This window comes from Cnephaeus nilssonii (assembly GCF_951640355.1).
Source record: "Cnephaeus nilssonii genome assembly, chromosome: 2".
Classification (NCBI taxonomy): domain Eukaryota; kingdom Metazoa; phylum Chordata; class Mammalia; order Chiroptera; family Vespertilionidae; genus Cnephaeus; species Cnephaeus nilssonii.
The window spans coordinates 10,049,885-10,330,690 of NC_137073.1; the positions used below are offsets into that span (position 1 = coordinate 10,049,885).

At 48.5% G+C, this 280,806-nt stretch overlaps 12 protein-coding genes and 2 pseudogenes across 27 annotated transcripts; 8 read left to right on the forward strand and 6 right to left on the reverse strand.

Moving 5' to 3' along the window:
* Positions 1-24,462: 24,462 nt before the first annotated feature.
* Positions 24,463-36,784, reverse strand: FBRS (fibrosin). Of its 2 annotated transcripts, none has more exons than XM_079791895.1 (18): positions 35,235-36,784; positions 34,739-34,915; positions 33,977-34,012; positions 33,835-33,864; positions 32,705-32,753; positions 32,321-32,615; positions 30,686-30,987; positions 30,295-30,482; positions 30,137-30,181; positions 29,840-29,935; positions 29,540-29,608; positions 28,718-28,747; positions 28,262-28,333; positions 27,854-27,974; positions 27,669-27,749; positions 26,656-26,739; positions 26,322-26,529; positions 24,463-26,225 (listed from the first exon to the last, which is right to left on the reverse strand). In XM_079791895.1, exons 1-18 carry the CDS (start codon positions 35,679-35,681, stop codon positions 25,682-25,684), a joined length of 2,874 nt encoding a protein of 957 aa, XP_079648021.1. In that variant the 5' UTR covers positions 35,682-36,784; the 3' UTR covers positions 24,463-25,681. The 2 variants fall into 2 exon arrangements, with proteins under 2 accessions (XP_079648021.1, XP_079648020.1); XM_079791894.1 differs by having other exon boundaries at positions 34,739-34,918.
* A 1,253-nt stretch (positions 36,785-38,037) lies between these two features.
* PRR14 (proline rich 14) lies at positions 38,038-43,488 on the reverse strand. Of its 2 annotated transcripts, XM_079791917.1 has the most exons (12): positions 43,402-43,488; positions 42,525-42,596; positions 42,232-42,400; positions 41,014-41,135; positions 40,755-40,941; positions 40,446-40,489; positions 40,134-40,243; positions 39,259-39,847; positions 39,056-39,125; positions 38,883-38,974; positions 38,560-38,631; positions 38,038-38,471 (listed from the first exon to the last, which is right to left on the reverse strand). In XM_079791917.1, the coding sequence occupies exons 2-12, from the start codon at positions 42,545-42,547 to the stop codon at positions 38,213-38,215; spliced, it is 1,737 nt and encodes a 578-aa protein (XP_079648043.1). In that variant the 5' UTR covers positions 42,548-42,596; positions 43,402-43,488; the 3' UTR covers positions 38,038-38,212. The 2 variants fall into 2 exon arrangements, with proteins under 2 accessions (XP_079648043.1, XP_079648042.1); XM_079791916.1 differs by lacking the exons at positions 38,038-38,471; positions 38,560-38,631; positions 43,402-43,488 and adding an exon at positions 38,653-38,798 and having other exon boundaries at positions 42,525-43,252.
* Positions 43,489-74,950: 31,462 nt separating this feature from the next.
* On the forward strand, positions 74,951-80,743 carry ZNF689 (zinc finger protein 689). The gene is made up of 3 exons (XM_079781638.1): positions 74,951-75,490; positions 75,708-75,821; positions 78,004-80,743. Exons 1-3 carry the CDS (start codon positions 75,286-75,288, stop codon positions 79,185-79,187), a joined length of 1,503 nt encoding a protein of 500 aa, XP_079637764.1. The 5' UTR covers positions 74,951-75,285; the 3' UTR covers positions 79,188-80,743.
* Positions 80,744-93,772: 13,029 nt separating this feature from the next.
* Positions 93,773-97,286, forward strand: ZNF688 (zinc finger protein 688). Its single transcript, XM_079781647.1, has 3 exons — positions 93,773-94,381; positions 94,685-94,798; positions 95,550-97,286. Exons 1-3 carry the CDS (start codon positions 93,859-93,861, stop codon positions 96,071-96,073), a joined length of 1,161 nt encoding a protein of 386 aa, XP_079637773.1. The 5' UTR covers positions 93,773-93,858; the 3' UTR covers positions 96,074-97,286.
* A 10,390-nt stretch (positions 97,287-107,676) lies between these two features.
* Positions 107,677-110,469, forward strand: ZNF764 (zinc finger protein 764). 2 transcript variants are annotated; one of them, XM_079780893.1, is made up of 3 exons: positions 107,680-108,081; positions 108,253-108,366; positions 109,035-110,469. In XM_079780893.1, the coding sequence occupies exons 1-3, from the start codon at positions 107,886-107,888 to the stop codon at positions 109,946-109,948; spliced, it is 1,224 nt and encodes a 407-aa protein (XP_079637019.1). In that variant the 5' UTR covers positions 107,680-107,885; the 3' UTR covers positions 109,949-110,469. The 2 variants fall into 2 exon arrangements, with proteins under 2 accessions (XP_079637018.1, XP_079637019.1); XM_079780892.1 differs by having other exon boundaries at positions 107,677-108,366.
* Positions 110,470-114,876: 4,407 nt separating this feature from the next.
* LOC307116508 (transcription and mRNA export factor ENY2-like) lies at positions 114,877-116,094 on the forward strand (annotated as a pseudogene). Its single transcript has one exon. The product of its transcript is annotated as a transcription and mRNA export factor ENY2-like (transcript).
* A 3,370-nt stretch (positions 116,095-119,464) lies between these two features.
* ZNF768 (zinc finger protein 768) lies at positions 119,465-122,503 on the forward strand. The gene is made up of 2 exons (XM_079760944.1): positions 119,465-120,426; positions 120,721-122,503. Exons 1-2 carry the CDS (start codon positions 120,342-120,344, stop codon positions 122,211-122,213), a joined length of 1,578 nt encoding a protein of 525 aa, XP_079617070.1. The 5' UTR covers positions 119,465-120,341; the 3' UTR covers positions 122,214-122,503.
* Positions 122,504-124,734: 2,231 nt separating this feature from the next.
* ITGAL (integrin subunit alpha L) lies at positions 124,735-158,919 on the reverse strand. Of its 8 annotated transcripts, none has more exons than XM_079786053.1 (31): positions 158,666-158,919; positions 157,555-157,657; positions 156,893-156,990; positions 156,714-156,781; positions 155,107-155,224; positions 154,847-154,977; positions 153,767-153,912; positions 150,405-150,537; positions 150,114-150,264; positions 147,846-147,919; positions 147,624-147,759; positions 145,020-145,171; positions 144,573-144,710; positions 143,888-144,085; positions 143,604-143,734; positions 142,147-142,307; positions 141,892-142,043; positions 139,464-139,553; positions 137,358-137,411; positions 137,192-137,265; positions 136,797-136,938; positions 134,561-134,671; positions 134,355-134,434; positions 134,164-134,250; positions 132,707-132,782; positions 131,868-131,981; positions 131,590-131,646; positions 131,404-131,505; positions 130,936-131,031; positions 130,149-130,259; positions 124,735-128,315 (listed from the first exon to the last, which is right to left on the reverse strand). In XM_079786053.1, exons 1-31 carry the CDS (start codon positions 158,718-158,720, stop codon positions 128,142-128,144), a joined length of 3,513 nt encoding a protein of 1,170 aa, XP_079642179.1. In that variant the 5' UTR covers positions 158,721-158,919; the 3' UTR covers positions 124,735-128,141. The 8 variants fall into 8 exon arrangements, with proteins under 8 accessions (XP_079642179.1, XP_079642176.1, XP_079642183.1 ...); XM_079786050.1 differs by having other exon boundaries at positions 137,358-137,414; XM_079786057.1 differs by having other exon boundaries at positions 131,404-131,502; positions 156,893-156,987; positions 158,666-158,918.
* Positions 158,920-188,708: 29,789 nt separating this feature from the next.
* Positions 188,709-191,074, forward strand: SEPHS2 (selenophosphate synthetase 2). The gene has a single exon (XM_079799878.1). It carries the CDS (start codon positions 189,132-189,134, stop codon positions 190,479-190,481), a length of 1,350 nt encoding a protein of 449 aa, XP_079656004.1. The 5' UTR covers positions 188,709-189,131; the 3' UTR covers positions 190,482-191,074.
* Positions 191,075-204,247: 13,173 nt separating this feature from the next.
* DCTPP1 (dCTP pyrophosphatase 1) lies at positions 204,248-209,495 on the forward strand. The gene is made up of 3 exons (XM_079761450.1): positions 204,248-204,455; positions 205,135-205,245; positions 207,836-209,495. The coding sequence occupies exons 1-3, from the start codon at positions 204,355-204,357 to the stop codon at positions 208,134-208,136; spliced, it is 513 nt and encodes a 170-aa protein (XP_079617576.1). The 5' UTR covers positions 204,248-204,354; the 3' UTR covers positions 208,137-209,495.
* A 1,064-nt stretch (positions 209,496-210,559) lies between these two features.
* Positions 210,560-225,693, reverse strand: LOC307107639 (uncharacterized protein). 2 transcript variants are annotated; one of them, XM_079785003.1, is made up of 3 exons: positions 225,253-225,385; positions 224,944-225,096; positions 210,560-212,322 (listed from the first exon to the last, which is right to left on the reverse strand). In XM_079785003.1, the coding sequence occupies exons 1-3, from the start codon at positions 225,289-225,291 to the stop codon at positions 211,510-211,512; spliced, it is 1,005 nt and encodes a 334-aa protein (XP_079641129.1). In that variant the 5' UTR covers positions 225,292-225,385; the 3' UTR covers positions 210,560-211,509. The 2 variants fall into 2 exon arrangements, with proteins under 2 accessions (XP_079641129.1, XP_079641130.1); XM_079785004.1 differs by lacking the exon at positions 225,253-225,385 and adding an exon at positions 225,451-225,693 and having other exon boundaries at positions 210,561-212,322.
* Positions 225,694-230,670: 4,977 nt separating this feature from the next.
* Positions 230,671-232,275, reverse strand: LOC307110146 (pyruvate dehydrogenase E1 component subunit alpha, somatic form, mitochondrial-like; annotated as a pseudogene). Its single transcript has 3 exons — positions 231,762-232,275; positions 231,620-231,668; positions 230,671-231,057 (listed from the first exon to the last, which is right to left on the reverse strand). The product of its transcript is annotated as a pyruvate dehydrogenase E1 component subunit alpha, somatic form, mitochondrial-like (transcript).
* A 4,103-nt stretch (positions 232,276-236,378) lies between these two features.
* LOC307106805 (selenide, water dikinase 2-like) lies at positions 236,379-238,535 on the forward strand. The gene has a single exon (XM_079783477.1). It carries the CDS (start codon positions 236,514-236,516, stop codon positions 237,861-237,863), a length of 1,350 nt encoding a protein of 449 aa, XP_079639603.1. The 5' UTR covers positions 236,379-236,513; the 3' UTR covers positions 237,864-238,535.
* An 11,058-nt stretch (positions 238,536-249,593) lies between these two features.
* On the reverse strand, positions 249,594-258,957 carry LOC307107188 (uncharacterized protein). Of its 3 annotated transcripts, none has more exons than XM_079784234.1 (4): positions 258,907-258,957; positions 258,419-258,562; positions 257,970-258,026; positions 249,594-250,694 (listed from the first exon to the last, which is right to left on the reverse strand). In XM_079784234.1, the coding sequence occupies exons 1-4, from the start codon at positions 258,922-258,924 to the stop codon at positions 249,795-249,797; spliced, it is 1,119 nt and encodes a 372-aa protein (XP_079640360.1). In that variant the 5' UTR covers positions 258,925-258,957; the 3' UTR covers positions 249,594-249,794. The 3 variants fall into 3 exon arrangements, with proteins under 3 accessions (XP_079640360.1, XP_079640359.1, XP_079640361.1); XM_079784233.1 differs by having other exon boundaries at positions 249,594-250,691; positions 257,922-258,026; XM_079784235.1 differs by lacking the exon at positions 257,970-258,026 and having other exon boundaries at positions 249,594-250,691.
* Between the last annotated feature and the right edge of the window lie 21,849 nt (positions 258,958-280,806).

Genomic DNA, 280,806 nt, shown 5'->3' on the forward strand with positions numbered 1-280,806 from the left:
AGGGTTTGATTCCCAGTCAGGGGACATGCTGGGTGCAGGCTTGATCCCCACTCCCTCTCCCTTCCTCTCTGAAATCAATAAAAATAAAATAAAAAATACTAGAATGTACTATAGAGCAACCAAAAGCTGTATGTGAAAAAGGTTTCACCATGAAGTTTGATCACACTGTACATCAGCAAACTCACTTTAGAGAAATTGTATAGGTGCAATGAATGTGGGAAAGCCTTCTCCAAAAAGTTCATGTTCACTGAACACCAGAGAACACACACAAGAGAGAAATCTTACGAATGCTCTGAATGTGATAAAGCCTTTTTCAAGGAATCATGGTTCAATATACATCAGAAAACACACACAGGAGTAAAAAGCCTTTATATGCATTGACAGTGGGAAAGGCTTCATCCAAAGGGGCAGTCTCATTGTACATTGGCAGATTCACACAGTCAGGAAACCTTATATATGCAACGAATGTGGAAAAGGCTTAGTCCAGAAGACATATCTTGTAGCACATCAGATAGTTCACACATGGCAGACACCTTTTGTGTGCAGCAAGTGTGGAAAACCCTGTTTCCAGAATTCGGGTCTCATTAAACATCAAAGAATTCACACAGGAGAGAGATCCTACACCAGCAATGAGTGTGGGAAAGCTTTTGCCTGTATGTTTTGCCTTGTGGAATGTAAGAGTATACACGCAAGAGTGAAATGTGATGCGGTCAAGGTGGAAAATCCTGTCACAGAGAGTCCCAGATTATCACAAAACAGTGTTGTCCTGCAGGAGAAAAGCCTTTTTAATATGGTGATTGTGCAAGTGCCTTCTGTGGCCATTTAGAAAACATTAAGACATTAAACATAACAAATTTTGGGGGGAAAATTTCCAACTCAGGTTATGGTTTAAAAGTATATTTTGCCTGGCTGGCGTGGCTCAGTGGTTGAGCGTTGACATATGAACCAGGAGGTCACAGTTCAATTCCTGGTCAGGGCACATGCCTGGGTTTCAGGCTCAATCTCCGGTGGGGGGTGTGCAGGAGGCTGCCGAACAATGATTCTCTCATTATTGATATTTCCATCTCCCTCTCCCTCTCCCTTCCTCTCTGAAATCAATTTAAAAATATATATTTTTTAAAAGTATATTCTGAGATAAATTGTATCAATGCTGAAATTGAGAGGTCATGATATGCTCATCCTATTAAATATATAAATTGATACAGAGGCATAATCTGATGTTAACCCAGACACATGCATCAATTGCTCTATTGTGTCAATTAAAAGAATGAGGAATGCTGAAAAACAAAAACAATGGAATGTTATCCAGCCATTAAAAAGGGAGAAAATCTTGCCCTGGCCAGTGTTGCTCAGTGATTAAAGTGTTGACCCGTGCATCGAAGGGTCCTGGGTTCAATTCCCAGTCAACGTCACGTACCTGGGTACCTGGGTTGCACATCGATGTTTATTTTCCTCTTTCTCCACCCCCCCACCCACCTCCCTTCTACTCTCTCTGAAAAGTGATGGAAAATATAGCCTCAGGCGAGGATTAACAAAAACAAAAACAAAAAAAGAAAGGAAATCCTACCATTGAGGCCAACAGGGATAGATCTTGAAGGTGTTATGTTAAATGAAATAAGTCAGACAGAGAAAGACAAATACTGTATGTTCTCGCTTATGTGCGGAATCTAAAAACAAACAAACTGCTCTGCTGGTGTGGCTCAGTGTTTGAGCGTTGACCTATGAACCAGGAGATCATGGTTCAATTCCCTGTCAGGGCACATGCCCGGATTTCAGGCTGGTTCCCCAGTAGGGGGCATGCAGGAAGCAGCCGATCAATGATTCTCTCTCATCATTGATGTTTCTATCTCTCTCCCTCTCCTTTCCTCTCTGAAATCAATAAATAATAAATAAATAATCATAGATATAGAGAGGACTGGTGATTTCCAGAGTGGAGGGTGGGGATCAAAAGTCACAAACTCCCAATTGTAAGATAAATAAGTACTAGGGATGTAATATACAACATGATAACTATATTTAGCACTGCTGTATGGTATATAGGAAAGTTGTTAGGAGAGTAAATCCTAAGAGTTCTCTTCACAAGGAGAACAATGTTTTCTTTTTATTGTATCTATATGAAATGGTGGATGTTAGCTGAACCGATTGTAATCAATTCACAATATATGTAAATCAAACCATCATGCTGTAGCCTTAAACTTATACAGTGCTGTGTGTCCATTATTTCTCAACAAACCTGGAAAAAATAAGCTGAGGTACATCTAGACAACAGAATATTATTCAGCGCTAAAAAAAAACAATCTATAAAGCCATGAAAACACATGGAGGAACCTTAAATGCATATTACTAAGTGAAAGAAGCCAATCTGAACAGGCTATGTCAGTATAATTCCAAACTATATGACATTCTGAAAGAGGCAAAAGTACGGAGAAAATAAAAAGATCAGTGGTTTCCAGGGAGGTGGGGGAGGAGGGGTGAATAGGTGAAGCACAGGGTGTTTTTAGGGCAGAAAATACTTTGTATGATACTAAAATGTCCTTACACTTTGTCCAAACCCATACAATGTACACCACCAAGAGTGAACTCTAATAAAAACTCTGGACTATGGGTGATTATGATGTGTCAATGTAGGCTCATCAATTGTAACAAATGTACCACTCTCATGGGGGATAATGATAATGGGGGAGACTATTGCATGTGTGGGGGCAGGGGCTACATAGGAAACCTCTGCACTACCTTTCCCTCAATGCTGTGAACTTAAAACTGCTCTAAACATATAAGTCTTAATTTTAATAAAACTTAAAAATCCTCATTGGAGGATATGTTTTTATTTTTTAGAGATAGGAAGAAAAGGGGAGAGAGGGGGGGAGAGAGAGAGAGAGAGAGAGAGAGAGAGAGAGAGAGAGAGACCAATGTGACAGAGAAACATCGATTGGCTACCTCTCATACTCGCCCCAACCTAGGTATGTGCCCTGACCAGAAATTGAACCTGCTCCCTTTCAGTGTATGGGACAATGCTCCATGCTCCAAACAACTGAGTCACCCAGCCAGGGTAAATCTTAATTTTTTAAAAAGTGAGTGATGCTCATCTTTTTAGACTCTCCTCCCATCACCCTCAGAAGGCAGGCCAGACCAGGGTCTGAATGAGCTGGACCTTGCCTTGCGATACTATTTTCTTGCTATGTGATGATTAGCCATTCACTTCACTTTTCTGAGCATCATTTCCTTTAAAGCGGTGATAGAGCTGCTGATGTAAACTTGCTTTGAAAGCTCTAAGGAACCACCTAAGCGCAAAGGTGTATTGCACTTGGCCATGTCACACATCTGTCGTAGCTGTGTGGGCCCTGGAGCCAGCTGATTTGTGGCCTATGATTCCTACACTACTGGTAGTGGGTGCACTCTCCTGACCGGCATTTTGTCTGCCTACTGAGTGTCGGGCCCTGTGCTGGGTGAAGTGGGAGAAACAGAGGGGGAAGATGACATAGTCTCTGCTCTCAAGAAGTTAGCCTCTTTGGGGGATGACCCGTAAGATTGGTGAAAATAACGGCAGAGTGTTTTGATGCCATGGGAGAAGGTGGTCAAGGGTGAGGTCAGATCAGGGAGGGCTTTCCTGAGTAGGTGTCATTTGACCCTGGCCTTGAAAAATGTATGCATGAGGGCAGACACTTCAGCAAGATGACACAGCCTGGACAAGGACAGTGAATAGATCAGTTCATCTCTTCTGTGAAGGAGGCGATTGAGATTGGTCACTTGGAGGCGAGTGTCCAAAGGCCCAGCATGCCAGGCTAGGTAGTGGAGCATTCGTTTTGGATATGACAGGGAGCTATTGAAAGTTTCTGAGCAGGATTAGCATGGTCCAGGCCCCACTTTCCAAAGAATGATCTAGCACAGTGATGGGCAACCTTTTGAGCTTGGTGTGTCAAACTTCGCCAAAAAAAAAAACTGAGCATAACTCGGGTAGTGTGTCACTGTGAGGAAAAAACATTATTTCGCAAATGTTTCATCCTCAGGAGCAGCAAATGTTTCATCCTCGGCATGCGGCCGCCTCAGCGGCCGCGTGTCATCAGAAATGGCTACGCGTGTCAGTGCTGACACGCGTGTCATAGGTTCGCCATCACTGGTCTAGCAGGATGCGTGGGATGGCTGCAAGGAGAGCAGTAAGGAAGCAGATAGGACAGTTGTAAAGGGGGCTACTGCAATGACCCAGTTGTAATGGGGGCTCCTGGACAGGAGGTGGCAGTGGAGATTGACGGGGAGACTGCAGGGGACGAAGTAGCTGAACTTGGCAACTGATGGCTAGTGATAAGCCTCGGAACAGCCTACTTCTTGCCTTCTCTGAAGCCGGTCCTTCCCAGTCTCCCTGACAGGCCTCTCCTGGGCGCCTCCGTCAGTTGTAGGGCTTCCTCAGCATCCTTCCCGGAATCGCCTTCTCTCCTCCAACACGTTGCCAAGGGCAGAGGCAGATACCCTGAAGTTAATGAAGCGTAAGCTTCAGGACACCCCCCTTATAGGGGCCGTCATTGCGAGAAGTATCTGGGAGTTACAGAACAGCCTAGGTGAGGCGGGGAAGCCCGGTTGCAACCAGAGAGCATGTGCACGTAAGCTATTTCTGGTAATTTGCCTAAAGAGATTTCAGAAAGAAAAGACATGAATCCCAATAATTTGTCATGATTTCATTGTGCATTCTGTCAACACAAGAAATGTCCATACTTGCAGAGAATCTTTATGAGTTTATTTGAGCCTAACTGATGACATTGCTGAGAGGCAAGATCGCAAATGCTTCGGAGAATACACAGTTTCGCAGTTTCTTTTATACGTTTGGAACTGAGGAGAAGGTAAGGAAGATCACATGGAGGTGGGGGAAGCAAGGGTAGTTAACACGAGTAGGTACTCCCTGGAGGGTGGTGACAGCTTTGAGGGGTTGGAAAAGAGGGCTGTGTTTGGCATTTCAAAATAAGCCAGATGCACAATAACAACAGGGTGCCATTGCGATGGGGTCAGCAGAGAACAAGCATGAGAAAGTGCAATATGTCAGGCACTGATGAGGGCCCAGGCCTCTCACCAGAGGTGGGAGGGGCAGAGGGGAGGGGCAGGGAAGATGCCATTTTATTATTATTTTTTAAAAATATATTTTATTGATATTTTACAGAGAGGAAGGGAGAGGGATAGAGAGCTAGAAACATCGATCAGCGGCCTCCTGCACACTCCCTAATGGGGATGTGCCTGCACCAAGATACATGCCCTTGACCGGAATCGAACCTGGGACCCTTCAGTCTGCAGGCCGACGCTCTATCCACTGAGCCAAACCGGCCAGGGCGGAAGATGCCATTTTAGACAAGGAGGTCTTTGATGAGGTGGCAGGTGCACAGAGACAAGGTTTCTCCACAGCAGCCAGGAAGATCTTTTCTAATGGTGAGGCTAACTGACGGAGTCACTCTTCAAGTCCTTCCCCGGCTCGCTGCGCGGTGGGCGCCTGCCAAGTTCTCCAGCCCCATCTCTCCCGCCCTTTACACGCAGACACCTGGTCTTCCCACTGGTGTCTCCTTTCCGGCTCTGCGTCCGCGCTGGGCTGGCTCAGACGTGGTGTCTCTTTCCTTCCCACCAGTCACAGGGTCACATCACCATGTTGAGAATCTTTCCCTGGCCCCCAGACTACATTATATCTCCTGTCACATTCTGTGCTTTTTTTTTTTTTTTTTTTTTTGCCTCTCAGCACTTTAACACTAGGAACAAATTCCTGGAATTCCTGAAGGCTCCTGGGAGGAGAGGGGTCACCTCTGTCTTGTTTACCTCTGTGCATGTGTCTGTACCCATTGTGTGGGGCAGTGCCTGGCACATACTAAACATCAATCCATGGGGTTGGTTGATGTCTGCATGCATTCGTGATAGCAATTACTCATGTGTTAAATTCAATCAAAAATTATGATAGGGCCCGGCCAGTGTGGCCCAGTGGTGGAGTGTCAACCTATGAACCAGGAGCTCACAGTTCAGTTCCCAGCCAGGGCACATGCAGGCTCCATCCTTGTAGCGGGTGTGCAGGGGGCAGCTGATCGATGATTCTCTCTCATCAATGTTTCTAACTCTCCATCCCTCTCCCTTCCTCTCTGTAGAAAATCAATAAAATATATTTTAAAAATGTAATAAGGACAAACACTAAGTACCAAATTATGTTTTTACATGAATTAATTCACTTAATTCTCAAAATAACCCCATTAAATAGGCTTTCAATCCCATCTTAAAGGCAGTAAAGAGATGGTTGACACAAAGAGAAAGCAGCAGAGCAGGGACTTGAACCCAGAAGCTGACTCGTGTGTGTGCCCTTAATTGCTGTGCAGGACAGTCTATCAAATCCAAGTCTACGAAGTGCCAGGCATCATTCTTGATACCAGGGGGATAATATTGGAAAAGCAAACAAGTAAAACAAGCTAACAAACTTCCAGTTTTTATCAAGCTTCCATTCCTGGTAGAGGAAAACAAAGAAAAAACATAAAAACAAGTAAGAGGCAGTTCCTGGGGGAGGGTATAAAAAAAGTAAAAGTATAGAAGAATGATGAGTAACGTGTTATGAAAAAAACAAAATGGGGCTGGGGAGAAGGAATGAGGGGCACAGGTGGTGCTGTTTTATTTTCTTTTATTTTTAATGCTCACCCGAGGATACTTTTTCCTTTTTGTTTTTAGAGGGAGAGTGGAAGAGAGAGAGAGAGAGAGAGAGAGAGAGAGAGAGAGAGAGAGGTGAGAGAGACACCTCGATTGGTTGCCTTTTGCACATGTCCTAATGGGGGCTGGGATGGAATCTGCAACTCAGGTATGTGCCTTTGACTGGGAATTGAACCCTCGACCCTGACCTCTAACCACTTAGCTGTACTGGCCAGAGCAGGGTGGTGTTATTTCATTTTTATATATTTTTAATTTATATATTTCAGAGAGGAAGGGAGAGAATCATTGATCGGCTCTCTCTTGCACGCCCCCTACTGGAGATCAAGCCTGCAACCCGGGCATGTGCCCTTGACCGGATTCGAACCCGGGACCCTTCAATCCGCAGGCCGATGCTCTATCCAATGAGCCAAACCAGTGAGGACGGGGTGATGCTGTTTTAGACAAAGTGGTCTAGTAAGGCCTCTCTCGTGTGGCATTTGAATAGAGATGTGAATGCTTTGGGGGAAGAGCATTCTAAAACAGAGAGGTATATAAGTACAAAGACCCTTCCCCCACTCTCTCTCTCTCTCTCAAATATATAGATAATTAAATAAAAATGACATAAGAACCATCCCAAAGGGTTCCACTGGCCAATGCTAAGACCATTGAAACCTCAAAGGGTGACTATTAGGCTGAGGTCAATATTGGGCTTGGTCCATTAAATGACTCACAAAGGAGTAAATACCAAGTACTGCACTCTAACAAAAGGTGATGAGCCGGCGGTGTGGCGCAGGAACCAAGAGGCTTCTGGTTCGATTCCTGGTCAGGGCACACGCCCAGATTGCAAACTCAATCCCCAGTAGGGGGCGTGCAAGAGGCAGCCGATCAATGGCTCTCTCTCATCGTTGATGTTTCTATCTCTCTCTCCCTCTCCCTTCCTCTCTGAAATCAATACAAATATATTTTTAAAATAACAAAAAACAAGCAAAAATATGTTTAAAAAAACTGAGCAAGACCAAGGGATTGCTTGATTAAATAATTGTATAGCTGTATAATGGCTTATTGTGCAATTATTAGGATAATGTGCTAACATGGAGTATATTGAAAACAGCAGGGTACACAGCAGTTATGATTCCAATTATAAATCGAGAGGATGAATATGTTCGGATAGGCAGAGAGAAATATGAACGAGTGCTCACCAGGCCCTGGCTGGGGGCTCAGTTGGTTGGAGTGTTGTCCCATGCACCAAAAAGTGGCAGATTCAAGGCCAGGCCAGGGTACATACCTAGGGTGCAGGTTTGATCCCCAGATGGGGCATGTGCAGGAGGCAACCAATTGATGTTTCTCTCTCACATTGATGCTTCTCTCTCTCTCACTCTATCTCCCCTCCTCTCTCTCTCTTAAAAAAAAAAATCAATCAATAAAATCACCTGGCTGGTGTGGCTCGGTGGTTGAACATCGACCTATGAACCAGAAGGTCACGGTTTCATTCCTGGTCAGAGCACATGCACGGGTTTCGGGCTTGATCCCCAGTGCAAGAGGCAGCCGATCAATGATTCTCTCTCATCATTGATGTTTCCATCTTTCTCTCTCCCTCTCCCTTTCTCCCTGAAATCAATAAAAATATTTTTTAAATCAATAAAATTTATTTTTTTTTAAAGAGTGTTCAGCCCTGGCTGGTTTGGCTCAATGGATAGAGTGTCGTCCTGCAGACTGAAGGGACCCAGGTTCGATTCCGGTCAAGGGCAAGTATCTTGGTTGCAGGCACATCCTCAGTGGGAAGTGTGCAGGAGGCAGCTGATCAATGTTTCTCTCTCATGGATATTTCTAACTCTCTATCCCTCTCCCTTCCTCTCTGTAAAAAATCAATAAAATATATTTTAAAAAATAATAAAAAGAGTGTTCATCACTATGTCAACTTGGAGTTGCCTCTGAGTGTTGAGATTTGGGGATAATTTTAACTTTTTGTATGCTTGTCTGAATTAAAATTTTTTAATCACATGCATGTATCATTATTATAAAAGAAACACTAGAAATCCAAAGCACCTCAATCCAATCTCCCACATGTAAAATCCAATCTCCCACATGTAAACTACTCTGAATGGAAGTTGATGACTATCTTCATAGACCTTTATACACACACACACACACACACACACACACACACACACACACACTTTTTCTTGTGTTGTTATATATTTTTATTGATTTCTGAGAGGAAGGTAAGGGAGAAAGAGATAGAAACATAATGATGAGAGAGAACCATTGATCGGTTGCCTCCTGCATGCCCCCTACTGGGGATTGAGCCTGCAAACCCTGTCATTTGCCCGTAACCAGAATTTACCAGGGACCCTTCAGTCCACAGGTTGATGCTCTATCCACTGAGCCAAACCGGCTAGCGCATTGTGTTGTTGTTTGTTTGTTTTTAATGAGATGATACGGTACATATTGTTCTACAATTTGCATTTCTTATTCAGCAACAGCTATAGAAATATAGTATTTTCGTTGTGAATCACACTTGTATAATCAGAAAAAAAGTACAATTCTTTCTAGTTTTGGAAATAAATGATGCCATATATATATATATATATATATATATATATATATATAATTTTTATTTTTTATTGATTTCATGAGGAAGGGAAAGGGGGAGAGAGAGAGAGAGAGAGAGAGAGAGAGAGAGAGAGAGAGAGAGAAACATTAATGATGAGAGAGAATCATTAATTGGCTGCCTCCTGCATGCCCCCCACTGGGGATCGAGCCCCAAACCTGGGCATGTGCCCTGACCGGGAATCAAACCACGACCTCCTGGTTCATAAGTCAATGCTCAGCCACTGAGCCACACCGGCTGGGCTAGATATATATTATTGACATGATATGTAAAAAAAACTAACAATTGTAATGCTGTTCTATTTAAAACAATAAGTATATCTAAATAAGCAAGCTAAAAAACAGACAAAAAGATTAAAAGAATATACCCCCAACTGTCAAATGTGATCATCTTGTTGAGGATGAGAAGACAAAACTGTGATCTTTTCTTTTTTATTTTCTTCTATATATTTTTTAAGTTTTTATTTATTGAGTTTGAGAGTTTGAGAGAGAGAGAAGGAGAGAGAGAGAGAGAGAGAGAGAGAGAGAGAGAGAGAGAGAGAGAGAGAGAGATTATTTGTTGTTCCACTTCTTTATGCACTCATTGGTTGTTTCTTGTATGTGCCCTGACCGGGGATCGAACCTGCAACCTTGGCGTATCAGGACAATGCTGCTATCAACTGAGCTACCCGGCCAGGGCCATCTTCTATGCTTTTTTAAAACATGTTTTCTTGCAGTGAGCATACATTGCTTTTCTAATTTTTGAACTTTACCCACAGATTTATTGGTATATAATTGACATATGACATTCTAAAATAGACTTTTAATTATAGAGGCACTCTTCGTAAAAAATGAAACCCAATATTGTAAAGTGTAAACCAAAAAGTATGTCCTTCACTTTGCCTTCTCAATTCTACTCCCAGAAGTAACCAGTGTTAACAGCTGATTGATTATGTGTCCTTTATGCCTACCAATGGTATACTATATATTGCTCTACATCTTGCCTTTTTACATTTAATATATGTGTAAAATGGCTCCAGGTCAATACATATAGATTTATGTCTTACTTTTAAATAGCTGCCGAGTAGTCAATTGTGTGGCTATGCCATGAAGCGTAGCTAACTTTGTACCACGCTGTGATGAACACCCTTGTACATTTACTAGTATATCTTGAGTTGTGCAAGGAAATCTCTGAGGTAAATTCTGGAAGTGGAAGAGAATTGCTGGGTCAAAGAATGTGTGCATTTAAGACGTCAGAGATGCTGCTAACATTGCCCTCCAAAGGGGCTCAGCAATTTCTAGTGCCATCTGCAAGGTGTGAAGAGTGCCCATTTGCCACTCCTTTGTCAAAATTAGCAAGTTCTTAAAATACCTGCTGTAAAAAATCAACTGTACTGAGTTAAAGTTTTATTTTATTTTATCTTGACACAAACTCATATTGAAGAGATATTCTATCTATGCATGAGGTCAAACCAAATAAGATAAAAATTTCAAGCAGTGCACAAAGGTATACAGTAAAAGCAATGTCTCCCTATTCATGATGTCCCATCCCATCCAGCCCCCAGTGAAAAGCTGTTTTATATAGAGAGAATTTTATATGTGTGGATAAGGGGTATTTCCTCCACGAATGTTTCCTCTTTGTTTTGTTTAATCCTCACCCAATGATATGTTTTTTTATTGATTTGCGAGAGAGGCAGAGAGAGAGAGAGAGAGAGAGACATCAATTAGTTGCCCCCGAGCCCTGCCTGGGGATTGGACCCACAACCCGAATATGTGTCCTGACTGGAATCAAACCTGCCACCTTCCTTTCAGTGTGTAGGACGATGCTCCAACCAACTGAGCCACACTGCCAGGAGTCCTCCACTAATATTCTTTTACACCAATAGTAGCATATGGTATGTGCTCTTTTTTTTCCCCAGATAGGACCTCCAGTACAAAGAACTGGATTAATTAAAATCCTTACTCTGGCCGAAACCGGTTTGGCTCAGTGGATAGAGCGTCGGCCTGCGGACTCAAGGGTCCCAGGTTCGATTCCGGTCAAGGGCATGTACCTTGGTTGCGGCCACATCCCCAGTAGGGGGTGTGCAAGAGGCAGCTGATCGATGTTTCTCTCTCATCGATGTTTCTAACTCTCTATCCCTCTCTCTTCCTCTCTGTAAAAAAATCAATAAAATATATTTTAAAAAATATAAAAATAATAAAATCCTTACTCTGTGACATATTGCTATTTTCTGTTCATGGCCCCCTTTTATTTACTTGTTCTTTTATGCTTTTATTTATGTACATATTTACTTATTAATATTATAATACTGTTGATAATAATTCACATCTATCCATTCAAGCTGTTTCCTTCCTCCCCAAACCAGGAAACCCACTATCTTCAACTTTGTGTTTATTATTTTCTTGCCTTTAGTTTTGTGGTCTTCGTCTCTGTAAGATGATTAAGCAGCATATTGTTTAGTTTCCGTGCTTTCTGAATTTGAGAAAAAGGGTATTAGGGTGCAGTAGTCCTTGGGTTCTTGCTTTCTTTTTGACACTCCATATTATATTAATCAAAGTCACCCATTCTGTTAAGTATGGCTGTGGTTCCTTCAAGTTTCACCCTTGTGTAATATTTCATTTTGTCAAGGTGCCCCAGGGGATTTATCTAGTCTCCTGTTGAAGGGCACTCCAGGCTCTTTCTGTTTCGTTCTGTGTGTTTTTTCACTTGCTTTTTTGGTTGTTTTGGTTGTTTTTGTTTTGCCATTTGTTGACCGCTGTTATGAAGACTCATGTCCGTGTCTCCTAGAGCACTTGTGCAAGACTTGCTCCCGAAGCCCTGACTGCTAGCTCAGTTAGAGATCATCCCATACGCCAAGGTCGCAGGTTTGATCCCAGGTCAGGACACACACAAGAAGCAACCAATGAATGCATAAATAAGTGGAACAACAAATCGATGTTTCTCTCTCTCTCTCCCCCCTCCTTCTCCCTCTAAAATTAACAAATATTAAAAAATACTTGCTCCTGGGTATTTGCCCAACAGCCGAACTGTTGGATTTTAATGTCAGTAAATGTTCAATTTTACAGGAAAATGATATATTCTTTTCAAAAATGCTGTATGGCCCTAACCGGTTTGACTCAGTGGATAGAGCATTGGCCTGAGGATCAAAGGGTCTTGGGTTCAATTGGTTGCAGGCTCCTCCCCTGCCCGGGCCCTGGTCAGGGCGCATGCAGGAGGCAACCAGTTGATGTGTTTCTCTCACATCGATGTTTCTCTCTGTCTTTTTCTCTCTTTCCCACTTTCCCTGAAAATCAATAGAAAAATATCCTCGGGTGAGGATTGACAAAAAAAGAATAAAAACAAAGTGGCTGTATGGATATATTCTTTTCCACCAGCAGTGTGTAGAAGACATTTGTTCTTCTTCAATACTTGGCATTATTTGACTTCTTAATTTTTGCATTAGACTTTGTATAAACTGGAATCTTATTGTGATCTTGATTTGTATTTCCTTGATTACTAATGACGTTGAGTATTTCTTCATGAGCTTTTTAACCATGTTTCCTCTTCTTTGAAACGCATGTTCAAGTCTTTTGCCCATTTTTTACTGGTTTATTGTCCTTCATTGATTTGTAGGTCTTTAGATGATCTCGATATATATCCTTAAATGGTTACATGTGTTTGCACATATCTTCAAATTTGTAGCTTAAAATTTAATTTTAATATAGTTTCATTTATTAATATTTCCTTTTATAATTAACCTTTTGTGTTAAGAGATTCTTTTTTAAAAAATATTTTTATTGATTTCAGAGAGGAAGGGAGAGGGAGAGAGAGATAGAAACATCAATGATGAGAGAGAATCATCGATTGGCTGCCTCCTGTATGCCCCACACTGGGCATGTGCCCTTGTCCGGAATTGAACTTGGGACCCTTCAGTCTGCAGGCCAACGCTCTATCCACTGAGCCAAACCAGCTAGAGCAAAAGATTCTTTGTTACCCCGAGTTCAGGAAGAAATACCCTTATATTTTCTCCTAAAAGTTTTAAAGTTTTGCTTTTGATAATTAAGTCCTTACATATCTGAAGTTGATTTGTGTGTATAATGTGAAGCAATGATCTAATTTCATTTTTCCCCCATATGGATGATCATTTTCCCCCCTCCCCCCAGCTCCATTGATTGAATAGTCCCCACTTGACTATTTGCCATGCCACCTGTCATTTATCAATGCCCGGCCGGTGTGGCTCAGTGGTTGAGCATTGACCCATGAACCAGGAGGTCATGATTCAATTCCCTGCCAGGGCACATGCCAGGGTTGCAGGCTCGATCCCCAGTGGGGGGGCTTTCTCTCTCTATGAAATCAATAAAAACGTATTTAAAAAAAAGATTTATAATTCCTCTTGCTACCAACACCACCTTCCTTTTGTTGCTCTAGTCTGTTAACAATTCTGGTAGAGCAAGTCTTCTCTTTTCCTGTTCTTAGCCCTTTAGTTCTCCCTAGTTACTTTTTTTTATTTTTAAAAATATATTTTATTGATTTATTACAGAGAGGAAGGGAGAGGGAGAGAGAGTCAGAAACATCGATGAGAGAGAAACATCGATCAGCTGCCTCCTGCACACCCCCTCCTGGGGATGTGCCCGCAACCAAGGTACATGCCCTTGACCGGAATCAAACCTGGGACCCTTGAGTCCGAAGGCGACGCTCTATCCACTGAGCCAAACCGGTCAGGGCCCTAGTTACTTTTTAATTGGCTTGTTGAGTTTCATGAAAAACCGCATTGGTAAGTTTTATTAGCATTGCATTGACTCTTACAGATCAATATGGAGAGAGTTATCTTTACAATATTGAGTCTTCCTATATCCATGCACACAAGCTATCTCCACTTACGTATTAATAATAAATTTTAAAGATCTGAACATTGGGATCTACCTCATATTTTTAAAGGCCCTAGTATTCCATTGTGTGAATGTCAAACCCCTATTTTGGACACTAGAATTGTTCCTGTTCTCTAGCTCAGAAACAATACTTTGGTGGCTACACACACAGTGTATATGAAAAATAGTCGTTTTTTTTTAGAAGATTTTTCTTAACAATTTTATTGATCTTGAGAGAGAGAGAGAAACATCAATTTGTTGTTCCACTTATTTATGCATTCATTGCTTGATTCTTGTATGCGCCCTGGCCAGGGATCGAACCCCAACTTTAGCATATCAGCATATTGGTACAACACTAACCAACTGAGCTACTGGGCCAGGGCCAGTTTTGTTTTGTTTTTCCGTTGTTGTTTTTTTTTTTTCCCCAAACAATCTCTCTACTGCTCACTTAACTAGCCAGTTCTGCACCCAGTACCATGGCCTCAGGCCTGTGCCTCTGTATTCCTCACCCGCTCCACTCGAGCTGGCAGGAGCTCTGTGATACCCCATGCTGGCGTCAGGGTCTCCTAGGGAGTCTACAATCGCTTCTCTTGGAAGTAGAAGTGGAGAGGTTTGCGCTAAAATAAACTGATCGCCTTAGATAAGAAAAAACTGCTTTGTTCTAAGGGAGCCAAGCTCTTCATAGACATTTCATCAAAGCCACCACCAGCCCTGAGGTTAGTTAGCATCTTTACCTGACTATTATTCCCCCTTTAGCTGGAGACACTGTGAGGCCCTAGTTCACACAGCCTTTTAGAGACCTCGGCTGGATTCCTGCTGGTTGTCCCAGCAGGCTCTAGGAAATGTTTATTGATAAGTAGAGTGGGGTGTGAGTATATCAACAAACACTTGCAAGCTGATTTTTCTCCTTTCAAAGTTCTAAACGGGCTCATTGTTTTGTTAATGAAAGTCAACATTCATTTGCATCGCGGAGGGCCGCCTCTCCTCTGCCCCAGCGAGGGCCGAAGCTGGGACTGGGGAGCAAGTGAAGTGGCCAGGAGACTAGAAAACCTGGTTCTTGTTCATCTGCTCTCCGTGCCCAACAACGGGTCTGACACCTCGTTCTATAAATGTTATCATCTTCGGTACAATTACCCTAATAGGTGCTACTTCCTGGACATCTACCATGCTCCAAGCACTGCGGGAGGCCTTTTTCTGTTGCAGCGGCTTTTAACCCCCAAAGTCCAGTGAAGCCCAAGGCCTGTCCCTTTTCCTTAGGTGTGATTAACGCTCAGGCTCACATAGGCAACTCGCCTAAAGTCACAAAACAGTTAGCTGGCAAAGCAGGGATTCAAACCCCTATTTGTCTGACCCTTCACTCTGCCCATCTTGAATTTTTCACCAAGTTTGGATGAGCCCTGCTCTCTTTGTGCCTGGGTTTGCTTATGTATAAGGTGGGGATAGTCCTACCGGTTTCTCCTGTCTCGCTGTATAATTGTATTGTGTTTTCATTAGTAGTGCTGAAGGCAAACTAATATTAGTAATAATTCTAACCATTTTTAGAACACCAATAATTCTCATAATAACTCCATTGAGCTAAGTTTTGTTTTTATGCTCATTTTGCAGATGAGGAAAGTAAGGTTCAGAAAAGCGAAATCATTTGCCCAAGGTTCATTGCCTACTCTGGATTTGATAGGTCCTGGCAATAAGCTGGGAGTGGGCGAAGAAGGGCAAGAGAGGACTCCCTCCAAGACTCAGGGCGGGGCCTCCCACCTGGAGGAGGAGTTGGGAAGAACTTAGAGCTTTGGGCCAGCCTTACCCACCAGTGTCCACCAACCACCCAGAGCCCAACAAGATGCCTGGCGTTTAGAAAGTGCTCCACCAGCTCTCTTCACGGTCTATTCCCCACGTAATAGCCAGCAGCAGCCACGGGGACCTCCCGTCCTGGCTGGTCCCCCCGCTCACCCAGCACTGCTGCTGCTTCTGCCTAAAGCACCCCTCTCCCCGATTTTTTTATTTTTGTTATGATAATTAAACATTATGTTTTAATAAAAATTATACATATAAATATTTGTGTTTTAAAAGTGTGTCCACTCCATAGAAGTTCCTGTTAAGAAAATTTCAGATATATCTCTAGACATATTCTATGTGCATGTATATATTCCTTCAATACAAATGGTGGCACACTCTACACACACAGTTCTGCACCGTAACTTTTTTTTTTTAAATATATTTTATTGATTTTTTTACAGAGAGGAAGGGAGAGGGATAGAGAGTTAGAAACATCGATGGGAGAGAAACATCGGTCAGGTGCCTCCTGCACACTCCCCACTGGGTGTGTGCCCGCAACCAAGGTACATGCCCTTGACCGGAATCGAACCTGGGACCCTTCAGTCTGTAGGCCGACGCTCCATCCACTGAGCCAAACCGGTTAGGGCTGCACCGTAACTTTTTAACTTAACCCTGCATCGCAGAGCTTCTTCTGGCTCCACATCTGCAAATGCAGACGCACCTCATTCTTTTAAACCGCTCCATGTGTTTAGGCATTGATGATTGTACAAAGTTTATTTAATAGATCCCTGTGGATAGACATGTGGGTTTTCCCCAGTTTTGTGCTATGACAAACAGGGTTTCTGGAGACATTCATTATTATGGTTACTATTATTATTGATTTATGATTAATGTTCCATAAATTCACACTTCTAAAGAATATAATTCAGGGCGTTCAAGTGTATTCACAAAGCTGTACAACTATTACCACTATTAATTCTGGGAACATGCTTTTTAAAAAAAAATATTTTTATTGATTTTAGAGACGAAGGGAGAGATAGAAACATCAATGATGAGAATCATTGATCAGCTGCCTCCTGCATGCTTCCCACTGGGGATTGAGCCCACAACCTGGGCATGTGCCCCCGACTGAAATCGAACCCAGGACCCTTCAGTCTGCAGGCTGATGCTCTACCCACTGAGCAAACTGGCTAGGGCCTGGGTACATTCTTGAACACACATTTTCTGGCCTTGTATGACTTTGGCAACAGGTGGCACTTCCAGAGGTGTGGTGGATAAGCTTTGGGGAGATGATTCTTTCCATCACCCACAGCCAAAAGCCTGGACCTAGAGGCTAGGAGTCACCACATTCCTCATGCTACATTGAGCACATGCCCATGGCAATGACTGTCCACCAGAGAAAATTAGATCCATCTGGATTTTCACACATTTAGATTTGCTTAAATCGGGCCAAGCCCCTAAATATTCCAATTAGAACATGCTAAAGGTGGGGAATGCCCCAACAACGTGTACTGTAACGTCTCAATCCACAGATCGTGCTGTTGTGTGGTCCTTTAAAAAACTAAATCAAGGAATGGCATTCCTCTGCTCCAAAACGCTCCCCAAAAATTGTAAAAGTACAGCCAAAATAAATAAAGTCTGCAATGGCCAGCATCTCACTCACTGTAGAAGCCAAAGTCTTTTCAAAGGCCTGCACGGCCCTATCTGATCTGGTCCCTGCTCACCTCTCCCACCCCATCTCCCATCCCTCTCCCTCTCCCTCTCCCTCTCTGCACCAGCCACATGGCCTCCCTGGCTGGTCCATGGCCCACCGAGCGAGTTCCCACCTTAAGGACTGCACACTGCTCTCACTCTGCCTAAAGCATCCCTTTCCCAGGTAACTGCATGGTTCCTTTCCTCATCCCATTCCCATCTCTGCTCCCTTTCATTCATCAGAGAACCCTTCTTTAATGCCCCTATATAAAATAGCACCCCGGAACTTTCTAGCCCATACCCTATTTTCTTCAGTCGATGTATATTTATTTCTTCACTTTCTGTCTGAATTTTAATCTCTAGAGAAAAATACCATTGTCCTTTCTGTTCACTGACATGTTGTTAAAACAGTCTGGTACACAGTAGGCGATCAATAATATTTGTGGATGGAGTAAATGAATAATAACTTTCATTGAGGCATGAAACAAAAATTATTATTATTTTTTAAAATATATTTTATTGATTTTTTACAGAGAGGAAGGGAGAGGGACAGAGAGCTAGAAACATCGATGGGAGAGAAACATCGACCAGCTGCCTCCTGCCACCCCCTACCGGGGATGTGCCTGCAACCAAGGTACATGCCCTTGACCGGAATCGAACCTGGGACCTTTCAGTCCACAGATCGACGCTCTATCCATTGAGCCAAACCGGTTTCGGCAAAAACAAAAATTATTAATAAATCCAAAGACTGGGGGAAGGGCGAATGGACAAAGGATCTGCATAGACAATTCACAGAAAATGAAACACAAATGATTTGTAAAATCCGGCCAGATGTCCAGCATCACTCATTATAATAGAAGAAGTGCGAATGAGAACTCCTATGAGTAACCGTCTTTCACCCATCGCATTGGCAAACATCCCAAAGCCGTCACTTCTCCATGTCAGCAAGGACGTGGAGAAATAGGTCCTCTCCTACAACGTTGGTGAGAGTGAACATGGTGAAAGGTTTGCCGAAGACAATTGAGCAGCATCTAAATTTTATTTTATTTTTTTAAAGAATAGTTTATTGATTTATTAGAGAGGGAGAAGATGGAAACATTGATGTGAGAGCGCTACATCAACCAGCTGCCTCCTGCATGCCCCCCACCGGAGATGGAGCCCAAAACCCTGGCATGTGCCCTGGACTGAAATCGAACCAACCGAGCCACACTCAAGGGCTAGCAGCACCTCAATTTTAAAAGTATACTCTTTGGCTCAGCAATCCCATGTGTATAAATTTATCCTGCAGATTTATTTGCTCAAGTGTACAAATATGTGGGTATTCACTGCAGCACTCCTTGTTCCAGTAAAAGACGGGAAAGGCTGTGAACACCCCCTGATGGAGGTTGGTTAAATATATGATAGTATAACTTCACAGTGGAATTGTATGCAGAGGCTAGGAAGGAGGTAGATCTCTACTACTAAAATGGAATTACCCATGTCCTAGCCGGTTTGGCTCAGGGGATATAGAGTCGGCCTGCAGACTGAAAGGTCCCGAGTTCGATTCCGGTCGGGGCACATGCCCGGGTTGCAGGTTCCATCCCCAGTGGGAGGCGTGCAGGAGGCAGCCAATCAATGATTCTCTGTCATCATTGATGTTTCTGTCTCTCTCTCCCTCGCCCTTCCTCTCTGAAATCAATAAAAATATATTAAAAAAATAAAATGCTATTACCCACAAGAGATAGTGACATGAAAAAGCAATACACAGAACAGTGTGCATCATATGTAAACATTTGTTTAAAAGCAGGAAAAGAGGGAATTGCTCTGGAGAAACAAACAAGAAATCAATATGGTCTCTGGGAAGGGGGAATGCAGCAGGGGAGGCGTGATCAGGGAAAAGAAGGAGACTTTACCTTTCTTTACAAGCTAGGAACTTTTTTTAAACAATATGTTTTCATTGATTTCAGAGAGGAAGGGAGAGGGAGAGAGAGACAGAAACATCAATGATGACAGAGAATCAGAGAAACATTCATCAGTTGCCTCCTACACACCCCACACTAGGGATTGTGTCCACAACTCAGGCATGTGCCCTGACGGGGAATTGAACTGTGACCTCCTGGTTCATAGGCTGACACTCAACCACTGAACCACGCCAGCCAGACAAGCTAGGAACTTTTACTGTTACTAGTAATTACATTAGCTGCTGCTTTTAACTTTTAAAAATAGCACATAAGCCCTAGTTGGTTTGGCTCATTAGATAGAGCGTCGGCCTGGGGACTGAAGGGTCCAGGTTCGATTCCGGTCAAGGGAATGTACCTTGGTTGCAGGCACATCCCCAGTAGGGGGTGTGCAGGAGGCAGCTGATCGATGCTTCTCTCTCATCAATGTTTCTAACTCTCTATCCCTCTCCCTTCCTCTCTGTAAAAAAAATCAATAAAAAATATTAAAAAAATAATAAAAACAGCACATAAGAAAAAAACCCAGAGATATCCTATATAATAAAAGCCTAATATGCAAATTATCCCCTCGACTGGGAGTTCAATTGGGAGTTCAACTGTTTGCTATGATATGTGCTGACCACCAGAGGGCAGTAGTGGAGGTGCTGCTGGCCCAGATAGGCCCCAATGAGAGTGGGACCATGGCAGGATGGTGGAGCAGGTGAGCGGCAGTGCCAGGCCAAGGCAGGTATGAGTGGAGCCCAATTGCCCCACTGATTGCCCAGCAGATGGCGACCAGCAGTGGCGGTGGGGGGCAGGGCCACCACCTGGCTCCCAGGGGCTGAGGGAGCTGGGCAGGGGCCTGATGACTCAGGCGGAGGGGGGTGCACGGGGGCCCGGGGGCCCAGGTGCTGCCCAGCTGGGACCTGCCCTTCCACACCAGACTCTCACGCTTCGATCACCAGCCAGGCCTCGGGACCGCACCCGTGCACGAATTTCATGCGCTGGGCCTCTAGTAAAAGGATAAGCAGTAAAAAGTAAGTCTCTGCTAAAAAAAATAAAAAACAAAAACCAACCCACATGATGGGGGTATGTCAAAGGGACACAGGAACTACCTGAAAACAAGAGAGTAATAAAGTAGTACTGGAGTTCAACCTAAAGTATAAAATAAATATCCATGAATAGTCATAACATAAATAAGTGACTGAATAAGTAAATGGAGAAGAGACAGATTTCTCATGCAGAAGAATTTCAAATAATTTATGCTGATACTCCGCTCTCAACAAGGTGGAGCATAATTTCCCAGCTCCTGTAGTGTGGGCTGTGCATGGTGACTGCCTTCCAAAGAACAGGATATGGAAAGAAGGGGGAAAGAGTAATTCTGCGGTGGAATCTGACAAGCACTACCTCAGCCAGGTGATTGAGGTCAACATCAACAGCGATAAACTGTCTTGAAGGTACACACCCTTGATTTGATGTAATGAAAATGGCACTCTACCTTTGCTTCCTCCCAAATCCATAACTGTCTAATCCTAAGAAAAACATACAAATCCTAACCAAAGGACATTTTATAAAACATTTGACCAGGCACCAGAAAGAGACTTTGCTTGGGGTGATGGGCACACAATGCAGTGAGCAGATGATGTTTCATTGAGTTGTACACTCAAAACCTGTATGGTTTTGTGAACCAACGTCACCCCCAATATATTCAATAAAAAAAATATTTGACCAGTACTCCTCCAAACTGGCAAGATAATAAAAACCAAAGGAAGTCTGGAAAACTCAGTTAAAAGGAGCCTAAAGAGACATGACGACGAAATGTAATGTGGTGTCCTTGCAGGTCCTGGGACAAAGGGCATTAGGTAAAAACTAAGGAAATCAAGATGAAGTATGGACTTAAATGAATAACAATGCATAAATACTGACTCGCTAAATGCAAGATGTCGATAGAAAAAAACTGAGTGTGGGGCATATAGGAAATCTTATAATATCCTTGTAATTTTTCTAGAAATCTAAAACTGTTCTAAATAATAAAGCTTATTTTTAACTTCCTCCCCAATTGTCTCCTTTATTCTCCTGACTCCGTCAGTCCCTTAACTTCTCTTAATCTCAATGTGCTTATTTTGAAATAAGGGGATTGTTTCTAATCTTTGCAACCACAATCAGTAACAACACTGCAAGTTAGCGAATTTTCTCTGGGTCCTGAATTCTGTGCGAAGCACCCTTTCCCTGCCTTCTCCCCTGTAACCATCACAATGACCCTGGGGCTGGGACTGTCCTTTTCCTGTTTGCCCACCACGGAAACAGGCTGCAACTAGACCCAAGTCACAGAGCTGGTTAGTGAAGGCGGAATTCACTCTGGCCTGCCTGCTGTAAAAGGCTCTAAACCTCTGTTTTCACCGGCTCAGGCTCCTCCTTCCTTCTGTGCCCACGGACAGAGGCTGCCCACCTCAAAGTCCGTTTTGAAAGATGCACACCGCCCCGCCCCCACAACTGCTTGTGAGTAAGCATTCTCCCTAATCGAGCGCTTAAGATCTGCTTCTTCGACTTTCTGATGAGGAAGGCATCACCAGTAACGACAGCAATAATTCCATGAGCACTTAGTCTGTGCAAGGCACCATTCTAAGAACTTCGTGCTTATTAACTTAGTGAATTCATACAGTAATACTAGGAGAAATCATTAAAACTCCATCTTCATACATTTTGGAGGGAATGCAGCCACTTTGGAAATAAGTTTGGCAGCTCCTCAAAATGTTAAACATATGACCCAGCAATTCCATTCCAAGGTACATACCTAAGAGAATTAAGAACATGCATTTGTACAAAAACTCACACATAGTCACAGTAGCATTATTCTTAATAGTCTAACCAACCCAGTGTCCATCGACTGAAGAATGGATAAACACAATGTGGTCTTATCCATACAATGGAATATTTAGCAATAAAAATAAATTAAGTACCACCCCGGCCGGTGCTGCTAAATGGTTAGAGCATTGGCCCTCACACGAAGGGTCGTGGGCTCGATTCCTGATCAATGACATGTACCTGGGTTGCAGGTTCAACCCTTGGCCCCGGTCAGGGAGAGTACCAGAGGCAACCTATGTGTCTCTCACATCAATGTTTCTGTCTCTCACACCCTCCCTCCCTCCCACTCTCTCTAAAAACCAATGGAAAAATATCCTCAGGTGAGGATTAACAAAAATAAAACAAATAAACAAAAAAAAATTAAGTACTGATACAAGCTACAACATGGATGAACCCTGAAACAAAAAGCTAAGTGAAAGAAGCCAGTCAGAAAAGATTGAGTGAATTGTATGGTATATGAATGAACGATCTCAATAAAGTTGTTTTTTAAAAACCCATTTTACAAATAAACCATGGCGCAGAAATAAGCACATTGCTTAAGATTACATAGCTACTCTGCTGAGCTCATTCAAAGCAAAGAAACACATTTCCAAATCGCAGCCTCTCGATGGTGAATGATTTGGGTTTGATTTTGCTTTCCCCAGGATGGAAGTCATTTCCAGACTTTTCTTTGACTCTGCCTGAGGAGCTGCCTGCATTATGATCAGAACACGTGGAGATGAACCAATGGAACATACTGGCTACAAGGACAGGCCCTAAGAAGGCAGCCCTTAGGATTCTTTCCTTCTCCCTCTCCCTCTTTTTCTTCTCACAGTATGTCTTTGTTGCTCTTCTCATAGTAGCTTGTAGGCTCCAGGAAAGCTGGAATTTTGTTTTACCTCTGTATCCCAGCCACTAGTTCAGTTCCTGGCACGATGGATGAAGTGAACAATGGTTGAAATAATAAAGGGCAGTTCAGCCAGTGAATAGGTGAGTGAATAGGGAAGTTTCTGCCTTGGGTGCTGGTAACACTTGCAGAGATGGAAGTGGGGTGGGGGAGCACAGTACCAGGTCTAGGGGATATCTGAGGTACATGGAGAGATTTGGGAGAGGGTGGGTACACACAGGCAGATGTTTCACTGAGAGTGCTTGTAGGGACCAGGGTAGTACCCTGAATAGGGACAATGGCCCATTCCTGAACAATAGAGTGGATGGGACAGTGGCAATCTGGAGAGGTCATGCCCCATTAAAAGGGACAGTCATAGGGAAAGCAGGCGAACTGATTTTTCAGAAACTGAAAACAAGGGTTGCCATGTGAAACCTTGTCTGAAGGCCAAGTTTCTCCTGGCCACCTGTTTCTGGTTTCTGCTGGAACAATCTAGGCTTGAGTCGACCCTAGAAGTCTTGGGTATGTGTAGTGGATCAGAAAATGTTGCACAGATGCATCTTTTCTACGGAGAGGAGTTCACTTGGAGCAAGCCGATCTGGGTGGCCTGAATGGGAGCCAGCCTCTCAGCTCAGTTTAGTAGTTACTTGTTTTAATGATTACATCGAAGAATAATGCTAAGAGTAAAAAGGTAGTTGCAAAATAGTACCTTTTACAGGATTCCATTTTAAGCAAACTATTAGAGAACTGGAGGAATATACCCAACAATTAACAGTGGTATCTCTGAGGGACTATGAGGCACTTTCCCTTGGTACTATGTATTTCTGGGTTTGAATTAATAATGATCATGTATAAAAATTTTTTTAAATATAGGTATTTTCTAACATAACCATGTATGCATATGTATGTGCAGGTAAACACATAGTAAAGGTACCTAAAGAACATACACCAAATGGTTGACAGTGGTTACAGCTGCATGTGTGGGCTTGTGTGGGTTGGAAGATATATAGGAAATTGTTTTGTCTCTTTCTGTAGTGTTTGAAACTTATTTAACATGTACTCCTGGGTTGTAAAAAAAAAAAAAAAAAAAGTGACAAACTCCAGTGCCCAACGCCCCCAATCCATCCATCCAGAAGTAGAACTCTCCCAGGTGGGAGGGAGGGGAAAACCTTTGTCAGGACCCGGATAGTATTATCTTCACCCCTCCTCCCCCGCCCCGACTCCAGGATCCAGCCCGATCCCCAACCCCAGGTGACACACACACCGAAAGAGGAGCCAAGGGGCCTCATTGTAACACTCATTTTTATATAAATATCCGCAAGTCATGTTACAGAATAAGCCCCGCCTGGGAAAAAAGTCAACATTATGTTTTTGTTAAACTGACCCCTGCCTTCCAGGCTGGGCCCCAGCCTGGGGGCACCTGCTGCTTTGGGAAGGCTGAGGCTGCTGCCCAGAGGCTGCTAAAGAAGCTGCCTGTGTGGCCCACCCCAAGCTGACCCCCTTCTTTGGTGTGTGGTACATGGTGACCTTCTCTGGCCCTCCGTAGCCTGGGGCAGGGCTCTGGGAACAGGGCTCTAGAGAGCAGGGCCCAGGAGTCCTGGGGGCACTTGGAAATGGAGTAGGGGGACTGAGCCACTAAGAAAGAAGTAGACTCTGAAGCTTAAAGGTTGAGCCTTTTGGGGCTGGGGCACACAGAGGTAACAGGAACAAGTGGGGGGAACCTGGGCTGTCAGCCAAGCAGGAAGCATTTGCACTTCTTTCCAGCCTAGGTATCCAGGTCCCTTCCCCCGTTGGTCCACTTCCTGCTGGACCCCATATTCCTAGGGATAAACCTTGGGCCTGCCTGTCCCCTCCCAGCTCTTCCCCTTGCAATCTCCCCTCCCCCCACAGAGAGGCCAGAGGCTAGGAACACAGCACCAGTCTGAGGATTTAATTAACCAGGAAGGGGGATTATTGGGAGGGGCACCCCTGTAAAAATGTACAAAAGGTCTGGGGGGCTATGTGGAAGGGGAGATAAATATGTACATGGAACTCCCCTTCCTTTAGCCCCTCCTCCCCCAACCCTGAGAGGGCATGAGGACTTGGGTGGTAGGTGAAGGGGAGGGGGGCACTTTGGCCTCTGGCTTAGTGAGCCCTTGGGGAGGCAGGCCAAGGGCCTAGGGGCCCTCAGGGGGCGATGGTGCACCTCAGGAGATCTATGAGCTATGACCTCTGAAATGACCCCCACTCTCATGTATGTGTACAGACACACACACACACACACACACACACACACACACACACCCCTCTCTAGAGGTTTGTGACCTCTGCCCTCCCAATGACCCCAAGGTTCATCTGATGCTTGATCTCATGGGGGTTGGGGCTCTGTTCTCAGGTTCCATGACCTCAGAGATGGCTGGTGAGGTCATGACCTTTGCCCTCCAGCCCTGGCTTAAAACCTCAGCTCTAGGATCTTATCAAAAGGAAAGGGGGATGGAGCTTTGCCCCTGCCCCTCCCCTCCCCTCACCTGTCAGCCCGGGCTGGGCCAGGGGCTCTAGGTGGGGAACTAGGCCGGGGGGCGGGCACCAGTGGAGGTGGTGCCCCCAAAAGGGCTCCTGGTGGGGTCTTGCTGAGAAGGTGAGGGGTTCCTGGGGCCGCAGTAGGTGGTGGTGGAGGAGCCAAGCGGCTGTATAGCAGGGGATGGGCAGGCTCTAGACCATACAGGCGGGCAGCAGCCACTGCCCCTGGTCCAGTCAGCTCCTCACCCGCCTCATAGAAGCGGGGTGGCCTTGCAAGGCGAGGGGGCCCTGCCAACCAGGTTGGCTCCAGAAAGCCAGCACAGCGCTCTGGAGGACCGGGGCCCAGAAAGGGGGGTGGCCGGGGCCTCTCAAACAGCAGGTGAAGGCCCTGAGGCCCGGTGGCAGCAGCAGCAGCAGCAGCAGCCTCCTCTTTCCGCTCTTCCTTTACCCGCACCGATTCCTTGGCTGGCCTGGCCCCTTCCTCACCAGCCCGGGCCTTGGGAGTAGCAGGAGATACTCGGGGCTGGGGCCGTGAGAAGGGGAGGTCCCTGGGGGCAGGTGTGGGAGAGAATAAAGGTACTCCAGAGGTCAGATGCAGGCTGAGGGGGAGGCGGGGGGCGGGGGGCAGTTTGCGGAAAGCATACCTATCTTTCTCCTCCTTGGTGATAGAAGTCTCCCTCCGCTCCACAGGCCGCTCCTTGTCTGAGCCTGGTGTCCGGGCGGCCTCAGGGGGCCGGACCCAGGCAGGAAAGGCCAGAGGACTGCGATGCAGGCGACCCCATGGGTCTGGGGGGGAGACGAAGGCTGGTGGGGCCCCTGGGCTTTCTTTCTGGGCAAAGACGGCGCCGGAGTCTAGACAGAGGGCAAAGTAGAGAGTGACAGGAGCCAGGAGTGGGAGGCCCCAAACAGGCACCCCCCTCCTGCTTGAGCACATTAATCCACTGCCACCGCCTCTTACCCACCCTACCCAGGACTCACTGAATGTGGGGCTGCCCAGGCCTCCAAAGGCCCCGTTGGAGAGGGCAGCCAAGGAGGCGAAGCTTGTGGGACGCCCAAAGGGATCTGTAGGAGAAGAGGGATGGTCAGAGCACTGGGCCGCCCACTCTGAGAGGTCACCAAGAACTAACAGGGAAGAGGCAGATCGGCAAGCAGGCCCCCAAACCCTCGGCTGCTTTGCCTTAACCTTAACAACCTGGTGCTCAGCACTTCCTTGGGCCAGGCTAGGCAGTGAGCTCTACATGCACAGTGCTGTTTCACCTCACAAGCCCCATTAGGCAGATAGGATCATTCCCACTTACAGATGACGAAACAAGCTCTGAGAGGTGACGTGACTTGCCAACAGTCAACCCAGGGCCTCTCTGACTCCAGAGGTCAAGCGTTTACCCCGCACTCCCCCCACCAGCCACCCACACAAGCTCTACAGCAAGCCGGTTACCTGGAAACCTCTGCTGGCTTCCTCCCACTTGACATGCAGAGCCCTTCCCAGCTTGACCCTAATTTCATGCACATGTCCCATAGCCAGTCAGAACAACTAACCTATACCACTATGGGACCTCACCATTTCCTTCCAGGAACACCTTTCCCATTGCCCTCAGGCTCAAATCCTCCTTGTCCACCCAAGTCCAGGCTAAATCTCCCCCAACAGCCGGCCTGAGATGGCTAGGAACCAGTGACCATGCGCTCTCCTGGGGCTGTGCAGCCTTCCTCCACCTTCCTCTCCCAGGTGGCACAATACCCTTTCCACTGGCTATTCTTTCAGAGAATATCTGGGCTGGCAGAGATTAGCAATCACTATGCCCTTTCCTATCCCATTTTACAGGCAATGAAATCAAGGCTCAGAGAGGGTAGAGTAATTTGCCCAAGGTCACAGAGCAAGTGGAACATCTGCCCCCATTTCAGCTGCCTTTCAGGTCTAACTTCCATCCCCAGCTTGAGAATTCCTGGAAGTCACAGACAAGGTCTGAGTTGCCCAACATGCCCCTGGCTCTTACCAATGTGGGTGCTGGGGCTCAGAAAGGGTCCATGGGCCCCGGGAGCTGCCGTGAAAGGGTTGGCTGCAGCGTGGACGGCACCTGGGGCAGAGAGGTGGGAGATTCTGATGAGGCTGAGTGGGCGTAAGGTGGGCCGTGGGTTATGTATGGGAACCTTAGGCCCCAAGAGGGCTGGCCAGACTCACCAGTTGCAGTGAAGAGGGAGGCAGCCGGGTGGGAGAGCTCCTGGCCAGTGGGCAGGGCCCCATAGGGCCCCGGAAGGCAGGGCAGGAGGTCGTTCCGAAAGTCAAGCTTGTGGGAGTCGCCCTGCATGGGACAGGGAGAGGGGCAGTGAGTGAGGAGCCAGATTTGTCCTCTTGCTCTTCTACCCCTACACCCCCTCCAAGGGCTGCCTGGCGCCAAGATGGGGACGGAGTGCCTTCTCTGACCACCCCTCTAGTTAGCCAGAGAACCTAGTGCTAATTTGGGAATTGCTAAGGCAGTGACCAGAGATAGGATGGGATGTGTCTGGCCAAGATTCTGCCAAGCTCTACAGAAGGTAGACCCCCCGAGTTCAGGCAGGCCCGCTCTCCCCAGCCCTCCGGCCCCAGTACCTTCATCTTTTCCTGGTGTCTCAGGATCATGTAAGCCACGCGCACGTGCATGGCACACCACTTCCCTGGTTTCTGCCGCCCCAGAAGGATGACCAAAGGGAAAGGGAAGGAAAGAATGTTCACTCGTCACCCACCCCAGGCCTGGCCCTGGGCCCAGACTTGCCACACAACATCTCCTTTATCATCCCTACAAAGGAGGGATGACTAAGTCCATTTCACAGCCTAGGAAACTGAGGCTCAGAGAGATGAACTGTCTTGCCCAACGTCCCATGACCAGTTACATCTGAACCCAGGTCTCTGGCTTACAGTCCTTTCTCTTTCTGCTGTTCCACATCTGGCTGCCTCCATGTCTTGGATTTCTCACTCATTCTCAAGCATGACCTCCCCCACCCCTCAGCCAAACACCCTGACACCAGCCCCCAGCCTCATGCAGCCTGAGGTCCTCACCACACTCACCCTCAAAGGTGGCCGGAAATGGTCAGGGATCTGGGGATGGCAAAGCAGATTGGTGGCGATTCAGACCTGTTTACTGACCTGGGCACCTCATCTCCGCAGCCCCCAAACATCTCCTTGAGACCGTGTGTGGCCCCTTAATCCTTTCCTGCTTGTGTGAGACTCCTTTCCCTACCTCTCCCACTCTGAGCCTCTCCCCTCCAGCACCAAGTTCCTGAACCAGGCCCCAAGAAGCTTTGCTTGGAAGACTGGGAGTGGTTAGTGGGCAGGCAGAATGATTTCTCAACAGAAGAAGCTGTCCTATTAGTAGCTTTATGTGAGGGTCTGTTTAAGATTTCTTTAGAGAAAAGCCTGTATTACTGCTGAGAGAGTTTGGAAAACCTCTGGTCTAATCTATCCTTTAGGAAATACATCCTGTGTGTTTTCACAGTTCCCAGAGCCCTGGGCTCTAAGTGGGAGGGAAGGCTTGGTCTCCTTGTGCCACTTCACAAAGAGACAACTTATCTTTTCACTGTTTTATAGACAGGACTTCCTGGTATGATGTCATTTTGGGGAGAAAAAGTTTTGTAACTTTTAAAAAAACATATTGAAACCCCCACAAAAACCACTGCCCTAATAATCTTATTTCTCGGGCAACTTCATGAAATTCCTATTCCTCATGCCTGGGAAATCCTGTCATGTACATAAATTCTCTCACATCACATTCTCAGGAACACCCCCAACATGTGTCAACAGGAGGGATCAGTCAATGATTCATTCTCAAGTCAACCCTGCTCTACGCAACAGACCTTCCAATTCCAGTAGAACCTGCCTTGGCCCCCTCACCTGTGTCCCCTTTTGGGGAAGCCCGCTTGGCATTGGCCCCAGTCGTGGTGGCAGCTCGGGGTTCATGCTCTGGGAAAGGGGAGTGGAGGGAACAGTCAGGAGAGCTGGCAGTAGGCAGAAAAGGGGTCTATCACCAAGCTGGGGACTGGGCCAGGGAGGAACTATGGCTTTGGGGAAATGTGGGGCCACAGGGGAGGGCAGAATGGGCATGGTTTGGAGATGGGAAGAAGGTATGTGGACCTGGAGGTGTCTGGGTTTTAGGGGTGGGAGGTGGTGACAGTGTCTGGATTGGGAGCTCACCTTGGGCTGGAAGGCCCCCTGCAGGGAGCCAAAGGAGACAGCCGGCGGGAGGCCCGGAGGCAGGCCGGGCACTGCGGGAGGGAAGGCCGTGTACGGCTGTGGAGAGAATGGGACTAGTCCAAACTGGGGGTGGAGGTGCAGCCCACGTCTGGTCTGCCCATCAGTCCTCTGGCCTCCACCCTAAAGCCCCCCAGGGAGCTCAAGGCTCTTGCTTTTGAAGCTGAAGATTGAATCCCCAACAGTTAGGGTCACACGCACTAATGCATCTATGCCCACACGCCACACACATGCACTCACATTATGCCGGAAAAGGCCTTCCATCTTTCCTGGGTATTTCTCAAACTAGGGAAGAGAAGGGAAGAGTAAGCTGCTAGCCAGAGACCCGGGCCTTCCCCTGAAGCCAGACCCTCCCCCCAAGCCTCTGAGCCTTATCACTGGCTCAGTGAGGAGCTCACCATGTGGGGGCCGTGGGGTGGCAGCAGGCCTGGGGGATAAGGGGTGAAGTGCTGGTGGGTGTGCTGGTGGGTGTGCTGGTGCTGGTGGTTGTGCTGGTGGAACTGGAAGGCCAGGGGCCGGGCTGAGCCCCCTGCCCCCACCACCTCAGGGTAGCGAGAGTTCAGGTCCTGGCCGATCAGGTCCTGCTCTGTGGGAGGGGAGGGGAGAAGGCTTTAATATCTGTCGCCACCTGTCAGCCTCCTTGGGCCCGGGTGACTGGCCTTCCCTTCGGGCCATGAGCCACTCCCTCCTCAAGCCCTGCAGTCTGCTAAGATCCAAATGCCCCAAAGCTGACTGGGCCCAAGCCCAGGGTCATTGCCCCCCACCCCCCGGCCAGGACCCCAAACTCACCAGAAAGGGCGTTAGCAGCTGAGGCCCCAGGGTGCCCTGGCACCTGCAGCAGGGGTGGGGGTGGGGGCAGGGTGGGGCCAGGGGAGAACAAGGAGGGGTGGTGGGGTGGTGGGGGGGGCCGCAGCCCAGGGGGAGGAAAGCTGTGGTTGGACAAAGGTAGGGGCAGTGAGGGCGTCGGGGGCCGGTGGGTGAGCTGCGCGGACGAGGAGGAGGCAGATGAGGAGGAAGAGGACGAAGAGGATGATGAGGGGGGAGGCTGAGCCACGGGAGGGGCCGGGGCCTTGGGGGGCGGCCGTGAAGAGCTGGGGAGAGAAGTGGGGAAATGAGTGAAGGGTTGGGAGGTGCCAGCTCTGACAGGAGTGGGTCAGAAGCCTGGGCGATACCTTGACCCTGGTTCTCCAACATGGAAGGTGGTAGAACCTGGCCCCCAGGATCTCCACCCCCGCCAAGGAACCCATCCTCAGACTGAGGTACCTCCCACAACCAACAACCCTCTCTCCCCTCGCTAGGTCTCATCTTCCACACAGCTGCCTCTGATGTTTTTGGCCACGTGACTTTCCCTTTTCTGATTCAACCACAGCACAAAACATATCATTCATTTTGACACTTAATTACAACAGGCCACCTGGGTCCCTACCCTCCTACGACAGTGGAAGCAGCACCCTGCTGGCCTGACCTAGGAGTTCTAGGTCCAGCTTGCCATTAACATCCTGGGTGACCTTGAGCAAGTCACTGCCCCTCTCTGAGCCTTAGTTTTCTCAATAAGAAAAAAAAATAACATTGATGACAATAACAGATAGCATGAATAATAATAGCATCAGTAACTCTTACCCTTTAGTGAGCACTTACTGTAGGCCAAGTGCTGTCGCTTGTGTTATACGCTAATCCAAGTCTCCAACATTTCCTACCACCTTCCCAATCGCTGCCGCATCCATGTAACCACTTGTACCTTTTACTTCTTTAACATAACTCAGTTTTTCTTTTTAACTTAGCTTCACCCAAGCCACAATGTGTGAAATCAAGGAGATACTAGTCATATTTTTCTAAAGCACATACAAACTGAAAAAAATGTGCTCACATAACATCTGAATGACTTCACGTAGCACTGATGAGTGTGCACACTTTGGGAAACACTGCGTTAACTCACAATTCTCACAACAGCTTTAGGATGAGGTACTATTATTATTTCATTTTATAGAAAGAGGAAATTGAGGCTCAGAGAGGTTAAGTGACTTCTCGAACATTGCGTAGCCAGTAAGTGGCAGAGCAAGAATTTGAATTCAGGTCTGACACCAAAGCCAGCACTCTTAATCAGCATGACAGCATTTCCCAAAGCATGTTCTAAGAACACTATTTCTAGCAGATGTGCCTTGCAAAGAGGTCTCACCAGCAAATAATACTGAGAAACGGCACAAACTGGATTCCCCTGCGTGTGAATGTATAAAGCGATCTGATGAGTTCTGTAGTAATCTCTTTAAATTTGTTTCACCCAGGATCTTTCAAACTTTTCAGTCTCGTAATCCCTTTTCAAATCATATTCCAAAGGTACTACCCCATGTCCCAGCCACAGAATGTAGGGGTTACTGCCAAAATGACCAGGCCTTTCCAGACCGGACCGAACCCCAGCCCACTCACCTGCCAGTGCTGAGGTCCAGGCTGCTGCCATAGGGAGAAGTGCGGATGCCAAAGGGCGAGACCCGAAGCTGCAGCTGGGGTGGGGGCGGCAGGCTGGGGGTGGCCGGCAGGGGTGCAGGGGGTGAGACAGGAGGCCGAGGGGCTGGTGGAGGTGGTGGTTCCTTCGGGGGAAAAGGCACTAGCAGCGGATCGGGCCCTGGGGGCTGTTCCTGGCTCCGCTCCAGGCCCGACACTTTAGGGACTATGGAGAGTTTTGCTTCACAGTTCCCATTGAAGGCGCCATGAGGGCCCGAGGCTGTGAAGGCAGGACAGCAAACATTCCATTAAGACCCATGCTTACCCTGATTCCCTCCCCTGTCTCCAGCCCCAGCCCTTGGAACCAACCTTTGCTGGTTGAAACAGTAAAGGATGGGTCGAGGTCATCATCGGAGACCTGGGGAAGAAGGGTAGGGACAGGGTCAGGTTCTGGTTAGGCCAAGCCCTTATCCAGGAAGGCCAACAACTTCTGAGCCTGCCAGCAACCGGCAGTGGTGGCAAGTCTATTCCATCACCTGAGTTGAAATCCATCAAAGACTATACTTTAGGGCAGCGGTCGCCAACCTTTCAGACCTCACGGACCACCAGTTGGCAACCGCTGCTCTAGGGTGCCTATGCTTGAGGAAAAAGGGTGGAGCAGCTGAGCCTGAGAATCTGATCGACCAGGAGGCCTAAATCGCAGCAGCACTAAAACAGCAAAGAAGCAAGGAAATAAAACCAAAAAGTTATCACTAACTGCTGGCCAATAGGCCTACCTGGTCTATTTGTCTGGTTCGTAAGTTTTAGAAAAATTATAAACTAATTGCTGGTATTTAGATATCCAGATTCCTCATAAAAATTCCGACTTGCAGTCTCACATGGCAACAATGAGCTAGTATTAGATAGTGGCTGCCCACTTTATATGGACAAGAACTCTCTGGTTCATCACAGTCCCTGTCTAGCCAACTTTAAAAATTAAAACAAGACACATCAGGGAGTACAAATTTAGTTAGTGATAGGGGTAGAGTCCCAACTGCTAGGATCCACTATTTCAAAATAAGCAAATTAGCCAAAGCTGAAAAACACCTTTATAGTGTATGTCCTTACACTGACTACATGGTTTAGTAGCCTCAATGCCATGACCACAGTCTCTGCTGAGACTCTCATCTATAAAGACTGACTAATGGCCAGTGGGAAGGACCCTGGTTCCGGAGCTACTCCGAATTTCTGTAGAGATCCACTGGTATCTCCAAGGGCTTTAGAAATGATGGCGCAAGGCAGGGCCTTCTACTCTTTGGTCAACTGGCTCTAGTGACCAAGGAAAAGAAGTCATTTACTCTCTCAGTCCACCCCCCTCCTCCCAATCTAATCCTGGCTCAACTAACTCATACTTCCCACTCAAGAGGAGGCTCTGCCTGCTGCACACAGGAGCCCTTTAAGCTGCAGTTCATTTTATAAGCCGTACCACTGCCCACCCAACCAATTCTGGCCCAACTCACCCTCTCGTCCAGATCGCTTTCCGCATCACACTGGGGAGAAAGAAGACAGAGGTGTCACAAAAAGGAGAGGAGTGGGGCCCCAAGTAAGTGTGGGCTTTCCGAGAGGGAGGACGGGGAGGGACCGTGCAGGTGGAGCACTTACTATGTATCCGGCTTCCAGAGAGTGCCGGGAGGAGACCTGAGAGAGACCAGAGTCCAGAGGTAAGGCAGGCTGACTGGCGAGGCCTTTGGATCGTGTCTAAACTCCCCAGCGAGGCACTGAGGGCCCTCGTCACCTCCTCTCCACTTCTTTTCAGCTGCTTCTACTGCCACTGCCCACCCCTGTTCCCAATGCTCTGGCCACTGTCCAAACATACCGGATCGCATATCTCTGTGCTTTTGTCCAAAACAACTTTGCCCGGTTTCTCCTCTGAGCAAAACTTATGACTATTCTTCAAGGCCTGACTAAGATATCCTAGGGGGCTTTCCCTAACCACAACCTCCTCCCATCCCCCAGGCAGAATGAGTGGCTTCCTCATGGGGGTTTCTAAGCACCTCTCCCAGACTCGGCCGGGCAGCTCCTCTGGGTTTGGTATAGGTGTTTGCTCCAAGACTGTTTCTTTCCTACTAGACTGCCACCACCTCGAGGGGGATGGCAGAGACATATCTAATTCATTTATGACTCAACTAAGGCCCTCTGATATGCTGGAGGTGGACCTAGTGCCAGCCAGAAGCAGGCAGGTCTGTGGACATATCTGTCAGACTCGGATGGGGAGAAGCTCAAACTGGCTCTGCTTTTCATCTGTCCTAGAGATTGCGATCACTGTTTGTAATGGGTAGTGGCAGTGTTAATGGAAAATGGGTCTCCGTGAAGGATGTTCTGCCCAGAGTTTTAAAGGGCAGGGATCTAGGTAGACAAACTCACCTCTTTCCTTCTCCGCTTATTGGGCCATTTTCGGGCACGATCTCCGGAGGGCCGGCCAGGCTCCCGATCAGAGCTGTCCCCTGGCTCCCCAGTGGCCCCACTGGAGCCCCCCCTCTTCCGCTTCCCCGAATGCTTTAGCCGGTGCTCCAGCCGCTCTGGGGGCTGGAGAGAGGCATCCTTCTGTGGAGGAGGAAGTGGGGCTGAAGCAGATGGAGAAAGGAAAGCTCCCGACCTTCTGGGGTGACCAGGCGACCGAAGTGGCTCAGGCCGGGTTCAGCGGTCGCCAACCTTTCGGACCTCACGGACCACCGGCTGGTCCCCGGCGACGAGCTCTACCTCCTCCCACCCCAGGGCGGGGCAGAGGCCTGGCCAGAGGAGCCGGTTGCTCTGGTTTGGGGTGCCAACATTCCCCCTCCACTCCACCCCCTCCAGGCACTGTACCCTTCCCTCTGCCCCAGTGAAGCCCCCCAAGGTTCCCAGCCCCGTCAGGCCCCACCTGCAAGGCCTCGAGGCTGGCGAAGCTGGCGATGGCGAAGCCATCGATCAAGTCCTCCTCCTCTTCCTCCTCCTCCTCCGGCTCTTCTTCGGCCTCCCCGTCGTCCGCACACCCCCCCTCCTCTTCCTCCTCCTCTCCGCGACTGCCGGAGCCCGCAGGGCGCTTCCGAGCTCGGGGTCGCGGTGGCCGAGGCCTGGGACGGGGCCGCCGCCGTCTCGGGCCTCCGGGCCGCTCTCCAGACGAAGCTGACGACCAGGGCCTGGCGGGCGGCGGCGGCGATGACGATGACGAGGAGCCGCGCGGGGCTGCCAACAGGGCCCGGGGCGCGTCGCCGCCAGGACCTCGGCGGCGCCGCTGCTCCCGGTCTCGGTCTCGGCGCGAGCAGCGCCGCCGCCGCCGCTCTCCCTCAGCGGCCCAGCCCGGGCCCGGAGCCGCGGCCGTCTCCATGGCGACCGCCCTCAGTGCCGCATCCGGAGGCGGCGGGGCCCGAAGCGGCCTGTCCGCAGGCCCAGGGTCGCAGGCGCGGCGTTGGCGGCTGCACAGGGACGAGAGGGCCACGGCTTCCTTTTGAAAGCAGGATCTGCCGGCCCTGAGCTTGCCCCAAGGCCAAGGCCTGGGGAGCCGGCGCCGCCCCCGGGGCGACAAGCCCGAGGGTCCCCACCCCCCAAGTGGGGCCGGCAGGGCCAAGACGGCGAAAACGGGGCGGCCGTCCCTTTAAGGCGAAATCTCAAGTTGTCCAGCCCCTGGCCCCTTTAAGACGACCCGACGGTGTCCGGCCGGCCTAGTGCGGTGGCCGCCCCTTGCCAGGGGGTCGAGACTAGTCTCCCCAAAGAAGAGGAAGGGCCACCCCTTTAAAAGGGACCGAAAGCTCTCCCCGAAACGCAGACCTCCCCTTTAAAAGTGTCTCAAGTCCTCCGGCTAAAAGAGGCCACCCCTTTAAGGAGTCCTGGGTCCTCAAAACAGCAGGCCGCTGCTTGAAAGGCTCGAGAGTTTGTTTCCAGTCCTCCACAAGCGGCCACTTCCCCTTCACGCAGAATTTAAAGGACTTTCTGGAGTGGGGAGGAAGAGGAGGTAAGAATCCTCACTCGCTCCAATTCTCCCAACAGCAGTTTTCAATTTGTCAGCTCCTGTTAGGCGGCTTCCCCTTTAAGGCTGGCGTTGTAGTCTGCCGAATTCAGTGGCCACCCCTTTAAGGAGATTTAAAGGGGCCTCCTCCAGTCCCAGCTCTTCCAGCCTCCGCCTCCAGTCGCCATGAAAGGCGCGAGGGGGGCGGGGCCGCGGGGGCCAGCCCTCCAAAGCCCCGGATGTGAGGCAACAGTGACGGGTAGAGCTTCTCTGTCTGCCGACATAAAAGTCTCTTCCTCCTTTCCTCGTCTCTGTGTGACTCGCTCCTTAAGGGATCCGAAACAGCCGTAGGTCAGCGGGGGAGCTTCAGCGCACCCTCTTGCTGTCTCCTTTGGAGTCTTGGGCCTCTTCTCCGCCAGGACTTCCCTACCCCCCTCCCTCTCCTCAGCCTACGCCTCCTTCCTCTCTCCGCCTCCTCCCACTCTTCGCCCCCTTCCCCTCACCCCCTCCACAGGTTAGGTCGTTGATTGGTGGAAAAGCGTACGTCAGGGCGGGGGCGGAGTCAGACTCGGGGAGTGGGTAATTTGTAACCGCCCTCAAGTTCTGGATTGGACGTACGTCACATTAGTTCCGTCCTCCACCAAGTCTCGTGACTCGACTGGCTAGGAGTAGGTGCTTGGGCGGTTCTGCAGATGATCCCGCCTTTTCCCGTTCTCCGTTCATTGGCCCACCTTCTGACGGCGTCCGGGCGAGGAGTCCAGTCGCGTTGCGCGAGGCGTGGGGGGCGGTTGGCCGCTGGGCGGCGCGCCGCTGCGGAAGCTCCCCGTCGGCAGCCAGTTACGTCGTCTCTTTCCGCCGCTGGGCTTAGCTTCACGCGCACGCGCCGCGGCGCTGACGTCCGGCGGGCGGCTCGCTCGGCAGGATTAGCTCCGCGGCGGGTGGAGTGGCCGGAACTCGCGGCGCGTGGCGACCGCCGGACGCGCAGGGAGGAGGCCGCGTCGCCTTTTCTCTTGGTCCCGTGGGAAAGTGCCGGCCAGTGCTCTGCGCGCTAACGAAAAGAAACACCTTGCTCTTCTGGGCCGGGCACTTGCTCACATATTGACTCTTTGGGTCGTAAGAACGTTTTTAGGAAGATAATCTTCTTAGCCCCATTTTACAGAGGGATCGGGGACTGACACACAAATACTTAGTTTCCGAACCAGGGTTTGTACTCAGGCCTGGCCCTCCTTCTAGTCTGTGCTCTTAGCCACTGCCCTGTGTTGCCTCTGGTTGGCTGGTTATTCTTTATGCAGACACGGCACTGATGCACTCACCGTGCTCACCCCCGTATAAAGTGGGTACAAACCCCCTCTCACTGGGTTAGGTGCTCAGCGAGCACCGCTGACAGTTTGTTGTAGGTGCCGTTTCAGTTGATTCCTCTTAGCTTTGGAAGCCAGCAGCAGGTGCTGGCCTGCATGTTAAGAGGACTTCAGGGCCACCTCCATCAAGGCCGTGGTCCACTCTGGGACTTTCAGTCTCCTCTTCGCTGTAAGTGAATTGGAATAACCCTGACCAGGGTCCCAGATCACAGTATCTTCTGGAGCAGATTCAGAAGTATTCCTCCACACAGGAATACTCACGAGTACATCAAGTATCTCCAATGACCATTCCCCACTCCCTCCCTGTGTCTAACCCTCATTGCCTTCCGTGACACCGTCCCTATTTCCCAGTCTTTGAGAGCCAAAGTAGACACACCAGCCAATAGTGCCAATCAATTTTAAACTCAACTTGGAACATACAAAAGCATCAGAAACATACCGAAAATTTTACTAGAAATACAGAGAAAAAAATAAAATGGTGTCAGAGGCTTCCTTCCCTCCAGGATGGATGTACAGACAAACAGATGGAGCTCCTAGGGCACACGGGGCTGCTCCCTAATCCACTTCCTCCTCTTCCAGGAGCAAGGCATCCAGCTCCTCCAGCCGCTGCTGCAGCAGGGGTCCCACATCTGGGCTGGGGGCCAAGTTGGGAGTAAGGGTCCTGCCAGCAGCAGCTCGGACCCCACGAGATGGCCGCCGGGATCGAGGAAGGCTGCTGTCCCGAAACTCCACAGCACGCCGCAGCTTCCTCGAGCTGGTCAAAATCAGAGTCCCATTGCGCACCCGGGGTTCCTCAAAGATGGTCTCAAATGTCCTGGACCAGGCAGGGAGAGGTGCTGGTTACCAGCACGCCTCTGGTCTAGCCTTCCCTCTATCACCCCCAAGCCTTCACAGTTTCTCACCTCCTGGTTGTTGGGGACTGATAATTCTTGTTGGTGTAAATTTCTTCCAAACTGAACTCCTTCTTGTTCAACCTGGGAGCAAAGAGCAGAGGCCACTGAAAAACCTGGGGCCAGTGGAGCCTGGAGAAGGGATAAGCAGGGCCTGGTCTGTATTTCAGTTGCTGGGACATGTCAGATGCCAGGAGTACTGCCTGAGGCAGACAGTTCTAAGCACAAACCACCAGATTGGACTGTGCTCCCTAAGAGGAGACAAAGCCACACTTAAGGGAATGTGAGTCAACATCTGTTTGGCCAAGGCAGCTCCATATACAATGAGCATTCACCTGATCGGTCGAGGCAGCCCCATCGGTGTAAGGTTTAGTTGAGGACGGGCCGGTGTCCTGCGTATTCTAAATCGAGAAACCTTTCCCATGGTCTGCAAAAATGGGGCAGAGGTTAAGAGTGCAGTACGGGCACAGGCTCCCACTTAGCTCCTCCCTCTCATCTGTACACCTACCTTGGTCTCAGGGTCTGAAAGCACTTGGTCCTCTGAGGCCCGTGGCTCCTTGCCCTTGGTTGAGCCCAACCTACAGAGAAGATCAAGGCTCAGGGACAAAAACTATTCATAGCAGTATCCCCATCTCCTGCCCATTGGACCCGAGGGCAGGAGGCTAGGCCCAGACTGTGGCCAGGGATTTAAGGGTTTATTGAGAGCACTACCTGGGTTCTGCAGGTTCAGAGAAGGAGGAAGTAGATGCAGAGGACGAACAAGATGTGACGAGGGGAGGAGAGCCTCCCACTCCTCCAAGAGGGAAAACCTCTTTCCGGAGACAGGGTCGAGGGGGTGGTGGGGCTCCGGCCATCTCTCCACCACCCACAGTGTGCCGTCGGGGCCGTGGCCGGCTTGGGTGGTGTGGGGCAGGGGGCCAGCTGCAGGTCTCTGAGCCAGGAGGCCCCAGGTCAGGGCAGGAGTGGCTTCGGCCCAGAGATGGCTTAGGGGGAGATGCTGGGGGATTGTGGGCTTGGGCTCGCCACTGGCGGATAGGGGGGCGGGGACTGACAAGTGCAGTATCCTCAGCAGCCCTGGACTGCTCAGCCTCTGAGATGGCAATCTTCAACTCCAACTTCATGGGCGGTGATGGGGGTGGGGGCTGTGGGGCTTTGACCGGAGTGAGGAAGATGTCTGCAAAGCTCTCTAGCTTGGAGCGGACAGAACGGAAGAGAGGCGCCAAGCCCCAGGGACTGAGGCGAGGGCGTAAAAGGCTGGACGGCGGTGGGGTCGATGGGGCTTCCGGAACCGGATCTGGGGCTGAGGAAAGGAGAGGGTCACAGGTGGGCATTCCTCAGCTGCAGTGTCTAAGCCCCATTTTAGTAACTTCAGCCCCTCCCCAAACACTAAACTGCCCGCAGAGGAAGCCTATTCCTAAAAAAAAAAAACCCTAAATTTAAGAGTTGGACATCAGGCCTCTGAAGTCAAAATCCCTTCTTCACGCACCAGGCTCTGCCCTGGGAGGGGTGAAGCCCCTCTGCATCTGACACTGATCAGCTCAGCCAGATTTCCCAGAGCCCCATCTCCTCCCTGTCTCAGTCCTTACTTGGTGATGGGTCCTCCAGAGGGTCTGCAGGCAGGGCAGACGGCTGGAATGGGGGTTCCAGGTCCCTGGATGGAGGCTTTGTCTGGTGAATCATCATCATGGACTCAGCTCTGGGGTGAAGGGGCAAGGTAAAAGCTAGGGAAGCTTCCAGATCCAGATCCCACCTGAGCCAGCACCTCCCCTGTCCCTTAAGGCTACTGAAGGTGCTACATGGAACTACTGAACAAGAAAATTCTAATACCCCTAGTTCTGGCTGCCTGTGTATTGGTTGTTGTCTGGTTATCTTAATAATTCCTTCCCCAGCCCTCTCACCTTCTCGCTGGGACGATGAAGTTGGGAGTCTCGTCCGCCGAGTCCTGGGTATAAACATGGGATGTTTGTGGGGAGGCAGGGAAGCCTCCTCAGCTCCCCACATCCCAACTCTCAGCCTCCAGATGCCTGCCTGGGTTTGCACTAAAGACTTTTTCATTTGGTCTTTGCTCAAGCAGTATCTTCCACCCGAAATGCTGTCCTCTTTTCTCTGAGCAAAATCTACCCCCGACTCAACTCTCCTGTCTTCTACCCTCACTGGAGTGCCTGACCCCAGCTGCACCCCGACATCCTTCCCGGAAGTTCGCATACCTCAGCTGGGGGTCTGGGGCTGACGATGTCTTCTAGCATCACCACCAGAGTAGGCTGCGGTGCCTGGTCCACCTCTTCTGAAGGGTCTTCTGGGCCAGAGGGTGTCTTTGATCGACACCTCAGGGTGGGAGAAGGCCGGTTGATGCGGCTCAAGGGCTCTCGGCATAAGTGCAGTGGATAGGGAGGCCTAGAAAGGGTCCACAAAGATCAGAGGGGTTCAGCTGTGTTACCAGCTTACCCCCTACCCTGCCTTGCTCACCTGGCCTTCGATGACCACACAGCCTGTTGGGGTGGGGAAGCAGGCAGCTGGTGGTGAACAGAATCCCAATGGTTGCTGCGGTGTGGTGGGGTGGAGGTCTCCTCTTGGGGCACCAGGGGGACCTAAGAGAGGAGGTGTCAAGAGCAAGGTGATGGCCCTAGCCAGTTTGGCTCAGTGGATAGAGCGTTGGCCTGCGGACCAAAGGGTCCTGGGTTTGATTTCGGTCAAGGGCACGTACCTTGGTTGCAGGCTCCTCCCCAGCCCCGGCCCTGGTTGGGGCTTGTGCAGGAGGCAACCAATCAATGTGTTTCACATCAATATTTCTCTTTCTCTCTCTCTTCAAAACAAAACAAAACAAAACAAAAAACAATGGAAAAATATCCTCAGGTGAGGATTAAAAAACTCAAAAAGCTGAAACCGGTTTGGCTCAGTGGATAGAGCGTCGGCCTGCAGACTGAAAGGTCCCAGGTTCGATTCCGGTCAAGGGCACATACCTTGGTTGCGGGCACATCCCAGTGGGGGGTGTGCAAGAGGCAGCTGATCGATGTTTCTCTCTCATCGATGTTTCTAACTCTCTATCCCTCTCTCTTCCTCTCTGTAAAAAATCAATAAAATATATTTTTTTAAAAAAACAACAAAACAAAACTCAAAAAGAGCAAGGTGAAGAATGAGGTTGAACTGGACAGGGCCTCCCTGTCCCTGGCCACAAAGCTGACAGGGGTTGTGGCTAATATTCACTCAAGAACTCCAAAGAGGTGAGTTAAACAGAATTGGGCCCAAATATGAGTGTTCTGAGCTGCTGGTGCGGGATCTAGGTAATCTCACCCAAGCTGTTTAAAGAAATGAAAAACTGAGTGATCTTGGGTGAGTGACTGCCCGGTTTGGGACCTCAGGTTGTCTCTGTGCAATGGAGCAAGTGGTCTCAGTCTGCTTCCTAAGGTTCGCCTAGAGGTTGGGCTGGGAAGAAAGCAGCAGAGTAGGGATGTGGTTCCGGCCCAGGGGGGTGGCTGGTGGTGGGGAATGGGCACTGGAGACCCTGCCCATTTTGAGGCTGGCGTCAAAGAGAGCCAAGCACACTCTGGCCTTAGGGAGGCTGCCTGAGCAATGTGTGTGAGAATGAGGCCTTTGTACCTCAGTCATCCTCACTAGTGATCTGGCCTGATGGGTACTGAGAAGGGACCTGGCGGGGAAGGCAGCCTCTCCTTTCAAGGGGCTCACCATATGGGCAGCCATGACATCTTCCAGCACCACGGCTAGGACCCGCCGGGAGGCTTTTTCCAAGGGTGAAGGGACCACGGGGATCTGTAGCCTCGGCCGTTTCGGGCTTCTGGCTCCCCATAATGCTCGAGTCAGGGGCTGGCGGCACAGACGTGGCTGGCCAGGGGGGCTGCAGGATGAAAGAAGCAGAGCACAGTCGCTTGAGCCTGTCGTTGGCTTCGTGGTTTCCCCTGTATGGTCACCAGGCTCCCCGTTTCCCGAGCTCAAGGCACGCTGGCAGGGTACACTCTCACCTGGAGTCCCCGGGCAAGTCCATGGGGGAAGCGGCGGCTCCGGGGAGTCCCTGGGGGATCCCAGGCTGCAGCCTGGGGTGGGAGGTGGGGAGCGGGGGAATGGGGAGTGAGGGCCAGCCCTTTCCCTGGGGCTCCGCCCTTCATGGTAGTAAGCAGTTCTCGGTAACCGACGGGGCTGGAGACTTGGGGCGCGAAAAAGCGCCCCCAGTCGGCCGTCCGGAGCGTATGTCTTCCCACTGCCGCCGCCGCCGCCGCCGCAATCAAAGGATCACTGCTTGGCACTTGCCGCAAGAACCGGAATTGTCGCGGCCCCGGATCTCCCACGGCCCGAGCCTCCCGGGGCCTTTGTCCCTGTAGATTCTGCCCTGAGAACTGCCCCCACCCCCACCCCGGGATCAGCTGGGATCCTGTCAGGAGAGGCTCAGTTTCCGCCCGATCCCGCTGCGATCCCCATCCACAGCCAGCGAGTTGCCGAGGGCTCCGAAGCAATCCTCCCACACACCGACGCTTCCCCCTCCCACCAGATCCCTCAGACTGGATCCGAGCGGAAGGAATCCTACGGCGCGTTTCCTCCAATCAGACGCCGCGGGAGGACCCTCCTCTCCCTGGGAGCTTCGGCTCTGCAAAGCTCCGCTCGCGGGCGGCCCGAACTTGAGCATCACAAACTCTGTCAGGATCCCCGGGGATCCCCTGTCCAGCAGATACCCCTCCACTCCAATCCCGGGAGGTCCCGCCCACAGACCCCCTCCCTCCACCCTCCCCGGATCCCCGCCCAGCTCTCTCCCCAGCCCGGGACCAGAAGGTTCAAAAGTTTCCTTCCCTCCCTCCTCCCGCCCTTTCTCCAGCCGCTCCGTGCCCTCCCCCGCTCACTGCTCACCGCCGCCTCCCGCCGAACCCGGGTCTTCGACGGCTCCCACCTGCGGCTCCTTTAAAACTAGCCTTACCCAGTGCTGCCCAATCGCCGCGGGCCTTCTTCTCGGAGCCTTCGGGCAGTGCCCAATGGGCGGCCCGCGTCTTCCTGGGTGGCGAGACGCTAAGTGAAGCCACCTGAGCGCCATCCTCTCCGGGAGGTCTGCAGCCACACGCGGCAGCGCAGCTTTTGTGTTTGAGGGCCGATGTCGTTGCTCTCGAGGAACCACAGTGAACGGGTGGCGTCACCTTCTGCTAGCCAGGCAGGGCGGAAGCCCATGCCAAGTTTCTGGGACAGTCAGACAACCGTAGCGAAGCTAGCTGGCCGCCACGTTTTTTGAGGGCATCTTCCGGTTCTTTGGCTATTAGGCCAATCCGTGTGAACGGAGTGCTAACGATCTGTGAAATTCCCAGTGTCCTAGAGAGGCTCATCGAGGCCGGTTTCGGTACCGTCCTGGGTACCTCAACCGGGTTCCCGCGTTGCAGGGAAGCGTTAGGGAGTGGGTGGTGAGGGCCAGAGACAAGGACGGGTGCCCCTTCAGGCTCCGTTGCTTGGCGGGGTCCTGGAGAGACTGGGCTGAGCCAAAGTGGGGAGGACACTGGGGGCGTTGAGCTTAATTTCACCTGTGCACCTCTTCAGGGAAAGTGGGGGTTGCTGCGGCCCGCGCAGAGGGCTCAGAATAGGGGCGTCATTGCCAGGAGACCAGTAGCCAACTTGGCGTGCGCTGTGGGGTCTAGCCTCTTTCCTCTTTGAGACGGGCTCCCATGAGCCCTCTTTCAAAAGGGGCCTGGCTGATGAGGCGTGTAAGTGGCTCTTAGTAGTAAGAGATGAGGGATGTAATCCCGCTGCTTGGAGAGGCTGCATCACAGAACCTTACCAGGAGCGGGCCTGGTGATGGGAGGGAGTGGGTAAATCCTGGCTCTTGCTTTGTGAAGACGTTCTCACCGTCTAACCAAAGCCTGTGCCTCCACTAGTTCTCCTTCCCCAGGATTCTAAACATCTATTTTGTTGTTGTTGTTCCACTTAGTTTTGCATTCATTGGTTGCTTCTTTTTTTAAAATATACTTTATTGATTTTTTTTTACAGAGAGGAAGGGAAAGAGAAAGGGAGTTAGAAATATCGACGAGAGAGAAACATCGATCAGCTGCCTCTTGCACACCTCCCACTGGGGATGTACCCGCAACCAAGGTACATGCCCTTGACCGGAATCGAACCTGGGACCTTCAGTCTGCAGACCGATGCTCTATCCACTGAGCCAAACCGGTTAGGGTGTCATTGGTTGCTTCTTGTATGTGCCCTAACCAGAGATCACACTGCAAGGTTGATGTATGGGGAGGAGGCCCTCACCAACTGAGCTACCCGATCAGATTTTCTTTATATAAGAGAGCCTGAAGCCTAGAATTCTTGGCCTGAGGTGCCTCCCTGGCTCTGCATGATTCTCTCTTATGGGATTAAATGATAAAAGTAATTACACAAAAGATTGTGCCGCATCCAGCACGGGCAGGTTCCGTGAGCCCGAGGAGGGGCGGTGAAGGATTAAAGAAAAGACAGACAAGAGAATACAGCTGGGGCTCAGTGGAACACTGCTTCCCTGATGGAGAGACAGCGCTATGGCCTGCAAGCCAAGTCTTTATCTTATAGTCCAGCACACAAAGCAAAGTAAGGGTAGTGGTCAACCTGTTTACAATGTTCTTGTGAGTTTCACTTGTTTTGGCAGCACTTGCTGCACTTCCCACAGCCCATTAGCTACCTAGGTAGGAGCAAGGGAGGACGATAAGGTCAAGCTTAATTATGCTAAGGATTCTGCCCTCCACGCTGGGACTTGTTTGTGGCCCTGCCACAGGTCAGTCTGAGGCTTGACCCCATAGCCTCCCTACAAAAGATGATATAGAAAGAGCAGAATTAGCAAAAGTTGGTGTGGAAAGTGAAAGCTCTCCAACTCTATAAATAAGGACTCATCAATAGCTCTTCCAGGACTATAGCAGCGACTCTAACGGCCTGCTGGGCCCTCTGGAATTCCATTATAAGGCTTCTGGTAGAAGTAGGCAGCAGCTCTTTCAGCTAGAGGTGTTCTCTCCCCCTGGATCGGGGCTGGCTGCATAGTACCTGAGGATGTTCCTTGGCTGTCTGGTGATGCTCGGAGATCCTTCTCTACCTTGGCGAGTTAAGAGACCCTCTGTAAGCGCTCACTTAATTGCTTAAACACACAGGTACTTCCCAGGCCTCAAGGCAAGACAAGTTGCCAGATCTGAGTTTTCATTCTCTAGACCAGGCGTCCTCAAACTACGGTCCGCGGGCCACACGCGGGTGTTTTTGCCGTTTTGTTTTTTTACTTCAAAATAAGATATGTGCAGTGTGCATAGGAATTTGTTCATAGTTTTTTTTTAAACTATAGTCCGGCCCTCCAACGGTCTGAGGGACAGTGAACTGGCCCCCTGTTTAAACAGTTTGAGGACCCCTGCTCTAGATCTCCTGAAGAACTCAATGCCAAGGGCAAAGGAGGTAGTTTTAAAGAAAGGGCCTGGAACTGAGAAGTCTGGTAGGTACAGCCCTAACTGGGGTGCTGGAGTTCATCAAATTGAAGTCTAAAGTAGACTCTGGTGTCTTGGCCCCCAGCCCAGGCCAGCAACTACCAGCCTTCATAGCTTCAAGATCTCATTCGGGCCCTCTTTGTGACTACCATTTCAAAAACTATCTTACCCATCCCCTGTGTACACACTCTACGGTGTGGCCGGAGGCCCCACACAGTCTCCAGCAAGCCAGGCGATGTGGCTGAATATTGGCTGTTAGGGCACTTCAGTGTATCATCTTCAGAAACTCTGGGCCCATTTAGACTCTGGTCTCCCACCTGCTTAACTGTTCCCTGGCTTCAATATAATGAGAACAATAAACCCTGCCAGGCCTTATCTCAAAATGGACTTGGAGGATCAAGTGAGTAGACACATCTGAAAGTGCCTGATAAATAAGCCTCAGGCTACAGGTAAAAAGGGGATGATAACCGCCTATTCCTCTCAGAGAGTCCTCTGCCTTGTCCTCCCAAGCCAGCTGCTCTGCCACGTCCCTTTCTCTGCAGAAGCCTCTAGCCTGATCTCCAGATCAGCCAGGGAGGGTTGGTTAGGATGTGGCTTTAGGGTGTTGAGATGAATTTGGGTTGCTGCTCTTGTTGGCATCAGCCATGCAACAAAATGTCAGTGCCGCTTATATGCTATGTCCTGGGGATAGATTAGTGCCTGTGATAACCAGAATGGTGAGCCAAGGTTTTTTCCCCCAGGGTCGTCTCACCTCTCCCAAGAATGAGCGCCCTGGGCCAGAAGATTAAAGCAAAAGTGGAAATTTTATTACAAGCAGATTCAGACTCCCCACACCAGGAGGGAGGCCCAATAACGGGCTGCCCGTTAAAGCCTGTCTAGGGGTATATAGTTGCTACAAGTCTGTTTTATATCTACCCATGTAATCACCTGAGTGATTCCCTCAGTTGTTCTTGCCCAGCAGCGGACCTGAACTTTCCCTGTTCTGATAAGTCAGTTCGCCTTATTGTTGCAGACCCTCCCTGGATTCCTATGCCTCCCACTTTGAGTCCAGAAAAGTTTTATTAGTTCTGCTTGGTTGGTTTTTGTGATCAGGCTTGCTCAAACTGCTGTGTCTGCCCCTGCCTATGTTTCACCTGCCTTTGTTTCCCACTGGACCCCTGCCCTGTGTGCCTGCATTTCAAGCTAACTTCTCTCACTTTTCCCTACGAGTTTGGAGTTTCTATCCCTATATACAAAAGCGCCATAGTCTCTGCTGATTACCTCAGCTTCAGTCCCCTCCATCCTCAAGCACTCAGCCTAGCCAGGTGTCAACACATTCCTGCCCAATTTAATTCTTCTGCTGATGAGCTTTTATTTTTTAAAATATATTTTTATTGATTTCAGAGAGGAAGGGAGAGGGCGAGAAAGATAGAAACATCAATGATGAGCGAATCATTGATCGGCTGCCTCCAGCACACTCTCTAACGGGGATGGAGCCTGCAACCCAGGCATGTGCCCTTGACCGGAATCGAACCTGGGACCCACAGGCTGATGCCCTATCCACTGAGCCAAACTGGCTATGGCCTGAGGAGCTTTTTAAAAATATATATATTTTATTGACTTTTTAACAGAGAGGAAGGGAGACAGATAGAGAGAAACATCGATGAGAGAAACAATGATCAGCTGCCTCCTGCACACCCCCCACTGGGGATGTCCCCGCAACAGAGGTACATGCCCTTGACTGGAATCGAACCTGAGACCTTTCAGTCCGCAGGCCAACGCTCTATCTACTGAGCCAAACCTGTTAGGGCCTGAGGAGCTTTTAAGGACCCACCGTTGGGGGCTCTTCCACTCTGGTCAGCTACTTCGAATTGTTATAATTTATCTGAGAAAGCTAGTACTACCCATGGCCTATCTATCTCTTCCCCAATCTAGAGAGCCCACCACCCGTTCCATCTTTTCCTTCATTTTTACTTTGGGGGGCCGGGGCGGGGGGAGGGACGTGATAGGCCGGGGTCAAGTTTGGAGGAACTGGTAAAGTGAAGATGGGGAAGGGGAGAAGGTTTGAAGGATTGGAGAAAAAGTCAAGAAGGGTGAAGGGAGCTACTTATCTGAAACAGTGATATGTCACTGTGCTGGTTATCAATTTATTATCTCTCAACTCTGAATTTATTCTTTTTGCCTGCTCTGTGAAAAAATGGATCTGGGCCCTTTAAATACTTTTTTCTCTGCTAGCTGGAATCATTAAGTTTTGTCAGCTAGGGAGACATTGCAGGAAGAAAGGGTTTTGCTTCCTGGTTCCAGTGAGCCCTGTTGGCAGGGTCCTGCAGTGCACGTGGGTCCCCAGCCCCCAGCTTCTGCAGTGCAGGCAGCTTCTCCAGTACCAGGCTCCTGCAGGGCGAAGTGGCCAACAGCACCCAGTGGCTAACAGCTCCCCCTGGTATATCCCTTGGACACTTTTTAAAAATATATATATATATTATTGATTTTTTTACAGAGAGGAAGGGAGAGAGATAGATAGAAACATCGATGAGAGAGAGAAGCATCGATCAGCTGCCTCCTGCACGCACCCAACTGGGGATGTGCCCGCAACCAAGGCACATGCCCTTGACCCTTCAGTCCCCAGGCCGAGGCTCTATCCACTGAGCCAAACTGGCTAGGGCACCCCTTGGACACTTTTGTGGTGGGGTGCCTCTGGTGAGATACCTTTCCATTAACAGTTTTCCCTGACACCCTAGAGCAGGGTGGAGAACATCCAGCCCATGGGCTGTATACGCCCAGGAAATCATTTGGTCTGGCCCTGCCAAGACATTAGGGGTGAGTTAATTAAATGTTTGACCAAATATAGCAGGCTAATTTTTATTTTATTTTATTTTTTGCAGCAGGCTAATTTTAAAAAATATATATTTTATTGATTTTTTTTACAGAGAGGAAAGGAGAGGGATAGAGAGTTAGAAACATCGATGAGAGAGAAACATTGATCAGCTGCCTCCTGCATACCTCCTACTGGGGATGTGCCCTCAACCAAGGTACATGCCCTTGACCAGAATTGAACCTGGGACCTTTCAGTCCACAGGCCGATGCTCTATTCACTGAGCCAAACTGGTTAGGGCAGCAGGCTAATTTTTAAGTTGATAATTTTGTATGACCCGAGAATGATGTTATAAATATCCAAATGGTCCTTGGCAAAAAAAAAAAAAAAAAAAAAAAAGGTTCCCCACCCCTGCCCTAGAGGGAAGATTTCCAGCAAGTTACACTGGAGTGGCATCTCCGTGATTTCTATCTTCTCTCCAAAAAGTTCTGGATCTCTGCCCTGGCCAGGTGGCTTAGTTGGCTGGAGCATCGTCCTGTACACTAAAAAGTTGCAGGTTCGATTCCTAGTCAGGGCACATATCCAGGTTGTGGGTTCAATCCCCAGTCAGGGTGTGTATGGGAGGCAACCAATTGATGTTTCTCTCTCTCTCTCCCTCCCCCTTCCTCTCTCTAAAAAGTAATAAAAAAAAACACACAAAAAAAACCACACACATATCCTCAGGTGAGGATTTAAAAAAAGTTCTGGATCTCAGCTCTAGGGAGGCCCAGGTAGAGGCTTTTTCTTGGGTGCTATATCTCAGCATGAGGGGTAGTGACTGCTCCTATATATGATATCACTGTATTCTTTAGAATTCTCTTTACTTCTTACTATCTGTAGTGGGCAGAATTGTGTATCCCAAAAGATATGTTCTAACCCCCAGTTCCTGTGACTGTGACCTTATTTGTAAATAAAGCTGAACTTTTCAGATGTATTCTATGAGGTCATACTGGTTTAGGGTGAGCCCTATTCCAGTAACTGGTGTTCTTATAAGAAGAAGAAAATTTGGACACAGACATGTAGAAAGTAGAATGCCATGTGAAGACAAGCAGAGACATATGGAAAGAATGCCATGTGGCAACAGAAGCAAAGATTTGAGTGATGCATCTACAAACCAAGGACTGCCAGAGATTGCCAGCAACCAGCAGAAGTAGAAGTAGGCAAGGGAGGATTCTAACCTGGATCTCAGAAGGAGCATGACCCTGCTGATGCATTGATTTCAGATTTCTAGTCTCCAGAACAGCAAGCAAATAAATTTGTGTTGTCTTAAGCCATCACCCAACCTGTGGCAATTTGTTATAGCAGCCCTAAGAAACAAATACACAACCCAACCCCTCATTTCTCTAATTACCTATTATAGTTGATAATTCTTTGTATTAAACTTGTGCTTGTTGGAATTACTATATAGGTTCTCTCTCTTCTGACTGGACCTAGACTTATGCCATTACCAACAAAAATACTAGTGTCTCAGCATTAAATCAAATGGAATATCTGAATCTTGAAAGTTCCTACCACAATCGCTATGAAGAGCGATTAAGAAGTAAGCCATTTTTGAAAGAGGAATAATGTCTACATTGCAGACATATTCCTTAAAGGCATTCGAATGTTCTATCAACCCGAGAAAGAATGAAAAGTGAGTGCACAAGGTGCCTGTGAAGACAGCTGGCTTGACTGAAGAGGAAGAAGTTGAGCTGGACAAATGCCATGTTGTCTAAAGGCAATTCCTGCCCTAGCCGGTTTGGCTCAGTGGATAGAGCATCGGCCTGCGGACTGAAGGGTCCCGGGTTCGATTCCCGGTCAAGGGCATGTACCTTGGTTGCGGGCACTTCCCCAGCAGGGGGTGTGCAGGAGGCAGCTGATCGATGCTTCTCTCTCATCGATGTTTCTAACTCTCTATCCCTCTCCCTTCCTCTCTGTAAAAAATCAATAAAATATATTTTAAAAAAAATAATAATAAAGGCAATTCCTGACGTCTATGTTTTCAAATGGAGGCCAACTCTAGACAACACTCAGAAAACAAGTCCAGGTGGAGTTTTCTGGAAGTGACTGTCTAATGTTATAGGCTGGGAAGGCAGAGGGACAGTGGTACTCAGGGCTAGAGTGGCAATGCTGGGGCAGGGAGGTCCAAGACACACACAAAAAACAGATGCACCGCTGTGACCTTTTGTCCAGAGAAAGAGGGCTAAATGTGGGATGGCAAAGGCTCCAGGTGGTCAAGAAGGCTCTAAATATGGGCTGAGGTGTCCATTTTTTGTTCAACACATTTGTTGAACTCCAATAATGTGACAGGCAAAATATGGTGAACAAGACAAGTGAGAGTCCTGTTTTTAGAGAGAGAGACAAGTGCGTAGTGAAATAAATGCTAAACTCAACTTATATTTGGCTTCACAAAAGAGCACATAAGCAGAGCTAGAGGAGAAGACTTACCAGAGAAAGTGATGAGTCAACTGATAATTGAAGGAAAGGGGGTCAAAAAGGGGGTGGAGGAGCTACATAGGTCATCATAACCATGTACAGGTTCAGAGGGCAAAATTCAGGAGGCTTCAAATACATGTAATCTGGTCATCAGCCTATCAGAACTAATGCATGCTTTTTAGAATAGTAAATATTTTGAATGCTATTTTTATGAAAAAAATGATAGTGAAGTAACCATTTACAGTCCTACTTTTTAAAAAATCAATATAATTCTTGCCCTGGCCACTATGGCTCAATTGGTTGGAGCATCATCCTGTGCTCTGGGAGGTCCAGGGATCTCTCTCTCTCTCTCTCTCTCTCTCTCTCTCTCTCTCTCTCTCTCTCTCCACCTTCCTCCCTCTCTAAAATAAATTTTAAAAAATATATAGTTCTTACTATGATTTAAAGGACAAATAAAGTAATTTATTTCTTTTAAATATATTTTATTGATTTTTTTACAGAGAGGAAGGGAGAGGGAGAGTTAGAAACATCGATGAGAGAGAAACATCAATCAGCCGCCTCCTACACACCCCGTACTGGGGATGTGTCCGCAACCAAGGTACATGCCCCTGACCGGAATCAAACCTGGGACCCTTGAGTCCGCAGGCCGACGCTCTATCCACTGAGCAAAACTGGTCAGGGCTAAAGTAATTTATTTAAAAATGTGTATCCAATAGTATATTATACATAACTTAGAATAAAAACTAACTACAGGTAACAATATGAATGAATTTTAAGAAGCAAAATAGGCCAGACACAAAAGAATGTGTACACACACACCCCTTACGATTCTATTTGCATTATGTTAAAAAAAAGAGGCAAAACGATAACGTTAGAAATTGGACTAGTGGTTATCCTTGGGAAGGGTAGTGACTGGAAGGCACATGAGGAGAACCTAGGATACTAGAAATGTTTTGGTTTCTTGATCTGGGTACTGATCATGTGAGTGTTTATTTTGTGAAAATTCATTGAGCTAACACTTAGGATTTGTACACTTTTCTGTATCACATGTTTTTAAATTTTTTATCTCAATATGTAAATGCTTGGGTAGGGCTTTGCCATAAGGTTTAGTGAAGTGGTCATACTGAATTAGTCATATGTTTTCACCTACATATAGGATTTCTTGAATACAGCAGCTACAAATGCAGATAATCACAGATGAGTCGTGTTGGTGATTCAAATTCAAGTGTGGCCATCTGTGTCATGCTTTGCCAGAATGACTAATAATTCTTGGTCAAGTTCCAAATAATCTTGGTGAAGTTCCAATCTTCCTTCATTATACAGGTGCTGTCTTTCTGGGAAAGTCAGGATTAAAATTGGACTTATACGTTTGTGTTCATATATAAAATGAATTTAGGTTTTGTACTCAGATAACCCGTTTTCACTTATATAAATGTCCATGGGGCATTCTAACATTGGAGGACAAGGGACAATTTTTTCTTTTTCTTTTTCAATTAGTTGGCATTCAATATTATATTAGTTTCAGATGTACAGCATAGTGGTCAGACATCCATATAATTTTCAAAATGATTCCCTGGATATGCCTAGTACCCACTAGGTATCATAAATAATTATTGCAATATTATTGACTATATTACTTATGCTGTACTTTATATCCCCATGATTGTTTTGTAACTGCCAATTTGTACTTCTTGATCCCTGCCTTCATCTTTATCACCCAGCCCCCCAAACTCAAGTAAGTAACTGACAAGTAGCTTACTGGCAAGTAACTATCAGTTTGCTCTTTATATCTGTGATTCTGTAGAGAGAGAGAAAAACATTGATTTGTTGTTCCATTTTTTAATGCATTCATTGGTTGATTCTTGTATATTCCCTGAGTGGGATTGAACCCGCAACCTTAGCTTATGAGGACGATGTTCTAACCCAGTGGTCGGCAAACTCATTAGTCAACAGAGCCAAATATCCACAGTACAATGATTGAAATTTCTTTTGAGAGCCAAATTTTTTAAACTTAAACTTCTTCTAACGCCACTTCTTCAAAATAGACTCGCCCAGGCCGTGGTATTTTGTGGAAGAGCCACACTCAAGGGGCCAAAGAGCCGCATGTGGCTCGCGAGCCGCAGTTTGCCGACCATGGTTCTAACCAACTGAGTGACCTGTCCAGGACATTTCATTGATTTTTTATATTGTTTTTTAGAATTCATTTCATTTATTTCTACTCTGATCTTTATTATTTTCTTTCTTCTATTCCCTTTGTGCTTTGTTTTTTGTTCTTTTTCTAGTTCCTTCAGATGTATGTACGATTGTTTGGTATTTCTCTTGTTTCTAGAGGTAGGCCTGTGTTGCTATGAATTTCCCTCTTAGAACTGCTTTGGCTCTGTCCCATAGATTTTGGGTTACTGTGTTTTCCTTTTCATTTGTCTCAAAGTATCTTTTGATTTCATTGTTAACCCATTCTTGTTTAGTAGTATGTTATTTAGCCTCCATGTATTTGTGTTTTTTTTTTTAGTTTTCTTTTTGAAATTTATTTCCAGTTTCATACTATTGTGATCAGAGAAGATGCTTGATATGATTTCAGTCTCCTTAAACTTATTGAGATTTGTTTTATGGCCTAATGTCTATCCTGGAAAATGTTTCATGGGTTCCTGAAAAGAATGTATATATTGCTGCTTTGTGGTGAAATTCTCTAAATATATTAATTAAATCCATCTGGTCTCATGTGTCACTTAAGGCAACTGTTTCCTTGTTGATTTGCTGTCTGGATGGTCTGTTGGTGTCAATGGGTATTAACCCTTTGCACTCGCTTGCTTTTTTCATTGAGCTGCTACCGATGCTAACCGTGTCGAGTCACACTCGACATCTGAGTGCAAAAGGTTAAAGTATCCTACAATTACTGTATTACTGTTGCTCTCTCTCTTTATGTCCATCAATATTTCCTTTATGTATTTACCTGCTCCTACATTGGATGTGTACATGTTTACAAGGGTTATATCCTCTTGTTGGATTGATCCTTTTATCATTACGAAGTGTCCTTGGTCTCTTGTTATAGCCTTTATTTTAAAGTCTATTTAGTCTGATATAAGTATTGCTATCCCAGTTATTTGAAATATATGAAATATATGAGTTATATGAAATATCTTTTCCCATTCCTTTACTTTTAAACTGTGTGTGTATTTCAATTGGAAATGGGTCTCTTGTAGGCAGCATATGTGTGGGTCTTATTTTCTTGTCCATTCAGCCACCCTATATCTTTTGATTGGAGCATTTAATCCATTTCCACTTAAGGTTATTATTGGCTCTGGCTGGTGTGGCTCAATTGCTTGAGCATCATCCCATGCACCAAAAGGCCACTGGTTCGATTCCCGGTCAGGGAACGTACCTGAGTTGCAGGTTTGATCCCCTGTTGGGGTGCATATGGGGGACAACTGATCAATGTTTCTCTCTCTCTTCCTCTCCTTTCCTCTTTCTCTCTCTAAAAAAAAAACAAAAACAAAAAAAAACATATTAAAAAATAAAGTTTTTGTTGATAGGCATGTAACTATTTTGTTATTCATACGTATAATCTTTTTCCCCTTCTTCTTAAAAAGTTCCTTTTTAAACATTTTTTTGTAGTGCTGGTTTGGTGGTGATGAACTCCTTTATCAAGGAGTTGCTTGTCTGGGAAGCTCTTTAGCTCTTCTTCAATTCTTTTTAAAAAAAAGATTTTTTTTTTTATTGTTTTCAGAGAGGAAGGGAGGAGAGAGAGACAGAAACATCTTACCTAATAATAGACAAACATGTAAATTGACTGTACCTCCAATATACCCACAGCCAATCAGAGTGAGTATGCAAATTAACACAACAAAGATAGCGGGTTAATTTGCATATACAGGCGGAGCGGCTGGGAGGGGCGGGACACCTTCTATGAGCGGGTGGGGGGGTGGGGGGGGCAGTGGAGGGAGCTACAGGAGCGGTGCTCCGGACAGAAGCGAGGACGTGCCGGCTCCTGGGCGGCTGGGAGTAAAGCCAGAGGAAGAAAGGCCAATTCTTGCACGAATATCGTGCAACGGGCCTCTAGTTAATAATGAGAGAGGATCATTGGTTGGCTGCCTCCTGCACACCCCCTACTGGGGATCAAGTCCACAACCTGGGCATGTGCCCTGACCAGGACCCTGACCAGGAATCGAACTGTGACCTCTGGTTCATAGGTTGATACTTAACCACTGAACCACACTGGCTGAGCTCTTCTTCATTTCTTTTTTTAAAATATATTTTTATTTCAGAGAAGAAGGGAAAGGGAGAGAGAGAAACATCAATGATAAGAGAGAATCATTGATCAGCAGCCTTCTGCATGCCCCCCACTGGGGATCGAGCCTGCAACCCAGGCATGTGCCCTGACCGGGAATGGAACCACAACTTCCTGGTTCATAGGTTGATGCTCAACCACTGAGCTACAGCAGCCTGGCACTTCTTCAATTCTTAATGATAGCCTTGCTGGGTAGAGTAGTATTGGTTGTAGGTCCTTGCTTTTCATTACTTTGAATACCTTGTATCAATCCCTTCTGGCCTGTAAAGTTTCTGTTGAGAAATCAGCTGACAGTCTTATGGGAGCTCCCTGGTAGGTAACTCACTGCTTTTCCCTTGCTGCTTTTAAGATTGTCTCTTAGTCTTTAATCTTTTGTATTTTAAATATGATGTATCTTGTTGTGGGCCTCTTCGGTTCATCTTGTTTGGGACTCTGCACTTCCTGGACTTGTATGTCTATTTCCTTCATCAGGTTAGTTTTCAGTCATTTTTTCAAATAGGTTTTCAATCCCTTGAAGATCTCTCTCTCTCTTCTCCTTCCAGTACTCCAATAATGCAAATGTTGGTACACTTGATGTTGTCCCAGAGGTTCCTTAAATTATCCTCATTTCAATTTTTTTGGGTTGATCCTCACATGAGGATATTTTTTCCATTGCTTTTCAGAGAAAGTGGGAGGGAGGAGGGAAAGAAAGAGAGAGAGAGAGAAACATCAATGTGAGCGAGACACATTGACTGGTTTCCTCCTGTACATGCCCAATGAAGGGCAGGAATCGAGCCAGTGACCCTTCGGTACATATGCCAACACTAACCACTGACCCACACCGACCAAGGCTATCCTTAGTCTTAAAACAATATTTTAGCCCACCAGTGTGGCTTAGTTGTTGAATGTCTACCTATGAACTGGGAGGTCATGGTTTGATTCCAGGTCAGGACATGTGCCCGGGTTGCGGGCCCAGTCTCAAGGAGGGCATGCAGGAGGCAGCCAATAAATGATTCTCTTTCATCATTGTTGTTTCTTTTTCTTTTTAATATATATTTTTATTGATTTCAGAGAGGAAGAGAAAGAGATAGAAACATCAATGATGAGAGAGAATCATTGATTAGCTGCTTTCTGCATGCTCCCCACTGGGGATGGAGCCCACAATCAGGGCATGTGCCCTTGGCCGAAATTGGACCCGGGACCCTTCAGTCCACAAGCTGATGCTCTATCGACTGAGCGAAACCAGCTAGGGCATCATTGATGTTTCTTTTATTTTTATTTATTTTTATTTATTTTATTTTATTTTGTGTGTCTGTGTATGTGTGAGAATTGTCATTTGTATTTTATTGTACTTTTATTTTATTTTATTTTTTAAATATATATTTTATTGATTTTTTACAGAGAGGAAGAGAGAGGGATAGAGAGTTGGAAACATCGATGAGAGAGAAACATCGACCAGCTGCCTCCTGCACACCCCCTACTGGGGAAGTGCCCGCAACCAAGGTACATGCCCTTGACCGGAATCGAACCTGGGACCCTTGAGTCCGCAGGCCGATGCTCTATCCACTGAGCCAAACCGGTTTCGGCTGTACTTTTATTTTTTAATTACAGTAGACATTTAATATTATTTGATATTAGTTTCAGGTGTACAGCGTAATGGTTAGACCTTTATATAACTTACAAAGTCATTCCCAGACACCATACATAGTTATTACAATATTATTCACTGTATTCCCTAGGCTGTACTTTACATATGATTATTTTGTAACTACCAATTTGTATTTCATTTTTTAAAAATTCTTTATTGATTAAAGTATTACATATGTCTCTTCTTTCCCCCATTGACCTCTCCCCAGCCGTTCCCACCCCCCAGCAGAGGGCATCATTTATGTTTCTGTTTCTCTCTCCCTCTCCCTTCCTCTCTGAAATTAAAAAAACATATTTAGAAAAATATAAATAAGTAAAAATTTAAAATATGTTTTATTGATTTTGGATTTTTTAGTATGTTTATTGATTTCAGGAAGATCACCCTTTGGTTGTGTCATTTCTGGAGCTAATTGGGTGGTGCTCTGTTATGGTCTGAAGCTGGCCAGGTATGTTGTTTCTGAGGCCCATTGGGAGAGACTCCAGTGCAGGCCAAGGTCAGCTGTTGCTTGTGCCCACCCGGGGCCACCTGGTAGGAGCTACAAAGGTATCCACAGTTAGTAGCTGCCTGTGTGGGCCCAGAAGTGCGTGGGAGAGGCCGTGCTGCAAACTGAGGCCAGCTGCCTGTGAGGTTCCGCTGCTGAAAGAGCCTTGGACAGTGCATGAGTTGGGTGGAGTTGGGGTCTCAGGGAGACCAGGGTGGGATAAGTGGTATTTACCATATAACTGCAGATTCAGATTTGGTGCTCACCTGCACCTGCACATGCAAGCTGTGTGGGAGGAAGACTCAACATAGGAACAACAGCTGCTCCTTCAGTCCTAGCTCTGAAGCCATAGGATTCCACTTCTCCCCATATGTCCCTCGTACCTTTCAAGCTGCTGAGGGACAGTTTTTCATTGAACAGGACTGTCTGATACTGTGTAAGATAACTGATACTTCTGGATCCATTCATTAAATGTCAGTAGGTCCTCCATCACTGTGACCAAAGAAATGCTCCCACAAAAATCACAAAACATTTAGCTGTTGAGAGCCATAGGGTTGGGACCATAGATTTAGGGCATGAAGTTCAGTTTAGCAACTGGGAAGTGATCATCAAAGAAATGGGAGCCCTAGCTGGTTTGGCTCAGTGGATAGACAGTCTAGAGAGTCGGCCTGCAGACTAAAGAGTCCCAGGTTTGATTCCGGTCAAGGGCACATGCCCAGGTTGCAGGCTTAATCCCCAGTAGGGGGTGTGCAGGAGGTAGCCAATCAATGATTCTCATCATTGATATTTCTATCCCTCTCTCCCCTCTCTCTTCCTCTCTGAAATCAATAAAAATATATTTTTTAAAAATAAATGGGAGGTGAAAAGATTATTCAGGCTCAGTGAAGGTCAGCTAACATAGAGAAAAAAAGTACTATAGTGGGGAAAAGTGGGGGCTTGATTCCATAAAGATTTGTTAAATAAATAAATAAACAAATGAGTGAATGGATGCTGCAGGAAATAAAAAACTATATTGGCTTTTAAAACTTACTTTTTATTAAGTAATAAAGTTATATGGTTTACATTTTAAAAACAATTTTTTATTCAGTCCTGGCCCTATATAGGAAATCATATTATTAGATTAATACCTATCCTCTAGAGTTTCTTTGTGCATAGAAAAGCAAATATCCATATCTGTTCTCCTCCCTGGCTTGTTTATGCTCAAGAGGTAGTGCTCTGCTCTTCACCTACTGTATCTAGGAACTCGTTCCTTAGCAATGTATAGAGCACTTCTGCATTGTTTACAGCTGCCTAGGTTTTCCATTGTGTGGCTATACTACAGTTCCTTTCATTACTCTCCTATCGATGGGGATTTAAGTTGTTTTCTATCCTTCAGAATTATAAACAACTAGGGGCCCAGTGCACTAATTCGTGCACCTTGAAAGGAACTGTGGGCCGCAAGGCTGCGGTGGGCACAGGGGCGGGTCTCGGCCCATCCTCTGCTCCCCCGCCTGGCCCCTCCTGCTGTGGCCCTGGTCCCCTGTCTCCTGGCAGTCCCGCTCCCACTGCTGCCGCCGCTGCAGCTCCCACACGCTGACAGCGCCACCCCGCTTGCACCTGCTGACAGTGTGGAGCGATTGGGGCCGGTGCCATCAGTGGGTGCGAGCAGCAGCTGCTGCACTGATCGCCCCTCAGGAGCAGGGGGAGATGGAGAAGCCCTCAGGGGCGATCAGAGCTGGCAGCTGCTGCTTGTACCCACTGATGGCACCGAGCAATCGGGGCAGCGGGTGCGAGTGGGGGCAGCACCAGCAGCAGGTGCGAGGGCCGGGCAGGACCACGGTGTGCGAGAGCAAAGAATTTTCAGTAACCACCAGAGGCTCGCCCCATGACAGTGACCAGCGCCCCCACCTTAGTCTGGCGCCCCTGCTTACTCCCACCATCCCGTTGTGACCGATGTCCGCCATGTTTCACTCTCTGCTGCCCGCTGCCAACACCTGCCATGGTCCCCGCGCACTCCCTGGTGGTCAGCACACATCATAGTGACCGGTTGTTTCGTTGTTCCTGTTCTGCCATTCATTCTATTTGCATATTAGCCTTTTATTATATAGGATGCCTCAATGGTAACCTTTATATACATGTCACTTAGCCCACATGTTCTTTTTTGTTGTTGTTGGTTTTTTAAAAATATATTTTATTGATTTTTTTACAGAGAGGAAGGGAGAGGGATAGAGAGTTAGAAACATCGATCAGCTGCCTCCTGCACACCCCCTACTGGGGATGTGCCCGCAACCAAGGTACATGCCTTGACCGGAATCGAACCTGGGACCTTTCAGTCCGCAGGCCGACGCTCTATCCACTGAGCCAAACCGGTTTCGGCTAGCCCACGTGTTTTATAGTGAATGTTTTTGAGGAAAGACAAGGCAAAATTAAAATGATCCTTTGTGAAGATTTAGCAACTCCTGTGTAAGATGGATTTGGGAGCGGGTATATATGATGGGGAGGAGTTGGTGAGGGCCACACTGAGCTGACCACCAAGGAACTTCATGACCTTCAGAGGGAGCAGCAACAGACGGCAGCTGAGGAGCTCTCCTCAGAGGAGGAAGAGGAGAGGGAGGATATTCCTACTTCACTAATCAAGGGAATGCTTGGGAAATGGGGAGAAATGCAAAGTTTTATTGAGAAATATCACCCTGACAAAGAAGTAGCAAACCTTAACAATAAACTTCTTCAATAACAATGCAGTTTTTCACTTCAGGCAGGTGTCAAAATGCAGGCAAAAACAAACATTGTTAGATAGGTGTTTAGTGAGACAGAGGCCCAGTGAGCCTGAAGCAAGTGGACCAAAGAGACAAAAGAAAGAAAGAACCCCAGAAGAACAGCTGCCTGACATGTTTTTTAAAAAAATATATTTTTATTGATTTCAGAGAGAAGTGGGGAGGGAGAGAGAGATAGAAGCATTAATAATGAGAGAAAATCATTGATCGGCTGCCTTCTGCATGCCCCTTATCAGGGCTTGAGCCCACAACCCGGGCATGTGCCTGACCAGGAATCGAACCATGACCTCCTGGTTCATAGGTCAGCACTCAACCACTGAGCCACACCGGCTAGGCTATCTGATGTGTTTATAGAAGGGGACTCCCCTTCCAAACGGTAACATCCCTCCATCTCTCTTCTCCATATTCAGTCATCAATAGTTCTCAACATTAAAGGTCAGTTCTGTGTTTACATACGTTTTCATTTTTTACTGTACATTTGATATCCTTTTGGTTAAATTTTCATTTACATTTCATGTCCTTTTTGTTTTTAAAATGTTTATTTATAGATTAAACAGTACGTTAGTACTGTATATAAGAAAGGTTAAAACAATCATTTGTGTGGAATGGATTAATTCAACTTACATTATTTCTTTTTTTTTTTAATATATTGATTTTTTTTACAGAGAGGAAGAGAGAGGGATAGAGAGTTAGAAACATCGATGAGAGAGAAACATCAATCAGCTGCCTCTTGCACACCCCCTACTGGGGATGTGCCCGCAACCAAGGTATATGCCCTTGACCGGAATCGAACCTGGGACCCTTGAGTCCGCAGGCCGATGCTCTATCCACTGAGCCAAACCGGTCTCGGCAACTTACATTATTTCTAATGGAGAAAAAAAATGAATCAGTTTTTGAATAAATCTCTTCTTAAACAGCCTTTCAGAATGCATTAAATTTGAGAACTAAGGTTTCACTGTATCTATGATTATTAGAAATTGTTCATTCTTCCCCTTCGGAATGTAAGCTCCTTGAGAAGAGGATCTTTGCCTGTTTTTTGTTTGTTTGTTTGTTTGTTTTTAGCTGACGTATCCTAAGCTCCTAGTACATGGGAGACTGTGGGACTGGCAGGGAAAAGCCAGGAAAAGGAAGGACTCAGATAACAGACATTAGGTCTGATAAGCCAGTAACAGGAGTGAAATGTAGTTAACAGTCATTTAAAATATGTAGGAAAAAAAAACACACAAAAAACAAGCTTGCAGTTCAGCAACCATGTGAAAATATTAGCAGCCAGTTAGATGTGTAGGCCAGGAGGAGGATTTCAGTACTATTGATATTTTGAACCAGACAATTCTTCGTTGTGAGGAGTTGCCTTGTGCATTGTAGGATGTTTATTAGAAGTTTCCCCAGCCTATACCCCCATGATGTCGATAGCACACACACATCCCCACTCTGTCCCCCTTCCCTGCCCGCTCCTTGTGTCAACCAAAGAACATCTCTAGACATTGCCAGTTGGGAATACTGGCCTAGGGGATATAATGACCATTGAAACCAAGGGAAAGAGGTTGAATGCCTGAACTTTTGAGAAATGCACTTTAAAAAATGAGGGATGTAATAAAGAAGACAAAAACCAAACAACAAAACGAAGATTCAGGAGCCATCGGAAGAAAGTAGCAGTGTTTTAATGAGGTTAGCAGGACGTGGAGAGAATTGTTTTAGTGGAATGTAGGCACAGAAGCCTGGTTGCAGTGTGTTTGTGTGAGCAAGGGCACATAGCTGCGTTCTAGGTGGGACAGGTGATGAAAAAGCAGATGCAGTCAAGTAGCCAGTGACAGAAACGCAATGAAGCACAGATAGAACAACGAAGTCAAGGCAGTGAGAAAGAATCAAAGCAGAGGGTGAGGGTGTAGGAGGAATGAGGGAGCAATTGTACATTCCACTGCATTCTCCAGCCCTAGAGTCTTGGAAAAGACAAAGTATCAATCATCCTCCCATCTTGAGAAGGAAGTTAGTTGAAGAAATGAAAGGAACAGAGATTTATTTATTTATTTATTTATTTATATTGATTTTTAGAGAGAGAGGAAGGGGGAGAGACTTAGCTACCTGGCCAGGGCAGAGTGCAAATGAAGTGGGAGAAAACCATGAAATAGGATCTAGGACCCAACTCTTGGTTTCCCCAGACTAATTTCAAGAGTGGCTTACTGGGTTGAGATGTATAAGAATTTTCTCAGACCGTGTCATTCCTTTAGAACACAGTAGGCTACAGAAGGTTCTGGAAAGGACCTTCCTGTGCATTTCTACTACTTACTCTGAGATAAAACCCCTGTTTACTCTCAAGTGGATGAACTTAAGCAAAATCCTATTCTTTTTATTTATTGATTTTTCTTGAGGTGGGGGGTGATAGGGAGAGAGAGAGATTTGCTGTTCCACTTGTGTATTCACTGGTTGATTCTTGTATGTGCCCTGACCGGAGATCAAACTCACAACCTTGGTGTATTGGGACGATGCTCTCCAATTGATCTACCCGCCCAGGGCCAAAACCCTAGGTTTACCTCTAGATTCTCCTCTTCCAAATCTTAAAATCATACAACTTTCTTGCTCAAGAACACCTACTATCTCCCTGCTGCCTACAGTATGAAGACCAAAATGCTAAGGGAAACATGTATCAATGCCTACCATATGCTAAGTGTATTTGTTTCTTAGGGCTACCATAACAAAGCACACAAACTGGGTTACTTAAGACAGCAGAAATGTATTCTCTCGTAATTCTGGAAGTCCAAAATCAAGGTGTTGGCAGGGCCGTGTTCCTCTGAGACCCTGAATAGAATCCTTCCTTGCCTCTTCCTAGTTTTTGGTGGTAGCCAACAGTCCCCGGCATTCCTTGGCTACATCATTCTCATCCTATGTAGTCATTGGTGTTCTCCTTGTGTCTGTCTTTGTGTGTCTGCTTTTCTTTCTTACAAAGACACTGGTCGGATTAGATTAGCGGCCGCCCTAATTGAGTGTGATCTCACCTTAACTCGATTAAATCTATGAAGACTTACTTCCAAATAAGGTCACATTCAGAGAGTACTAGGGGTTAGGACTTGAACATGTCTTTATGGGGACACAAGTTAACCCCTAACAGTGCTACCTAAGTATCACGACAACTTTGCAAGGTAGGAACTATAATTAAACTGAGGCTCAGAGATGTTAGTGATTTACTAATGCTAATTAATATCAGAGTTGGATTGTCAGATATCATGTTCATTTTGTATAGCATGACCTTACCCAAACAGACAATTGTGAAATTCTTCCTCACATACTCCATGCCAGAGTCAAACATCTAATTATTATGCTGATATATATCTGATGCTTTCCCATCTTCTAGGACATCATTGTGTCTCCATTTGTCCAGTTTCTACCATCCCTGAAGGCCCAGCTCAAGTGGAATCTCCTCCTGAAGCCTTCCTCAGTCTCTTCTCCTAATCTTCTAGCCCAGTGGTCGGCAAACTCACTAGTCAACAGAGCCAAATATCAACAGCACAACGATTGAAATTTCTTTTGAGAGCCAAAAACCGACTTCTGCGCATGGGCCACGAAGTTTCAATCGCACTGTACGTGCACGCCCGCACGTGGTTATTTTGTGGAAGAGCCACACTCAAGGGGCCAAAGAGCTGCATGTGGTTCAAGAGCCGCAGTTTGCCGACCACTGTTCTAGGGCATTTCTCACTGTCCCTTCTGCCCTGCAATTATGTGTGTTTCTTTCTAATGCTGATCACCTCAAAGGACTGGATGGAGGACAATTTCAGGGAAATTTTGTGATATGTAGAGTGCCCCAAATTTTTAGTGAGGTTACAAAGAAGTTTCACACATTTTAAAACAGTTTTATTGAGATAGAGCTCACATAGGGCATAATTCACCTATTTGAAAAGTACACTTCGAAGGCTTTTTGTATATTAGCACCTCTACAATCTAATTTTAGAACGTTTTCATCACCCCCATAACAAATCCCACACCCATCAGCAGTCACTCCCCACGGGGCCCTTTCCCTGGCCCCACTTCTACAGGTTTGTTTATTCTGGACATTCCATATAAACTTCCACACATTTTCATTTGACTTCCCAAGGATTAGTCTTTGTAGGTATTTTTCACAATGCTCTTGGGGGATCATGTTCCTATTTTACAGGAGAAGATTGACTGTTATCGAGGATCTGTACGTGCCAAACTCGCACACGGAGCCCTGCAGGCTCCCCCAACCATCTTCCTCCTTAGGCTTTTCCTCCAGGCACCCAGGTCACTTGCCCCATGAGAATCACTTAGGGCTCGGTTGCAGGTTACACCCACGCAGGCGCCATTCAAACCTCTTTGCCCTTCACCCTTTGAGACCCAATCACCGCGCCTGGCTTAGGCGATTGACTGGAAATGTCCTATCCACCAGCGCAATTGTGGGGACCAGCACCCAGCTCACGAAGAGAGGGTCTGGGTGCCGAGGAGAGGAGCTCCATTGTGCCTGGTTTAGTAAGGCACATGCGACATAATTCACCACCGCCCAAGGCCGACATGGGCCTTTTATCAAGTTGGGAGAGGGCCTAGCTATTACCTTTTTGTTTTGTTTTTTTTTAAGCTGCCATCATATTTTTTAAAAATGAAAAAACAGAACCCTAAAACAATGGTATGTTTTAACATGCGTTTAGCAAGCTGATACTTTTTTTAAAAATATATTTTATTGATTTTTTTACAGAGAGGAAGGGAGAGGGATAGAGAGTTAGAAACATCGATAGAGAGAAACATCCATCAGCTGCCTCCTGCACACCCCCCACTGGGGACGTGCCCGCAACCAAGGTACATGCCCTTGACCGGAATCGAACCTGGGACCCGTCAGTCCCCAGGCCGACGCTCTATCCACTGAGCCAAACCGGTTTCGGCAGCAAGCTGATACTTTTAACACAAAAGGCATTGTAATATAATTGTGTTATTCGCAAAATAATTATAAAAGTAATACATAAAGCCGAGGTGAGGTGAGGTCTGGTAATGGTCGCTGGGTCCAGACTAAGTGCTTAGGGATTGATGTCAGGCAGACTTGGATTCTGATTCTGACTCTATCCCTTCCATGTGGTGTGGACTTGGCCAAACCATTTAATTTCTCTGAGCCTCGGCTTCCTTAACATAAAATGCTTCTACTAACACCTAGTTGAGTTGCGCTCTGCCCCCTTTCCGGACTCCTACACCATCTCTGACTCATTGCTTCTTCCCCAGAATATGAAAGCTCCTTTGTTTCTTGGATAAAACAAAAAGCTGAGGTGTGTGATCCTCTGGAGCTGGGGATCCCACAGAGAAGGCAGGGCCCCGAAGAGCCTGTTGAGATGCGGCAGCTTGTGTCTGCCCAAAGTCGGACTATTTAGAAAGGCCTCAAGGGCCCATCACTTACAAAGATCTCTCTGGAGGAACCATCTAGTGCAATGTCAGTATCTTTTCTAGGTCAGGTCCATTCTCTCAGCTACCAGGCTACTTCCAGGTTTGGGGAGTATAATACCACAGGTTTCTAAAAATAACCCTTGGTCATTCTTTCTCTTGTGAATGCTACGGAGAGTGTCATTTGAGGGGGTAGAGAAGGGAAGTAAATTTTGTTCAACACATACTGAACCTCATTGCTTCTACAGCGGACTTTGAATCACGTTATCTCATTTAATCTTCACAAAATCCCTAAGAGGAAGAAATTATTTTCCCCATTTAACATGTAAGAAATTTAAGGCAGAGAGATTGAGTCCCTTGCTAAGGAGGGGCAAAGGATCAAAGTGCTTTGTAAATGGGAATTCTCAACAAAACATGAACTCTTTGGAGAGAGGCCCAAAGATGACTTAAGTGTGGAGCTCGGGGTACATATCCTTTGTTTGGAGTGGGAGAGTGCAAGGTTGGTTGACATTCACAATCATTTCAAGGTGAAGATCAGAGTTTTAATGTGCCATTCATTAAAAAGAGCTTCAAGCCCTAACCGGTTTGGCTCAGTGGATAGAGCGTCCGCCTGCGGACTGAAGGGTCCCAGGTTTGATTCTGGTCAAGGGTATGTACCTTGGTTGCAGGCACATCCCCAGCAGGGGGTGTTGCAGGAGGCAGCTGATCAATGTTTCCCTCTCATCGATGTTTCTAACTCTTTATCCCTCTCCCTTCCTCTCTGTAAAAAATAAAAAATAAAATCAATAAAATATTTTTTAAAAAGAGCTTCAAGCCCGGCTGCTGTGGCTCTATGGTTGAGCATCGACCTATGAACTAGGAGGTCACGGTTCAATTCCCTGTCAGGGCACATGCTCGGGTTGTGGGCTCAACCCCCAGTGGGGAGGTTTGCAGGAGACCGCCCATCAATAATTCTCTCTTGCCCTAACCGGTTTGGCTCAGTGGATAGAGTGTCGGCCTGCGAACTAAAAGGTCCCAGGTTCGATTCCAGTCAAGGGCATGCACTTTGGTTGCAGGCACGTCCCCAGTAGGAGGTGTGCAAGAGGCAGCTGATCGATGTTTCTCTCTCATCGATGTTTCTGACTCCCTCTCCCTTCCTCTCTGTAAAAAATCAATAAAATATATATATATTTTTAAATAATAATAATAATTCTCTCTCATCATTGATGTTTCTATCTTCTCTTCCTCTCCTTTACTGGCTCTATGAAATAAAAAAAAAACACATTTTTTAAAAAGAGCTTCAAATCTAGTGGGCTCTTCTTTTTTTCTCAGCTTTTTAGGTACACTCTTCTGAATACTCATGTGTTACTGATCTTGGACCTTTATAAACTTGAAATATAAAGAATGTCAGAGTAGCTTTTCTACAGGTTGAAGATATTAAGGTCCTGTCCCCCCCACCACACACTGAGCTGATCCTAGGGGAGTTCCTAGAGGGTTCCTGTTGTTTGCAAGGAGTATGAGGAGAGGACTTTCACAGGTGAGGAACAATGCCCCTGACCGAGGCGTTCTCTCAGACTCCACGCACACGATGGGCTCTTGGTGAGGGGTCAGTGTTCCCAGGATGCTATAGGACTATGAGCCAGCTGTGGGGACTTGAGGGCCTCTCTTAATCAACTATCCAGGGGAGCTCTGACTCATGCCTTTGAATTTTCCCACTGCCCTCATCCTCACCCTCTAAGAACCGTGAAAAGCCTCATGGACTAAAACTGCTTACAGCCCAAGTCCTGAGATTCTCCCTCTTCTAGCAGAAAACAAGGGGAAGAGATGCAGAAGGAAGGGGCCAAAAGTCAAGAAACATTGGGATATAGAGATACCAGTGCCACGGCAGGTGCCTCACCCTGAGACAAAGAACCATGGCCTGGCACCCACTGCAATTTCAGTCCCTTTTCTAGGTCAGTTCCATTCTCTCAGCTACCAGGCCACTTCCAGGCTTGAGTCTCAGTGCTTAGATCCAGAAATTAAGCATTACCCACATACCTCCCATAAGTCTAGACTAGTCAGCCTGGGAGAGTGACAGGCCCCTGCACCAGGGATATGGAAGAGGAAGATACTTGATTAGCCAAGGGATAGGATCAGAAGAAGGTGGGGTTGAAAACCATACCCCAACCTTCAAGACTTCTCCAAGAATAAAAATTATATGCTTATGGTGTTTTATCACTGCTTCAAGATAGAAGAACATGCTAGGAAGCATCTGTTGGAGGAGGTCATCAAGAGAACATGACTATTGGTTGATCTGTGAGCCCAACTTGGGCAATTGGGCGGCTCCTCCCCCTCTCCGATCCTTGCAATGTATGTTCTGCCCACTGGTCCCACAATGGGAGCCATATTCAAGGATGAAGACTTGAGAGAGCAACATGTTGTTGAGACCATCTGGACACATACATGGCTGAACCCTATTAAGGCCTCTATATAAACTTTTAAGACTCTGGCGGGCATGGGAGGAGATCTGCTTGTGGCTGCCCAAGACAAGACTTATATGTAAGTTCCCTGGCTTGTTAAACCTGCCACCTCCAGTCTAGAGTAGTCTGCCTCTTTCTTTGGTCTCTCCTTGCCCTCGGTGTATGGGAACCAATTTCAGATTCCCCAGGTTTCAAACCAACAGCACCCCTCTTGTTAGCTAAGTTCCATCTCTCTCAGACAATAACTCTTAAATTAACCACCATAGGCCCCACACTTTACAGTTAACTCTTTTAAACGTCAATGACATGTCAGTGAGGTAGATAATATGACCTCAATTTTACACACCAAGAAACCTACAGTGGCAAGGTGAAGAACCATGCTTACATTATACAGGTACCATGAGGTAGAGTTTCCCCTGACTTCAAGGTTGAGCTCACAGGTCTTGTACCACATATCTGTAAAGGAAGTTAATTATGGAATGAGGGTCTCTTACTTGGGGGTTAGGATTGGGACACAGGGGCAAGGGGAAAGCAAAGAAAAAATTTTTTTCATTACTCCCTTATTTTTGAACAATAATTGTGCCGAGGAGAAGCTGTGTAGTATGATGGTTAGGATAATTCGAGCTTCGAAGTCAGATACATTGGATTCCATTGCCCGCTCAATTAAGCTGTTACTGCAAGACTTTCTTATTGGACTGAGCTTGAGCGCCCCCATTTGGAAAGTGAGACGATCAGCCTCATGGGTCTGGCTCAAGCATTAAAATTAAATTAACGATAATGTGTTTGGAGCGTTTTGCACAATTTCCAGCACATTGTGTGGGTTGTTTTTCTTATCACTACAGTTATTAGATGCTTGGGAGCAACAAAGAAGAAGATTCTGACTGTGTACTCAGCCCTTAAAACGAGGGAGAAAAGGGAACAGGGCGCTTCAGTGAATCAGGGAAGTCCTGCGGGTGGCCAGGGACTTTTATCCGGGAGTGTTCATGAGCTCCTCCCAGGCCGGGCGGCTCAGAAGGGGGATTCTAGTGATTAATTAGGTCAGTAGAAAGGGCACTGGACTTGAAACCAGAGAGGCTGGGCACCAGTCAGCCAGTCTCAATTTTCTTAATCTTAAATAGGGACCACACTGCCTACCCTCACGTGGAGCGTTGCTCAGCGTTAGAGGGTTCTATAATGTAAAAATGCCATAAATGTGCTCAGCTTCCCAGAAATGCCTTCTCTAAGGACAGGAACCAGTTCATTTTGTGTCCAGGACGCGCTTTGGGGGTCCTTGTGGGTCAGCGGAACAGGAGCCGAGGTAGAATCGCGCCAGGGCCGGCTCAGTACCCGGTAAGCCCCTCGGAACGCCTAGTCCGGCTCTACGAACCCGGCCCCCTGTCAAGCGTTCCCTAGCAACAGCGTCCTGAGTCTGGCCCAAGAGGCCAATCAGCGCAGACACAGTTGTTTCGGCGACGAGAGCGATCCAATCAGTGGGCGCTGTCAGAAGCCACGTCCTCGCGAGCACCCAATGAGGGGTAAGAATTGTAACTGCCGGGGCCAAGGTTCGGAGCGGACTCTCATTTGACAAGATCAGCTGGAGGGAACGAGTGACAGGGATCGGGAAGGCAGGTCGCCGCCCTATTCCGTTAGGGCATTTTCCGGTACCGTTGTTCCACTCAGCATCAGAGTGACCCACGACGCGACGCCGTGATTCCTGGGTTCTGGCCGCAGCGTGGCCCCACGCGGAGCCAGATCCGGGCCGGCTCAGACACCGGGTCCCGCGGAGCAGTGTCTCCTCAGCCCGTACGAGACAGTGGCCTGGGGTTGTGACATCGAGGACCTGGGGACTGAGAGAGGCCAAAGCGTTGCCCCTGCCCCCGCCCCCGCTCCATCCGAGCCCGGAGCTTGGGCCTGAGCGGAGGAGAAAGGGGCTGGAGAGCTCCGCGGCCGTGGGCGAGTGTTGGAGCCTAAGGCGCAGAAGGCCCTGCACCGGGCCGGGACGCAAGAGACCTACGGCCACCTGGGGGCGCTCGGTGAAGCCCTTTAGGGGCTCGCGCTGCCCATTTTTGCTCATTTATTCATTTACTCGTAACCTACTCAAACCGATTCTTGGGCGAGAGCTGCAGACGCGGAGACTACCCACAGAGCGCAAAATGCCTAGGGGTTAGGTAAAGGAGGAGCTAAGGTGGCTGGTATCAGGCCCAGGCTTGGGAAGGCCTGTGTTGTTTTATAGAGTAGGAATAATTCACCATGACCATCTTTCCATGTCTACGGCTACAATGCAGTGACTTGAACAGCTTTATTGCGATGTCATTCACAAACCATATAATTCACCCATTTAAAGAGTACAATTCAATGCTCTTAGTATATTCAGTTATGAAAAACCATGCCACAATCAATTTTAGCACATCACCTCAGAAAGAAACCCCTTAGCCATCACTCCCTCATTCTCCCCTCCTTCAGCCCCTGGCAACCACTAACCTACTTTCTGTCTCCACAGATTTGCCTATTTGGGACATTTCATATAAATGGAATCAAAAGATATGCACTTTTAAAAATCTGCCTCCTTTCACTCAACATAATGGTTTTTTTGTGTATTTTTTAAATATATTTTTATTTCAGAGTGGAAGGGAGAGGGAGAGATAGAAACATCAATGATGAAGAGAATCATTGATCTCCTCCTGCACACCCCACACTGGGGATCCAGCCCGAAACCCAGGCATATGCCCCAACTGGGAATCAATCCTGACCTCCTGGTTCATAGGTCAATGCTCAACCACTGGTAGCCATGCCGGCCAGGCATCCCTCAGTCGTTTGTTCAATAAAGTCACTATCCTTAGGATAGAGTAAAACTCAATGTAAGGATTATTGCAGTTTTTTTTTCTGCCCTCCAAGTTATCCTCAGAATGTCTTACTGCTTTGGTTATTCCAGTCACATTGTCTTCACTCCCTGTAGGCTTTGGAGAATTGTTTTGCCCATAGTAGGTGCTTTAAAATATTAATGGGTTGGACATTTTAATGATGTTAATTCATTCAATCCACGAACACGGTATATGCTTCCACTTGTTTGTATCTTCTTCTATTTCTTTTTTCAATGTCCTGTAGTTTTCCAAGTACAGGTCTTTTACTTGGTTAAGTTTATTCATAGGTATCTTAATTTATTTTTGTTGCAATGGTAAATGGATTTTTACAAATAATTCTTTATTGCCCTAGCTGGTTTGGCTCAGTGGATAGAGCATCAGCCTATGGACTGAAGGGTCCCAGGTTCGATTCCGGCCAAGGGCACATGCCCAGGGTTGCCAGCTCGATCCCCAGTAGGGGGCGTGCAAAAGGCAGCCAATCAATGATTCTCTTTCATCGTTGATGTTTCTATCTCTCTCTCCCCTCTCCCTTCCTCTCTGAAATCAATAAGAAAAAAAAAGTGTATATATATATATATATATATATATATATATATATATATATATAAAATCTTTATTGTTGAAAGTATTACAGAAAAGATATATGCACCCCTATATTCATAGCAGCATTATTTACAATAGCTAAGATCTGGAAACAGCCTGAAATGCCCATCAGATGAGTGGATAAAAAAGCTGTGGCATATTTACACGGTGGAATACTATGCAGCTGTAAAAAAGAAGGATCTCTTACTCTTTGAGATAACATGGAGGGACCTGGAGATTATTATGCTAAGTGAAGTAAGCCAAGCAGAGAAAGACAAATATCACATGATCTCACTTATATGTGGAATCTAATGAACAAAATAAACTGACAAACAAAATAAATCTAGAGACATGGCAGCATGGAACAGAGTGAAGAATCTCAAAGGGAAGAGGGGAGGGGAGGAAGAGATTAACCCAAGAACTTATATGGATACTAGTGACCCGGTGCACGGATTCATGCACGTTGAAATGAAATTAATTAGAAGGTGGCCAGTGGGGCGGGACTAGGTGAGATGGGCTGGACACGCCCTGGAGCCAACCTCCCTTGGTCCCTTCCCGGCCACTGCACCTGGGGTGGTGCTGTGGCTCGAAGGGCGTCTGAGGAGTGAGCGGGGTCCCTCCGGCAGGTGAGGTCCCTTGGCCTGGCCTGCAGGGATCGGGCCAAAACCGGCTCTCCAGCATCCCCCAAGGGGTCCCGGAGTGCGAGAGGGCACTCTGCAAAGTTGCTGTTGTACGGAGTGTGGAACACAAACGCAAGTGTGCAGTAAACCAGATTCGGGCTGACAGTGTCCCAGCAACAACATAACCCACGGCCGAAGGTGGAATCACATGCCCCACGAGGAATCAGGCTCCCTCCTCTCTGGTTTCGGGGTACATCACCCGAGAACCACCGCTGCCAAATCACTGCAGCTCAGCAGCTCCTGCATTGAGCGTCTGCCCCCTGGTGGTCAGTGTGCATCATAGCTACCAGTCAGATGGACACTTAGCCTAACAGCCTTTTAAATATATTTTATTGATTTTTTACAGAGAGGAAGGGTAAGGGATAGAGAGTTAGAAACATTGATGAGAGAGAAACATCGATCAGCTGCTTCCTGCACACTCCCTACTGGGGATGTGCCCACAACCAAGGTACATGCCCTTGACCGGAATCGAACCTGGGACCCTTGAGTCTGCAGGCCGATGCTCTATCCACTGAGCCAAACCGGTTAGGGCCAGCTTTTAATATATAGAGATATGCATTGATAGAGATCTATCCATGGATACAGACAATAGAGTGGTGAAGGCCTGGGGTGGGGTGGGAGCTGGGTAGAGGGGGGCAAGGAGGGGAAAAAAGGGGGACATTTGTAATACTCTCAACAATGAAGATAACTTTTTTAAAAAATCATTAAAATATTAATGGGTTGGAAAGATAAATGTGTATGTCATCAGCTGATGTAAGAGATACAGTGAAGTCCTGGCTGGTTTGACTCAGTGATTAGAGAGTTGGCGAACCAAAGGGTCACCAGTTGGATTCCTGGTCAAGGGCGTGTGCGGGAGGCAACCAATCCATGTGTTTCTCTCATCTCCATGTTTCTCTTTCTCTCTCTCTACCCCCATCCTCCTTCCCTCCCACTCCAGAAATCAATGGAAAAATTTGATTCTTGGGTGAGGATTATAAAAGAAAAAGATACAGTGAAACCTAAGTTCTAGAACTTAGTTCTGGAAGGTTGTTCAAGAAGCGATTTGTTAGAAAACAATCATTTTTACCATTAAAAATAATGTAGCCCTAACCAGTTTCGCTCAGTAGATAGAGCGTCGGCCTGCGGACTCAAGGGTCCCAGGTTCGATTCCGGTCAAGGGCATGTACCTTGGTTTCGGACACATCCCCACTAGAGGGTATGCAGGAGGCAGCTGATCGATGTAATAATAATAATGTAAATTGAATTAGTCTGTTTCAGACCCCCAAATGATTCCCTGTTTTAACCTTTCTTATATACAGTACATGTCTAATGTATTGTTTAATCTATAAATAAACACTTCTTTTCTTAAATTTATTGAACTATCCCCTACTAGCCTTAAAGGAATTTTTCATACATCACTGCCTCTGAACTGCTATCACCAGCTTTTTGTTTATCCAATCAACATAGTTTTTCTACCTCTTCAATTGCCTTTGATTGTTGTTTTGTGAGCACCTTCACACCCTTAGCAACATTAGCACTCTTGATGGCCTCTTTATGTTTTAATTGTGCTAACAGTAGGTTTATCCTCTCCTTTGTTGCCTGAGAGATGCTTTTTGTCATGCTGAGGTATCTGCATGAAAGGGCTGTCAGGTCGAAATTGAAGTTTTGGTCAACAACCAAGACATTTTTCAGTGAACAGCTTGGTCAAGAACTTAGAACTGAATTATTTGAGATGGGAGATGTTGGAGAACCAATGTTTGACTGTATACAAATGGTATATTCTCCTGTCCCCAGTCCCCCTGGGCAATGATGAGCTGGCGAAACTTTGCACCACAACACTTACACAGAAGTGGGGACAGACCGATGGGAGCAGGCGCTGACTGGTCCCAGCAGCAATTTTCTTTTCCAATATATCTTGCCCATACATGCTTGTATCATTGTTGTTATTAGTTGTGACTTTCTATGCCTCACTGGACTGTAAACTTCATTCAGGGCGTAGCCCATGACTTATTTTTGTAACCCAGCCTCTTCTCACTATCTACCACTATGCTTTGTACATTGAACAAATGTCATGTAAAAATAAAGGATGGATACACAGAAGATTGAACCTGAGAAGAGACCAGGCGCTCAGGTGGATTCTTGAGTTACCAAGCAAATTAAGGTAGAGGGAGGGAAGAGTGCCCCCCATCTGCTTCCCCACCCCCCGCCCCCGTTTAAATCTCTCCCTCTATTTTGCTAGCAGTATCTTCCCTCATCAGTGGAACTGGAATGACAACCATCACCTCACACGGTGGTGGCAAAGAATAAATAAGACAGAATGTGTAATATGTTGGGTATGTTGCCAGCACAGACGAAACTCTTTAACAGTAATTCCCTTCCCAAAAGGGCAACAAGGAAGTTCCCCATTGTCCAAAGAGGAGGATCCTCTTAGAAAGACACGAAAAGGAACCCAGTGGCTCCCTCGCTCAGGTAGGCAGCGCTCTGACTACCGGTTGCTAATCCCGGCCACTTCGAGGCTTTCCCGCCTCAAAACTCCGTCACCCGACACCAGGGGGCCAGTTTCCTGCCCTTAAACTTCCGTTGGCTTCGTTCAAACAGGCCGCTTTCGTCAGCATCCAATCAGAACGCTCGATCTTCGACCGCCGTCCAATGAGCGCGTGGGACAGGAGGAAAAAGGGCGTGAAGCCCAATCGCAGCGCCATTACACTTGAGGGCAAAGAGGGTAGGAAGCCGTCATGGCGCTCTGGTCAATAAAATCGATAGCTGGAAGCTGCCTGTGTTCCAGGCAAAGGCGGTGCAGTAGCGGCGCCGCCATTTTCGCCGAAGGCATCTTCCGGTGCCTTTCCCCCAAGTTCGGGCAGGAGTTTCCTGAATAACCACGAGAGGCTTCCGTCAGCCCCGCAGGCGGCTGATTCCGATTTCCTCCCGGCCGGCCCTAGGACACTCAGTCCCGGTACCCCGAGGGCTCCCAAGTCCCGGGGTCCGCTAGGGGCCGAGGCCGGGAACGGGAGGTCGTGGCGCCGGCTTCTCTGGCCCAATGGCACCGCCTTCCGCTCCACTCTCCGCTCGGGGACCAGGAGAGGCCGGACCCGGCCGGAGAAGGGGAAGGAAGCCAAGGGCGGTGAAGTTCGCGGACGTGGCCGTGTACTTCTCCCCGGAGGAGTGGGGGTGCCTGCGGCCCGCGCAGAGGGCCCTGTACCGGGACGTGATGCGGGAGAACTACGGCCACCTGGGCGCGCTCGGTGAGGCCCGGTCCAATCCGCTTCCGAAGGGATGGAGGAGCTTGGCTGGGGCGGGGGGGTGGGGGGGGGGGGGAGGGGGGGGCAGAATATCCAGGGTCCTGGACTGCGACCAGGAAGTGTCAGTGGAGGAGAATGGGGGCTTGGCAGGAGATGCCGCCGGGAACATATTTACCCAGTTATTTACGAGCTGGACCTCTACCTGGTTCTCCTTCCCCAGGGTGCGCAGGTCCCAAACCAGCCCTCATCTCCTGGTTGGAACGAAATACCGAAGATTGGGAACCAGCTGCCCTGGATCCACAGGAGTGCCCAAGGGGATTCATGGTCCAAAGAAGTGAGTGAAAAAATGCCCGTGGAGGGCGTGCAGCTTGTGGTGACTCCGTCCAGAGTTACGGTGGCTGTGACCCATGTTGCAGGTCACAGTTTCAGGGTACCATTGATGATGGTGTTGGTTTGGTCCACCACACAAAGATTCACATATCAGCTTGAAGACCAACTACAGTGGAACCTCGGTTCTCGAACTTAATTCATTCCATAAGGCTGTTCGAAAACCGAATCATATTTTTCCATTAGAAATAATGTAAATTGAATTAATTCATTCCAGACTCCCAAATGATTCTGTTTTAGCCTTTCTTATATGTAGTACATGTCTAATGTACTGTTTAATCTATAAATACTTATAGATACTTTAAAAGCAAAAAAAGATGTGAAATTTAAATTTAATAAAAAGGAAATGAAATGTACAGTAAAATGTGAAGATTTAATAATAATAAGCACCAACAAAAACAAAACAAGACATGAAAATATTCACAGCACAATATCCTGAAATTTTAAAAGTGATAAACTGACTCCTACTTTCACAGTCATGACCATACAGTTATCAGCTTGAAAGGGTTGTCAGGTTGAGAAGCAAACTGTTCATGATAGGAAACTTTCCAGAACCGAGGTTTGACTGTGTGTGTAGTTCTCTATTGTGTGAATAGAGAAGTTACTACCCTCCTGCCTCCTTCCCAGGATCCCTGCCCCACCCTCTCTGGAGAGAGAACCTATACCTCTCTGAATTCTGTGTTTTGGCTGAAGGGATTTCATGGAGAACAGCTGCCTGGGGGTGCAGGGGCCTCTTTCTGTCCTCTGGCAGGACCCTGATCAGTGCAAGACAGCACTCTCCTCAGGATCAAGCAAGGCTCTGATTAATGCCATTCAGGTAGAATGGCCCCAGATCCACCTACAGGGGCAGATGGAACTGTCTGAGCTGGAGTTTCTATGTCAGATTCTCTAAGACCAGGGCTATCTTTCTAAGATTCAGATCTGACCATGATATTTCCTTGCTTAAAACATTCAGCCAGGCCCGGCCAGTGTAACTCAGTGGTTGAACTTCAACCCATGAACCAGGAGGTCATGGTTTGATTCTCAGTCAGGGCTCATGCCTGGGTTTTGGGCTTGATCCTCAGTAGGAGGCATGCAGGAGGCAGCCAATTGATGATTTTCTCTAACCATTGATGTTTCTATCTCTCCCTCTGTGCCTCTTTCTGAATCAATAAAAAAAATATTTATGGTAAAAAAAAACAAAAACCATTCAGCCTGTAAATGGTGATGGGAAAAAAAATAAAGGGGAAAAAGAAAACCATTTAGTCCACTCCACCTGGAATGGCTCAGTTGAGTGTTGTCCTGTGCAGGGAAAGGTTGTCAGTTTGATTCCTAGTCAGGGCACATACCCGGATTGAGGGTTTGATCCCTAGGGAATGTAGGGAAGGCAACCTATTGATGTTTCTCACATCGATGTTTTCGCCCCCACCTCACCCCTTCCTCTCTCTAAGCATGTCCTTGGGTGAGTATTAAAAAACACTATTCATTTTTTACCAAGAAGGGTTGTCAAATGGCCATCAGTTATACTAGTCACTTGGGGGACCCTATCCCAGAACTACTTATTTACCTTTATAGATGTCTAGGAATGTGTGTGTTTTTATAGCCCCAATTGATTTGATGTATGTTTAGGTTTGAGAGCCATTGGGTAAAATAGAGTTCACGGTCCTTACAGCAGTGGTTCTAAGAGTGTGGTCCTCAGACCAGTTTGGGCATCACTCCTGATCATGTTACAAATGCAGACCGGCTGAATAAAAAACTGGGATAGAGCCCTGCAGTCTGTTCCAGCAGCCCTCCAATGATTGTGATCACTATACAATCTGAGAACCATTGGCTTAGAGGGCCTATGACCTAGTCTCTGCTAGCCCATACCTTGTTTCCACTTCCTACCTTATACTGACCTCTTCAAAAACTTTTAATTTTTAAAGTCAACTTAATCTCCAAGAAACCTTCCCCAACTTCTCCCAGCTGGCTTAGGGGCTCCTGTAATTCCCTCCATACTTTATTAGTAGTATATCACACTCAGTTGTCTGTGTCACTAACACTCCTTGAAGACAGGGGCCAAGTTATTTGTTTTATAACCTGTAAACACTGTAATAGGCAAGAGTAGTTGCCCAGTATTTGCTAAATTAATTTCTCCTGTGTCCCTGTAGAAACCAGAACCAGAAAGAAGAATGGAGAGAAGGAAGTATTCCCACCTAAGGAGGCACCCCGGAAGGGGAAGAGAGGACGGAAGCCCAGCAAGCCCCGACTGATTCCCAGACAGACATCTGGGGGTCCCATCTGCCCTGACTGTGGTTGTACCTTCCCTGATCACCCGGCTCTAAAAAGCCACAAGTGTGCCCAGAATCTAAAGAAGCCTTACCCTTGCCCAGACTGTGGGCGCCGCTTTTCCTATCCGTCTCTGTTGGTCAGTCACCGGCGGGCGCACTCTGGTGAATGTCCCTATGTTTGTGACCAATGTGGCAAACGTTTCTCCCAGCGCAAGAACCTCTCCCAGCACCAGGTTATCCACACGGGGGAGAAGCCCTACCACTGCCCTGACTGTGGCCGCTGCTTCCGTAGGAGCCGGTCCTTGGCCAACCACCGGACCACGCACACGGGGGAAAAACCCCACCAGTGCCCTAGCTGCGCGCGGCGCTTTGCCTACCCCTCCCTGCTCGCCATCCACCAGCGCACACATACCGGAGAGAAGCCCTACACTTGCCTGGAGTGCAACCGCCGCTTCCGCCAGCGCACGGCTCTGGTCATCCACCAGCGCATCCACACCGGCGAGAAGCCCTACCCATGTCCAGACTGCGAGCGGCGTTTCTCTTCATCCTCTCGCCTGGTGAGCCACCGGCGAGTGCACTCTGGGGAGCGGCCCTATGCGTGTGAGCACTGTGAGGCCCGTTTCTCCCAGCGAAGTACCCTGCTCCAGCACCAGCTCTTGCACACAGGAGAGAAGCCGTACCCCTGCCCAGACTGTGGCCGTGCCTTCCGTCGAAGCGGCTCCCTAGCCATACATCGCAGCACGCACACGGAGGAGAAGCTGCACGCCTGTGATGACTGTGGCCGCCGTTTTGCCTACCCCTCGCTACTGGCCAGTCACAGGCGCGTTCACTCAGGAGAGCGGCCCTATGCTTGCGACCTGTGCTCGAAGCGCTTTGCCCAGTGGAGCCACCTCGCCCAGCACCAGCTCCTGCACACTGGGGAGAAGCCTTTCCCCTGCCTTGAGTGTGGCCGTTGCTTTCGCCAGAGGTGGTCTCTGGCCGTGCACAAGTGTAGCCCCCGCGTCCAAAACTGTAGCCCTCGATCTGCTCTAGAGGGAACCAGTCAAAAGGGCAGTACCCTTTAGAATGGGGAGGACTGTCTGAAGTTCATTTCATTTCACCGGGAGGTCAGAGGAGGGAAGGAGAAGCCCTAGGTCATACGGGGCAGATTCAGAACGAAAACCCAGGTCTCCCGCCACAGACCTGAACTTGAGTATGTTCTACCACCCTGGCTGCCTTACTCTGTCTAGAACAGATAGTCCCATTAGGAGAGGTAACATCATTTGGTTAAAGTTTAACAAGCTAGCCAATCCTAAAAGAATTTGTGTGTGTGACCATCAGGGTAAAATTTCTCCCCTTATACTTCAGGGCCGTCTGCCTTTCTAATTTGCATGTAGGGATCTCCCCTTGCATGCAGTCAGGAGGATCCTATTTAGAGGTGGCAGGATCTTCCCCTACTCTGCCTCTTCGTCCATACCAGGTGTAGCCCCCTTTTTACAACACTCCTGCCAAGTGGTGTTCTACTCTTGCTTTAAACCTCCCTTGACAGGGAGTTCACTACCTCACCAGGCAGGTCCTTTCTGTGTGGGATAGCTGTGATCTTCAGAAGGTGGTTAAGTGCCGTACTCCTTCCCTGTATGCCTTGCCCGGAATATGTTTAATATTTCCTCTACGTGGCAGCCTTTCAGGTTAACAGCATTTGGTCAATCATTCCTTAAAGATCGGGTTTCAGTTCCCACACATGATCTCCAAACATGATCTTCAGTGTTCCTTTTAAAGGGTCATACAAAAATAAGCCAGCACCACAGTGTATACTGTATACCTCCCTGGTCTGGACTTGTTTTAACAGCTCTAGATTGCATTGGATTTGGGAGGAGTGGCAGCCTGTACCTGGGGTTTATTGGGCTGGAGACACCCCAAAACCTCAGGTTCTTTTTTAAACCACATGCTGTGAAGCTAAGTCTCCTACACTCTGTTTGGAAAATTGGTTTCAGTTGGGTCTGGGACGTAAGTTCAGTGAGCGTTGGGACAAGATCGATCTTAAGGAAAAGCAGGGGAGGCATATGGGCCAGCAGCAAGAAGTGAAAGCCGGACCGGCTTGTCCTTTATCTGGAGGGTTTGGATTGGTTCCTTGCAGCCAGTGGTTAGAAGAGCCCAGATTTCACTTCAGCACAGAACCTTCCATGAGTCCTCAGTCAACATTTTTTTCCTAAAATGAGGTGAGGCCATTCAAGGAGGGTAGAAAGTTAGGTGATTGCAAACAAAGCAAGAGTATGTAGTCCATCAAGCTGTGTTCATGCCTGCCCCTCACTTAAGCTCCGGAGGTAGCAATGTGTCTTAATCTTTGAGAAGCCTCCAGGGCACCCACCCAAGTAGGCAGGTGCTCAGTAAAGCGGTACTGAGTTGACTGAACAGGCCTATCACTTGGCTTTGGGTTGCTGCACCAAATTGGAATTTCCAACCCTGACTCGTCTCATTACAACAGCGAGAAGGGAGCATCCTGCCACTTTAGTTCTGATCTCAGCCCCAGAGCCGGGAGCAGCTGGGGAACACAGCTTTTGTAATTGCCTCTGTTCTGGTGTTCAGCAAGTTTCATTGTAACTTTCTCCTTGGATGATGAGCTACCCCAAGGTAGGGGTCGGACCAGATTGGATCTCATTAAAATGTCTTTTGAATGGATTATGTTCCTTGTGGAATTACTGTTTTTTGTTTTTTAAAGATTTGGGGAAGGGTGGAGTTCAGGTGAAATTTTTTTTTTTAATATATCTTATTGGTTTTTTACAGAGAGGAAGGGAGAGGGATAGAGAGTTAGAAACATCGATGAGAGAGAAACATTGATCAGCTGCCTCCTGCACACCCCCCGCTGGGGATGTGCCTGCAACCAAGGTACATGCCCTTGACCGGAATCAAACCCGGGACCCTTCAGTCCGCAGGCAGATGCTCTATCCACTGAGCCAAACCGGTCTCGGCGGAATTACTGTTTATAAAATATAAGTCTAGTTCCTTAACCAAGTAGAAATTTTTACAGTTCTGATGGAGACCTGCCCTACCCTAGCAAAGACCTATTAGATGACTGCCTAGCCCCCCGTTTTAGAAATGGCTCTTTTCCCTACTTTTATCACTAGGCCGACCTATTTCTTTACCTAGGAATTAGTAACTTTCTTTGGACCTGACTAACTCATTAACACTTGGGAGCCATTGGTGGCCAAGTTCCAGTATGTGGTCTCAGAGGGCAGAGATGAGAGCCAACTTCCTGGGTTTCCTAAAGCACTTCAGTCCCAGGGTCCATTTGATGACCAGCTGTATCCTTCCAGTAATTTCCCCCTTCTGCTTCAGGTAGTTCGAGTTTCTTTTACTTGCAACCAAAAGAATTAACTAATGCACAGCCCCGATGTGGGTTAATCTCCCACCTGCCTTTATGCCTATATATGAGCTATGAAGAAAAACTGGTCTCTTCTGATCTCCAGCCTCCACTAACCCTTCAGTATCACTTAAGTCTTCCACCTATCTTGAGCCAGTGAGTACCTTCTTCACTAAGAAAACACAAGGTGTTAAATAGGAACTCCTTCAGCATTCCACTCCCCACCCGGACTCCAAATTTACCAGTGAGACCACGCTTACTCACTTGCTTCCATCCCACCTCAAGAAAGCCTCATGCCCTGGCCAGTGTGGCTCAGTTGGTTGAGTGTAGTCCTATGCACCAAGAGGTCACTGGTTTGATTCCCAGTCAGGGCACATGCCAGGGTTGTGGGTTCAATCCCCAGTAGGGGGCATGCAGGAGGCAGTCAATTGATTCTTTCAAATCGATGTTTCTCCCTCTCTAAAATCAATAAAAACATTAAAAAAGAAATCTCTCACATGCAATGCTCATCAATATAGCTGTGCCTGGATTTCATCAACTGCCCCCTCAGGGACTTTGCTCCATCTATTAATTCTCTTTCTCCTCTTAGTTTTATTATTTTTGAGTCCCTTTCTTTTCTGGAACACATACACCCAAGCCTACAAACATGCTAAAATCTATCTTTAAAAACAATAAAGAACTTTCCCTCTGGCCTCTGGCCCCATCTATTTTCAGCTATATTTCTTGACGCAGTAGTCTGCATTAACTGGATCCATTTTGTTTATTCTTTAGCCTACTGTAATAGCATTAAAGTCACTTTGTTGTACATTTATGATGTCCCATGTACTATGTGAGACACTTGATGTACATTCCCATCTAATTTTTATAAGAACTGCATAAAGTAGGTGTTAGGAGATGCTCCTCCGTGGGTGTCTCATGTTGCTACATATCTTGCTGAATATGCCCAAAATGTCAGGTCCTGCCCTCAAATTCTCAGGCATTAGCCAACTCCAGACCTAAAGCCCCACTGAATTAGGGGAGGCTGGGTCCTATTGATGAAGGACCATGTCAACATTGGCAAAAACATACAGTAGGTCTTCCTAGTCTTCTCCAAATGTACCTGCAATCATTCACCAGGGTGGTTGGGCCCTGGAGAACTGGACATTGGGTCTAAATTGATTCTAATTCTTAGAAATCGGGTGTGCGCAGAAAGGGCTACTCAGCAGACTGAGATTGCTTAAACCCTGCACATTAAAAAAAAAAAAAAAAAAAAGCAGCCCTGGCCAGTTTGGCTCAGTGGATAGAGAGCGTCGGCCTGCAGACTCAAGGGTCTCAGGTTCGATTCCGGTCAGGGGCATGTACCTTGGTTGCGGGCACATCCCCAGTAGGGCGTGTGCAGGAGGCAGCTGATCAATGTTTCTCTCTCTTCGATGTTTCTAACTCTCTATCCCTATCCCTTCCTCTCTGTAAAAAATCAATACAATATATTTTTTTAAAAAATAAAAAAGCTGCTCATCTTTAGGACTGGCATAAATTCTGAGCCCTCCGAATATTTTGTCTAATTAGTGTTTTTGAATGCTGGAGGCCTTAAGCCATGCTGTACCAGTCTGACCAGACAAGTTTATGCTAACAATGTGATTAATGGGGAGTGCCTGTTTTGCTCTGGGAGACTGGGATGTGAGTAGCTGAGATCAGTGGTGTAGGCACTCCCTGCCTATGTGACTGACTCCCAATAAAAATCCTGGACAGCAAGGTCAGGTGAGCTTCTCTGGAAGCAAGCAATTTGTATATATTATCACACATCGTTACTGGGAGAATTAAATGCATCTCTGATCAACGCCACTGGGAGAGGACACCTGGAAGTTTGGGCCTCGTTTCTCGGTACTCTGCCACATGCGCCTTTTCCCTTTGCTGGTTTTAATCTGTATCCTTTTGCTGCGATCAACCAGAACCTTGAGCATAACAAAAACAAACAAAAAGGCAAGGCTGGGGCCACTCTTTACCCAGGCCATTTCTCAGGATTGTGTTCCCGGCAAGCAGCCTTGAGGGAGAGGTAATGTGTCTATCTGGTCAAAGGGTAGCTTACTTACCACTTAGAGATTCCCCAAGCTCATTGTTCCTCCCCTATAATGCAACTCACTGTGTACCTGGCATCCATATGGGCCCCTCCATGTTGCCTCTGTGGAACTTAGGAGGCAAAAAGAACTTCTGCATACATGATGCTTAGGCTGCTTGTTGAGCCATGAATAAGATCTTTTGTCTCTCACATAGGAGGCTCTTGTCTTCTGCCAGCATCCATGGAATAGTTACAGACTAACTTGCTAACGTCTAAGTAGGGTAACCTCAAACTGCACACTTGCTGGTTGGTATTGTTTCCCTATAGAAGAGGTGGAGACTGGGGCTCAGTGATATAGTAATAAATAATTTGCCCAGGATCACATATCTAGTAAATCTGAGGGCTAGGATTCCAAGCCAGGTCTCACTCCAAAGCCAGCTGCTGGACAACTTACTACTCCCCTAAACTGTCCCTTAAGATGACTGGTAAGTTAGTTAACAAATCAGTACTTTAGTTTTTATCTTGATTCCCTCATTTTTCCTATTTAACCTCTCTTGTAACTTAGCTTTCATGCCCCATAGTCTTCTCATCTTCCTGGTACCTCTGGGCTTCCTTCTTGGGTGTACATGTGGGAATTTCTTCCCAGCATTTCTTGAGAATGTATGTTTTCCCAAATCCCAAGAAACTGGAAAATAGCACCAAACAATTAATGTGATACACCACATAAACAAAATGAAGGATAAAAATCACATGACCATATAATTAGAGGCAGAAAAACCTTTTTACAAAATCCAGCACTCCTTTAGGATAACTCTCAGCAAAGTGGGAATAGAGGGAACAGACCTCAACATAATAAAGGCTATAGATGACAAACCCACAGCTAACATCATACTTAATGTGAAAAAACTAAAATCATTTCCCCTAAGATCAGGAACAAGACAGGGATGTCCACTTTCACCAGTCTTATTCAACATAGTACTGGAAGTCCTAGCCACAGCGATCAGACAAGAAGAAGGAATAAAAGGTAATCAAATTGGAAAGGAAGAAGTAAAACTCATTATTTGCAGATGACATGATTTCACCCAAAAAAAACTAGAACTGATAAATAAATTCAGTAAAGTATAGAATACAAAAATAAATATCCAGAAATTGGTTGCATTTTTAAAATATTTTTATTTATTTTTAGAGAGAGAGGAAGTAAGAGGGATAGAGAAATAGAAGAAACATCCATATGGGGTTGAGGGGACAAGAAGAGATAAGCCAAAGAACTTATATACTTATAGGATAATGAAGGCCTGGGGGCAGTATGGGCTGGGAGAAGGGACGTAAAGGAGGGGAAAATGGGAGATATCTGCACTACTATCAACAATGAAAACTATATTAAAAAAAAAAAAAGACACATCGATGAGAGAGACACAATTAGTAGGATTCATCCAGTGTAGGCCTGGCCTTCATCAGCAAGCATGTGAACGAGCTGATATAAGAGAGAAACCAGGTTGATCAATTTGAATTACCACATTAAATTTCTCAGCAAATCTGTGGATCCTCAGTTACTTTGGAAAAATCCCTGACTATGGCTCCCAATTCAGCTTTAGTCCAGGGAACATAAGAAATTAGAGGCTTTAACGTTTGGATCCTCAGAGGGTCTGACTCTAATAGGTTCAGGGGAGGGAGGCGTGGGGAGAGGTTAGGAGAAAAAGGGAAGTCCAGGGAGAGGGACAGAATGAAGAAGCGGAGGGCACAGAGCGGGTGGGGACTGTGCAGTAGGGAGAACCTGGGTACAAGACAGCTGCCACATGCCCAGAGACCAAGAGGGCAGGGGAAGGAAACAAGATGATTCAGAAAGGAAAGAGGAAGATGGTGTTGGAGACAGAGAGGATGGTGAATGGGAAAGAGGCCCCAGAAGCTTTTTTGTTTTCTTTCAATTATTTGGTGGTCTTGGTTAATCTATAAGTGATATTTTGTAAAGTGATGACTTTAGAGTCTTTTTGAGTTTATTGGGGTGACATCTACACTAATAAAAGAGAAAGATGCAAATTGACCATACCTCCACGATGCCCAGCCAATCAAGAGTGAGTATGCAAATCAACCCAACAAAGATGGTGGGTTAATTTGCATATTCAGGCACGGAGCAAAGACTGAAGGCTCCTGCCTGAGCGAAGACTGAAGACTGAAGACTGAAGAGGCTTGGCCTGAGTGGAGAAGCCAAGCCTCGCTGCGGCTGAAGCAGAGAAGCCTAGCCTCGAGGCTTGGCTTCTCCACTGCAGCCGGAGCGAAGGCCTGGGTCCTGGGTGCCGGAGGAAAACCAGAGCTGGCAGCCAGGGGAAGGAAGCCCTATTGCATGAATCTTCGTTCAACGGGCTTCTAGTTGGTTAATAAAATTATATAGGTTTCAGGTATACAATCCTACAATACATCATTTGTATATTGTATTGTGTGTTTACTACCCCAGTGACTTCAGAGTCTTGAATAGGTTTGGAAGTCTTCAGGTACCAATTAAAATAGGCATCCCATTCAGTCTGTTTACTTTTAGAGCCATAATCTAATATAGTTCTGAGAAACACAAGTTTGGGGAGGTCAAAATTCCCTGTAATGGTCACTGGAGTTCTAAATTAATTTTGGTAGTCTATCCATTTAGTTAAAATTATGCATGAGGAGGCACCATAGGTGTGGGTTTTTTGTTGTTGTTTTTGTGTGTGTGTGTGTGTGGCAGATTCTCATTGGCTGGGTTGCTGCTGTGTAAGGAGAAAATCTTTCTTCCTGCTGGTATATGTAAAGCAAGCATGTCAAACTCAAAGGCTAACATGGGCCAAATAAATAAGGTTTAAGTTTATTGGGTCGCAAAAAAACAAAACCTTCAATTTTCATAGAAACATAGTTTTATTTCAATAGAGACATGCTGAATACAAAGGGCTGAAATAAATGAGTAATTGTTAACATAAAATACCGTAATAGAACATTTTAATAAAAATTAATATTTTTTCTTGAACATTAACTTGCCAGACACTTATTACCTGCACAAATTAATAAGCATAATACAAATAAACCTATTTTTCTTGTTCTCCGAAAGCGAAATATTTCCTGTTGCACACACCAAACAATTCAGTCCAAGACTAATGTGGCAATCGGCTGCTAAAATATTCACTGCTAGTATTAGTGGAGAGAAATGGCACGCCTGCGCGTAAGGCATGTAAGGGAAATGAATGCAACACGATTATAGTCATCAGTCATTAGCAAACATTGTGGTTCATCTACCTAATGAAAGAGTAACATGCTAATTGACTGTACCTTCGCTACGCCCACCAGTCAATCAGGAGTGAGTAGGCAAATTAACCCAACAAAGATGGTGGGTTAATTTGCATACGCAGGCACAGAGCGGCTGGGGGCGGGGCGGGACGTTTGCGTTGATGCAGGCCTTTTGTCACCACCATGGCGACGACACAGGCATTCCGCACCACCCCAGCTGCTCCGGGCCTCTGGGCAGTGTGGGAAGGCAGAAAGGCGGCTCCGGCCAGAGCGAAGGTGATGACGGCAGCCAGGGAAAGGAAGGCCCATTCTTGTATGAATCTTCGTGCATCGGGCCTCTAGTTATTAATAATTATGTATAACAGGATATTGTGAAAATTAAGTTATGAAATTTTTATCAAAACGTTTCTGACATACTGTTATATTGATTGGGCAACACAAATATTTGTTGTGGGCTGCATGTGGCCCGCAGGCCGCGAGTTTGACATGCTTGATGTAAAGTTAGTTGTGAAGTGATGCGATCCCTATCTTCACTGCTTCCCGGCTCCATTTTGAATCAGGTTTTCTTTATTATTTTCACAGACTATTTTCATCCACACAATGAAACACTGCAGCCATTCAAAAAAGAAGCAGTCTATATGTGCTGAATTTGCAAGATTTAAGTGAGAAAAAAAAATGCAAAGTGAGCAGTATCTTTTTTTCTGGCTGCTTGTCATTTATTTTCTATTTGGTATAAGGCACACGGTTATGGGGTGTCAGGAAGGCTTGAATGTGGCTTGGGTAGTAAAGAGCAGGGCTCTCTCAACTTGGTTTTTTGGTGTTTTGCTATTTTGACATAAAGAGCCCAGCTGGTTGTGCGTGCTGCAGCCTGCCAGTCTATGCGGGGGTGTGAGGAGGGGGAAGGGGATAGAGGAGGAGGGAGAGGGGCTTAAAAGAGTCTAGCGCCTCCGGAAGTCTGGTGGCTGGTGGTGGCCACTCAGGATGGGGCCCACTTTGGCTGCCAGGCTGCTTCCTTGTGGCTTCCCGGGCCAGGTCACAGGTGATCATGCTGCTGGAGGCCTGGGGAGATTCCAAGTGCTCTGGGGACTCCAGCACTGTGGCCATGAACACAAGAGTGAACTCACCCACCAGTGACCTGGGCTGGGCTTGGGAGGACCAGGGTAGTGGGGGATGGCTTCCCAGGGTACTTGGCACTTCCACAGGGGCTGTTACTGGAAGTGGAACCCACAAGCTAGCCGCTGGAGGGGAGGGCTGCCATGCTCTTGCTTGTGGACTGGTGGAAACCTCGGTGGTGACCCCTCTAAGGCCTCAGCTCGCGATCACGGGGGCGGGAGGCGGGAATGGGGGTGCTAGGCCATGGAGCCCACTTGCAGAGGAGACCACGGGAGGCCGCTGCACGGCTGGGGGTGGCAGTGGGTGGAGCGGAGGTGAACAGTGTGTTTAGTACTTGTGAAAAGAAAAAACATAAGATATGCTTTTCTACACCTAAACTATCTCAGGAAGGACATAAGGTAACAAAGTTGCATCTAGGGAGGGGATGGGGACTAGAAGAAGGAGCCATTTTTATTAATTGAAGAATATACATAAGGATATGTTCACATATCATAAGAGTAAAGCTAAATTTTCACAAAACTCAACACATCTGAGCAACCAGCACCTAAATCAAGAAACAGAATGTTATTAGCAAGCACCCTAGAAGCACCCCAGGGTAATGAATTATTCTGATTCTTTGTTGTGCTGTTGTTGTCAGTCCTCACCTGAGGATATTTTCCCATTGATTTTTTTTTTAGAGACAGTGGGGGCCGGGGAGAGACATCTCACATTGATTGGTTGCCTCCCACACCCCGCCCCACCCCACCGAACCTGCAACCCAGGTACAGTACCCTTGACCAGGAATCCAACCCGAGATCCTTTGGTGTGCTGGCCGACGCTCTAACCATTGGGACAAACCGGCCAGGGCTATCCTGATGTTTAATAGCTTGAATTAGTTTTCCGTTTTTATACTTTTTTTAAAAAATATATTTTATTGATTTTTTACAGAGAGAAAGGGAGAGGGATAGCCAGAAACATCCATGAGAGAGAAACATTGATCAGCTGCCTCCTGCACACTCCCCACTGGGTATGTGCCCACAACCAAGGTACATGCCCTTGACCAGAATCGAACCTGGGACCCTTGAGTCCGCAGGCCGATGCTCTATCCACTGAGCCAAACCAGTTTCAGCCCAGAGTTCGATTCCCGGTCAAGGGCGCATGTCTGGGTTGCAGGCTTGATCCCCAGTAGGGGGCGTGCAAGAGGCAGCCAATCAATGGTTCTCTCTCATCATGGATGTTTCTATCTCCCTCTCTCTGAAATCAATAAAATATATTTAAAATAATAATTAATTGTAATTAAGAGTTGAAATCAAGCATAGTATCTTCAGTCTAATTTTTTTCTGTAACGTGTCAACAATTCAGATGTCTTTCTGACCCATTTAGATATGCTCGCCCTACTTCAGAACAAGACTCTGCTGAAGGAATAAGCAAGGAGGTGGGTGAGAGTAAGCATGTCTGCATGACAGGAGTGGCCCTGGGTGACTCCAATACCTTTGAGCAAAAGACTGCTTCTCTGAACCCTTGGTTTCCGAAGATGATTCTTAATGGGAACGGGGTGTTATTTTTACTTCCCCACATAGCCTCTCCTTAGTTAGTAGACCCAGACTCCAGGTTCGGCTCAGTCCCCACCAGCTGGGTGGCTTTAAGCATATTATTCAACATTTCTGCACCTTAGTTGTCTTGCTTATAAAACGGGGCTAATGTCACCTTCACAGGATCATCAGAGACAAAATATGTGAAGGCACCTTATATGTCTTTATAGTTTGAAGAACCAATAGCAGAGCTGTTCCCCAACACTTTATTATAACATTTGTCAAAGGTTCAAAAGAGTTGAAAGAATTTTATGGTAAATACTCATGTCCGTCACTTAGATTCTGCAGTTAACCTGGATTCTTTAATGTTGCTATATTTATTTTATCACGTGTCAGTCCATCTATCCCTCTATCCATTCATTTATCCATCTTAATGTATTTCATAGTAAGTTGCAGAAATTACACTTCACCCCTAAATACTTCAAAGTAAGACTGAGCTTTATATGCAAGAAACTTTAGCTCTCCCTTAAAGTTCAGATATAGTTATTGACAAGTAAAATTTATGAATCATAATTATCTCCTGTATATTTTATAACTTCTCATAATTATCTGATCAAGATTCTTGAACAAATATTTACAATTTGGTGGGCAATTTGAAAGCAAGAGCATCTTTGTATTTTTATGATTGGCAGGATAAAAAACAACCACATGACTTCAGCCACTTACAATGGAACAGTTTTAAGTCTTGAAAGCTTGTGTCAATCTGACTAGTTAACAGTTTGTTGTTAAGCTCCAGCTTCATAAGTCTTTTCCGTCCCTAGAGCAAAGAGAATCAATTTACAACATAGTACCCAAGTAAACAAAAGTATTTTTTGGTCCAGGTGAAATGCTTTATACTATCTCTGTAGGTAAAGTTGGTCCTCCTGTTTAAAAGTAGACTCTTTTGCCCTGACCGGTTTGGCTCAGTGGATAGAGCATTGGCCTGCGGACTGAAGGGTCCCAGGTTCGATTCCGGCCAAGGGCATGTACCTTGGTTGCGGGCACATCCCCAGTAGGGGGTGTGCAGGAGGTAACTGATTGATGTTTCTCTCTCATCGATGTTTCTAACTCTCTCTTCCTCTCCCTTCCTCTCTGTAAAAAATCAAAAAAATATATTTAAATAAAATAAAAGTAGACTCTTCCTGAGGACATATTTTTCCTTACTCCATTTCCACACTATTCACCATAATGAGTGCAATGAGGCACCTCCAGAACTCAAAGTCAAAGTTACAAAATAAGCAGATGATTGTAGAAGCTAAATCAGCAGAAGCCACACTTTAGCCAGAACGTATTCCTGGTTAAAAACAAACAAACAAAAAAAACCAGCAAGGGTATGACCAGAAAATATAAAGACCGAAAGGCACTAGCTTGATCAGCAAAGGACATTCCTGAACACAAAGGGGAGACTCAGCATGTGCTAGAGAGACCAGACTGTGGGCTGCCGCCAATGGAGACCTCAGAGGTCTTGTTTGTTGTCTCCAGTGACCAACCCCAGGCTGAACTAATGCTGCCTGGCATCCTGCCTCATTACAGGAATATCCCACACCTGGGGACGAAGACATCTAGTACTTACGGCCCAATGCCACAATCCATTAAGATGAGCCATGTTAACTAAAATACGGGAAGATGCTGAGTGTAGGAAACAGAGGCCACACCCAGGAGAGCAGGACGGGAAGACCCTGCATGGCAGCTGAGGCTGACTCCGCTTCGGAAAGAAAGGACTGAGGGTTCTAAGGAGAAAGGTTCCCCAGGGTGAAAATGGGGATTTGAGATTTGATGCTGTCCTGGGTAATTTGCAACAAGTTCAAGAAGCAGAGCCCTAACCGGTTTGGCTCAGTGGATAGAGTGTCGGCCTGCGGACTGAAGGGTCCCAGGTTCAATTCCGGTCAAGGGCATGCACCTTGGTTGCGGGCACATACCCAGTGGGGAGTGTGCGGGAGGCAGCTGGTCGATGTTTCTCTCTCATCGATGTTTCTAACTCTCTATCCCTCTCTCTTCCTCTCTGTAAAAATCAATAAAATATATTTTAAAAAAAGAAGCAGAAAAGGCAGATATTATAAGGAGAAAAAAATTAGAAAATTCAAGGAAAGCAAAGTGATCATGACAATTATAATACAATATATACATGTATCAAATCAACATGTACACTTTAAATTTACACAATATTATATGCCAAATATATTTCAATTTTTAAAAACCACAACAGTTGACAAGAAAGGAAATATATTGATTATTGATTCAGTTTGTGAAGATGAAAAAGTTCTGGCGATGGGTAGTGGTGATGGTTGCACAACAATATGAACATATTAATACCACTGAACTGTACACTTAAAAATTGTTAAAATTGTAATTTTTATGTTATGCATTACCACAATTTTTTAAAAAAGGAATGAAGCCCTAGCCAGTTTGGCTCAGTGGATGAAGTGTCAGCCTGCGGACTGAAGGGTCCCGGGTTCGATTCCGGTCAAGGGCACAGACATGCCCGGGTTGCAGGCTCTATCCCAGTAGGGGGCGTGCAGGAGGCAGCCTATCAATGATTCTCTCTCATCATTGATGTTTCTATCTCTCTCCCTCTACCTTCCTCTCTGAAATCAATAAAAATATATTAAAAAAATAAAAAAAGGAATGAAGTGTCGATTCATGCCACAACATGGCTGAACCTTGAAAACACTATGTTAAGTGAAAGAAGCCAGACACAAAAGGACAAATATTGTATGAGGTACCAGAACAGGCAAATTCATAGTCAGAAAAATGAGAAATTACCAGGGGCTTGGCGAGAGGGGAATGGAAAGTGACTGCTTAATGGGTTCTGGGTTTCCTTTTTTGGTGAAGAAACATTTTGAAAATCAATAGTAGTGACAGTTGCACAACATTGTGAATGCAATTAATGCCACTGAATTGTGAACATAGAAATGGTTAAAATGGGACCTGGCCAGGTGACTCAGTTGGTTGGAGTGCCCTCCCGTACACCAAAATGTTTGCAGGGGCCCTAGCTGGTTTGGCTTAGTGGATAGAGCCACGGTCTTCGGACTAAAGGGTCCCAGATTCATTCCGGTCAAGGGCACATGCCTGGGTTACAGGCTCCAGCCCCAGTGGGGGTGCGTGCAGGAGGCAGCCAATCAATGATTCTCTCTCATCATTGATGTTTCTATCTCTCTCCCTCTCCCTTCCTCTCTGAAATCAATAAAAATATAATTTTAAAAAGTTTGCCAGAAAAAAAAAGTTTGCAGGTTCAATCCCCCGTTGGGGCACCTATGGGACAAACATGAATGTTCAGAGCAGTACTAGATAAGAAGTGGAAACCCTAATGTCCACCTCCATCAACAGATGGGCAGTAGGATACAGCCATACAATGGCATATTACTCAGCCATAAAAAGGAATGAAGCACTGACAGATGCTAAAGCCAGAAGCCAGAAGGAAAGGCCACACACAGTGCCTGGCTCCATTGGTGTGGAATATCCAGGAAAAGCAGATCTATAGGGACAGGAAGCAGATGAGTGACTGCCGTGGGCTGCAGGAAGGGGAGAATGGGAGTGGCTGTTCAGTGGGTAGGTAGGTGGTTTCCATGAGGGGTGATGCAAGTAATGACGGGTTTACACTGTAAATGTACTAAATGCCACTGAATTGTACAGTTTTAAATGGCTGATGTGTAATGGTTTATGTGACGTGTATTTTACCACAATAAAAAATTGTGCAGAAGGAAACATTGTTGGGGGTGACTGATGGTTAATATGGTGGTATACGTTTGTCAAAACTTGGCCAATTTTACACTGAAGATCTGTGCATTTTACTGTAGGTACAATAAAATTAAAATTAACAAAAAGCTTAAAGTAGTTGCCTTTTGGAGACTAGAGGGAAAGGGTACAGGGAACTGATTTTTTCATTACAAAAACTTTTTAAAAACCATATGCATTAATTCATTTTGGAAAAAGAGAAAATGTAACCATTTCCCCATTCCAATTGGAACCTCAGCAAACACAGTCCTTCGCCCGCTGCTCCAGTCGGGGCTGAGGGAGCCGAGCCGAGCGCGCAGGGCGTGGTGGCCCCGCAGCCCGGGCCGGCGGCCTTCCTACCGGAGTCCCCGCCGGGCCAGGTGTGAGCGGCTTCCCGCGGGGCTGGCGCCGGGGCCCGCCGCCGGGAGGCGCGGGGAGAAGGCCGTGGGGCTCACCTCCCCGGACTCCACAAACGCCCCGTCCCCATCGGGTCCAGAGCCAGGCGACCGGGCGCCTCCCCAACGGCCGCCGGCCCGGCCCGCGGCGCCGCCTCCCGCGCTCGGGCCAATCGCCGCCGCGGGGCCGCCGAAAGGGCGGTGCTGCCGCCGCGGCCCGTCCATCTTTCTTGAAGGCAAGAAGGCTCCCCCACGACTCCCCTCCGTTCCGTCTTCCCCCTAAGCGCGGCCATTTTGTTTGAGGGCAAGTGGACGGGGAGACGGAGGAGGCCGGCGGGCGCCATGTTTGGTGTGATCCCGGGAGCGGCCGCGGCCGCCGAAGCCAGGATGTGGCCCTGTTTTCTGACGGCGCCTTCCGGGTCACCCGGGTGCCCGTGGCCACGCTGCCAAGAAGTGAATAAACACCGAGGGGTTGGGGGGTCCCTGTCAGAGCCCCCGAGTCCCCAGCAGCCAGTCCCTGCGCCTTCGCTCCCCGCGGCGGCGTCCGGACGCCCCGGCTGCAGGGGCCGCGGCCTGGGGAGCGGGCCTGCGGACGGCGCGGCGGAGCCGGGAGCGGGGAGGCGGGGGCCCTGGGGGCGCGGCGGCCGCAGCTCGGGGCCGGGAGACCCCATGGCGCCGCCCCCAGCCCCGCTCCCGGCGCTGACAGCGGGGGCGACCCGGCCTGGTGGCCAGAAGCCGGGGTCCGTGAGCTTCGCGGACGTGGCCGTGTACTTCTCCCCGGAGGAGTGGGGGTGCCTGCGGCCCGCGCAGAGGGCCCTGTACCGGGACGTGATGCGGGAGACCTACGGCCACCTGGGCGCGCTCGGTGAGGCCGGGTCGGAGCCCCCTCCTCCTTCACTGGGGTTCACAGAGGAGATGGATGATAGAGGGACTCGGAGGTGTGTGAGCCCGGATCGCGCACCGTCCCGCCATCAGCACCAGCCACCCCCATGCCCAGGGCCGGGTGCCCCGTGGGAGCGCCGCCACCCGCGGCCGCTTCCCGCAGGCAGGGAGCGCGGAGGCTCATCCACGTGGAACTTCAGCTCTGAGGACGCGCCCTGACCCCGGCAGGGGCTGCCACCTCCCCGGGCAGCCTCTCAGGCCTGCGCTGTGGTCCGTTCTCTCCCAGGATTCCCCGGCCCCAAGCCAGACCTCATCTCTTGGATGGAACGGGGGAGTGAGGCCTGGAGCCCGGCCGCCCAGGACCCTGAGGAGGGGGCCAGCGTGGGAGGAGCTCTGCGAGGTGAGGGGCTCCCCGTCCCCCGCCTGCCTGCCGCCCGGGGCTCCCTGTCCAGCGGCGTTATCTTCAGATCCCGCCCCCGGCACCCCTGAAGGACGGAGCAGCCATGTGCTGGGTGACAGGAAAGGAGGCAGACCGGGGACAAAGTTTTCAGAACGCGAGAGTCACCATGTTGAGACCAGAGTAGGGAACTCGGGAGCCCAAGTTCAGCACCCAGGTTTCCAGGTCCTGGTGGTGGAAACACCGCCCATTCTCCCTTTTGCAGGAACTAAAATCCCCTAAGGATAGATGTGACCTCAGATCCGCCTTTCACGTGCCTCAAGCAGAGCCAGTAGTGCATGAGGACATGAGGACATGCCCAGCAACGGCCCCCTGGCCCCCCGCCCCTGCCCCTCCCCAGCAGGGTGCCTCCCGCAGACAGGGTCCCTCTGGAAACGGAGAAAACGCCGTAATGGCTACTGGCGCGGGGCACTGACTACAGCTCAGCATGCTCCCGCCGATGCGGTCGCTCCAACAAACAGCCCTAAAGGCGTCATCGTGATCGCCTTTGACCCGTGAGGAGCCAGGCTCAAGAGACTCGGACTTGTTGACTGTCCTTAAAGCCCGGGTGTCGATCACTGTGTGGATTTCTCTGGCACGTCTTTAAGTCAAAGCACCCTATAACCTGAGATCTTTGTGGGATTTTTTAGAGGGAGGGAGGCTCTAAGCACATGTGTTTTAAAACGTATCTTGATTCTTGGTTCTTGTTTCCCAGGAGGTGCCCCAAACAAGCAGGAAGGGGAGCCCGGAGCAGTGCCAGGAGCCAAGGGACCCAGAGGGACTCCTGGGAAGGACAGGCCCGGGGAGCTGGGGAAACACAACCCCGACTGGGCGCTCAGCAAGGCCTCGGCGAGAGCACCGCCGCCCCCGCCCACGAAAGCGGCCTGGGACCCGCGCACAGGGGCGCCCCCGGCCCCGGTGCCCAGCCGGGGCTCGCCGGCCCGCCAGCGGCGCCACGCGTGCGCGGACTGCGGGCGCCGCTTCACCTACCCGTCGCTGCTGGTCAGCCACCAGCGCATGCACTCGGACGAGCGGCCCTTCCCGTGCCCCGAGTGCGGCATGCGCTTCAAGAGGAAGTTCGCCGTGAACGCGCACCAGTGGACCCACCGCTCCTGCTCCGGGGGCCGGCGGGGCCGGAGGCCTGGGATCCGGGCTGTGCCTCAGGCCCCGGTTCGGGATGACCGGGACCCGCCCGTGCTGTTCCGGCACTACCCAGACATCTTTGAGGAGTGCGGGTGAGTGGCTGCCACGCGTGGGGTTGAGCCTGACCTCGGCGATAAGGACTGACTGGGCCCTGACCCCTAAATCAGGGACGTGGGAACCCAAATTCATCCCTTGGGCTTCCCTCCAGGATCCCTCAGGTTTTCAGACATGTAAAAAGGAAAGTGCCTGTAAAGATTCAGCTAGATTAAACTTGACACCCCTCTCCCCAGTTTTTCTAAAAAATGAGTGAGACACTAGACTTTTCTCAGTGTTGTTTCAGTAGCAGGTGCAACCAAGATCTTTGCCGTCTCAAAAACCACCCTTGCTGCTTATCTGCATGAGAGGTAAATGCTGAGGACAGGCCTGGGGAAGGGCCCGGTGGGGGGCGTGGTCAGGCCTGGCTAGCTGACGCCGGCAGGGAGCCGGGGGTGGGAGCGGGTGGGCAGCACAGAGGCCCGGCACCGAGCTGGTCTCTGCACAGGCACAGCTGGTAAGTCTCGCCCTCCCAGCCTCACGCCCTCCCCAGCCTCATCTGTAAAATGAGGATTACTAATGTCTACCTCAAGGGAAAGGGTTACTGTGAAGACTGAAATTTAAACAATATAGTATGTATGACATAGTAAATGTGCAATAAATGTGTTGAAAGAGTGAATTATGGACATTTTACACTTCAGAAAGGCTAAGGAGGCAGGACATGGATATCAATAGCCATGTTTTGCAGATGAGTAGACTGAGGCTCAGAGATTAAGTGATTTTTTCAACATTTCACTGGTTTAAGACAGCAAAGCTGGAAACTGACACAGAGCCCAAATATGTCTACCACTTTCTCTGAGCAGTCAGTAGAACACAGGTCCCGCTCAGGTGAGAGCTGAGATCTGGGCAGGAAGCCAGCAGGACAGCAAACAACAGCAACTACAGGAAAGGTTTTTTGGTCGTGGCCAGCTAGCTCAGTTGGTTAGAGCTGTGGTTGGCAAACTCATTAGTCAACAGAGCGGCAAACCGCGGCTCTCGAGCCGCAGTTTGCCGACCACTCGGTTAGAGCATCATCCGAATATGCCAAGGTTGTGGGTTCTATCCCCGGCCAGGCCACATACCAGAATCAACCAGTAATACATGGATAGGTGGAACAATGGGTTGATGTTTCTCTCAATGTATCTTGTCCTTTCTCTCTCAATCAATAAATGAATTTTTTTAAAAAAGGTATTTTGGTCCTTACTTCCCAGCCAGAGAGTGGCCGCCCCTTGGAGGGGTGGCTCCTCAGGACGCAGGGCCCAGCCCTGCCTGATGGGAGAATCCCAACAGGAAAACGGAGCCCTGCCAAAGGTACAGCCAACACGCAGTGACCTTTCCCTCAGAAAGGTACAGCCGACACACCGTGACCTTTCCCTCAGAAAGGTACAGCCGACACGCCGTGACCTTTCCCTCAGAAAGGTACAGCCGACACGCCGTGACCTTTCCCTCAGAAAGGTACAGCCGACACGCCATGACCTTTCACTCAAAGGTACAGCCAACACGCAGTGACCTTTCCCTCAGAAAGGTACAGCCGACACGCCGTGACCTTTCCCTCAGAAAGGTACAGCCGACACGCCGTGACCTTTCCCTCAGAAAGGTACAGCCGACACGCCATGACCTTTCACTCAAAGGTACAGCCAACACGCAGTGACCTTTCCCTCAGAAAGGTACAGCCGACACGCCGTGACCTTTCCCTCAGAAAGGTACAGCCGACACGCCGTGACCTTTCCCTCAGAAAGGTACAGCCGACACGCAGTGACCTTTCCCTCAGAAAGGTACAGCCGACACGCAGTGACCTTTCCCTCAGAAAGATACAGCCGACACGCCATGACCTTTCACTCAGAAAGGTACAGCCAACACACCGTGACCTTTCACTCAGAAAGGTACAGCCGACACGCAGTGACCTTTCCCTCAGAAAGGTACAGCCGACACGCCATGACCTTTCACTCAGAAAGGTACAGCCAACACACCGTGACCTTTCCCTCAGAAAGGTACAGCCGACACGCCGTGACCTTTCCCTCAGAAAGGTACAGCCGACACGCAGTGACCTTTCCCTCAGAAAGGTACAGCCGACACGCAGTGACCTTTCCCTCAGAAAGGTACAGCCAGCACACCGTGACCTGCTGGAGAGACAGCTAGGTGATAAGGGAATCCGGGCTGAGGAAGGCTGGCTCCATGCTGTCATTCACAAGCAACACCTGAGGCCTCTGGGTTTTGGTGCCGGGCTCCAGGGACCGGCTGACTCAGAAAAGAGTGACCTGATCGCGGCTGTGGTGAAGGATGTGCCAGAGGCACCACCTAACCCGCCCTGGTTGGCGATATACCAGGAACTGCATCTTGGAGAAGGAGGGGTTGTGCTTCGAATAGCACTAGGTGGTAATTGCTGTGTGGGGAGATTTTCAGGCAAAGGGAGCAGCAAGGGAGCCTTGTTCCACGAAAAGGCTATAAAATGGACACAGTGTGGAATAAAGGTAAGAGCCTGGTCTATGGAGCCGGACTGTCTGGGCGCAGATCCTGACTCACTTGCTTTTTAGCTGTGCAGTCTCAGGCAAGTTACTTCTTACCCCAAGCCACCTCTGTGCCTTAGTTTCTTCATCTATAAAACCTACCTCATAAAATTGCTGTAGGATTAAGTAAGATAATGTAGAAGATTACCTTGCATATTAGTATTTAATAAACACCGGTTTTTATTATTATTCTAATCAATGCAAAATAGTTTGTGAAGAGGTCTGAAACAGGAAGGTTTCCTGGGGGAAGAGGTTTAAGTTAGCCTTGAAGGATGAGAAAGTTTCCAACCAGGATAGACACGGATAAGGAACAGTAGTATGACTGAAACATAAACAGCTAGGTAATGGTTCTGGCCGGCGTGGCTCGGTTGGAGCGTCGTGCTCATACACCAAAGGTGGAAGGTTTGATTCCCAGTCAGGGCACATACCCAGGTTGCAGGTTCCATCCCCAGTCAGGGTGAATCCAGGAGGCAACCATAGATGTCTCTCTCCCCCCGCCCCGTCCCCCCCCCCCTGCTTCCTCTCTTTAAAACCAAATTTTATAAAATGTTCACCCAAGGATATTTTTTTTCCCATTGATTTTTTTTAGAGAGAGTGGAGGGGAGACAGGAGGTGTGGAGAGAGATTGGTTGCCTCCCGTTCACACACTGATTGGGACCAGGGATCAAGCCTGCAACCAGATCCGTGTCCTTGATTGGGAATCAAACCCAAGACCCTTCAGACTGTAGGCCAATGTTCTAACCACTGAGCAACCGGTCAGGGCTCTAAAACCAATTAAAAAGAAAAGAACTAGATAATGAATAACGGAAGATGCAGCAGTGAGGGGAATGCCAAGCTGGAAGAGCCAACAGATCCCAGCAGAGGAGCTTCAGGATTTCCCGGAGGAGCCAGGGAAAGTTCTTATCAGAAGCAGGGTTGTTTGGGAGGTACTCTCAGAAGATGCCTTTGGCCCTGTCTGGTGTGGCTCCGTTGGTTGGGCGTCATCCATGCACCAAAGATGTTGCTGGTTCAATTCCTGGTCAGGGCACATGCCCAGATTATGGGCTTGATCCCTGGTAGGGGTGTGCAGGAGGCAGCTAATAGATGTTCTGCTTGCACATTGATGTTTCTCTTTCTCCCTCTCCCTGTCTCTAAAAATCAATAAAGAAAAAAACTTTTTTTAAAAGATGTCTTTGTAAATAGTGTAAAGTGTGACCTGTAGGAGGAGACCGGTTACTAGAGACCTGTTGGACATCTGCTCCCAGGTAGAGCTGATCAGGAGCTGGGACCAAGCTAAAGAGCAAGATCGTTTCTTGCTTCCTGACCTTGGAATTGGGAAGATACTCATGAGAGGTTTCTGCCATAGTATCTGCATGGCTCAGTGACTGCCAGTGTGAGCCGTGAACAAGTAAGTCCCAGAGGTTTCAAGCAGATAGCTGGAGCAAGGGAGCCTGACTGGAGCAAGGGCAGTCAGGAGTGGGAGGGCGTGAAGGCCAAGGGTGACCAGTACGGGGGAGGGGTGGGTCCAGGAGAAGCTGGAGCTGGAGAGGAGGTGCCACCAGGGAGGGGGCGCAGAACCAGGCACAGTGTGTCAAGCACAGCACTGCCCGCCAAGGTCAGCACGAAGCACAGGATGAGTGCCGTCCGCTTCCTCACTTACCTCTTTAACAGAAATCTACTAAGTATTTACCGTGTACTAGGAGCTATTTTGTGTGTCAGGATATGGCAGGGAAAACACACAGGAATCCTCTTAGAACTTACCTCTGAGTGGTGGGAGGGGGGAGACTAGTGTTAAGCCGGTATATAAATAAGACAAGGTACTGTATTGCAAATAATAAGCACTACAAAGGAACTAAAACAGAAGATGTGCTGAAAGTGCCTGTTGCAGATGGATACCCAGGCCGGACTTGGTAAGGACGAGACATTAAAAAAAAAAGAAAAAGATTTTTATTGGATTTTTTAGAGAGAGGGAGAGGGATAGAGAGAAACATCTATGTGAGAGCGATCACATCAATCGTCCGCCTCCTGCACGGCCCCCACCTCCTGCATACCCCCATTTGTGATCAGGGACTTGAACGGCAACCCTTCAGTGCAAGGGATGACGCCCAACTGAGCCACACCGGGGGAAGGTACAGGTCACAGCTCTTGCTTGCCATGATGCAAAGTTTGGACTTATTTCTAAATATACTGGGAGGTCAGTGGGTTTTTATTTGCAGTAAAATATGCACAACAGATTTTGCCATTGGAAAAAATTTTAAATATTTTTTTATTGATTTTAGAGAGAGGGGAAGAGAGAAATATCAATGTGAGAAAGACACATCAATTGGTTGCCTCCCACAAGTGTCCAATCGGGGCTGAGGAATCCGTCCTGCAACCCAGGTAAGTACCCTTGACCGGAAATCGAACCTGAAACCCTTTGGTGCACGGGCCAACGCTCTAACTACTTAGCAACACTGGCCAGGGCCTGAATGACATTTTTCCCCCCATGACATGACTCCTAAACATAAGCCTCATATTTACTTTTCAATACTTATGATATCATAGCCCATCATTTAAAATTTTTCTCTTTACATTTATATGATAATACAGAATTGTGTGCGTGTGATCAGAAGCAGCTCTTCTGACCTCCTAGGTCCCTGCTGCTTACACTGCCCCACATTACAACTGCATCTTGGTAACCTGGTCTAAAATCTCACCTCCCTTTGGTCGCTGAGATTGTGCCTTCAATCATTTGAGGCAACACAGCATGGGTTCTGGAGTCGGAGGCCTGGGCCAGGTCATCCCTCCGAGCCTCAGCCTCCCGATCCAGAAAGGACCTAGCTCTGAAGTGTGAGGGTCCAATGAGTTAACAAGCAAAAGCACTTACCAGTAGAGCAGAGGCTGGCATATAGTAAGTGTTCAAGGTAAGCGAAGATTACTAGTCTTCGTCATAGAAGCAGCTGCAGCTCTTGCAGTCTGCCGTTATTCTGTTAGGAGAGCTTGGAATTGGGAAATCAGGGGGCACATTTAAATGAAGCATTAGAACAATGTGCCCTCATCCAGTAACTCATCTAATTTTCTATGCAAGTATAATTGAATAAAGAATCCAGTTCAGCCCTGACCGGTTTGGCTCAGTGGATAGAGCACCAGCCTGTGGACTGAAAGGTTCCAGGTTCGATTCCGGTCAAGGGCATGTATTTTGGTTGCGGGCACATCCCCAGTAGGGGGTGTGCAGGAGGCAGCTGATCGATGTTTCTCTCTCATCGATGTTTCTAACTCTCTATCCATCTCCCTTCTCTCTGTAAAAAAAAAAAAATAAATAAAAAATAAAAAAAAAGAATCCAGTTCACTTTCACAAGGTCAGCAGGGGTCAGTAAATTCAAAATATTCATGTTGCTTTTCTGAAACAGGCCTGAGGAGGCAGGAGGAGGTGGTGGAAAAGGCCGGCATTTAGGAGTCTGAAGACCCTGAGTCACATGGGCTGCCTGACTTTGGGTAACAAATGGGCCTTAGTTTCCTCTTCTGCGAAATAACTGAACTCTTAAGGCAGAGAGGCATTCGGCTCAGTGTCCTCAGTTAAAGATACAGTAAATGTTGGAAATACCAGCTATAGATAATAGAGTGACATATACATGCATACAGAGACAAACAGACCATCTCTGGGGGATATTTAGGAAACTGTTAAGAGGAATAGGGTGGGAAGAGAGAATATTATTCTATACGTTGTAAATGAAAAAAGAAATTGAGAAACGAATTGGTTTGCAAAAAAAAAAAAAAAGTTTTTATGAAGGCCATGGAGTGGGCCTTCTGGCGGGGATTAGGAAGTGGACATCGGGCCAGTGACCCCTGAATGCTGGCCCCGTGTCCCCCTCTGCTAGAGCCCTCGCCGCCGCGGGCGCTCCCGCACCCCAGCCTCACCTTTCACCCCCGCTCCGCGCCCCCAAGGGAAGCCGAAGTGGCTGCGGCCATCTTAACTGTGGGCAAGGGCGCTCCCAGGGCCGCTGGCCGAACAGCAAGAGAAGAAACTCGAGGGGTTAACAAACCAGGTCATCAACATCAGACCCGCACCGAAGCTGTTCAACGCCTTCCTCTAAAAATAAAGACGCCGGAGTACCACCATCTTTTCTGAGGGCTCCTTCCTTTTCCCGGTCCTGGGATCACCGAGTTCGCATATCCCGTTCCCGGCGTCCTAGAGCGGCCCCCCCCCCCCCCCCCCCCCGGAGCTAGTTCCGGTCTCTTAGGGCCCCGGAGCCGAATCCCCATCTCCTAGGATGGGGGCCGGGCTTGCACCGGGAGCGTGCTCCCGGCTTCCCGCGGAGGTGCCCGCCTGGTCCTGACGGAAGGGAGAGTTGAGGTGGGAAGGCCAGGCGCCCTGAGCCTCGTGGCCGTGGCCGTGGCCGTGTGTTTCTTCCCCAGGAGCGGGTTGTCCGCTGCCCACTGGCGAAGAGGGCCCTGGACCGCACGCGATGCGGCCGACCTAATGCCACCTGGGCGCGCTCCTGGAGGGCCGGCCATCCCTGATCTCTGAACAGTGAAGGGGCAGGAGGGGTGGGAAGGCACAGATGCCCTACTCGCCCCCACTCCTGCCCCAGGTGACTCCGTTTCCTGTTATGCCCGCCAGATCACCCTAACCTGAAATTCATCGCTGAGTCTCCCCTGGCCGACTCCTCCAGTGGCTCTCAGGATTCCGGCAAACAGGTCCGGACCTGTGCCACAACACGAAGGCCCCTGGCACGCTAGCCTCCAGTTCACACCAGATCTCCCTCTCCCTGCAGGCAAGCGATCCCATTTGGCTCCAGGTCAATGGGATCTTGGGTGTTTGGACACGCCTCTAGCTCAGTGAGCCTGTGCTCTTGCTGTTCTGCACTGTATACACACCTCCCAACCTACATCCTTCACTGCCCTTCTCAATGCTGTCTCCGAGAAGTTCCTCTTCTGCCCCAGGAGAAAGTCTCAGCACCGCGGCTCTGTGTCTGTGATCTGAGCACAGTCTGCCCAACGGTCTCCACACCTGTGCCAGGAGAGCTCATACCTTAGTGTGAATTTAGGGCAGGAAGTTATCTTGGTTCACCAAGACCTCCGACCCCTAGAACATCTTGATGCCCGAGGAATGCATAGGTAGGATTAAGAAATGTATTGGTTTTTTGTTTTTGTTTTCTAGTGGTTTAGTTTCTTCCCCAGGATTCCCAGACCCCAAACCAGCCCTCCTGGATAAAGCAGGAGACCCAGCTGTGGGGTGCAGATGCTCCTGGGGAGGAGGGAGGAAGCCTGAGAAAGATGGAAAGGTGAGAAGTGGGGGCAATGTCCCAGTTCCAGCTGGGAGGGAAAATGTTTTATTGAGCAAGAAACATCATCTACATGTTCCTTACTAATTTTTCTTGACCTGAATTTATGACACCCATTGGAGGTTGAAATATTTTTTTGGTTTTATTTTGCTAGTCCTCACCTGAGGATATTTTCCATTGATTTTTAGAAGAGAGTGGAAGGAAGGGGGGAGAGAGACAGAGAGAAACATCCATGTAGGAGAGACACATTGATTGGTTGCCTCCCAAATGTGCCCTGACAGTGCCAGGGATCAAGCCTGCAACCAAGGCACATGCCCTTGACCAGAATGAAACCCGAGACCCTTCAGTCCAAGGGCCAGTGCTCTATCCACTGAGCGAAACTGGCCAGGTCAAGACTGAAATCTTAACCTTCTCTTTCTCAGTTGACTGAAACATCCAGTGGTCCCATGCTCAGGCCACACTGAGTGAATCATGCAGTCTCCAGCTCCGTGGCAGTGTGTGAATTCACGTTTAGGCTGGAGCAGTTCACCTTTCTGTCTCCATGTCCCTGGGCCCTGCAGTTGAGGGTATCTACTCTGGTTGATCCTGAGGTAGGTGGGAATGTCCCTGACTCATGAGCCCTTCAATTAGCCAACACAGCTTAGGGAGAGCTTTCAGGGGTGAGGCACCCATCTGAATGCTTCTGCCGCTGTGGAGCTTGGCTCTGGCACCTGAACATGAGTAGACCTCGCACAATTAACAGGGCGAGTTTTGAATCTACTATGTTTCACAGCAGCCACTCAGGAAAACAATACATTTAGAAAGGGCCAGGAGGAGTCTATTCGGGAGTTGTCATGAGCCCCCTGGGATCAGACACACTGACCTGGTCTCTGAGCCCCCTCCTCTCATCTGTGCCCGGCCTCAACATCCGGCACGAATGCAGCTCTCTCCTCCCTGCCCCGAATGCAGTCATGCTTTGCCATCATCTTTAACCTGGTCCAGAGCACTCTCTGGAGAGGGACCCTGTGGGAACCCTAATCAGAATACGCCAGATGATCAAGGCCACTTTGCCATGTGCGTGCGTGCAGGCGAGGGTGTGACTGTTTCTGTTAATGTAGCATCTGTGTCACTAACTGGCATGAGGCCTCTTCCGTTTGAGCATGTATATAAGTTGCCACTGACCAACCAGCGGGGCTGGGCGCTTTGTGTGGGTGCTTTGAAGAACTACTTTTGATGGCTCCTTGGTCTACAATAAAGTCTCTCCCATGTGCCTACGCCTTCTCATGTCTCCGTCTAATACCTGGCGACCCAGAAGCTGGATGTAGTCAAGCAGGATCAAGGAGCTGTGTGCTCCCACAGACCCTTTGCAGCTAGTGTGGCACCTGCCTTTGCCTCAGGTTGTACCTCTCATGCTAACTGCTGACTCACACAGGCAAGTGGCCCTACTCCTGTCCCCGCCATAGGAGGTACGTCTTCAGCAAGAGGCCCGCCAGCCTGGTGCCATAGGCCCCAGGGGCCAACCCGGGGTTCCAACCCTGCCCCAGCTTGTTCCCCAGGGGGGTCCAGACAGCCCAGTGAGTGTCTAGGACTACCCAGAGCTGTTCCAGGCCTCTGTGTCATGGGCGCCATGGCAAGGGGTGGGCACTGACAGGTGACAAAATGCTGTTGCTCTTTTTTTTTAAAAAAAAAAAATATTTTATTGATTTTTTTACAGAGAGGAAGGGAGAGGGATAGAGAGCTAGAAACATCGATGAGAGAGAAACATTGACCAGCTGCCTCCTGCACACCCCCTACCGGGGATGTGCCCGCAACCAATGTACATGCCCTTGACCGGAATCGAACCAGGGACCTTTCAGTCCGCAGACCGACGCTCTATCCGCTGAACCAAACCGGTTTCAGCATGCTGTTGCTCTTAATGGAAAAGTTCTGTTTTCTCTTGTTATCCTTCAGGCTCCCGAGAGGCTGACAGCTGGGGCTGAGGCTGAGAGAGGCGGACAGAGCTGGGGCTGAGGTTGAGAGAGGCGGACAGAGCTGGGGCTGAGGTTGGGAGAGGCTGACAGAGCTAGGGCTGAGGTTGAGTCCTGGGCAACTCTGAATCCTGGCAGTCACGCTTCCAGACTTTTTGTCTCCTCCTTTCCCCTTTCTGCCATAATCAAGTCTTTCCTTTCAAGCTCCCCTGGTGGTGGGGAGAAGCATCCACCAGACACACCATGTCAGGCGGAAGCCTCAGGAAGGCCTTTGGAAATGTTGGCAGCTAAACAGTGCCAGGTGTTAGACTTCAGTTCAGCAACCTCAGTACATGAGTTCTGGCTAAGAAAGAATTAAGAGCTAAGACTCAAACTACAAAAGAAAGTTTAGCACGGCCAGCGTGGCTCAGTGGTCGAGCGTTGACCCGACTCCATCCCTGGTCAAGGGCTCATGCCTGGGTTGTGGGCTCAATCCCCAGTTTGGGGCGTGCAGGAGACAGCCAATCAATGATTCTCTCTCATCATTGATGTTTCTATCTCTCCCTCTCCCTCTTCCTTCCTCTCTGAAATCAATAATTTTTTTTTTTTTTAAAAAGAGAAAGTTTATTTAGAAAGTCCCAGAGGTAGAAGAAGTGAGCCATAGAAGAAATGGGCTCAGGAGACGAGCTACAGAGCCAAAAGAGGGCCCTTGGAGCTTGGGAGGGAGGGAGCGAGAGAGAGCGAGACTTGCCTTGAGAGATGGGAGAGGCAGGAAAGGCTTGAGCATGCCCCGGAAAAGAGAGAGCACACTCTAGGTCCCCGTCTTAAGAGCTTTTATCCTTTTATCTCGGGTCCCAGGGGAGGATCCAAAAGAACATTCATCAGCTTTCCTGGTGTGCCCCCTCAGAGTGGTAGTCTCCACTGATTGGTTGGCTCCAGGGTCATTAGTCAAGACAGCTGGTCCTGAAGCCAGCCATGGCAGTCACTGATTTTGCTGCGCCGCTGGGCCTGGAGCCCAGCTGAGGCCTAGATGCCATCCCCAGGGGTTAATGCTCATGGGAGTCCTGCAGGGCTTGTGGTTTTGCCGGTTGCTAGACACCTGGGGCTCTCCTCCTCATGACCCTTCGCACGGGCCTGTGGTTCCTACTCATGCCTATCTGGTACCCACTGCAGATGGAGGCAAGCAGGAAAAGTTCAGGACTGCAGCCAGACCTGCTGAAGACGGGCGTGCATTTCCATGGAATGTGGGAAATACTGTGATTGGTTTGTCCGCCAAAGGAAAAGTATCAAATCTTCTTAGGGCAGGGTGTTTATGAGGGCGTGTGTAGGGCACGAAGTAGGCAGGCAATAACTGAAATGATGGGGAGAGTCGGTGCATTTGCTGAGATAAAGACCCCAGGAGGGGCAGGCTGGAGGAAGAAAGGGGTGAGTTCGGCTTGAGCCATGCCAAGTCTGATGTGCAGAGGCAAGGTGGCAGGTGAGCTGGGGAGCCAGGTCTGAGCTAGAGGCGAACAGATGCTCGGGGGGCGTGCTGCTGCACAAGCGGGGAGGTAAGCTGCAGAGAGAGGGTCCTCTGACCTTGCTCAGATCGTACCTGCTCTCCCCCCCCCCCGCCCCCCCCAGCTGCCCCACGATCTCCTGATAGAAGGCCCGAGTTCCGGGCCCCAACAAGCTCCCGGTGGAGAACGGTCTCTTACTCACTACTTTCCCCCAACATTTGGGAACAGGTTGCTGGCACCCAGTGACGGGCCAAAGCCGTTACAAACGGCCCAGCCACGAAGAATAAGGTCCGAATTCCCAAAGGCCGAGGGGGCCGGGCCAGGGCTGGAGCAGGTCCTCCAACGAGCGGGGCTGCCGGGCGGGGGCGGGACGTGGCGGGCGCCGCTCCCGCCGGGGAAGCCGGTGCGGCCATCTTGGTTGAGGGCTGGCGACTAAGCCCCCCCCCCGCCCCCCGGAGACCCCGGGGTGGCGTCATCTGGGCCAAGCTACGTAGGAGCCAAGTTCGTGAGGCCGCGCTGCCGCCATTTCTTAGGAAGGCGCCCGGTTCTCTGCACCTCCAGCCGCCGCCGGGTCCCCGCAGGGCCGCCCCCGGGCAGGCGGCGGGAGCGCGTGCGGCCCGCGGACCGGGGCGGCGCCGGCTGTCCCAGGGCCGGCGCTTCTCATGGCGCCGCCTCCGGCCTCGCTCCCCGCGCAGGAACCCGAGGCGGCCGCGCGCGCGGGGAGGAGCCCCCAGCTCGTGAGCTTCGCGGACGTGGCCGTGTACTTCTCCCCGGAGGAGTGGGGGTGCCTGCGGCCCGCGCAGAGGGCCCTGTACCGGGACGTGATGCGGGAGACCTACGGCCACCTGGGCGCGCTCGGTGAGGCCCTGCCGCTCGCCGGCCGCGTCCCCTCTCCCTGCGCAGCCGGGGGCCCGCACGGCGAGGGGGGCCCCGCACGGCGAGGGGGGCCCGCACGGCGAGGGGGGCCGGGGCGCGGGGGCCGGGTGGGCGGCGGCCTCCCGGCAGCGCGGCGTGCGTTCCTCTCCCCAGGGTTCCGAGGCACCAAGCCGGCCCTCATCGCCTGGGTGGAGGAAGAGGCCGAGCTGTGGGGGCCAGATGCCCGAGATCCGGAGCTGGGAGCGTGTCTGACGGAAGAGGACGCGGGTGAAGTACCGGGACGCCGTCTCGTGGGGCTCCCCCGGGCCTGACCCCTCCTGCTGCCCCTCAGTCCCTCCCGAAGCGCTTTCCCAGCGGAGGCGCAGGCAGGGCTGTGTGGCCGGCTCTCCACGCCCACGGGTGGCTCGGGCCCCTCACGTCGAGTTGGCCTGAAGCTCTGTTCTGCTCCCCATCACCCCTCCTGTTCGCCCCCATCTAGCTCCTCCGCCCTGTGCTTTAGTTTACTTTCTTGTTCTGTTCTGGAGCAGCTTCCTGTCTCTCCGCTGCGCTGTTCGCTAGTAATCCGTCCTCCGCTTGCTGCACAGCATTCCCGCCCTTCTGAACTCGGTTCGGCCGAGCTCATGTCTCTGTGCGGCGCCTGCTGCCCGCACCTCCTCACCCCCGGGTTCCAGTGAACACACCCGCTGCCTGCCCCCCAGCCGTTTCCTGGCCCCGAGGTAGAGGGTACTGTCGCTCCCTCCTCTGTTTCCTTTGCTTTGTCCTCTGCAGCTGAGGAGAGGTGTCCTCAGTTTCCCTGCCTGTCCGGAGCCGAGCCCCGGAGGCAGCTGTGGGTCCGGAAGGTGGCTGTGTGGCAGGCCTCTCATCACACGGGCTGTGGGGTTCAAGGAGCAGGATAAATAAGCCAGGGTCTGAGCTCTCCCCTTATCTCCCAGCAGATTCCAGAAACAAGGAAGAGAAAGGCCTACGAGAAGGCTCCGGGGCCCTGGAGAAGATCCTTCCTATGGACGCTCAGTCTCTGGGGCCGAAGGCTCTCAAACCCCCTTCTGCTGGTCTCCCTTACAGTTTGGAGCAGCTCTCCAAGGTGCCTCACCGGGGTCGCCCCCCACTCTTTGCCCATCCCCCTGTCCCAAGGGCAGACCATCGTCACGGTTGCTACCTGTGTGGGAAGAGTTTTGCCTGGCATTCCACTCTGGTGGAGCACCTGTACACCCACACGGGGGAGAAGCCCTTCTCTTGCCCTGACTGTGGCAAGAGCTTTGGCCAGTCCTCCTCTCTGAGAAAGCACCTCGCCATCCACCGCGGGGAGCGGCCCCACCGCTGCCCGGACTGTGGCCGGGCCTTCACGCAGCGCTCGGCCCTCACCACCCACCTGCGGGTCCACACGGGCGAGAAGCCCTACCGCTGTGCTGACTGCGGCCACCGCTTCAGCCAGAGCTCTGCCCTCTACCAGCATCAGCGGATCCATAGTGGCGAGACCCCCTTCCCTTGCCCAGACTGTGGCCGTGCTTTTGCCCATGCCTCAGACCTTCGGCGCCACGTGCGCACCCACACAGGCGAGAAGCCCTACCCGTGTCCGGACTGTGGGCGCTGCTTCCGGCAGAGCTCCGAAATGGCAGCCCACCGGCGAACCCACAGCGGGGAGCGCCCCTACCCCTGTCCTCAGTGTGGCAGGTGCTTTGGCCAGAAGTCAGCCATGGCCAAGCACCAGTGGGTCCATAGGCCTGGTGCCGGGAGACACAAGGGCCAGGGTGCCAGTGGGTTGCCTGTGCCCCTGACCCCTGGCCCTGGGGACCTGGACCCACCTGTGAGCTTCCAGCACTACCCAGAGATATTCCAGGAGTGTGGGTGATGGCCTCAAAAATGAGAAGACAAAGAGTGAAGAGCTAAACATTTCCTGAGGCCCAAGCTGGAATCAGTACTGAACCTTTGGGGGCTCCAGGGAGGTCATAGAATGCCTTGTAAGAGCTGGACCTGGGGGACGAGGGCCATCATATTTTAGGCCCTCTCCAGCTTGACAGGGGAACACCTCAGTCTCTGCTGGCCTAGACTCTAGAAGCCCCTTTGCTGAGTTAGGACTGAGGTAAGACCCCCGTTGACCTCCGCTGTGGGAAGAAAAGGCCGTTTCTCAGATGTGTAAAGAGGATTGAGGTGGAAGAGAACCTTGTTTACCCGTTTGCCTTTTCACTGCATCATGGTGGTGGGCACATCCACCCTAGACCCAACCAGGAGGGCCTCATTCACTGCACTGAATCTGGCCTGCAGCTCTTTTATTTTTTGGTCTAGTCAGAATTTTATTTTTATTTTTTTGTAATTAGCCAGTTTTTATTTATTTTATTTTTTTAATTTAATAAATCTTTATTGTTCAGATTATTATAATTGTTCCTCTTCCCCCCCCCCCCATAGCTCCCCTCCACCCGGTTCCCCCCCCCCACCGTCTGCCCTTATCCCCCCACACACTGTCCTCATCCATAGGTGTACGCTTTTTGTTCAGTCTCTTCCCACACCCCATTCCCCCCGAGAATTGTCAGTCTACTCCCTTTCTATGCCCCTGATTCTATTATATTCACCAGTTAATACTGTTCATCAGATTTTTTATTCCCTTGGTTTTTAGATTCACTTGTTGATAGATACATATTTGTTGTTCATAATTTTTATCTTTACCTTTTTCTTCTTCCTCTTGTTAAAGAGTACCTTTCAGCATTTCATATAATTCTGGTTTGGTGGTGATGAACTCCTTTAGCTTTTTCTTATCTGTGAAGCTCTTTATCTGACCTTCCATTCTGAATGATAGCTTTGCTGGGTAGAGTAATCTTGGTTGTAGGTTCTTGCTATTCATCACTTTGAATATTTCTTGCCATTCCTGTCTGGCCAGCATAGTTTCTGTTGAGAAATCAGCTGACAATCATATGGGTGCTCCCTTGTAGGTAACTGTTTTTCTCTTGCTGCTTTTAAGATTCTCTCTTTGTCTTTTGCTCTTGGCATTTTAATTATGATGTGTCTTGGTGTGGTCCTCTTGGATTCCTTTTGTTTGGGGTTCTGTGCACTTCCTGGACTTGTAAGTCTATTTCTTTCACCAGGTGGGGGAAGTTTTCTGTCATTATTTCTTCAAATAGGTTTTCAGCATCTTGCTCTCTCTCTTCTTCTGGGATCCCCATAATTCCGATATTGGTACACTTGAAGTTGTCCCAGAGGCTTCTTACACTATGTTCAACTTTTTGGATTCTTTTTTCTTTTTGCTTTTCCGGAGGAGTGTTTTTGCTTCTTTGTATTCCAAATCTTTGACTTGATTCTTGCGATCCTCTAGTCTGCTTTTAGGTCTCTGTATAATATTATTTATTTCAGTCAGTGTATGCTTAATTTCTAGTTGATCCTTTTTCATATCCTCGAGGGTCTCGTTAAATTTATCGGCCTTTTCTAGGAAACTCTTGAAAAACCTTATAACCGTTGTTTTGAATTCTATATCCAGTCGTTTGTTTTCCTCCATTTCTTTCGTTTGTGATCTTTTTCTTTGTCTCCGCATTTTAGCTGCTTCCCTGAATTGGTAGGGTAGCTTTGTGTGCTAGGTTTCCTCTATGGCCCAGTGGCTCAGCCTCCCCCGTTACCTGAGGTGGACACTCTTGGTGCACCCCTTTGTGGGCTGTGTGTGCAGTCTTGTAGTTAAGCCTTGATTGTTGTTGGTATCATTGGGGGGAGTTGACCTCCAGGCCAATTGGCTGTGAGGATCAGCAGTGTCTCCGCTGGGAGAGCTTCTGTGCTCAGCTTGGATGGGGCGGAGTCTCAGGGTGGAGCAGACAGCCTTGGTTTCCCGTCAGCCCTGCCCTATGAGGGCCCTGTGTCTCAGTGTCCCACAGCAATGGCTGCACACACTTCTGAGAGAAGGCTGCTCTCGAGTTTCGCCCGCTGCCAGACAGTCCAGTTTCTCCCCGAATGAGTCTGGTACCCAAAGTCTCACCCGGAACTGGATTTCAGTGCAGTTGGGAGGTTTGTTTCCCTCCCAAACAAGAAAGCTAGCCACGTGCTTGCTGCCCACCCTCTCCGTGCGCCGTGAGTAAGCCAGCCGCGTATTCAGCCACCCGCCCTCTCTGCGCGCACAGGTCTCCGCACCTCCACAGCCCCTCTGAGTCTGTGTCCTCTTCTCTTTCCTTCTAGTTGTAGAATTTCCACTCAGCCAGCTTTCCGGTGGTTCTGGACGATGTCTGCTCTGTCTTCCAGTTGCAGTTTTGAAATTGTGCGAGGCAGCAGTATAGGTGTTTACCTATGCCGCCATCTTGGTTTCCTGGCCTAGTCAGAATTTTAAAATGTTACAAATTATTGGTTAAGATTCACACAAAATCTGGGTTTCTGACTTCTCTTGAGAAATCCAAAGATTTGGCAACTCTACCTATGCTCCCACAAAACCACAGGTGGCAGGAGCTGGGGGCAGCTGTTCCCTTTGGATGGAGCCGGAGTCTGCTCCGGTTCGGCATGCTCGCCTCCCTCATCAGCTCCCGACCAGCATCAGCTGGCACTCATGTCCTGCCCATGTCTCTTCCAGGCAGGCTCGCTCCATCTGGTGTTTTCCACCCCTTTACATGACCTGTTGGGCTCCTGTGGTAATTGGAGTTTGCAAACATTGGTCTATAACAGCAGTCGCCAACCTTTTGGACCTCACAGACCACCAGGGGCGGGCCATCGGTTGGCAGGTGCTGGTCTATAGCATTGATGTTTCCCTGAATCAGGGATTTAGGTAGAGAGCATATATGTGAAAGGGCGCAGGAGAGAAGTAAAAGCAGGCTTTCAGATCTCGCTTGCATTGTATTTTATGGTTTACAAAGTACTATCTTTCCCATGAACTTATTTCACCCTCATAACTGCCCCGTCAGGAAGAGGCAGGCAGGACTGAATCTTTGCCCTAAACCAATGGCAATTCTGCCACAGCACTGCTCTCAGCTGACCAGCAGCTCCTGGCTTTGAAGAGTGCCCTCCAGTCATCCTTGGGCCTCCCCAGGAGAGCCAGATGGTTTAGGCCTTATCCACCCTAGACCCAACCAGGAGGGCCTCGTCACGTTTAGAAGTGGAAGAGATTTGAGCACTTGCAGTTGGGGACACTGAGATTGGGGAAGGCTAAGCACCCTGACCAAGGTCACACAGAGATGGCAGCGTTCTTGGTTTACTGTGGCCTTGATCATACCGCTCCTGAATCTCTTAAGTGTCTCAGCCAGGGGTCTGGAGGTATCTGCTCACTCCCTATGAGGGCACCCAGGCACTGACCGGGACAGGAGACAGCCCAGCCCAGCATGAGATGAGTGGCAAAATGGCCACGTAGCAGACCAAGGCAAGGGAGAAACCAACGTGAGACGAGTTCAGGGCAAACAAGCAAAGCTTGATCTTCACTCTGTGCCCACCATCATGAGCTAGGCCAGGAACACTGGGAGAAGTAGCCAGAGGGAATTGTACTCATCTATACTCCCAAGCCCTGCACACAAGCTCTCACCTTGTGACTCCATTATCCATCCATTAGCAATTCTTTTGCGGTCAGAGCCCAGCCCTGTCCAGGCGATGGAAGCAGCCAGCCCTGGGCAGACCCTGTCCTGCCTCTGGTCAGGACAAGCCTTCACTTGAGGAGGAATAGGGGTTATGTCCTCTGCTGGCCCATGTGTACTTGCCTTTACTCAGCCCCGTGTCTGCCTACCTTGGGGAGGAAGAACTGTCAATCTGGAGAAACTTCTAAAGCAAGAGAACATCTGGGGAAAGACACTGGTCAGGTGAAGGAATGAACTGACTTGATTCCAAGTCTGAGCCCACCTGAGCCTTTCTGGGAGGATTGGCTCGTGGGCCACCTTGTCATAAGTGGGACGTGGTGTGAGGAGGCACCTTAGTGGTAGGAGCTACCTTTGTACCAGCTTTTAACTCCCTAGAGAAGGCAGTGTACATCTACCTCAGGCTGCCTGGGGAAACTCGGCCTGAAACCCATTCTCACTCAGCTTGCCGATTAAAGGTGCCATAATTACTACTTTCTCTGAGTGCTTTGAAGTCTGCAGGCTTGCTTAAGGCCCAAACTCCAGACCCAGCTCTTCTGCTTCCTGCCTTCAGGACCCAACTTACCACCATTAAAAGATAATTTTTGAGTGTCATGAAATACTTAAGCCGCGGCCTCATTCCATTCTTAACTCCTCATTGCTTGGCACGGATACTTCCACCAAGGGTAGGGCTCTCTTCTGCTACTGCAGGTCTCTGAGGCTCAGAGCCCGAAACAATTTAAGCCGAGAGAGTTTCTAGGGCTTCACTGGAGAAATGCTTGTCTGTATCAGATATGAGCCCATCCATGTGGCCGTTGTGAGAGGTGAGGCTGTGGAGGGCCGCCTGGGAAGGCACATGGGCAATTTTCTTTAATTATCGTCAGCTGAACTCAGGGCGTAGGCAGAGCCGCGCCTGGGAACATGCTTCCCCAATGAGGCTGGACATGTTAATCAGTTCTGACTTCATAGCAGCCCAGGTGTTGGCAGGGGCAGGACTAGATATGTCAATCTAGGCCTTTAAAATAAATGCGCTGCGTGGCTCGGGTCGTCATCGTCATTGCAGCCTCTCCATCAGAGAGGAAGGATGGCGTCCCACCCAGCTCCCAGCTTTAACCCTTTGCACTCGCTTGCTTTTCTCTCGATTCCTTTATTCTACTCGGGATTTAATTTTTTAAATACCCCAGATTTTACAAAGCGCAGCAGTAGAATAAAAAACTGGAGTTTCTTTTCATACAAACTTATTTATTTGGATTTTTTAATATTTCAAATTATTGATACATTCAAAGAGTAATTTTAATCTCGACATCCGAGTGCAAAAGGTTAAATCTATTTCTGCGTCTTCTTTCTTTATTTCTATTATTTCTCAATCCCTGGCCGCCTCCATTTAGAACTGGTTCGTTCATCTCTCTTTCTGCGCGGGACGCGGAAAAGGGAGATCCCCGTCATGTCTGGCCCCCGCCGCATCAGGCCCCCGCATGAGGCCATGACCACATGTCCCTAGCTTGTCCAAGCCATCTAAAATAAGGGTATTGATTTGAGTTCCAAAGTCCCCTAAACTTTTTAGGAATGTTTACGTGCATCTTTTTGGGAACAGGCTGTGCAAAGCTGTGACCCAAAGAAGCTAAAGCCTGCATTAGGCCAGTATTTTTCAAAGTAATGCCTTCCTGCCGAAGAATCACAGTTTCTTTAAAACATAGCTAGCACCCTAGTTGGTTTGGCTGAGTGGACAGAGCATCAACCGTGGGTTGAAGGGTCCCAGGTTCAATTCTGGTCAAGGGCATGTACCTCGATCCCCGGCCCTGGTCTGGGCACTCGGGAGGCAACTAATCGATGTGTGTCTCTCACATTGAAATTTCTGTCTCTCCCCTGCTTTCCACTCTAAAAATCAGTGGAGAAGGAAATGCGTGTTCAAGCTTTCTGTGTGCTTAGGCGCCCGAGCTACTGAGGGTCTAAGTCCGGGCAGCCGAAGAGTGTGGTTAGCAAGATGAACAAAGATGCACAGATGAGAGCAGCGATTAACCAGAAGTTGATAGAAACCGGAGAAAGAGAACATCAGAGTTGCTGAAAGCTAAATTAATTGAATGTGGCTGGAAGGGTCAATTGAAGGCACACTGTAAAGGTAATTAAAGAAAAAGGACCAGAACACATTGCTGTTGATGACTTGGTGGCTGAAATCACACCAACAGGCAGAGCCCTGGTACCTGCCAGTGTAAAGAAGGAGCTTCCACAAAGAATAAGAACATTCCTTGCTCAGCATTCCAGCCTTTAAGGTTGAATTAGATGTGTTGTTTTGTGGTCTTATTTCTGAAAGTAAAACTTGCCATACATTAGGAATCGCTTTCCCAAAATAAAATCCTTTTTTGTATGATGGTAAAAAAAAAAAACAAAAATCAATGGAGAAATATCCTCTGGTGAGGATTAACAGCAACAACAAAATGTAGCTAGCTTCCTCAGGCCCTGTTCCCAGCTATTGAATCTGAATCTCCAGGGATGGATTTTTTTTTTTTTTTGAATGAGGTCCAGAGCTACTTTAATTAGCATTAGTGTTAGTATTCCAAAGAGTTTAAAAGTCTCCATTTACATTTTTTATTTAGCCTTAAAAGTATTTGGTAAGGTACTTTATCCATATGAAAATGAAATTATAAGTATCTAATTTAGGACTGATGGGAGCTTAGAGTACTACATGTCTACTAGATTTTTTAACCTAATAAAATTTACTATAATACAACTTAATTTATATTTTTTCTAAAAATGCTCTTTATATTTTCAATTTGGCTTTTTTAAAAAGTTAAGTTCTTTATTGTTTAAAGTATTATTCCAGGGATGGAATTTTATGCCTGCTAAACTTGGAGAACCACTGCTCTGAACGAAATGTTATTTTCTAGCTGCTCTTAGCTTTTGTAAGAGGAGGGGTTGGTCTCAGGGCCTGTGTCAAATCTTAGGTCAGGGGATGACCTAGCTAGACACAAGACCATTTCCTTTGTTCTTGCCAAAGGGGTCTGTGCTGGGCAGGTCTCTTCCTGTGTACTTCTTCTGAATTTATTTTATTTATTTATTTATTTATTTATTTATTTTTAGTGTCACATATCTGATTTAATGTTCATAAATACACTTATAAAAATTAGAGAATTTCTAATCCAGTATTCTACTTTAAAAGTAGAAATAATATTTTTTACAGGTGGTATAAAGAAATGCCTCCACTGTGATCCCTGCCATATATTGATTTTATGAATCATTCCTTATTTTATAAACAGAGGATGTGGACAGTATCAGAAAATGTAATAATAGTATGAAAAAATGTATTCTTTGAAAATGAATCAGATGACATTGTTGGGTGAAGAGGGGCTTCCTGAAGCTGGAGACCAGGATTCCTGACTAGAAAGGGCAAAGTGCCTTATTTCTGGTTCTTGTTGGGACCTCGGCAGCATTTCCTCCATGTCTGCGACCACGTAGGAGACAACAGCCCAAAGAGCCGCAGCAACATTCATCTGCTTCGATCCATGGCGGTCATGGTGTCTCCATGGGAGCGATGGAAGGAGAAATGTTTATGTAAGTCGTCAAGTAGACTGGCGCCTCTCTCGAGGCTTCATTTCCACCGCGAGGACGTGTGGCTCTCGAGGGCGCCGGCTTCCCCGCGAGTTGGCAGCGAAGCAGCTGAGGGCGCTGAGCCTCTGAAAGACGCGACACCAGCGCGGGGCGTCCTCTTCCAGGACGTGCTGAGGCCTCCCCAGGGAGGGGGCCACACTCAGGGCCATGGAGCCGCCTGGCCTGGGAGAGGAGCCTGACCCAGGCCCTTGGGGAGCTGCAGGCCCTGGTTCTGTTAATTTAGTGATTTTAAAGAGAGGGCAGGAGCACACCAGGGGATGATGATGTGGAGAAAGTGGCTGCCCACCTTGGGACACACGCAGGCTCCTCACCAGCACCCAGTGGTAGGACAAGGCCAGGGGGCTCCAACCTTGGATTAGCACCCTGGTTGGGGCAAGTGGGAACCGTCATCAGAGGCTTTCCTGTGCTTGGAGCCTCTCGCTCTGTGGGTGGCAGACGGGGGCTGGCTGCCTCTTGAAAGCCTACTGCATAGACAGGTCTGGTGCTAGAGGAGGCTGCCTGGAAGCCAGCCGGCCACTCTTCCTCTAGGCCAGTGGTCGGCAAACTGCGGCTCGCGAGCCACATGCGGCTCTTTGGCCCCTTGAGTGTGGCTCTTCCACAAAATACCACGTGCAGGCGTGTACGTACAGTGCGATTGAAACTTTGTGGCCCATGCCCAGAAGTCGGTTTTCGGCTCTCAAAAGAAATTTCAATTGTACTGTTGATATTTGGCTCTGTTGACTAATGAGTTTGCCGACCACTGGCCTAGGCACTAGTGAGAATGAATTTCCACGTGGCAATGATGGTGCCTGGGCAGCCTGAAGCCCTGGACCGACTTCTGCTCCATGTGGGCTTTAGCCTCGCTGTGAAGAGCACAGGCCATGGGCCATGTCAGACCCATGGCTGGAATCTCTGCTACTCACTCTGCAGAGCGGCTGCTCTCCTGTGTCAGTTTTCTGGTGGGTGAACAGGTCAGAAAGTCTCATGAAGGAGACTCGTCTCTCACTGGTGTGAGTGTTTTGGGGATGACCAGGGGGTATCCCAGGTCCAGCACTTCCCAATCAGTGCACTTGTAGGTGTTCATCCTAAAAGAGGTTTCAGGGCAGACAGACATTGGGACGGAGAGCGGCACGGAGCTGGAAGCTGTTGCTCTGGAGGGCAGGAAAGTATGCCCGCTTTGTTTGTAGGAAGGTATCAGTGGTTCTATTTGTAGGCCTCTATTGAGATAATTCTCTCCAGCCTTTTACCACTTGGAATTCTCCAAATTCTGTTCTCACCTCTTTTCAGGAGAATGGAAGATGCCATCTTCCTCCTCACCAGCTTCTTCCGTTCATTTATTTGGGAAGGCAAGAAACACACACCAAGCATGGCTCCTGCATCACTCACAGAGAGAGAACGTGGCTTTCCAGCTACCAAGAAGGCGACCAAACTAGTTTTCAGCAGCAAGAAACAAGAACTGGATCCTGTTGTCTTCTAGGGTCATTTTCCCCCTTGATTCAAAGCTGCACCTAGGGCAGGGTTTCTCAGGCTTCCTTTCTTTACGAGCCTCTCTCCAAGAAGGGACTGGAAAGTTCTTAGCCAACTTACAGGCCAGATGGTTCCCTCTGTCCACTTCCACTCCGAACTTTATCACTCTTCCACCCTCACCTGGAAGAAATTCCCACACGATCCTTGCCTCCCTGTGAGAAAGCCCAGGAACCGTGGACTAAGGCTCCCAGGGACGGAGTTAAACTCAGGCTTCGGGGAGGAGGGGAGAGGCAGGGTGATTGCAAAGAAAGCAGCCTCCTCTCGGAGGGCGGGTCCCCAACGGGCTCCTTCAGGAAAGCGCTGGCAGAGTGCGGGGAGACCCGGGAGGAAGGGTGTCTGTCCTCACTTCTCTAGGCTTTCATGCTTCCGAAAGATAAAACATGAAGGGAAACCGGGGGCAGGAAGAGTTCTGAAAGCAGAGGCCCAGCTCGAGGGGAGACGCCAGGCAGGTCCCGCCCACTCTTCCCGCAGGCACTTTGGTCGGACGGGGAAGGGGGGCCAGCCTGCGCACCTTCCAGCCAATCAGAAAGGTGCCTCGCGTTCCCCGGCGACCATTAACGCCGCGCAGCTGGGGTAGCGGGAGGAGGCGGGCGGTGAGAGCACGGGCTCTGCTGGCCAATCACTGAGCTCTCTGAGAGGTAGGGGCGGTGCCTCTGGAAACCCGAGGCGGAGCTGTTTCCTTGGCAACGATCCTAGCCCAGCGGGACCGGGGTAGGGAGGGTGGAAATTGGGAGCAGGGAGGAGGGAGCAGGGAGGCGTGGGGGCAGGCACGCCGGCGGGGGGTAGAGGAATTCTCGTGGGAGTGTGGGGGTGTCCCAGAGTTTCCATGAGTTCAAGGAGGGGCGGGGGCCCGCCCAGGTTTCCGAGGCGCGACCGGAGCTGACCCCGAGGCCCGAGACCGAGGGGAGCAGACACCGCCCCCGCTGGCGCCGGGAAGCGTCGCTCCTTCTCGCTGACCTTGGTCTCGCTTGTCACCTCGCCCTTGGCCACAGTCACTGACGGATGCAGAGCCCAGCAGAAGGACAGACAGACCACCGGACGGACGGAGACCTAGGACACAGGCACACAAACTGCCCCAGCCCCTCCCGCCGGCTCCAGGGTGCTTCGTCCTCGCCCACCTCAACGCCGGGGCCATCCAGCCCAGGGTTAAAGCCAACGAGTTTCCACCGCCAGCCGCTCCTAGAGAGGCCGCGGCGCTAGCCACCGGGGGAAACTGGCCGCGGACGGACACTTCCTGTGCGGGGGGAGGGGTCGGCTGCCGCAGCCCAGCCTGGGGCTGGGGGCCGGACGGCGGGGTCTCGGGCGGGGAGCCGGGCCTGGGGGCAGCAGGGCTAGTCGTGGAGTCCCCCCCGTCTCCGAGGACACAGCGCGTGGGGGCCTGTGAGGGCCCCGAAGCAAGCCGAGACCTTGTGGGTGGAGGCGGGGCCCCGGGGAGGGGAGGGGAGGGGCCCGGCCGGCCAGAGAGGCCCAGGGTCAAGACGTCCGGCCTTGGGGGCTGGGGCTGGGCAGCCGGGTCCCCTGGGCGTCGCTGAGTGGGCGGGCGGCGAGGGCCTGGGTCTCAGGGCACTCAGGCCGGGTCGCAGGATCGTTCCGCCATCGCCGCCGCCGCCGCCGCACTGGGAGCCAGCGGGGATGGAACGGGAGGCGTCGCCGTGGGGCCTCGAACCCCGGGATGTGCAAAGTCCTGACGAAGTGGGGCCCGAAGGGTCCCTCAAAGGTGAGGGAGGGAGCGCCCCTCCAAGGAGCGTGCCTGGGAGCGGGAGAGGGGGCTGTGGTCCGTGGGTGGGGAAGGGAATGGGGGATTTGGACACCTGGGACTTGGAGGAGGTGGGGGCGGGGACCGGGTGTCCTGGGTTTGCGGTGGGGAAGGTGGGAATTTCAGCACCTGCACAAGGGCCAGCGACCATGTTTGAGGAGCAGGGAGACGTTTGTGCAACTAGTTAATGGTGGGACCCAGCGACCTTCCAGGCTCCACACAATCTGGGTTTTCTGTAATTCTCTGATCCTGCAGGCAACATGCGTGAGAATGAGGAAGAGGAAATTTCTCAGCAAGAAAGCACTGGGGACTATGAGGTCGAAGAGATACCTTTTGGGCTTGAACCCCCGAGCCCTGGGTTTGAGTCACAAAGCCCAGAGTTTGAACCCCAGAGCCCCAGGTTTGAGCCTGAAAGCCCAGGTTTTGAGTCCCGAAGCCCTGGGTTTGTGCCCCCAAGCCCTGAATTTGCACCCAGAACCCCTGATTCAGATTCTCAGAGCCCTGAGTTTGAACCACAAAGCCCTGGGTATGAGCCCCAAAGCCCTGGGTATGAACCCCGGAGCCCTGGATATGAATCCCAGAGCCCTGAGTTCAAAACCCAAAGCCCTGAATTTGAAGCTCAAAGTTCCAAATTCCAGGAAGGTACAGAGATGCTTCTCAATCCCGAGGAAAAGAATCCCTTGAGCATCCCCTTGGGAGGCCATCCCTTGGACTCCTTCACACAGGGGTTTGGGGAGCAGCCCACAGCAGGCCTTCCCCTAGGGCCACCTTTTGAGATGCCCACAGGGGCCCTGCTGGCTACACCCCAGTTTGAGATGCTCCAGAATCCTCTGGGCCTGACAGGAACCCTGCGGGGTTCAGGCCGACGGGGTGGCCGGGCCAGGGGTGGACAGGGCCCTCGGCCTAACATCTGTGGCATCTGTGGGAAGAGCTTCGGCCGGGGCTCCACCCTGATCCAGCACCAGCGAATCCATACGGGCGAAAAGCCCTACAAATGTGAGGTCTGTAGCAAGGCCTTCTCTCAGAGCTCTGACCTCATCAAGCACCAGCGCACCCACACGGGGGAGCGGCCCTACAAGTGTCCCCGTTGTGGCAAGGCCTTCGCCGACAGCTCTTACCTGCTTCGCCACCAGCGCACTCACTCTGGTCAGAAGCCCTACAAGTGCCCTCACTGCGGCAAGGCCTTCGGAGACAGCTCCTACCTCCTGCGGCACCAGCGCACTCACAGCCACGAGCGGCCCTACAGCTGCCCTGAGTGCGGCAAATGCTACAGCCAGAACTCATCCCTGCGCAGTCACCAGAGGGTGCACACCGGGCAGAGGCCCTTCAGCTGTGGCATCTGCGGCAAGAGCTTCTCCCAGCGCTCGGCACTGATCCCCCATGCCCGCAGCCATGCCCGCGAGAAGCCTTTCAAGTGCCCCGAGTGCGGCAAGCGCTTCGGTCAGAGCTCCGTGCTGGCCATCCACGCCCGCACCCACCTGCCAGGCCGCACCTACAGCTGCCCAGATTGCGGGAAGACCTTCAACCGCTCCTCCACGCTGATCCAGCACCAGCGTTCCCACACAGGCGAGAGGCCCTACAGGTGTGCTGTGTGCGGCAAGGGCTTCTGCCGCTCCTCCACGCTGCTGCAGCACCACCGCGTCCACAGCGGGGAGCGGCCCTACAAGTGCGATGACTGTGGAAAGGCCTTCTCGCAGAGCTCCGACCTCATCCGCCACCAGCGAACCCACGCCGCTGGCCGTCGCTGACCTGGGGCCCTGTCGGGCGGGGCTGTGGTGGGCAGACGAGGAGGGGACGGAGCTGGAGAAGCCTTTAGAATAGTGGGAAAGCTGGAGGAGTGGAGGATTCTAGGAGGAGAGGGGGCTAGGGAGGAGACAATTATATGCCCTGGAGATTTATGGGAAATGGGTAATGAGGGGTTGGAGGTAGGCCAAACAGGCAGCAGGAGGCTCTGGAAGAATCCAGAAAGAGGTCAACGGAGAGCTGGCCTCAGCAGCAGCATGCCCCTTCGTGTCCGCCTGCTTGGCAAAGTGCTAGATGGGGGAGGGAGAGGGGGGGTTACTTAATTAGAGTGGGGTAGCTTAGTTCCGTAGCTACTGAGACCCTTGTTGAGTCAGGAAGGGGTGAGGGGAGGTGGGATGGGGAGTGAAGCCCAGAGTGGGGCCCGGGCCTCTGAGTGCAAACCCCAGTCTCCCTTGTCTTCCTCAGGCTTTGGAGCCCCTGAATTTGAGTTCAATAAAAACCTCTATGTGGTTAAAGAGATTTGTCCTTAAAAATGTGTGCGCGGACAGTGCCCCGGGCAGTGGGAGGCACCAGGTCATGCTGTGAAGAGCCGGTGAAGCCAGAGGGCCGTGTCTGGGAAGTGTGTTACAGTCAGGGTTTCACTGCTCTTAGAGGCTCAGGAGAAGTGCCTTGCCCGTATCTGCCCAAGTCATCTTCCATGCTTTGAATGCTGCACAGACAGAGGGGGCCTGTTGTGGGTTTGAGAAAGCCTCACACTTGGTGGCTGTCCCTCTTCCCAAACAGGGAGCGTCTGCCCTTGGGCCAGAAACAGACCCTGCTTCTCATATCTGGGCATGGAGCCTGGGCACCATTTCTCCCCAGCTGTGCCGCTCTCCCACCCCCACTCCCACACCCCACACCCCACACCCCACCAGCTGCCACCTCTAGCCACCACTCTGTGCAGATCCTGACTCTGACCAGAACTTCAAGTTTCAACCCCATCCATAGGGGTCTTTGTATTGGACCCAGTACGAGGATTGGATGTCAGCTTTTAAGACCCTCCCACCAGGCTGGCCTGATTTGCCACAGCTCTGCCTCCTTTTTAGGACCCCTGTACCTTTCCGTGGGATCACCCTGTTACCACGCCACCTTTATCCTACTTTCCATCTGAGCCTCAGCACTCCTAACACTTGGCTCCTTAGGAAAGGATGAGAAGTTGGTGCCATCAGTGATTGGGGATGGGGGTGGGGGTGGGGGTGGCCTGTGATACCTTAGCTGAGGGGATAGGCCATGCCTTGGGGAGTCACCTGGCTGCTAGGCACATCTTGAGATGAACTCCTGCTAAGGGCCTGACAGTGCCCTGTGAAGGTTTATTTACTCTATTTCACAGATTAGGAAAACGGAGCTCACAGAACTAAGTGGCCTGTTCAAAGTCACTCTGTGACTTAAGAGGCAGATAAGACATTCAGACCAGGTCCGCCTGGCTCCACCTGTCCCCAGCTTGGCCTCAAGGTGGGGAGTCATTGCTCTATAAGGTTTCCAGGGCCTCAGGATCCTGACATCATCACCACCCCCATGCCCATCCTCAGGGCTTTATAACTTGTCAAGAGTAAACCACTTCTCCAAGCACATTTCAGTCTGGCCTCTCATGATCTGCAAGCTCTGGAAAGGGCCTTAGAGATCATGTGGTTCAGTAGAGTTTGGTTGTGTTTAGTGGTTTTCAAAGTTTCCATTATTTTTGGAAGTAGAACCCTTAAAGTAAAATCTCAGTCTTTTAAAGATCTTTATAAACGTTATGCACATTTTTGTACAGACACCCTACCATACAAAATTTCAAATATTAAAATACTCTGACTCCTATACTTAATATAGTTCACATATGTAAGTATATACATAGAGCTGCATTTCACTACCTGAAATACTACATTTGAAGACATTACTTCAGCATTTATTTCAATTACACAATTTAATTTTCATATTTTGGAGTTAATTCTTTTTTCAGCTTCCAAACATGTTCATGCCCTTTTAAGCTGGGAGGCCCTGGGCACGGTGCCTGTGGTGCTTAATTGATAAAGTAGCTTGTACGCACAGAACATCCTATATAATAAAGAGGTAACATGCAAATTGACCCTCACACTTTCACAAGATGGCTGCCTATGACCAGGCCAAATGGGTGGTTAGTGAGGGACAACCAAATGACTGAGCAGCAGGCTGCATGGGGCGAACAGGCTGGCAGGGGCGTTAGTGAGGGATGACCAAACAACTGAACAGCAGGCTGTGTGGGGCGACCAGGCCGGCAGGGGGGGCAGTTGGGGGCGACCAGGCCAGCAGGGGGCAGTAAGAGGCGACCAGGCCAGCAGAGGGGCGGCAATTAGGGGCAACCAGGCTGGCAGGGGCGGCAGTTAGGGGTGATCAGGCAGGCAGGCAGGTGAGCAATTAGGAGCCAGCAGTCCCGGATTGTGAGAGGGATGTCCGACTGCTGGTTTAGGCCCGATCCCAGGGATCGGGCCTAAACCAGCAGTCGGACATCCCCAAAGGGGTCTCGGATTGGAAAGGATGCAGGCTGGGCTGAGGGAACCCCCCATGCACGAATTTCATGCACTGGGCCTCTAGTTAGTATATAAAAGCTGATCAAATGAGGGTGGGGCTCAGCTGCTCAGCCCCCACCCCTTTCTCTTGTGACAATTCCCGAGGTACCTCCAGATCCCAGGTGGGGCAGACCAGACCCAGGAAGAGCATGCGTCTTCCCAAGATCACGGTGGGAGAGCCAGAACTCCAACAGCAGCTGTCTTGACTTTCGGTCCAGGATGCTGCTTTTACCACACCATCCTGCACATCTAAACCACCACTTCTGCCCACTGTTATCAGGCACTGATGGGCTAGGAACAGTGATCCCCAGTTTACAAGTGCTATTTAATGCTCTTAACAGCTCTGAGATGGAGCAAAAGTAGGTGTACAGTTTTGAGTATGTGAAACACAGAGTTTATTCTTGTATTATTATTTTCCATACAAATAACTGCAAATCTACTTTTGCCCACCCTGTACAGTTATTTCTATTTTACAGATGAAGAAATGAGTCCCAGAGAGGATAATTGCTCCACGTCACACATCAGAGCAGGATTCAGACCCGGGGCTGACTGGGTTTTGCCTCATTTTGTATCAACACTAAGATGTCACTTACTTTGTCACCGTCTCTCTCCTATGAGCCGAGTGTTTCCTAGAGGCCGCATGATTCGTCATGGCAGATGCCCTCACTCACATGTGCTGTGTGGCATGTAGGCTTGGGTGTTATGCTTTACATTTTTCTCCATTTAATTTCTTCACTGGATGCAACTAGATGTAACCCATGTGAAAAAAAAGCTCTTTGGGGATCCTCAATAATTCTTAAGGGTATAAAGAGGTCCTGAAACCAAAACATTTGAGGGCCACACTGAACGCTTCCTTTGTGCCAGCCCTGGTGAGCGGTCAGTGTTGGTAACATATCTGAGTGAGGCCTGAGGCCTGCCTTCCAGAACCTCCTACTCTCGAGACAGGAGCTCACACAGTCAGTGCTATGTGCCCCAGTGAGGTATAAACCACGTGCTGTGGGCTGGGTACTTCTGTCCAGGAATTGTGGGGTTGAGACAAGCTTTGAAGTCGGAGGGTTTTCATGGCTGGAAAAGGGGTGGAACTGCACATGCTGGTGAGGGAACAGCATGTGCGAAGGCACAGGGCGGGAAAGGACACACAGATCTGCGAGGACAGGTGCTGGCAAGGGAGGTGGGAGATCTGGGGGTGATGATGGGAGGTGGGAGGTCTGGTCCTGAACTAAGCCTCCAGATCGTTTTAAAACAATTAATTTAAAAAATATTTTCTTTTTAGAGAGGAAGGGAGAGAGAGAAGCACCGATGTGATTGGCTGCTTCCTGCTCTCCCCCTACTGGAAACTGAGCTCGAAACCCCGGGCATGTGCCCCGACCGGGAATCGAACCAGCAACCTTTTGTTGCACTGGATGTCACCCAACCAACTGAGCCACACCGGCCAGGGCAAGCCTCCCAGATCGTCTGTGCTTTTTTGCTTCCAACCTGGATGCAAATATCGACAACCCCCCCGCCCCCTTCACAGAATATCACCTCTTTAGGGAGACTTTCCTGACCACCTATCCAAGAGGACCCTCTCCCTCACCCTCTAACTGGGTATCCCTTCACGGCCCTATCGCTACCTGGAAGCACATTTCCCCTTTTTTACTGTTTTCTCGATGGAGCGAAGCTTCCTGAGGGCACGTTCATCCCAGGTGCTCGGAGCACAGAACAGAGTATGACACAAAGCATTCAAAGAAATATCGTATTCGTGAGCACAACCCGACAGGCTTCCCCTACAGAAAGTCCTTTCAGTAGTTCTGAGATATTCCTGGCCGTTAAAGGGACCACGAGGGGGCAGCAGTGCCCGGCCCCTCTGTCCAGTCTAAAGGAGGGGCCTCAGGGCTTTTACAAAAGGGAGAGTCTAGTCTCCTCTCACCTCTTGGTCAATTGTCAGTGCTTCCCCAGCTTCCTCCCTTCCTGTGTGTCTCTGCTTCTCTTTTGAACTAGCCCACAATAGCAGGTGCAGGTCAGTCTTAGGGTCCTCACAGAAAGAGAGATAGAGATAGAGATAGAGACAGAGATAGAGATAAAGAGAGAGAGAGAGAGAGAGAGAGAGAGAGAGAGAGAGAGCGAGCGCGCTGTTTGGGTCCCACTTAGTGAAAGGGTTGAGAAATGTTCACTTAATGAGCCGGGCTGGAACGTGGCACCAGCACAGAAACATCACCAAATTGGACAGACTTTCCCATTTATTGGCACCGGGAGCCGGGTCCCCACCCCTGAGCTCAGTCTCACAGGGGGTGTGGGTGGGGGTGTGACCGAGTCCTGGCGGGGCTGTGGAGTAGGCGCCTGTGGAAGACGGAGCCTTAAGAGGGATGCCACAGACCCATCCAAACGTTTCCTCCATCTTCCCACAGGCTCCCTCACTAACTGAGTGACATTGTGTCAAGCACCTACTGCGTGTCTAGCCCTGTGATATCACCAGGGACTCCAAGGCACGGTCCCTACCCGTGGAGCTCACTGCTGGATCTGAGACACGGATATGAAAGAAGTCCTTTCACAATGAACAAGTGGGATCCCTGCTCTGATGGACAATTGCAGGCTAGCGGCAGCGCGCAGGATGTGGGAACCCAGGTGAGTCAGGGGCGGGCTGCCCTGGGGAAGGGATGTGAGAGATGAGACTGAAGACTGATGAGAGCCAGCCGGGCAGAGAGGGGGGAATGTGCGGGCAGAGAGCAGGCTGGGTGAAGGCAGAGGCAGGAAAAAGCTCGGGAGAGAAGGCCGGTGTAACTGGAGCTTAGCAGGGAGGTGGGAGGGCTCTGCCAGGGGCGGGGAGGCGGCGGGGTTGGGGGGCCCTTTGGCGTGGGCACCCTGAGGCTGCGTGGCAGGTCTGGAAGGCGCCGGAAGGAGTTTGGTCTCCAGCTAAAGCGCAAGGGTTTGCAGCAGAAGCGGTGACACAGGTCAGATCTCTCTGGCGGAATGGAAGCCGGCCCCGGGCAGGAGAGCCGGCGAGGCTCTGGGAGCCCGAGGCCTCCGCGGGCAGGTGGGTGTGAGGGCTGGGAGTGTCACTAGTTTCCCCAAATTTAGATCAGCGCTCTCTTCCAGGGGGAAGCTAGGAGGGGCTTAGAAGCCAGGACCAGCCGGTAACCACGAGGCCTCACCTTGGCCGCTTCCCGCCCCGTCCCTGGGGGCCGGCAGGAGTGAGCTCCGCGTTCAAGACGGAAACCGGGGCCGAGGGAGGGCAGACTGGCCAGAGCAGCGGCCGCCAACCGGTGGTCTGCGAGGTCCGGAAGGTTGGCGGCTGCTGGGCTAGAGGACACAGTGACGTGCAGGTAGAGGCAGAGTGGCACCAGCACCCCAAGTCCGGTCCCGGACCCTCTGCGCCAGGCCTGGGCCTCAGTCTGTGCCGCCTCCTTCCAGGGCCTCCTCCTTGGGGAGGAGATCCACGCAGCTCGGGTCCCTGGCCTCTTCCTCAGACGCCACCTGCCCAGGGCCTTCTCCAGGGATCCCATTGGCGGCATCGGCGGAAGCCTCCATCTTCTCCTTCAGGTTCCGTTTGAAGAAGCCGACCTGCAGGGAGACCAGGGCTGAGTGAGCAGACGGTCCATGGAGCACAGCTGGCCCCGGCCAAACATGAAAGCACTCTTTATGTGAATAATCCCGAGAGCCACGGACACGTGGCGTCCACTCCAGGGATGGGTGAGGGTCCGCCACACCTGGTTCTTCAAATGCTAAAAAGCTGTACGTTTCCTGGTTCATTCTTAAACACACACACACACACACATATATACACACACACACATACACACACACATACACACACACACACACACACACACACACAGAGATTGATTTCAAAGAGAAAGGGAGAAGGAGAGAGAGAAACATCAATGATGAGAATCATTGACCGGCTGCCTCCTGCATGGCCCTTATTCTATTGGGGACTGAGCCCGCAACCCAGGTGTGTGCCCTAGATCAGAATCGAACCTGGACCGGGACCCTTCAGTCCACAAGCTAATGCTCTATCCACTCAGCAAACCAGCTAGGTCCGTGGTTGGCAAACTGTGGCTCGCAAGCCACATGCGGCTCTTTGGCCCCTTGAGTGTGGCTCTTCCACAAAATACCACGGCCTGGGCGAGTCTGTTTTGAAGAAGTGACGTTATAAGAAGTTTAAGTTTAAAAAATTTTGGCTCTCAAAAGAAATTTCAATCGTTGTACTGTTGATATTTGGCTCTGTTGACTAATGAGTTTGCCGACCACTGAGCTAGGGCTACTGGTTCATTCTTTCGGCTCAGAAAAACGCCAGGTACCAATACTTGAGGTGGGTGGCTTGGGGTGCATATTACAACATCTAGTAATATTAATAAGAGCCCATGCTTATACAGCGCTTAGTATGTGTCATGCGGTCTCTGTTGAAAGCTCAAAACACATATATTATTTGGCTCAGCAATTCCAGGGCTGGGAATTAATTTGAAAGACTATTTGGACCAGCGTGCGAAGATGTGGGTAACAAGAACCTTTTCCGTCGTAATGTTTGAAACAGACGTAAGTTACAAACAATCTAAATGTTCACCAGCAGAGAACGTGTTAAATAAACGGGGGCACCCAGAGGGCAGGGAACCACTGGTTACAAAGCAAGAAGCAGACATAACTGTGCTCAGATGGGAGGGCGTCGAGGTGTAATAGCAGGGAATAATACAAGCTCCCAGGCTGTAACACAGTCTAATCCATTCATGTTTCCTACATACACACACATCGGCTGATTTCTCTCTCACGCTCACACATACACACACGTTAACAACAAAACCACAACCTATGGAATAGAAACAAAAAGGTTGTTTTAATGACAACCCTCTGGGGGTTCAATAGAAAGAAACTTTAATTTTATGTTCTTTCCTGGAACATTTGCATGTTTTACAGGCAACACCTGCCCTCCAGCGCGCTTCCTCTGGCTAACTCCCACTCCTTCAATCCCAACCCAGGCCCCTCTCCGGGGAGGCCTCCGCGAGGCTGCTGGGCCACAGGCTCCGGAGCACGCAGGCCCCGCAGGGGAGCCTCCGTCACGTGTCCCTGTGTCTCCCCCAAGAGACTGTGAGCCCCACAGAGGCAGGGCCATGCTGTGGCACGCGCCTCTGCACCCCAGCGCCGGCTCTGGATATGTGGGCGAGCGCTTCTTCCTCTCCCTGGCCCCCAGCCCGGCCCTGGGCAGGCTCGGGGGAGGGACGGGGGAAAGTCTCTCTTGCTCTCTGGGCCTCAGTGGCCTTATCTGTAGAAGGAGGGAGTAGGCTGAGACCCTTCGAAGCGCTGATGCTCCCTGGCCTTGCCGTTCTCCGCCCTGGCTCTGCCAGTCCCCATCCCCCAGCCTGTCTGCTCAGCCATGCCCATCCTTCTATTAGCTCCGACCTTGTAGAGCGCCAGGAAAATCAGCAGCAGCAGCAACAGCCCCCCGGTGCCGCTCAGCACGTAGAGATAGAGCATGTCCTTCTCATATATGACGTCCACCTTCAGGACGACCTGGGGAGGACGAGAGGAGGGAGTGCAGAGAAGAAGCCCCCGACCCCAAGATGTCTTGCGAATCTGGCCTCAGTCTCTAGGTCTTCGAACCTCCAGTCTGGACGGTGTCACACCAGGCTCTGATCCAGGCCCTCTCTCCATACACCTCCCGCCGCGGCCACCAGCGTGAGCTGGCAAACAGGCACCACAGTCCCCTGAGGCGGCTCCCCTCAGCGCCAGGAGAAAATGCCAGAATCAGGAGAAAATGCCAGAATCGCAGCTCAGCCTGCAGAGCCTCCCAGAGCGTTTCCGCTCACCTCTTTAGCTGCAACTTGCCTTCTGCTCTTAAGCCTGCCCCACCCCCCTCAACTCTGGCCCTGCCCTTGCTGCTCTCTCGCCTTAGCGTCTTCGGGTCATGCTCTGCCTGTGGCGTGGGCCCTTTGCCGAGCTGCCGCCAAATCCATCGTGACCTGACGCATCTCGGCAGGTGGCCTTGCGGTCGGCTTGCCTACCAGCGGCGGTGAGAGCCCTCGGCTTCCACGGAAGCCTTGGCCAAGGCTGGTGGCTCTGCTGTGGGGAGTTCCCACGGTGCTAAGCCCACACCTCCCCTTGGCTGCCCACTTCCAGCTCTGCCCTGCGTCCCTCAGGCCTCTCCGCTGCCCTCTGCCCCCGGGGCCTGTGCGGAGGTGGAGGGTACCTGGGCCAGGGAGGCGTTGCTGCCGTGGAGGTGGAAGTGCCTGCTGCTGTTGAAGGAGACGGAGAGGGAGCTGCAGAGGCTGATCATGGAGGAGGCCTGTGGGAGGGGCGGGAAGGCATCAGGGCCGGGTACAGGCCCGAGTACCCGCTGACTCCTGCCCCACCTCCACTCCAGGGGGAGGCGGAGGAGAATGGGTCCGAGCGGGTGCATCGCAGCCGGCCAGCCGCGGGCCCGTGTGCCACTCCCACTCTGGCAGGGAAGTTTTCCCATAAAGAACCCATGAAAACAGCCCTGCAGACTTCGAACACATCATGGTTCTCTTTCATCTGCAACTGCGTAAACATCGGGGACTTTTCAAGATAAAACAGGAAATGCAGGAAGACCTCAGGTGAGAACCCCCATCCCACAAGCCCCCCCCCCGCCCTTCCCGCCCCCCCACAATCCCTCCTGTCTCTCCAGCAGCGCTACCTTGATCTCCCCCACCAGCTCCACAGTCCCGGTCACTTGGACGAGGATCTCCCTCTGGAAGGCCACTGGGCAGCGGAACTGGGCTCCAGGCAAGCAAGGCTGCTGGGAATCAGGAAGAGCAGGGGACTGAGCGCCTGTCCTCCCCGCTGCACGCTGCCAGCCCCCTCCTTACTCGCATGTCCCTACCTCAGCCACGTTGGGTGGCCTTTCCAGGTTCTCAATAGAGCAGTTGACAGGAGGCTCCTAGGAATGAGGATCAGTCAGTCCAGAGCTGAGAGGACACCGGCCCTCCCCTCCACCCCAAAGGCAGGTCTGGGCATGCCGGTTCTCTCCTCCTGGCCCTTGGCAGACTCAGACATCACCGAGTGGGGCAGGACTCACCCCTCCTCACCCCTCCCCAGCATCTGTACCTTCTCTGACTCCCCCCACACGCCTGGGCACGCTCTCCTCTGGCCAGCACTCACCATCTGCACATTCCAGCTGTGAGTGATGGGCCCTTCACTCTGAGGCACTGGTACCCCAATCAAGGCCTCCAGGGTGGGCACGTTGTGGTCACGGACAAACGGCTGAATCTTCACCTGGTCCAGAGGACAAATGGCTGCTGAGCCACCCTCATGCCCCACAAGCCCAGTCCTCACTGGCTGAGGCCCACTCGTTAGGCTGTGGGCACCACCCCCGCCCTGTCCTCACTGACATGTGCGGGTCCCATGTGCTTCTCTGCTCCTCCACGTGGCAGACCTCCCACGTCCTGCAGGTCGCTGCTCAGATACCATCCTGAACGTTTGCCTCAAGAACAGGGCCGCCTCCCACGCCTGTGCTCCCACAGATTCTACACCCCCAGCGGATGGCCACGGGTCTGCTCGCGCGTCAGTGTCTCCACTGGGCCGTGGGCTCCTGAGAGCAGGAGCTGCGGTTTATTTCACCTGCGGTGCTCTACTGCTCGGCACAGACACTAGCACATAACAGGCCCCAAGAAGAGTCATTTTCTGAATGAGCAAAAGCATGAATGACATTTAACAAGGCTAGATGCAAGAATTATTTGCACAACCAGGCTTGGGAAAGACTCATTTTGGCAACTGCGTTGACCTAACTTGAGAAATATTTCCTGAGTGCCTTTTGCACAAAAGAGCTCCCTGTGCTGACCCGGAAGGCTGCTGTGGGGCTGTGACAGCGCAGAAAGGGCTGGGGAGCCGCAGAGGCCGGACCCCCCGCGGGCGAGACCCCGCCTAGCTGTCTCTGCAGCCTCGGTCCCAGGGGCTGCACAAATGTGACCTTCAGGGCCCTTTGCGCACTGGGCTCATACCTGGTAGATGTGTCTGACATGGTGGACCTTGGTCCCCTTGGGGGTGAAGCTTATGTAGAGGGTGGAGCTGTCCTGGCTGTGGAGAGAGGAGCAGAGGTAGAAGGCGGAGAGGACAGCCACCCTGGGCCACGGGAAGCCTTTGAGTGGCCAGCACTGGTGGGGGCCTCGCTGGCACCTCGTAATCCTCACAACGCCCCGCTATCTCCCTTCGGAGACGAAGGCTGGTGGGAGGGTCAGCCTCTTGCCCAGAGTCCTGCGGGGAAGGGCCGGGACCGGAACCCGGGGGTGCCTTTGGAGCCATGTTCTCCCAGCACACCCCACCTCACAGGCTCTCCCTGTGCTGGCCACTGCTCATCGCCGACGCAAGTGCGCCAGCCCCCCGCTGCCTCCCCACCCACCTTTCCCTTCCTAACAGCACCCTGGATCCTGCCACTCACCACACAGAACCCATCAGAGGCTCCCAGCCCCCACAAGGTCAGGTCCAAAGCCAGGTCCCGGTCTGCCTGCCTGCTGGCCCCGCACAGACCTGCCGTCTCCTGAGTCGCCCGCTCCCTGCTCCCCGATCTGCCCGGCTGCCTCCAGGCCTTCTCCAGGCTGCTGTCCCTAATGAGAATGTCCCCCTCCTCCCTGGCCTGGTCCTCACGCTCCAGACCCCGGTTCAAGCCCCAGCGTCCCCTGCCCCTTCCATCTCTCCTCCACCCACACATCCTTTCCGGCTCTAATGTCATAGCGCGCGTCTGACATATCACTGTGTCTGGCATTTGGTTCACAAGCACCAGAGACCTGGCTCAGGCCTGGCCCTTATCTCGTCTCGCTGAGCCACCGCGAAAAGCCCCTCCCCCACTTTTCTGGCTTCATCTCCTTTTCTGCAAACGAGAAAATCCAACTAGTGACCGCCCTGGCCCTTCCTCCCACAACACCCCGGAACCCACCACTCCCGCGTGCGCACGAGTCCGTCTGTTATCTGAGCGCCGGCTCTGAGCGGGCGGAGCCACGTGACAGCTTCTCTCTCACCTCCGCCCGCAGCGCTGGGCAGCAAGGCAGGGCGCCCGGCACAGCTGAGAACTAAAGAGCTTGGCTGGGGTCTTGGACCCCAGCGTCAGTACGTCCTAGCTGTGGCCTCTGAGCCTCCGCTTGCTCATCAGTGAAATGGGGAGCACAGCTCTCCCCAGGCGCCGAGAGCCCGGGGAGGGCCGTGGGCTGAGCAGTGCCGCACAAGGTCTGCGAAGGTCGGCATTCCATGTGCCTTTTCTTCCCTCAGTAAACGGTGATCTGACTCTGAGCTCTTAAAGGGCCTTCGCTCTTTTGTGCGTTGAAAACTGTTGGGTTGTAGCTGGAGTCAATTCTAATGACCCCGGGGTGAGGGGGGGCGGGGGGACGACCCTGGAACAGGGAGGAGCTTTGAGGGGCAGCTGGGGAGGCAAGGTCTGGGCCCTGGGTGGGGAGGCGAGACTCACTCTTCAGTGAGGATGTTGATGGGGTACAGGACTGGGACGCTGGTGGTGGCCGAGTTGTCCTCCAGGAGGCCCGAGTGCTCGTTGTCACTGCATCGGGGCAGGGAAAGGCCGCGTTAAGAGCAGGGCTTGGCCTGAGCTGCAGGCAGGGTGAGTCCAGGGCAGGGCTGGGTGGGCTGCCTGGGCCTGCTCACCAGCTCACATTGGCGTGCAGCTTGACAGAGTCCCCCCAGGAGCTGTTCAGCAGCGTGTGAAACATCACCTGGATAACAACCTGGCGGGGAGGGGCGGGTGAGGACAGGCCTGAGCCCCGGGGGCACCACAGCCCCCAATCCAGCCCCATAACGCATCACTGCGGCTGCCACCTCGGAGGGCTCACTGCTCCGGGCCGAGCACTCACCGAGCTGCCTGCTTTAAAGATGGGGGAGCTCACGTTGCAGGAGAGGCCTCTGGTCAGAAGCTGGGGCTCCTCCGGCAGCTCCTCGCAGCTCAGAGGTAGCTGGCTGTGGGGCTGGGGGTGAGGAGAGAGAGGAAGAGTGTTTTAGCGGCCAAGGCGAAGGGTTCCCCAGAGGCCACCGACCCTCAGCTCTGCCCCTTTCAGGGCACATTCTTAGGGGTGGGGCCCAAGAACAGGGCACAGCGAGGGTTAGTGCCGAGCTATTTACAACAGGGAACACCGGGAGTGACCGAGCCGTCAAAGAGGCAGGAATGGTTCAGCCGATTGTGGTGCAGAGGATATTGTGAGGGTGTTACACTGCTCTTACAGCCACACGTCCAGCAACCATTTTTAAAGCGCTTGATGGAAGCAATGCAACACCATTCCTCGTCATCACACTCTGTGAGGAACAGGTTTGGGCCGCAGGTGGGGGAGGGAACTCGATAAGGAAACAGAGGCGGGGAGTTGAGTGACTTGCACAAGGTCTCACGGCGGAGGAAGCTGGCAGGGGTCTGGCAGGGCCTGGAGCACAGGCCCGTCTGACTCCGCATCTCAGTTCTTTGTCCCTCCACTAGACGCCCCTTAAGGAGCCACTGGATGTTGCTGTATAAGAACAAGGCCAGTGTCCACGGACAGGTGAATGGAGAAACAGTGTGGTCTATCCATGCAACGGGAAATTACCTAGCCTTAAAAGGGAATGAACTTACACGTGCTGGCACATGAACCTCAACAAATTATTCTGAGTGAAGTCATACAGACACAAAAGGACAAGTATATGATTCCACTCATATGCAATATCCAGAATAGGCAAATTCAGATGGAAAGCAGATGAGAGTCACATGGGCAGAAGGGGGGACAGGAAGTTATTGCTTAAGGGTGCAGAACTTCTGAAATGATGAAAGAGTTCTGCAAATAGATCGCGGTGATGGTTGCACAACATCATGAATGTACTCAAAACCACTGAACTGTATGGTTAAAATGGTAATGTTTATATTACATATATTTTACCACAATAAAAACATTTTAAAAAATGGGGGGAAATGCCATTTTAGTAAAAAACAAATATAGAATAAATAAATTGTCCTAGTTGGTTTGGCTCAGTGGATAGAGTGTTGGCTTGCAGACTGAAGGGTCCCGGGTTCAATTCCAATCAAGGGCACATGACTGGGTTGAGGGGTTAATCTCCAGTAGGAGGTGTGCAGAAGGCAGCTGCTCAATGATTCTCTCTTATCATTGATGTTTCTATCTCTCCCTCTCCTTTCCTCTCTGAAATCAATAAAAATATATAATCCTATATAATAAAAGCCTAAAATGCTAAGTGTCTGTCTGACTGTTAGTTCAACAGTTCCACCAGTCGCTATGACGTGTACTGACCACCAGGGGGCAGATGCTCTGACCAGTAGGTTAGTTTGCTGTTGGGGTCTGGCCAATCAGGACTGGGCGAGATGGACCGGACATGCCCTGGAGCTCTCCCGCGGTACCTCCCTGCCCTGATCATGCACCAGTGGAGTCCTTCGGCCTGGCCTGCACCCTCTCGCAATCCGGGACCCCTCAGGAGATGTTGGAGAGCCGGTTTTGGCCCAATCCCCGCAGGCCAGGCCGAGGGACCCCACGAATCCGTGCACCGGGCCTCTTGTATATCTAGTGTATATATATATATATATATGATGATGCAATTTGTATGTATAAACAGAAGGATAAATACCAAAATATTCAAAGCAGTAATTGCTGAGTTGTAGATTACCTTCTGGGTGATTACCTTCTTTAAACGTTTCTATAATTCCCAAGTTTCTGTGGGGATCATGTATTACTTTTGTAATCATAATTTTAAAAATACAAGTTGTATTTAAGACAACCCAGGCCTCAAAAACACATTGGTCACCTGGAGGAGGGCGGAGCTGGGTCTCACTGACCCTGTGCGCATGTTCTTGCTCAGCAGGCCCAAGAGCCTCTGTCACGGGACCCTCTCACTACCCTGAGGGTGTCCCCAGCCCCATGTGTTGGTGGTGGAATCTGAGGCTCAGAGAGGGGAACCTTGTATCTCAGGCCACACAACCTGAGGGTGGCCAGCAGGCGGCGAACCCGAACGTGGCCCGAAGACCTCTGCATGCGGCTGCCCACGCCTGGCTGCTGAGTGTCCAGAGGGGGCAGAAGCTGCAGGGACACGCCGGGAATCCGGGCGGGCTCGGCCTCCTCTCACCTTGAGCATCTCCACTTTTCTGAAGGAGAGTCCGCAGGGGAAACCCAGGCTGAGCCGGACCCAGTAAGCGTCTTCGCCCGAGTTGCTCAGTGTCAGCTCCAGGGCGAGGCTGGCCGAGGGGGTCAGCCGCAGGGCTGTGGATCTGGGGGGAAGACCAGGGGAAAGGAAGCGGGCTCGGATCGGAGGCGGCGCTTTCGGCACTGCGGAGTCCAGAAAAATAACCCCACACAAAGAGCTCCGAGCAGGCGTGACGCTCTGCCACCTCGTTTAACCCTGACAGGAGAGCCGCAGGGACTGGCATTTCTCAGAGAAGGAAACTGAGGCCCAGGTAACACATCTGGTGGGTGCGGATGCGGGTGTTCCGGGTGGAACAGGCGGAGGGCAGCCTCACAGACCTTGCAGGGGAGAAGGACAGCCGCAGGTTTGCCTCGCATTTCTTGTCCTCTCCACAGTTCTTCTCAAAAGGGATCTGAAAGGCCAAGAAAGGACCGGGAGGCTCAGGCCCCCAGACCCAGGAGGGCCTGGCGCTGGCCTCCCCGCCAGCCGCTCTTCCCCTCTTACCTCCTTGGTCTCTGAGTGGGGGGCGGGTCTCAGGATGGGCCGGATGTCCTTGCCCTGCTGAACACGGGGAGTGGGAGGGCGGAGACAGGAGCGGTTAGTGAGGCATCAGCACTTGTGGAGGGGCAGGGAGGAGCTCCGTGCTCGGGCTCAGCTGGGCCAGCTGTGGTCACCCCTCCCCGGAGCACCCCCCTCCCAGGCAGGGCCCACCCCCCTGAATCAGCCCAAGGCCATCTGAGCAGTCGTCCTCTGGTGGTAGCTCCTTGCTGGGCGGGGGGAGGGGGGGGGGGGCGGGCTGCGGACCAGGGTGTCCATCCCCTCTCTGGACAGGAGGTCAGGCCTGACCAAGCAGCCGCACAGCTCCTCCCGGCCCATCTCCTTCCCTGGAGGAATGTCCTCTGGGCTCACGAGCTTGTGACTGCTACTGTGCTCCCTCTGGGACCCCCAGCGCCCCTACAACAGCTCTCTAGATCAAAGTCAGTTTTTGCAACATTTCCAGAGCTTCCGCTCTGGGCCAGGCCCCATGCCGGGCACTGGGCATGCACCAAGAACCAAATGGACACACTCTGCCCTCCCAACCTGGTGGGAGAAACGACCTGGCATCCTCAGGGTTATGGGGGGGGGGGGCAGGGGAGTCTTTAGATCATGTAGGAGGAAATCCCACCCACACGTGGGGGTGGGGGTGGGCCTTCCTGAAGGAATGGCCTCTCCAATGAAGTCTAAAGGATGAGCAGGAGGGACCCAGTGAAGGACAGGGAGGGGGTGGGGGGGAGGGAGACAGTCCACACAAAGGCTCAAGGCCAGAGAGCTGTGCCTGTGCAGGGCCATGTGTCGGAGGGCAGGACAGGGAGGCCCGCCCACATCCCCTGGGCCTGCAAGCCTGTGAGGGAGTTGGAGTTTATCCTGAGCCTAATGAGATCTTAGAAGTATTTTATGGGTTATCAGTTGTATGTTCTAGAGCAGCGGTCGCCAAGCGGTGGTCTGCGGGCCACTGGTGGTGCGTGAGGTCCGAAAGGTTGGCGACCGCTGTTCTAGCGAGATTCCAGCCTCCTCTGCTTCCAGGTCAACTGCCAAGCAGCCTCTTGACTTCCTTGAGGGGCAGGGGTCCTGGCAGCCTCTGCTGACTGCTCCAACCCAACCTCAGCATTCATACAGATTCCCACCACCCGCTGGGCCACAGCCAGCCCCCAAGTGGGCAGTCAGGGCCTCTGTCTTGCTCAGTTGTCCTTTTGCCAGAAGCCAAGCCCACCTCCCATTTGCCTGGAACTTACCCCCAGACCCTTCCTCATGCTGTGCCCTCTGCCTCTCCTCTCTCCGCCTACCCAGAGCCCACTCACTCGGCAGGACCCAAAGGCAATGGCGCCTCCCCCAGAAAGTCTTCTTCTGACAATAGTGACCGCAGATCACCTTTCTACCCCGAGTTCCTATATCACACACTTTGGCTTTTCAAAAATTAGTGCCAATGGCAGAGTGCTGGTTGTCCCCATATATCCTCCCTCCCCATCTACCTTTAAAGTAGAGCCACCAGCCCGATCGGCGTGGCTGAGTGTCGACCTATAAACCAGGAGATCATGGTTCGATTCCCAGTCAGGGCACATGTCCAGGTTGCAGGCTCAATCCCCAGTGTGAGGCGTGCAGGAGGCAGCCGATCAATGATTCTCTCTCATCACTGATGTTTCTATCTCTCTCTCCCCCTCCCTTCCTCTCTGAAATCAATAAAAATATATTTTAAAAAATAAATAAATAAATAAAGTAGAGCCTCCATTTAAAAAATCTGGTCACATGACCACATGTGTTTCTCAGCCTGTTGTAATCAGGTGTGACCATGTGACTATGTTCTGACCAATGAGATGTGTGCCCTGAAGAGTCCATCCATCACTGCTTCCCCTGGAGAGGCCTTTGAGCCTCCACCCAGATTCCTCTTCTTCCCAATCTTGCTTTTCCAAATTTCTCTTAAATACAAACTCCCATAAATTCCTCTCCTACTTAAGTAAGCCATATTTGGTTTCTATTGCTTTAAACCAAGACTCCTCTATAACACAGTGTTGCTAAATTGAATTTCTACTCTCCTCTCTTTGCTAGCAATTCCCCCAGCTGATGTCTCCTTACCGTCCTTGGGTCTCTCGGTGTCCCTTCTTCCTCCCAGAGAGAGAAGTTCAGGGAGACATTGATGGGAGAGATGAGGTCCTGAATGCATACCTGAGGGAGATAAGAATACATCTTATGGCAAGAGTTTAACCTTTGCCACACTTCCAGTTTAACCTTTGCACCCCTTGTCTGAGTTTTGTAACTGATGGAATGCTGGTAACTAGTTGTCTTCGTACTAGTAACAGGAATACATTTACTCCACATCGGGGTTCCTTCTCAGCCCAGGTGACATTCCTCAGCCCCAGTTCCACACGGACACCGCTAAGCCACCACAGCACTTTTTTCCATGGAGTCCTGACAGAAGCCCCGAATCTTTGTCCAACTGCTCTAGGCAACCTTTATCAAAGTTTGCACCAAAAAAAGACTATTCTAGAACTAGAGGCCCAGAATTTCGTGCATTGGAGGGGGGGGGGGGTCATCCCTTAGCCCAGCCTGTGTGCCCTCTCGCAGTCGAGGAGCCCTCAGGGGATGTCTGACTGGTAGCAGGCCTAAGCCGTCAGTCGGACATCCTTAGCGCTGCCACAGAGGCGGGCCACTGCGCGCCAGCCATCAGCCTGGCTTGTGGCTGAGCCACTGACCACCAGGTTGGCCAGCCGGGGAGGAACCGCAGCAGGGCTCCAGGGCATGTCTGGCCCATCTCACTCAGTCCCAATCAGCCAGACCCCAGCAACTAGCTAACCTACAGGTCAGAGTGCCTGCCCCCTGGTGGTAAGTGCATGTCATAGCAAGCAGTTGAGTGGTCTTAGCATATCATTAGCATATTACACTTTGATTGGTTGAACGGCCAACTGGACAACTGGACACTTAGCATGTTAGGCTTTTATTATATAGGATAGCCTAGTTCCTTGAAAACAGGGGTGGGTCTCAGTCTTTTTGTTGTTACAGTGCCTGACGTGACACTTGAAGTTACTCAAATCATATTCACCTAGTTTCTACCAACCCTCCACATTAAAGAGGAGGAAGACAAGGTCTAAAAAGGTGACACAATTTTTCTAAGGACTAGAACTAGGAAGTGAACCCAAATATTTCCAACTCCCAAGTCTAAACTTAATTTTTTTCTAGTATATCACAGAGCCTCTTCGCTGGCAAAATTTTTTTTTCAGATGTACTTTATTTTTTTAATTTAATAAATCTTTATTGTTCAGATTATTACAATTGTTCCTCTTTTTTCCCCCCATAGCTCCCCTCCACCAGGTTCCTACCCGACCCTCTGCCCTTACCTCCCCCCACTGTCCTCATCCATAGGTGTATGCTTTTTGTTCAGTCTCTTCCCACACCCCCCACTCCCCTTTTCCCCCGAGAATTGTCAGTGCACTCCCTTTCTATGCCCCTGATTCTATTATATTCACCAGTTAAAACTGTTTATCAGATTTTTTTATTCCCTTGGTTTTTAGATTCACTTGTTGATAGATACGTATTTGTTGTTCATTCATATGTAAAATTTCCAAGTTTAGTAATGGGGGGGTGTCTGTGAGGAGGCAGGGGGGCACTAGTTGAGCTGTGAATGAAATAAAATTGAGTTGGTAATTGTTGAAACTGGGTGAGAGGTACTTGGGGGTTCATTCAACTATTTTTTTGTACTTTTGTATGCCTGAACATTCCCATAATAAAAAATATAAAGACAACTGCAAGATTTTATACACCAATCATATACCGAGTCTCTTATGAAATATTCAAGAGACCAGAATAATTTGAAGTCAAACCTATTTTACACAGGACTGTGATGAGCAAACTGAATTGGGGTGTTTTAGCAATTGTTTAAGTCAATATTAAAAGACCCTTTTCTGAGATGGAGATGAATAATAACTGCCCATGTGTACTGGCAAATAGTGACATTCTCCCCTGAGTATTCTGTAGTCCTGACAAATAATTATGAAAGCTGGGCAGCAGCATTAATACATGACATAGGAAAAGAGTAGGAAAGAATGGTAAGTACTTTATAGCCATAGTCCTGTGGAAAACGCCCATGTATCTAGATCAGTGGTCGGCAAACCGCGGCTCACGAGCCACAAGCAGCTCTTTGGCCCCTTGAGGGTGGCTCTTCCACAAAATACCACGGCCTGGGCGAGTCTATTTTGAAGAAGTGGCATTAGAAGAAGTTTAAGTTTAAAAAATTTGGCTCTCAAAAGAAATTTCAATCATTGTACTGTTGATATTTGGCTCTGTTGACTAATGAGTTTGCCGACCACTGATCTAGATTAAGGACTGGAAGGAAACAGGCTACAGGTGCTATTACTATTGTCGTACAGAAGAGGAAGTGGCAGTATGGAGAGATCAAAGTGACTCAGACTCAGCATGACCCAGAGCTAAGCCTCGCACCCAGAGCTGCCTCTCTCGGCTCAGCTCATCCCCCCTTCACTTCCTGGTGCAGCCTCGCTGGCTCCCTTACCGGGAAGTGGAACCGTAAGGCAATGCAGGACTCGACGTTGGTCACAGCTATGTTCCCATTGAGCTCACGTCTCCCTCCCGGAAACAATCCCCGGCTTCGCGTCCGATGGCCATCCAGCTGCAGAGTGTAGGTGAGGTTGGTGACCAGGGGCCCTGAGGGGGAAAAGGCAGGAGTTGAATGGTGGTGGATCCTGGGGCCGTAAGCCTGGATTCGGGGGGGGGCAGAAGCTCTGGGGAGCAGGAGGACAGCACTGACCTTGGAACTGGGGCATGAGGGACTTGCCCTGGAAACAGGCGGTGATGTTAACGCCTTCCTTCTTCTTGCCGCTGCTAGAATGGGAGCACTCGACTTCGTGCACGGGGATCTCAGCGGGGGAGAAGGACATCCGAGTGACCACATCCACCACAGGCCGGGAGCTGCAGGGCGGGAAACAACCGCTCTCTCCCTCGGCCTCAGCTGCAACCCCCGTCAGGCCTACAGCCCCGTCTACTGCGTCCAGAGGGGCCCCCTCTCTAAGGCAGACCGCAACGATGATGCTAACTCATTAGGCGCCTGGTTCAGTCTGCACTCTTCTGGCCCATTTTCCATACAGAAGAGTGAGCTTTTAAAAAGGGAAATCAGCCCTGGCTGGTTTAGCTCAGTGGATAGAGCACTGGCCTGCGGACTGAAGGGTCCCGGGTTCGATCCCAGTCAAGGGCACATCCCAGGTTGTAGGCTCAATCCCCAGTAGGGGGCGTGCAGGAGGCAGCCGATCAATGATTCTCTCTCATTTTTGATGTTTCTATCTCTCCCTCTCCCTTCCTCTCGGAAATCCGTAAAAATATATGTATTTTAAAAATAAAGAGAGAAGTCATATTGAGCTACTCCCATGCTTATAACCCTTCACGGATGCCATGATACTCCCAATAAAATTCAAACGTTTTACTATCCACGCCACTCTGCCCTCCTCCCGTCTCCTCTCCTGCACACGCCCCCGTGGCTGAGCACGTCCCAGCCACACCAAACATGCCCGGCCTCCCAGCCTCGGCCCAGCCTCGGCTTCCCACCTGGAGGCTCCACCCCAGACCTCTGCAGGCCTGGCTCCTCCTCATCCTTCAAGTCCCAGCTCAGACCTCACCTGCTCAGAGAGGCCGTGTCTGGCCCCTCAACCTACAGTAGGTCTCCCTGCTGGGCTCTCCCACAGCACCCCGTTCAGGTCCCTCGGCTCTTACAATTGCACTTACACTGCTGTTTCTTTAATTCCTACACTCTGTACCCAAGTCAGTATTTAAGACAGAGTCGGTGCTTAGTAAACATCTATTCACACTCTGAGGTCACACGACATCTCCCATAACTCTAAGGGATGGGTAAGGCAGGGACTTAGTCATCATTTCACAGATGAGGGGACGGAGGTCCCGAGAAGCTGAGTGACAGGTAAGGCCACCCGAGAAGGGGATGGCAGAGCTTGAGTCCAGGTCCCTCGGTTCTAGAGCCTTCACATGCTGTGGCTTCTCTAGGCTTCACTGTCAGACAGGCCTGCGTTCACATCCTAGTCTGCTGCTGCACCGCAGCCGTTTTCCTGGGGTGAGGCATGACGCCTGCCCGGAGAGCCCGGCTCCCAGTGTCGGAGAGAAGACCACGTGAGCTAGCGCCCGGCAGCAGCTTGCACAGCACCCGCTGGAAGGACGAGAGCCCCACTGACAGTCGGGTGGCACGTGGGAGTCCTGTCTCACCTCAGCACGATCACCTGCCCCTCGGCGCCCACAGCCACGTCTGCCAGGCCGTCCCCTCCAAGGTCCTTCACCCCGTGGATGGAGCGTCCAAACCATCGAATTCCTGGGAACACCTGGGTCCCTTCTATCCGCTGAGACCGAGAGAGACATTTATGCTAAGGTAGGAAGAGGACTGGCTGGAGGGTGGGGCGAGTGGGGTCAGGCGGGGGGTGGGGGGTCGGGTCTGGGTTTAGAGGCTGCCGGGCCCTTGGGGATGGGTTTAACTGGCAGGCCGGGTACCTCACCTGACTTGGCCGGGGGCTCAGCCCACCAGGTTGCCCATTGAAGATGTACACAGCCCCCCCCTCCTCCAGAGGGGCGCCCACTGCCACGTCCATCAGCCTGTCGCCGTTGATGTCTGCCAGGGCCGCGATGGCTGCTCCGAATCGCCCGAGGGGGTAGCCAGGATCCCCCTGCAGTTCCGAGACCACTTCGAACCCCAGCTGGGAAGGAGCAAGGTGACAGGCCCACCTCAGTCCCTCAGCAAGCTCCCGCAGGGCGAGGCCTTCCCCACGTGACGAACACTGAGGAGATGCCGGCCGTGGTCCCTCGCAGAATGGCAGCGATGCCCCTGACTAACCGGGTTCGAGTCCCAGCTCCCCCCTCGCTCTCTGTGTGACTGGGGGGCTCTGGAAGGTCCCGGCCTTGCTGAGCCGCAGAGTTTGCATTCGGAAGATACAGCTCATGGCACCTCGCGAGGTGATTGTGGAGGTCAAAGAAGGGCTCACACGGGGACAGGCGAGGCGCTGGGCCGGCCACCCAGTCTGCCGTCCGTGAGCGTTAGCTGCCGCCTGCCTGTCTGCTGTCCTAAGGGTCTGATTCACACACAATCCCACCGGGAAAGACTTTCAGAATAACTAAACAACTGGGACCTGGGCTGCCTGGAAACCTGTTGATCCCACCCCGTCAGCTCCATGGCCCGGCCCTCACCTGCTTCCTCTCGTAGATGAACACCCGGCCGCCTCTCAGCTCCCCGTAGAACAGGGGGGCTCCGATCAGCAGCAGCTCTGCCTCCCCGTCTTGGTTCATGTCAATGCCACACAGCTCGCCACCGAAATAAGAGCCGACCTGCGGGGAGAGGAAGGTGCCGAGGAGGAGCCTGTGAGCAGGAGACACCGTCTCCGGCGACAGTCTGTGTCCGATCCCCCGCAGGGCCTGGATGAACCGGGACAAGCTGGGTTCCTCGAGGCCCGGTTTCTTTAACGGGCACGTGGAGATGACAAAGCTGGCCTCAGAGGGCTTGCTGCGGAACCGGTGTGACAGGCGTGGCACAGGCCGGCCACACAGCAGGTGGGCCAGTGCCCAGAGGCACAGGGAGGCCCCGGCCACAGCAGCCCTGCCCCTGCCCCTGCCCCCGCCCCTGCGGGCCGTGCTCACCTGGACCCCGTCTATTCTCTGGATCTGGCTCCATTGTCTTTTGTCCCCTGACTGTTGGAACAGCAGCACCCGCCCCACGTGCTGGTATCGGGGGGCTCCAGCGGCCAGCAGAGCCGTGAGACCTCGGGAGGGCAGCCAGGTCACTGTGTAGCCTGCGGAGGGAGAACGGACTTGGAGTCAGCAACGCAATGACTGCTGGGAGCGGGCAGCACCAGGGGGAGGGGCAGAGACCCTGGAGATGGTCAGTAGCAAAGATGCGCTGGGACGTCCAGGCGCCCCCTAAGGACAGGAGCCGCGTGCTGGGCATCGTGCAGACCCGCCAGCGGCCACGCTGTGTTCCGCAGGCCGGGCAGCACCAGCCAAGCAGAGCGGCCACGGCGCACACACGGCCGCCTTCCTGCCGCTCAGTGCCCTGGGGTGTGAGGAGACGACGTTTTAAATACATAATACGTTCAAATGGGATAGATTAGTAAGAAGGATGCAAAGTTTGCACAAATACCGAGAACATTTCCTGCTTAACGATAAGGCTTCAGGCTACCTTTGTGCATCACACCTCGCTGGCCAGGTGCCGGCCCCTCCCGCCCAGCACTGATGAGAGGTCTGAGAAAATGCTGCCGGAAGCACCCAGCAGTCAGCAGAGCCAGGCGCCAGCCAATGGGAAAGCTCCGATTCAGAAAGCAGCGCACTGACCCAATTTCATCTCCTGGGCTTAGAGCAGCTGAAAGTGAGTGGGAGAGCAGAGATGTCTGGGACCCTACGGCTCCGAGGCTGAGACACGAGTGAAGGGGAGAGTAAGCCACTCTCCCCTTCACTCGTGTCTGTGGCTGAAGCACAAGGTTAAGAACTTGCCCTTTGAAATCAGAGCGACACGGTTTTAATCCTGGTGTTATTACTTCAAGCTACCGAGCCTCAGTTTTCTCATCTAAAAAAATGGGGATTGCCCTGGCTGGGTGGCTCACTGGTTGGAGCTTCGTTCCATGCTCCCACCAAAAGGATGAGGGTTCCATCCCCAGTCAGAGGGCGCGTCTGGGAGGCAATCGATAGATGTTTCTCTCTCACATCAATGTTTCTCTCTCTCTCCCTTCCTCTCTCTCTAAAAATCAATAAAAACATATCCTCGGATTAAGATTTTTAAAAAATGGGGATAGTATCAACCTTTCAGGGTGGTTTCTGAGAAGTAAATAAGACCATTGCTATAAAATGCTTAGCACTAGGCTGGTGATATCTGAACTAAGATCTGAAGGATAGTAGCCTAACAGGCACTCAAGATTATATTTATTCACAATGCATTCATACATATGTACGTGTGTGTGCGTGCACGCGCACACGCAGTGGGGTGGAGATTAACGTTTGGCGTTACTTCTCCCTCCTTACTGAGCAACACTGCAGCTGTTTTACGGATGTTAAAGTACATAAATGCCCCTGGAAGGAGAGGTGAGGTGCTGGCCCACCTGGGCCGACTCCCTGGGCTCCGCCTCCCAGGTCTGTGACCCTGGTCAGGACGTAACCTCTCCAGTCTCTTCAGCCATAGACGAGAGGTAATAACACACCTCCTCACAGGGCTGTCGGGAAGATAAATGAGACCAAGTATGTCAATGCACGTCAGGCACTCGGAGCAGCGCCTGCTCAGCAGAGAACATCAGAAAAAGGAAAAAGAGACAAACCACCGAGGGCAGCCTCCCTTAGAGAGCGGGGCTCCGGAGCCCGTTGGCTCCGTGGGGCAGGCTGCCGCCGTGAACGTGATGCACAAGCTCTAAGGCGAGGCGCCCTGCAGCCTGAGATGCCAGCGCCCGGGAGGGGCGAGAGGGCCGCAGCGGCCCCGGGGCGGCAGGGGCACCCGTGGAGTGACCGCACTCGCTGCCTCGTGCTTGACATCGGAAGAGCTCTGGGCCCGCACCAGCCCCGCAGCCTGGGACTCAGCAGGAGGAAGCGGACGGTGCCGGTCCTCCCACACCACGCAGGCTGGTACCTGTCCCTGGGTCCATGCAGAGGTACGACTGGTGACAACAGAGGTCACTGCCGCGGAGAGAGCTTCTGACTCTCAGCTCCCCAGAGCAGGAGCAGGCCAGCCACCCTCAGGGGAAGGAGGCACAGGGCAGGAAGGGGGCCGGGGGAGGGAGGCGTGCGGCCTGGAGCCTGCCCCGCGGGTCGGAGGGAGGAGTGACTGAGGCGGGAGGGAGGAGGGAGGAGGGACTGAGGCGGGAGGGAGGAGTGACTGAGGCGGGAGGCACTCCGGAGCCAGTGTGGGATGGCGCAGTCTGAATGATGCTGGCACGCTCTGGGTTGCAGGGGTTTCTCTGGGTGCTGAGTGCCGCGGGCTGGCATAGAAGGGTGTTGTCTACTCTCAGGGGTGAGCCGGCCCAGGAGGGGCAGTCTCTGGGGTGAGCAAAGCTTCAGGATCTAAGGCCTCATAAACACGGGAAACAAAAGCATGGCTAACCCAGCTGGGGGTTATCAGGGGGAAGCTAAGAACGCTATCACCACCTTGAAACTGAGCGTGTTCGCGCCGCTTGCTTCACGGCTTCCTTTACTTTTCTGAAAGTCAGTCTGAGCGACGCTCTGGCCCCTAAAACCAAACGCCCCGGCCTTCGGGCCGGCACTCACCCAGGTACCCCGCTCTCGCTTCCGGGGTCAGGGGGTCGTTCCCAACAAAGGTGTCGCCCTGCAGGTCTGCCGTCAGGTCCAGGAAGCCCCCAGCCCAGTCCTTGGCGCCGACTGCCCCCACGACGACGCCATGGTCCTGCGGGGAAGGAGCGGAGCAGGGTCAGAACAGGGGCGGCCGCGCCCCACGACCTCCCGTGGCCCGTGGCTCCGGCCGCCACTCACCCCGCGGAGGGCAGCGCTGATCCCGCTGGAGGACAGCTCCATGTTGAAGGACGTCAGGTCCTGTTTGCTTGTGCCTAAGGGGTGGCGACCAAGAGCAGTGACCACGGTGACACTCAGGACGGGGCGGAGGGAGAGGCCAGCATTCGCTGGGCAGAAAGAGCATGGACTTGGGAATGAGACTGGGAAGTGGCTTCCACGCCAGGAGCCCAGATGGGTGTCCAGCTACCGCCATCAGCCTGTCTAAGATGCAGCATTCGACTTCGGTGCCTCCTAGGACTTCCCCACCTCAATGATGACACCGCCTCCTCGGGAACCATGCTAAAAACCCAGAATCAACCCTGATTCTGCCCTGTCCCCGGTCCCATCTCTAATATATCACTAACGCACGTTGGTTCACCTTCAAACTGCACCTGAACACTTGCCAGAGGAAGTGACATCTAAACTGAGACCTGCCCGGCCAGCGCGGCTCAGTAGTTGAGCGATGACCTATGAACCAGGAGGTCATGGTTCAATTGGTGGTCAGGGCACATGCCTGGGTTGTGGGCTTGATCCCCGGTGTGGGGCATGCAGGAGGCAGCCAGCCGATCAATGATTTTCTCTTATCATTTGTGTTTCTATCTCTCCCTCTCCCTTACTCTCTGAAATAAATTTTAAAAAATTATTTTTAAAAATAAGTAAACTAAGACCTGAAGGATGAGTAAGGGCAGGTCAGAAGAGAAGATGAGGGCTACAGATAATAAGAGCTATAATTTAGTGCTGAGCAATTTGCTAAGCAGTTGTTAGGGGTTGAGTTGTGGTCCCTAAAAAAGGTATGGTGAGCCCTAGCTGGTTTGGCTCAGTGGATAGAGCATCGGCCTGTGGACTAAAGGGTCCCGGGTTTGATTCCAGTCAAGGGCACATTCCTGGGTTGCGGGCTCAATCCCCAGTGGGAGGCGTGCAGGAGGCAGCTGATCAATGATTCTCTCTCATCATTGATATTTCTCTCTCTCCCTTTCCCTTCCTCTCTGAAATCAATAAAAATATATTTTTTAAAAAGGTATGTTGAAGTCCTAATTCTAGTACTTCAGAAGGTGACCTTATTTGGAAATACGGTCTTTAAGAGGTAATCAAGTTAAGATGAGGTCATGAGGGTGGGCCCCAATCCAATATGGCTGACGTCCCTGTAAAATGGGAAAGTCAGACACAGAGACAGACATGCACAGAGGGAAGGTAACGTGAAGACACAGGGGAGAAGACAGCCATGTGACTGAGCGACGCGGTACAAGTCAAGGAAGGCCGAGGACTGCTAGCAAACACCCGGAGCCGGAGAGGCAGGGAGAACGCTCTTCCTGACCCGCCAGAAAGAGCCTGGCCCTGCTGACCCCTTGGGTTCTCACTCCTGGCCTCTGGCACCGTACCACAGTACATGTCTGCTGCTCTACCCACGCTGTGTGGCACCTGGTTAGAGCAGACATAGGAAACCAGCACAGCAGTCAAACCTGTGAGACCGGTGTCATCATCCCCATTTAACAGAGAACAAGGAGTTCAGAGAGGGAGAGTGACCTGGCTGAGGTCACACAGCACGGGCAGAGCGGATTCTTGAGCAGGTCTGCCTGGTTCTACTTACTATATACACCACATTGCTGCTTGAACTCTCACAGGCCCCCTTCCTGGACCGAGGTTTTCCAGCAAGACTGTGGGGCTGGGCCAGATGTCACCAAAGTGCTGAACTGAACACCAGAGCTCTGTCCCAGCAAAGGGGCCTTCCCTGTGGGAACCATGTCCCTTCCAGCAGACTAGGCCTCCCGGGGGAACACCTCCCCCCCCATGGCCAGCCCTCCATCTGGTGATGCCAATCAAAGTCTTCTCTTATTCTGGACCAAGGAAGAAGGCCTATGGGCTACTTTCAATTGGCCACAGCCCGCTTACCCATCTTATGCCATTTGAGGCCTAGGATAACGGAAATGAAGAAGCTGAGGGCGGGGGAAGGCATTATGGTCATTTCACAGGGCTCAGCTGACTCCAGCAAGACAGAGTTCAGCCCTGGGCCTCAGCCTGGGCCAAGCTGAACTTCAAGAGGAAGAAGGAGTTTCAGAGGGAACAGAAGCTGCTCCTAAGTCACTCTCTCCTAAATTCCTGCCCGACGTCTTTCTTCAGGAGGGCTCTTGGCACTGTGTCAGCCACTGAGTAAGTGCTCCTTACTGCTGTTCAGCGTGCCTCTCACCTCATGTCCCAGGTGAGCTTCTGTACATGATTTCCTGAACGATCTGTCCAGGGTCTGCCACTCACCCTCAATGACATAGATCTTCTTCTGCAGCTCAGAGAACAGATCTTTAAGCTTCTCAAATGTGTCCAGAATCTTTACAAACTCTTCCACCGGTTTTGAAGCAAATTTGTTTAGTGTCTCCTGGCTTTTCTTGTTCTCAAAATGCTTCCCGATCTGCGAGGGAGAGAAGAGAGGAGTGCCTACTATTTTCACGAGACCATGGCTCCGAGGAGAAAGGGGAGTGGGGATGAGAAACAGGGGAGGGACGAGGAGATGTAGGAAGAAGGCAGGGGCTTGGCACCTGGGGCCCATACCCCAATGATGTAGCGGATGATGTCATTGGCCACGCTAATGTCGCCAATGTCAGTGGCTTCCCCGTCAGTGATGATGATAAGCACTTTGCTGGCATCTGGCCGCGCCCCAAGTTCCTTCCGGAAGACCTGGGTCCTGTGTTCAAGAAGGGGGGATGTGAGAGACTCCCCCCAAATCATATGAATCTCGTTAACTCACTGCCCTGCCGATTACACAAAAGCTCTTCTCACATTCCCCCGGCAGCGATTCCCGGCCTGCCAAGTTCTCCTCTGAGCCTCCTACCCCGTCCTTGCTGCCACCCCTCTCCTCAACCAGCATCTTCAGCTGAACCCGGGCATCAGGAAGCTGCCCCAGAACCCATCGGTGGGAAGGGGAAGGATTGGTGAGGGGAGACTTTGGGCATCCAACCCTCCATTTCAACCACATGGCGACTATCTTCCAATCAGATATGTTGGTGATTTAGGTGAGATTTCGGGGAGAGGGGGGTTCCATGCCGAAGAAAACGGGAAAGTCCCTAGTCCGGAGCAAGCTCACACAGCACCGTCTCCGTCGCCCGGCGCTCCGGCGGCCTGTGGATCTGCGCCGCAGCAAGTCTCCGGGGAAGTGGAGTAACTGATTTCTGTGTCAATTTCCCCCCAAGCGCACCGACAGGATTTCCTTAAGGAAAGGGCCATGTCTAATGTGCTGCTGTACCTATGGCTGCGGACAGAGCAGGTGCTCAGTGCGTGTGAAATAACAGGACGGAGGACTGAATACTGGACAGGCCCGGCTCCAGGTCCCGCCCTTCTGCAGCCTCCTCGTGAAGCAAGATTGGTTGCCCACAGATTTTGCTGGGACAACAGTTGTATGTGAACCATCTGACCCTCCTTCCCCCACCCCACAGCGAACCGGCGACGGACAGTTAATCCAAGAGCAGCCAGTCCACAAGCCCTGACTATGACGTGACCTGCTTTAGGAGCGGAAGCTGAAGGCCACGTGGAGAGGCCGCAGCGAGAGGTGAAGGAGAGACCTGGGGAGAGGGCTGAGAAGTTACTTGGAAGCTGCCAAAGACGGAGAAGCTCCGGTGGGCAGGCCCAAAGCACCGGCTGTCAAGACCTCTGGTTCCACGTTGGATGCAAAATATTTCTTTAACCTCCATCCACACAGACATGGCCCCACATGGGTCCTGCTCATGGAGCTCTACCCCATCTGGATTTTTCAACAGCCTCCTAACTGGCTTCCCTGCTTCCGTCTCTGCCCCCTGCACAGTCTAATATCAACCCTGCAGCCAGAGGGAGCCTTTTCCAAACATGAATGGGATGATCACTCCTCTGCTCAAAACCTCCCATGACGCCTCATTTACTCAGAAGAAAAGCCCAAGTCCCCACCAGGCCTCCAGCTCCTCCGGACACCCGTGGTCTCCCCTCACCCACTTCTCTCCAGCCACGCTGGTGTCCCAAGCACCTCATCTCCGCCCTTTGCTGTTCCCGCCGCCTGGTCTTCCCCCGGGTTCCCACACGGCTCGCTTCCTCAGCTCCAACAAGTCTTGGCTCCAACGTAACCTTCCCTGATCTTCCTACTGAGTATTGCTTTGTTTTTAATCAAACATATCTTCTGCTGTATTAACGAATTTACGTATTTATCCTGCTTCTTACACTTCTCTCCTCTGCTCGAATGTTAAGGTCCAATAGGGCAGAGATTTTTCTTTGTTCTACTCACTGTTGTCGTCCCGGCCCCTAGAACATGGCAAATCACCACCTGCAGGCCAAAGCCAGCCCTCAGCTCGTTTTTAGATGGTCCAGGAGGTAAAAATGTGTTCTCATATTTTTGTTTTCAAAGGGTTACAAAAACAAAGAATAATATACAACAGATACCGTATGTGGCCAGAAAAACCTAAAATATTTACTATTTGGTCCTTTACAGAAAAACAAAACAAAACAACTTGCCAACTCTTAATCTGGAACACTGCCTGGCACACAGCCAGAATGTCAAGAAGTATTTATGAAATCCACTTATGCCGAAACCGGTTTGGCTCAGTAAATAGAGCGTCGGTCTGTGGACTGAGGGGTCCCGGGTTCAATTCCGGTCAAGGGCATGTACATTGGTTGTGGGCACATCCCCGGTGGGGGGTGTGCAGGAGGCAGCTGGTCGATATTTCTCTCTCATGAATGTTTCTAGCTCTCTATCCCTCTCCCTTCCTCTCTGTAAAAAATCAATAAAAATATATTTTTAAAAAAATCCACTTCCATGACTGCTCCCACAGTTGACACCTGTTAGGGTGTCTTCCCATCCTGTGGTGACCGCTTTCTCTAAGAATTACCCCCTTCCCCAGGAGCGACCCCAGAATCCATGTTTGTGTCATGTGACTCTGCACCATAAAGTAGACCAAGGCCATGGCTGGGTGGCCCTAACCCAGGCTTAGCCAATCACGTTCTCGCCTGGAGGCTGGGATTCAGGTTGAGGAACTGAAGCTGCCATTTTTTCAGTGGACGTCGCCTGGCTGTGTGCCCACCAAAGCTGTCTCCGAGCGAAAAGAATGACGTGGACAAGGACAGGTCAAGCACGCCCCAGAAGAAAAGAGCTAGAAACACGCATGCAGAGCCCTGGGGTGTATCGCACACATGTTTAACGTGTGCAAATTCAACTCTACATCCTTGGCAACAAAGAAATGCAAAGGAGAGCAGTGTACTAGTATAGGAGACCCATCTAGCGATTTCACTCAACTTGAGTGTACATCCAGGGGAACACGGGAGAGGAGATATAATTCTCTTCTTCCTCAAATTGCTGTTTCCACGGCCAGTCTAATGTTTAAAAATAGGTATTTTAAAAATGTACAATGTGGCCCTTCGACACGATCCAGCTACGTCCATTTAGGTCTCAATTTAAACACAGCAATCTGATCCAACTGGGGGAAATTTATTTTTTCTGTAGTAAATTTAGGAAATCGAGATATACTAGTTTCCAGTATGGGACTTGAACATATTGAATTTTATGAACAATTCAAGGATGATTGTGAGTATTTGAAATTTTTGTTCATGGCTGACTTCAAAGCCGATTCCCATCTGAGAAGTGACTCTGCTGTGGCTGCCGGGCTTCACAATCGCTTTCTGAGGCCTGGCCATCCCCCTGTCTCAGAGGCTCATGAGTATCCCTGCAGCCTCCCTTGGGATTTAGTCAGTATGAAGTCAATTTCTGCTACTTACAACCCAGAGCCTCCACTAAAACTGCTCCACTTGAATTCTTACAATAGCCTGCCTTTGCTGAACCCATCTGTTGAGTTCTACACCCCAACTTAAAGAAGCTAGTGTGCACAGAGCGACTGACCGAGGGTGGCGGGGGGGGGGGGGGGAGAGGTGGGGACTCTCTCCTGCAAAAGGGAACTCACGCGACATAGTTTATGGCACCAAAGGTGTTGGTCAGCTCGCTCATATGTTTTACTTTGCCCAGCAGGACATCAGGGTTCTTCAGTTTAACATAATCCAAGAAACTGAATTCTGTTTTGTAGGTCGTGGAAAACTGAACAGCAGCAAACTATAAGAAGAAGGAAGCAATGAAATGTTATATAAGCCTTCTCACTTGTCCGCTCCAATCTTCTTTTTCTTTTATGCTTTCACTGATCTCAGAGAGAGGAAGGGAGAGGAAAAGAGAAATAGAAACATCAATGATGAGAGAGAATCATCAATTGGCCACCCCCTGCACATCCCCTACTGGGAATGGAGCCTGCAACCCAGGCATGTGCCCTGACCGGGAATCGAACCGTGACCTCCTTGTTCATAGTTTGACATTCAAACACTGAGCCACGCCGGCCGGGCAGGCTTCAATCTCTACTTCTTATCCAGGACTTGGGCCACCCAACTCCACTGCCCTGCCTCAAATCATTCTTTTGAAAACAAACACAAAATAAAATAAAATAAATCTCTGACTCTTTATGTAGCACTGTCTGTGGAGCTCCTGTTCTCTGGGTCTGCCCACCTCACCAACAGGACTGGTTCCCGGTAGCTCTGCTTCTGAGTGACCCTGCTAAACAGGGTGCAGTTGGCTGAGCCAAAGATAGCCACTTGACTGAGGCGAGGCCAGTAATGTTTTCTCTGAGCATTTGGAATTTGCAGTGGGAGGGGCTGGTTTAGAGAAAGAACCAACCTCCTGAAACTTTAACTTGTGAACTTAAGAACTTTCCACGGGCCCATGTGATCCAAAGAAGCTGAGGGAGCCATTCTACACACACACAGAGAGAGAAAGCGAAAAGGGAGGCAAACGTAAAAAAGAAACAGAAATGGGAACCAGAAGAAATTCTAGAAGCTTTCTATTCCTTGTTCTTGTCCCTTCCAGAGGTCCAATTATACCTAGCCATGCCCTGAGGGTCTGGCAACTCCAAAAATTTCCTAGTCATACTAAACTTTCCTTTGATGCCTTAAGCTAGCGTAGGGAGGCACCTCTAGCCAGGAATCCTCGCTAACACACTCACCTGGTAGGAAGAGTTGCTGAGTTTCTTCATCACATCTTTCATGAAGGCCAGAATTTTCTGAAATTCATCTTTTTGCAAGCTCCCTGAGCCATCAAACAGGAATACCAGGTCTACGTTGCCCTTGAGACATTCTACAGAAGCCAGGAACAAAGGGACTTGGTCACGTGTCTCTGACGTTGGTCACGTGCCCATGCTGGCTCCCGTGTTGTACGGCCAGCCACTTGCAGGTATGCTTACCCACTGCACCCCCAGTTCCTTACCCTGATAGCCAGGGCGCCCGTGCAGCACAGGACCCTTCAGATCCGGGTGGAAGAGGTAACACTGGCCACTTAGATAGATGTTCTGGTCACATGTCCGAGACAGCCCAGGGTCGCAGGCCTGAAGGAGGCACAGGTGAAGGGCTTCAGCTTCCTCTTGCGGTGTGTTTGGATGTCATCAGCCCAAACCCTTCAGAGTCATCAGGCGCTGACCCCACTCCCTGTACCCAACGGGTTACCCAGCCAAGGTAATTCGCCTCCAGGTTTCTTATTCCCGTAGCTCCATCCCCACTGCCACTGCTCTATGCCAACCAATGCTCACGGCCCACTCTAGGTCCTGGAGGGTAGGATCTAAAGCCTTAGTTTGGCATTCGTATTGTTTACAGGTGGGCACTATCCTACATTTCCAGACCCATCGCCTCCTTCCCAATCACACATACTGTGTTTAAGCCAAAATTACTCACTATTCCCAGAATACACACAGTGTTCCTTTCATTTATGACTGTAACTAGAGGCCCGATGCACGAAATTCGTGCAAGGGGCTCAGCCCTTGCAGCCACAGCGGCTTGCCTCGGCCCTCTCAGCCCCCGGCTTCGTCCGGAAGGTCGTCCAGAAGGACATCCGGAAAGTTATTCGGCTGTCCGGTCTAGTGAGCATGTTACGCTTTTATTATTATAGATTCCTGCCAGACTGCAATATTTTGAAAGTCTGGGCTCATGTCATGGTCATCTTTAGATCTCACTCCCCTTCCCCCATCATCACCTAGTACAGTGCTTGGCATGTAATAGTAGCTAAGTAAACAAGCTCCAATTAAATAGGAATCGATATTTCAATCAGTCTTCTATTTCTCACGTAGCTGTTGGATGCTGCTGAAACGAACTGTAAAGAGCAATGGACTTGGAATCAAATGGGAATTTGATTCAAATCCCGGCTCTATCTCTCTAAAACCATGTGACCCTGGCCAAGTCTCTCCCCTTTGGTCCTGTTTCCTCATGTGTAAAAATGTGAAGAGGGTTAAAAGAGATAAAGAAGTGTTTTTCAAACTTTAGGCATTTGTGTAGCACTTTGCAATTTCAGCCATATGGTATATCATTCATACCATTATTTCCTTAATATTTTACTTACTTTAAATTTACTTAAAAAATACTTTAGCCTCATCCTAACCAATGCAATCTAAGAAATCATGAATTTGAAATGCTTGTTGTAAATTTTCTACTAGTCCATTAAATAAATATGTAACTATTCAAATATTAAGTTTGTGTACCACCAAAAATCATCTTGTATATCAATTGTTATAGATACTTAATATTTGAAAAAAAACTTAGGTAAGTAAGGTCTTGAAAATAGCTGGCTTATAGTTTATTCTCAATAAACAGACTGTCCCTCGTACGTGCCCTGACCAGGGGTTGAACCTACAATGTGGAAATGCATGCTGACCGGTAATCGAACCCAAGACTCTTTGGTGCACAGGATGACACTCCAACCAACTGAGCCACACCAGCCAGGGCCTTCTATATGACCTTGAATCCATTTTTTTCTTTCTTCTTTTCAATCAGTTTCCTAGCATTGAGCTTCACGGGCTCTGATATCACACTACACAAAATTCTTACCAAAAGGTTTCCATTTGTGGGGTCTGTCACCAAGGTCATTCCCAAGTACTGAGAGGTGTCGTTGGAACCTGTAGGCACCATAAGATTGGTCTGGAGGCATTTAGGCAATCCAGGAGTGGAGGGGGCCTGCCTCGACGTCCCCGAGGCACCTCCTCCCGGCTCCCTCGCCCGTCACTCACCGCTCAGGCCCACTGGCAGGCAGCGTCCAGTGTCCGGCTGGCACTGGTAGAGGTTCCCGGGGCTGCTCCCCTCACCCGGAGCTCCCACAACAACCCTGCTGAGAAAGCTCACCTGTGAGATGGAGTTACCCAGGCCTCACCTCCCCACTCCTACCTAGTAAGGGGTATCCTATCCCCCGCCAGGTACCCCAGAGCCATGCAGCCTTCTCCTCCGAGCCCCCACCTAGTTCTTCCTTATGGAATCCCAGAGAAATCACCCACGATGCCAGAACTCTAGAAAGTTAAGAATTGTTTCCATCTACAGTCTAGAAAGACCGAGGACCAGAGAATATGCCAGCATGTCGTAAGTTCATTCAACCAGTCATCGACCCAAAGACCTGCGGCTTAGCCACCCTGTGCTCAGCCGGGGCCGGGGCCCTGTCTCCAGGGGGACCCGGACCCGCAGCACTGCCCGGTGTGTGCGGGCCGGGACGTCCCCTCTCCGGTTCACTTCTGTGGCGCTTTGGCGGTGCAGGGGCTCGTCCTACCCTCCTAAATTCCTAAATAATTCCTAAATTCCCAAACTCCTCCAGGCCTTGCTCCTGTTCCTGAGAAGTCCCACCACATGGAACCTGCAGCCTTCACAGCCCCGGGCTGACGGGGGGCCTGGGGCATCCGCTCACCCGGTTCCAACCTGCAGGACGCGGTACCCAAAATGCCTGCCAGCGTGTGGGAAGGACAAGTTCTGCACGTGCCGCTCGTCCAGGTTGTAGCCGGAGGCCAGGGCTGAGGGCGGCAAAGGGGGCGCATCAGCCACTTCCGGCCAGGGACCCCCGCGCCCACCCCCACCCCGCGCCCCGCACGCTGATTGGCTGCCGCCCACGTGCCCCAGGGGATGGGTAGACCCCGAAGGGCCGGCTGCCTCCCGACCAGGCAGAGCGGGGGCTGGACCCGGCCTGGGGGGCCTTGGCCAGGGAGATGGGGGCCGGGCCTCCCTGCTGCCCGGGGCCTGGGAAGGACACAACTTCCCGTGGGCCTCTCAGCAAAGAAGGAAGGATGAGAAGGCAGAGGCCCGTGGGAGAGGAGCAGGCGGAAGGGGCCCCAGGAGGAGCTGGGGATGCCCCAGGGCAGGATGTAGCTCCCCACACACTCATTCCTCCTTGAGCCTGCGGCCCAGGGCACAGGGAGCTCCAATGGTTTTCCTCGGCTTCCTCCCACACAGCCCCAGGGTTTCACTCCTCCCTCCTCCCTCCTCTTCTGCTCCCACACTCCCACCAGGGACCAGTCTCCCCCTGAGCCTCGGATCTCAGGTTCCCAACCTCAGGCGGCCCGGGCTGCCAGGCCAAGCTCTCCCCGGCCCCGCTCGCCTTCCAGGCACCAGCTTACTTCACAGCATCCCAGGTGTCAGAGCCCAGGCCCCGCTTTGCTCCGATGAAGGGACTGAGGCCCGGAAAGGGGGCAGGGCTTGCCTGAGATGGCCCAGAGAGGAGCACCAGGTGGGCCAGGCCCGGCACAGCTCTGTGCCCCATTACCACCTGCGGGAGGAGGGGCCGCTCCCGCATCTCTCGCTGTGGCCGTCCTGGTCCCCCTTCCCCGTCTTTCCTCCACACCTGGCCTGTGCGTTGGACTCTGACTTTCTTTCTTCGGCCGCCTCTCCTCTGGATTCCTGGGCCCCACATCACCTACGGCCAGTCGCACCCTGACAGCAGCTCCTCCCGGGCTCTGGTTCTGTAACGCCCTGCGGTCCCCTGGCCGCAGCCACACGTTCCCTCCCCGCCTCTCTTCTCTGCTTACCGAGGAGAAAAGGCCCAGATAACAGCAGCCTCGCTACAGCGGTGAGTGAGTTCATCTTTGAAGCAGGCGGGTCTCGGAGGACCCTGGGGATTGCTGGCGACCTAGACGGGGTGAGAGAAGGAAATGATAATGCCTTGGGGCCTCTTGAAGTGGAACTTTCTCACAGAGGCACCAGCTGATACCACTGGGTGGTGGTGAAGGAGGGGTTGAAAGGGTTGTGAAACCGCTGCCAAGTGTCAGAGAGGAAGTGTAAGCAGGTTAGAGATTTCCTGTGCTGCTTGCATTTTCACATCATCCTGGAGCAAACAGCACCAAGAGCCGTCGCATCTTCGTCTTCCACAGCCCATGAACCTGACACGCTTTAAAGCTCAGCAGAGGACGGTCCAATAAACTGTGGTGCAGCCATAATGGGGTGGCCTTCTCTCGCCATTGAAAGATGCCCATAATACCCTGTGAAGTAAAAAGAGCAAGTTACAGAGCAGTATATGTAGGAATTCATTTTTATTCTAAAAAATCAAAAATAATGCCCACAGAATGAGAGAAAATATTTGCACGTTATATATCTGATATGGGACTTCAATCAAGAATATATAAAGAACTTTTGCAACTCAACAATAAAAAGATAAGCCATTATTTTAAGTGGGCAAAGAATTGGAATAGACATTTTGTCCCAAGATGATATACACATGGCCACCAAGCATGTGGGAAGATGCTCGACATCGTTAGTCATTAGAAAAATTGAAATCAAAACCAAAAGAAGATGCCACTTCACACTTGTTAGGATGGCTAGAATAAAAAAGAAAATAAGTGTGGATGAGAAGGTGGAGAAATTGGAACCCTTGTACTTCGCCAGTGGGGATGCAAAATGGCGGAAAACAGTTTGACAGTTTCTCAAAAGAGAGAAATGGCAAACACAGAGTTACCATATGACCTGGCGATTCCTAGGTATAGACCCAAAAGAATTGAAAACATACATGAATTTTTATAGCAGCATTATTCATTTTAGGAAAACTGGAAACAATGCAATGTCCATCAGATGATGAATGGATAAACAAAACGTGGTTTGTAGCCTTACAATGGAATATTATTTGGCCATAAAAAGGAATGAAGTGCTGGCGCATGCTACAACATGGATGGACTTTGTAAACATTATAATAAGTTAAAGAACTCAGGCACGAAAGGTCACTTGCTGCATGGTTCTATTTAAGTGAAATGCCCAGCACAGGCAAATCTAGAGAGACAGGAAGTAGATTAGTGGTTGAGAGGATTGGGGGAGTAGGGAATGAGGAGTGGCTGTGGTGGGTATAGGGTTTCTTTTTGGGGTGGTGAAATGTTCTGGAATTAGATAGTGGTGATTGTTGCACAACTTTATGAATGTATTAAAAACCACTGGATTATACATTTTAAAATGGTAATTTTATGATGTGTAAATTATACCTCAAAAAATGAAGAATAGAAGTTGAAATTATGTGTGTATGTGTGTGAGTGTAAAGCAAATCCAAAAGGACACACAACTAAACTGTGCCGTGCCAGCACAGCCACGGGTTGGGTGAGCCTGAAGAGGGGCAGCGAAGGATTAAAGAGAAGACAAACAAAGAGAATATAGTGGGGGCTCGGTTGGATCTCCTGTGCCTGGATGAGGCCACAGAGAAAGATCCAGACTGCAAGCTGAGCCTTTATTTTATAGTCAGAGGTAAACAAGGTAGTGGTCACCATAGTTACAATGTTCCTGTAAGTTTCACTTGTTTTGGCAGCACTTGCTGCACCTCCCACAGCCCATTAGCTACTTAGGAAGGATGTAGGGTGCAGCCATAAGGTCAAGCTTAATTATGCGAAGAGGCCTCTGCCCTCTAAGCTGGGACTTGTTTGTGGCTCTGCCACAAAAGTCAATCCGAGGCTTAACTCTAGAGCTGCTCCCTACATAAACTCCAAACAGAGTAAGTTTATACTTTCTGTATTGCCTGAAAAATCATCTTTTACAATGAGGATGTATAATGGGAAGTTTTGAAAGAATAAAGATGTTAAAAACATAACGGAATAGAAGCACCGTATTTGTTTATGGGAAAGTGGGAAGGACACTGAGACTTCCCCGTGTGGGAGGAGGGCCTGCTCCCCTGCAAGGTCCCTGCCAGTGTCCCGCCCTGGGGCAGGCGTGTGCACGCACGTTACTCATCATCTCCTGCCCGACAGCTACCAGGTGGCAAGCTGGCTCCTGGGAATTAGGTGATGTCAGAGAGTCTTTTTCAAATTCAGTTAAAATCAGATAATTCAGACTGGCTTCTTTGATGCTCTGTATGGCAGTTCCAATTTACATCTAACCGAAATCTTCTGTTTTGTTCTGAAATTACAAAACTATGTATTTTAAAACTCAAAAGTTACAGAAGTGTGTAAAGTAAAAGGATAAAGACTCTCTTTTAACATCCACCTCTTGCTTCTAAATCTCAAAAGTAACCATTGTTAACAGTTTGGAGCCGTACAATCTTCATGACAAGATATTGTTAGTTCTAGTTAACCATACAGGTCTCGCCTGTTTGGAAAAACTGTAATTATCTCAGCAGAGAACATCAACCGAGAATTAATAGTCCAATCAGCTCTCTCCAGTGAGGTTTCCTTTGGGCCGTCTTCAACATTTGGTTGCGCCCTGGCCCGTGTGGCTTCTCAGTCAGGGCACAAGCCTGGACTGTGGGCTCGATTCCCCAGTAGGGGGCGTGCAGGAGGCAGCCGATGGATGTTTCTCCTCCCTCTCCCTTCTTCTCTCAAAATCAATAAAAATGCTTATTTTAAAAACAATTTTGGATGCTTGAATTAGGGTTTAAGTTTATAGAAACTTTAAGCGTGTCAGTAGCAACCCCTGGGATAAAAGGCATTCAGGAAATAATCTCAGTTGGATTACAAATTCCTATGTGTGTCTCAGCAGGCAGGTGCACTCGTTTACATATTTATCATGTTCTGTTTAAGAGAAAAAAAAGAGAATACTTTTTCCCCTTCTGGTTGAGGACAACAAAGCTGAGAAAGCTACAAAGTACAAGTAAGCAAGCCCCAAGGATTCTGGGAAGTAGCCAGAGGTCAATGCCCAGAGAGCAGGTAATTCCCCTGAAGAGGTGGACCTCAGAGGTCTCAGGCTGGGACCATGTGGGGATGCCCTGAGGCAGGATGTCCGCCCCCCCCCCCCCCCACACACACACACAGGGGGTTGGCTGACTTCATATCTCAGACTGTCAGTTCTCTGAGGGCCCAAGTACCCTGAACTGTCTCTCCATTCTGTTCTTTTTGTTCGAATCTCCATGAGTTCTCAGCAGAACCTTTACTGCGACTCCAGTCCTTCCTTTCCTCAGCTGGCTCCCCTAGGAAGGTTCCATCTCCCACGAACCACCAAGTTAACCTTGAGAAGCCTGAGCACGTCTCTCTTAGGCTTTAAAACCTCTCACCATGCCCCTTTGCACACACAAAGTCCAGTCCACGCTTGCTGGCATGGCTTTCCAGAGCCTCACGATCTCTCATGCCCCGGGCTCTAGCTTAGCAGATCTCTCTCCAGGGTTCAGACAGTCCAAGTGCCTAGAGAGGAGGGCATGAAGCTCCAGTGTTGGCAGCCCTTCGAGGAAAGCAGTTTCAGCAGCATGATGTCATCTTGGCGACATCAGATGAACAGTCGGAACTGACCCTGCTGGTGAGGTGATGGCTGACGGGACCCAAAATCAAGGCCCAGGGCAAAGGCAGCCATGGATAGACGGAACCCAACAGATACCAGCTCTCTTCAGATGGCTTGGTTACTTATGAACTAGAGGCCCAGTGCACGAAATTCGTGCACTGGTAGGGTCCCTAGCTGCTGCTGGCGGGGACCTCCCTCCCTTCCCCCAGCCAGCCCCGTCCCCTGGTCGAACTCCCAGAGGAACGCCCGTTGGAGGGGACAATTTGCATACTACAACTTTATTATATAGGATTGTTTTATACAGGATCATGAAAATGACTCAAACATATAATCTCACAGGCGAATCACAAATGAGATCCTAGACTGGGAAGTCCTGGGGTACACAGAATCTGTGCCTCTAAGACAGAGCCAGTGGTCTGGATGCCTCAAGTCCTCTGTGTCCTTTGTCAAGTAAAATTATTTTAATAATGTCTTATTTCTCTATATATGGATGAGAAAACAATGAGAGAGCATTTTCTCTTGCTCCACTTAAGAGAGTAAACAGGCCCTAGCTGGTTTGGTTCAGTGGACAAAGCGTCACCTGCGGACTGAAGGGTCCCCAGTTCCATTCCGGTCAAGGGAACGTACCTCGGTTGCAGGATCCTCCTTGGACCAGGCCCTGGTCGGGGCTCGGGACTCGTGCAGGAGGCAAACGGTCAATGTATTTCTCTCACATCGCTGTTTCTCTCTGTCCCTTTCTCTTCCACTCTTCCTAAAAGTGGAAAAATATCCTTGGGTGAGGATTAACAACAACAACAATAATAGGAGACTGGTAAACAGGACTTTGTGTCCAGCCATTTCTCATCTTCATCACCACTCATTCCCTGGTCCAAGACGGCATCATCTTGTGCTTCCTGGATTTTGCATTACTCCTCTAACTGGCCCACCTGCTTCCAACCTTATCCCTGCTACAGCCTCTTCTCCACGCAGCCGCCAGAGGGACCCTTTAAAACTCTGTCAGACCATGTCACTTTCTTACTCAAAATCTTCCATTGACTTTCCCTTTCACTCAAGCTACAAACCAAAGTTCTCCGGGTGGCCCAGAAAGCTTTAACCTATCAGACTTCTCATCATCTCTCTGGCCTCTCTAGCTTATTCCTTTCCAGTCACATTCTTTCATCATTCCAGCACACCGCTGCCTCAGGGCCTTTGCACTTGCTGCTGTCTTGCTTGGCTTCCTCAAGAAAGCCTCACAACTCATTCTTTTATCTCCTTTAGATCTTTGATCCTTAACACTTACAGACATCTGCTTACCTTTCTAATTTATTTACTCATCCAGTTTATTGTCCCTCTTCCCTACTAGAATGTAAACTCCTCTGGGGCTGTAGTAGTATCTGTTGTTATTCACTGCTGTATCCCCAGTACCTAGAACAGTGCCTGGAGCACAGTAGGTAAGTACATAGTAACTATTTACCAAGTGAGTGAATGCTTGCTTGGGGCTGCCCTCGCCCCTGAGGAGAGTGGAGCCTTTTAGCTTTCTAAGGCCTAGGCTCTTAGAAGCAAAACACTGTACCTCCAAAAGGGACAGGTGGAAGGAGTCAAAGGAAGAGGGCTGAATTTCCAGAGCCAGGAATGTATTTACTAAATATATAAAATTAAATAATAAACTGGAGGCAAGGAAGTGATCAGTTGGTACTGTGAACGAAAGAAGCCACCTGCTAACCTGACAAGCTCAGGGGAGGCCTGTGTGGCAGTCTTGCAAACTCAGAGACCTAAAATAACCACAAAAGATGGTCTGAAAATTAAATATTTAACTACAAACAGGTTATAGTGGGCAGTCATTCCTAAGCTGATACCTTCCCTGACAAAGATCAACTTAGATCTTCTTTCCTGAGCCCATTTGCCTTTTTGCCTCTAAGATAACATATCTGTGAGATGTCTGGGTAACTTGTAACTTCCTTCTTTTGCTGGAGCCCCTGGGGCACAACCAAATGCGGTAGACGCCAGGACAGATGCCTCAAATTCCTTCATTATCATGTTAATTGTTCCTGTACCCACCTAAGTATGTGTCCATCATTTTACTTTTTATCCAATCCCAGGGGTTTCCCACCGTTTGACTTTATCCCACCTCCTTAATCCGTCACCAATGAATTTCATGTAGCCCACCTATGTCCCTCCTTTGATGGCAATGTATAAAAATAGATGTAACCCTGCATTCTCCGGAGCATTATCTCAATTCATTGAGGTTCTGCTTCCCGGCATATGTCGACAGTTTGGCTCAAATAAACTCACTAAAATTCTTTACAGGTTTCAATGGTTTTTTTTCGTTAACAGTACCTTCTAAGAATGTAGAGAGGATCGAACAGTTAGAAATAAGGGAAGATGGTGCCGACCTGCAGAGAAGTAGATGTCACGAGAGAGGAATCCTGAGATCTATGAGCGAGGAACAGCAATAACTTGGAAGGCAACCTCCATTCCCAGTGGCCTCTCTAGTCCCCGTCCACACATACACTCACACTGAACTCTTTCTCTCTCGTGGCTCTTAAATGAATAAAATGTAGAAAAGAAGGGGTGTGCCCCGGCCAGTGCGCTCAGTAGATGGAGCATTGTCCCGTGTAACAAAAGGTCGCCATTTCGATTCCCAGTCAACGGCACATGCCCAGGTTGCAGGTTTGGTCCCCAAGTTGGGGTGTGTATGGGAGGCAACTGATGGATGCTTCTACCTCATATTGATATTTCTCTCTCTCTTTCTCCCCCCCCCCCCGCCCCCCTCCCCCGTCTAAAAGTATCCATTTTAAAAACCGTATTAAAAAAAAAGAAAAGCCTCTGGGCATGCGTGGGGACTCATGGGCTCTGGCTGATGTAGACGGCAGCAGGAAAAGCAGACTGAGGCCTCCCCGCCCCCATACCGGCCCACCAGGCCTGACTGCCTACAGACTCAGCACTAATCAGCTGTGGAGATAAGAAACATCCAAACCTGTAGAGAATTTTTATGAGCTTGAGTCAGACTGACTATGCCAGGGAGCAGGATCTCAAATGCTCCAGAGAATAAGTTTTGCAATTTCCTTTATGCATTTAAAATTAAGGAGGGAAGATTGCCTGGAGGTGGGAGGAAGCGAGGTGGGATCAGATTACAGGCCAGTTAAGATGGTGTGCTCTCTGGCCCTAACCGGTTTGGCTCAGTGGATAGAGCGTCGGCCTGCGGACTGAAAGGTCCCAGGTTCGATTCTGGTCAAGGGCATGTACCTTGGTTGCGGGCACATTCCCAGTAGGTGTGCAGGAGGCAGCTGATGGATGTTTCTCTCTCATCAATGTTTCTAATTCTCTCTCCCTTCCTCTCTGTAAAAAATCAATAAAATGTGTTAAATAAAAAAAAGATTGTATGCTCTCCTGAGGGTGGTCTGCTTTAGAAGGAGGGGTCTGAAAGGAGGCATTTCAAAGGTGTGTTAACACAGAAACAAAGGACAGGGCTTGCTTAAGGCAAAGAGAAGCCTTTTTTTCTTTATTGATTAAGGTATTATGTATGTGTCCTTATTCCCGCATTGCTCCCCACCCCCCCACCCCCATGCCCTCACCCCCCTAGCGTCTGTGTCCATTAGTTAGGCTTATATGCATGCATACAAGTCTTTTGGTTGATCTCTCCCCCTTCCCCCCACCCTCCCCTATCTTCCCTCTTGTGCCGCGCCAGCACAGCCAAGGGTTTGGAGAGCCTGAGGGAGCCGCCAGCGAAGGATGAAGAAAAGACAGAAAAAGAGAATAAGCTGGGTCCAGGTGGATCTTCTGTGCCTGGCTGAGGCCACAGAACAGATCCAGACGGCCAGCTGATGCTTTATTTTATAGTCAGAGGTAAACAAGGTAGGGGTCACCATAGTTACAATGTTCTTGTAAGTTTCACTTGTTTTGGCAGCACTTGCTGCACCTCCCACAGCCCATTAGCTACCCAGGAAAGATCCAGGGAGCAGTCACAAGATCAAGCTTAATTATGCTAAGAGGGGACTTGTTTGCAGCTTTGCCAGCAGGTCAGTCCGAGGCTTAACCCTATAACCGCTCCCTACACCCTCTGAGTTTGACGGTCTGATTGATGCTTCTCTGTCTCTGAATCTATTCTTGTTCCTCAAATTATGTTGATCGTTATATCCCACAAATGAATGAGATCATGAGATATTTATCTTTCTCTGACTGGCTTATTTTGCTTAGCATGATGCTCTCCAGGTCCATCCATGCTGTTGTAAATGGTAGGAGTTCCTTCCTTTTTACAGCAGCGTAGTATTCCATTGTGTACATGTACCACAGTTTTCTAATCCACTCATCTGCTGATGGGCACTTAGGCTGTTTCCAAATCTCAGATATGGTAAAGAGAAGCCTTTTACTGAAGAAGTTATAAGCCTGGAGCAGGACTGCCCACCATGACCTGCCCGTTTGGAATCTGTGATCAGGTCACCCTGTGTGGTTACTTTCCATAGAACCCCCTTTTTGTCCACAAGGCCCTCCTTCTCTCTTCATATTCACAGAGAAGATTTGCTGGTGCAAATGCTGCTGATTGCCATCAGCTGTGATCTCCTGGCCCAGACTCCCCACCCACCACTTCCTCCCGGTACAGCGACAGGAGGTCAGGACGGTTCTGACAGAAACGTCTGAATCACCACAGTGCTCTTTCCCTTCCTTCCCACCTGCCAGGAGGCTCCAAGGAGGACTTCCCCAGAGAAGGAGGCTGGGCTCAGAGGAAAGGAGGTCACTGAAGCCCAGAGGAACCCACAGTGGGTGGGGCTTGGAGGCCACCCTATTCCAAGGCCCTTATGATCTTACTAGAGGCCCGGTGCACGAAATTCATGCACTGGGGGTGGGGGGGGGTGTACCTCAGCCCAGCCTGCACCCTCTCCAATCTGGGACCCCTCGGGGGATCGGGGCTAAACTGGCAGTCGGACATCCCTCTCACAATCCGGGACTGCTGGCTCCTAACCACTTGCCTTCCTGCCAACCTGATCACCCCCTAACCACTCCCCTGCCAGCCTGATCAACTCCTAACTGCTCCCCTGCCGGCTGATTGCCCCTAACTACTCTCCCCTGCTGTCCTGGTCATCCCTAACTACCCTCCCCTGTCAGCCTGGTCACCCCTAACTGTCCTCCCCTGCCAGCCCGGTCACCCCTAACTGCCCTCCCCTGCAGGCCTGGTCGCCCCCAACTGCCCTCCCCTGCTGGCCTGGTCGCCCCTAACTGCCCTCTGCTGGCCTGGTCACCCCTAACTGCCCTCCCCCGCTGGCCTGGTTGCCCCTAACTTCCCTCCCTGCCAGCCTGGTTCCCCCCAACTGCCCTCCCTTGCTGGCCTGATCGCCCACAACTACCCTCCCCTGCCGGCCATCTTGTGGCAGCCATCTTTGACCACATCGGGGCAGCCATCTTGTGTGATGGCATGAGGGTCAATTTGCATATTACCTCTTTATTATAAAGGATGGCCAAGTGGGCAGAGCATTCTAAAGTTCTGGAAACTCTGCCTGGATTTTCTGAGGGTGGACTGAGCTAAACGCACCACAGGTAGGGATTTGCTCAGTATGTCACGCCTTGGGCATTCACATGTAGTCCAGCCCATGAGGCCAGTTGTCATGGGATGACCTCACTTCAGGGGCTCCATTCCAGCCTCTAGGCATGTGGTTGATTTTTGTGGCCAAAAGAACATACAGTTCAGGGCCAGAGACCTGGGAAGCAGTTCCTGGCAATACTGTTTGGTTATGTTGTACAGATGAGTCTCTTCAGGACCTCTCTGGACCTTCCTTCCTTCCTCTGTCCACAGCTCAGACTTCTATAGGACTCACAAACCTGTGAGGTCAAGGGGTCCATATTAATCTTAAGACTCCCATTTGTTGTCTCCAGCTTCCTGCAAATTCCTGTGTTATTTCAGAAAGTCTCCAGCGGTATTTTACTTGTGCTCCACTCCCTGGTGCATGAACTGCTCCAGCTCCCACCTTGGCTCTTGTTTTATAGCCAAGACCTTAGATATAGCAATTCTTGGCTGTTGGTCTCAAACCCTTGCAAATGCCAAAGCTGCGGGGAGGCGGGGGGGGGGGGGGGTGGAGTTGAGGAGAACCTCTCTGGGTTGAGTTACATCATGGTACAGGTGTCCCCCTAGGCCAGGCGTCCTCAAACTACGGCCCGCGGGCCACGTGCGTGTTTTTGCCGTTTTGTTTTTTTACTTCAAAATAAGATATGTGCAGTGTGCGTAGGAATTGTTCATAGTTTTTTTTAATCTATAGTCCGGCCCTCCAACGGTCTGAGGGACAGTGAACTGGCCCCCTGTTTACAAAGTTTGAGGACCCCTGCCCCAGGTGCTACTTCCTGGGCTCCAGTGTGTACAGGTTGGTAGGGCAGCTCTTTCAGGTGTTCTCAATCTCTCCCTCTTCGACCCTGATTATGTTCAGGGGACTGAGCCAGACATATACTTGAAAAAATAGCTACCATGTACATGAAGGATCACTACTCCTCTCTGACAACTAATAGCTACCATGTACATGAAGGATCACTACTCCTCTCTGACAACTAAGACTTTGTTTCTGGGTCAAGTTCGTTCTATTATGAGTCTCTCCCCACCCTCAGGAAATTCCTCTGCTCCCTCTTGAAGAGTCTTCTGTAGGGTCACCTCCTTAATTCTCCAGACAGGCCCAGTCATTCTTGAACTTCTGAAGTGGCCTACACCCAAATTTGGCCTGCTACATATGTGATGGGGATATCAGTATACCCAGTGTGTGTGTTGTTTTTGTCTTTTTAAAAAATATATATTTTATTGATTTTTTACATAGAGAAAGGGAGAGGGATAGAGTTAGAAACATCGATGAGAGAGAAACATTGATCAGTTGCCTCCTGCACACTCCCTATTGGGTATGTGCCCGCAACCAAGGTACATGCCCTTGACCGGAATCAAACCTGGGACCCTTGAGTCCACAGGCCGAGGCTCTATTCACTGAGCCAAACCGGTTAGGGCTTTGTCTTTTTTTGTTAATCCTCATCCGATGATATTTTTCCATTGATTTTTAGATAGAGTGGAAGGGACGGGGAGAGACAGAGAGAGAAACATCAGGGTGAGAGAAACACATCGATTGGTTGCCTCCTGCATGTGCCCCAACTGAACCTGCAACTGAGGTACGTGTCCTGGACCGGAATTGAACCCGGGACCCTTCAGTCTGCAGGCCACACTCTATCCACATAGTCAAACCAGCTAGGGCAACCCAGTGTATTCTATTTGCTACATCAAGGAAAATGAACTCCCTTCCGTCATTCTACCTCAGTGGGTAAAAGAAAAGCATTTCCTGTCTTCTCAATAGGTAGCTTAAGTGCCTCTAGGCCAGTGGTCTGCAAACTCACTAGTCAACAGAGCCAAATATCAACAGTACAACAATTGAAATTTCTTTTGAGAGCCAAATTTTTTAAACTTAAACTTCTTCTAATGCCACTTCTTCAAAATAGACTCACCCAGGCCGTGGTATTTTGTGGAAGAGCCACACTCAAGGGGCCAAAGAGCCGCATGTGGCTCGCGAGCCGCAGTTTGCCGACCACGGCTCTAGGAAACAAATCAAACAGAACCTGTAGCCTGCATTCTTGTCGGATGTGTTTGCACTGCATGCTGAGGCGACGTGTTTGCAGGAAGCAGCAGCTGTTGCTAATATCTAAATGATAGCAAGGCCTCCTCCCTGCCAGCCTGTTTCAACTACCCTCCTAAAATCTGGTCTCACCACCAACCAGACTATTCTCAGCCCCTTCTGCCACAACTCTGGCAGCTGAATATGCTAACGCTCCTTCAGCAGCTGTGGGTGACTCCCTTCAAACACTTGATGGCCCAATCGCGTGGCTCAGCGGTTGAGCGTCACGGTTCAATTCCCGGTCAGGGCACATGCCCGGGATGCAGGCTTAGTCCCCAGTGGGGGGCATGCAGGAGGTAGTTGATCAATGATTCTCTCATCATTGATGTTTCTCTCTCTCTCTCCCTCTCCCTTCCTCTCTGAAATCCATAAAAATATATTTTAAAAAACAAGACAAAAAACACATGGATGATTAATATAGAGGGTCTTTGCCAAATCTCATATTGTGGCAAGCAATAGGAACTCAGTTGAGTTGACTAAAACAAAAAGGATACGTTTGTTTACAGGATATCATGAAACCCTTAGCGATGGTTGGCAAACCGCGGCTCGTGAGCCACATGCGGCTCTTTGGCCCCTTGAGTGTGGCTCTTCCACAAAATACCACGTGCGGGCGCGCACATACAGTGCAATTGAAACTTCGTGGCCCATGCGAAGTCTATTTTGAAGAAGTGGCGTTAGAACACTCACGGGGCCAAAGAGCCGCATGTGGCTCGCGAGCCGCGGTTTGCCGACCACTGCCTTAGAGGAACCCCAACACAATGGGGTCTTCCAGGTGGTGGGAAAGAGCACCACATTTCCCCCAGCCTTCTCTCCGTGGCTCTGCAGGCCCCCTTTCTCCACCTCAGCAAAGGTTGAAGGTGGTTGCCCCTCAGTGGCAGACGAATCCCAGATTTACATGTACTCATTGAAAAGGCCACAGAGGCTGAGATCTCTGAATTCTACACTCAGGAGGGAGGATGTGATTGGGCCAGCTGGAGACAAATGTCCACCATACAGTAGTCAGCCACGGCCAAGGGAACAGGGTCACATCCTAAATACAAACCAGCATCTGGCCGCCTCACCCTCAACCCCTGGGAGGGGGGTGGTAGTTCTCCAGCAGAGGCTGTCGGGGGAGGCAGAAACACCAAAAGTTCTTTGTTACCTGGGGTGAAGCTCAGTCTTACTCCATAACTTGGCCCCAACCTTCTTTAGCCTCAATTCCTACTTTTCCTCCTCTACCTCACATTGGCCTGTCCCTTTGCCTGAAATATACATTCCCCATTGCCGCTTGTCAGAATCTTCCCGGTCCTGTAAGGCATCATGCCAACATTTCCAGGCCATTCTTTAGGGTGCCTTTGACTAGACGTGTAGTAACAGATTCCAGATTTAAAAGCGACTCCTGAATATCACCGAATTCAGCCCTCCACCATCTCACTCAAGTCCCTGATGTATTACTTTGTACTAAATCTTCAACCAGACGCTGCTGATCCACCTCCAGAGACTTCTCAAGGAGATCCTTGAGTTCCCAATACCACTGCCGGCAGGAAATACTTTGTTATATTACATGCTCATCTGCCTTCTTGTGACTTTCATGCTTAGACTTGGTTCTTCCCTGCTGAAAGGCCCGGGACAAGTCTGTTCTCTTCCCCATCTGGAAGCCCCTCAAAAATTTGGCCCTAGATGGTTTGGCTCTGTCGATAGAGCATCGGCCTGCAGGTGGAAGGGTCCCGGGTTTGATTCCAGTCAAGGGCACATGCCTGGGTTGCAGCTCGATCCCCAGTGTGGGGCGTGCAGAAGGCAGCCAATCAATGATTCTCACCATTGATGTTTCTATCTCTCCTTCCCTCTCCCTTCCTCTCTGAAATCAATTAAAAAATATTTTTTAAAAATTTGGACAGGGCTCATGTCACCCCTTACTCTCCGCTCTTTCAAGCTGCACATTCTCAGTTAAACCTACTATTCTCCAAAGACACAGACTCAAGTCCTCTGCCACCGCAGGAGAAACACCTGTTTCAACAACCCTCCTAAAATCTGGTGTCTCAAAATAAATGCAACAAAGGTGTTCCCATAAATCTTTTCATATGAAAGGGGGAAAAATCAATTAAACATCCAGCAATAATAGGAAGTTAGCTATATTGATTTAAAAATCCATTTTGTAAAATACTATTTAACAAAATATAGCATATTGACATGTACTAATATAGAAAGATTGTCATGATAATGCAAGTTTAAAAAAAAGCAAATTAGGCTCTGGCTGGGTGGCTCATTAGTTAGAGAGTCCTCCTGATATGCCAAGGTGTCGGGTTCGAGCGCCGGTCAGGGCACATACATGAATCAACCAATGAATGCATACATAAGTGGAACAACAAATCTCTCTCTCTCTCTCTCTCTCTCTTAAATCAATAAATAATTTTTTATAAAAAACAAATTACAAAACTGTGTGTGTTACATCTTGTTTGTCTGTTAAGCAGGCAGTCTTTCTGTCCCACATCTCTGCCTCTTAAACCTTTTATTATTGTAGTCGACATATTAAAACAGATGGAGGAGAATTTTACTAAATTCTGCATAGTTATTTCTAGACTGTAGAGATGTCTTGAGTTATCTCTAGAGTATAGAGGATGAGGTTGGGGAGGGGGGCTTTCATACTATGATATATATCTGTAGTGTTTGAATTCATTTCTAAAGAGCACAGAAAGCCCAGCCCATGTGGCTCAGGGCACATGCCCAAATTGTCGGCTTGATCCCTAGTAAGGGGTGTGCAGGAGGCAACGATCGATGTTTCTCTCTTTCTATCCCTCTCACTTCCTCTCTCTAAAAATCAATAAAAAACATATTTAAAGCCCCAGCGGATAGAGCATCGGCCTGGGGACTGAAGGGTCCCAGGTTCGATTCTGGTCAAGGGCACATGCCCAGGTTGCAAGCTTGATCCCCAGTAGGGGGCGTGCAGGAGGCTGACAATCAATGATTCTCATCATTGATGTTTCTAGCTCTCTCGCCCTCTCCCTTCCTCTCTGAAATCAATAAAAATATTTTTTTAAAAAGTACAGAAAAACTAATAATAAAGGATTTGCAGTGCTTTTTGAGCTCTATCAGGGTATTGATCTCTTCCCTCATTCACATTCTTTCCAATTACTCATTCCACAAATGCTCCCTAAGGCCTTTTCTGCACCAGATCCCATACTGGGCCTTGGGCTATGGAGACCAGCTATGAGAAGCTCACAGGTGTCAGAGAAAACCTTGCATGACACATGCTAGAACAGAGTAAATCCCATGGTTATGGGATCACAGGGGAGTGACTTCCTGGAGCCTTGAAGATAATACTGTTTGGTGGGAATAAAGGACTTTCAGGTGATTGAGAGCATCCTGTGCAAAGGCCCAGAGCTGGGAGAACTGCACGATTTCTGTTTCCCCTCCACCCTACTCCATCCTAGCTTAAGCCACCACCTTCCTGATTCTCTGCTGCATCCTACTCCTCCCATCTATTCTCCTCCTAGCAGCCAGATGGTCATATATATATATATATATATATATATATATATATATATATATATATATATATTTATATATTAGAGGCCCTATGCATGAAGATTCGTGTAAGAATGGGCCTTCTTTCCCCTGGCTGCTGGCACCGACTTTGCTCTAGCCGGAGCCGCCTTTCTGCCTTCGCTTCTGCCCGGAGCCAAGTGTCCTGCCCTGCTCCCGGCCGTTTGGCGCCTGTGTATGCAAATTAACCCACCATCTTTGTCGGGTTAATTTGCATACCCACACCTGATTGGCTGGTGGGCGTCGTGAAGGTACGGTCGATTTGCATCTTTCTCTTTTATTAGTGTAGTTTTTTTGTTTGTTTTTTTACTGATTTCAGAGAGGAAGGGAGAGGGAGAGGGAGATAGAAACATCAATGATGAGAATCACTGATCAGCTGCCTCCTACACACCCTCTACTGGAGATCAAGCTTGTAACCCAGGCATGTGCCCTGACTAGGAATCAAACCTTGACCTCCTGGTTCATGGGTCCATGATCAACCACTGAGCCACACTGGCCAGGCCAAAATGATCTTTCAAAAACACAAATACAACCATGTCACACCCTTGCTTAAAACCAAACCTGTGGCTTCTCTTTTAGGATAAAAAGTCCAAAAATCCTTCATATCACCCATGAGATCTTGCACCCAACCCATCAGGAAATTAGTTGGCTCTACCTTCAAAAAAAAAAAAGCCAGAGTCTTATCACCTCTTACTATCTCCAATGTAACACCTCATACAAGCCACCATGTTCTCTCCTCTGGGTTTTTGCAGGAGCCCCCTCGCTGTCTGTCTGCATCTACTCCCCACCCCATCTGACCTCACTCAACAGCCATGTCACTCTTCTGGTGTGAACTTTCCGATGGCTCCTATCTTACCCAGAGCCAAATCCAAAGGCCTTACAGTGCCCTCTACACACATCTGGCCTTTTATTTCCTCCCTCACATCACCTCCTCCTGCTCTCTCCCTCACCACATGTCACAAGCCATACTGGCCTCCTTTCAGTTCCGCTAACACACAAGGCTTGCTTCATCTCAAGTCCTTTGCCATGGGTGTTTCTCTGCCTGGAATTCTGTTCCCCCAGATTATCGCATCACTTTCTCCCTCACCACCTTTAAACCACCCTCTCATTCCCTGTCTGTAGCTCCGAATCCTCCTTCCTCTGACTTCTGTCATTACTCTGAGTCTCTTTCTCTCCTCTCTCTCTTGTTCTTATGACAAGAGGTGATTCACCAAGGCTTCTCACATTTACCCCAGATACAAAGCTGAAGCTTCCTGCCACTTGGGATGTGGCCATGGGTGTTATTTCTCAAGTATTCTGAGGCAGAGCCTATTGCTGAAGGCCCATGGGACAGCCTAGGGGAGGGGAGGGTTGGGAACTCCAGACTGTGCCTGGCTTGTGTCAGGCCCAGGTCAGGAACCAGCAATGGGGACACTGACCTGGATGTTGGGCCAGCGTGGTGGAGTCTCAGACTAACTGGACAGGTTTTGGACCTCTGGGGTTAGAGGGCAGATGAAAAGCTATAGCAAGGTCAGTCCTACCATGACCTATGAGGCCCTACATCCTGTGCTACCTTCCCGCCCTGTGCCACGTCATTCCTACGTTCCTCTCTCCTCTGATTGCTCACCATCACCCTGGCCTCCTTGTTGCTCTTAGAACACCCTAGGCATACCCCTGCCTGAGACTCTTTCTGCATTATTTCTCTCCTAGTCCTTTACTTCAAAGTCATTTTTTCAGTCAGGCCTAATCTGGCCACAATCACACAATACACATTCTGACCCTCCTTCTGCAGACTTTATTTTTTCTCCTTAGTAGCTATCCCTAACCAACAAATGGTTCCTTATGGCGATTGCTATCTCCACTAGGATGTCAGCTCCATGAGGACAGGGATTTTCTGTCTGTTCTGTTCATTGCTATCGCTCCAGTATCTAGTGCAGTGATCGGCACAAAGGAGGTCTTTCTCAAATACTCGTGAATGAACCAGGGAGGGTGTTGAGCATCTATTAGATCCAGATATTTTTCAGCCATTATTTTATTTATTTCTTTTTTTCTGGTCTAGTGACATTGTTTTCTTTTAAAAAAAAAATCTTTATTGTTGAAAGTATTACGTATGTCCATCCCCCCCCCCCCCCCCCCCCCCCCCCCCCCCGGCATTGACCTCTTCTAGCCCGCCCCTGCCCCTGTCCCTGCCCCAGGCCTTCACCACCCTATTGTCTGTGTCCATGGGTTATGCATATATGCATACAAGGTCTTTGGTTGATCTCTTCCCACCCCTACCTTCCCTCTGAGATTCTGCAGTCTGTTCCATGCCTCTATGTCTCTGGATCTATCTTGTTCATTAGATTCCACATATGAGTGAGATCATGTGATACCTGTCTTTCTCTCACTGGCTTATTTCCCTTAACATAATAATCTCCAGGTCCTTCAATGTTGTCTCAAAGGGTAAGAGATCCTTCTTTTTTACTGCTGCATAGTATTCCATGGTGTAACTGGACCACCACTTTTTTACCCACTCGTCTACTGATGGGCACTTGGGCTGTTTCCAGATCTTAGCTATTGTAAATTGTGCTGCTATTAACATAGGGGTGCATACATTCTTACTAGAAAAAAACACACACGGGATGATCCCATTTTTGTTTTGTTTTTGTTTGTTTTTTAAATGTATACGTAGTACACAAAGCACACAGTCCACTGCTTAACACAGTGTGGTGGGAGTGACAGGGTGCCCCCTGGAGTTCAGTATAAGGTGGTGGCCCTCCATGTACATGAAGAAAACTAAAATATGCTTAGCTAAGGTATTAATAATTATTTCTGTCTGGGAGGAGGGATTTCAAGTTATTTCAACTTCCTTCTTACTAAGCTGCACTTTGTGATTTTTCTACAATGACAACAATTAATCAAAAGTGTACTGAACTTACTGAAGTATTTTCAGTGTACTGAAAATATACTGAGTGTGTATTTTACCACAGTAAAGACCATTTTTAAACGTGTTAGTTTTGGTCCAAGATGGGGGTGTAGTAAGACCTGAACTCACCTCCTCCCATAAACACATTACATTTACATCTTCAAGACTCTCAAGAGCAATGCCCCTGGAGAAGTCTGAAGGCTGACCGAACAGCTTCTGCACCACAAATGAGAGAGAGAGACGACTTAAGAAATGGTAGCAGATAGAGATAGAGTACCATGGGAACCCCACCCCAACACACTGCCCGCTGTTGACAGGGATCGTTGAAGGGCGTGCTCGCAGACTCAAAGGCTCAGGGCACAGTCAAAGCAAACAGGTCTGGCTGGCGTGGCTCAGTGGTTGAGCATCGACCTATGAATGGAGATGTCATGGCTCCATTCCCAGTTGGAGCACATGCCCCGGTTGCAGGCTTGATCCCCAGTGTGGGGCGTGCAGGAGGCAGCCAATCAATGACTCTCTCTCATCACTGATGTTTCTATATCTCTCTCCCTCTCCCTTCCTCTCTGAAATCAGTAAAAATCTATTTAAAAAACAACAAAAGCACAAATAAACAGTGGCTTAAAGGGTACCTAGACTATCTGGAAAGGAAAGCCTTACTAAGCCTAGAGCATCTGCCAAACGGAGGGACTGCAGGAATGCTCTCCTGCGTCAGAGGCACTGGGAAGTGTCATTTGTGGCCCTTGCTCTCCCCCTTGATCACACGGGCAGTAGCACAATTGAGGTGCTCTGGCCAGTTGGTCAATGCAGTCAGTATGAGCAGTAGGCCTCAGGCCCGTACCAGCTCCATAGCTTGTCCCTGGGACTCCCCATGGCCCACATCAGCTCCAGATTCTATGGACTGAGCTGTCTTCAACTGCAGCCCCAACCAGCCTGCCAAGGCAGCCTGAACAAGGCCTGCCACAGAGACTCCATAGGTACTTGCCCACTCCAGCTCTAACCTGGCTTTCCTCCATGTCTCCCTGTGGTCCATGCCAGCTCCAGTTCCACCTCCAGCTGGCCTGCCAAACAGACCCAGCACACAGCACATGAGTCCACAGAGGGGAAGCTCCTGCACAAGCCACTCCTCAAGACCAGCTGAGGGTGCTGTTTCACCTAGTTCATAGAAACAAACACAGAGAGACAGCAAAAATAAGGAGACAGAAAAATATGTTCCAAACAAAAGACCAGGACAACCAGGACAAAACCCCAGAAAAAAGAAGTAAATGAAACAAAGACAAGGAATCTACCAGATAAAGAGCTCAAAACACAAGTTTTAAAGGTGCTCAATGAACATGCAAGAAGAATAGATGAACTCAGTGAGAACAAAAAGAGATATTAAAAAGAACCAATCATTAACTGAAGAATACAATAACTAAAATTTTAAAAATACCCTATAGTAAGCATGTCAAACTCAAAGGCTAACTTGGGCCAAATAAACAAGGTTTAAGTTTATGTGGGCTGCAAAAATCAAAAGTTTCAATTTTCATAGAAATGTAGGTTTATTTCAATAGAGACATGCTGAATACAAAGGGCTGAAATAAATGAGTCATCGTTAACATAAAATAATAGAACATTTTAATGAAAATTAATATTTTTTCTTGAACATTAACTTACCAGACACTGAATAACTGCATAAATTGATAAGCGTAACACAAATAAAGCTATTTCCCCCTGTACAGGCCACCAAAAAAACCCACAAAAACAAACAAGCAAACAAAACAAAACAAAACAAAAAACAAATAAAGCTTTTTTTCTTGTTCTCTAAAAGCGAAATATTTCCTGTTGCACACACCAAACAAGTCAGTACAAGACTAATGACATAGCAATCAGCTGCTAAAATATTCGTTGCTAATATTAGTGGAGAGAACATTTAAATCAAAGGGGTCCCAAAAGGAGAAGAGAGAGAAAAAAAGACAGAAAACCTATTTATTTATTTATTTATTTATTTATTTATTTATTTATTTATTTTTAATCCTAACCCAAGGATATTTTTCCATTGATTTTTAGGGACAGTGGAAGAGAGAGGGAAAGACAGAGAGAAACATTGATGTAAGAGAAACACATCAATTGGTTGCCTCCTGCACAAACCCCAACCAGGGCCTGGGCCGGGGAGGAGCCAGCAACCAAGGTACATGCCCTTGACTGGAATTGAATTTAGGATCCTTTGTTCCACAAGCCAATGCTCTATCCACTGAGCCAAACCAGTTAGGGTGCAGAAAACCTATTTAAAGAAATTATGGTCCAGCTGGCATGGCTCAGTGGCTGAGCTTCAACCTATGAACCAGGAGGTCACAGTTTGAGTCCTGGTCAGGGCACATGCCCAGGTTGCAGGCTCAATCCCCAGTGTGGGGCATGAAGGAGGCAGACAATCAATGATTCTGTCTCATCATTGATGTTTCTATCTCTCTCTCCCTCTCCCTTCCTCTTTGAAATCAATTTTAAAAATACATTTAAAAAAAAAAGAAAAGAAATTATGGCAAAACTTCCCCAACCTGGTGAAGCAAACATATCCAATCCAGGAAGCACAGAGAGTCCCAAACAAGATGAATCCAAAGAGGCCCACACCAAGACACATTCTAATTAAAATGCTAAAAGTTAAAGAATCTTAAAAGAAGCAAGAGGAAAGCAGCTATTTGTATACAAGTAATTCCTGCATAAGATTATTAGTTGATTTTTTAGTAAAAACTTTGCAGGTCAGAAGTGAATGGCATCATATATTAAAAATGACAAAAGGAAAAACCTACAACCAAGAATACTCTATGCAGCAAAGTTACTCAAAATTGAAAAAGAGATAATTTCCAGAAAAGCAAAAGCTAAAGGAGTTCATCACCATTGAACCAGCATTAAAAGAAAAGTTAAAGAGCTTGGCTGGTGTGCTCAGTGGTTGGAGCCCATGCATGGAAGGGTTGTGGGTTCAAGTCTCAGACAAGGGCAAATACCTGGGTTGCAGGTTTGGTCCCTGGGCCTGGTCAGGGTGCTTGCTAGAGGCAACCAATCGATGTGTCTCTCTCACATCTATGTTTTTCTCTCTGTCTCTCTCCAACCCCCCCCCCCCCCCCGCCACCCTTCCACTCTCTCTAAAAAGAAATAAATAAATCAATGAAAAAAATATCCTTGGGTGAAGATTAACAAAACAAAATGTTAAAGGGATATTTTTTAACTAAAAAATAAAAGGCCAAAACTAAAACTAAGAAAATATAGGAAAGAAAAATCACATTAATAAAGGCAAACATTCAGTAATTGTAGTGGATCAACCAATTATAAAGCTAGTATGAAGGTCAAAAGACAAAAGTAGTAAGAGCATGTGTAACTATAGTAATGAATTGTCTCTTGCATGCTCAATGAACATGCAAGAAGAATAGATGAACTCGGTGAGAATAAAAAGAGATATTAAAAAATAAACACATAAAGATGTAAAATGTGATGTCAAAAACAAATGTTGGGGTGAATTATAAAAAAAATAGTGTGCCGAAACCGGTTTGGCTCAGTGGATAGAGTGTCAGCCTGCGGACTGAAGGGTTCCAGGTTCGATTCCGGTCAAGGGCATGTACCTTGGTTGCGGTTATATCCCAGTGGTGGGTGTGCAGGAGGCAGCTGATCGTTGTTTCTCTTTCATCGATGTTTCTAACTATCTCTCTCCCTTCCTCTCTGTAAAAAATCAATAAAATATTTTTTAAAAAATAGTGCTTTTTGTTTTTTTTACAACCCAGGCAACCTAAAAGTAGTGCTTTTAGAATGCATTCGAACTTAAGTGACCATCAACTTAAAATAGGTTGCTATAAATATAGCTTTTTAAAAAGAGATTTTAAAAAAATTATGTATTGATTTTAGAGAGAGAAGAAAAGAGAGAAACATCAATTTGTTTTTCCACTTATTTATGCATTCATTGGTTGATTCTTGTATGTGCCCTGACTGGGGAATTGAACCCAAAACCTTGGCACATTGAGACAATGCTGCAACCAACTGAGCTACCCAAACAAGGCTATAGATTCTTATATATAAATGTTACGTAAATCAAAACCTATAATAGATATACAAAAAAAATAATAAAGAAAAAGGAACCTAAGCAAATCACTAAAGAAAGTCATCACTGTACCAGAAAAGAGGGCAAGAAAAGAAGAAAAGAACAGAGAAGAACTACAAAAAAACAAAAAAAATCCACAGAAACAATAAAATGGCAATAAGTACATACCTATTCATAAATACTTTATTATTCTGCTATAAAAAAGAATAAAATCTTTCCATTGATGACAATATGTATGGACCAGAGGGTATTATACTAACTGAAATAAGTATTGGACAGAGAAAGACAAATACCATATGATTTCTCTTATATGTGGAATTTAAAAAACAAAAACAAGTAAAGTGAGACAGAAACAAACTGATAGAACAAACTGATGGTGTCAGAGGTAGGAGATGGGGGATTGGGTAGAAAAGGGGGCGGGAATTAAGAAATACAAATTTCTGCTCTAGCCAGCTTGGCTCAGTGGATAGAGCATCGGCCTGTGGACTGAAGGGTCCCAGGTTCGATTCTGGCCAAGGGCACATGCCTGGGTTTCAGGCTCTATCCCCAGTGGGGCGTGTGCAGGAGGCAGCCCATCAATGATTCTCTCTCATCATTGATGTTTCTATCTCTCTCTCCTTCTCCCTTCCTCTCTGAAATCAATAAAGAAATATATTTTTTAAAAGTTTGAAAAAAAAAGAAATACAAATTTCCAATGATAAAATAAGTCACAGGGATGTGATGTACAGTATAGGGAATAGAATTTTTTAGAAATTTAGAATGTCCTGGCCCACCTAGCCATGAGTTCATAATATTATTATAATACCTCTGTTTGGTGACAGATAGTTCCTAGATTTATTGCAGTGATCACTTTGTAAGGTGTATAAATGTTGAATCACTAGTTGTAGAGCTGAAACTAATATGTGTGTAAACTATAATGAAGAATAAATGTTTAATTGGAAAAAAGTGTACTGAACCTTAAAGTGTAGTGTTATAATTCTAAATTATTATCACAGTGGGGAATAAACTTTAATAGCCTCGCCCCAATGTTTTTGTTGTATGTGAAAAACAAATGAGGACTGGTACTCAGATCTTCTCTTGCTTCTCCTTTGCCTGTTCTCCCAAGCTCACCTCCAGGTTTTTACCTTTGCAATCTTTGACCTACACACTTTAATCCAAATGGTAAATTTAGATTAATGGATCTCTCAGTAAAAAAAATAAATAAATAAGAAAAAGATGTTTTAATTATTATATATTTTTTAAAATACATTTTTATTGATTTCAGAGAGGCAGAGAGAGATAGAAACATCAATAATGAGAGAGAATCATTGATTGGCTGCCTCCTGCACGCCCCCTACTGGGGATCAAACCAGCAACCCGGGTATGTGCCATTGACTAGAATCGAACCTGGGACCCTTCAGTCTGCAGGCTGATGCTCTATACACTGAGCCAAACCAGCTAGGGCAAGAAAAATATTTTTTTAAATGGATGCTTTCAAATGTCCATGACACTGTCACAAAAATCACCCTCAAGAGTCCCATGTGAATTGCCTGCACATGAACTTGTTCTGTGCCCAGTGGGTTGGTCATCGGCCAAGACAAATTCATGACTTGCTTTGCACTGGCCCAAGTGAACATTGCTTCCAAGTAGAAGCAATAGGGAACTATATGAATAAAAACCTTCCCCTAAAAGCGTCCTGCTTCCTCAAGCGGCCTGGTGCGGGTTATTGAAATTACCCAGTGGGCCCCCAGGATGGAGGGTAGAACAGCAGCCTTCAGTTCAAACAGACCTGGGTCTGCATTTTCACAGGTTGATTTCCAGATGGTGACATTGTGCAAGACTTAACCCATCTGGAACCTCAGTTTTCTCATCTGTAAAATGGAAATAATAATAATAATAATTTCCTGTGGCTGCTATGAGCAGGTACGTAAGTGTGAAATGCTCAGCACCTTGCCTGGGCAAATCATATGTGCTCAGCAAAGTGTATTGTATAAAATGCTGTATTTATTCAACAAATGTTACTGCCATGTAAAGTGCTAGGGAAACCAGGGTGGAGAAAAAAGGCAGTCCCTGCCCTGTGGCTCTGACAGACTAGTGAGGCAAACAGATAGTCATGGTGTAATTACTAAAGAATTACAAATTGGCCCTAGCCGGTTTGGCTCAGTGGATAGAGTGTCGGCCTGCGGACTGAAGGGTCCTGGGTTCGATTCTGATCAAGAGCATGTACCTTGGTTGCAGGCTCCGGACCATGGGTGGGGTGAATGCAGGAGGCAAACAATTGATGTGTCTATCTCACATCGATGTTTCTCTCTCTGTGTGTCTCTCCCTCTCCCTTCCACTCTCTCTAAAAATCAATGGGAAAATATCCTCAGGTGAGGATTTTAAAAAAAAGGAATTACAAATTGGAGATGAAATCCTCAATGGAATGAACCTAGAGCTTTACTACCAATAGAGATTTCCTACTCCACGCCCTGCCCTCCCTTCCCCTCCCCTCTCCCCCCACCCTCATTGTCCACACTGATATGGATGCTTATTTGTAAAAAGTGATGATAATAGCCCTATTCAGTTTGGCTGGTGGATAGAGCGTCAGCCTGCAGACTAAAAGGGTCCCGGGTTCGATCCTGGTCAAGGGCACATGCCCAGGTTGTGGGCTCCATCCCCAGTAGGGAGCATGCAGGAGGCAACCGATCAATGATTCTCTCTCATCATGGATGTTTCTATCTCTCTCTCCCTCTCCCTTCTCTCTGAAATCAATGAAAATATATATTTTTTAAAAAGTAAAGGGGGGAAACCAAGATGGCGGCATAGATAAACACCTGAACTTGCTGCCGCAGACAAGCACTTAAAAACTACAACTAAAAGACAAAACGGACATCATCCAGAACCACAGGAAGGCTGGCTAAGTGGAAATTCTACAACTAGAAGGGAAGAGAAAAGCACACTGAGACTCAAGAGGAGCTGCGGAAGTAAAGGCAGAGGTACGGAGGCGCGCGTGAGCGCAGAGAGGGCTGGCAACTGAGTACGCGGCTGGGTTTTTCAATCCGCGGGGAGACAAAGCTCCTGACTCTTCTGAACTCCAGTTCCGGGCGAGACTCTGGGGACCCAGACTCATACGGGCAGAAACTGGACTGTCTGGCAGCAGGCAGAACTCGAGGGCGGCTTTCTCTCAGAGGTGCTTGCAGTGATTATCAAGGGACACTGAGACCCGGGGGCCTCTTGGGGCCGGGATGACAGTCAGCCATTGCTGTTTGCTCTGCCCTGAGACTCCACTCCAACCAAGCTGAGTGCACAGGCTTTTGCATATGAATGGCCGGGTCCTTTGAAATCGAAACTTACCTATCAAACTGCAGCTGAGTCAGAGAGACCCAGAACATCCAAAAGAAGGCCCAAGGCCCCACAGAAGCTTGCATTGCTTCACAGCTAGGCCTCATCTGGGTACCTCCAAACCCCAAACAAAGAACAGGAATCTGCAGATCTCTCCGTAGCTCCTGCTGGGTGGCCTCAGGCAGAGGCTAAATTAGCACCTCCTTGGAGATCCAAGAGCCAGTGTACCCAGGGGTCAGAGTGGGACCATCCAGATTACAACTCCTCAGATCCATAAGGGATACACTCAGGGGGCAGACTCAGTGAGCACCAAAGCCCCACTGAAGCAAGCCTTGCCTCATAAGGGTGTCTCCAGCACAGAAGTTCTCCCATCGTAGACACAGCTGATCCTCACAGCCAATTGGCCCGGAAGTCAATTCCTCCCAGTGATACCAACAACAATCAAGGCTTAACTACAACAAGACTGTGTACACAGCCCACAAAGGGGTGTACCAAGAGTGTCCACCTCAGGTAATGGGGGAGGCTGAGCCACTGGGCCCTATAGGACACCTAGCACACAAAGCTACTCTATCAACTCAGGGAAGCAGCTAAAATGTGGAGACAAAGAAACAGGTCACAAATGAAAGAAATGGAGGAAAGCAAATGACTGGATATAGAGTTCAAAACCACGGTTATAAGGTTTTCCAAGAATTTTCTAGAAAAGGCTGATAGCTGAAACTGGTTTGGCTCAGTGGATAGAGCATCGGCCTGCGGACTCAAGGGTCCTGGGTTCGATTCCGGTCAAGGGCATGTGCCTTGGTCGCGGGCACATCCCCAGTGGATGATCGATGTTTCTCTCTCATCGATGTTTCTAACTCTCTGTCCCTCTCCCTTCCTCTCTGTAAAAAAAATCAATAAAATATATATATTTTTAAAAAGGCCGATAAATTTAGTGAGACCCTTGAGGATATGAAAAAGGACCAACTAGAAATGAAGCATACACTGACTGAAATAAAAAATAATATATAGAGATCCAACAGCAGACTAGAGGATCGCAAGAATCAAGTCAAAGTTTTGAAATACAAAGAAGCAAAAAACACCCAAACGGAAAAGCAAAAAGAAAAAAGAATCCAAAAATATGAAGATAGTGTAAGGAGCCTCTGGGACAACTTCAAGCGTACAAACATCCGAATTATGGGGGGGACAGAAGAAGAGAGAGAGCAAGATACTGAAAACCTATTTGAAGAAATAATGACAGAAAACTTCCCCCACCTGGTGAAAGAAATAGACTTACGAGTCCAGGAAGCGCAGAGCACCCCAAACAAAAGGAATCCAAAGAGGACCACACCAAGACACATCATAATTAAAATGCCAAGAGCAAAAGACAAAGAGAGAATCTTAAAAGCAGCAAGAGAAAAACAGTTAGTTACCTATAAGGGAGCACCCATATGATTGTCAGCTGATTTCTCAACAGAAACTATGCTGGCCAGATGGGAGTGGCAAGAAATATTCAAAGTGATGACTAGCAAGAACCTACAACCAAGATTACTCTACCCAGCAAAGCTATCATTCAGAATTGAAGGTCAGATAAAGAGCTTCACAGATAAGAAAAAGCTAAAGGAGTTCATCACCGCCAAACCAGTATTATATGAAATGTTGAAAGGTATTCTTTAAGAAGAGGAAGAAGAAAAAGGTAAAGATAAAAATTATGAACAACAAATACATATCTATCAACAAGTGAATCTAAAAATCAATTGAATAAAAAATCTGATGAACAGAATAATCTGATGAATGTAATAGAATCAGGGGTATAGAAAGGGAGTGGACTGACAATCCTCAAGGGGAAAGAGGAGTGGGGGTGCGGGAAGAGACTGAACAAAAATCATACACCTATGGAAGAGGACAGTGGGGTGAGGGGTAAGGGCAGAGGGTGGGGTGGGAACTGGGTGAAGGGGAGTTATGGGGGTAAAAAAAGAGGAACAACTGTAATAATCTGATCAATAAAGATTTTTAAAAAACAACCAATATAAGTAAAAAAAAATGTCATGATAATAAAAACTTAGAAGAAAAAATAATTACAAATTGTGCTAAATGCTGAGAGGGAACAGTCCAAAGGGGAAAGTCCAAAGAAATAACCAGGAACAAACTTATCTAGTCACTTATTAACCCAGGTGAGGTGACGACAGGCGGAATAGAATGTTTTTTGTTTCTGTTTAGTGACGTGCGGATCCTTCACATGTACAATATGCTGAACATTTTGCAAACAACGTTTGGTAGTTGAGGTTTCATATGATCCTTTCACAAGATTCTAAGCAGAGATTATGACTCTCATTTTACAGAAGTGGAAACTAGCATGTAAAGAGGTTAGATAGCCCTAGCTGGTTTGGCTCAGTGGAGAGAGCGTCAGGCTGTGGACTGAAGGGTCCTGGGTTCGAATGTGATCAAGGGCACATAACTCAGTTGCAGCCTTGATTCCCAGCCCTGGTCAGGGGGTGTGCGGGAGGCAACTAGTGGATGTGTCTCTCTCACATCCATGTTTCTCTCTGTCTCTTGCCCTCTCTTCCACTCTCTCTGAAACAAAACAAACAAAAATAAATGGAAAAAGATTCTCGGGTGAGGATTAACAACAACAAAATTTCTAAAAAAAAAAAAAAAAAAAAAAGAGAGAGAGAGAGAGAGAGAGATTATATAACTTCCTCAAGGCCAGACAGCTCAATGGGAGCAAATTCAAAGGTCAGACAAAACCCAAAGGTCTTTTGTTTCTATATCTATTGCTTTTTCATGACCTTATTTATTCTTTTTGTATTTTTATTCTGAAATATAGTATGCTTCTTTTTTTATTGTTTAAATACAGCTTACAAAAAAGTGTGGGAAAATAAATGTGTATGGTTTAAAGAACACTGTGCAACACCACCCAGTTCAAGGAACAGAATTTAACATAGCCCAGTAATCCTTACGCTAAATTTTGTTATTCATTCACTCTTACCATTTAAAACGTTTTTTAAAAATATTTTCTTATTGATTTCAGAGAGGAAGGGAGAGGGAGAGAGAGAGAGAAACATCAATGATGAGAGAGAATCATGGATCAGCTGCCTCCTGCATGCCCCCTACTGGGAATGGAGCCCTCCACCCAGGCATGTGCCCTGACCCGGAATCAAACCGTGACCTTTTGGTTCATAGGCAGATGGTCAACCACTGAGCCACCCTGACCAGGCTTTAAAAAGTTTTTATCATTGCCCTAGCCGGTTTGCTCAGTGGATAGAGCATTGGCCTGTGGAATGAAGGGTCCAGGGTTCAATTCCGGTCCAGAGCACATGCCTGGGTTGTGTGCTCAATCCCCAGTAAGGTGCATGCAGGAGGCAGCCGATCAATGATTCTCTCTCACTGATGTTTTTTAAAAGTATGTAATACATTAAAATGTTTTAAAATGTTCTTTATTTTTAAATGTTAAAGAAACAAAAAGGCAATACACTGAAAAATCTCGCATCCTCTAAGCATTTCATTCCTTTCCCAGAGGCAATCAATATTAACAGTTCCAGAAATATGATGTTGCATATAGTTCTCCCTCTTACAACAAATAGTAGTATTCTACACGTACAGTTCTGAAGTTTGCTTACTTAACAAACATCACAGGCACATAACCTGGTAGTCTCTGGAGCAGATTGGATGCATATACTGCTCCACTCTACGCTGCCTGTAACCTTGAATAGGTCATTTAATCGTTCTCAAAAGATTTCATGAGAATTAAATAAGTTAATATAGGTAAAGATTTAGAACTGTGTCTATTAGAACTGTAACTATTAGCAATATAATTACATCAATGATTTCTCATCCTTTTTTTACAGTTGCTTGGTAGCTTATTATATAAATACTAGAGGCCCGGTGCACAAAATTCGTGCATGGTGGGGTGGGGGGTGTCCCTCAGCCCAGCCTGCACACACTCAAATCTAGGACCCCTTGAGGGAAGTCCAACTGCTCGTTTGTGGTCAGGCCTAAACGGGCAGTCGGACCTCCCTCTCACAATGCAGGACTGCTGGCTCCCAACCACTCACCTGCCTGCCTGATTGCCCATAACCGATTTGGCCTGCCAGTCTGATCACCCCCTAACCACTCCCCTGCCAACCTGATTGATGCCTAACTGCTCCCCTGCCAGCCCGATTGCCCCTAACTGCCCTCCCCTGCAAGCCCAGTCATGCCGAAGTACCCTCCCCTGCCAGCCTGGTCAATCCTAAATGCTCTCCCCTGCTGATCTGGTCCCCCCAACTGCGCTCCCCTGCAGGCCTGATCACCCACAACTGCCCTCCCCTGCTGGCCATCTTGTGGTGGCCATCTTGTGGTGGCTATCTTGTGGTGGCTATCTTGTGTCCACATGGAGGCAGCCATCTTTGACCACATGAGGGCAGCCAACTTGTGTGTTGGAGTGATAGTCAATTTGCATATTACCTCTTTATTATATAGGGTATCAATTTATTTTAATCATAATGGAAAAACATTTAAGTTGTTTCTAGTATGTTGATAATATAAACAGCACAGCAATAACGTATTATTTTCCACTTGGGCTGGTGACGACATCTGTAGGATAAAGTTCTAGAACTGGAACTGCTGGACCAAAGGTATTCTGTGCAGTTATCACTTTAATAGACACTGGCAAACGACCCTTCATGGCTACAGCATAGATTCTCGCATCTATTAACTTAGAGGACACAGAAACTTCAGAAGAGAAAAGTAGGTGAGCGGCTGTGTTGTCTGGATGAGTCAACTGATGCCAAGAGAGAAAGAGGGGGAGAGAGAGAGAGAGAGAGAGAGAGAGAGAGAGAGAGAGACTCAAACAGAGTTGGTGGTGGAAAGGGCACCAGAACCCATGCCGGTGTCTGGAGTCCTCAAATTCGTTAAAGTCCTGTGAAACCTTGCATTATTCTCATGCAGCAGTTTGCTTGTCCGATTTCTTATCATTCTTTCCGGTTTTTTCCACGGGTTATTTTTCCTACCCTGGATTGATCGTGTGCGCTGTCAAGCGACCCTTGGACCCTGAGGTTTGCCAAGCTAGCGGCCTTCCCGGTGTCGACAGGCTGTACTGGGTACACGGCCTCCAGGGGAGCGAGCTCCGCCAGCCGCGGGCGAGACTTCATTCAAATCGCAGGAGGGCAGCGAACCAGCGCCGCTCCGGAAAGCAGCCGCCACCAAGTTCGCAAGTTGGAGGTCGGTTTGTAATACGTCCGTCTTTCAGAGCTAGGAGGCCGGCCGCTGGGTGCCACGGTGGTTATTGGAGGAAAGGGCTGTCAATCAGCAGGGCCCCGCCCTCAGGGAGGCGGACCGCGCGGCGGCGTGCTTGCAGTTCCGCGGCGCGAGTCGTGCCGGTTACAGTCGCCGCGGTCACAGCCGCTGTTCGTCCACCGTCGCTGGACTAGGAGATAAAGGCGACCTCTCCCCTCCTCTCCCCTCCCGGCCGGGCAGGCGCGATGGCAGACCCCGCGGCGACGGGTGCCAGTGGGGAGGCGATGGCGGCGGCGGCGGCAGGTTCGGCGGGTCTGGCGGGCTTGTCTCTGGGTCACGGCTTCCCGGGCTACCGGCCCTTCGAGCCCCAGGCGCTGGGGCTCAGCCCGAGCTGGCGGCTGACGGGCTTCTCCGGCATGAAGGGCTGAGGCTGCAAGGTCCCCCAGGAGACGCTGCTCAAACTCCTGGCGGGACTGACGCGGCCCGACGAGCGGCCCCCGCTGGGCCGGGGCCTGGGCGGAGGCCATGAAGAGGTGGCCCAGGAAGCCGGCCTGCAGGTCCTGGCGGAGCCCAGCCCAGCCTTCCCAGCCCTGGGCATTGGGATGGACTCCTGCGTCATCCCCCTGAGGCACGGAGGCCTGTCACTGGTGCAGACCACGGACTTCTTCTACCCCTTGGTGGAAGATCCCTACATGATGGGGCGCATAGCTTGTGCCAACGTGCTGAGCGACCTCTATGCCATGGGCATCACTGAATGCGACAACATGTTGATGTTACTCAGCGTCAGCCAGAGTATGACTGAGGAGGAACGAGAAAAGATAACCCCGCTCCTGGTCAAAGGCTTCCGGGATGCTGCCGAGGAAGGAGGGACTGCAGTGACTGGCGGACAGACTGTGGTAAACCCTTGGATCATCGTGGGTGGGGTTGCCACTGTGGTGTGTCAGCCCAATGAATTCATCATGCCCGACAGTGCAGTGGTTGGCGATGTGCTGGTGTTAACCAAACCCCTAGGAACCCAAGTGGCTGTCAATGCCCACCAATGGCTGGACAACCCTGAGAGATGGAATAAGATAAAGATGGTGGTCTCCAAAGAAGAGGTAGAGCTGGCCTATCAGGAAGCCATGTTCAATATGGCTACCCTGAACAGAACTGCTGCTGGGCTGATGCACACATTTAATGCCCATGCGGCCACAGATATCACAGGCTTTGGCATTCTGGGGCACTCTCAGAATCTTGCCAAACAACAGAGAAATGAGGTGTCCTTTGTCATCCATAATCTGCCAATCATTGCCAAGATGGCCGCCATCAGCAAGGCCAGTGGGCGCTTTGGGCTCCTTCAAGGAACCTCAGCAGAAACGTCTGGGGGGTTACTGATCTGTTTGCCAAGGGAACAGGCTGCTCGCTTTTGTTCTGAAATAAAATCTTCCAAGTATGGAGAGGGTCACCAGGCATGGATCGTGGGCATTGTGGAAAAGGGAAACCGCACAGCCCGCATCATCGACAAGCCTCGGGTTATTGAGGTCCTTCCTCGTGGGACCACCGCTACAGCCGTCCCTCCAGACCATTCCAGTGCCTCTTCTGAACCCAGCTCTTGAGATGGAATAGCGGGAGTTGTTTGGACCTTACAGCCTGTGGACACAATCATGGATGGTTCTCAGGAGTTGACTTTAAGAACAGATTTCCAAAGAAGGCTGCCTGCATAGTCGTCCCACAGTTGCCCTTTCTAGGTGATTTGAATCAGCCCATCATAAGCTGCACACCCAAGGCCGGAAGTATCATTTTGGACTTTGGGGGAAGGTGGTTTTATTTTGGCTTGGAAGGGGAGCACAAAAACCTGTTTCCTCTTTCCAAGAGCAAAATGAGGAAATTTCCATCTGAGAGAATTGGGGGGAAATGCATATACATATGCAACTAAATTTGGTCCAATACGGTTGATAAATATAAATTGTTAAGAAAGATCTTATAGTGCAATGACAGGTTCTTTATTAGACTTTTCTGAAATACTGTCTCTTTCCTGCTCTGGACAAGAATTGAGCAGCTTGTCCAATGACTGGGAAAGGAAGACCTGCAACCACCTGACCTGGTCTCTGTTAATGATGTCTCTTCCTCTAAAGCCCTTTAAGGACTGGGAGAGGCAGAGCAAGCCCCAGAGCCCAGGCCGTGGTGGTCATTAAGATGTTAAATTTTGTGCTGAAAATTTCTGATGGTTTCATCAGTAAAGTGATTTCTAGTGAATTAAATAAAAAGCATTTTGTTGAAAAGTCACTTGACTAATGTTTGAATCCGTGAAGTTCTGAATCTTTTACAGTGTTATCAAATTAATCAGTTAATACATTTAGAATCTGATCAAGTAGAGAGTTTTCTTATGTTTCCCTGATCCTGGACCAGGGAATTTAACCCCCAGATTAAGGTTTGCATCGTCCCCCTGAGTTGACAGCAAAGGACAAAGCAGACATAAACCTCAAGGACTAGAAGGTGGGAGAGGAAATAGCAAAAGTGCCAACAGTCCTTGGAAAATGAAAAGTAGGTGGAAGAGGGGTAACTGATTTAGCAGAATAGAGGCAGCCAAAGTGTGAATGCCTTCGGAGTTGGGGAATACTAACAGGAAGTGAGGAGATGTGCTCCAGAGGTCCTAAGGGACCTGGGATCAAGGGTGAGGATAAAAACAGATTCTGGCCCTGGCTGCTTTGGCTCAGTGGATCAAGTGTCAGACTGTGGACTGAAGGGTCCCAGGTTAGATTCAGGTCAAGGGCACATGCCCGGGTTGCAGCTTGGCCACATAGGGGGCCTGTGGTCGGCAGCCAATCAATGCTTCTCATCATTGATGTTTCTATTTCTCCCTCTCTGGAATCAATAAAAATATCTTATATAATAAAAGAGTAATATGCAAATAGACCAACTATGGAACAACCCGTCACTCTGAGGCTCACTGACCACCAGGGGACAGATGCTCAACCACAGGGCGAGTGCTGCTGGGCTGGAAAGTGGTGGTGGGAGCCTCTCAGTGGGACATCCCCAGAGGGTTCCCGGACTGCGATAGGGTGCAGGCCTGGATGAGGGACCCCCGTGGCCCCCGAGTGCACCAATGCTGTGCACTGGGCCTCTAGTATTTAAAATAAAACAGATTAGGTGCTCTCCCCTCCCTCCTGGGAGCACACCCATGCCTTTGCCTTCCCCCTCTTCTTCCCCACAGGTGCATACCTTTGCCTTTCTCTCTCCTAAGTTCCAAGGGCCTATCTTTTGCTTCTATAACTTGTTTCCTGGACCTACGCAGCACAGCTGGCTCACTTCTTCTACCTCTGTAACTTTCTAAATCAACTTTCTCTCATAATTTGAAAAAAAAAAAGTATTCTTTAAAATATATCTACTTTATTTAGCAATCAATTTGGTAAATAAAAACAAAAAGTGTGTTTAATCACAAAAAATAAAATAAAACAGATTAAAATAAAACAAGTTGAAAGTTTATTCAGGGTAATTAGATTTTTTTTAATTCTCAAACTTCTCCCTGGTTCCCACAGCCAGAAGACTGCTCCTCAGCTTGGCAGATAAAGGGAAGTTTATTTCCTGGAAAATGCGAATTAAAAAATACTGCAAAATCAGGGGCACCAGGCACAGCAGAGGACAGGGGACTTGACCAAAAACAGAGGAATGAAAACTGCAAAATGAGGGCCCAAACCTCTTCCTCGGCTATTAGAAACACTGCGCAGGAAGCTTATACCGCTGCTCATGGAGAAAATGAATGTGCCCGAAAAAAGACATACATAGAAACATTTGAGGAGCCCCCAGTTACAATCCCTGTATGGGCAAGTCTCCCAGTTGAACATCTTCACTCAGGCACATTCTTTTTAATGCCTAAGTTTTAGATAGGAGCAGTCACTGGAGGCAAGCCTCCAACTTGAAAGAAGTCAAAGCTAACAAATTCAGGAAAGGGACAATACAGGGAGTGGAAGAAAAAAAAATGGAGGCAAAGATAAAAAGATAGTCCATGAAAAGATAAGAACAAAGCACGTAGAATATAAAAATATAGCTAAGATTTTAAAATTCAGTAGAAGACTTAGAAGATAAACTTGAGCCCTGGCTGGGCTGCTCAGTCGGTTGGAGCATCGTCCGTACACTGAAAGGTGGTGGGTCTGATTTCCAGCCCAGGCACATACCTAGGTTGGGGGCTGAGTGCCTGGTTGGAGCACAAACAAGAGGCAACCAATGAATGCTCTGTCCCTCCTTTCCACCCTCCCTCCCGCTCTCCAAAATCAATAAACATAACCTTGGGTGAAGTTGTGTGGTTTTTTTTTTTTTTTTTTTTTTGTGTGTGTGTGTGTGTGTGTGTGTGTGTTTTAAAGAAAATACAGTTCAGGAAATTTTCCAGAAAGTAGAACAACAAAAAAAATATATATATACAATAGAAGGAAAAAAAAAAAAGAAAATCAGAGGTGAGCCATGAGGTTCAACATCTAAGAGGAATTCCAGGACGAGGCAATAAAGCATATGGAAGAAAGAAAATTATCAAAGAGTAATACAAAAAAATTTTTTAACTTAAAAGTTGTGTCACATACCTCTTAATTCCCAGCATAGTGAATGAAAAAAGACATTAACTTTATTACGACCCTAACAATAATAATAATAATCACAAATGTTTATATAGTGCATACTCTTTGTCAGGCACTGTTCTAAGTGTTTTATCTGTATTAACTCATTTAAAATTCCAACAACCCCATTTGTTAATAAGGAAGCTGAGGCACCAAGAGATTAAGAAATTTGCCCAAGCCCGGCCGGCTTGGCTCAGTGGTTGAGCATCGACTGATGAACCAGGAGGTCACGGTTTCATTCCCAGGTAGGGCATATGCCCGGGTTTCAGGCTCGATCCTGTGTGGGGCATGCAGGAGGCAGCTGATCAATGATTCTCTCTCATCATTGATGTTTCTCTCCCTCCCTCCCTCTCTAAAATCAATAAAAATATATTAAAAAAATAAATTTGCCCAAGGTGACTCTGGAGTCCAAGCTTGAATTCACTATGCTCTCCTACTGGGGAGAGGGGAAGATCATATACAAAGGTTCTGGGATAAGAATGGTATCAGGCCAGCCAGTGTGGCTCAAATGGTTGAGCATCAACCTATGAACCAGGAGGTCATGGGTTCAATTCCCGGTCAGGGCACATGCTGGGGTTGTAGGCTGGGTCCCCAGTAGGGGTCGTGCAGGAGGCAACCAACCAATGATTCTCTTTCATTGATGTTTCTCTCTCTCTCTCTCTTCCTCTCCCTTCCTCTCTGAAATCAATAAAAAATTTTTTAAAATATATTTTATTGATTTTTTACAGAGAGGAAGAGAGAGGCATAGAGTTAGAAACATCGATGAAAGAGAAACATTGATCAGCTCCCTCTTGCACACCCCCTACTGGGGATGTGCCCACAACCAAGGTACATGCCCTTGACCAGAAACGAACCTGGGACCCTTGAGTCCGCAGGCCGACGCTCTATCCACTGAGCCAAACCGGTTTCGGCAATAAAAAATATTTTTTAAAAAAGAATGGTATCAGAGTTCTCAATAGCAAATTGGAAGCTAAAAGCCAATGAACGAATGCCTTCAAAATTCCAAGGGTAAAGGATTTTCTAAAATGTATAATTTTACTTCTAGCCACATTTTTCAAAAATGTAGGATAAAGGTATTTTTAGACATGTTTAAGTATGAAAGGGGTTTCATCCCATGCACTCTTTCTCAAGAAACTACTGGAAGATGTGCTCCAGCAAAAGAGGGAGCAAACCAAGAAAGAAAAAAACATGGGGTTCAGGAAATCTAACCCAGCCAGGGAGAGAGGTGAAAGGGGGTATCAAGGTAGATGCCTGAAGAGCAAGTCCATGCTGGAACAGGAGCCTGGGAGGCTTCCAGAAAAAGGAAAGTGGAACAGATACGGTATTGATGCGTTTAATTTTGTGAAAAGTTGTATTGGAAGGATAATGGAAGATGTAAAAAGAATTAGTGATAATTATATATATTAAAAAAAACACACACACAAATGGTTCCTAGAGCAAATTAGGCCTGAAACATTGCTGAAGATAAAAATGAAAAAATTGGAGGAGAAACCAAGATGGCGGCATAGGTAAACACCTAAACTGCTGCCTCGCACAACAATTTCAAAACTACAACTAAAAGACAAAATGGATATCATCCAGAACCACAGGAAGGCTGGCTGAGTGGAAATTCTACAACTAGAAGGGAAGAGAAAAGCACACTGAGACTCACAGGAGCTGCGGAAGGCAGAGGTACGGAGGCGCGCGCGGGTGCAGAGAGGGCTGGCAACTGAGTACGTGGCTGGCTTTTTCAATCCACAGGGAGACACAAGCTCCCGACTGCTCTGAACTCCAGTTTTGGGCGAGACTCTGGGGACCCAGACTCATAAGGGGAGAAACTGGACTGTCTGGCAGTGGGTGAAACTCAAGGGCGGCTTTCTCTCAGAGGTGCTTGCAGCAATTACCGCGGGACACTGAGACCCGGGGAGTCTCTTAGGGCAGGGCTGACGGGAAGCCATTGCTAGTTGCTCCGCCCTGAGATCCCGCCCCATCCCTGAGTGCAGAGGCTTTTGCATAAGAATGGCTGGGTCCTTTGAATTCTAAACTTACCTAACAAACTGCAGCTGAGTCAGTGAGACCCAGAACATCCAAAAGAAGGCCCAAGGCCCCACAGCAGCTTGCACTGCTTCACAGCTGGGCCTCATCTGGGCACCTCCAAAACCCAAACAAAGAACAGGAATCTGCAGATCTCTCCGTAGCTCCTGCTGGGTGGCCTCAGGCAGAGGCTAAATTAGCACCTCCTTGGAGATCCAAGAGCCAGTGTACCCAGGGGTCAGAGTGGGACCATCCAGATTACAACTCCTCAGATCCATAAGGGATACACTCAGGGGGCAGACTCAGTGAGCACCAAAGCCCCACTGAAGCAAGCCTTGCCTCATAAGGGTGTCTCCAGCACAGAAGTTCTCCCATCGTAGACACAGCTGATCCTCACAGCCAATTGGCCTGGAGGTCAATTCCTCCCAGTGATACCAACAACAATCAAGGCTTAACTACAACAAGACTGTGCACACAGCCCACAAAGGGATGCACCAAGAGTGTCCACCTCAGGTAATTGGGGAGGCTGAACCACTGGGCCCTATAGGACACCTAGCACACAAAGCCACTCTATCAACTCAGGGAAGCAGCCAAAATGTGGAGACAAAGAAACAGGTCACAAATGAAATGAATGGAGGAAAGCAAATGGCTGGATATAGAGTTCAAAACCACGGTTATAAGGTTTTTCAAGAATTTTCTAGAAAAGGCCGATAAATTTAGTTAGACCCTCGAGGATATGAAAAAGGACCAACTAGAAATTAAGCATACACTGACTGAAATAAAAATTAATATACAGAGATCCAACAGCAGACTAGAGGATCACAAGAATCAAGTCAAAGGTTTGAAATACGAAGAGGCAAAAAACACCCAACCGGAAAAGCAAAAAGAAAAAAGAATCCAAAAATATGAAGATAGTGTAAGGAGCCTCTGGGACAACTTCAAGCGTACAAACATCCGAATTATGGGGGTGACAGAAGAAGAGAGAGAGCAAGATACTGAAAACCTATTTGAAGAAATAATGACAGGAAACTTCCCCCACCTGGTGAAAGAAATAGACTTATGAGTCCAGGAAGTGCACAGAACCCCAAACAAAAGGAATCCAAAGAGGACCACACCAAGACACATCATAATTAAAATGCCAAGAGCAAAAGTCAAAGAGAGAATCTTAAAAGCAGCAAGAGAAAAACAGTTAGTTACCTACAAGGGAGCACCCATATAATTGTCAGCTGATTTCTCAACAGAAACTATGCTGGCCAGATGGGAGTGGCAAGAAATATTCAAAGTGATGAATAGCAAGAACCTACAACCAAGATTACTTTACCCAGCAAAGCTATCATTCAGAATTGAAGGTCAGATAAAGAGTTTCACAGATAAGAAAAAGCTAAAGGAGTTCATCACCGCTAAACCAGTATTATATGAAATGTTGAAAGGTATTCTTTAAGAAGAGGAAGAAGAAGAAAAAGGTAAAGATAAAAATTATGAACAACAAATACATATCTATCAACAAGTGAATCTAAAAATCAAGTGAATAAAAAATCTGATGAACAGAATAATCTGGTGAATATAATAGAATCAGGGGCATAGAAAGGGAGTGGACTGACAATCCTCAGGGGGAAAGGGGTGTGAGGGTGCGGGAAGAGACTGAACAAAAATCATAAACCTATGGATGAGGACAGTGGGGGTGGGGTAGGGGCAGAGGGTGGGGTGGGAACTGGGTGGAGGGGAACTATGGGGGGGGAAAAAGAGGAACAATTGTAGTAATCTGAACAATAAAGTTTCATTTTAAAAAAATGACAAAATTGAACCTGTCTTACTTCGGGCACATAAGGAGAAGGCAGGGTTCTTTGGAAAAGACAATAATGCTCGGGAAAATGAAGGCAGCAGGAAAAGAGGAAGATCAAAGGTGAGCTGGATTGACTCCGTAAGAGAAGCCACATGAGTGGACAGGAGCTGAGTAGGGCTGTTGAGGACAGGACATTGTGGACATCACTCATTCAAGCCAGGAGTCTGAGCCCACTCAATGGTACTTAACAACAATATAGAAAACTGGCATAGGAAGAAAAGAATGAGGCCCATCAACTGGTCAAAAATAAAATCTTGTATAACAAATAAAATGTAATCACTTATAGTACTCAGCAATAAATTTTTACATAGCTAATAATGTTAATATTACCTAAGTTAACTGATTGATTAAATCCCGTTTTCTCCTGCTCAAAGGTCCTAATAGCTTTCCATAAAATTCCTGCTACATATCTCCAACTTTATCCCTGGCACTCTCCCTGCCTCTCTCACCACACACTAGGCCCATGGTCGGCAAACTGCGGCTCTTTGGCCCCTTGAGTGTGGCTCTTCCACAAAATACTACAGCCTGGGCGAGTCTATTTTGAAGAAGTGGCGTTAGAAGAAGTTTAAGTTTAAAAAATTTGGCTCTCAAAAGAAATTTCAATCGTTGTACTGTTGATATTTGGCTCTGTTGACTAATGAGTTTGCCGACCACTGGGCTAGGCCATTAGCCCTTCCATGGTGCTTCCAACAAATCAAGATCCTTTGTGCTTTCAGTTCCCTCCATCTGGAACCTCACCGCAGGCTCTCTACCTGGCTGGCTCACTCTCAGTCCTGGCTCAGCTCAAATAAAAACTCCTCATAAACGCCATCTCTGACCTTTGCCAACACCTAGTTATTCTCCCTATTTATTGGCTTCATGCCTTTTATCCTAATTTGTACTTATCTTGAGAATGTATTAGTTTACTTTATAATTATCTGTCTCTGCTAGCATGTGGGCTCCAAGATGGCAGGGGATGTTCAGTATCCCCAGCACCTAGAACAGTGTCTGGTCCATAGTAAGTGTTCAGAATATATTCAATGAATGAATGAATGAATGAATGTACACATTGGGGACCCTAGCACCCTCTATTTTGACACTTTCCTTGCTCTTGTCTCCTAGCAGTGGAAGCTGATACCACCAATCTCTTTCAGAAGGCTTTGGAGAAGAAATTAAGACCTTGGTCCTGGTTATCCCTTTACACAACTCTCTAACTGGTTCATTTTCCAGCTTGGGGTGGGCAGTAGAAAAGGGATGAAAATGACTGGATGCCTCCTTGGCCTGGGCCTGCTTAGTTAACTTAGAAAGGGTGAGGGGTTGAGAGTAAGGTAGGCATCCAACTTTTCCTTGGGTAAAAGGATGAGGGGTTGGGCATCAAAATGGAGGTAGCAGGTAGTGGAGGTGGCAGGGCCTTGGGTACAAGCACAAGTAGGGAAGCCAGGGAGGAAAAGGAAGAGGAAGAACAGGAAAAGGGAGCCGAAGGGAGAGAAGGAAAAGGGAAGCTGAAGCTGGAGGAGGATGAAGAGAAGGGACAGAACGACAGATGGAAAGGCAGTGACTGGGTGACCTCAGCTCCCACCAAGCACCTGTGAGTGGCTTCCTTTACTTCTACTGCTTTGCTCTCCAGCTGCTGCCGCCTCTTCCACTCCAGGGTTTCCCAGGGGGTGGGAGACTTGTTCCACTTGCTGAGGAGCATTGAGGAGTGCTGGTGAGCTACAGCCCGTGCCTTTCGGGGTGATCTCAGACAAGTCGTGGGTCCCAGTTTTCTCATCCATAAAATAGGTGCAGCCACACCCACCTGTGGCAGGAAGTCAGGGAGGGGATCCCATGTGATGTGCTTGTATCAATTAGTATTTATTTGATCTACTCAAGTACCAGGCCCGGAGGAAACAAAAGCCTGACACTGCTTCTGTTCTCCAGGAGACCCAGTGTAGGACATCTAGAAAAGGGACACCAGTCACCCCAAATTAAGGTGAAAAGTGCTAAGTGCATGAGAGCTAGAGTGAATGCAGTGCTATAGAAAATAAAGTTCTGTCCTTTGGAGGAAGTTTTGGAAGGCTTACCAGAGGGGTGACTTTGAAGCAGGACTCTACAGGGTGGGTGGAATTTGGATTTGGACATGCAGAGAAGTGAGCTGTGTGAACAAAGGCAGGAAGGGGAGGGGGGGATATCTAGCTGGACTTCAGCATGTATGTAAGGGGGCAAGGCTGGGTAAGTAAGTTGGGGAAGAGCTTCTAAGAGTGTTGGCAACTCATCCTGAACGGGCTAAGCTAAAGATTCCTAAAAGTCCTTGTCATGACACCCCCTAGAACATTTTTCTTAAATATATTTTATTGATTTCAGAGAGGAAGGGAGAGAGAGAGATAGAAACACCAACGATGAGACAGAATCATTGACCAGTTGTCTCCTGCACACCCCCTATTGGGGATTGAGCCTGAAACCCAGGCATGTGCCCTTGACTGGAATCAAATCCAGGACCCTCAGTCCACAGGCCTTCACTCTATCCACTGAGCCAAACGGGCTAGGGCTCCCCCTGAAACATTTAATAAGAACAAACTTTTGTTTTAATCCTACCCAAGGATATGTCTTACTGATTTTAGAGAGGGGGGAAGGTGTGTGTGTGTGTGTGTGTGTGTGTGTGTGTGTGTGTGTGTGTGTGTAAGAGAGAGAGAGACAGAGAGAGAGAGAGAGGAATATTGATGTATGAGACAAACATCAATTGGTTACCTCCTGTACCCACCCCCACCAGGGATCAAACCTGAACCCTGCCAGGGCAAAAACAAACATTTTTAATTATAGCAAAATGCTTTCTCCCATCTCCAAGTTCAAAACCAACAAGGCCTATGACTCTACCTCCAATAATAATAGCACTGTGATAGGTTGGGGATAAAACAATGAACAACCCTGGGATCTGAGACTGGCTCAGGTTCTCCCACCCCCATAACACCCACCCAGCTTATGGGCCTCCACTACTTTGTTCTCCCGCTGCTTCCGCCTCTTCCCCTCCAGGGTTTCCCAACGAGCCTTTCTGGGAGCAGTTGCACAGCTTGGCTCTAATAAGGAAGGCGGCCAAACTCTAATGAGTAGCAGAAGGGCATGTGTGTGCATGCTCATGTGTGCCTGCCCAGCCCGTCCATCCTGTCATTAAACATTTGTCAGCCTGTGCTGGAGAAATACCTTTATTTGAAAAGACTAGGCACCAGTCTCAGGAGGAGGTGGGGGAGGAAAAGGCTTAAAAAGGGCTCATCGTAATCGTGGACCAAAACGCAAGACCAAGCACACTGTGACCCTGACAAGCAGGGAGGTGGGTTTGCCTAGATGTGTCTGAGGGGAATGGTGAAAACTGACTGCATGTGGGGGTGAGGGTGGAAAGAGCATGGGATGAGGAGCCCAGATGATAGGGCCAATCATATGTGCAGGTCTGTTCCCTCTCCCCCATGAGGGCCTCCCTATCCCCCAACTCCGTGCTGTGCTGGAGCTGGGCTTGGCTGGTCTTCAGAGGATGATGCTGTGGAGCAAAGAACGTGGATGGCCCTGCAGGTTCTTCACGAGAGCCTTACAGCTCAGCCAGGGGTCTCCTGGGAAGCGGGCTGAGGCAGTCCCAGAGAATGCCTCTTCCTCCTTGTCAGTGTCCAAGGACCATCTGACCTGTGAGCTCTAGAACTCCTAGTCCTTGGCTATTCAAAAAGCTGAGGTGCAGAAGACTCCTAAACACATTGCTCTCCAAGTGTGTTCTATTTTCCAGTAGAAGTTTTTGGGTTCTTATTGGAGAAGCTTAGCAAACACCAAGGAAGGTGCTAGGGAAGGTAGTTGGCTCCCGAAACTTGCAGTTCACAGATCCACAAGGCAACTCAATGCTCTGAACTTCAGGCCTGTGAGTCTACCTGCCTGCAGGACATCATCTGGATGTCCTGAGCCATCTTGGGCTCCATGTTTCCCAAAATAAATTTATTATCTTCCCTCCCACCCAACATCCAGGTTTCTGTGTCCTCTTTCAACAAATAGCAAAACTATCCATCCTTTTCTCAAGCTTAGAAACCCAAGAAGTTTTCTCCCATCTCTGGTATCCAACTTCCATGTTGCCTAATCCAGTGGCAAATTCTGTGCTCTCAATTCACCCAGCAGCTCAGCAGCACCCAAATCAGATGTCCACTCAATCTGGAGCTCTCTCCGTTCTTGCCTCCATAACAGCACACCCTGCCAATTTCCCTTCTACCTCACCTGCCTCTTCTCCTCTGCTGAACTGCTGAATGTTGGAGTACCTCAAGTCATGGTCTTGACTACCTAGATTCTTGTATTATTATGCCTCTCCAATTCCTCCTTTAAGTACGGTATAAGTGTTTGAGACTACCAAATCTGAATTTCTCCTCTAAAGCTTAGGCTCATAAATCCACCTGCTTAGTTGACATATATCTTCAACTTGCTTTGTCATAAATCAAACTCCTGAAGCCACATGTGTTAAATCCTGCACCTCATCTTTTTTGTCCCAGTAAGAATCATCCAGCCACCAAATTGTTCAACACTCACAGCCTAAAAGCCATGTTTGATTCTACCCTTTCCAGCTAGTTCAAAACCAACAAAGTCAATAGATCTACCTCAAAAATATGTCCCAAATTGTCCACTTCTCTCCATCTTCACCCACCATCAGCCTGGTCCACATCACCATCATCTCTTGCCTAGACAACCATAGTAACCTATCTTCCTGCTTCTTTTCTTGCCCTTCTCCAATTCATTCTTTTTTTTCCCCAACTCATTCCTAACGCAGCAGCCAGAAGGCTCATAAATAAAGTATGATTCTCCTACCTAAAAACCCTCCAAAGGGCTTCCATAATACTTAAAATCCCAAAGTACTATATACATATAATTTATATAAATTTAAAAATCATGGGTAATTGATATGATCTGGCCTCTAACACCATAACCAACAACTCTCTCCCTTGCTCACTACATTCCTACCATACTGGAATTCCTTTGTCTTTAGAACATGTTAAGTCTTTCCTGCCTTAAGCATCGGTGTTCCCTCTATCCAGAACTTATCTCCCTTAATTTTTAATCAGCTTCAATGTCACCTTCTCAAAGACAAGTAACAGAAAAACTAAAAGTGGCTGACCAATAGATATTTTTTAAACTTATATATCCAAAATCCTAAATTAGGGTTTTTCTGTAATTTGTAAAAATAAGTGGCCCAGCAATATCATCAAGGACCCAGGTCCTTTCCATCTTGCTAGCTACCAGTCTTAGCAGGTGGGCTACCTCTCCTCATTATCCAGCCTTCACATACTAATACCAAAGGTTAAAACTTACTATGTCTTGTCCTAGCCAGCTTGGCTCAGTGGATAGAACATAGGCCTGTGGACTGAAAGGTCCCAGGTTTGATTCTGATCAAGGTCACATGCCCAGGTTGTGGGCTTGATCCCAGTGGGGGCATGCAGGAGGCAGCTGATCAATGATTCTCTCTCATCACTGATGTTTCTCTCTCTCTTCCACTCTAAAATCAATAAAAATATACGTTTTTAAAAATAACTTACTATGTCTTTTTTTAAAAAAAAAAAGAATAAAGAACCTTTCCCAGAAGTCTCTACCACACTTCCTCTACCTCCTCATTGTAAAAAACTAGGCTACATGCTCACCCATAAACCGATCAATGGCAGGGCAATGGGGCCACATAATCAAGTAGAGAAGGATAGATCCCAGAATAAAATTACTGTTCTGGCCCTAACTGGTTTGGCTCAGTGGATAGAGCATCGGCCTGTGGACTGAAAGGTCCCAGGTTCAATTCTGGTCAAGGGCATGTACCTTGTTTGCGGGCACATCCCCAGTTAGGAGGTGTGCAAGAGGCAGCTGATTGATGTTTCTCTCCCATAAATGTTTCTAACTCTCTATCCCTCTCCCTTCCTCTCTGTAAAAACTCAATAAAATATATATTTTTTAAAAATCTATGTTCTGCAAAAATGGAGACATGAGGCCCTGGCCAGTATGGCTCAGTGGCTAGAGCATTGGCCTACGGACTGAAAGGTCCCAGGTTCGATTCCGGCCAAGGGCACATGCCTGGGTTGTGGGTTCCATCCCTGGTGGGGGGCATGCAGGGGGCGGCTGATCAATAATTCTCTCTCATCATTGATGTTTCTATCTCTCCCTTTTCCTTCCTCTCTGAAATCAATAAAGAAATATATTTTCTTTTAAAATGGAGACATGAGGGGTGCAGCTGAGTAAACAACAGTCCTTACCATATCTTCCCTGGATCACGCAATCTAAATTTGCCCCCACTTTTCATAATGTTTAAATACATTTAAATTTGTTTTCAGAGTACTTATCACCATTTGATGCAATAATAGGCCAAACAGGCTCTGAGGCCAAACTGCCTGGAGTTAAAACCTGGCTACTAACTGCTGGGTTAAATGACTCAATGTCTGTTTCCTCATCTGTAAAACGAGGACGAGGAGGTGAAGGTGGAGGAGGAGGAGGACAATGATATTACCTACCTCATAGGTTGTTGTGAGGGTTAAATGAGTTGCTGTAAGGGTTAAATATGTAAAATGCTTAAAACAGCTACCTGGTTCCTGTTTATTCCTAGGGCCCAGCTGTATTCTGGAGATATTCTTGTTTCGTAATAATAAATTCCCCGTTCTGACTTAAACTCGTCATTTCTGGGGTTCTCCGCTGAGCGTCCTTCCCGGTTGCACACCGTCATTTCGCTGTGGCGCCATCTGGCGCCGTAGGTAAGTGACGCGCCTGCGCTCTCCCCGCCCTCTGCCCTTTGTCTCTTAACCGGGTGGAATCTGGAACCCACACCTTTAAGACGCTTGGCCAACCCCGAAGCATTCTGGGGCAGAGGCCTGTGAGCGCACGCCTGAAGCTTGCTCGTATTGGTCCAGTCCGGGTAAGGGGCGGGCTATAGCAAGCTCCACACAAGTAACTGGCCTTTCCTGCGGCTCCGCCCCCGGAAGCAATCGCTAACGCCTGTGATTGGTCAGAGCCTCTGGAGGCGGGTTCCGAGCTGAGCGCGGGGTTTTTCCGTGCAACCTGGGCAGCAGCTCGGTGGGCGACATGTCCACTGTGGGTGGGGAGAAGCCTGGGGTCGCGGGGGGCGAGGGCACCGAAACTGCCCGCCCCTTCAGCTTCAGCCCGGAGCCCACGCTCGAGGACATGTAAGCCGTCTTTCCCCAACCCGGGCTGGGGAAATCACCCCCTCTCGCCCTTTTATTGGGGCGGGTCCCTCCACGTGTCGGGAAGAAGTCTAACCGCTGTGCTCGCGTCCCAGCTCTGCTCTCTGACCTCTGGCGAGCCTTCTAACCTCATATTCACAATGGGCTTAGCAGTGCTCACCTGAGCAGGGGGGTGGTGACGTCTGGTGAGTAATGTTAAGGCCCGCCCTGAGGAAATACTCGGTCGGCCCTCCAGGAATGGGAGAGAGAACATAGACAAATGCAGTGAGAGGGGGGAGGCATTATTTCTTGCTGGAGGAAACCAAGAAAGGCTCCTTAGGGGAAGTCCCCGTGGACCTACAAGGTCTCTAAGATCATAGGATTTAGATATGCAGAGACAGGGATGTGCCAGGTGGAGGAAACTGCAGCAGCAGCAACAGGAGATGGAATGGTAAAGAGGGTATTGTTGGGTTTCCATAGAGGTTAGGGTCTGTGTAGGGGCTGGTCCATTTCATAGTCCCCTAGAAAAGCCATGACTAAAGGCCATTCAAGGAGTTACTTGCAGAATCCTGTCGGAAACCCATGCCCCCATTACAGATCAGAGATAGCTGCCTGGGCCCTGCATCTCCGCCCCCATGCCCTAACCCTGAGGCTGGGCTTCCACCCCTTTCTCCTATACCAGCCGCCGCCTCCATGCTGAGTTTGCTGCTGAAAGAGACTGGGACCAGTTCCACCAACCTCGGAACCTCCTCCTGGCCTTGGTGGGGGAAGTGGGGGAGCTGGCAGAGCTCTTGTGAGTAGATGAAAGGCTTCCTGGAAGAATCTTCATGTGGTGTGTGTGGGGGGTGGGGGGGGGATGGTATTGGATCATCAAACATCCATGGGTTCAAGTTCCCCTTCTCACTGCCAGGCTCTGTTTCTGGTGCTGGGAATACAGATGACTTGACAGTCCCTACCCTTGAGGGGTGCCCAGCCTCCTGGGAAAGAAACAGCAAGGCAGATCTTGGTCTAAGAAAGGGCCAGGGCAATCTTCCTTTCCCTCTGCCTCTGGGATAGAAAGGAATATATTCTACTAGAGGCCTGGTGCACGGAATTCGTGTGTGTGTGGGGGGGAGGGTCCCTCAGCCCAGCCTGTACCCTCTCCAATCTGGGACCCCTTGAGGGATGTCCGACTGCCCATTTAGGCTCAATTCTGGTAAAGGGGCAGTCGGACATCCCTCTCACAATCCAGGACTGCTGGCTCCCAACCGCTCACCTGCCTGCCTGTCTGATTGTCCCTAACTGCTTCTGCCTGCCAGCCTGATCGAAGCCTAACTGCTTCCCTGCTGGCCTATTGACCCTAACTACTCTCCCCTGCTGTCCTGGTCATCCCCAACTGCCCTCCCCTGCTGGCCCGGTCACCCCTAACTGCCCTCCCTTGCCAACCTGGTCGCCCCCAACTGCCCTTCCCTGCTGGCCACCTTGTGGTGGCCATCTTGTGTCCACATGGGGGTGGCCATCTTGTGTGTTGGAGTGATGGTCAATTTGCATATTACCTCTTTATTATATAGGATAGAAAACCTGCCTATGGCACTCCAGGCAGGGGCGAGACTACAAGTGCATAGGTGGTGAAGTGGGAAAGGGCAAGTTAAGTTCAGGGAGAACCTGAGACTCTTCCAGTGAAAGCTTCTCAAGGAAGAGCACGGAGTTTGTATCTGCTTTGTTCTCTGGTGTGTTCCAAGTGCCTGGCCCACGACATTCAGTAGATATCTTCTGAGTAAGTGATAGGGCTGTGGAGGAGAGGGGTGGGATATGAACCCAGAATGACAAAATTGGGGTTAGGAATTGATGGATTTTGGACAGAAGACCTGTCAGCAGGGTGGATGGATCACCAAAAGAATTAGGGCAGAGAGACCAGTGAGGAGGCTGGTGCAGATTAGGCCAGAGGTCATGAGGCCTAAGCCAGTGAAGTCACAGCGGGGTGGAGAAGTTAGGGCATAGAGATGTGTGTGGGCAAGACATTCATTTATTATAGATTTATGAGCATCATCTGTGTGCTCGCTCTTCTAGAATCAAGAGATAGGGCCTTTAACAAGACAGACATTGCTCCCACCTTCACAGTGCAAGGAGACTGACAATAAATAAGCAAGCTTATTTTTTTTTTAATGTGTCTTTATTCATTTCAGAGAGGGAGAGAAAGAAAGATCAATGATGAGAGAGTGTCATTGATCTGCCTCCTGCTCACCTCACACTGGAAATGGAACCTGCAACACAGGCATGTGCCCTGACCGGGAATCGAACCATGACCTGGTTCATAGGGTGTTGCTCAACCATTGAGCCACACCAGCCAGGCTTATTTTAAGGGTGGTGTGATAAGTTCAACAATTGTGATAATTTGAACTTATCAACAATTGTGATAAGTTCTATAAATAAACATCAACAATTGTGATAAGTTCTATAAATAAAATAGCACGAGGTTGTGAGAAAGAAGGAAACGGAGGGAGAAGGCTTTTCTGAGGAGGTAACATCTGAGCTGAGACCTGGACAACAGGAAGGAGCCAGCCATGGGAAAGCTCAGGAGGAGCAGGGAGAAGACCATTCGAGGCAATGGGAGCAATAAGTGCAAAGGCCCTGGGACACTTTGACCTGTTTGCAAGTCAGAAAAGGCCAGGGTGACTTTTAGGTAGGGAGTTAGGGAAAGTAGTGGATTCTGACATTGGAAGAGGCAGGAGTCATTCAGCTCATGCAGGACCTGGAGGGCATGGATTTTATTCCAAGCACAGCTAGGGGAGTTTTAGCAGAGGGACAAAATGTAATGTGTAAATGTGTTTTAAAAGATGATGCTGGGCCCTAACCGGTTTGGCTCAGTGGATAGAACCTCGGCCTGTGGACTGAAGGATCCCAGGTTCGATTCTGGTCAAGGGCATGTTCCTTGGTTGCGGGCACATCCCTGGTGGGGAGTGTGCAGGAGGCAGCTGATCAATGTTTCTCATCGATGTTTCTAACTCTCTATCCCTCTCCCTTCCTCTCTGTAAAAAATCAATAAAATATATATAAAAGATGATGCTGGGCAAGAGTAGATGAGCTAGCAAGCTTCCCCGGTAGTCCAGGTCTGAGATTTAGTCTGGGGTGGCAGTGGCTAGGGCTGGAGAGAATTGCGTCTTGACAAGTGAAATGATCTCTTGCCAACTCTTTGGCTCGGGTGGGGACACAGAGGTCTGGGTGACTCATCTGTTGGAGGCTCTTCCTCTACCCAGGGCCCATAGGGGTTGAACTGTTCTTGGAGGAAGTTCCTAGGACGTGTGAATTCATTGCTGCAAGAACTGGGGTGCCCTGGGAGGCGGAACCCATTGTCCTAGCTAGCATCTCTGTGTGTGTGCCTATCATGTGTGTTCCATCCCCAGTCAGTGGAAGCCCGATGGGGAGCCTGGTCCCCAAGCCTGGCCCCCTAAGGAACGGGCAGCCCTTCAAGAGGAGCTTAGCGACGTCCTCATCTACCTGGTAGCATTAGCAGCCCGCTGCCGTGTGGATCTTCCCCGAGCAGTGCTCTCCAAGATGGACACCAACCGGAGGCGCTACCCAGCACATCTGTCCCGTGGCTCTTCTCGCAAGTATACAGACCTGCCCCGTGGGGCCACCTCTGAAGACCAGACTGTGGGGACTGCAGACCTTGCCTGTGAGTCCACAGGTCAGGCCTCAACCTAGAAACATGGAACCAAGATCTGCAGCTCAGCATGACGTGTGAGGAAGACAGTGGCCTGCCCAGGGAACGTCATTCTAGTCCTTTCCTAACAGATCACAGACCTAGGGGCACGTCCTGAGGTCTGAGGCTCAAGAACCTCTGGAAGACAGACTCTTGGTACTCTTCTCCCTCAATAAAAGTTTTGTTTAACCACCTCCAGATTCTTTCTGCGGTGGCTGGGGAGGCTCCGTCTCAACAGGTGCTGAAGAGGGGCACCAGGGTTGCTTCTGGCCCAACTCCCATGTTTCTCTAGTGTAGCTCCCACCTGCAGGGCAGAGATCTGATTTCTAGTGGGTTGCCTGTGAGATTCCAGCCAGTTTCCTTCCCCTTCGGGGACTCTAACAGATTGGAGGCTATACATAGCTTTAGAGCCCAGATTTTTGAGCCAGGCCGTCAGGGATCAAATGCCATCTTTCATACTTAGCTGATAGTGTTCATTGATTTCCTCATCTAAAATGAAATAATAGTGCCTACCTGATAACGTTTTAAACTTAGGTGAGCCCAGCTGGTGTGGCTCAGTGGTTGAGCGTTGGCTTATGCACCTGGAGGTCATGGTTCAATTCCTAGCCAGGGCAGATGCCAGGGTTTCGGGCTTGATCCCCAGTAGGGGGCGTTTAGGAGGCAACCAATCAATGATTCTCATCATTGATTTTTCTATCTCTCTGAAATCAATAAAAATGTAAAAACAAACAACTTAGGTGAGTTAATACTGTCAGTAGAGTGCTTAGGACAGTGCCTGGTACATGGGACTTTGTAAGTTTCCAGTTATTAACTTTCAACTCAAAACTTTCAGATCACTAGAGCAGGAAATGTCAACAGTTGAGTTAGGCCTGGGTCCAAGGCTAAGCCTCAGGACCCAGCACAAACCGGGATCAGATCTCTCATGTAGAGCAGAACAGGGCTTCCACTCCTCTTGGACTTGGGCCTCGTGCCCCTGCACTGCCATCTCCAGACCAATTTCTCATTCCACTTCTATCCCTAAAAATAGTGTTAGGTGTGTGATTTACCTGCTGTGTGACCTCAGACATCATTTTTCCGAGATGCCCGTGGCCTGGGGAAATGCTGGAAAAAAGACCTTTAAGTTACTTTTGCTGCCCTTGTCAACCTGTTTCCACATCAGTAAAATGAGGGCTCCCCTTTACTGGCCTCATTCCTCCCGGTGACCTTATCCCTCTCACCAGTGATCTCTTACTTCCCAGGTCAAACTCCAGATTGGCACTGCTTCAGCTTTGTGTTCCCAAGCCCACCCTGCGCCCTACCAGTGATGGTGGGAGCCTTATCCTTACTGGTTTGATTTCATTACCTCTCCTTGATCAATTATCTCCCCTCTATATAATCAACTTCTCTTCCTTCCCATTACCCCTCACCAGAAGCACAAAAATTGACTCTCCTCCCTATAGACAAAACCAACAAACTCCCCAGCTACTGCCCTCATACTTCCCACAGCCACGCCTCTTGAGAAAGGATGTTACACCCACCCCTTCTGCTTCCCCATCCTCCCATTTATATCCTAACCCACTATCACTCCACTGAAACTGCTCACCACTTCCCCAAACTCCTACAACCAGTGGGCACCAGAGCAAAATCTGACCACTTCCTCTGAAACACTTTTTAAAATATATATATTTTTATTGCTTTCAGAGAGGAAGGGAGGAAGATAGAAACATCCACGATGAGAGAGAAGCATGGATCGGCTGCCTCTTACATGCCCACCAGTGGGGACCGAACCTGTGACCCAGGCATGTGCCCTTGACCATAATTGAACCTGGTGCGCAGGCCGGCGCTCTATCCACTAGGCCAAATTGGCCAGGGCTTAAACACTTTTCTTTAGATTTCCCAAACGAGGCATTTTTGAATTTGTCTATCTCTGGCTGTTCTTTCACAGGTACTTCTTGGGTACCCTATTCTGGGTGAGGGGTCATGAACTTCAGACCCGATATCCCAAGGTGTTATTTTCAATCACCTCTCTGACCCCTCCACACTGACCTCACATTCCACATGTCCAGATTGGGGGTAACAATTGCTGCCACTTCAACTGTTCTACTCATCCTGTACCATCTGTGACACCACCTGTGGTCACCCAAGCGAAGAAATGAAGTCAGCCCCACCTCCCTTATCCCCAGAATTCTAGCTCCTTAATATCTCCTCTCCACCCCTCCCCTATCACTCAAGGCTTCTTTGCTGCCTTGGATACTGTCACCTGGCTTCTAAAATCCCTGGTGGTCTATCTCCTGCCAGCCTGCTCTCTGTCCCTGTCTTCCAGCTCTAAAGTCTGGCAGGCACTTCCAGGCACTCTCCCTAGTTCCCACTCTCTTAGCCTTCACCACCAGCTTAAACATACCTCCAAGGACAACCTCTCTGAACTCCCAAGATTGCATTAAAGACCTAACAACTCCCCCATCATAGGCAAATGACAATGGACTGCAAATGCCTGTATACTTGTCCGAGCTCTGCCATTCCGTCAGTGCTTATTTATCTGCAGAAATGGAGATATGATCACCTAACTTGGATGCTGAGGATGAAAATGAGCTGATAATAATAAGCACTTAATTGTTCCACATAGTGCTATAAAGTACTGTTTGACAGGCCTGGCCCAGTGCGTGATCGGGAAACTGAACCAGGAAATCATGGATTTGATTCCCAGTCAGGGCACATGCCCAGGTTCCAGGCTCCATCCCCAGTATGGGTGTGCAGGAAGCAGCCAATCAACGATTCTCTCTTATCATTGATGTTTCTCTATTTCTCTCCTTCTCTCTGAAATAAAAAAAAAAATGTATTTTTTAAAAGTATTGTCTCTTCACTATACTGAGCCCATGATGTTATGGCTGCTCATCAAAGCTCTGCAAAATTCGGTGCCTGTTTAAGCACGAATGTGCTGTATGTATGGACCCTTCCAGATCAGAGGTGAGGACATAACCAAGGGCCGAGTGTGGGATGACTCCACACACACAAACCCAGTTCCAGGAACCCTTTTGGACTAATAGCCCCACTTGGTTCCAAGACGATTCACTTAAGTCACCTAAGCCCAGGGGAAACCCCAACTTTGCTCCTCTCCCCATTGACCTCATTCACAGGCACATGTGCGTGAATATATAATACTTTATTCACTAACACGGGTCGAGGATTTGTAGTGAGGGGAAAGAGGCCACGGTTTCCAAAAATCCCAGTAGGGGATTAACTATGTCTCCCAGGTCCCGGGCAGCCAGTTCTGCCATCCCACCCTTTCCCAAACCAGGGTCCCGGGGTCCCTGTCCAGGTTAGTCCAGCCCCTGGGGGTCGGGGCCCTGGCATGCTCCTCCTCAGCCAGACACTAGCAGCCCGCAGTGACAAGGGGGCTCATCTACTCTCACACTCCGGGCAGCGCTCAGTGACAGTGGTGGCCTTAGTGCCGGGGGGCAGCTTGAAGTCTCGGCCGCACACGGCGCAGATATAGAGACGCCGCATCATATGCGAACGACGGTGGCGGACGAAGTTTGAGCTGAGGCGGAAGCGCTGTCCGCACTCGGTGCAGGGGTAGGGCCGCTCGCCTGTGTGCGTGCGGGTATGATCCGCCAGGTTGGACCGGTGGCGGAAACAGCGGCCACACACGGTACAGAGGTGCGGCTTCTCGCCCGTGTGCACACGCCGGTGCTTGGCCAGCGCCGAGCTCTGGGCGAAGCGCGTGCCGCAGTCGGCGCAAACATACGGCCGCTCCCCCGTGTGCGTGCGTCGGTGGCGCACAAGGCACGAACTGCCGCCGAAGGCGCGTCCGCAGTCGGGGCAAGTGTACGGCTTCTCGCCCGTGTGCACGCGCAGGTGCTGCGCGTAGTTGGAGCTCTGCGCGAAGCGGCGCCCGCACTGCGTGCACACGTAGGGCTTCTCGCCGGTGTGGCGCCGCCTGTGTTGCTGCAGGTTCGAGGCGGCCGAAAAGCGCTGGCCGCACTCGGGGCACTCGTAGGGCCGCTCGCCGGTGTGCGTGCGGCCGTGTTTGGTCAGCGCCGACTTCTGGGAAAAGCCCCGGCCGCACTCGGGGCATTCGAAAGGCCGTTCACCCGTGTGCGTGCGCGAATGCTTGGCTAGCGTGGACCGGCGTGCAAAAGCACGGCCACAGTCCGAGCACACGTGTGTACGAGCCGGGTCTGCAGAAGGCGCTGCTGCCTCCCTCGGGACCTGCGGGGAGAAAGGGGACAAGTCAGTCCTGACCCACAGGCCCGGGAGCAAGAGACCTGGGTCTCCGCAAGCTGCATGCTCAGTCCCGCTTATGGAAAACAGGGAAGCCAGGGTGCCTCCCTCAGAGCACGGCTGCGCACATTAAATTAGGCATTGCATTAATGTACATAGCACAAGCCCTGTGTCATTCTGCCTGTTCTTTAATAATTCAGCAAGTATTTATTAAGGGCGTACAATGTGCCAGACTGTGTTCTAGGCACTGGGGATTCAGTATTATATTTTTTAAATCCCTGCTACGGGAAAAATGGATGAGCGCTGGTATTGGGTGAATGCTGCAAATTTAAATAAGGTTAAAAAACTATCGATGTAACGAACAAAAACTAAGGAAGTGAGAAAGCAGGCTACAGAGGGCACAGCAAGACCCTGAGGCAGGGGTTTTGCCAGCGAAGACCCAGGAATGGCAAGAAAAAGTGCCTAGCGCAGAATGCATGGAGGGGAGTAATGGATGGAATTGTTCCTGGAGGAGATCTCTTAGCCTAGGACCCTCTAATATGAAAGACATGGGAGGTGATGTCAGAGGAATGATGGCGTGAGGCTGCATCTTTTCCTCAACCCCTGAAATTTCAAAAAGTTAACCATGTATAATTCAACAAAGAAATCCCTGCTCAACACAGACGCACGCCTGAGAGACCTGCGCACTGAAACTTCTAAAGGTAGGCGACCAGGAATAAACGGGGAGACAAGAAGAGCGGAAAGCGTAGATGGCCCCCAGGTGCAGCCCTGCAGCCAGGAGCTCATAGCAAGTGGCAAGCAGTGAGAGAGTGAACAGCGTCTGAGTCAGCAGACGCCTGACAGCACAGGGTTCTGCCGTGTACATGTGGCTCGGAGACAGACAGTGGTGGTTCAGACAAAGAAATGTACCACAGAGCCCTGCCACTGCTTGCACTCCCAAAACTTGCCTCCTGTTGCCCTTGAAGTCAAGTTCAGGAGCATATTATCTGTAAACCAAAAGCTACTGCAGTAGAATCCCTGTTTCCCTCTGTGACTGATCCCCAGGAGGGGTGTTGGGGGCGGGATCCCCGGAGGTCACCATTACGGTGAGGGTAAACAAACCCTATCAAGCAGCACAGCTATGCGGTCTTAGGGGAAACAGCAGAGGTTCAAGACCGGGAGATCAGAGGTAAAAATCTTGTGATTCAGCACCATCTACTGGAAAATAGTAGAAAGACCTCTTCAGAGATAAATGCATAAGCAAAGGAAGACAGCAAATACCATGAAGAACCACAATGATGACGATGACCAGAAAGAAAATGAAAAATCCTCAGAAAGCAGGCTGGAACACATAGAAATATGTGATATAAATGAGAGATTTTGCCCTAGCTGGTTTGGCTCAGTGGATAAAGTGTTGGCCCACAGACAGAAGGGTCCTGGGTTCAATTCCAGTAAAGGGCACATAACTCGGTTGCATGCTCGATCCCCAGCCCCAGTCGGGGTATATAGGAGGCAACCAATCGATGTGTCTCTCTCACATCGATGTTTCCTTCTTTCTGTCTCTCCCCCTTCTACTCTCTCTAAACATCAATGGAAAAATTAAACATTTAAAAATGATAAATGACAGAGATTTCAAGATTGCAGTCCTGAAAATAATGAGATGCAAGAAAATACTGACAGGCAATTCAGTGCACTTAGAAAATAAATCAATGAACAAAATGAGTACTTTACCAAGGAAATTAAAAACTTTAAAAAAGGACCAATAAGAAATCCTGGAAGTGAAGTATGCAATTAAGGAGATTAAGAGTAAACTACCCAGCACAGAAAACAGAACAAATGAAATAGAGGAAAGAACTAGTGATATCGAAGATAGGAATCAAGAAATAGTGCAGAGGGAAGAAGAGAGATCTGAGAATAAAGAAAAATGAAAGAGCTCTATGAGACCTATCCGATTCCATCAAAAAAAGCAATATTAGAATTACAAGCATTGCAAAAGAGAAAGAGAGGGAACATGGAATGAAGAGTCTATTAAAACAAATAGTGGATGCAAACTTTCCAAATCTATGGAAAGAACTAGATCCTCGAGTCCAAGAAGCAAACAGAACACCCGGTTACCTCAATCCAAAAAGGCCTTCTTCAGGGGCCTGTCACAAATAATGACAAAGAAAAAAATTCTCAAAGCAGCCAGGAAAAAAGTGACCTACAAAGGAAAATCCATCAGAATCATCCGATCTCTCAGCAGAAACTCTACAAGCTAGAAGAGAGTGGAAGCAAATAGTCAAACTCCTGAAAGAGAGAAATTACCAGCCACAAATAATATATCCAGCAAAATTATCCTTTAAATATTAAGGCGAAATAAAGATGTTCCCAGACATACAGAAGCTGAGGGATTTCATCACCAGAAAACCTTCATTGCAGGAAATACTCAATGGAGTTATTCTACCTGAAACAAAGAACATAAGGCCATAACACTACAAGTAGGTTCAACAACAAACTTACAGCATAAATAGGGATAATTTGTGACAACAAAAACATAAAAGGGGAGAGGGAAAGGTCTGAACTGGAAAAGGAAGATGAAGATCAGATTCACTCAAAAGCGAAAAAACTGCCCATCTGGCGTGGCTCAGTGGTTGAGTGTGGACCTATGAACCAGGAGGGGTCAGTTCGATTCCTGGTCAGGGCACCTGCCTGGGTTGTGGGCTTGATCCCCAGTATGGGGTGTGCAGAAGGCAGCCAATCAATGATTCTCATCATTGATGTTTCTCCCTTTCTCTTCCTCTCCCTTCCTTTCTGAAATTAATAAAAATATATTTAAAAAAAGAAAAAGAAAACATAACACTTCTTAATATATACCCACCCAACCAGGGAGCACCAAAATATATAAAACTACTCACAGAACTAAAGGGAGAAATAGACCATTGACAGCTCTAGACAGATCAACCAGACAGAAAATCATTAAAGAAATATTGGCCTTAAATGAAACACTAGACCAAATGGACATAATTAACATTTACAGAACCTTTCATCACAGAGCATCAGATTATACATTCTTCTCCAGTGCATAGCATTCTCAAAGATTAACCATATATTGGGTCACAAAACTAGCATCAACAAATTCGAGGTTGAAAGTTTACCAAGCATGTTCTCTGACCACAATGCCTTGAAATTAGAAATCAAATGCAAAAATGAAGTAAAGAAACCCACAAATACATGCAGGTTAAACAACATACTATTAAAAAATGACTGGGTTAAAGAAATAAAAGTTGAGATCAAAAGATATAGAGAATCTAACCGGTTTGGCTCAGTGGATAGAGTGTCGGCCTGCAGACCAGAGAGTCCCGATTCCAGTCAAGAACGGGACAGGGACGTACCTCGGTTGCAGGCTCCTCCCCAGACCAGGCCCTGGTCGGGGCTCATGTAGGAGGCAACCAATCGATGTGTTTCTCTCACATTGATATTTCTGTCTTTCCCTCTCTCTTTCACTCTTCCACTCTCTCTAAAAAAATCAATGGAAAAATATCCCTGTTGAAGATTAAAACAAAAACAAAACAAATGCCCTAACTGGTTTGGCTCAGTGGATAGAGTGTCGGCCTGCGGAGTGAAGGGTCCCAGGTTCGATTCCGGTCAAGGGCATGTACCTTGGTTGCAGGCGCATACCCAGTGGGGAGTGTGCGGGAGGCAGCTGATCAATGTTTCTCTCTCATTGATGTTTCTAACTCTCTATCCCTCTCCCTTCCTCTCTGTAAAAAATCAATAAAATATATTAAAAACAACAACAACAACAAAACACAAAAAAACTCCCAAAAAACAAAAGTCCAGGACCAGATGACCTTACCAGTGAATTCTACCAGACATTCAAAGATTTAAAACTATCCTTCTCAAAGCCTGGGAAAGATAACACAAAAAAAGAAAACTACAGACCAGTATCTCTGATGAATACAGATGCAAAAACCCTAAACAAAATACTAGCAAACTGAATACAATAGTACATCCAAAAAATAATACATCACCATCAAGTGGGGTTCATTCCAGGGGCACAAGAATGGTTCAATGTACACAATCAACGTAATACACCACATTAACAAAAGAAGGATCAAAACCATGTGATCTTACCAGTAGATGCAGAAAAAGCATTTGATAAGATACAACATCCATTTATGATTGAAACACTCAATAAAATAGGAATAGAAGGAAAGTACCTCAATATAATAAAGGCCATATATGCCTAGCTGGCAAGGCTCAGTGGTTGAGCGTCAACCTATGAACCGGGAGGTCACGGTTCGATTCCCGGTCGGGGCACATGCCCAAGATGTAGGTTCAATCCCCAGTGTGGGGCTTGCAGGAGGCAATTGATCAATGATTCTCTTATCATTGATGTTTCTATCTCTCTCCCCCTCTCCCTTCCTCTCTGAAGTCAATAAAAACATTAAAAAAATAATAATAAAAAAGGCCATGTATGATAAACCCTCAGCTAATATCATACTCAATAGTGAAAAACTGAATGCTTTTCCTCTAAGATCAGGAACAAGACAAGAGTGTCCACTCTCACCATTCTTATTCAACATAATGCTGGAAGTCCTAGTCAGAGCAATAAGGCAAGAGAAAGAAAGAAAAGGCATCTAAGTAGGAAAAGATGAAGTCAAACTGTCACTTTTTGCAGATGACATGATTCTGTATATAGAAAACCCAAAAGACTCCACCAAAAAAACTATTAGGAACAATAAACAAATATAGTCAGGTTGCACGATATAAAATCAATGTGCAAAAATGCAATGCCTTCCTGTATAATGATAAAACTTCAGAAAAAGAAATGGGGAAAAAACCCAATTCCTTTTGCAGTTGCAACCAAAAGAATAAAATCCGTAGGAATAAACTTAACAAAGACATGAAAGACCTATATACTGAAAATTACAAAGCATTATTAAAAGAGATAGAAAAAGACACAACAAAATTGAAAAATATCCCATGTTCATGGGTTGGAATAATCAACATAGTTTAAATGGCCATATTACCCAAAGCAATGTACAGATTTAATACAATCCCCATCAAAATCCCAATTGCATTTTTTAAAGAAACAGAATGAGAAATCATCATTTATATGGAATCACAAAAGACCCCAAATAGCCAAAGCAATCCTGAGAAAAAAGAAAGAAGCTGGAGGTATCGTGCTACCTGACTTCAAATTATACTAGAGTTACGATGATCAAAACAGCATGGAATTGGCAGAGAAACCGACACACAGATCAATGGAACAGAATAGAGAGCCCCGCTATAAAACCACATGTATATGGACAGATAATTTTCGACAAAGGAGACAGAAACATATAATGTAGTAAACATAGTCTCTTCAATAAGTGATGCTGGGAAAACGAGAAAGCCACATGCAAATTAATAAAAGTTGATTTGTCCCCATGCACAAAAATTAATTCAAAATGGATCAAAGACCTAAATATAAGACCGGAAACAATAAATTACACTGAAGAAAATATAGGCACCAAACTTATGGACCTTGGTCGTAGAGAACATTTTATGAACTTGACCCCAAAGGCAAGGGAAGTAAAGACAAAAATAAATGAATGGGACTATACCAAACAAAAACCTTCTGCACAGCAAAAGAAACTAACAACAAAACAAAGAGACAGCCAACCAGACGGGAGATGATATTTGCAAACAGTAACTCCAACAGAGGTTTAACTTCCAAAATATATGAAGAACTAATAAAACTCAACAACAATCAAACAAACTACCCAACCAAAAAGTGGGCAGAGGACCTGAAAATACACTTGTCCGAAGAAGACATATGAACAGCAAATAGATATATGAAAAGTTGTTCATCCTCACTCACAATTAGGGAAATGCAAATCAAAACTACAATGAGATTCCACCTCACACCTGTTAAAATGACCATTATCAAAAAGACAAGCAATAACAAGTGTTGAAGAGGTTGTGGAAAAAAGGGAACCCTCATTCACTGCTGGTGGGAATGTAGACTGGTATCATCACTATGAAAAGCAGTCTGGCAATTCCTCACAAAATTAAAAATAGAGCTACCATACAACCCAGCAATCCCTCTCCTGGGTATATACCCAAAAAACTCGAAATCATGTAATCACAAAGATATATGCACCCCTATGTTAATTGCATTATTCACGGTGGCCAAGACATGGAAACAACCAGTGTCCCGCGATCCAGTACTAGATAAAGATGTGGTACATATACACAATGGAATACTACTCAGCCATAAGCAAGCATGAAATATTGCCATTTGCCACATGGATAGACCTTGAGAACATTATGCTAAGTGAAGTAAGACAATCAAAAAGCTAAGAACCATATGATTTCACTCATATGTGGAATATAAAACTAAAATTCATGAACACAAACAGCAGCTTGTGAGCTACCCGACGGAAGGAGGTGGTAGGAGTAGGGGGGTCCTAATATAAGGTGACAGATTTGACTTTCAGTGGTGGGTACATGGTGCAACATACAGATCTTGTAACATAGAAACCCACACCTGAAACCTATATGTTCACGTTGACCAATGTCACCCCAACCAATTTAATATTTAAAAAAATATATAAAGATATGGAGAACCATTAGAGATGTCAGTGGTATTGAGCAGAGAAATGACTAGATCTGACTCATTTTAAAAGCCTCCCTGGGGATGCTGGGGCAGGAGGAGGCAGCAGGCAGAACAGGAGCCCAGGGAGGAGGCACTGCACTGCAGTCACCTGGCGAGAGAATACAGTGGCTCAGGCCCCGGTGACAGGTGAAAAGCGAAGCAGTGAAGGTGGCGAGAAGTGGTCTGCTTCTGAATATATTTTTGCCATTTGGGACAACAGATTTGATAAATAAGATCAGACATGAGATGTAAGGAAAAGAGGAGTCAAAATTACTCCAAGGATTTTGAATTTAGGTTCAAAAAGAAGTCCAGCTGCCATCTGCAGACAAGAGGATGGTGGGAAGAGCAAGTTGAAGGGCGAGATCTGTTTCAGGTCACATCTCCAATTCTTGATAATCTGGAGCTCAGGAGACAGGCCTAGGCTAGAGATGTTAATAGTTAAAATACAACTTGATACTTTAAATCGAGAAACTCCCCATAGCTGATTTGGCAAAGAGAACCAGGGGCAGCAAGATGAGCAGCAGCCAGTGAGGTAGGAGAGGATGGCGACTTAGAAGCTAGTGAGGTAGAAGAGGATGGCGACTTAGAAGCCAGTGAGGTAGGAGAGGATGGCGACTTAGAAGCCAGTGAGGTAGGAGAGGATGGCGACTTAGAAGCCAGTGAGGTAGGAGAGGATGGCGACTTAGAAGCCAGTGAGGTAGGAGAGGATGGCGACTTAGAAGCCAGTGAGGTAGGAGAGGATGGCGACTTAGAAGCCAGTGAGGTAGAAGAGGATGGCGAATTAGAAGTGAGGCCAAAAACCGAATCCAGGCTTTTGAATAAACTTTTAAGATACAGCACATAACATTTTTTAAGCTGTGAAGAAGTAGACAAGGGTAAAACCCAAATACAATTCTGAGGCCTGAAATGAAAATGAGCCAGTTTCACGAAGCCTGGGCTTCTAGAGATAAAATCAGAAAAAGGTTTCATAAAAGGCAGGTGAAGGGCACACGTTGTATTAACAGTGTTAACATTGTATTATGTTAACATTTTGTATTAACAGTAGAAGGAAGAGGACTATTGAGGGCATATTGCTCCCTTCTTAGGAAAGAGAGGGCTCATCCAGGCAAAGTGATGTTGAGTATCTACAGCGGGCGGAGCAGTTAGGTACATTAGTTAATGATTAAACGAAATACCTGACACATATTAAGGACAAGACAGTCTTACCTTCTCCCCATATTAGATCCCCACAAAGTAGTTACCATAGTCTTATTTTATAGATAAAGAAACTGGTTAAGAAAGGCTAAGTGACAGCATGCAAGTAGTTAAGGGCTTTACTTTCTTTTCTTTTTTCCAAAAAAAAGAAGTTTCTTGATTTTAAAGAGAGAGGAAGGGAGAGAGACAGACATTGATGTGAGAGGGTAACGTAGATCGGCTGCCTCCTGCACCCCACTGACGGTAGATGGGACTATACACCTATCCAACTGAGACACTGGCCAGGGCGAGGATTTTACTTTCTGAAGTTGCAAGGAGGAACTTCAAGGCCTTGAAGATCAGAATTCTGGTTTAAACAGTATATATAATAATAACAGTGATACCAACATTACAGTGTAAAGTTTCTACAATGCTATTGGATGTACATTGTTGTATTAAATCTTCCTGTCACCCGCCTTGAGTCGGCTGTTATCCTTTGATATTTAGGAAACGGGCTGAGGCAGATTAAATTCCCAGAGCCCGTGGGAGGCAGGACCCTTAACTAGCAGCTACACTGCGCTGCCCGGTGCTCGCACAGCCGAGATGTGACAGAGGCTGGACTCCAAGTCCTGGCACTTTCCCAGGGGGATTCAAAGTTAAAGTACAACCTGATACTTCAGATCAAGAAACTCCCCGTAGCTGATTTGGCACAAGGAGAATTCAAGGTCACACTTTCCATTGGTTTTGACACCTGTTGGGCTGATTGCAGCACGGCAGCCATTGTGGAGAGAACTTTTCTCATTACATCTACATTTTGTTCTGGCCCTTTTTTCTCTGGCATCTTCTTTAAGATGACTAAACCCTTCCTGAGAACGTCCTTCTGCAGGGTCACTGACTCAGGAAAAGGAAACTCTTCACACAAGCACTCTTGGCATCAGCAGCTCCGAGAGAAGGGGCTTTAGATGCCCTAGGAAAAATCTAGGTAAGGCCGAAACCGGTTTGGCTCAGTGGATAGAGCGTCGGCCTGCGGACTGAAAGGTCCCAGGTTCGATTCCGGCAGGGGCATGTACCTTGGTTGCGGGCACATCCCCGGTGGGGTGGGTGCAAGAGGCAGCTGATCGATGTTTCTCTCTCATCGATGTTTCTAACTCTCTATCCCTCTCTCTTCCCCTCTGTAAAAAATCAATAAAATATATTTTTTAAAAAAAAAATCTAGGTAAGAGGGGCTGAGACTAACTCTTAAGACCACAGGCAAGTCACTCCCTTCCCAGGCCCCAGTGAACCCAGGAAGGCGAGGTCGGCAGGCCAGGTGAGATAAAAAGTGCCCAGCTGGAGGTAGGCACACATCACAGGATGCAAGAGGATTCAAAGGCTCCTGCCGGCGCACTCTTATCATTACGATCGTTATGTACCTATTTTCACGGATATTAGAAAAAAGATGCATCACGTGAAACCCAGTTTCATCAGTATTATTTTTTGGATAAAAATGGATTTAACAAAAACTGTGAATGGAGGAAAAGCACTAAGTAATGAGCACAGCAGGTGAGTGATAAACATGCAACTAAAGGTGGGCAAATACCAGACTATGTGGTCAGTCAAGGCCCTTACATGTGTTACATTCTACAGCTATTAGATTGAAAAATGAGAATGGTATTTGCACTGTAACAAGAAGGTCCAATGGGGATACAATGTACTATAGTAATATGATAACCCAAATACATGAAGTGATTGTGCTTGTCTTCCTGTTGTAAGTTTTGTTTTGTTTTGTTTTGTTTTGTTTTAACAGAGCAAAGTTCCCAATTTCCTCCTTAGCCATTACTTTTCTAGTAATAACTACTACCTGGCCAATATGGCTCAGTTGTTGAACACGGACCTACAAACCAGGAGGTCACAGTTCGATACCCGGTCAGGGCACATGCCTGGGATGCGGGCTCGAACCCCAGTGTGGGGCGTACAGGAGGCAGCTGATCAATGATTCTGTCATCAGTGATGTTTCTATCTCTCTCTCCCTCTCCCTTCCTCCTGAAATTAATAAAAATTTATTTTAAAATAACAACAACTACCATGAATTGAGCTCTCTATGTGCCAGGGACTGTGCTAAGTGCTTTTCACCATGTTCTCGGTAAATTCTCACAGCCCTTTGGGTTAGGAGTCATTAGCTCCATTTTATAGATAAGAAAACAAGACTCAGAAGGGAAGTGACCACACACGGCCCTACAGCCAGTCACTGTCAGAACTGGGGTCTGAACTCCAAGTCTCATCATCCAAAACACCTGTTCTCTTAACCATGCTGCAGTTCTACCTCACCGACAAGTTTGAGGTCACCCCACACAGCTTGTCTGCCTGCCCTGGGGCCTTTTCAGAATCCCCCTTCCTTTTGGTAATACGATCCCTATCCTCTAGCTCCTTGCTACAGACCAGCCATATCAGCGTCAGTGGGAACCTGTTAGAATCTCAAGTCCCACCACAGACCTACTGATCAAAATCTTCACTTTCACAAGATTCCCAGGGGGTTTGTATGCTTGTTAAAATTAAGACGCTTAATCTAGAAGAGAGGACACCTCCTGGAGAAAGCAGGTGGAAAAGGTGCAGAGGGTTTTACAGGCTGAAGGACCACACAGGCACAGTCTTGGAGGTGAGAAAGGGCAGGTGTGTTTGAAGCTGGGATGTGGGATGGGTGTTGGGTCATGAAGTCAGGACATGAGGTCATGGGGTGTAGAGCTTTGAATGACAGACCTAGGAGCTGAGACTTTATCCTGAGGGAAACAGAAAAACACTCAAAGGTTTGAGCAGAGAGAGAGAGAGAGGATTAGATGTGCAGAGCCCTTGGAGAAAATCTTTGTTAAGGAGAGGTTGGATTTTGATAGGCAGTGAGAGAATGCTGATAAATGGTGAAGTTGGGATTTGAACCGATGCTTTTAACCGCTACAGGTTCTGCCTCGAGTCTAGCCCTCTGTACGTTTCATGACCAGCCATGCCCAGCCTCCTCCATCCCATCCTTAGCTCCAGCCAGTCCAGTCAAGGTTCGCACATAGCCCCAACTTTCTGTCTTGTCTCCACTGCTGTCACTGCCTGAGAGCAGGCCACCAGCCTTACATGGCCTGTTCTCCCACAACCGCCAGTGGATCTTCGGGACAGAAAGCCAATGTGCCTCCTCTGACGTGAGCCTTCTGAGGGCACCGTGTCACCTCACGTGCTGTGCAAAATTCCTGTGCTGGCTTCCAACACCTGTAGCCCTCTGGCCCCATCTCCTCTGAGCCTTTGCTTTTGCTGTTTCCTCCTCCTGGAATGCCCCTCCTCTGCCTCCGTTTGCCAAATCCCCACTGAGCTTTGTCTGTGAACCTTCCCCACTGCCTGGAGTTGTCTGCCCTCAATCCTCTGTCTAGGCCTCCATGTTGGTTTCCCTTTCATACCCAGACCCAGGATACAGCCCAAAAAGGCCTTTGATAAAAATGAGTTGAAAAATCTCCAGGATGACTTAGACCAAGGTCCTAAACTTTAGGGGAAGGAGGAATAATAGCAGAATGAATATTTACATAGTGTTTATTATGTAAACAGTTCTCTTTAGTGTGTTAACTCATTTCATCCTCACAACCCTAAGAAGTGTTGATGTGGGTATGATTTTCCTTTTACAAATGAGGAAAGTGAGGCACAAAGAGGTTAAGAAACTTGCCCAAGGTCTTTGAGCTGGTAAATGAGGGAGATAAAAGTCCACCCTGAGCCCTAACCGGTTTGGCTCAGTGAATAGAGTGTCGGCCTGTGGACTGAAAAGTCCCAGGTTCAATTCCGGTCAAGGGCATGTACCTTGGTTGTGGGCACATTCCCAGTAGGTGTGCAGGAGGCAGCTGATCGATGTTTCTAAGTCTCTATCCCTCTCCCTTCCTCTCTGTAAAAAATCAATAAAATATATACATATTTTTTAAAAGTCCACCCTGAGCTCTAAACTCCTAGTTCTTAACTTACAGGTGGAATGGGGAGATCAGGAGAACCACAGGGGCCAGAAGAGGCAGACTGAGCTAGGATGATGGGCCAAGGAGGCCTGAGAAAAACAGACCTACAGAGTTCTTGTGACAGAGCAGAGGCCAAAGCAGCCAGCCCCCGCCCCCTACGGCCCACCACACCCACTAGGGGGCAGCAGAACGTTCTTTCCCTGGCAACTGGCTCCCCTGCAGGAAGAAAGCAGAGCCTGGGCCCAGAAACCTGGCCCAGCCAGAGTTCTCCAGGTATGAGCTGGGTGGCACTGGAAGCTGTGGCAGTTCGGGGCTGGAATGGGGAAACCTAACTCACGTTCTGATAGTAAAGCTCCTCCCTTTAAACCTGCATCACCCTCAGGATAAATCCCAAATGCCCGTTGGCCTGCCACACACCCTACGCTCACCCACGCCTCTCCCAGTGCCCCACTCACCCCCTGAGCCACTGAAAGGCCCATTTCTTCTGCCCGGAGCAGTCACTCACCTCACCCCTCACTCGCACTGGTCTCAGACAAGCCATCTCTTTACTAACTTTGAGACCTTGGCCAGTCACCAAACTGTCAAGCTTCCTGGGTCTCAGTTTCCTCGCTTGTAAAATGGAACAAATACTACCTATGTTATAGAATTGAGGTGCTGAAAACAGTGTCCGGAGAAGAGTAAATGCTACCAAGAGTCAGGGGTTTCTGTTGCCTAACCTGGCCCCTCCCCCACCACGTCTGCATTAGGTTCCCAGCTCTGGGCTTCTCCCCCCTGGTGGCTGCTCTCATCACACAGGACAGTAGCTGCCGGGGGCAGGATCCATGGCTTCTGTCTGATGGAGGCTGAGCCGGAACCAGGTTAGGGATCAGGGTGTAGGACACATACCTCCTTGTTGTCCACGGGGATCTTGAGTTTCACCACCTCATACTTCTCCTCACCCTCCTCCTCCTCATCCTTCACCAGCAGCACCATCTCCTCTTGCATCTCCTCCTCCTCCTCCACCTTCAGTGTCTGCTGTTCGCCAGGCATCTTGGTGTCCTAGGGCGGGCAGCTGGGTCAGACGCTCAGGACCCACCCCGCACCTCGGCCCCGGCCCAGGCAGGCAAGGCGGTGCAGCCGTGGCTTCTCTTGCCCGACCCTGGGGTTTGGCCCTCTCCCTCCCGCCCCAGCTCGGCCCTAGGCACCAGCACTTGCCCGCGACCAGCTCCGAAGACACTTGTTCACCCCACTCATCCCGGCATTCAAGGCCCAGAACAGTTCGAATCTCCAGTGCCAACGAGTCGCCACCCTCCCGCGCTGAGTCACTGCCGGGCGCCTGCGTCGGCGGCCCGGAACTCCAGGGCACGGGCTGGAGGCGGGATCGGGGCGGAGACCCTGAGGGTGCGCACTCACCAGCCGCGGGTTCAGAGCTCACGCAGCCCCAGGCCAGGGCTCCCGGCGGTTGGGCATTCGTGAAGCTTCGGGGGCGGGGCCTCGGCGCGCCCGGTCATTGGTCAGAACGGCTAACCCCGCCCCCTAGGGGCGGGATCCGGAGGACCCGAGCGTCCGGTCCGGGCTGCCCGGGGAGAGTGGGGAGGCCAGAGCCTGTGGCTCCGCTGTTCCCCAGCTCCCAGGGCCCCGGTCCGCCCCACCCCGACTTTCAAGGTCCTCGCAGTCCGGTTCTGACCCACCTTCAAGGCGTTTTTCCTGTGCCCGGCTCGGAGGTCTCCGCTGCGGCCGAGCACGTCCGCTCCGCCCAAGGCAGGCCACGTGCGCCCCAGCCCGGGCCTGGGCCTCTCGCTGGCGCCCCGCCCGGAGGGCGGACCCAGTTTCCTCCTCACCTCTTCCCTTTTCCTGTTTCTCCCCCTTCGCCTTCTTTTCTCCTTTCCCAGCGACGCTTTTCCGGTCTCCCGGACTCCGGCAGAGCTGGCTCCTGGAACACGCGCATTGCAAATCTACACCCACCGAGAGCTACCGCCGCCTGTCCTGTGTGCTGTGCCTACTGTGCGCTGGTGTTATGCTGCGCGTTTCACACAACTGATCTCTTTTAAAAAATTAAATGTATTGGGGTAAAATATCGCCGCCCAAAGTCTAGTCTCCGTCGGACACCGTATATTTAATCGCCTTTATCCACTTCCTTCTCCACCCACTACCTTCCCTGGTGTTGCCTTGTATGAGTTTGTTGATCTCTTTTTATCTACACAAAGGTGGGTCATTTTACGAATGGGCTAATGGAAGTTCTGGGAAGTAAACTGATTTTCCTAAATTATATAGTAAGGGTTCTCATATCAGAACCCTAACCCCACAACCCAGGAGCCTAAGTGGGAAATGAGTAGCTCACAGGCCAAATCCAGTGCACAGTAGTACCTTCTTTGACCCTCAGGGTGTTTCCCATTTAAAAATTAGCTTTAAAAAAAAAGGCTTTACAGTTTTTTATTTCTAACATTTCAGAATTTGGATATTTCACTTAAAGGTTCTGTATTTCCCATTTCTCTTGAAAAAGATATCTAATTCTTCCATTTATGGATGGGGCAACTAAGGATCAAAATTGATGAAAGTAAAGAGAAATAAATCAGTAAATGTTTAAAACCCTGTCTTGCCTCTTTACAACAGCTCTGTGTGGACCAGTATCTCCCTTTGACAAATGAGGGAACTAAAGGTTAGAGAACTTAAGTTATTTGTTCCAAGTCACACAGCTGGTAAGTAGCAGATTCCAAAGCTCATGTTCTTTCTATTGCTCCAAACTATCAGAAATGAGCTTACACAAGGAAATTGGTAGCAGAGCCAGGACTCAAACCTGAGCCTCAGGCCGCAGAGCCCAGGGCATAATTTGGATGTTGGGATTAAATCTGGTCGAATATTTGTGCCTCCCCAGAGGTAGGCAAAGGTGTTAAATGGCTGAATACTCACACCTAGGATCCCAAAGCCACTTTGATTGTGTTCATTCTCTCAAGTATTCAGTGAGCCCTCTATGTGCCTGGCACCATTCGAGGTATTGGAGATGCAGTAGTGAACAAAGCAGACAAAAATCTTGACTACCAGGGTCCTTGTAAGGGTGTAAAAAATATGAACAATAATCAAGAGAGTTTCAGATCCTGATAGGTACGAGAGGATGAGATGGGGAGTGGTGTGGTTGGGGGCTTCTTGAATGGGCAGGGAAGGCATCTCTGAGGAAGTAATATCTGAGATGCCTTGGGTGATGAGAAAACGTTAGCCATTTGAAACTCTGGAGGAAGAGTGTCTAAAGAGAACTACGGCCTGGCTGACGTGGCTCAGTGGTTGAGCGTCAACCTATGAACCAGGTGGTCATGGTTCAATTCCAGGTCAAGGTACATGTCCGGGTTGGGGGCTCAATCCCCAGTGTGTGGTGTGCAGAAGGCAACCAATCAATGATTTTCTCTCATAATTGATGTTACTATCTCTCTCTCCCTCTCCTTTTCTCTCTGAAATCAATAATAATAATAAGCCCTAACCGGTTTGGCTCAGTGGATAGAGCGTAGGCCTGCGGACTCAAGGGTCCCAGGTTCCATTCCGGTCAAGGGCATGTACCTTGGTTCCGGGCACGTACCCAGTGGGGAGTGTGCAGGAGGCGGCTGATCGATGCTTCTCTCTCATTGATGTTTCTAACTCTCTATCCCTCTCCCTTCCTCTCTGTCAAAAATTAATAAAATATATATATATATATTTTTTAAAAAATATATTTTATTGATTTTTCACAGAGAGGAAGAGAGAGGGATAGAGAGTTAGAAACATCGATGATAGAGAAACATCGATCAGCTGCCTCTTGCACAACCCCTACTGGGGATGTGCCCGCAACCAAGGTACATGCCCTTGACCGGAATCGAACCTGGGACCTTTCAGTCCGCAGGCCGACGCTCTATCCACTGAGCCAAACCGGTTTCGGCAATAAAATATATTTAAAAATAATAATAATAAAAAGAGTGAGAGAGAGAACTACAGAGGCCTTAAGGTAGGAATGAGTTTGGCCTGTTTGAGAAACAGAAGGCTTGTGTGGCTGGAGCCAAGTAAGTTAAGGAGGGAAAATGTAGTGTGGAAGATGGAAGTGGGTTAGGCAGGGACCCCGTTATGGCTGGAACCCCACCTCTAAAAAGGCAAGGCCTGCTTGCCCTGATTCAGAGAGTCAGTGAGGAGACTGGGCTGGGAGCACTGAAAGTTCCTTCTAGAAGGCCTTCTGCTATGGAAGGACTAAGGAACCGTCCTTTGAAAAGGACAAGGACTGCATCCATTTGCTCTGCAAACATGTACAAGTATCTGCCTAGAATTGGAGCTAGTTCCTGTTCTTTTTTTTTTTAATTATTTTTATTGATTGTAGAGAGAAAGGGGGAGGGATAGAGAGAGATAGAAACATCAATGATGAGAGAGAATCATTGATCAGCTGCCTCCTGCACGCCCCCTACTGGGGACTGAGCCCGAAATCCAGGCATGTGCCCTTGGCTGGAATCGAACCTGGGACCCTTCAGTCCACAGGCTGATGCTCTATCCACTGAGCCAAACTGGCTAGGGCTAGTTCCAGTTCTTGAGAATCTCATAGTCTAGTAAAGAAGATTGTGATGAAAAATGCATAGGCTTATATATAAATTGATTACACATGAAAAGGAAACAATAGTTGTCTGGCAGAATAGTGGGGTAAATGAATAACTTGTAGGGAGTGGGTATTGAGAACAGGCCTCACTGAGGAGACAAATGTGAAAGGACCTTCTAAGGTGAGTGGGAGTTTGCCAGATTAACAAAGAGGTAGCAGCTTGTGAGATGGTCCAAGGACACTTCACCGAAGTATTTAGTGAGGCCTACTGTGTGCCCGGCCCCTTTGAGGACTGGGAGGTAGAAAATTGAATTTGGAAAAGTCTTTATCTTCCTCATTACTCTGCATGTCACTACAGTATTTGTCTTCAAATTCACTAGAACTTCAGGTCTTTGGGGGTTTTTTTAAATCTATTTTTATTGATTTCAGAGAGGAAGGGAGGAGAGAGAGAGAAACATCAAAGAGGAGAGAATCATTGATCGGCTGCCTTCTGCATGCCCCCCACCGGGGATTGAGCCCGAAACTTGGGCATGTGCCCTCGACTGGATTCGAACCCCAGGACCCTTCAGTCCACAGGCTGTCACTCTATCCACTGAGCCAAACCAGCTAGGGCCCAAGTCATTCTTTACCTCTTCTTTGGAGAGGCCTTTGGATCACGCAGAATTCTCTGCTGCATGTGTGCTTCTAGCATAGTCCTTACCACACTTGAAATCACCTGTTCAATGGCAATCTGTGTAGAAACAGGGCAGAGACTTAGTCTTATTCATCCTTTTATCCCCAGTAACCAGCACACACTAGGTCTTGCTGTTGAGTGACTATCCTCAAGAAGCTCTAGATGTGTTCAGTGCTCAGATGAAGGGGATTCTAACTCAGGATGGAGGTGAAGGGAAGGATTCTGGGAGGAAGTAATGCTCCAGGTATTTGTGTGTGTGGTGGGGGTGGGGGTAGGGGTGGGGGTGGGGAGGGACATCAATAAAAGGAATCAACATTTAAGAGGCAAAGGGCTGAAACCACACAAGTGGAAGGCCTTGAATGCCAACTAAGGAGTTGTGTTTTATAGGAGACATGCAAAGATAGGCAGGGTTTTTAGTTGGGGAATGACATAATCAGATGTAATTTTACAAATCACTGCAGCTGGGCTTCAGGGCCAATCTGCCGAGGAGGGAGACGAGGAAAACCAGCAAGGAGGACCCTCCAAAGCCCCAAAGGACCTCCAGTTAGGCCTATGGGTTTGTGTGCCAAGCCTCCAAGAATCCCAGGCCTGAATGCACAACTCTAAGGTTTTGAGTGTGTATAACAACTTGGTGGTGGTGGGGTAGGGGGTTTGCGGGGGGTGGGGGGAGAGACGGCACTGTAACAATTTTTTATCAGTTTCTAGGCAAGCCTGTCCAACTATTGTGATCTCTTAAGAGCTTCTATCTGGGTACCACTCCCGCATGCAGATTAGCAGAGGCAACCAACCAGTGAAGTAGTGAAAGTCTTGTACTTCATTTCTTTTTCTTTTCTTTTTTTTAATTTTTTATTGAGGTATTATATGTGTACATATCTTACCATTACCCCCTTGTACTTCATTTCTTAGGTGGGTGATCCGCCTTCGTCTTTTTTGTCCCTGGCCAGTCATATCAGTTCCTCTCACCCCTTCCTCCCTATTGACACCCTCCTTGGGAAAAGCTAGGAATTGGAGTCAGCTCCTAACCCATGGGACGTTTGCCTTTTCCAGGAGATAAAGAGGTATCCCCTTTGGGACTTTCAGCCAAATGACCTATTTCTTGACAAATATAAAAAAAGACTCAGGGAGGCCGGGTTTCCCAGTAGGCAGAGCATCAGTGATGGGCCTTCTATGTCTGTACTAGAGCGGCTGGCCACAATTCTCCCTTACTTGTGTTGAACTTTAGATAAATGGCATCATAGTTTATGTATTATTCTGTAACTTGCTTCTAATTTTTTTTTCTTGCAAAACACCTCAAATTTTACTCACGGTACAAAAGTAATAAGTGCCACATCAGTACAGAAAACACACAGCCTATATACAGCTCATCCTTCAAAACCAGAACAGTCACGTGAAGAGTCATACAGATTCTCATTTTTACTTAAAAATCTAAGGTGCACACTTCAACATCAATTTCCTTTAATTCTTCAACACTGGCAAGACTGCTGTTCACCACTCTATCCTTGAGAAGCATGATAGGGTCACTCTTACTTCTTCCTCAATTTCCTCTCGTGTATGAGAACTGACTCCAGGATCACTCATGCTGTGTCCATAGTAACAGTAAGCCTGCTGCTCCATTAGTACGGGCCCCTTTCCAGCCCTACAATGGGCAGCTGCAAACTTTGTTGCCTCCCAGACACATAGGCCATCCATTCCAACTACCCTCAGCCCAGGAATGAAGTCGCCTCTCTTATAGTAATCAGTGCTGGCTGCTGCTCTCTCAACAGACGTTCCCATCCCATAGCAGTTATTTTCACAGATGAAAATACTGTTGTATTATCAATCAGGGAGCTAGATACGAGATGCCTTAATGAGCCAATTAATTAGGAGTCATTTTTATTGCGCGTGGGTTCAGAGCAGAATATCTCTGTCAAATTCTGAACAACCACAGGAAGGAGTATTCCCTTTTTATATTCTTCTAGGTCTTTGTGTAAGTTATTTTTGCAGACAGCTTATAACCTTGAGTATATATCATATCTAACAATCACCTTCATATCTATACAGACAACTTGTAACCTTGAGTACATATATCTATACAGACACCTGTAACCTTGGATACATAATGAACAAACACTTGGCATGAGAATATGGGAATTATTATCAGTATCAGGGTATCAGCCCCTTTAGGTGGCTAGCTTGCAAGGTCAGACAGTTTATCTTTTCTATTATTCAAGCTAAAAAACAAAGTTACTGTTCAGAATAAGAGACCATCTAAAAATAACATAGTTGATTTACAGAGCAAGGGATTATCTAAAAATAGCAGAGAATTTCAAACAGCAGTTTCAAACAGCAGTTTTTCCAAAGGAGGGATCATTGCTATGCTTCAATACAAGGTAATTTCCACAAAGCTGCCATATTTTAAGCTTCAAATATCTGACCCTGGTTAGCAGCGCCATCATGATACAAAGTCAAACAAACCTCATCTTTTCCATTATACTTGCAGGCCAGAGCAATCCCAGCTCCCAGGGGCACCTGAGCTCCAATGACGCCATTGCCCCCACAGAAATTCTTGGCATACATGTGCATTGACCCTCCTTTTCCTTTAGCACAGCCTCCTCTTCATCCTGTAAGCTCTGCAAGAATTTCTTGTACAGAAAGCCCACGAGTAAAGGTAAAGCCGTGAGCCCGATAGGCTGTGATCAGATGGTCTGTGGGATTTATGCCAGCTTCCATGCCCACACAACAAGCTTCCTGACCATCACACAAGTGACAGAAACCATGAATAATTTTCTGTTTATACAGCTGATCTGCCTTTAACTCCAGTTAGCAAACAGTCTGCATCATCCTGTAGTATCTGAGCCCATCCTCCCTGGTGAGCACTGTGGTGACAGGAGGGCCCTCTTCCAGCCGGTGAAGGTCACACTTCTTCATTTCAAATGTAGCATCATTTGCAAAATTACGGGATGCCAGCAGGACTCAGCTTGCCTGCTTCTGGGTGAGCAGCGCCTGACAGCACACAGGAGACAGCGGTGAGCATCTTCCTCATGGACTGAGGGTAGTGGCAGAGACACGACTCCCAACGACACAAGCAGGGCCACCCAGCTGTCTCCTAAGCAGCTGTTCTTCAATATTCTTTTCTACCAAAGAAATATATTCTTAAAAACAGGCCTGGCACGGCCAGCGTGGCTCAGTGGTTGAGCGTTGACCTATGAACTAGGAGGTCAGGGTTTGATTCTGGTCAAGGGCACACGCCTGAGTTGCAGGCTCAATCCCCAGTAGGGGGCGTGCAGGAGGCAGCCCATCAATGCTTCTCTCTCATCATTGATGTTTCTATCTCTTTCTCTCCCTTCTCCCTTCCCCTCTGAAATCAATAAAAATATATTTAAAAAAAATAGGTATGTAGGTACGTGCATTCTCTTCTATATCTTCAAACTCCTGGTAGTACTTGTCCATGAAATTTCTCTGTAATAACTAGAACTCTCACCCATGATAATGTCCTCTAAATAGCCAACCACAGGATCCAATTCTGCATCAGAGGCGAAAGAGGAAGACAGTCCTAAACTCTCTTCCTCTAGCGTGTCCATCACTCTGACTGGTGGCTGCCGCGTCCACCCCACTCCGGGCCCATCCGCCTCCTACCCTTCCAGCAGCCCCTGCCCAACCTCCATTCTGCTCCGCAGAGCCCCAACCAGCATCCGGGAGGCCTTGCCACCGGGGCCACCTGAGTCCTGGCTAGCCACACGCCGCCCAGGCCTCTGCCTGAACCTTTGCAACCTCTGCAGGGGCCTGGCGGCAATTACCCCGTACCTTGCTTCTTGTTACCAACATGTTTTTTATATTATCCATATGGATTTTTAGACGCATAATTCATTTTCCCAGATAAATAATATTCTACTGTGTGATTATACCACGTTTATTTATATATTCTCCTTTTTAAAAAATGTATATGTATATTTTTAAAATTGATTTCAGAGAGAAAGGGAGAGAGCAATAAGACCATCAATGACGAGAGAGAATCATTGATCAGCTGTCCCCCACAGGCCCCATACAGGGGATAGAGCTCAAAAACTGGGCATGTGCCCTGAGGGAATCCAACAGTGACCTCCTGGTTCATAGGTCCACACGCAACTACTGACCCACGCTGGCCAGGCATGTATCTCCTTTTAACAGACACTTGGGTTATTTTCAGTGTTTTGCTCTTATAGTTATCCTTTTTTTAAGGACCTTAAATGGGTTTGTTTTTGTTGTTGTTATTTAATTTATTTTAGAGAGAGAGGAAATGAGATGAAAGAGGGAGAGAGAGAAACATCCATGTGAGAGAGAAACATCTGCCAATTGCCTCCCTTACCCACCCACACCAGGAATTGAAACCATGACCTGTGAATGTCCCCTGACCAGAAATCCAACCCCGGCCCTCTCAGGTTAGGGGACAACGTTCCAACCAACTGAGCTAGACCCGCCAGGGCTGGATTTGTTTTTATAAAAAACTTTCCAAGTTCAGCCAGCATGGCTCAGTGGTTGAGCATGGACCTATGAACCAGGAAGTCACAGTTTGATTTCCAGTCAGGCACATGACCAGGTTTCTGGCTCAATCCCCAATGTGTGGGTGTGCAGGAGGCAGCCAATCAATGATACTACTCTTATCATTGATGATTCTATCTCTCTCTCCCTCTCCCTTCCTCTCTGAAATCATTAAAAATATATTTTAAAAACTTTCCAAGATGTTCTAAGTTTTATGAACTTAAATTGATAATAGGTTCTGTTATTTATTTTGATTTTACCATCATCCAGGAATTATGTTAGATGCTTTACACACATTTAAAAATTTTATATTCATAAAATTCCTATCTAGTGTATATTATCTTTAGGTGAAATGACTGTTTTTATAGGTAATAGAAACTGAGGTTCCTAGAGGTTAGACAATTAGCCCAAGATCAATTCACCCAAGCCAAGATCACAACTCAATCTAATTCTAATGTTCAAGTTCACTCCAGGCCTTAATACTGTGTTGTGCGCTGATAAAAAAACAAGTGAAATGATGTACTATAAGATTTATAAGTAGTTCCTATATAGTTTATATTTCCAATGATTGCAAAGTACACATAGCACAAAATTTGCCATCTTAACCATTTGTAACCGTCCAGTTCAGCAGTATTAAGTACATTCCCAGCACTGTGCAATCCACCTCCAGGGCTCTGACATTATATCCTGGGGCACATGCGCCAGATTTCCTCTATGGGTAGAATTGCTGAGGCAGTCCACTTGTAGGTGCAATGCATGGGTTTGCATATGTTCAGCTTTATCAGTTAAGATGAAACTCTTTTCCAAAATGGTTGCACCAGTTTATACTCCTATCGACAATTACTTTTTAAAAAGTATGTAATATATTAAAATGTTTACAAATGTTCTTTATAAAGTTCCAAATGTTAAAGGAACAAAAAGGCAATACACTGCCCTAGCTAGTTTGGTTCAGTGGATAGAGCTTCAGCCTGAGGCCTGGAGGGTCCTGGGTTTGATTCTGGTAAGGGCACATGCTCAGGTTGCGGGCTCGATTCCCAGTAGGGGGCATGCAGGAGGCAGCAAATCAATGATTCTCTCTCATCATTGATGTTTCGATCTCTCTCCCTCTCCCTTCCTCTCTGAAATCAATACAAATAAAAGATTTAAAAAAGGCAATACATGGAAAAATATCGTATCCCCTAAGCATTTCATTCCTTTCCCAGAGGCAATCTATATAACAGTTTCTAGTTGCATATACTAGTAGTTCCCCCTCTTACAACAAATAGTAGTATTCTATGCATACAGTTCTGAAGCTTGCTTACTCCTCTTAACAAATATCACAGGCACATAATCTGGTGGTCTCTGGAGCAGATTGGATGCATATACTGCTCCTCTACACTGCCTGTAACCTTCAATAGGTCATTTAATCGCGTTGTGCCTTATATTCCTTATATATGTGGTGTGGAAAGAATTCTAACTCAGAAGGTTTCATGAGAATTAAATAAGTTAATATAAGTTAAATAAGTTAATAACGTAGAACTGTGCCTATTAGAATTGTAACTATTAGCAATATAATTACATCAATGATTTCTCATCCTTTTTTACAGTTGTTTGGTAGCTTATTATATAACTACTAGAGGCCCAATGAACGAAATTCGTGCAAGAGTGGGCCTTCCATCCCCGGCTGCCATCACTGGCTTCCCCTTGCACCCGGGACCCCGCTTCCTCTGGAAGGATGTCCGGTCTAATTAGCATATTATGCTTTTATTATTATAGATATCACAATTTATTTTAATCATAATGGGTAAACATTTAAGTTGTTTCCAGTATGTTGATATTATAAACAGCACAGCAATAACGTATTATTTTCCATTCGGGCTGGTGGCATCTGTAGGATAAAGTTCTAGAACTGGAACTGCTGGACCAAAGGTATTCTGTGCAGTTATCACTTTAATAGACACTGGCAAACGACCCTTCATGGCTACAGCATAGATTCTCGCATCTATTAACTTAGAGGATACAGAAACTTCAGAAGAGAAAAGTAGGTGAGCGGCTGTGTTGTCTGGATGAGTCACCTGATGCCGAGAGAGAGAGAGAGAGAGAGAGAGAGAGAGAGAGAGAGAGACAGAGAGACAGAGAGACAGAGAGACTCAAACAGAGTTGGTGGTGGAAAGGGCACCAGAACCCATGCCGGTGTCTGGAGTCCTCAAATTCGTTAAAGTCCTGTGAAACCTTGCATTATTTTCATGCAGCAGTTTGCTTGTCCGATTTCTTATCATTCTTTCCGGTTTTTTCCACGGGTCATTTTTCCTACCCTGGATTGATCGTGTGCGCTGTCAAGCGACCCTTGGACCCTGAGGTTTGCCAAGCTAGCGGCCTTCCCGGTGTCGACAGGCTGTACTGGGTACACGGCCTCCAGGGGAGCGAGCTCCGCCAGCCGCGGGCGAGACTTCATTCAAATCGCAGGAGGGCAGCGAACCAGCGCCGCTCCGGAAAGCAGCCGCCACCAAGTTCGCAAGTTGGAGGTCGGTTTGTAATACGTCCGTCTTTCAGACCTAGGAGGCCGGCCGCTGGGTGCCAGGGGGTTATTGGAGGAAAGGGCTGTCAATCAGCAGGGCCCCGCCCTCAGGGAGGCGGACCGCGCGGCGGCGTGCTTGCAGTTCCGCGGCGCGAGTCGTGCCGGTTACAGTCGCCGCGGTCACAGCCGCTGTTCGTCCACCGTCGCTGGAGTAGGAGATAAAGGCGACCTCTCCCCTCCTCTCCCCTCCCGGCCGGGCAGGCGAGATGGCAGACCCCGCGGCGACGGGTGCCAGTGGGGAGGCGATGGCGGCGGCGGCGGCAGGTTCGGCGGGTCTGGCGGGCTTGTCTCTGGGTCACGGCTTCCCGGGCTACCGGCCCTTCGAGCCCCAGGCGCTGGGGCTCAGCCCGAGCTGGCGGCTGACGGGCTTCTCCGGCATGAAGGGCTGAGGCTGCAAGGTCCCCCAGGAGACGCTGCTCAAACTCCTGGCGGGACTGACGGGGCCCGACGAGCGGCCCCCGCTGGGCCGGGGCCTGGGCGGAGGCCATGAAGAGGTGGCCCAGGAAGCCGGCCTGCAGGTCCTGGCGGAGCCCAGCCCAGCCTTCCCAGCCCTGGGCATTGGGATGGACTCCTGCGTCATCCCCCTGAGGCACGGAGGCCTGTCACTGGTGCAGACCACGGACTTCTTCTACCCCTTGGTGGAAGATCCCTACATGATGGGGCGCATCGCTTGTGCCAACGTGCTGAGCGACCTCTATGCCATGGGCATCACGGAATGCGACAACATGTTGATGTTACTCAGCGTCAGCCAGAGTATGACTGAGGAGGAACGAGAAAAGATAACCCCGCTCCTGGTCAAAGGCTTCCGGGATGCTGCCGAGGAAGGAGGGACTGCAGTGACTGGCGGACAGACCGTGGTAAACCCTTGGATCATCGTGGGTGGGGTTGCCACTGTGGTGTGTCAGCCCAATGAATTCATCATGCCCGACAGTGCAGTGGTTGGCGATGTGCTGGTGTTAACCAAACCCTTGGGAACCCAAGTGGCTGTCAATGCCCACCAATGGCTGGACAACCCTGAGAGATGGAATAAGATAAAGATGGTGGTCTCCAAAGAAGAGGTAGAGCTGGCCTACCAGGAAGCCATGTTCAATATGGCTACCCTGAACAGAACTGCTGCTGGGCTAATGCACACATTTAATGCCCATGCGGCCACAGATATCACAGGCTTTGGCATTCTGGGGCACTCTCAGAATCTTGCCAAACAACAGAGAAATGAGGTGTCCTTTGTCATCCATAATCTGCCAATCATTGCCAAGATGGCCGCCATCAGCAAGGCCAGTGGGCGCTTTGGGCTCCTTCAAGGAACCTCAGCAGAAACGTCTGGGGGGTTACTGATCTGTTTGCCAAGGGAACAGGCTGCTCGCTTTTGTTCTGAAATAAAATCTTCCAAGTATGGAGAGGGTCACCAGGCATGGATCGTGGGCATTGTGGAAAAGGGAAACCGCACGGCCCGCATCATCGACAAGCCTCGGGTTATTGAGGTCCTTCCTCGTGGGACCGCTGCTACAGCCGTCCCTCCAGACCATTCCAGTGCCTCTTCTGAACCCAGCTCTTGAGATGGAATAGCGGGAGTTGTTTGGACCTTACAGCCTGTGGACACAATCATGGATGGTTCTCAGGAGTTCACTTTAAGAACAGATTTCCAAAGAAGGCTGCCTGCATAGTCGTCCCACAGTTGCCCTTTCTAGGTGATTTGAATCAGCCCATCATAAGCTGCACACCCAAGGCCGGAAGTATCATTTTGGACTTGGGGGAAGGTGGTTTTATTTTGGCTTGGAAGGGGAGCACAAAAACCTGTTTCCTCTTTCCAAGAGCAAAGTGAGGAAATTCCCATCTGAGAGAATTGGGGGGAAATGCATATACATATGCAACTAAATTTGGTCCAATACGGTTGATAAATATAAATTGTTAAGAAAGATCTTATAATGCAATGACAGGTTCTTTATTAGACTTTTCTGAAATACTGTCTCTTTCCTGCTCTGGACAAGAATTGAGCAGCTTGTCCAATGACTGGGAAAGGAAGACCTGCAACCATCGGACCTGGTCTCTGTTAATGATGTCTCTTCCTCTAAACCCCTTTGAGGACTGGGAGAGGCAGAGCAAGCCCCAGAGCCCAGGCCGTGGTGGTCATTAAGGTGTTAAATTTTGTGCTGAAAATTTCTGATGGTTTCATCAGTAAAGTGATTTCTAGTGAATTAAATAAAAAGCATTTTGTTGAAAAGTCACTTGACTAATGTTTGAATCCTTGAAGTTCTGAATCTTTTACAGTGTTATCAAGTGAATCAGTTAATACATTTAGAATCTGATCAAGTAGAGAGTTTTCTTACGTTTCCCTGATCCTGGACCAGGGGATTTAACCCCCAGATTTAGGTTTGCATCGTCCCCCTGAGTTGACAGCAAAGGACAAAGCAGACATAAACCTCAAGGACTAGAAGGTGGGAGAGGAAATAGCAAAAGTGCTAATAGTCCTGGGAAAATGAAAAGTAGGTGGAAGAGGGGTAACTGATTTAGCAGAATAGAGGCAGCCAAAGTGAATGCCTTCCGAGTTGGGGAATACTAACAGGAAGTGAGGAGATGTGCTCCAGAGGTCCTAAGGGACCTGGGATCAAGGGTGGGGATAAAAACAGATTCTGGCCCTGGCTGCTTTGGATCAGTGGATAAAGTGTCAGACTGGACTGAAGGGTCCCGGGTTCGATGCAGGTCAAGGGCACAAGCCCAGGTTGCAGGCTCAGTCCCCAATAGGGGGCTTGCGGGCAGCAGCCAATCAATGATTCTCATCATTGATGTTTCTATCTCTCGCTCTCTCTGAAATCAAAAACATTTAAAAAACAAAGATTCTAGTTGAAAGTTTATTCAGAGTAATTAGATTTTTTAATTTCTCAAACTTCTCCCTTGTTCACACAGCCAGAAAACTGCTCAGCTTGGCAGATAAAGGGAAGTTTACTTTCTGGAAAATGTGAATTAAAAAATACTGCAAAATCAGGGACACCAGACACAGCAGAGGACAGGGGACTTGACCAAAAACAGAAGAATGAAAACTGCAAAATGAGGGCCCAAACCTCTTCCTCGGCTATTAGAAACACTGCGCAGGAAGCTTATACCGCTGCTCATGGAGAAAATGAATGTGCCCAGAAAAAAGACATAAATAGAAACATTTGAGGAGCCCCCAGTTACAATCCCTGTATGGGCAAGTCTCCCAGTTGAACATCTTCACTCAGGCACATTCTTTTTAATGCCTAAGTTTTAGATAGGAGCAGTCACTGGAGGCAAGCCTCCAACTTGAAAGAAGTCAAAGCTAACAAATTCAGGAAAGGGACAATACAGGGAGTGGAAGAAAAAAAAATGGAGGCAAAGATAAGATAAAGTGTTTATGAGAAGATAAGAACAAAGCACTTAGAATATAAAAATATAGCTAAATTTTAAAATTCAGTAGAAGACTTAGAAGATAAAGTTGAATAAGTTTACCAGAAAGTAGAACACATACAAAAAGATATGCAATAGAAGAGAAAGATATATGAAAATCATAGGTGAGTCAGGAGGTTCAACATCTAAGAGAAATTCTAGGAAGAGGTAAAAAAGCGTATGGAAGAAAGAAAATTATCAAAGAGTAATATAAGAATGTTTTTTAAAACTTAGAAGTTGTGTCACATACCTCTTAATTCCCACCATAGGGAGTGAAAAATGACACTAATTTTAATAATAATAGTCGAAAGTATTTATATAATGCATACTCTTTGCCAGGCACTATTCTAAGTGTTTTATATGTGTTAACTAATTTAAAATTCCAACCCCATTTTGTCAATAAGGAAGCTGAGGTGCCGGGAGATAAAGAAATTTGCCCAAGCCTGGCCAGCGTGGCTCCGTGGTTGAGTGTTGAGCCATGAACCAGAAAATCCCTGGTCGGGCATATGTCCAGGTTATGGGCTTGTTCCCCATGGTCGGGTGTGCAGGAGGCAGCCAACTAATGATTCTCATCATTGATGTTTCTATCTTTCTCTCCCTCTCTGAAATCAATAAAAATGTATTTTAAAAAGAAAGAAATTTGCCCAAGGGTACACAATCAGTCTTCTAGACAGTGTGACTCCAGAGCCCATGCTTGTATTCACCATGCTCTCCTAAAATCTTCTGGGGAGAGGGAAGATCATGTACAAAGGTTTGGGGATAAGACTGGTATCAGAGTTCTAGCCAGTTACGCTCAGTGGATAGAGCGTCGACCTGTAGACTGAAGGGTCCCAGGTTTGATTCCTGTCGAGGGCACATGCCCAGGCAACCATCCCCAGTAGGGGGCGTGCAGGAAGCAGCCAATCAATGATTCTCTTTCATCATTGATGTTTCTCTCTCTCCCTCTCCTTTCCTCTCTGAAATAAATAAAAATATATGTAAAGACCAACCCCCCCCCCCCCAAAATCAACAAAACACATATTGTCCTGGTCCTCCCAGCATACACAGGAAGGGGCCTTTAAGGCCATCATTACATAAATAGGAAATTGAGGCTCAAAGAAGAGAAATAATCTTCTCAAGGGCATAGGTTAATGGGGTCCCAATAACCTGACTCCTAGTTTCCCATCACACACTCTTGTCTCTGGGATCTCAGACTGGCTCAGGTTCTCCCACCCCCATAACACCCACCCAGCTTATGGGCCTCCACTACTTTGTTCTCCCGCTGCTTCCGCCTCTTCCCCTCCAGGGTTTCCCAACGAGCCTTACTGGGAGCAGTTGCACAGCTTGGCTCTAATAAGGAAGGCGGCCAGACTCTAATGAGTAGCAGAAGGGCATGTGTGTGCATGCTCATGTGTGCCTGCCCAGCCCGTCCATCCTGTCATTAAACATTTGTCAGCCTGTGCTGGAGAAATACCTTAGGTTTTTGGTCTGTTTGTTTGTTTGTTTGAAATATATATATTTTTATTTATTTCAGATAGGAAGAGAGAGGGAGAGAGAGATAGAAACATCAATGATGAGAGAGAGAGAATCATTGATTGGCTGCCTCCTGCATGTCCCACACTGGGGATCGAGCCCGCAACGTGGGCATATGGCCTGAGGAGACCAGGAATCAGACCATGACCTCCTGGTTCATAGGTAGATGCTCAACCACTGAGCCATACCAGCTGGGCCAGAAACACATTAGTTTTGAAAAGACTAGGTGACCCAACACCAGAGGGGCGTGGGCATAGGTTTCTAAAGGGTTAATCACAAATGTGGACCAAAACACAAGACCAAGCACACTGTGACCCTGACAAGCAGGGAGGTGGGTTTGCCTAGATGTGTCTGAGGGGAATGGTGAAAACTGACTGCATGTGGGGGTGAGGGTGGAAAGAGCATGGGATGAGGAGCCCAGATGATAGGGCCAATCATATGTGCAGGTCTGTTCCCTCTCCCCCATGAGGGCCTCCCTTATCCCCCAACTCCGTGCTGTGCTGGAGCTGGGCTTGGCTGGTCTTCAGAGGATGATGCTGTGGAGCAAAGAACTTGGATGGCCTGCAGGTTCTTCACGAGAGCCTTACAGCTCAGCCAGGGGTCTCCTGGGAAGCGGGCTGAGGCAGTCCCAGAGAATGCCTCTTCCTCCTTGTCAGTGTCCAAGGACCATCTGACCTGTGAGCTCTAGAACTCCTAGTCCTTGGCTATTCAAAAATCTGAGGTGCAGAAGACTCCTAAACACGTTGTTCTCCAAGTGTGTTCTATTTTCCAGTAGGAGTTTTTGGGTTCTTATTGGAGAAGCTTAGCAAACACCAAGGGAGGTGCTAGGGAAGGTAGTTGGCTCCTGAAACTTTCAGTTCATAGATCCACAAGGCAACTCAATGCTCTGAACTTCAGGCCTGTGAGTCTACCTGCCTGCAGGACATCATCTGGATGTCCTGAGCCATCTTAGGCTCCATGTTTCCCAAAATAAATTTATTATCTTCCCTCCCACCCAACATCCAGGTTTCTGTGTCCTCTTTCAACAAATAGCAAAACTATCCATCCATTTTCTCAAGCTAGAAACCCAAGAAGTTTTCTCCCATCTCTGGTATCCAACTTCCATGTTGCCTAATCCAGTGGCAAATTCTGTGCTCTCAATTCACCCAGCAGCTCAGCAGCACCCAAATCAGATGTCCACTCAATCTGGAGCACTCTCCGTTCTTGCCTCCATAACAGCACACCCTGCCAATTTCCCTTCTACCTCACCTGCCTCTTCTCCTCGGCTGAACTGCTAAATGTTGGAGTACCTCAAGTCATGGTCTTGACTACCTAGATTCTTGTATTAGTTATGCTTCTCCAATTCCATGACTTTAAGTACTCTCTAAATGTATGAGACTACCAAATCTGAATCTCTCTTGAGCTCTCCTCTAAAGCTTAGGCTAATAAATCCACCTGCCAACTTTACATGTATCTTCAACTCGTTTTGTCATAAATCAAACTCCTGAAGCCACATGTGTTAAATCCTTCACCTCATCTTCAATGTCACCTTCTCAAAGACAAGTTACAGAAAAACCAACTGAAAATGGCTTGACCAATAAAGGATTTTTTAACTTATAAATCCAGAATCCTAAATTAGAGCTTTTCTGGAATTTGTAAAAGTAATTTGCCCAGCAATTATCAAGGATCCAGGTCCTGCTTGGCCAGTGTGGCCCAGGGACTTGAACATCTTCCCACGCACCAAGAAGTCACTGGTTCGATTCCTGGTCAGGTGGTGTGCAGTAGACAGTGGACACATTTATTTCATTGATATTTCTATCTCTCCTCCTTTCTATCTCTCTCTAAAATCCATTTAAAAAGATATTTTAAAAACCCTGGCTGATGTTGCTCATTGGTTGGAGCGTCGGCCTGTGCACCCAAGTGTCTTGGGTTCGATTCCTTGCCAAGGACAGATACCTGGCTGGGTTGCAGGTATGATCCCCACCCAGGTCTGGGCGCGTGGGGGAGGCAACCAATCGATATGTGTCTCTCACATTGATGTTTCTCTCTCTCTCTCTCTCTCTCTCTCTCTCTCTCTCTCTCTCTCTCTCTCTCTCTCTCCCCGTGCTGTACTCTAAGGATTAAATATGTAGAATGCTTAAAACAGCTACATGGTTCCAGTTCATTCCTACCTGGTTCCAGTTCATCCCCCTCACTTCCACTCTCTTTAGGGATCAATGGAAAAAATATCCTACGGTGAGGATTAACAAACAGTAACAAAAATACCCCGAAACATATATATATTTTTAAAAACATAAAAATAAATGGATTCAGGTCCCTTCCATTTTGTTATCTACCAGTCTCAGCTGGTGGGCTAGCTCTCCTCATAATCCAATCCTCACATACCAACATCAAAGGTAGAAACTTTATATATATATATATATATATATATATATATATATATTATTGATTTTTTACAGAGAGGAAGGGAGAGGGATAGAGAGTTAGAAACATCGATGAGAGGAACATAGATCAGCTGCCTCCTGCACGCCCCCTCCTGGGGATGTGCCAGCAACCAAGGTACATGCCCTTGACCGGAATCGAACCTGGGACCATTCAATCCACAGGCCAACGCTCTATCCACTGAGCCAAACCAGTTAGGGCCAAAGGTAGAAACTTACTATGTCTTTTTCTTTTTTTAAATATATTTTATTGATTTTTTTTACAGAGAGGAAGGGAGAGGGATAGAAAGCTAGAAACATCGATGAGGGAGAAACATCGACCAGCTGCCTCCTGCACACCCCCTACCGGGGATGTGCCCGCAACCAATGTACATGCCCTTGACCGGAATCGAACCTGGGACCCTTCAGTCCACAGGCCGACGCTCTATCCACTGAGCCAAACCGGTTTTGGCACTATGTCTTTTTCAAAAAAGAACTAAGAACCTTTCCTAGGAGTCTCTAATAGACTTCCTTTATCGCTCCCCACCTTGTCAAGAACTAGGCCACATGTTCACCCATAAACCAATCAATAGTAGGGCAATGGGGCTGTTGCAAGCAGTTAGACAGACGTGAGCAGAGCATGGAGGATGGGCCAAGTACAGAAGGTCACCCGTGGGAGCCTCAGGTGCCCAGCAGGGACCAATCAATTGTAGGGCGAGACTTTGCCCCAGGGTGACCTTTCCTCCCTAGCATATCGCTGGTCATGAGGTTTGGACCCAATGACCTTTTCTCCCCTAGAGATAATATCTACACCTCAGTTGTATTTCCTTTTTTTTTTTTTTAATATACTTTTATTAGTTTCAGAGAGGAAGGGAGAGGGGAGAGAGATAGAAACATCAATGATGAGAGATAATCATTGATCGGCTGCCTCCCGAACGCCTCCTACTGGGGATCAAGACCACAACCTGGGCATGTGCCCTTGATTAGAATCAAACCCGGGACCCTTACCGTCTACAGGCTGACGCTCTATCCACTGAGCCAAACCAGCTAGGGCCTCAGTTGTATTTCTTCAGGCCCACATAAGCAACAAAACCAACCTCAGGACCAGCTGCATTGAATATGACCCCTTGCCCTGGCAGTGGAGACCACAACCCTGAAAGGACACACCTGGAAAAATGATGTCTATTCTATTGAAATCTTCCTCTGGGACCTCCCCTAAAATCTCCACACTTAAAACCCTCAGGATGGAAGATCCAGTGTGCTCTCCCTCCCAGGATCATGTCCTTGCCTTTCCCCACCCCACCCCACCACACCACACCCCATCCCACCCCACCTAACCCTACCCCACCCCACCCCACCCCACCCCACCCTACCTCAGGCACATTACCATTAGCTTCCTAGCTGGCAACCTCCAAGGGCCCTTCTTTACCTCTATAACCTGTTTCCCATTTCTTTTAGGAATTATCTTTTCTACCACTATGATTTACCAAATAAATATCCTCTTACAGTTTGAGTCTTGGCTCTGAATTTCTTCCTAGCCAGAACCCAAGTACTGAGATTGCTGAACCCAGATTTGATCAGACCCCACTGGCCAGACACCTGGTGCGGTTCCTGCCGGCTACAAAAGACCCACATAATCAAGTAGAGAAGGGTGGGCCCCAGAATAGAATCACTGTTCTGAAAGGATGAAGGTGTGAAAAAGGCAGTTGTATAGGTAAACAACAGTCCTTACCACATCTTCCCTGGGCCATGCAATCTAAAGTTGCCCCCACTTTTCATAATGTTTAAATACATTTAAAATTTGTTTTCGTAGTACTTACCATTTGACCCAATATAGTATAGGCCAAGGCCCAACTGCCTGGAGTTGAAACCTGGCTACCACTTTACAGACTGTTTGACTCACTATCTCTGTTCCTTATCTGTAAAATGAGGAGGAGGAGGACAACGATACTACCTACCTCATAGGTTGTTGTGAGGATTAAATGAGTTGCTAGAAGGATTAAATATGTAGAATGCTTAAAACAGCTACCTGGTTCCAGTTCATTCCAGCTGTATTCTGGACATTTTTATTATTATTATTGTTAGAGAGAGGGGAAGAGAGAGAGAGAGAAACATTGATGTGAGAGCAAACATCAAACATCAGTGGGCTGAACAATATAAACTGATGAACAAAACTAGATCCAGAGACAAAGAAACACGGAACAGACCATCCAACCTCAGAGGGAAGGCAGGGGAGGGTGGTGGGAGGGTAAGAGATCAACCAAAGGACTAGTATGCATGCATATTAGCATAATCAATGGAAACGGACCCTGGGGCAGTGGGGGCTTGTCCTGGTGGGTGCGAGTGGCAGGGAGGAGTTAATGGGGGGGGGGGGAGAAGGAGACATAGGTAATACTTTATTTATTTATTTATTTATTTTTAAATATATTTTATTGATTTTTTACAGAGAGGAAGAGAGAGGGATAGAGAGTTAGAAACATCGATGAGAGAGAAACATCGATCAGCTGCCTCTTGCACACCCCCTACTGGGGATGTGCCCGCAACCAAGGTACATGCCCTTGACCGGAATTGAACCTGGGACCCTTGAGTCCGCAGGCCGACGCTCTATCCACTGAGCCAAACCGGTTAAGGCCATATGTAATACTTTAAACAATTTTTTTAAAAAAATCAATGGACTGCCTCCTGCAAGCCCCCTAGTGGGGATGGAGTCTGCAACATGGGCATGTGCCCTGACCAGAAATCAAATGGGCAAGCGTTCGGTGCACAGGAGGACACCCAACCAACTGAGCCACACAGCCAGGTCTCTGGAGATATCCTTGTCTCCTTATAACAAATTCCCCCTTTTTCCTTAAACCGTCCGTTTCTGGGGTTCTTAACCAAGTGTCCTCCCCTTCTCCCTGCCCCGTCATTGCCCTTTCCCGCCACCGGGTGCCCATAGGGAAGGGACGTGTCTGTGCTCTCCCAGCCCTCTGTGCTTGGCCTCTTCCACTGGTGGAATCTGGCACCTACAAATTGCCCCCCTCTTACAGTTTTTATTTGCTTCAAGATTGGGGTTCTGAATGTTGGACATTGCCTTACTAAGCTAAAAATATGAAAGAGAGGTGGGATTGACTGGCGTTAATGCAAAAATCTGAGTAAGAAAGCAATAACACAAGGCCTACTAGGTAAATGCTTAGGTTTCCTTATCAGCGAAATGGTCATCATGCTAATGGTACCGACCTAGGATTGTTATTTGGATTACAGTACTGAGTGTGGGACTACCGTGAGCCATAGTAAGACTCAAGTTGATTTTAAAGGTGAGGCATACAACTGCTTAAGTATTGCCAAAGTTTGTACATTTGGTTTGCCTTGTTATCAGAGGGACTACTTATCAGATGGGATTGACCGTTCCTTAGTCTGAGTCTCACAGTAGGGCCTTAGCAATAGTTTAGTGACCCATTCCTGAGTTAGGCACCTAAGGTTTCTTGATATTCCTATTGGCAAGCATCCTATTGGTGTAATTGGCCCAGGTTTTTCATTACCTCTCTAAGAGAGGTATTATTATTATTACTAGGGGCCCAGTGCACAAATTTGTGCACCTTGAAAGGAACTGTAGGCTGAGAGGCTTCGGTAGGCACAGGGGCAGATTTCAGCCCATCCTCTGTGCCCCCGCCCAGCCCCGCCCTCCATGCTCCCCCCCTCCCCTGTCTGCTGGCTCACCCTGATGACAGTGACCCACACCCTGCCTTGGTCTGGCACCTCCGCTCACCTGCTCCACCATCGCCCTGGGCCGACACCTGCCATGTTTCGCACTCTGCTGCCTGCTGCCAATGCCCGCCATGTTTTGCATGCAGCCCCTGGTGGTCAGCGCAGGTCATAATGACCGGTTGTTCCGTTGTTCTGCTGTTCAGTCTATTTGCATATTAGGGTCTTATATATATCAATTATATAGGATTATTGTACAAAAGCAAGCAAGAATTTATTGAGGCACAGCAGAAACATACTTAGGGCAGTGAAACAAGGAAGGGCATAGAAGCAACAAGAGAGCCTAGGCTGGGCTGCTTGGCTCACTGGGAGGTCAGAGAAACGGGGGCCCAGGAAGACAGGTTCAGGGGGGTAGCCCGGGAGGAGCTGATACTGCCCATTGCTCCCCTGGTTGCAAGTCTCATGGGGTCCCTTAGAGGTTAGGAGACATGCGCCTGTGGGGGAATGGCACGGGCATGCTCCCTGGAGGGAGAGAGCAATAATGGAGATATTATTGATGAGCTCTTCTAGATAGAATGATCAGTGATTTGCTGAAATCCATCCACACTGAGCAATTTTCTGGCTTTAATTTTAGCATTTGGTCTGAAAGATATATTAATCACTTAATAGGGCATCTCAAATAGTTTGGTATCCACACCTTTAAGATTGTTGGCCAACACTGAAGCATTCCAGGACAGAGGCCTGAAGCTTGCTCGTATTGGTCCAGTCCGGGTAAGGGGCGGGCTATAGCAAGCTCCACACAAGTAACTGGCCTTTCCTGCGGCTCCGCCCCCGGAAGCAATCGCTAACGCCTGTGATTGGTCAGAGCCGCTGGAGGCGGGCTCCGAGCTGAGCTGGGGGGTTCTTAGTGCAATCTGGGCAGCAGCTCAGTGGGCGACATGTCCACTGTGGGAAGCCTGGGGATGCGGGGTGGGGGCAAGGACACTGATACTGTCGGCCCCTTCAGCTCAGCCTGGAGGACGTATAAGCGGTCTTTCCCCAACCCGGGCTGGGGAAATCACCCCCTCTCGCCCTTTTATGGGGCGGGTCCCTCCACGTGTCGGGAAGAAGTCTAGCCGCTGTGCTCGGGTCCTAGCTCTGCCGTCTGACCTCTGGCGAGCCTTCTAACCTCATATTCACAATGGGCTTAGCAGTGCACACCTGAGCAGGGGGGTGGTGACGTCTGGTGAGTAATGTTAAGGCCCGCCCTGAGGAAATACTCGGTCCGATGCTCTGCCCTCCAGGAATGGGAGAGAGAACATAGACAAATGCAGTGAGAGGGGGAGGCATTATTTCTTGCTGGAGGAAACCAAGAAAGGCTCCTTAGGGGAAGTCCCTACAAGGTCTCTGTAAGATCCTAGGACATATAAGCGGTCTTTCCCCAGCTCAGCTCGGAGCCCGCCTCCAGAGGCTCTGACCAAAGAGGGTGTTGTTGGGTTTCCATAGAGGTTAGGGTCTGTGTAGGGGCTGGTCCATTTTATAGTCCCCTAGAAAAGACACGACCAAAGGCCATTTAAGGAGTTACTTTCAGGTCAGAGGCTCAAGAACCTCTGGAAGACAGCCTCTTGGTACTCTTCTCCCTCAATAAAAGTTTTGTTTAACCACCTCCAGATTCTTTCTGCGGTGGCTGGGGAGGCTCCGTCTCAGCAGGTGCTGAAGAGGGGCACCAGGGTTGCTTCTGGCCCAACTCCCATGTTTCTCTAGTGTAGCTCCCACCTGCAGGGCAGAGATCTGATTTCTAGCGGGTTGCCTGTGAGATTCCAGCCAGTTTCCTTCCCCTTCGGGGCCTCTAACAGATTGGAGGCTATGCATAGCTTTAGAGCCCAGATTTTTGAGCCAGGCCGTCAGGGATCAAATGCCATCTTTCATAATTTAGCTGATGTGCATCGGGTTCCTCATCTAAAATGAAATAATAGTGCCTACCTGACGGGGTTGTAAAGTTTAGGTGTCGATAGAGTGTTTAGGACAATGCTCGGCACATAGTAGAAATTTGTAACGAATGTGCTGTATGTATGGACCCTTCCAGATCAGAGGTTATGAGGACATAACCAAGGGCCGAGTGTGGGATGACTCCACACACACACACCCAGTTCCAGGAACCCTTTGGACGAATAGCCCCACTTGGTTCCGTGACGATTCGCTTAAGTCACCTAAGCCCAGGGGAAACCCCAACTTTGCTCCTCTCCCCATTGACCTCATTCACAGGCACATGTGCGTGAATATATAATACTTTATTCACTAACACGGGTCGAGGATTTGTAGTGAGGGGGAAGAGGCCACGGTTTCCAAAAATCCCAGTAGGGGATTTGCCATGTCGTCCAGGTCCCGGGCAGCCAGTTTCCCAAACCAGGGTCCCGGGGTCCCTGTCCAGGTTAGTCCAGCCCCTGGGGGTCGGGGCCCTGGCATGCTCCTCCTCAGCCAGACACTAGCAGCCCGCAGCGACAAGGGGGCTCATCTGCTCTCACACTCCGGGCAGCGCTCAGAGACAGTGGCGGCCGTGGCGCCGGGGGGCAGCTGGAAGTCCTGGCCGCACACGGTGCAGATATAGAGCCGGCTTAGCATGTGGGAACGGCGGTGGCGGACGAAGTGTGAGCTGAGGCGGAAGCGCCGGCCGCACTCGGTGCAGGGGTAGGGCCGCTCGCCTGTGTGCGTGCGCGAATGCTCCGCCAGGTTGGACCGGTGGCCAAAACGGCGGCCACACACGGTACAGCGGTGCGGCTTCTCGCCCGTGTGCACACGCCGGTGCTTGGCCAGCGCCGAGCTCTGCGCGAAGCGCGTGCCGCAGTCGGCGCATGCGTACGGCCGCTCCCCCGTGTGCGTGCGTCGGTGGCGCGCCAAGCACGAGCTGCCGCCGAAGGCGCGTCCGCAGTCGGGGCAGGCGTAGGGCTTCTCGCCCGTGTGCACGCGCAGGTGCTGCGCGTAGTTGGAGCTCTGCGCGAAGCGGCGCCCGCACTGCGTGCATACGTAGGGCTTCTCGCCGGTGTGGCGCCGCCTGTGTTGCTGCAGGTTCGAGGCGGCGGAGAAGCTCTTGTCACACTCCGGGCACTTGTAGGGCCGCTCGCCCGTGTGCATGCGGCCGTGTTTGGTCAGCGCCGACTTCTGGGAAAAGCGCTGGCCGCACTCGGTGCAAACGAAGGGCCGCTCGCCGGTGTGCGTGCGGCCGTGTTTGGTCAGCGCCGACTTCTGCGAGAAGCCCCGGCCGCACTCGGGGCATTCGAAAGGCCGTTCACCCGTGTGCGTGCGCGAGTGCTTGGCTAGCGTGGACCGGCGCGCAAAAGCGCGGCCACAGTCCGGGCATGCGTGTGGGCGCGCCGGGTCGGCGGACTGCGCTGAGGCCTTGCTCGGGATCTGCTGGGAAAGAGGAGATAGGTCAGTCCTGACCCACAGGCCCGGGAGCAAGAGACCTGGGTCTCCGCAAGCTGCAAGCTCAGTCCCGCTTATGGAAAACAGGGGAGCCAGGGTGCCTCCCTCAGAGCACGGCTGCGCACATTAAATTAGTCATTGCATTAATGTACATAGCACATGCCCTGTGTCATTCTGCCTGTTCTTTAATAACTCAACAAGTATTTATTAAGGGCGTACAATGTGCCAGACTGTGTTCTAGGCACTGGGGATTCAGTATTATATTTTTTAAATTCCTGCTACGGGAAAAATGGATGAGCGCTGATATTGGGTGAATGTTTCAAATTTAAATAAGGTTAAAAAATGACCCAGCTATATGTTGTCTAAAGAAACCAATTTTAAAAAACTGATGTAACAAGAGCAAAAACTAAGTGAGAAAGCAGGCTACAGATGGCACAACAAGACCCTGAGGCAGGGGTTTCCCAGTGAAACCCCAAGAATGACAAGAAAAAGTGCCTACGCAGAATGCATGGAGGGGAGAGTAATGGATGGAGTGCCCTGAGGGGATCTCGAAGCCTAGGACCCTGTAATATGAAAGGGATGGAGAACCATTAGAGATGTTAGACGGTACTTCGCAGGGACATGACTAGATCAGACTCATTTTATTTTTGTTTTTTTAAATATGTTTTATTTTTTTTTTACAGAGAGGAAGGGAGAGGGCTAGAGAGTCAGAAACGTCGATTAGAGAGAAACATCGATCAGCTGCCTCCTGCACACCCCCTACTGAGGATGTGCCCGCAACCAAGGTACATGCCCTTGATCAGAATCTAACCTTCAGTCTGCAGGCTGACACTCTATCCACTGATCAAAACCGGTTTGGGCTAGATCTGACTCATTTTAAAAGCCTCCCTGGGGATGCTGGGGCAGGAGGAGGCAGCAGGCAGAACAGGAGCCCAGGGAGGAGGCACTGCACTGCAGTCACCTGGCGAGAGAATACAGTGGCTCAGGCCCCGGTGACAGGTGAAGAGCGAAGCAGTGAAGGTGGCGAGAAGTGGTCTGCTTCTGAATATATTTTTGCCATTTGAGACAACAGATTTGATAAATAAGATCAGACATGAGATGTAAGGAAAAGAGGAGTCAAAATTACTCCAAGGATTTTGAATTTAGGTTCACACAGAAGTCGAGCTGCCATCTGCAGACATGAGGATGGTGGGAAGAGCAAGTTGAAGGGCGAGATCTGTTTCAGGTCACATCTCCAATTCTTGATAATCTGGAGCTCAGGAGACAGGCCTAGGCCAGATAAATTAATTGGGAAGCCGCCAGCCTGTAGATGGTTTTAAAGCTTGAGGCTGAATGAGATTACCCAAGGGGTGGATAGAGAGAACCAAGGGCCGCAAAATGAGCAGCAGCCAGTGAGGTAGGAGAGGATGGCGACTTAGAAGCCAGTGAGGTAGAAGAGGATGGCGAATTAGAAGTGAGGCCAAAAACGAATCCAGGCTTTTGAATAAACTTTTAAGATACAGCACATAGCATTTTTTTAAGCTGTGAAGAAGGAGGCAAGGGTAAAACCCAAATACAATTCTGAGGCCTGAAATGAAAATAAGCCAGTTTTACAAAACCTGGGCTTCTAGATATAAAATAAAAAAATGTTTTATAAAAGGCAGGTGAAGGGCACACGTTGTATTAACAGTGTTAACATTGTATTATGTTAACATTTTGTATTAACAGTAGAAGGAAGAGGACTATTGAGGGCATATTGCTCCCTTCTTAGGAAAGAGAGGGCTCATCCAGGCAAAGTGATGTTGAGTATCTACAGCGGGCGGAGCAGTTAGGTACATTAGTTAATGATTAAACGAAATACCTGACACATATTAAGGACAAGACAGTCTTACCTTCTCCCCACAAAGCAGTTACCATAGTCTTATTTTATAGATAAGGAAATGGTTAAGAGAGGGTGACAGCTTGTGAGCAGTTCAGGCCTTTACTTTCTTAAGCTGCAAGGAGGAACTTCAAGGCCTTGAAGATCAGAATTCTGGTTTAAACAGTATATATAATAATAACAGTGATACCAACAATACAGTGTCAAGTTTCTACAATGCTATTGGATGTACATTATTGTATTAAATCTTCCTGCCACCCGCCTTGAGTCGGCTGTTATCCTTTGATATTTAGGAAAACGGGCTGAGGCAGATTAAATTCCCAGAGCCCGTGGGAGGCAGGACCCTTAACTAGCAGCTACACTGCGCTGCCCGGCGCTCGCACAGCCAGGATGTGACAGAGGCTGGACTCCAAGTCCTGGCACTTTCCCAGGGGGATTCAAAGTTAAAGTACAACCTGACACTTCAGATCAAGAAACTCCCCGTAGCTGATTTGGCACAGGGAGACTTCAAGGTCACACTTTCCAGTCTTGCCCTGGTTTTGACATCTATTACCCCAGGCAAGTCACTCCCTTCCCAGTGAACCCGCCTGCCTCAGTGAACCCAGCAAGGCGAGGTCGGCAGGCCAGGTGAGATAAAAACTGCCCAGCTGGAGGTAGGCACACATCACAGGAGGACTATTGAAGGGCGAGATCTGTTTCAGGTCACATCTCCAATTCTTGATAATCTGGAGCTCAAGATAAACTAGAGCAAGAGGATTCAAAGGCTCCTGCCGGCGCACTCTTATCATTACGATCGTTATGTACCTATTTTCATGGATATTAGAAAAACTATGCATCACATGAAACCCACAGTTTCATCAGTATTATTTTTTTGAATGAACATGGATTTAACATAAACAATGTGAATCTCTCTGAAGAAAAGCATTAAATAAGTGAGCACAGGAGCGAGCTGGAGGGGGTCAATGGGGGAAAAAGAGGGACAGAGTAATACTTTCAACAATAAAGATTTAAATAATAATAATAATAGAGAAATAAATGAGCACAGACCCACTGGTGTGGCTCAGTGGTTGAGCGTCATCCCATGAACCAGGAGATCAAGGTTGAATTCCTAGTCAGGGCACATGCCCCGGTTTCAGACACCATCCCCAGTAGGAGTCCTGCAGGAGGCAGCCCAACAATGATTCTCTCGCTTCATTGATGTTTCTATCTCCCTCTCCCTTCCTCTCTGAAATCAATAAGAAAAAAAAAATATTTAAAATAATAAATAAATAAATCAGCACAGCAGTGAGCGCTATACATGCGACTAAAGCTGGGCAAATACCAAACTAGGTGGTCAGTCAAGGCCCTTACATGTGTTAAATTCTACAGCTATTAGATTTAAAGATAAGAATAAATAGTATTTGCACTATACTAAGAGGGTCCAATGGGGATACAATGTAGTATAGTAAGATATATAAACTTGAAGTTTTTTTAAAAATATATTTTATTGATTTTTTACAGAGAGGAAGGGAGAGGGATAGAGAGTTAGAAACATCGATGAGAGAGAAACATCGATCAGCTGCCTCCTGCACACTTCCCACTGAGGATGTGCCTGCAACCAAGGTACATGCCCTTGACTGGAATCGAACCTGGGACCCTTCAGTCCGCAGGCCGATGCTCTATCCACTGAGCCAAACCAGTTAGGGCTAAACTTGAAGTTTTTGAGTTTGTCTTCCTGTTTATGGTTTTCTCTTTCTTTCTTTCTTTTCTTTTTTTTTTTTTTTTTTTTTGACTAGAGCAAAGTTCCCAGTTTCCTCCTCAGCCATTACTTGTCCATTAATAACAACTACCATGAATTGAGCTCTCTGTGTGCCAGGGACTGTGCTAAGTGCTTTTCACCCATGTTCTCGGTAAATTCTCACAGCCCTTTGGGTTAGGTGTCATTAGCTCCATTTTATAGATAAGGAAACAAGACTCAGTAGGGAAGTGACCACACACGGCCCTACATCCAATCAATGTCAGAACTGGGGTCTGAACTCCAAGTCTCATCATCCAAAACACCTGTTCTCTTAACCATGCTGCAGTTCTACCTCACCGACAAGTTTGAGGTCACCCCACACAGCTTGTCTCCCTGCCCTGCCCTGGACCCTTTCAGAATCCCCCTTCTTTTTGGTAATACGATCCCTATCCTCTAGCTCCTTGCTACAGACCAGCCGTGTCAGCAGCAGTGGGAACCTGTTAGAATCTCAAGTCCCACCACAGACCTACTGAATCAAAATCTTCACTTTCACAAGATTCCCAGGTGGTTTGTATGCTTGTTAAAATTAAGACACTTAATCTAGAAGAGAGGACACCTCCTGGAGAAAGCAGGTGGAAAGGTGCAGAGGGTTTTACAGGCTGAAGGACCACACAGGCACAGTCTTGGAGGTGAGAAAGGGCAGGTCTGTTTGAAGCTGGAATGTGGGATGGGTGTTGGGTCATGAAGTCAGGACATGAGGTCATGGGGTGTAGAGCTTTGAATGACAGACCTAGGAGCTGAGACTTTATCCTGGGGGAAACAGAAAAACACTCAAAGGTTTGAGCAGAGAGAGAGAGAGAGGATTAGATGTGCACAGAGCCCTTGGAGAAAATCTTTGTTTTCATTAAGAAGAGGTTGGATTTTTAGTTTTTTAATATATATATATATATATATATTTTATTGATTTTAGAGAGGAAGGGAGAGGGAGAGATAGATAAAAATATCAATGATAAGAAAGAATCATTGATCGGCTGCCTCCTGTACGCCACACACTGTGGATCAAGCCCGCAACCCAGGCATGTGCCCTTGACTGGAATCAAACCTGGGACCCTTCAGTCTGCAGGTCGACACTCTATCCACTGAGCCAAACCAGCTAGGACTGGAGAAGTTGGATTTTGATAGGCAGTGAGAGAATGCTTCGGCGCCTGCGTGCAGCATGATTCAGGCCTGTTCTGGACAACAACTGGCCTTGGGACTGGGTGATGATAGCACTGGAGAGAGCTTGGGAGATGACAATTTTCATAGAAATGGAGACTCGGGGAGACCACACAGCGAGCTCATGAGCCATCCGTGGGCAGAGTGCTGTGCTAAATGTTGATGGGATGTGTGTGAGCAATCTTCACTTCCACCCTCCTCCTCCAAATCCACTCACCCAGAGGATACTCAGTCTGGCTTTCAAAAATCTTACTTTCATTATCTCGTTTTACAGATGAGAAAGCCAAGGCAAAGCTGATAAATGGTGAAGTTGGGATTTGAACCGATGCTTTTAACCGCTACAGGTTCTGCCTCGAGTCTAGCCCTCCGTACGTTTCATGACCAGCCATGCCCAGCCTCCTCCATCCCATCCTTAGCTCCAGCCAGTCCAATCAAGGTTCGCACATAGCCCCAACTCTCTGTCTTGTCTCCACTGCTGTCACTGCCTGAGAGCAGGCCACCAGCCTTACATGGCCTGTTCTCCCACAACCGCCAGTGGATCTTCGGGACAGAAAGCCAATGTGCCTCCTCTGACGTGAGCCTTCTGAGGGCACCGTGTCACCTCACGTGCTGTGCAAAATTCCTGTGCTGGCTTCCAACACCTGTAGCCCTCTGGCCCCATCTCCTCTGAGCCTTTGCTTTTGCTGTTTCCTCCTCCTGGAATGCCCCTCCTCTGCCTCCGTTTGCCAAATCCCCACTGAGCTTTGTCTGTGAACCTTCCCCACTGCCTGGAGTTGTCTGCCCTCAATCCTCTGTCTAGGCCTCCATGTTGGTTTCCCTTTCATACCCAGCCCCAGGATACAGCCCGAAAAGGCCTTTGATAAAAATGAGTTGAAAAATCTCCAGAAGGCCCTAGCTGGTTTGTTCAGTGGGTAGAGCGTTAGCCTGGGGGTTGAAGGGTCCTGGGTTGTATTGTGGTCAAGGGCACATGCCTGGGTTGCAGGTTTGTTCACCACTAGGGGGCGTGCAGGAGGCAGCAGATCAATGATTCTCATCATTGATGTTTCTATCTCTCCCACTCCCTTCCTCTCTGAAATCAATTAAAAATATATATATTAAAAACAATCCTCCAGAAGGATGACATAGCCCAAGGCCTTAGAGTTTAAGAAGAAGAAAGATGAATAATATTTACCTAGTATTTAGGATGTGCCATACACAGTTCTTGCTCTTTACATGTATTAACTCATTTCATCCTCACAACCCTAAGAAGTAGGTGCAGGTATGACTTTCCTTTTACAAATGAGGAAAGTGAGGCACAAAGAGGATAAAATTAAGACACTTAATCTAGAAGAGATTGCCCAAGGTGATACAGCTGGTAACTGATGGAGATGGAAGTCTACCCTGAGCTCTAGAGTCTGAGTTCTCTTTTTTATTTTTAAAAAATATATATTTATATTGCTGAAACCGGCTTGGCTCAGTGGATAGAGCGTCAGCCTGCGGACTGAAAGGTCCCAGGTTCGATTCCGGTCAAGGGCACGTACCTTGGTTGTGGGCACATCCCAGTAGGAGGTGTGCAGGAGGCAGCTGATCGATGTTTCTCTCTCATCGATGTTTCTGACTCTCTATCCCTCTCCCTTCCTCTTTGTAAAAAAATCAATAAAATATATTTAAATATATATATATATATATATATATATATATATATATAGATAGATAGATATATAGATATATATATATATAGATATCAGAGAGGAAGGGAGAGGGAGAGATAGAAACATCAATGAAGAGGGAGAATCATTGATTGGCTGCCTCCTGCACACCCCCCACTGGGAATCAAGCCTGCAACCTGGGCATGTGCCCTGACCAGGAATCAAACTGTGACCTCCAGGTTCATAGGTTGAGGTTCAAACACTGAGCCACACTGGCCAGGCTGGAGTCTGAGTTCTTAACTTACAGGTGGAATGGGGAGATCAGGAGATCCACAGGGGCCAGAAGAGGCAGACTGAGCTAGGATGATGGGCCAAGGAGGCCTGAGAAAAACAGACCTACAGAGTTCTTGTGACAGAGCAGAGGCCAAAGCAGCCAGCCCCCGCCCCCTACGGCCCACCACACCCACTAGGGGGCAGCAGAACGTTCTTTCCCTGGCAACTGGCTCCCCTGCAGGAAGAAAGCAGAGCCTGGGCCCAGAAACCTGGCCCAGCCAGAGTTCTCCAGGTATGAGCTGGGTGGCACTGGAAGCTGTGGCAGTTCGGGGCTGGAATGGGGAAACCTAACTCACGTTCTGATAGTAAAGCTCCTCCCTTTAAACCTGCATCACCCTCAGGATAAATCCCAAATGCCCGTTGGCCTGCCACACACCCTACGCTCACCCACGCCTCTCCCAGTGCCCCACTCACCCCCTGAGCCACTGAAAGGCCCATTTCTTCTGCCCGGAGCAGTCACTCACCTCACCCCTCACTCGCACTGGTCTCAGACAAGCCATCTCTTTACTAACTTTGAGACCTTGGCCAGTCACCAAACTGTCAAGCTTCCTGGGCCTCAGTTTCCTCACCTGTAAAATGGAACAAATACTACCTATGTTATAGAATTGAGGTGCTGAAAACAGTGTCCGGAGAAGAGTAAATGCTACCAAGAGTCAGGGGTTTCTGTTGCCTAACCTGGCCCCTCCCCCACCACGTCTGCATTAGGTTCCCAGCTCTGGGCTTCTCCCCCCTGGTGGCTGCTCTCATCACACAGGATTGTAGCTGCGCGGTTACTCAGCAGTCTACCAGTGCTACGCACCAAGCTCCATGGGGAACCAAGGAACATATGTATATGTCACCCAGCACAAACCCTGGCACAGCAGGTGTGACACCTCTTTGGCCTCAGCATAGGCAGTGGGGCAGAAGGATGGGTTGCTGATCCTCAGATTCCAGATTAGGGATCAGGGTGTGGGACACGTACCTCCTTGTTGTCCACGGGGATCTTGAGTTTCACCACCTCATACTTCTCCTCACCCTCATTTTCATCCTTCACCAGCAGCACCATCTCCTCTTGCATCTCTTCCTCCTCCTTCTGTGCCTGCTGTTCGTCAGGCATCTTGGTGTCCTAGGGCGGGCAGCTGGGTCAGACGCTCAGGACCCACCCCGCACCCCGGCCCTGGCCCAGGCAGGCAAGGCGGTGCAGCCGTGGCTTCTCTTGCCCGACCTGGTCTCTGGGTCTGGCCCTCTCCCTCCCACCCCAGCTCGGCCCTAGGCACCAGCACTTGCCCGCGACCAGCTCGGAAGACACTTGTTCACCCCACGCATCCCTGCGTGAAAGGCCCAGAACAGTTCGAATCTCCAGTGCCAACGAGTCGCCACCCTCCCGCGCTGAGTCACTGCCGGGCGCCTGGGTCGGCGGCCCGGAACTCCAGGCGGGATCGGTGCGGAGACCTGGGGGTGCGCACTCACCAGCTGCAGGTTTCGCATTAGCGCAACCCCCCCAACCAGGACAGGGCTCCCCGGGTTTGGACACTTGTGATGCTTCGGAGGCGGGGCCTCCGGGAGACCTGTCATTGGTCAGAACGGCTAACCCCGCCCCCTAGGGGCGGGATCCGGAGGACCCAGGCGTCCAGTCCGAGCTGCCCCTGGAGGATGGAGAGCCCAGATCCAGTGATGTTCCCCAGCTCCCAGGACCCCGGTCCGCTCCACCCCGACTTTCAAGGTCCTCGCAGTCCGGTTCTGACCCACCTTCAAGGCGTTTTTCCTGTGCCCGGCTCGGAGGTCTCCGCTGCGGCCGAGCACGTCCGCTCCGCCCAAAATAGGCCACGTGCGCCCCAGCCCGGGCCTGGGCCTCTCGCTGGCGCCCCGCCCGGAGGGCGGACCCTGTTGCCTCCTCACCTCTTCCCTTTCCTCCTTCGCTGTCTTTTCTCCTTTCCTGGACCCCGAGATACCTTGCTCCTTGAAAACATGCTTACCGAATCTACACCCACAGAAAGCTACCGCTCCCTGTCATGTGTCATGGGGCTACTATGCACCAGCATGCTAAGCGTCTCACACTCCAGGTCTCTTGAAAATTAAATGTGTCGTTTTTTTGGGGTGTTTTGTTGTTGTTGTTGTTGTTGTTTTTAATCCTCACCCGAGAATATATTTTTTAATTGATTTTTAGAGAGAGTGGAAGGGAGTGGGAGACACAGAGAGAAACATAGATGTGAGAGAGACACACCAAATTGCTAACCTTCTGCAGGAGCCCGGATTGGGGCTGGGGATCCAGCCTGCAACCGAGGTACATGCCCCTGACCGGAATGGATACCCGGTCCCTTCAGTCCTCTGGCCCATGCTCTAACAACGGAGCAAAACCGGCTAGGGCATAAAACTAAATGTATTGGGGTATGTTATCACCACTCAAAAGTTTAGTCTCCTTCAGACACCATATATTTGACCCTTTTCCCTGGTCCTCACCTTCCCCCATCTGTATCTATGAATTTATTGATCTCTTTTTATCTACACAAAGGTGGGTCCATTTTAAGGATGGGCTAATTGAAGTTCTGGGAAGTAAACTGATTTGCCTAAATTATACAATAAGGGTTTTCACATCATCCCCCACAACCTCGTAGCCTAGGTGGAAAATGGGTAGCTCACAGGCCAAATCTGGTCCACAGAAGTATCTTGTTTGTCCCTCAGTATGCTTTTACATTTAAAAATTAGCTTCAAAAAAGAGGTCTTTTGCAAATTTTTTATTTCCAACATTTCAAAATATCATTTAAAGATTCGGTATTTCTCATTCCTCTTAAAAAAAAAGATGTCTATTTCTCCCATTTTATGGATGGGGCAACTAAGAATCAGAAATGAAGAAAGCAAAGAGAAATAACATTCAGTAAATGCTTAAAATCCCTACCTTGCCTCTTTACCACAGCTCTGTGTGAGGATCTATAACATCTCCCTTTGACAAATGAGGGAACTAAAGGTTAGAGAACTTAAGTAATTAGTTCTAAGTCACACAGCTAGTAAGTAGCAGATTCCAAAGCTCATGTTCTTTCTATTGCTCCAAACTATCAGAAATGAGGTTACACGGGCTGGAGGGGGTCAATAGGGGGGAAGGGGGACATATGTAATACTTTCAACAATAAAGAATTATTTTTTTTAAAAGATACAAGCGAGGGACAAAGGGTCGGAGGGTCAATGATCTGGGTGGTGTTTTCCTTGAATCCAGTGCCATGTGGAAGCTGGAAGGCTGGTCCTTACTGCTCTGACACTGAGCGACCTGCTCCTGTCGCCTGAGGCAGGCGTGGCCAGGATCTCCGTGCCCCAGGGCCAGCAAAAAAAAAGAAAAGAAAAGAAATGAGCTTACATAAGGAAATTGGTAGCAGAGCCAGGACTCAAACCTGAGCCTCAGGCCGCAGAGCCCAGGGCATAATTTGGATGTTGGGATTAAATCTGGTCGAATATTTGTGCCTCCCAGAGGTAGGCAAAGGTGTTAAATGGCTGAATACTCACACCTAAGATCCCCAAAGCCACTTTGATTGTGTTCATTCTCTCAAGTATTCAGTGAGCCCTCTATGTGCCTGGCACCATTCGAGGTATTGGAGATGCAGTAGTGAACAAAGCAGACAAAAATCTTGACTACCAGGGTCCTTCTAAGGGTGTAAAAAATATGAACAATAATCAAGAGAGTTTCAGATCCTGATAGGTACGAGAGGATGAGATGGAGAGTGGTGTGGTTGGGGGCTTCTTGAATGGGCAGGGAAGGCATCTCTGAGGAAGTAATATCTAAGATGCCTTGGATGATGAGAAAACGTTAGCCATTTGAAACTCTGGAGGAAGAATGTCTAAAGAGAACTAAGGCCTGGCTGACGTGGCTCAGTGGTTGAGCGTCAACCTATGAACCAGGTGGTCACGGTTCAATTCCGGGTCAAGGTACATGTCCGGGTTGGGGGCTCAATCCCTAGTGTGTGGTGTGCAGAAGGCAACCAATTAATGATTTTCTCTCATAACTGATGTTACTATCCCTCTCCTTTTCTCTCTGAAATCAATAATAATAATAATAATAATAATAATAATAATAATAATAATAGAGTGAGAGAGAGAATTACAGAGGCCTTAAGGTAGGAATGAGTTTGGCCTGTTTGAGAAACAGAAAGAAGGCTTGTGTGGCTGGAGCCAAGTAAGTTAAGGAGGGAAAATGTAGTGTGGAAGATGGAAGTGGGTTAGGCAGGGACCCGGTTATGGCTGGAACCCCACCTCTAAAAAGGCAAGGCCTGCTTGCCCTGATTCAGAGAGTCAGTGAGGAGACTGGGCTGGGAGCACTGAAAGTTCCTTCTAGAAGGCCTTCTGCTATGGAAGGACTAAGGAACCGTCCTTTGAAAAGGACAAGGACTGCATCCATTTGCTCTGCAAACATGTACAAGTATCGACCTAGAATTGGAGCTAGTTCCTGTTCTTGAGAATCTCATAGTCTAGTAAAGAAGATTGTGATGAAAAATACATAGGAGTATATATAGTTAAATTTACATATAGCCTGGCTAGCGTGGCTCAGTGCACATGCCCGGGTTGCAGGCTTGATCCTCCGTGTGGGGCGTGCAGGTGGCAGCTGATCATCACTGATGTTTCTCTCTCTCCCTCTCCTCTCTAAAATCAATAAAAAATATTTTTAAATATTTACATATAAATGAAAAGGAAACAATAGTTGTTCTGGCAGAATAGTGGGGTAAATGAATAACTCTGTTAAAGAGAGTAGGCATTGGGTACAGGCCTCACTGAGGAGACAAATGTGAAAGGACCTTCTAAGGTGAGTGGGCGTTTGCCAGATTAACAAAGAGGTAGCAGCTTGTGAGATGGTCCAAGGACACTTCACCGAAGTATTTAGTGAGGCCTACTGTGTGCCCGGCCCCTTTGAGGACTGGGAGGTAGAAAATTGAATTTGGGAAAGTCTTTATCTTCCTCATTACTCTGCATGTCACTACAGTATTTGTCTTCAGCCTCACTAGAACTTCAGGTCTTGAATCCCCAGCAACTTGGTGCATACTCTTCACTCTGCCTTGGACATTCTGCCTCCTGTCCTCTCCCCGCCACTTCCTCCTTTCTTAGTTTATTCCAAGTCATTCTTTACTTCTTTGGAGAGGCCTTCGGTTTGTTTGTTTGTTTGTTTGTTTTTTAAATATATTTTTATTGATTTCAGAGAGAAAGGAAGAGAGAGAGATAGAAACATTAATGATGAGAGAGTCATTGATCAGCTGCTTCCTGCATGCCCCCCATTGGGGATTGAGCCTGCAACCCAGAATTGAACCTGGGAACCTTCAGTCCACAGGCCAATGCTCTATGCACTGAGCCAAACCAGCTAGGACTGGAGAGGCCTTTGGATCACGCAGAATTCTCTGCTGCATGTGTGCTTCTAGCATAGTCCTTACCACACTTGAAATCACTTGTTCAGTGGCAATCTTCTGTGTAGAAACTGAGGACAGAGACTTGGTCTTATTCATCCTTCTGTCTCCAGTAACTAGGTAGTGCTGTTGAGTGACTATCCTCAAGAAGCTCTAGATGTTGTCAAGGTAAGAAACATTCAAACCTGTAGAGAAATTTTGTGAGTTTATTTGAACTTGACAATTACCGGGAAGCAAAATCTCAATGGACTGAGACAGTGTTATAGAGAATGGCAGTTTTGCACTCTATATTATACACTAGTGGCCCGGTGCACGGATTCATGCACATTGAAAGGAAATTAGTTAGAAGAAATATTTTAATATCGCTATTCACCCTTTCTCTATGATAGAAGTGTCAGAGATGAAAGAAAATTAGTAAAATGTATATGAAAATAATATATAAATTGATTAATAAATAATAACAACATGATATAACAACAAAGACATGATATAAAAACAACATTGATAAAAACAATGTCTGATAAATTGATTACATTTATTCTAATATCTTCGTTTACCACATTAAGAATAAAAACACTTTCAGAGTGCTTGACTAATTGGCGCCAGCATGAGCTTTATATGTATTGCGCATGCATGAGTCAACGTTTATTTTTAAATTGCCAGTGCGTGTCATATGTACCGGCTGGTCGGACAGATGTATGGTCGGTCACTCAGCCTTTCATGTATATAGGTTACAATCAAAAGAGCAGACGAAAGTGGATTACATGAAATCTACTGGTGATTGATTAGGGAGGTGGGAGAAAGCAAAATGGGGAAACCTCTGGGATTGGATGAAATGTAAAATTATAGACACATACATCTTTTATATAGGCGGATGCAGGATAGTTAACAGTTAACAATTAACCCAATAACAATGAGAGGACTTGTTGTCTCTGGAGAGTGGTGCCTGTGCTTTGAGGGATCCGGAAAAAGAAAAATTACTTAAACATTCCAAAGATATGTTGTAGTAGATGCAAAAAGACAATAGACAGGCTCAAAGATTGACCTTAATCAGGGAAGATTCTAGCCTAGGACATGACTACCTGCTATAAACTGCTTTCAGGTAAAAAGTTTTAATTTCAGACTATTCCTTTTTTTTTTTTTTAATTGATTGATTTTAGAGAGCAGGATAGAGAGATAGAAACATGGATGAGAAACATTGATCAGCTGCCTCCTGCACGCCCCCTTCTGGGTATCAAGTGTTCAACTCGGGCATGTGTCCTGACTGGGAATGGAACTGGAGACCTCTTGATTCATGGGTGGACACTCAACTACTGAGCCACACCCGCTGGGCCTGACTAGTCTTTGTTAGGACTGTAGGGCAATACAATCCTTAACAGCCATTTGAAAGCTTCCCACTTGAGAACAAAGAGCAGGAAAAACTTGCTGGACACCAGGAGTCAGGCCAAACAAGGAACTGAAACTGTCCTAAAGATACCTGATCGCACACCTGCATTCCCTCTGCATTCCAAGCCCACCAGCTCAGCCCCCAAACCCCCGGGTGACAAAAGTTTCCCACCAGTGACTGCATATAAGGATGAAATTCCAGCGCCTGGGTGCACCATCATCCACTCAATGTCTCCTTGGCTTGGGGCTGTGCGGCCCTTCCCTTTGGATATTCCATTCCCCGGCCCCTTTCCTTAAATAAATTCAATTTTTCTAAATCAATATCTGAGATGCTATTTAGCCTGCCTGCACACAGCATCCACCATGTTCACCTTTCATTCTTTTTTTAAAAAAATGTATTTTTATTGATTTCAAAGAAGAAGGGAGAAGGAGAGATAGAAACATTAGTAATGAGAGAGAATCATTGATCGGCTGCCTCCTGCACGCCCCACTATTGGGGATTGAGCCCGAAACCCGGGCATGTGCCCTGACCACCAGGAATAAAACCGTGACCTCCTGGTTCACAGAGCCACGCTGGCTGGGCCGCCTTTCATTCTTTATGGATACTTTGGGGCTCTGAGTTTGCAAGGCCACCACTCAGGCCTTCCCTGAGCTTGTCAGGTTAACATGTGGCTCGGCCCCTTTTCATCCACAGGAAGGAGGCAAGACTGGAACCTTGGATGGAAGTCAGGGCCAAATTTTTCCCCAAAGTGAAAGGCAGGTAAATGGGAGGCAGTCCGGTCTTTTGGGCCTTCATCAAGAAAAAGTCTGGATCATTTCTAACCTATAAGCTAATATGATCTAGGCTTTGCTGTCTGTCTTACTTCTCTGTGTTTTGCATCTACTATAACATTTACTTATAGTTTGAGGGCACCCCATACCACTTTTCAGTGTTTATAGTCTGACCAGGAGATGAGTTCCCATTTACTATGGCTCATCTACTGCCATAGGGAGCACTGAAGTGCTGTTATTTATTAACCCGATTCCCGCTAGTTGTTCAATTGGATGCTGTAATCTTAAGGCTTAATCAGGCCAAGGCTCTGAAAGAACACAGTGTGGCCCTAACCGGTTTGGCTCAGTGGATAGAGCGTCAGCCTGTGGACTGAAGGGTCCCAGGTTCGATTCTGGTCAAGGGCATGTACCTTGGTTGCAGGCATATCCTCAGTGGGAGGTGTGCAGGAGGCAGCTGATCGATGTTTCCAACTCTCTATCCCTCTCCCTTCCTCTCTGTGAAAAATCAATAAAATATATTTTAAAAAGAAAGAAATAAATAAAAGAACACAGTGTTGTAAATTGCAATTTCCATTTAAAAGTTCCAGAGGCCAGGAGGACAGTAAGTTTCATAATTAAATTTCCTGTGCCTCAGCAGCAGTTATTAAAGGTCATTTTTTTTAGACCCTTCAGCTTCCATATGAATTAATATATTAGTAGCCCTTTTTGGATTAGGGGTAAGCACATTCCCATAATTGGGTTCTAGCATCCTATCTAATAAAAGCCTAATATGCTAAGTGTCCAACCATTTGGCTGTTTAACCAGTCGCTATGACACACACTGACCACCAGGGGGTAGACGCTCCGACCGGTAGGTTAGCTTGCTGCTGGGGTCCGGCTGATCAGGACTGGGTGAGACAGGCCTGCATGCCCTGGAGCCTTCCTGCGGTCCCTTCTCGGCCCCAATCGTGCACTGGTGGGGTCCCTAGGCCTCTAGTTTATATATAAAATTCCTTTCTCAATATTCCTTTTCTACTAACCTTCTACAACTTCCCTTGTTCTTCTTAGTTTCTCTCTTTTCACTCATTTAGAAATAACTAAGTCATTAGAGTAAACTTATTTCTTTTAACTACTCTTAAAAATATACACATCCCTTTTCTTCCTTTTGCAATGGCATTTCCTCTAAATTAATTAATTAATTTTGTTAATCCTCACCAGAGGATATTTTTCCATTGATTTTTAGAGCGAGCAGAAGGGCGGGGAGAGACAGAGAGAGAAACAGCGATGTGAGAGAGACACACTGATTAGTTGCCTCCTGTATGTGCCCCAACCAGGGCCAGGGATTGAGCCTGCAACTGAGGTATGTGCCCTGGACTGGTATTAAACCTGGGATCCTTCAGTCTGTAGGCCGACACTATATCCACTGAGCCAAACTGGCTTGGGCGCATTTCCTCTAAATTTAAAAAGAGAAATCATAAAAAGGATATTATTGATAATACAAAAGTTATCTTATGCACTTTTAGCAATTATTAACAGGTGGGCTATATATACAAAGTTTGAAAAGCTCCAAGAACAAGTATATTATGATGATGATTAATATTATTAGCAGACAGGTAAAGATAATCAAACAAATAAAGTTGAACATCAATTTGTGGGTATACAGGCCTTGCTGATGTCTTGGGAAAGCTGTCTATCTCTGATGTCATTGGCTTCTCATCTTTAAGAAGTCTTCGATCGCCCAGCTGGCGTGGCTCAGTGGTTGAGTGTTGACCTATGAACCAGGAGGTCATGGTTCAATTCTTGGTCAGGGCACATGCCCAGGTTTCGGGCTTGATCCTCAGTGGGGGGCCTGCAGGAGGCAGTCAATCAATGATTCTCTCTCATCATTGACATGTCTATCTCCCTCTTCCTTCCGCTCTGAAATCAATAAAAATATATTTGAAAAAAAAAAAAGAAGTCTTTGATCCCCTCTGTAGGTAGAGGCAAGCGTCAGAGACAGGCAGATATCCATTTAGGTACCTATAAAGTCTCTTCCAACACTGTTGGAGAGAGTCTTTAATTAATGTATTTTCCTGTTTGTAAGTTGTGGTCTTTTTTTTTTTAAATTTCTTTATTGATTAAGGTGTCACATATTTGTCCTCATCCCCCCATTCCCATCCCACACCCCTCCCCATGGATGCCCCAACCCCCTGTTGAACTTAACCATTGATTAGGCTCATATGCATGCACACAAATCCTTTGGTTGATCTCTCCCCCCTACCCCCACCCTCCCCTATCCTCCCTCTGAGGCCCGACAGTCCGATCGATGCCTCCTTGTTTCTGGGTCTGTTCTTGTTCATCAGTCTACGTTGTTCCTCATTTCCCCTAGATGAGTGGGATCATGTGTCACTAGAGATATACTTATAAGAACCGAATGTGAGACGAGCAATAATAGTTATGCTGACAGGCAAATGAATCAGCCTGTAGTGAGTTTCTTTCTGAACCAACAGTTCTTTTGAGACCCAATTTCAATGTCCACCAGTTCCTTATGTGTACATGTCGGCACTGACTTTTCAGTTCTGGATGGTGGACAAATGGTGGTAATGTAGGTCCGACTCCCTCTGGTTTGGTCTCGCCTGGACCCAGGGGCGCGGCCTCACCCGGACTCAGGGGCGCGCGGCCTCACCCGGACCCGGGACCCAGCATCACCCGGGCCCAGGGGCGCGTGGCCTCACCCGGACCCAGGTGCGCGCAGCCTCACCCGGACCCAATTGTGGCCTTTTTTTTTTTTAAAAAAAAAAGCACAACAAAACAACAACACAACATTTAAAAAATGTATTGATTGATTTTTAGAGAGAGAAGAAGGGAAAGGAATAGAGAGATAGAAACATCAATGAGAGAGAAACATCATTGATCAGCTGCCTCCTGCACATCCCCCACTGAGGATCAAGCCTGCAATCCGGGCATGTGCCCTGACCGGGAATCGAACCGGTGACCTCCTGTTTCCTGGATGGACGCTGAACTGCTGAGCCACACCAGCCGGGCTAAGTGGTCTTTGAAGTCTTCTTCTCCCAGGAGTTTGCAGTGAAATGAAAAGTTACTAATTTGTCAGTTTCCAAAAGCTGGCAGTGAGCCCTGATAATAATTCAGAATGCTTCCTTTTAGTAAAGTTGATGCATATGTTCCTTCATCCAGATTTATGGGGTAACGTGACTATTTCATAAGGAGAAAGGCTGTGTTTTCCAAAAGAAGTAGATTTCAGGTTGAGGAGCAGTATAGGGAGATCTTCTGGCCAACAGAAATTAAAAGCTTCTGAAAATATATCTAGTTGAGTTTTTTGTTTGTTTTTTGTAAGCGGAAGCAAAGTTTATTGAGGGACAGAGGGACTCCCTGCAGCAGGCAGGGAGGGGGCCTGAGTGGGTTTTCCCTAGTTGAGTTTGAATTGTGCCATTTGTATGTTCAACCCATCCAGAGAACTGGGGTGGTAAACACAATAAAAACACTGTAGAATAGGCCAAATATTACAACTGGATTGCATTATATTTGCCCAGGGAAATGAGTCCTTCAGTCACTGTAACTCAGAGGGAATTCCCCAATTGGGATTTAATTTTTCCCAATAATTTACCTAGGCTTAAGGTTGATGCTCTCCTACTAGGAAATGCCTCAACCCAGTGAGAAAACATACAAATCATCATATGTATATTTGGCTCAATGGATAGAGCGTCGACCCGTGGACTGAAGGGTCCCAGGTTCAATTCTGGTCAGGGCACATGCCTGGATTGTGGGCTTGATCCCCAGTTGGAGCATGCAGAAGGCAGTCGAGCAATGATTCTCTCTCATCATTGATGTTTCTATCTCTCTCTCCCTTCCTCTCTGAACTCAATAAAAATATGTAAAAAGGAAAAAAAAATTACCATACCTCAAATGGATCTAAAGGAAGTGGAAAATGTCCTTGGGATCCATGGACTGGTTTTCCAGGATTATATTTGGACAGATAGAACATCGGCTGTATACTTTATGATTCAGTAAGAGAAGGTTTCTAGTAATATTGTTTACTTCATGAAATCATCTTTTGGGGATGATTTACATGTACATGTTGAAGTATAGGGAGTTGGGCCCCTATAAGTAAGATTGGTTTCTGATTGAGTCCAAGCCACATGTGTTTGCCTGGGTCAAAGATTCCCACTACAGCCCTACCAGTTTGGCTCAGTGGATAGAGTGTCGGCCTGCAGACTCAAGGGTCCCAGGTTCGATTCCGGTCAAGGGCATGTACCTTCGTTGCTGGCACATCCACAGTGGGGGGGGGGGGGGTGCAGGAGGCAGCTGATTGATGTTTCTCTCTCATCGATGTTTCTAACTCTCTCTCCCTCTTCCTTCCTCTCTGTAAAAAAATCAATAAAATATATTAGAAGAAAAAAAAGATTCCCACTGCATGACCTTTTTAATCCTCACCGGAGGATGTTTATTGATTTTAGAGAGAGAGGAAGGGAGAGAGAGAAATATTGATGTGAATGGGAAACATTGATTTGTTGTCTCCCGTATGTTTCTCAACCGGGAATCAAACCCACAACCTTTTGGTGTGTGAGACAATGGTCTAACCAACTGAGCCACACTGGCCAAGGCAAAGGTCCCCACCCCCCCGGCCCCCCCTCCGCCTTTTAAAATATATATATATTTTTATTGATTTCAGAGAGGAAGGGAGAGGGAGAGAGAGATAGAAACATCAATGATGAGAGAGAATCATGGATTGGCCGCCTCTTGCATGTCCCCCACTGGGGATCGAGCCCGAAACCCAGGCACATGCCCTTGACCGGAATCAAACCTGGGACAGAGAGGGAGCCCTTTGGCTACTGAGTCTAACGCTGACGCTCTATCCACTGAGCCAAACCAGCTAGGGCAAAGGCTCCCCCTTTTTGTTGCCGTATCCTCTTTTCTTCTCCAGCTGTCCATTAGAACGGTAAAAGTGAGTCTTGTTGATTTCACAGGAAGCAAGGAGCATTCTCAGGTCTAGATAATTTGGCTGTTTAAAGCTGCCTGTCCAGCTGCGGCTTCAGCTAAATGGTTTCCTATTGCTGTCATGGTGGCCGCTTTAGAAGGTCCTGGAATTGTGATAATTGCCAATTGTTTCCATTTCTGTATGACGTCTAATGATTCTGCGACCTATTTTCTATTCTTTATGCGCTGCCCTGAGAACGTTAAGAAGCCTCACTGTTGCTACAACATCCTAGAGCTGTGAGCTACACCAAGGGCATAGATTAGTACAAATATTTGATTTTGGGCCAATTGACAAGCCCGAGTTAGAATAATTAATTCAGCTTGTTGGACAGATCTTATTCAGGTAAATAAGAACCTTCAATTATATCCACCCTGGAAGTTAATCACGTATCCAGCTAGGTAACATCACTGTTCACCTTTCACAGTTCCATCTGTAAACCAAATTAAGTCAGCATTACCAAGGAGTTTTCTGTAAACCATTCCTAGGAACAAGAAGGTGGTCAGTGGGCAAAACATAATCACTGATGTCTTCATCCTGCAAAGAAGGTAGCAAAGTTGCTGAGTGAAGACTGTTACATCAGCCCTGACAGTGTGGCCCATTGGTTGGGAAATGTTGCCAGTTCAATTCCTGAGGAGAGCACATTCCTGAGTTGTGAGCTTGATCCCAGTAGGGGGCATGCAGGAGACAGCTGATCGGATGTTCCCCTCTCATATCCATATTTCCCTTTCTCCCTCTCCCTTCCTCTCTCGCTAAAAATCAATAAAAATATACAATACTTTTTAAAAGACTGTCACATCGAGTTAAAATAATATTAGGCGCAGAAAGCAAGGACCAGTTGACTGTCGGAAGTGTTGAGTGCGATGAGAATTCAGTAGAAATTCAACAGAGTGAGGAACATGAACAAAGGAGAGCCCATAACTATCTTTTCTCTTCTGCTTGTTTGCATAACCTGTCTTTTTTTTTTTTAATTTAAATTCTTTATTGTTTAAAGTATTACCCAAGTCTCCCTTTCCCCCCATTGACCTCTCCCTGGGCGCTCCCACCCCCCAGCACATGCCCTCACCCCCCTACTGTCTGTGTCCATTGGTTATGCTCATATGCCTGCATACAAGTCCTTTGGTTGATCTCTTGATCCCCCACACCTCCCCTCACTCCCCGCATGACCTGTCTTAGCATAGATGGCTGTCATGCAGAGCGGGAGCCCTTTGGCTACTGAGTCTAATTGCGGGCTATAATATTCTATATCTATGATAAAAATATACTAAAAACAAACCATACAAACTTAACATTCTATCTAATTATGAGAGACTTTTATGAAAGGGCTACAAAAAGTTAGAAATTCTGAATAGTTTTCAATAAATATTATCTTTTAAAAGATTAATTTAAAAAATTAGAAAGTTTATAATTAAGGTGTCCCAGAGTGGGAGTTTGAGGCAATTTTTTCTTTAGCTCATTAACAGGGTGGTGGGCACACAGTGCAATATACAGATATTGTAACATAGAAACCCACACCTGAAACCTATATGATCATATTAACCGATGTCACCCCAATAAATTTAATAAAAAAGGGAAAAAATTAAAATATATAAATTTACAGCTTTTTAAAAAATATATTTTTATTATTGATTTCAGAGAGGAAGAGAGAGGGAGAGAGAGATAGAAACATCAACGATGAGAGAGAATCATTGATCGGCTGCCTCCTGCACCCCCATACTAGGGATGGAGCTCACAACCCAGGCATGTGCCCTGACTGGGAATCGAACGGTGACCTCCTGGTTCATAGGTCAATGCTCAGCCACTGAGCCACACTGGCCAGGCTAAAAAATAAAAATTATTGGCCTGGCTGGACAGTTGGTTAGATCATTGTCCCAATATGCCAAGGTTGCAGGTTCAATCCCTAGTCAGGGAACATACAAGAATCAACCAGTGAATGTATGAATAAGTGAAGCATGACCAGTAATCAAACCATGACCTCCTGGTTCATAGGTTGACCCTTAACCAATGAGCAAACACCGGCCGGGCTATAAATTTAGAGCTTTTACAACTTTTTTCCCTTCTGGGTTCCACTGAATTAGATCAGGTCACATGCCCGGGTTGTGGGCTCGATCCCCACTGTGGGGCGTGCAGGAGGCAGCCGATCAATGATTTTCTCTCATCATTGATGTTTCTATCTCTCTTTCCCCCTCTCCCTTCCTCTCTGAAATCAATAAAAAAATATTTTAAAACACACACACATACACAACAACAACCCACATTCAGTCTCAAGATTATTTTCCTCTTGTGGAAGTTTCTTTTAAATCATTATTTTCCCAATTGGTTCAGTATCTGATTTACTTAGTCCTAAATACATTTCACCCTTCTAGAAAAAGAATATGTGGGTATCATTGTTTTCAAGAAAATCTTGCCCTATCAGGTGAATTGGGACAGATCTGATTAGCAAAAATATATATTGCCCCGAAACATTCCCTAGGTGGAAGGGGACAGGTTCTGATCTAAAAGTCAGAGGTTGATTAGATAGCCCTTCCATTCTTTACTCTGAGGGGGAAGGCAACTTAGTTGGAGCAACCATATGCTTGCTTCTGTTTCTTTTTAATATATTTTATTGATTTCAGAGAGGAAGGGAGAGGGAAAGAAGATAGAAACATCAATGATGAATAAACAATCCAATCAAAAAAATGGGCAAAGGACCTGAATAGACACTTTTCGAAAGAGGACATACAGAAGGCCAAGAGGCATATGAAAACATGCTCAAAGTCACTATCATCCGAGAGAGATGCAAATCAAAACGACAATGAGGTACCACCTCACACCTGTCAGAATGGCTATCATCAACAAATCAACAAACAAGTGCTGGCAAGGATTCGGAGAAAAAGGAACCCTCGTGCATTGCTGGTGGGAATGCAGACTGGTGCAGCCACTATGGAAAACAGTATGGAATTTCCTCAAAAAGTTAAAAATGGAACTCCCATTTGACCCAGTGATCCTAATTCTGGGAATAGATCCCAAGAAACCAGAAACACCAATCAGAAAGGATATGTGCACCCCTATGTTCATAGCAGCACAATTTACCATAGCTAAGATTTAGAAACAGCCTAAGTGCCCATCAGCAGATGAGTGGATTAAAAAACTGTGGTACATCTACACAATGGAATACTATGCTGCTATTAAAAAACAAAAAAGGAACGTTTGCTGTAGCCAGAGTGGCTCAGTGGATAGAGCGTCGGCCTGTGGACTGAAAGGTCCCAGGTTCAATTCTGGTCAAGGGCACATGTTCAGGTTGTGGGCTTGATCCCCAGTAGGGGGCGTGCAGGAGGCAGCCAATCAATGATTGTCTCTCATCATTGATGTTTCTATCTCTTTCTTCCTCTCTGAAATCAATAAAAATATACTTCTTTTTTTTTTTTTTTTAAAAAAAAGGAACTTTTACCATTTGCAACAGCATGAATGGAACTGGAGAGCATTATGCTAAGTGAAATAAGCCAGTCAGAGAAAGATAAATATCACATGATCTTACGCATATGTGGGATATAACAATCAACATAAACTGATGAACAAAAATAGATCCAGAGACAAGGTAGCACTGAACAGACTGTCCAACCTCAGAGAGAAGGCAGGGAAGGCGGTGGGGAGGGGGGAGGGGGGGGAGTGGGGGTGAGGCGGGTGTTAGAGATCAACCAAAGGGCTTGTATGCATGCATATTAGCATAACCAATGGACACAGACACTGGGGCGGTGGGGGCTTGCCCTTGGGGTGGGGTCAATGGGGTGGGGGAGGGAAGAAGACACATGTAATACTTTAAACAATAAAAGAAAGGAAGGAAGGAAGGAAGAAAGAAACATCAATAATGAGAGAATCATTGATCTGCTGCCTCCTACACGTCCCACACTCAGATCAACCGGGAATCCAGTCGTGACCGCCTGGTTCATAGGTTGATGCTCAACCACTAAGCAACACCAGCTGGGCTCTTTTTCCCCCCCCCCCCCCCAAATCCTATTTTAGTTTTCTATAACCGTTCTTTCTTTCTTTGTTAATCCTCACCCGAGGATATTTCTTTCCCATTGATTTTTAGAGAGAGTGGAAGGCAAGGGGAGAGACAGAGAGAGAGAAACATCAATGTGAGAGAGACACATTGAATTGGTTGCCTCCCACACATGCCCCAACTATTTTTTTTTTAAATATATCTTATTGATTTTTTACAGAGAGGAAGGGAGAGGGATAGAGAGCTAGAAACATCGATGAGAGAGAAACATTGACCAGCTGCCTCCTGCACACCCCCTACTGGGGATGTGCCCGCAACCAATGTACATGCCCTTGACCGGAATCGAACCTGGGACCTTTCAGTCCACAGACTGACGCTCTATCCACTGAGCCAAACTGGTTTCGGCCATGCCCCAACTATTAATTCTGCTGCTTTTGCTCCCAGAAACCAGTAGGTACATTACTGGGAATAGGTCAGAATAGCCAGAATCACATGCTCTAACAGTTAAATTAAGTTCCTTTGTGAGTCCATCAGGGTCCCGGAGAAAATCAGGGAAATCTTTAGGTAGATTCCTTAATTATGTTCTAGTCCAAGTAATGTATACAATTGCTGGTTCCCCTCTGCCTGAGACCAGCTTTTCTCCAAAGGGAGCTGCTAGAATTCCTGGATTGTCCTTGTCTGGATTTCTATCCTCATTTTCCCCTAGGTCAGTAGTGGGAAGTGGTAGTGGAAGAGATATGGAGGAGATAGAAGGGGAAGGAAGAAGGGAGAGAGAGGGCAAGTCCCGACAAGAAAGCTCAGAGAGCAAAGGATATAGGGCAGTGGTTCTCAACCTTTCTAATGCCGCGACCCTTTAATACAGTTCCTCATGTTGTGGTGACCCCCAACCATAAAATTATTTTCGTTGCTACTTCATAACTGTAATTTTGCTATTGTTAATGAATCATAATGTAAATATCTGTGTTTTCCGATGGTATTAGGCTCTATAGCAGCAGTTCTCAACCTGTGGGTCGCGATCCACAGGTTGAGAACCGTTAGCAGGGTCGCCTAAGGGGAAGAGCTGTAGAAGGGGGAAGAACGGGGTATTGGCATTTATTAGTGTTAGCAGTCTTCTTTAGATCAGGGACAGTCTCTAAAATTTCTTTTTTTTAATTTATTGATTGATTTGAGAGAGAGAGAAACTTGTTGCTTTACTTATTTATGCATTATGTTTGAGTCTTTTATGTGCCCTGACTGGGGATCGAACCTGCAACCTTGGCATATCAGGATGATGCTCTAATCAACTGAGCTACCTGGCCAGAACTCTAATATTTCTTATTAACTTAAAAACATATTTTTATTGATTTCAGAGAGGAAGGGAGAGGGAGAGAGAGATAGAAACATCAATTATGAAAGAGAACCATTGATCGGCTGCCTCCTGTATGCCACTTACTAGGGCTCAAGCCCACAAACTGACCAGGAATTGAACTGTGACCTTCTGGTTCATAGGTCCATGCTCAACCACTGAGAAACATTGGCCAGGCTAAAAATAAAATTATCAGCCCTGGCTGGACAGTTGGTTAGAGCATCATCCCAATATGCCGAGGTTGCAGGTTCGATCCCTGCTCAGGGCACATACAAGAATCAACTAGTGAATGCATAAATAAGTAAAGCAACAAATCAATGTTTCTCTCTCTAAAACGAATCAATAAATAAAATAAAAAATAAAAAGAATTGACATGTGCTCCTCCTAAAAGCTTCTAATTTCCAATCATTCAGTTTAATTTCAGAGCTGGCATTTTCTAATTTTGCATGCAAAAAAATAATTTAGACACCAAAAAAATATTGTTTTGGGCCATCTTAAGTTGATATAATTTCTGGTTAAATCTTCCCATTTCTGTAAGTACTTGCAAGTAAAGGCTTCCTATGCATTGTATATCTGCAGGAGTGTTAATGGGGACTGGAGGCTGGGAATTTTCAGCCTTAGAGGCATGATTTTCCACGTTAATTTTAGTTTTATTTAGATATCTGCAGAGTCTGCACCAATTTCTAGGGATATTGTGTGGTGAGTTGAAGTGTGCTGCTTGAGTTGACTGCAAGGGGCCATCACCTCCGTAATTGCATTCAACCCTCTTATGTGTCCTGATTTCTCTCCCCAGCTCTCTAATGCAGTGGTGAGAACTGAGGTAACAAACTTTGAAGTGCACATCCCCAGACGAGTCAATTAATTAATTACAGTTTAGTTGGAATCCCCTATGGGGCCCCTACATATCATGGGGAATGCCTCCTTGCAGCAGGTCAGTAAGACACTAGAAAAATCCCTTGCCAAGTGGAATGAGGAAAATGAGACAGACAGCTGAACAAACTGGTCTAGCAATTTACAGCCAGATACAGAAGGTCACCCCCCTAGAGATAACATCTAGGCTCTTGTATTTTAGCTCCAGGCCCAGAAAAGCAGCAAGACCGGGTGGGCGGCACCAGGACCAGCTGCGATGACTAATGACCCCCTGCCCTGATGCTGACCCATCAGTAGAGACCATGACCCTAAAAGGGCACACCTGGAAAACAGGAATATTCTACTGATCCCTCCCTTAGACTTTTCCTAAGCTTCCAGCCTCGGAGCACATGTGCCTTTCCCTCCCCCCTCCTCCCCCACAGGCACTCATCCCCTAAACTTTAAGGGTCCCATGAGACCTGCAACCAGGGGAGCAACAGGCAGCAGCAGCTCATCCTGGGCTAACCCCCTGAACCTGTCTCCAAGGCCCCCTTTTCTGTGACTTCCCAGTGAGCCAAAGCGGCCCTGCCCTGGCTCATTTCTTCCTATACCATTTCTAGAGCCAGAGCAGCCTCACTTAGGTCTCTCCTGCTGCTTCTTTCATGCTGAGCCCTTCCTTGTTCACCGGCCCAGCTTTAATAAACGCACTCTCAATGGCCTGGACTCATGTTGTGGCATCTTTCCTGCACGAACCCACATCTACAGGCTGGCCCTGGGCAGACCTGCTCAGCACCAGGTCCCCTGTCTGGCAACACCCTGGCATCTCCACAAAGAAAAATGGAAATTTGGGCCCTAACCGGTTTGGCTCAGTGGATAGTGTCGGCCTGTGGACTGAAGGGTCCCAGGTTCGATTCTGGTCAAGGGCATGTACCGAATTCGTGCGTGGGCACATCCTGAGTAGGGAGTGTGCAGGAGGCAGCTGATCAATGTTTCTCTCTCATGGATGTTTCTAACTATCCCTCTCCCCTCCTCTCTGTGAAAAATCAATAAAATATATTTTTTTTTTAAAAGAAAGAAAAATGGAAATTTGGGCTGGAGGGAGGAAATGCCCCTTATCTTCATAGCCAAACGAATTCAGATTCTCATTTATCCAGCAAAAAGTTCTTTGGTCAGAATCTCAGAAAGCAATTCCAATTGAAAAACCAAAGTTAAAAATTAGCCACTCATTTTTTTCCTCCTGTCCTGCCTTAGCCTGGGTTCTACCAATCCTTAACCTTTAGTTCTATCTGAAGGATTTTTAAAAAGATATTTTTTATTGATTTCAGAGAGAAAGAGAGAGGGAGAGATAGAAACATCAATGATGAGACTCATTGATCAGCTGCCTCCTGCACACCCCCTACAGGGGATGGAGCCTGCAACCCAGGCATGTGCCCTTGACCGGAATTGATCCTGGGACCCTTCAATCCACAGGCTGATGCTCTATCTACTGAGCCAAACAGGCTAGGGCAGGATTTATTTTTTAATACTCACCCAAGGATATGCTTATTAATTTTTGAGAGAGAGAGAGAGAGAGACAGAGAGAGACAGAGAGAGAGAGAGAGAGAGAGAGAGAGAGAGAGAGAGAGAGAGATTGATGGTTGCCTTCCATACCTGATCTGACCAGGGATCGAACTTGCAATCTTTTGGTGTACAGGACAATGCTCCAACCAACTGAGCCACACCAACCAGGGCTCTATCTGGAGGATTTTTAAAAATATATATTTTATTGATTTTTTACAGAGAGGAAGGGAGAGAGATAGAGAGTTAGAAACATCAATCAGCTGCCTCTTGCACACACCCTACTGGGGATGTGCCCACAACCAAGGTACATGCCCTTGACCGGAATCGAACCTGGGACCCTTCAGTCCACAGGCTGATGCTCTATCCACTGAGCCAAACTGGTTAGGGCTGGAGGATTTTTTAAAAGCAGCTCACACCCAGCCAGGGTGGGTCAGTGGTTGAGCATCAGTCTATGAACTGGGAAGTCACAGTTAGATTCCCGGTCAGGGCACATGCCCAGTCGCCAGTTGCAGGCTCGATCCCCAATGGGGGGCATGCAGGAGGCCAATCAGTGATTCTCACCATTGATGTTTCTATCTTTCTCTCCCTCTCCTTTCCTCTCTGAAGTCAATAAAAATGTATTTTTTTAAAAAACAGCTCAATGCCCTGGCCAGTTTGCTCAGTGGTTAGAGTGTCAACCTACGCATCAAAGGGTCAAGGGTTCGATTCCAGGTCAAGGGCAGATATCTGGGTTTCAGGTTTGATCCCCAACCCCAATCAGGGGTGTGTGGGAGGCAACCAATCAATGTGTCCCTCTCACATGGATGTTTCTCTCTCTCTCTCACCCCCCTCCCTTTCACTCTCTCTAAAAATCAATGGGAAAACAAATCATTGGGTGAGGATTAACATAAATAAATAAATAAAATTAATTAATTAATTAAAAAACTGGCTCAAATAAAGCCAGGGCCTCTTATCTTAAAACCAGGAGGTCCAGAATTCCAATGGAAACTCACCAAGTTCACCCAATGTAAAAAAGATGCAAAACAAAGAACGGGTCAGTGGGGCACCTTAGGCTCCTGCTAAGTAAATGCCAAAATAAGAAATGTTCAAACCTATAGAGATTTTTTTTGTTTTTGTTTATTTGAGCTAAATTGATGACAATTGCCAGGAAGCAAAATCCCAACAGACTGAGAAAATGCTCCAGAGAATGGCAGTTTTGCATCTTATTTATACACTACAATCAAAGGAGGAGGCATAAGGGGTTACATGAAATTCATTGGTGATAGATTAGGGAGGCAGGACAAAGCAAAGGGGGGCAGGGGTAGTGGGGAGAGAATCTCTGGGATTGAATAAAAAGTAAAAGAAATCCTATCTAATAAAAGGGTAATATGCAAATTAACCATCACTCCATCACAAAGATGGTGGCACCCATAGCCACAGGATGGCAGTGCCCAGTCCTCTTAGCCCCACCAGAGTCCCCCAGATTCAGGGGGGCGGCCACTGAGAGCGGGCAGTGTGAGCGGCCTGGCAAGCGTTCCACGCCCAGCCGTGGATGGGCCTCTGGCCAGGCCGGGGCACGGAACAGCCTCTGGGCCATGGAGAGCCTCTGGGCAGTGGCCATGGAGCGGCCAGGCCCCGCAGAGAGCTACTGGTGCACGAATTCGTGCGCAGGGCTACTTATAGACACATACTTCTTTTAGGTGGGTGTAGGATAGCTAACAGTTAATTAACATGATCATAACAACAATTCGGGGATTTGTAGTCTCTGCTCTGGCCTGGTAGATGTGCTTTGAGGGGTCTGAAAAAAAGGAAATTTCTTTGATATTCCAAAGGCATGTTATTAGGTATATTTTTGCAGTTGCAAAAAAGACAACAGACAGGCTCAGCTAAGGTACAGATGCACCTTTGTTAGGGAAAAATACCTACCTAGGACATGACTGCTCACCATGAACTGCTTTTAGTCAGAAAGTTGTTGTGTGTGTGATTTTTAATATTTTTATTGCTTTCAAAGAGGAAGGGAGAGGGAGAGAGAGATAGAAACATTGATGAGAGAGAATCATCGATCAGCTGCCTCCTGCATGCCTCCCCACTGGGGCTCGAGTCCACACCCCAGGCATGTGCCCTGATTGAGAATTGAATGGTGAACTCCTGGTTCATAGGTCGATGCTCAACCACTGAGCCACAGCAGCCGGGCTAGTCAGGAAGTTTTAATGTCAGACCCTCCTCTGTGGTTATTTTAGGTCTCTGAGTTTGTAAGGCCACCGTGCAGGCTTCCCCTGAGCTTGTCAGGTTTAGTTTGTGGCCCCTTTTTCGTTGTCAGATATAATTTTACAAATCACTGCAGGTGGGCTTCAGGGCCAATCTGCCAAGGAGGGAGACGAGGAAAACCAGCAAGGAGGACCCTCCAAAAGCCCCCAAAGGCCTCCAGTTAGGCCTATGGGTTTGTGTGCCAAGCCTCCAAGAATCCCAGGCCTGAATGCACAACTCTAAGGTTTTGAGTGTGTATAACAACTTGGCGGGGGCGGAGGGGGGGGGGGAAGGAACCGCACTGTAATCATCTTTTATGGGTTTCAGGCAAGCCTGTCCGAGGGTTTTGATCTGAGAGCTTCTATCTGGGTACCATTCCCTCATGCAGACAACCAACCAGTGAAGTAGCAAAGCCGTCTTGTACTTCCTTTCTTAGGTGGGTGAACTTCCCTAGTCTCTCTCTCTTTTTCTTCTTCTTCTTTTTAAATTTATTTTGAGAGAAATTGAGGGAGAGGGAGAGAGGGAAGGAGGGGGAAGAGAAAGAGAGAAACACCCATCAATCATCCATGCATTCATTGGTTACTTCTTGTATGTGCCTTGACTGGAGAAGAAACCTGCAACTCTAGCATGTAGGGGACACTCTAAGCTACCCGCCAGGGCCACCCCAGCCGTTTTTGTCCCTGGCCAATCATATCAGTTCCTTCACTCCTTCCTCCCTATTGCCGCCCGCCTTAGAAAAAGCTAGCAATTGGAGTCCTGCTCATAAAGACACCTGGGTCGCTGGGAAGTAGGTTTGCCTTTTTTGGGCGATAAAGAGGTATCTCTTTTGCCTTCTCTTTGCAATGTGCAGCCAAATGAAAAAGGGTCTCAGAGAAGTGGGGTTCTCAGCAGGCAGAGCATCAATGCCGGGGCCTGTGTCTGTA

What these genes read in the sequence shown, in the direction of transcription:
- FBRS (XM_079791894.1), bottom strand. Translation starts at nt 35,681, where the DNA reads ATGGAGACGGCCGCGGCTCCGGGCCCGGGCTGGGCCGCTGAGGGAGAG. An exon ending in TACTGTTTCAACCAGCAAAG is followed by an intron (nt 32,616 to 32,704) that starts GTTGGTTCCAAG and finishes CTGCCTTCACAG; the next exon opens with CCTCGGGCCCTCATGGCGCC. An exon ending in CCTGGGCAGCCCCACATTCA is followed by an intron (nt 26,530 to 26,655) that starts GTGAGTCCTGGG and finishes CCCTCTGTCTAG; the next exon opens with ACTCCGGCGCCGTCTTTGCC.
- PRR14 (XM_079791917.1), bottom strand. Translation starts at nt 42,547, where the DNA reads ATGGACTTGCCCGGGGACTCCAG. An exon ending in TCTGAACCTGCAGAACCCAG is followed by an intron (nt 39,126 to 39,258) that starts GTAGTGCTCTCA and finishes TCTTCTCTGTAG; the next exon opens with GTTGGGCTCAACCAAGGGCA. An exon ending in TTTCAGACCCTGAGACCAAG is followed by an intron (nt 38,975 to 39,055) that starts GTAGGTGTACAG and finishes CCATTTTTGCAG; the next exon opens with ACCATGGGAAAGGTTTCTCG.
- ZNF689 (XM_079781638.1), top strand. Translation starts at nt 75,286, where the DNA reads ATGGCACCGCCTTCCGCTCCACTCTCCGCTCGGGGACCAGGAGAGGCC. An exon ending in CGGCCACCTGGGCGCGCTCG is followed by an intron (nt 75,491 to 75,707) that starts GTGAGGCCCGGT and finishes CTCCTTCCCCAG; the next exon opens with GGTGCGCAGGTCCCAAACCA. An exon ending in GGGATTCATGGTCCAAAGAA is followed by an intron (nt 75,822 to 78,003) that starts GTGAGTGAAAAA and finishes GTGTCCCTGTAG; the next exon opens with AAACCAGAACCAGAAAGAAG.
- ZNF688 (XM_079781647.1), top strand. Translation starts at nt 93,859, where the DNA reads ATGTTTGGTGTGATCCCGGGAGCGGCCGCGGCCGCCGAAGCCAGGATG. An exon ending in CGGCCACCTGGGCGCGCTCG is followed by an intron (nt 94,382 to 94,684) that starts GTGAGGCCGGGT and finishes GTTCTCTCCCAG; the next exon opens with GATTCCCCGGCCCCAAGCCA. An exon ending in CGTGGGAGGAGCTCTGCGAG is followed by an intron (nt 94,799 to 95,549) that starts GTGAGGGGCTCC and finishes CTTGTTTCCCAG; the next exon opens with GAGGTGCCCCAAACAAGCAG.
- ZNF764 (XM_079780892.1), top strand. Translation starts at nt 107,886, where the DNA reads ATGGCGCCGCCTCCGGCCTCGCTCCCCGCGCAGGAACCCGAGGCGGCC. An exon ending in TCTGACGGAAGAGGACGCGG is followed by an intron (nt 108,367 to 109,034) that starts GTGAAGTACCGG and finishes ATCTCCCAGCAG; the next exon opens with ATTCCAGAAACAAGGAAGAG.
- ZNF768 (XM_079760944.1), top strand. Translation starts at nt 120,342, where the DNA reads ATGGAACGGGAGGCGTCGCCGTGGGGCCTCGAACCCCGGGATGTGCAA. An exon ending in GCCCGAAGGGTCCCTCAAAG is followed by an intron (nt 120,427 to 120,720) that starts GTGAGGGAGGGA and finishes CTGATCCTGCAG; the next exon opens with GCAACATGCGTGAGAATGAG.
- ITGAL (XM_079786050.1), bottom strand. Translation starts at nt 158,720, where the DNA reads ATGAACTCACTCACCGCTGTAGCGAGGCTGCTGTTATCTGGGCCTTTT. An exon ending in AGAGAATAGACGGGGTCCAG is followed by an intron (nt 144,711 to 145,019) that starts GTGAGCACGGCC and finishes CTCTCCCCGCAG; the next exon opens with GTCGGCTCTTATTTCGGTGG. An exon ending in AGCTGGTGGGGGAGATCAAG is followed by an intron (nt 131,032 to 131,403) that starts GTAGCGCTGCTG and finishes CCCCTCCCACAG; the next exon opens with GCCTCCTCCATGATCAGCCT.
- DCTPP1 (XM_079761450.1), top strand. Translation starts at nt 204,355, where the DNA reads ATGTCCACTGTGGGTGGGGAGAAGCCTGGGGTCGCGGGGGGCGAGGGC. An exon ending in GAGCCCACGCTCGAGGACAT is followed by an intron (nt 204,456 to 205,134) that starts GTAAGCCGTCTT and finishes CTCCTATACCAG; the next exon opens with CCGCCGCCTCCATGCTGAGT. An exon ending in GGGGAGCTGGCAGAGCTCTT is followed by an intron (nt 205,246 to 207,835) that starts GTGAGTAGATGA and finishes TTCCATCCCCAG; the next exon opens with TCAGTGGAAGCCCGATGGGG.
- LOC307107639 (XM_079785003.1), bottom strand. Translation starts at nt 225,291, where the DNA reads ATGAGTGGGGTGAACAAGTGTCTTCGGAGCTGGTCGCGG. An exon ending in GTCTTCGGAGCTGGTCGCGG is followed by an intron (nt 225,097 to 225,252) that starts GCAAGTGCTGGT and finishes TGCCCGCCCTAG; the next exon opens with GACACCAAGATGCCTGGCGA. An exon ending in TCCCCGTGGACAACAAGGAG is followed by an intron (nt 212,323 to 224,943) that starts GTATGTGTCCTA and finishes TTCTCCCCGCAG; the next exon opens with GTCCCGAGGGAGGCAGCAGC.
- LOC307107188 (XM_079784233.1), bottom strand. An exon ending in TCCCCGTGGACAACAAGGAG is followed by an intron (nt 258,027 to 258,418) that starts GTACGTGTCCCA and finishes TCCATTTTACAG; the next exon opens with GTGAGGAAACTGAGGCCCAG. An exon ending in CAGTGCGAGTGAGGGGTGAG is followed by an intron (nt 250,692 to 257,921) that starts GTGAGTGACTGC and finishes CTTTCCCAGCAG; the next exon opens with ATCCCGAGCAAGGCCTCAGC.